General features: G+C 44.4%; 5 protein-coding genes across 8 annotated transcripts; 3 read left to right on the top strand and 2 right to left on the bottom strand.

Annotated features, from left to right (window-relative positions):
- Window positions 1-1,070: 1,070 nt before the first annotated feature.
- LGMN (legumain) lies at window positions 1,071-26,717 on the bottom strand. The gene is made up of 14 exons (XM_068682910.1): window positions 26,561-26,717; window positions 21,171-21,352; window positions 13,366-13,463; window positions 12,416-12,497; window positions 11,300-11,385; window positions 9,387-9,462; window positions 9,021-9,083; window positions 8,058-8,124; window positions 6,268-6,386; window positions 5,512-5,601; window positions 4,653-4,850; window positions 3,759-3,929; window positions 2,577-2,644; window positions 1,071-1,823 (listed from the first exon to the last, which is right to left on the bottom strand). Exons 2-14 carry the CDS (start codon window positions 21,306-21,308, stop codon window positions 1,784-1,786), a joined length of 1,296 nt encoding a protein of 431 aa, XP_068539011.1. The 5' UTR covers window positions 21,309-21,352; window positions 26,561-26,717; the 3' UTR covers window positions 1,071-1,783.
- Window positions 26,718-37,443: 10,726 nt separating this feature from the next.
- GOLGA5 (golgin A5) lies at window positions 37,444-55,953 on the top strand. 3 transcript variants are annotated; one of them, XM_068682908.1, is made up of 13 exons: window positions 37,444-37,600; window positions 38,112-38,721; window positions 41,480-41,701; window positions 42,702-42,921; window positions 43,482-43,605; window positions 44,413-44,616; window positions 45,778-45,948; window positions 46,601-46,729; window positions 48,648-48,746; window positions 49,789-50,014; window positions 51,247-51,352; window positions 52,682-52,745; window positions 54,533-55,953. In XM_068682908.1, the coding sequence occupies exons 2-13, from the start codon at window positions 38,163-38,165 to the stop codon at window positions 54,611-54,613; spliced, it is 2,205 nt and encodes a 734-aa protein (XP_068539009.1). In that variant the 5' UTR covers window positions 37,444-37,600; window positions 38,112-38,162; the 3' UTR covers window positions 54,614-55,953. The 3 variants fall into 3 exon arrangements, with proteins under 3 accessions (XP_068539009.1, XP_068539006.1, XP_068539007.1); XM_068682905.1 differs by having other exon boundaries at window positions 38,112-38,727; XM_068682906.1 differs by lacking the exon at window positions 37,444-37,600 and adding an exon at window positions 37,648-37,910 and having other exon boundaries at window positions 38,112-38,727.
- A 38,780-nt stretch (window positions 55,954-94,733) lies between these two features.
- Window positions 94,734-104,884, top strand: CHGA (chromogranin A). Its single transcript, XM_068682904.1, has 8 exons — window positions 94,734-94,892; window positions 95,502-95,548; window positions 99,525-99,618; window positions 100,057-100,125; window positions 100,726-100,824; window positions 101,816-102,322; window positions 102,736-103,193; window positions 104,340-104,884. Exons 1-8 carry the CDS (start codon window positions 94,844-94,846, stop codon window positions 104,421-104,423), a joined length of 1,407 nt encoding a protein of 468 aa, XP_068539005.1. The 5' UTR covers window positions 94,734-94,843; the 3' UTR covers window positions 104,424-104,884.
- A 4,498-nt stretch (window positions 104,885-109,382) lies between these two features.
- Window positions 109,383-255,837, bottom strand: ITPK1 (inositol-tetrakisphosphate 1-kinase). Of its 2 annotated transcripts, none has more exons than XM_068682902.1 (11): window positions 255,684-255,837; window positions 255,206-255,377; window positions 224,498-224,522; window positions 188,575-188,700; window positions 170,846-170,963; window positions 132,112-132,210; window positions 130,185-130,225; window positions 125,258-125,423; window positions 123,320-123,387; window positions 121,680-121,842; window positions 109,383-116,013 (listed from the first exon to the last, which is right to left on the bottom strand). In XM_068682902.1, exons 2-11 carry the CDS (start codon window positions 255,298-255,300, stop codon window positions 115,691-115,693), a joined length of 1,224 nt encoding a protein of 407 aa, XP_068539003.1. In that variant the 5' UTR covers window positions 255,301-255,377; window positions 255,684-255,837; the 3' UTR covers window positions 109,383-115,690. The 2 variants fall into 2 exon arrangements, with proteins under 2 accessions (XP_068539003.1, XP_068539004.1); XM_068682903.1 differs by having other exon boundaries at window positions 255,669-255,822.
- A 16,024-nt stretch (window positions 255,838-271,861) lies between these two features.
- Window positions 271,862-276,065, top strand: LYSET (lysosomal enzyme trafficking factor). Its single transcript, XM_068682901.1, has 2 exons — window positions 271,862-272,056; window positions 273,930-276,065. Exon 2 carries the CDS (start codon window positions 273,946-273,948, stop codon window positions 274,339-274,341), a length of 396 nt encoding a protein of 131 aa, XP_068539002.1. The 5' UTR covers window positions 271,862-272,056; window positions 273,930-273,945; the 3' UTR covers window positions 274,342-276,065.
- Window positions 276,066-278,076: the final 2,011 nt, after the last annotated feature.

Raw genomic sequence — 278,076 nt, 5'->3', positions numbered from 1 at the left:
GGAAGGGGTAGCAATGCCACGGGGGGTAAAGTTCAGAAAGGTGAACATCTGGAAATCGGTTTTGCAGGAGGAAAATGGACAGAAGAAAATCCCCCACTTCCACATTTCGGCTTTGCACCCTCACAGCTCCAAGGGTCTGCAGGAGATGATACCAAGTGCCTGAGAAGCAGGCTGGATTTTCTAGGGTAGAGAACAACTCTAGTGCAAAGACGCATGACACTCCGCAGGTTTAATATTTAAACATGGCTCTGAACGAGTCATTTTTCCTGTTCTTTCAAGGTGACTGGGGACTCTTGGTACACTCTTTTGTGATAGCAGCCAGCCTGAAAGCTGTCCTGTGTGGCCAACCCTTCTTCCTGCTTTCAGGGGAACATCTGCAGCACATTTGGGCACTCGAGAATTTAATAACCTATTATTTTTAGAGCCCTATTTTACGTTTTACAACTGAAAAGAAACTAGCTTCTCAAAAAAGCGCAAACATCTGAACTTTCAATGACCCTCAAAGCATAAACTTTAATTTCTTGGTTCAGTAAAGCTGAATGATTTTTACCCTGTCCCATCCATTTTGATATTAACTGTGCTCTTGTTCACTTACTCAGTAAACAACTGAAAGTGCCAATACGCTTGGTTTTATCTGGTTCTTCTTTACATAAGTGTAACTTCAGCTTCTCCTCCTCTGCCCCTCAACTCCTGAGTGGAGCTACCCACAATTCTCACCATCTTGCAAATACCGGTTTAGTTTTACCCAAAGCCTGTTCTTTTTCCATGAAGATGAGGTAATTTTGTGCATTTTAACACACTCTGGAAAGATCCCTCAAGTTATTTCTGCATCTTTTGAAGCATCTCATAATTTCTAATTTGTTCCCCTGCTTGTTACACACAGAGCCACCTCTAAGGAGTGCTGCCTTCAAATGTGGTTTGGGATTTCTGTTTTTAATTATGTTTTGCTTTGTTTGTACGATTTGTCTCAAAAACGCTTTACAAGCGCTAAATAACCTTTTAGTACAGTGCCACAAAAAGAAATAGCTCTTGTTCATTTTCAGGAAAGAAGATGCCCAACACTATTGCCCTGTAGGTTGATGAAACTGCCAACTTTATTTTTATTCACAGACAATTCCTGAACTGTATGAAGTTTGTGTGTAAATACATTTAATTCTAGCATACTGGCACTCTATTTACAGCATTAGATACTTGTGGTTTTTCTTTGGGAAACAATGCTTTCTACCCAAAAAGGTTCTTGCTATTCACAGTTGAACTGCGCTGTTAACATTTGATAGTTCTTGAATGCAACACACTTCTTTAAACTGTTAAGGAGTTAAAGCTTAAAGAACAAACTTTGGTTTCTTCACTCAAACTGTAAATTAGTCACTGTAATGAATTCATTAACATTGTTAAAAAAAAAAAAGTAATGCTTAGCAACAGTATACTTTTTTTTTCCCCAAAATTTAAGTCAATGTTTAAATTTCACATGGATTTCAAATCACTGTTGGTGACTTGTAGTGTTCATCCAGAGATTCTTAGAGCATTACACTTCAAAACAAATCATCCATCTTGAAGCTCCACGTGGTCTGACAAAAGGCTCTGCCAAACCACCGGGTTGGCGGCAGGTGGGGATGCAGGGGAGAGCGCTGATAAGTGTCGTACTGCGTGTGGCCTCAAGTCCCAGCACAGCTCCAGGACAGTGGCTGACTCTTCGTGGTACATGCATGTGAAGTCTGGATTATTGCAGTTATGAGAAGTTACCACTTGCAGTAAGGGTTACACTACAAGGCTGCTGTTTCCATCAATATCCACGGCACACTTGATCCATGGCCAAGTGTATTCTGCAACAGAGAACAGTAATAGTGAGAATCTTTTCAAGCTCTCTCAAATTGTTTCCCAAACTGACTGGCAAAACAGCTCCTCATCTTCTGGGTTGCGTGTTCACTGCCTAAACTACCAGTCCTCCCTCCCATTCCCTACCCCTCTGATTTTCTCCCTCCCTTTTCTTCTGTGTGCGTGACTCACGAGGTTCCCGTCCCCTCACATGAACTACACCCTCCCGAATCAGAATTTCAACACCATGCTTCTCTTGCCACTACCACAGCACTTCAGCCTGGACCCTTATTTTCCTGTTTTCCTGCTACAGGATGAGGACCCAGAAGTGCTGTGGTCTTCTGAGTCAGCAGCTGAGGGGGCATAGGAGAAAACACCAGCAATTCCCAACTCATTTTCACTGTGACATTGTACAGAAGTTGCAGGGCAACACCCATATCCTGTACAACCCATCAGTCATGCTATTTTGAAGTTATACCATGCAGTGGGATCCTCTGACTGGCTTTAATTTCACCTGAGGGTTTCCAACAAGGAAATTAAAGGCTTACCGGGGGGAAAGGCTTATGAGTGGGAGGGAATAACAATGTCGTGTCTTCCAAAATTAGCATTCATAGCTTTAGAGTCAGAACTTCATTAACAGAATGGTCAACAGAGGAGAGAATACACGAGAAGCCAGTAGCGTTAGGCTTCATCATCCTATTAGCTTCTGCATTTTAATAGCCACAGACAAAACTAGGCAGAGTGCCTGGGAACCTCCTTACCTCTCAATGGGGTATCCTCCTTCACAGACGTTGACCAAGGCGTACAGCTGTCTCAGGGCATACTCATACTGAAATAAACGTTGTTAATAATTACCAGGATGACGAGCAATTGTTTAAGCAAACTAAGTTGTGGAAGTACTTCAGAGATGCTATTGACATTCAAGGCACTTATTTGCAAGTCTTGACAATCTAGTACTAGACTAAATAGATCTTTCTTCTGTGTTCTTTGAACTTCATTAGGTAAATTCAGCTGTTGCTACATGTTACCCCTTAAGGAGGGCCCACCTATCTAACCAATCGCACTCAAAAAAAACACACAACAAAAACCCAACAAAGAACCCAATCAAACAACTGCCCCTTCCAAAACACTAAAGAGGAACTAAAAGTTTAACAGAGCTGTGTGACCTCTTAGCAGCCTTGCTGATAAGAAGTTCCTGCTAAGAGATTGCATCTGCTTTTGATTTGCAAATAGTACTTACATCTTGTTCAACTGGCAGCTAATCCCATTGTTTTCTGCTAAAATCAATCTTTTTTGCTGTTGATTCATCCTACCTGTCTGCTTAGGTTACCTTGCCTGGCATTGGGGTTGGGTTTTCTGGAATGGAAACTGACCTCTGTTATTCTTGGCTAAACAGTGCCTAGCACAACAAGATTTGGTTCTCAGCTCGGATCCCAGGAAGAATAGACAGTAATAAAAGCCTTAAAACATACGTTGTTCTTGGGAGTTCAACCCCATGGTATCATGGATATCTTGACAGTATCAGCTAGGCTACTGCAAGGAACTATGCAACGTGCAATCAGAATAGAGAAATCTGAATGTACTGTGAATTCAGAGTGGTGCTGCTGCTATGTTCCTGTTTTACTAGTAGTGATGCTTTAAGCAGAAATACAACATGGCTTAGTTAATATTGGGATTTCTGAGGAAGGAGTTCCTGAAGGGATACCTTTACCTATTAGGGAGTATTTTTGTTTCCTTTTACTAAAGGTATTTTTAGTAATCTTCATCTACAAACATGGTGGAAGTGGTTTCCTGCTTCCAAAAACATCAGTCGCCCTTTCTCCAAAACTAAGCTGTAAGACTGCCCCAAGCTAGCTTTTTAATAAAAGCTCATTTTGCAGACCTGCTTATGACTACTTGTTTTACCAGTATGTGTATCAGGTTATATCTAACACTTTACTTACCAAGGGAGAGTGCCAGTTGAAGCAATGAGCTTTGAAGTGGTTCACCGCTGACTGGTAGCAGTCATAATTGCTGATGGTCGATCTGTCTGACAGAATTTGGTTGGTCTGTTCTCTTGATCCTGTTATTAGGGTAATGATCTTCCGCATGGATTCCTTGATAAATTCTTTAGCCTGAATATAAAACAAGAAGAACTTTAAAACATGCTTTTTCTGAGCCCCAATTTGAAGACTTTGAATTAAATTTCTCATTAAACCCTTCTTGGCCTTCAACTCTTGGGATCTTTAAGGGATTCAATTTTGCCTCTTATATTTGGCTCAGTCGTCTGGATCTGTCTCTCAACATACAAAAGAAAACTAGGGAGATGAAAACACTCCTGGTACACAAAATAGCTCATTCTCCTTCTGGAGTTCTGCCAGAAGACAGTACCAATACTGGCTACACTTTTGCAGGAGCTTTTGATCTGGAAGACTTCACTTCTACTGTGACAAGAGTTTCTCTAATACCAATGAATAATTCCTCCCAGCAAGAATTTCTATGGAAGGCAATAGGGAATTTCCTGGCAATACAAGCTGTAAGGTTGACTACTGCATTGCCTTACATCTGTCTTGATAATTAGTACTTAACACGCAGGGAACAGATCCTTGAATTTTAAGGAAGAATAAACCATCAAACAGAAGCTACCAGTCTGAAGAGTAATTTTGTTACAAATTGCAAAAACTGGAAGAAATCCCACTGGTTCTGGGGTGTAACTGTGCTTTTTATTGACATAATAAAATATTGACATTATATTTTTATTTAGTATTGTTTTTTACTGACATAAATCTGACCTTACATGTAGTGTAGTGGAGTTTTTGTTGTTTGCTTTTCATTTAGTTTTGGTTTTCTTTGCTTACCTCCAGGTGTGTCTTCATCTCTGCAGCAATCTTCCTAGCCTCATACATGTCATTGGTAGCCATCAGCTTTCGTTTCATGATAGCAAGAGGCACATCAGGACTAGGTGTGAGGTCGTAGTGTTCTACAGGTGGCAGTGAAATGGGGGCAGCTTTCTTCCCCATGCCCTGAAACTGCATCACTTTCATAGAGGAGATACTCTGAAAGACAGAAAATGAACAAGTAAAACATCAAGAAACTCCAGCAAGAAGTGCATCTTGGCTTTGCTGTGCAAAGCTAAATCTCTAAACTTGTTTTATTAGAAAAAATAAAGCAGTTCATAGGGTTGGAAATGGTGGTTTTTTATGTTTGTTTTTTTTTTCTTCTGTTTTTTTCTTTTTCCAAGATCAAGGCTGCCAAATATCTAGGAACTTTTATTTCCAAATCTCTAAAGGGAAAAATACTGTCATGTTAACTAGCCTGGTATTTTGACAAATATTTAAAGTATTTCTATAAACACATTGAATAAACAGGACTATTATAAATGATGTATCACCTCTTAGCTCCTCCCGTTCAAGGGAACAATGTGTTTTATTAACATTACAATAATATTCACAATATGCCTGGAAGTGGCTACCACACTTCTTATACTTGATTGATGTGAAGAGTTATATCACAGGCAGAGCTTGGAGGACAACTTGTATCCTGTATTTCCTTTAGCATCAGGATCATCAGCTCTTTGATGCTAAGTGATTTTCTGTGTGTGTGATGAACAGTTTCATTTCCGAAATCAACAGATTACATTGTTCTTAAAGGGACAAATGTGTAGGGCATAAAAGGTTCTAAAATACATCTGACCAGGAAGCCCACTCACATACGTACCTTGTTTCCATACTGCATCACATGGCTGGTGTTGGTGCGTTTCTTCACCAGCTGAAACTGCTTGTGGAGCGTTTCTTTTCTTAGATCCTCCTGCATGAAGAAACTTCCATGTAATCACAACTGCTTAAATTCAGCTATTATAAAAATGTGAGGAAACCTAGAAAAGGTCTTGGGTGCCAGCTTGCAGAAGGAAGTACAGGGCATGAGCTATACAACCTTTGAAACACATAGAAGTAAAAATGGAAGTGAAATTTGACGGGGTATTCCCAAATTGCTTTTAGTGAGCACCTAATCTCCCAGCAAATGTGCAAGAACGGAGAGGGCTCACATAAGAATCCCAGACTTGTTTCAATATGCTATATTCCATGCAATATTCCATGATGCTAGCAAGTGGGTTAGCTACAGTTCAGTATGTAAGGAGCTCTGATGAAGAGGTACAACTTACTGAACTGCCCAATTTGTTTAACAAATTTGGATATGTTGTCTCGGATTAGTAAATTAAGATGATGTAAACTTGAAACTAGAAGCTAGACAGTTTCTAATCTTACTAATAATATATTTAAATACATTTAGTTGCCCAAACAAAAATTATATGGTTCTGAATAGTAGATTGATACTTTTATTGACTCAATTTGTTGATTTCAGTCTCACACGAAAACAAAGATTTTCATAAATCCTTTAAAAGAACTTTTATTTTTTTTCTAAGGCTAGCGACATTCACGCATGGAAATGCAGAAACTTTATCTACTAACTTACCATATCTGAATCTTCCATCCAATTCACGCTGTACCAGTCACCAAGATAAGTCTGCCTTTCATCATCATAATAACATGCGTAAGAAGACTCCCTGGGATTGGCAGCAGTTGTTGCATAAACTGTAAGACCAGTGGAAAGCAGGTTTTGGTTTTGTTTTATTTTTAAACACCCCAACCCTTCCATGATTTATGATATACTAAGTATATAATATATACAGACAATATATTTGCTTAAGGATTTTGGTTGTCAATCATTTACTTCTAAATAACAGGAAGAAGAGAAACCTATAAGCCATTTCGTTCATCAGCGTCAGTGCTGTTTAAGAGCTCCTTCCTTGCTGCCAACCGTGTGGTCTGGGGCATTTAAACAAGAATATGCACTTCTTGGGGGAAAAAACTGTCAAAATCTACTCTTCAAAGAACTACCTGACAATGCACACTGACAGCCTATACATTTTCCTAATTACAAGGATCAGACTTTGTTTCCAAGCTTAGAATAAATCCTATAAATCATCTTTATTCTAGAAAATTCTTTTTCTAAGAAATATTCTCTCCAGGATAGCACTCTGCACAGACGGAAAAGCTAAACGAACCTCTACAAGATCTGACCCAAACACAGCATTTCCAGTCCTCTCTTTCACAACAGAAATATTTTAAACAATTCCTTGTAGATATTAATACAAAAGCTATTGTGGCTTTTTGCCAAGGTCAACTCATAGCATATTTGCATGACTGGAGAAAAGTCCAAGTTTCAGAATGAAAAAAGTTGTGCATGTTTTTCCTATAGCTACAGTGTTGTTTCCACTCAGAAGGTATCTACAGTTTAAAAGCCAAAAAGAGTCTCAAATCCTGTCTGTGCAGTAAAGTGCTCTTTCTTAGCATCTTTTACATGCTTACTAAGTAACCAGTTAAGGTTTGCAGGCCACAACTGAAGGCCAGCAAAGACAGCTTCCTATTCTAATACATGAATTGTCAATTTTCCACCTTTGTAAATCAGTAGTAGAGCTAGTAATAAAACCAGTCACCAGACTGGAAATTCCTAACAGAATAAACTTTGAAACATGCTGATTCACTGAGCATTTTTGAAGAACCTCTGCTATGAAACATTCTGTGTGAACTTTCTGCAAATCCTTGACAGGGCTGTAAGTCCAGGTGGCTGCTAGCCAGACTTCTGAGCAAAAGACCCAGGAAGCTGTGGACAGGCCTGTGCTTGGGTCTTCCTTCAAATAAGAGCTTCAAAACCATGAGAAAGCCAGAGCATCTGGTCTCTCAGACATGAAGCAGAGCATGAAAGAGTTGTGACTCCTCATGCTAATGAAGGCTTAGCTCCCAGCTCTACAGCAGAGAGATTAGAAACCCTGAAAAATCATTGTTGCACTTCCTGTATTACCAGCCAAATCAGGGTAGCAAACTGCTTGGCAATCGCATACCATGGTTGCCTTTGCTACTCAACGAAACCATCAGCAGGAACTTCATCCCTGCTGTTAAACAATGCTGAAGCTGAGAAATGTCAGTATAAGCCAGGTGCTACCTGTTAAGGGCAACCATGTAGTCTCTGAAAAGAAGTACTTTTTCAACTTCTCATTTGCAAGAAACCGAAAGCCTACATGGTCTTTCTAGGACTCCGTTAGTTCTTTAGAAGGAACTTCTCATAAATGGAAAACATTTATTTCTCTAACTCTTGTGCATCCCTGCTAAAACTGTACATGCAAGTGCCTACAACCTCTCCTTGATACAGTATCTGTTTAGGTCTTGCCTATGACAGGTCCATTCAGCTAACTGATTGCTCACCATTGATATGATCAGCCAAATGATTCATCATAGATCCAGACTCACATGCTTCAATGTAAAACACCATCTATAAAACAGATCAGAGAAATAAGAAATTAGATGAGCAAATGGATGAAAGTCCTTCAGTATTTTTCAGCTGTAGTTAAATGGCCTGTCCTGATATTCCCAAAACAAAAGCTATCCATAATGCTACAAAAACAAAGCATGAAAGTAAATAGATCCATTTTTCTTTTTTGGGAACTAACTATATAGAAAAGGGAAAACCATCACAATAAAAATATGCAAACCATCCCTATAGAATCCATAGGAATCTGATGACCAATGTAGAAAGCACAAATCAAAAACATGGTCAATCTTTAGACCCAGCAACGTACCACTATTACATGTACATTTCTGGAACCAATGGCCACTTACGTGGTCCTAAATACAACAGCCATAATAGACAGACTACCATGGAAAGTTGCTTAAAAAAGGCTATCAAAACGTTCTAAATATTAGTTTTTCTGCTTAAAACAACTTGCGATGAAATAAACACACAGAATTTTCTAAGAAAAGGTACAGTCTCTTCAGCTACATTAGTAACTGTAAGAAAAACATGAGGCATATCAAACTTCCTGTAGCAAGAGCACAGTCTGAAGCGAACAAAGCACAGGAAGGACAAGTCAGGTACACATTATGAGGGTGCGGTAGTTAGAGATGTTGCTTCTCCACTGCTGGTCAGAATATATATGTTATCGAAAGTCTGGGCTACAGCTGTGCTGCATCAATTGCAAATAGCATCAGTGAACTAAAAGTGAAAAGGGAAGAATTGGAGAGGATCAGTCCTGTAAGTTCAAAATCCTAATTCAAGTTTAATTGTGCGGTATCAGATTCCCTGTGCTTTACATGACACTGGAACCGAAGACAAACCACGCTCCTCTGTGCCAGCCACTCTTTTAATCACACAAAGACATGCTTCTTTACCTTTTGGTATTTCTTGTGACGATACATGTACCAAATAGTCTTATTCAAGTCCTTCACGTGAAGCTGTAAAATAAGAAGGCTTGTATTAAACTTGTATTAAAACCACTGATGTTCAGCGCACACAATTCATTTAATAGTAATAACTACCAACTGTTGTAGATACATTTGTTCCTTCCCTTTAAACATATCTACAGTTTTGTACTTTTGAAACACAACACTCTAGTATTTACCACTAGAAAAAATGGGTCATGGTGCCAAACGATGACCCAAAAAAATGGAATAACGAGGAGAATATTGCTCCGCATCTTTATTGCATCAAGATTTTTTTTTATTACAAATGTCACAGTACTCCCCCATAATACTTACATCGTCATCAGGAAAAGCTAGAAGTCCTGGAGCTCCATGGTCAGTGAAATAAACAAATACATGATCCTTGGGACCACTGTAAAGAGAAAATAGCAAACAAATTTTTCTAACCCCTCCAACCTAATTTTTACCACCATAAACACTGTCTGCTTATCAATGCCAAGGCATGTCAAAAATTGAAAATAATGCAGCTGAAACACCTCCTGCTCTCGGTAGTAGTTTTTCCTCCTAAAACATATTACTTCATATGCTTATGAAAAGAAATGAATATCTGGAGGAGCAATAAAAGCAGGAGTATATGGCTATTCCCCCAAGCATGGGGGATCAGTCATTTACACCTCATGTTTCAGACTGAAAACTGGTTGCTGATCAGGCAGAGGCTGGTACTTGGCAGGAGTACAACTGTTTTTTAATGCTTATCTGAGGAATCTGTTTTACTGTGGGCATTTTAGCAAAAATGAAATCATTTCATAACTAAGTTACGGTAAGGCACCAGTAACACGTGATAACCATAAAAACTTTTAATAAGATCCTTATTTGTATTTATGTTCTACCTTGTTGTGATCCGTATGGCATTAGATAGCCAGCTCAGCAGTGCCCTATGTCTCCACAAAGAACTGATCTATAAACAAACTCACCCATTTCACTAGACTGGTATTTGTCCTATCTGGCTCTGCAGATGGTTGAGCACTGCATGCTTTGAGGCATGGATACCCTACGGTTTGCGTGGCACACTGTTTGCAGTAGAATTTTATTGCAGTGTAAATCAAATAGATCATGTTTTTGATACTAAGGACTTGTCCTAACAGCCAGATCTGCAAAGGGATTTTTCTTATGAATCACCTGGAAGATTCTCTAGAAGGCTTTCAGGCAGAGGAAAACAGTTCTTGCCCCACCCAAGAGCAGAAGTCAGGGCACTGACTGAAATTCACACAACAGAGCTTACTTAGCAAAGGCTGGGAGGCATTTTTCTCTCTCTCACTCGTGACTGTAAGTGCAAAAAATTGGGCCAAGGTGAAATGTAAATAACTAAGACTTTTGTAACTGGGTTCAAGTTGTCTTCCTGAGCAGCTAAGAGTCTTTGGCCTTATGCATATCCACTCCTTTATTTGACTTATAATTTCAAGGTTTTACAGGTGAGGTGTGTTCTGAAGTAATTTTTTTTTTTAATTAGGCTAAAGAATGTTTTATATTTGCTGCTTGGCTCATTGTAGATACTAGAAAAGAACAATCTTGTAACTGTACAGTGATTTATTAACTTTTAACGTATGTGACTTGCATAGATTATTTTCTATCTCAGCTCTTCATGAGGAAGTTTAAACAATTGAGAGCAATAACTTAGTCAACTCTTGCCCTGCTCCTTCACTGTTTTTATTGTCCCCAGTGCCAGGGCAGTACTCTTCTATTTTGTTTCATTGCTTTGTCTCTAAATTGAACTGTTGGATGAAATAGGCACTTATGCGATTTTACTTACTTAGGCTAATTCTTCCAAATGGTCAAATTCATATTTTAAAGTTTTTACAGGAAATAGTGTAAATAGAAAATTATAACATGATATAACTGTCTGCTAACAGTACTGTCAGAAATATACCACACCTTAGAAAATAGATGTCATACTTTTACATCTTACATTTGTCATCTAAATGACAAATATTGTAATATAGCTGACACTGTCCTCAAGATTTTTTTTATATTTTCACTTATACTGGACTCAATACCAGTCAAATGTCAGCAGTTGCTTGTTGGTGCTAGATAGTTTCAGAAACCAGAACCATTGTATCTCTAATGTGAATGACCTGGAACTGCTGCATTCACGAGTTGTAAAAGGCTCTAATTTACGCTCTTCTTTTGCTGAATTCAGTGCCGATGTACAACTACACATGCAATTATTTTCTAAATGAAACTCCTCTTACCTTTTCAATACTTTTCCTGATCCCACACCTTTCATGGCTTCCTCATCCCCTCTAAGAACAGCAAGGAAGTTCTTTGGAGTAACATCCTAAGAATTTAAGATGATTTACATTAAATGTGATCATAAAAACAAGAACACAATCTTCATTCAGAAAGATGGTTTCTGAAAGTTAGAATCCATGCATAGATAGCAAGTTTAGCTGGCCCTTGATGCTCAGAACAGTACTTCTTGAGTTTCCTGTATTGCTCATACTGGAAGTAATTCCTGTTCCAATACTTCAGCACTTAAAAAAAATAAAAGTGCAAGCCAAGGTGAAAAAGTGTTTTGGTATTAGAATGAATATTTACTCATTCTGTATAGTTATAATTGGAAATCCACATTTTTGTTCCTACTTAAATTTCTGGGGATAAAAGAAAAGTCTTACTGCCACTATGCAACTCAATGTTTATAGTTTCTCGAGATTTTTGTTCTGGTGGCAAAGCCAAATAAAAAGCTCCTGCCTTGCCCCACTTTCACCTATCTCTTCAGCCCTACATTCAGGTCCCTACCATTACATTACACTGGCAGAAGAATTTCTGGATCTAGTCTTTTAACTGTATTACTGATATGGTGTGGAATAAATAAAAAAATAAAGATCCCTAAATAAATAATTTTGATTTTAGTTTCACTGACACAGTTTCCCATCTTGAACTTAACACTCCACCCTCACCCTTAACTGTTGGGTTGCATGCATAGACCCTTCCTTTCAACCTATCACCAATAGCACATTAGGCACTGATGACTCACTCAGATAACGAATCATGAAATCACCAAGTGATTGCATTACTCTTCTGACTTAATGAAACAATTCATCTTAAAGAGCTGTTCTTCAGATTGAGTTATAACAATTTTGAATGAAAGACAATGTAAGGATTTGCTTTTATGACCACTGCTTCACTTCCAAACATCTAGTGGTTACATTCATCTAATGAACACGGAACTTTATGCCAAATCATGCATGATGGGGATTTTACACTATGTACATTTTAGTGTGCAAGGTACAGTCTAAAAGGATTTATCCAGAGCACTGGCTAACACTGAATCTTAGCTTCCCTGGGGAATGGGGTTTCATTCCTACCTCCTTCGTATAGTCCTTTGGCACTCCAGCATACACATCTGTGCCATTAGGTCTATTGATGACAATGCCTTTTGTGGGATTCCTGAAAGTTTAAAGGGACATAAATATGAAGAATTAGTAATAACTACACAACAGCCACAGAACAACTAGAAAAACATTTAAACTGTCCTGCCTGGCAAGCTTACCTTAGACAGTACGAGTACTTGTGCCATGTGTTGTTAAGTCAACACAGAATGCAAAGAGCTTTTCCCTTCAGTCAGTTACAGATGCTCAGTTTAGGTGTCTTTGCCCTCACAGTACCTTCAAGTATCCTACCTCAGATTGCGTAGATTAATTTGAGGATACAGGCAGGTGGTCTGTTATACTATTATTTCCCTGCTTTCAGTCTTGTCTTTAATGCCCTTTATTCTCTGCTCCCACTGCTGCTGTGCAAATGAAATCTGCTGATTTCTGCTCAAGTTTGTTTCAGAATTAAAGGCTGTATAAGTGAACAGTTTTATATCAAAAGCAATGACACACTCCAGACAGTGACCAAGGATGTGACATATACACTTCTTTGTTCAATCTGCTTTCTGGGGATTAATCAATCTGATAACATCTTTTCAATAGAAGCTCAGTCATACAGAGCTTCCCCATGCTTGTGTTTTTAGGTTATCTGCTGAAAACTGTTATGCCTGGAAGCTAAGATCAATTGCTCTCATAACAATGACGAACTGACAAGGAGCTCTGGAGTCCTCAGTATCAAAGATGCTGAGCTGTGGATAAAGGCTTAGAAAGCTCAAGAGCATGTTACAAAGCAGACCTACTGTGCTGATGCATAAAACATCTCTGTGCATATCTCAGGCAGTTTTAAAAACTGTTCCTACAAAACTACTACAAACTCAAACATACTGGTGACTATGCATATTTTAGCAAAGATAGTTTGTTACCAGTTCATGTTCAACACTTACTCATCATTATCTGCAATGTCATCATACATCATGACAATGATCTGTTCATCTGGAATTCCATTTCGGTGTACGATCTGGTACGCGTGGCACACATCTGCCTGGAAGTAAGCAGGTTTTCATTACTAGCTTTAATGGAGACTTTAATGGACCTTTGAGAACAGAAGAAACAGTTTTCCAACCTAAGATCATGCTATTGTCCAAAAGAAACTCCATCCTAGTATTTTAATTTCAAATTTAAGAGATTGAGGGTTGTTAGAGGGCTGAAATGCACAGGTTCAATCCAAAACTCAATGTCTTTCTCTAACTACCAATAGCTGTATTAATAACAAAGACTATGATTAAAATCTCTCCATCTACCTATTTCAAATTCCTATTTAAACAGAATCCAGAAGTTAACTGATACTTGTTATAAATAACAAAATTTAACAAAAAGTTCTCGGCAATGTTCTGAATTCTGCAAGGAAATCTAAACGAAAACATCGTGCACTGACAGATTCAAAGCAGAGGAAGGAGGAGTTGGATTTCCACCAATTTCAATTAGTTCTGCACCAAGCCTGCATGAATAAGCAATAAAGACTGTCCTTGGCTTAAACAAGTACAGTTTACCAATCTCAACTCTGCAAAGATTTGGTTTTAGTTTGTTGGTTTTTTTTGTTTGTTTTTAATTTTGTTTTACTACAAAACAAAACTTTGTTTTTAATTTTAGTTAGGGAAAAATTCCTTTTTAATTATGTATTTCTCATAAAGTGACACCACAGCAAGTTCAGGGCAAGAAAACATTTCCGTGGAAAACAGAATTGCAAGCTTTCTATTCAGGCTATTTTTCTGACCTGTAGAGGATATGAATAAGCACATTTTCTTTATAGAACTGTCTTCTGATGGCACAGAAACAGCAATACTCATTAAAGCACTACTACAGTCAAGTATGAACCTCTATCAGAATGTTAAATTCATAGTGACCTCAGCACATACTTTTTTTTCTTTTAGACTTGCAGCCTGTGAATGCCTGAACGAGTTATCAGCAATCACACTTAAACTCCTGAACTACAAAACCCAGATGCAAGAAAACCTGTGCAGATTTAATAGAAGAAACCTCACCTAACAAATAAAAATTCCAAATGTAGGCAAGAAGTAAGCTTTAAATCTTACTTCTGCAGAACTAGTCTAGTTTGCTAATTCATACACCAAACTAAAGTGGCTTGTGTGACCTCCTAAATTTTAGTTGACTTAGGTGCATTAGCGATTTCCACTAGTTTAACTAAAAAGATGCTGTAAAATCCTGCCACGTTAAAATTCTTCATCTCCCAAGTGTGGCTGAAAAACAGCTGGCAGTTGTGCAAGACTCCAGGAAGGGCGAGGCACATTCACTGTTAAGGAACTCTCCCACAGCAAAATCTCTTCATGCAACTAACCCTGAACATTAAACTATCCTTCCGAAAGCCGTTCCATTTCCTACTCCGTGAGTCAGCCTAGGCTTTCTCCCACCTGTCCCAAGCAATCCGCACTGTTCAGAGTTCCCCATTTCCTTGTACAGCACTATGGCAGCTGCTGCCTCGACAAGTCAAAGGCAGAGGTTAAACCCAGTTATAAGGGTACCCCGTGTGATACAAAACATTAGAGTGCAGATTTGACTACACATATATTTGATTTTCAGAAGCAAGCTGGGCCAAAGTAGTAGAAAACACTCATCTGGGCTTCTCTACACAGCCTGATGAGTAGATAGATCACAGCTCTCCTCTCACCCTCGAGACACCGTACACTGCTTCTGTTAGGCTGACAGAAAGAGCTACAGGCTGGCAACACAAGGAGATGCTGAGGCTTACTATAGTGACAGAATGCCAACATATTCAACTAGCAAGTTTCTGTGCTCCCATAGATATGTGTCTGGCCCACAGGAACTTCTGAAGTACTCTAAATTAATACCAAAGTACCCAAAATTAGTTCAGCTTTGTAAATGAATGTCAACAGCCTTTTTTGGTGTCTTCTTTTCTTTCTGATTCATTGACTGTTTGCTCACTATGTCTTGTCTCACTCAGATCTTGGTGGTAAATTTAAATTCCCTACTGTGCATGAAAACACATGAATTCCCAACAACCTTGACTTATGCCTGTTTGGGGTTTGTCTCAACCTTTTAAGGCTTCTGCTAAGAGAATTGTGCCTACTGGTAATGCAATGGTACCACCAACATAGGCTAGAGTAGCAAAAATATATTTTGCTGCTAAAATTCCTTTGGTTTAGCTAGAATAGTTTTGAGCAAATGACTTTTTGTGTGTAAAGTTAGCTGACCAGACAAGCCACCTTTGATGCTGGTCATATGCTTGTCCTGTTTCCTCCCACACACAGAAAAAAAATAATCTCTATAAAACCAGAATAGAAACAGCCTGCTGCTAGAGTAGGGAGGCATATGTGAATCTATTTCCTGTTGATCAGTAAGTGCCTATCAAATATTGCTGTTTAAGCCTTGTTTCTTCCAGAAGTATTTGTGACATGGCTATACATGTAAAACCACCCTAAAAGAGACAACTAACATTGTTCCTGGTCTCTAGTTGGTGTTATTCTTGTTGATTTTGTAAGTGAAATGAATGCTATGAACATTTACTGTATAAAACCATCACTAAATGCAAGTCATGATTTTGTGGTCATGATTTGGTGTGGGTAGCAGCTGTCCTGTTAGCAAGAGCAGAGAAGAGGGAGAAGGTATATATAGCTGTACAGCTGCACCTGCACAACCCAGCCCAGGTGCCAGTCGTAAAGGAAACTGTTAGTGGGACGATTCAGATCTTTTATTCCCAAGTTCCTCTAAACCTGTTCCTGTATCAGTGAATTGCTATGGAAGATCTATGCTTAAATTCACTTCAGTAATTAACTCTTAGATCTTGAAATCACAGGCATCAGAGGTGGAACTCCCCTGTTATCCTGGCATGGGCACTGGGAGAAAACTCTAAAAGAAAACAACAGCAACAAAAAAAAGGCAACCATCCTCACCCTCCTCTGTCATAAAGCTATTTAAACATTTCAGTGACACAGCTTTTGAGCAGAATGCCTTTTTTTTCTCTTTTTTTTTTTTTGACAGGTCTGAGAGTGTTGTCCAAGTGCTTCTTGAACTCCAGCAGGCTTGGTACCATGACCACTGCCCTGGGCAGCCTGTCCCAGTGCCCGAGCACCCTCTGGGTGCAGAACCTTTCCCTAACCCCCAGCCTGACCCTCCCCTGTCCCAGCTCCATGCCGTTCCCTCGCGTCCTGTCGCTGTCCCCAGAGAGCAGAGCTCAGCGCCTGCCCCTCCGCTCCCCTTGTGAGGGAGCTGCAGGCCGCCATGAGGCCTCCCCTCAGCCTGCTCTGCTCTGGGCTGAAAATGTCAGCCATGCTTCATTCCAGCCCTTAAACACCAGTCAATGAGTCAAAACCCATACCTGTATTAAGGATTTAGGAAAGCTTTTCCCATAGCTTCACTTACAATTTGATAAGCACAGTGAGGAAAAGCTAATTGAAGCTGAGTAGCCAAGGCATCCTTTATGTCCGTTAACTGAACAACCGGAGAATTTATACGGACTGTCCTGAACTAAGGAACTGATCTGGTTCATTGTGCCCAAAACTCTTCATAAGCACAGCCCCTGACCCATAAAGCTCACTAAGTGCAAGACTAAAAACAGTGACCAGAAATAAAACCACGTATGCAAATTTAGAAGCTTATATTTTCAGCATTTTAATTTTGCCAGATTTTTTAAAACTATTTTCCCTCCTTGAGTATGTGCTCTGCCTTTGGTAGGACTGCATTTCACAGCAGGCTTTTCCACTGACACTGTTCGTTTTTGCCTTTTGGGGTATCCAGACAGAATTGGTCTGTCTCTCCTCTTGATCTACTTGTAAAACCAACTTTAGGTTGGAGTTAGCTGGTACAATCACAGCAGTAAGAACAAGAAGCACTGTTTTTGTCTAATCAAAAATACTAAAGATGTGGCTAAAAACACTGAAGAACGGAGAATCACCAAGCATAAGTCTATATGTAGGCTAGCTCTGTAATAACAGGGAGCCTATCGCATTAGACTGTATACTATACAAAACATTTAACATTTATGTTAAGAACTTGATCAGATAACTGTAAAAGACAAGTTTTGATCATCCTGGTGTGGAAACAGTCCCAGTTTAGGCACCAAAACGGAAAACAAGTGCCCTGCAAGGTGTGAATCTGAAGCATAGATAAGTGCAAACAGTGGTTTTTTTCCTTATCTTGCCTACACTTGAGGTTTGCACCACTGACAGCGGATTCTGACCACTGACAGATAAGTCTTAGAAGGAGTTTCAGATTCCTTGAGGTTACAGGTGCAAACTAACTTTCTGCAGGGTCTGCACAGTCTTTACAAACTTACTGCTGCTGGAGTCTGTACAGTGTTCAATGATGGACTACTTTCCCAAAAAATTTTCATGTATGAAATTAGAGACATTTTTAAAAATGAACCTTCTCCCCCTCCTTTTACGGTTGCGTAGTCAGACGAACACATCCTGTCACCAGGTAACTACTGCGGAAGGCAGCGGAGTACGTTTTGACTGTGCTGTGTGCAGACAGCATGCAAAGCAACTGGAGCTCACAAAACATGAAGTGTAATACATACATGCAGTGCTATGTATTAACTGTACACCGAACAGCTGAACTGAGCAATTGAAACCCAGATACGTGTCAGCTGAGGTTTCAACTTACAAAGGGATATTATGAGTGCTTAGTGGCATTTAGGAAATAGTGTCTGGTCTGGTAATAAGTAACAGTCACATTGAGTATCTACTTACGGGAAAATTCACATCTACAAATTCTTTTGTATGCAGGCTAGATCAGAGAGGTTCTGAGGAAGAAAGGCAGGGGCAGGAGGATAAAGTGGATTAGAGTACAATGTATTTTCTTCTGCAATTTCTCCTTTGGAAAGTAGAAGAATTACAAAGAATCAAGCAAAGAAATCATCAATTCTGAAGCACTGCATAGTTTTCTGTTAGTGCAACTATTGCTCTATTGAAAATAATTATTCTACTGAAACTTGTATGTTTACTGTAGCACAACTTTCATGACGGATGAAGTATAGAACTGGAAGTTCAAGTCTGGTTCGTGGTTCCAGTGAACACGTCATTTAAACACAGTGTTTTTGCTTCCTTAGCTGGAAAGCAGGGAGTACTAACACATGCAAAGACCTTAGCGATCACTCTGCATAACATTCCTAAAAGTCTGTAAGAACTCCTGAGTTCTCTGCAGTACCTTTCCTCTTCTGTCCAACTCTCCTCAAAAGTATCTATTGTTCTGCCAGTTTTCCAGGGAAAAATGTTTTCCTAAATTTCTGATACCCCAGACACCCTTTTCCAGCTTACACTTTGTAGCACACGCAGTTCCCTGACCAGCTGCTGGGCCTGTCGCAGAGTATGCCCTCCTGCCAGGGCTGCTCACTCCTGCCCAGCCCCTGAGGTTGGCCAAAAGAGGCAGCTAGACAAGACAGCACAGGCTTCTGACGTGTTGCACCTCCTGGGAACTAACTCTTTTGTAAGAAGCTAGGCACACTGACTTGCCCAGAGCAGCTCAGTAGGAGCTCAATCCCATTATGAAGGATCCATCATGCTGACTCTTATTTTATAGCTGATTTTACAACTTTGATGGGATTCCTAATGGTGTTCTAATTTTTGTTCCAAACACTAATACTATACCTGAAACAAGAGGTAGGGGTTAAAATACAGACGTTTCTAGGATTTAAATATTACAGGTATTTTGCATTGCTAGTCAATGTTCTCTCCAGAAATGAAGGTATTCAAAGAAACCCCATTCTCAATTTTCTAACCCTGAAAAGAATCTACCTAACTATGAGCAAGTGACCACGTTCTGAAGTTAATTTGCTGGTGTGAAATTCTGACTTAGCACTGGACACAAATACTTAAGGTTACATCTTGCATCCTTCATAACTTCCTTATACCTGGCAGACGTACTTGCTATTGAAGGCCCACCAGCAGACCTATTTAAAGCCCTGTGGCTGGGCCACTGTAGAAAAGGAACTCTCGTGAACCACAGCTTCCAAAAAGTGATTTTATTTAAGAACAAATGTTGCAGCATTAACTCCTCCTAGAGGAAGTGAGCCAATAAGACTGATTATACAGCAACGCAACAACCAAAGCACGACTCAGAATAATTACATTTAGACATGCCAGGAGGGGCAGTGATAAGTACAGCACTAGTGGTTTTGCAATTGTTTTCTGTTGAGATTTCAGCTTTAAAAATACCTTCCTTCAGATTTCATTTGCAATAGGAATAGTCTATGATAGGGCTAATAATATATCACTTATGGCTATCTGGTAATGGTTACAGTTCAAGGAGCTGCCCAAATCCCTAAAGCCAGTTTGTCCAAACATTAAGCTAGCATTTGCCAGTAACAGGTTCTTCTTCAAGTGCAAAAACGCTGTCAGTCTGGTTCACCAAGTTTTATGCTCATTACTGCACAGAAAGTACCAAACCAACTGTGAGCAGAGAAGGAGGAGAGGCATAAATTTAAAAGCCAGCATGCACAACGAACACATAGTAGGTTTGTTTCTCTCTCAATCAACAGAAATGAAGAAGATAAGGTCTCTATATCTTACAGGCAGCTGCATTAAAAATAATCATTACATAGCAAGTTTCAATTGTTCAGCAAGTCAGTTTGATATATGTACCCAGAACATTTACTACAGCCTAACTTCTAAAATACTGGTTTTGTACACTAGTGTGTCAATCTCTGTTCCACCTTAACTAACAATAGTAAAATATTTTTCTAACATTTAGAAACATACTTTATGTTTCTTTTTGTATGCTTTAAGTCAGAATTAAATAGACTGTGTTCTCTATGGAAGCAAGATGTTCCCATCTAACAAAGACCATGTTTAAGTGTAGATGAAATCTGTTTAAGGGATTGCCCAAGAATTCCCCAAAGGAAAAAAACTGCTCCTGACTAGTCTCCTGACTGCTGATTATAAGCCTTGAACTTAATCAGAGTTAAGTCACAGTCCTGTCCATCCTGACACTCGCAATCAGACCATAATTCCACAACATTGCCTTTGACAGCAGCATCAATTTTCAGAGTTCCTGTTTCCTTTTCTCCTCTTTCCACCCTGCACCCCAGTGCACTGTATCTTGTTGTGGCAGCACAAGTCTGTAGCCATGAACTGCTTGCCTTAGAAAACAGTGAGCAAACTGATTCAGGCTAAAAAGAACCCTTGTCCTTCACCCCACAAAAACATACTGTAGATATACAGCCTTAGCTAAGACTTTTGCTGGCAGAGAAGAAATGGAGATATTTCATGTTATGATATAAGAAATCAAATGGACAGAAACATGCATGTCTCTCAAAAATGAGGTTTAATTCTAGACATCACTTACTCACCTGCAAGTTGAGGTCAGATGCTCTAGCATGGTAATGGAATATTTAGCCTAAATGATACAGGTGTCCCAAGATACAGAAGTGTGTCTAGAGGAAGAGTACACCTCCTGCTGCTAATGACAACTTTTCAGAAGATGAAAGGCTGGACAAAGTCTCAAGCAAATAAATTCATATTTATTTGAATTTCATAGGAAAAGCAGAGGGTAATTTTGGGGATGAGAATGACAATAAAAGAGCAGGCTGTGCATGAATCTTGTTGCTGTTCTTTTAGAATACTCCACACACTCCTGGAAGTCCAGAAGTGGAAGCACTTGCCCAAATGACGTATGGGCTGAACTAACCTAGGTAGCTACCATCTCCCTGCACATCCCAGAGCAGGCATTTTCTGGAGCATGGTCAGTGTCAGCATGTAGGACCAGTGGTCCTTACCTGGTGTCGATAGTTGTACCAGCCATTTGAGCCTGCAACAATCACCACCCAGTGCTTGCCTCCATCTTCAGGTTCTTCCAGGGGGAAGGTGCTGATGCCCAGAGCACAGCCCAGCAGCACAACCACTTCCAATATCATCTCTCTCCTTTATTTATTCCGCCAATGGGAGGAAGAAAAAATCCCTAAAGAAGTTTGAGAGAAGTAGATCAGAGAACATCAGTCAAAAAAAAACAAATCCAAAGCAAACACCAGCAGTACCACAAGAAGGGCATCTAGTTTCAAGGACAATTCAACCCACAGTGTAATTTCTGGTCAGATCTTTCCTTAGCACCAAGCTGCTGCTAGTTACAAGACTTTTCTGTTAGCTTTCAAATCTAACTGAAAGCAGTCCTGAACAGTACAACCATGTCTTTCAGCTCCCTCTGGTTGTTTTGTTCTATAGTAGCTGGCAGTGACTAAAATCTCTAACACAGGACAAGTACCACTATCAAGCATTTCATAAATGAATTTTTTTCAGGGTAATACTGCTCTCTTGGTCTCCTCTGCTTGGATAATTTACTGGTTTCTGCTGACTGGCAACAAGCCCATTATCATGAAGTCAAATCCCTGGTGATGTGGGCACAATGATGCACAGACACGGAGAACTGCTTGGGAGTGCAAGGTCAGAGGGCCACAAAAGCTCTCTGTACCCACAGCGCCAGCAAGGGTGGGGACAGCCCTTAGTGTTGTTTTGCGCAAGATACAGCCCTGCTGCTGAGGCTGGGGGGAAGTGCAGGCTGCGAGAGCCTCGTGCTATTTGTGCAACCTGTTATGCTGGTGGAGAGCAAATGTGAACGGGTACCACATGAAAGAGCAGTATTCTCATCTATTTTGCACAATGGTTAAGCATATGCACAAGCTGCACAGTGACAGAGTAAGGCCTGAGCCTGTGAACCCAAATTCAGAAAACCAGAGCCAGAGAAGAGTTTTGAATCCAGGCAGAAATGGCATTTTCTGCTTTCTTGAGAGGACTTTCTTGAGGGACAGGTAGCGTCCCTACTAATCGGCTGCCTGAGCACCTCAATTGTCTGATTAAGTTTGCTACAAAACGAAACCACTTGACCATATCTAACAAAAAAGTTTGCTTTTTTGGTTGGGGGTGAGTGGGAGGAGGGTTATGTTCACCTGTCACACAGTCTGCTGCACCCAACGTGCCATCCTAAAGCAAAGTCCCCCTAAGAACTGCATGATCCTGTGTGGGATTTGATACTGGTCTGGTTACAAAAACAGATTCTGGAAGTTGATCATTGCTCACATGTACATAAGAGGTTTTGTAAGAGTGGAATAGTCAACTTAGCGTGGCTTTTACTGGAATAAAAACTGGGAATTCCCCAAACATACTGTGTCATCAGAAAGCTTAACGCCAAAGCTACCACTATGCCAAATAACTAAACAGTATCAAAGTCAGTATTGGGTTACCATACTACGTAGTATCAGCTCACACAGCCAGAAACATCCATGTGCAGCTCCTCAAACGGGACTGAACCAGAGAAGTAACCAGCCCGCTCCCAAAGCAGCTGTGTGTGGTGAAAGCTGCTCACGTAATGCATAATATGGCTCTTTCTGAGACTGGATCTCCTCGTCACCAAGAGAAGGAATGCAGGTGGTAATAGGAAAGAAAAAATTATACATATTTTTGAACTTTTTTTGTTTTCCTTTTTGATGGAGCTAGCACAAAGTGAAGGAAGTCATGTTAGCACACTGTTTTTTCTACAGGAAGAGCTATTACCACACCAGTGAACTCCAGAACAGAGAGGGGAAAAAAGAACTGTTAAGTGCTGTGACAACACTTCTTCCAAAAACTCGTTTGAATCTAGCACACTTATCTTTCTGGAATAAGCCTCTGCTGGCACTGCCTGCAAGTGTGGAATTTGGGAGCAAGAACGATACTTGATAACTTAACAACACAGGGTTTGCTGAACTATTAGCTACTTCAGCAGTTAGATGTACATGAAGGAACGAGCAGTAATTTCCCGTGATTTGATAGAAAACTACAATCTCTCATGTTGAGCTGCATTTCTGAACTCTTGTCACGGTGCTGCCATAGAATTTGTATGCCAAGTCTGCCTTGTCTACCTTGTCACTTCTCCCGATGACTCAGATAACATACTAACAACTGCCTTGAGGACGGGCTGTGCTTACAACATCCAGAAACAAACAAAAAAATGCACCTATTCTATTGCCTATATCACGGCTGAGTCGTATCAAGTTGTTCAAAACTTTTGTCAAGTGCCAAAATATGCCATAGATGAACAAACCTATTCCTCCCCACTATTCGGTTTCAGGGATACCTGACTCCTGAAATAGGAGACAAGAAGAGAAAAACGAATGTATTTTAGACCGTACACATAGAGATCTTAACTGAGTTTGACATGCTGGAATATAAAGCCAAGTTTCATGCGAACAGATCCCTCAAAGCTCAGCATTTGTTTCACATGAAGAAACCTCTTCCATGTTAATTAAAGCACAACTTCTCACTTCTCCAGCTAAAATCATTCGTACTTACAGGAGAAGCGCAAAGAGGAACTAACCAGTTCAAGTGATACTGAAGGGCTGGAGATCCTGGCACATGAGGCTTAGTTCTTGGGAGATGCAAACCACAAACTCAAATTCAGTGGGTACCAGGAGAAGTTGCGGCACTGGCAGCCACTCGCTGGTCAGCACAGTGCGAGGGCAGAGCCCAGCAGAGGCACCCAGCGCATGGGGACAGCCACTGCTGGCACACCACGCAACCGAGTGACTTCAGAGAAAACACGCTCCCGAGGGCTATGGGCTGAACTGGAAACAGTTTGAGTGTCTCAGCTGATGGATTCACAGCCTGGACCATGCTAATGCAGAGCTCTTGCTGCCAGGACTCCAGGTGAGTAGGACAGGGTGCTCCAGCTGCCTGCCCCGCGGCACAGAGGAATGAATGAAGGCTGAATATGGAACTAAGTCTAGGTTACCAACCCACCCAGGCGGTCCCTCCATGAGGAACTGAAAAGCCTCCCACGCGGCACAAGGATACGCAGATCCTCACATTTCTCATCTCTGCCGACACGAAATTGGGAACGATACAGAAGTGACAGGGAAAAAAGTGCCAAGCAATGTTTGCACTGTTATTAGAAAGCCACCCGTATTTTGTCATGGATTATTTAGGATAGAAAACACTCCTCTCTTATAGTCTCTAATGACATAATCCCACTTATCTTTTTCCTTTGCTATAATTAAATCGTATTAACAATAGAAAGGGAAAAAAAAAAAGCCTAGACACACCTCAGTGCATTAACAAGTCACAATTAAGAAATGCTCTGTTCCCCAAGGTTTATCGAGGAGCTTTTAAGATAGGCTTAACCATTAAACGCATGTGCAGTGGGAATAGGTCTTTCGTTCCTCGTTTCCAAACACTAGAGAAAAATAAATACATATTTCTGCTTGGTTTAAAGAAAGAAAGCCTTTGATTGCTCAGGCAGGCAATTTAAAAAGATTGCATTCTGGGTTGTGTTGAAAGAGTACTTGACCCACAGCTGAGAAGAGAAAGTTCCCGTCACATGCTATGTCTTCAGGTTGTATTAGAAGAGAAACCAGCTTGGCTGACCAGCTTACCACAGGCATGCAAACAGCCTTTTTTTTTTTTGAAAGCAAGGAATAAAGTATCTGTCACGAGCCATCCTAACTGCATGCAAAGCAAGAGTCTTACTGCACAAAACAAACATGATCAGAACTGAATCCATCGTGATCAACTGATCAAGCATAGCAGAACTGAAAATTCACAAGACCATTTTACAGCTTTGGTTAACCCCCCAGAAATAGGAGCATTTCATCAGCTCTTCTTAGTGTTCCTAGTGGAAGAGTTAATCTTGCTTTGGAGACCATGTCAGGAGCAAGGCACATCTCGCAGACACAGTGGTTCAGCATCCAATCCATGCACGCGGGACCATCGCTCACAGTTCGCACAGCCCCGGTAAGCAGTGTGACCAGAGTAATTCACTCACCTCTTAAAACCTGCACGTCCTCCCTGAGGTCCCTTAGCCATTTTGCATTGCATTGCTAGCACACTTCCCTGACTTACTATCAGAGGGATGCTTAGCAGCACCTCTGGAAGCAGCCGGGTCTGCTAGGATAGTTCTGCTGGCCAGCAGCCTGCTCCTGCTGCGTTCCCAGCCTTTCCCTAGAGAAGCGCTCCACTAAGATCAAAAGTCTGAGAGCAGCAAGACACCAGCTCACGCTACAGAAAGTAGCTCACGTTGATCAAAGTATTTTCCACTGGTGTTTAGAGAGATGTTGACACCCCAGTAGCTTAAACTCCAAACAGCTCAAGCACAGCCTCTAAGAGCTGCATAAAGAGAAGCCGTATGCACATTTTCCCTTCATATGAATTAACAGCAGTCCTGGAGAAAACAAACAGCCTTAGCTGATGCTGATCAGCTGATCACTCCAGTTCTTGGAATTTTATTTTTTTTTTCCCAGCTGCTGTTCTTATGACCTTTAATTTTCAAAGCATTTTTATGACCTTTTAGTGTTCAGAATCAAGCCACGATTCCCTTTCCCAGGTAGTGCTTGCGCCCAGCCTGTCCCCGCAACATTTAGGTGCTGACTTCTGCAAACCACGCGACTCGTGACAGCCCTCCTCGCAGGAGCCTGGTGCCTGCAGAGCCCTGTCAGCAATATGCTACCTGCTTGTGCCGTCCGGTCCGTGGGCTGAAGCACCGAAACCGCCTCAGCCCTGCAGAGTTCGCCTGATTTTCTTTGTACACTTCCAGAGGAGGAAGGAGAAGTCTTTGTGACCGCAGCCTGCGATAAGCTACGTTTTGAAGGCGATGGAGATTACGGTCTCTGTTGCAATACAATTATTTACAAAGTCTGCGTGTAAATACTTTATGAATCAGCTTAATTGATTAGGACTAATGCATCTAGTGGTTAATACACCCTCAGAAGCTGTATAAGCCACTTGCAATGCAGAAGCACGAATCGATTCCTGCGTTATCCCTGAACAACTCCGAGCATTTCCAGCGCTAAATCAAGGCACCCCAGTGCAATGCTGAACTCACCCTGCTGCGTGCGGGCTCCTTTCCCCCAGCAGCAGCGAGGCGGCACCATTTCCCAGAGGAAAAAAAAACAAAAATAAAAAATAAATAAATAAAATACAGGACTGGTGGTGCCGGACCCGCTCTCGGGCTGACTCCGAGCAGCTCCTCCCGGTGCCGCAGCTCCCGACGCGCCTCCCAGCCCCCCGACGCGCTGCCCCGCGCTAATTACGGGGCTAATTAGGTCCCTCATTAGGAGCCCTGCACCCCCCCACGGCGTAACACGGACCCCCGAGCCCCGCTCTGGCTTCCCCCGCCCGCTGCCCGCTCCCGTGCCGCCCTTACCGCGCTGCCTGCGGGCCGCGGGCGCTGTGATTGCTGCGGGCGCGGCGCGGGGCGCACCGAGGCCACCGCGGGCCGCGGCGGGCGGGCGGGGGCTGGCCCCGGCCAATGGCGGCCGGGCGGGGGAGAGGCCGCGACGCCCCGGCCCCGCCGCACTACGCGCCCCGGCATGCCGAGCGCTCCCTCGAGCCCTAAGGGCAGCGGGGCTCGGCGCGCGAGGCACGCTGGGAGTTGTAGTCCGCGCGGCTCGCGTGGCGCCGTGGTGAACTCGCGAAGCTGTGGGAGAGGACCAAGGGCCTGGGCTCGCCCCGAGGTGTTTCACCCCCCCGGCTCTAGTGAGGTGCAGGAGTCTGCAGGCAGCACCACACACCGGTGCGGGGCTCTGGCCTGGTGGCTCCCCTTATTCTGTGTTACATCTTCCGAAAAAGCTGAGAAGCTCTGCTGTAAAGTTATCTCATTTTTTAATTAAAGCGAACAAAAAATCATTTTTTGGGAAAAAAAAAGAAAAAAAAGCCCCATGCTACTTGCCCCATTACCCACACAGAGAGGAGCACACCCGCTTCCATCACACTGGGTATCGGTTCGAAAAAACAAAACGATTTGTGAGCAACCAACCGCATTTTTGAATGTCTGCAGAAAGTCGTGTGTCTGCTCTGAATTTGGCTCTTGTCTCGTCTGCACCACCTCAGCTTTGGTTAGGTTCATAAATGTAAAAGGTCGGTATGCGTTAATCATCAGTGATTTGTAGAAGCGCACAGTCCTGACATCACACAGTTAAAATTCGGGCTGGTTCAGAGATGGCCTCTTTGACTCAACACAGCCCATCGTGCTGGTTATCCAGCAGGGAGAAACCAGCCCAAAACCTTCCTTTCCCCTCAGTCTAATTTAGGCTTAGACACGTGTCATGCTTGTGCTCTGAGCACTCACCACCAGCCCTAAATGCCATCTAGTATTGCTTAATAGCATCGCTGACCTGCCTTCCAAGTCCAAAGGTGTTTTTCAGGCTGTGTGCCTCTGCTGAGCTGTGTGGATGCACCTTGTGTCAGCTGTCTCTCCTGAAAAGGACAATGATGTCCTTGACAAATAACTGTCTGTGGATTCTTCACTCATTAAACATCAACAGGATGTTCTTCGCTTTGAAAAATAACAGGTGGGAAGATCCCTACATGAACCTGCATCTTGGTTAAACATACTAAAGACACTCCGATTTTTACCACCGAGTGCGATTTTTTCTCTGATGGTGTTGAAAAGAAGTTTCACAAGCCTTCTTGGGTCACCTGGGAAGCTTGTGTAAAGGAGAGGGGGATGCTGTTGCTGGGCACGTAGGCTGAAGTGAGCTGAGAGAATGCCAAGGTACAGCTGCAGGGAGTCTGAAGCAGTGGCTAGGTCTCCTACAGCAGGAATCCAGCCTGACCCTTGCTACCATTGCTGCCATGGAAGAGAAGAAATGAAAGAAATAATGGTTTGTTGATCACACAAACACAGATTGTATTGCTATATAAACAAACATATGTGTAATCTTTTCAAAAAGAGAAAAACATGTATGGAGGTGAAAACGTCATGTGTTTATGAAACATTTTGCTCCTTGCTCTGACAGCTCTAGAAAGCAAAAGTAGCCTTCACCCACATGTCTCATAACAAAACTTTGACTCTTTAATGCATATCCACCAGCCCGCCAAAGCCGCACAACACAAATGAGAACTAAGATGCTAGCAAACTCTGAAAGTGTTGACCAAATGCGAACAAAAAAACCCCACGTGTGAAACTTAAAAACTTGCAGATAAAATGGGTTCTTTCTTAATATTCAGATTTTAACCAGCCAAGGATGGAAAGTCCTACAGACCACAGGGCTGCTGTACAGTCAGGGTGGGAGTTCAGCTCTGATTCTGTTTTGTTAAGTGCTCTGACAGGATTCTCGCTCCTACATCCTACATTTCTGACAGAAGACTTCTCTTAAATTGCTGGCAGGGTAATAGTAGTTCCAGTAAAGCTTTCCCCAAAAGAGGTTTCCCAGATTTCAAGCAGATGCCTGGAGGTGTTTTAACACGTGTATTTATGGTAACATGCCGCTAACTTTACAGCTGACAAATATTGGACCAAAAAGTCATTGGTTTTGCTTTTGATCTGCTGAAAAAAAAAAAGTACAGGAAACATTCTGGACTGCACGTTTTATTTCTCCTTTGATAACATCTGAATAGATCAAGACATTTTTTTTATTATTATTATTTTTTATGAATCGAGGATATTTTTAGCTGAGAGGAAAGGGTCTGTACTCAATGAACCGAGCACGTGTAGGTCATGTATCAGTAAGCCAGCTGCATGGGTTACAAACCAGTAGAGTACATGAATGTGAGTCAGGTGACTGTTAGATTAAAAACCAGCCAGTGAACCAAATCATGCCTGAAAGACTCCACTTCATAAACTCTTTATGGATATTTTTTTAAGGAAAGATTTCCACTTCTTGGAAAAATTGACACCAAATATTCTTGAGCATTTTCAAAGAGAAAAACAGAATGAATCCATGAACATGTCCCATGTGGGTGAAACTGGAGAATAAAAGACAGAAAAGGATTTTACTCATTAGAAGAAGATTAAGTTATTTGATTTCTTAAAAAATCAAAAATCGAAAAACAAAGATTAAGCATGCAGGGGACCAAAACCATAATAGCTGTGTTGAAGCTAGAGCTGGTCAATATACTGTTACTGTGACATCCAGATGCTTATTCAGCCATTCAGCTGCAGATTTGCTCATACAGTCACTTGTTTCAGAACATTTTAGTCTTTAAATTGCTTTGCCTTATAAATCCCTTTATATGTTTGCATAATATTTACCAATGCAATGTCTTGAGTAGGTGAGATAAAAGGCAATCTCACCTCTTCCCTCTCTTCTGTAATGTTTAGAAGGATTTTCCTCAGCCACTCTGCACACAAGCAGTCTGGTCAGCCACCCCAGCCCTGACATGACAGCACACTGCTTCTACAAGATCATCAAGTTCTATTAACAATGGATTCTTAATCCAATTTGAAATAATTGCTTAACATTAGTCCTAGATTGCAGATATTCAAGCAATTGTAGGCTTCTCTCATCTATTTTTAGAACATTTTAAGGACTTCTAATTCTTTGTAGGTGCATTAACTTGCTAACTATTAAAAGAAAATAAGAAATTGTATTCTGAAAAAAAAATAGCTAGTTTGTAAGATAAAGAGTGGGAGAGATTTCTGGTTAATGAAACAATGTGCTGAGCTTGGTCTTTCAAAACCTTCACCAACAGTGAGATTAGATTTGACAGCCTGGTAATGATGCATGACTAGCTGGCTTGTAAATGCAAACATCAGGCATGGTTATCCCAAGTGTTTGAAAAGAGGGAAAACTTACTTCAATTAGCAAAACTAGTAGATTGACAAGGAGCTGATCTCAGTTATCAAAAATTAAAGGGAAAAAAAAAAGTTTGTATTCATTTTGGGAGGAAAATGAGAGGAGACTTACATGAAGTAACCTTAATTCTGGAAGAAATTTAATGGCAGGCATATCAGCATGGAGATAAACTGAGATAAGCAAGTCTGAGAGCCAAAGGGGTATAAGGGTTTAGTTCCCATACATCACTGTGGGAACATACACATGAACATTTTGAGAGGGAGTGAGGGGAAGCCTTATCCCTACAGCTTCATACGTTCTTTCTTCAACTGTCCTGATGGATTTAACTAAATTTGCCAGCGTTCAAGATACTGGGTTGCTGTGTTTTCCTTGGAAATAGGTAGCCAGGTGGAGGGGAAAGGCTTGAGACAAGGCAGGAAAACAACGAACACGATGCACTTAGAGGTTTCGTGTATATTGTGTCAATAAATAATTGCATGCACTGCTATTTAGAGAGGAGCTAATGGAGGTTTCAGAAAGATTAGTTACAAGAAATAATTGAAAGACCTGGGGCAACTTAGTATGGACAAGTGAAGATCCAGGAGAGCCACTCTGACATGCTTCGAACAAGAGGAAAATAAAAAAAAAATGCTTTAACATCTCCAGGAAACAACAAGAAATGTCTTAAAGTCTGTGCTGGGAAGGAGGGAGTGATGTCCACTCTGTGAGCCTTTGTGTCCATTCTGTTCCAGTTCTCAGCAAAAATAAATAAGCACAGTGTACCGAAGCATGCCAGTAGTCTAAGTCACTGATTTCTGCCTAATTGCAGAATGCACCTGCACAGCTCTGGCTCTCAGTGGAAGCCTAACAACACAACTGAAACACACCACATCATAGTCTTAATGGTGGAAGTCGAAATTTGAGGGAAGAAAAAAAAAAAAAAAAAAAAGAGGGGGTGTTTACTTCTATCCTGGCCTGTATCAAGGGCAAGAGAATAGGAAAACCTATAGAAACATATGTTGAACAAGGCAGAAATTAGAGACATCTTGTTTGAGGATCTGCCTAAACATACCACCCTGTTTTATATTTGTATCTGGGAAAGTCTAATTAAGTGTGCCAGAAAGCCTCAGTGTAGGGCAGTGAGGTCAGTCCACAGGCATAAAGAACAGCATCAGCTTCAGACCAGGAGAGGCTTCTTTGAATGTCTCTTGCACAGGCAGCTGAGAAAAGGCTCGATGGAAAATCACAATTGAAAGGCTCAATGGAAAATGGTTTAGTTTTTATCCTACAGAAAACATGAAAACTACTCCTGACCCTTTGTGCATCTTCTCTGCAGATAATTGCATTTCTACCTCTGTAGCCAGGTGTTAAATGGGTTGAATGCAATAAACTAGCTGTTGGGATAGACTGAAGTAGACGTGAGGTGATAGCCTCAAATATCCAACTGACCAGGAAATTCAAGGGAAGGACAGTGTGTACCAGACAAAGCAAGCATGGGGGAGGGAAAAGGGAAAGAAGTCTAAAGGTTAAAGGATTGCAAACATATCCTTGGAGACAGCAGACTTCCAAATAAAGAGTGTGACTAAACAGATTTTTAAAATTGTGGAATATAGTAATGGGCAGCAGTCAGCTCAATACTGTTATTTATTGCCAATATCTAGTTCTAGTTCAGCCATCTTCTTACAAAATATCCACTGGACTGTGAAAACCAATGTCAGTGATGAAGGGTATACACCCAGAGTAGAATTCTCTAGGCTTGACTTATGTTGTCTTTCTTCTTCATCTCAGGCAATCGTGGGAATCCTCCTATCTGACTTCCTAAACATCAGTGCATGTGTCCCCTTGATAATGATTTTTTCCTGCAAACCATTATTGTCTAATTATGTGGTGTGTTTGTGTTATCACTGCGGACATCTGCACTCGGATTAAAAACAGTTGAGTTACACATTGCCTCCATCAAGAAGAATGCTCTTTATCTGCTGGTTAAAGTACCCTTTCCCCTGCATTACATGTAGATTCAGGCTTGCCCGGTCAGTCTGCACATTACAGCTCCAGGATTAAGCCACGTAATTCACAGCGGAGACAGGGAATTGCCAAACTGGCCCAGTGAAGACCTTGGATTCAGCACCCACATCACCAGGGGCACTTGCCTTTCATGCTGGCAGCCTGTGGAATTTCATGTCAGGCTCACAAACGAGAGCTCACAGAACTTCTTATCACCAAGTTTCAAAAAAATAACGAAAAGAACTGTCACAAGTCTTTCATTCTTTACATCGAGTTGTGCCCTCAGTAGGAAGGATCAACTGTTCCCATTTTTGAGTATTGTTCTGAGTAACCTGAGGTTTTTTCAACAAATAATGGATTAAAATGAATGAAGAAAGGCATATGGCTGAAGGCAAATGAACTCCCAAACCCTCAAATGACATTTGCCTCTCCAGACTTCATATTCTAAAAGTTGCTCTTCATTAAACGTCACTTGTCACCTTGGGTCTCCTAACTTGGATGGTTCTGTCAGTGTCCAGGGGGCTGGCTTTGTTTCTCATTTGAAGAATAATGTGGTATCTCTGTCATTTGCATATGGAGAAAAAGGAAATAAGATAGTGAGGACACTGCAGGAAAAGATTCATCATGATTTATTACAGGAAAAGAAAGAAAGAGGAGTAACGAAAGGAAAAGAAAGTGATAACAGCTGAAAAACTGAGAGTGTGTGCATGCGCCTAACACAACTGATTTATACCGTGGGAGAAAGAATGCAAGCACAGCCCAACTCTTGTGCTTTGTTTTGGTGCAACTGAGAGCACAACAGAGGAGGCAGAGCAGTCTTTGCAGAATGCAAATCAGCAGTGGTCCAACTTGAAATATCCTACCCACAAGCCAGCTTCTGAGCACTGCCTATGTATCATTGCCTGGGTCCAATGCACTGCACCCCGGCATTTTGTTTACACACATTTACCCCCAGTTAGAGCCATTAGCTAGAGTTCAGAATTTCCATAATTTCTTGTCAAAATAGAGCTCTTTAATCTCCCCCACTCCCCCAAACTCCTATCAGTTTGCCCTAACTTTTTCCATCCTAGCTGTTGGTTTCTAGGTTTGATTTCTGATCATTTCCTGTTTATAAATCCTTCAGTCATTTTGAGGACATGAGGTATGTGTTTGGGCAAAGGGAAACAGAACTGTGTATCTGTTTAAAAATTCTTTAGAGTTGCTCTTGTACCTGTGTGCTTTAAGAAAATAACCCAATTATTCAGTAAATTTAAAAAAATATATCCCTAAAGGCATATTAATTACAAAAACACCATCTCTCAATCTGGAAGTCAAAATCCCAGGGAGAATGTAGCTGAGAAGTATCTCCTGACCTGTTCCTATACCTTCCCTCATCAGCTGCATCTGACGACTTTCAGAGAGGGAGTTGCGCTGTGACTGGCACAGCTCCACTAATATAACCGAGAGGAATTATGTTCAAACCAGGGCCAGGACTTTTTTTGCTGTGTTTGTGACAAGCCAGTTGCATCTGGTCAAGTTACCTCAAAACCCAAAGCCATATGCGCTTAGCAGAAGCACGTTGAAGGCTGGTGACAAGCTCTCGGAAAAGTTCCTTAGCACTCAGCATGGTCCTTCCCCCACATTTGTACATTTTGACCAGACTGAATCTGGTCTGATCAGGTGCGGTAAGGGACTTCCTCTTCAGTTCCTCCTCACTATACCTCAATTCCCCATCTGGAGCATGAAGATAGTAAGAGCAGGTGGATGTGGCATGCCAGATATTTTCTGGACTGACATATGCTGCATATGTATCCTCCCTGTAAGCAAACACAGATAAACTAGGGCATTGATTTTGGCCCTCCTTGTTTCTATTTCCAAGTTGGGGAATAGATTGTGTCATTTTGGCCTTGAATGATCATCAGACATGCAATCACATGTGAATTTTCCATTGAGGGATTTTGAAAGGTGTTCTGAAGACCAAACAAGTGGAATAAAAATAGAACTAATCTTTAATTAATAAAATCTCTTTAAAAAAATCTGCCCTTCTGTATTAGTTTAAGGGAAAATTAACTGATCCTATTGAAATCTGAACAGATGGTATTATAACACTTGAAAACAAGGCATTATTTGTTGAGGTGTAAAATATTACACGAAGAGAAGATACTCCACAGTTTTTTGGTTCCTTCGGTTCCTTCCTACTGAAGGATAACATGACTTCTGTGGGGTCCTCAACTCTTTTTCTAAGTAGTGTCTGGGAAGGTGATAGGGGCCCATGAATTGAAGTGATGATGATTATGTGCAGCATGCTGAATCACGTTACGTGGAAGTCAAAGGTCATGAATTCAGTATTTCCACTCTGTTGTTTAATCAGTCATGAGGCAGGATGGATTTTCTATTAACTCGTGACAGTACGAGCTTTGTGAGAATGTTCGGAATAGGCAGCAGGGCTGGTATCTCCTCCTGGGATTTAAGTCTTCATGAGGCCTAATGAAAACCAGTAATACATATCCGTAGATGACCATTTGGGACCTTTGCCCTATACTGCAACTCTCCATAATCTTCCCACACCTTGTGAGCTCCCTATTGTCTTCATTTGAATTTTGAATTCTAGCTGTTGTATATCAGGCTTGAGTCGAAGTTGTGTGTGGTGAAGTTATCTGCATAGGGGTTAGTTGTAACGTGTCTGGTGTAGAAGATAATAAAGAAGTAAAGGGAAAATGTTGTTTTGTACGGAGAGAGAATCATAGAATCATAGAATCATAGAATATCCTGAGTTGGAAGGGACCCTTAAGGATCATCAAGTCCAACTCTTGACACCGCACAGGTCTACCCAAAAGTTCAGACCATGTGACTAAGTGCACAGTCCAATCTCTTCTTAAATTCAGACAGGCTCGGTGCAGTGACCACTTCCCTGGGGAGCCTGTTCCAGTGTGCAACCACCCTCTCTGTGAAGAACCCCCTCCTGATGTCAAGCCTAAATTTCCCCTGCCTCAGCTTAACCCCGTTCCCGCGGGTCCTGTCACTGGTGTTAATGGAGAAAAGGTCTCCTGCCTCTCGACACCCCCTTACGAGGAAGTTGTAGACTGCGATGAGGTCTCCCCTCAGCCTCCTCTTCTCCAGGCTGAACAGGCCCAGTGCCCTCAGCCGTTCCTCGTACGTCTTCCCCTCCAGGCCTTTCACCATCTTCGTAGCCCTCCTCTGGACACTCTCCAACAGTTTCATGTCCTTTTTATACTGTGGTGCCCAGAACCGCACACAGTACTCGAGGTGAGGCCTCACCAGCGCAGAGTAGAGCGGGAACATCAGAGGTCCATCAATTACCTTCACGGCGGGCCTGTTACTACTGAGGGTGTTGGGACTGTGTGCCTTAGCAGCACTAATGAGATGTTTCGCTCAGAAGTCATCAGATTCCTAATTTGGCAGCTGGAGCTTTGTGGGCTAACAGACAGTTTTTCCAAGGTCTTGCACTATCCTGTACAGAAGAAATGCTGGAAAAATTATTCCTTTTAGGGCTAGATGCCTTCCTTTTAATCACCAACTACTCCATCATTTCTGTGGGCAATGTGACAAGAAGGAATGGATGATCATGTGATGATCTTTCAAAGTTTTCTTTAAGTAATTGTTCCTGGTGTTCCACAGTCTCAGGAATGACACATGGACTTTGCCATTAAAAATAATTCATGCATATGTTCTCAGCTTTCTTAATCATACTCCCTCTGGAGTATGATATTAATCATACTGCCTCTGGGTGCAAAAGATATCCTATATTATAGAATCATAGAATGCTTTGGGTTAGAAGGGACCTCATAAGGACAGAATATTTCTTGGAAGCTTTTTATTCTTCGTCCAGGAAGATTAGCAGGGTCATTTTTAGGTAGAATCTAAGAGGAAGACAACAGAAGAAACAAATAAAGGGGTGAGGGTGGGAGAAAGAACAATAACAAAAAATCCTAACCTAATATTATGTACACTTTAACAACTATCCTTATTAAGATTAAGCATTTACAGAAGAAAAGGAACAGCCATAAAGCTTGAAAGTGTTCTGGTACTGCAGGTTTGGGACACTGAGTCACAGATAATGAGAGGGAAAGAGGTTGCTGTCACGAGTGTGAGGACATCTAAGGTGTGGAGGTCCCTCCAAACACTAGCCAAGTGTCTTCACCCAAACACCACTGTTGAGAGGGACTCTAAATAGTAAAACGTGTATGGACAAGAATGTGAGAGGGATCTTGTGCTGTCACATATAAATCTGACATCCACCAAAAGGTTTCACCCTGAAATAGTGACTGAAAATTACTGCAAAAACCATCTCTTAGTCAGAGTAGACTTTCTTGTTAAAAATAAATAAATGTGAAGTTGGTGTTGTCTTGGAAATGTGCCATATTTTACTTGTGTTTTTAGGACTGGAGCAATTGTGAAGGAAGAGCCATTCTTATTCTCCTGCATGTGACATGAGCCCTATTCTTTGGACATTTTTCTCCATCCCTTGCTTTAAGTGACCTATCAGTTAACAGAAGGTGCTCTTTGGCTTTCCACAAAAAGTTTTGGTTTTCTTCTTCACTCACCATCATGTGCTTAACACGCAAAACAGATGCCTCGGGCCCCACTTCCCCTTTTAGCTAATGAGAACAATAACTTTGAGACTGATGAAACAACATCACGAGAGAGGTATTCTTCTTACCCAACAATAAACACTAGTCTGAAATTATCTAAGGTGCTTGCTGGGTACTTCAACCCCATACACACACAGTCTCCTGTTTGTACGAAAACTTCCTTCCTCCTGAATGTGCCCTTTATATATTTAACAATAACAAATACTCATAAGTATCCCTTGCTGCTGGAATTGTATGTTATTCCTTGTAGTTTTCATTTATAAACGTCAATTTTTACATGTTTTTTCTCCTTTGGTTGGAAGTGAAACTTGCCCAATAAAGCAAATCTATCTAAAGAGAGTGCTGAAGATGTTCTTTATACCAAATCGCTTGGCTTGAGCGTTCACAAGACCCTTTTGTGTCACGCAGACCTCCACATCACGGGTTTTTGAGAAAGGAAGTGGGCTGCTTGAATTCATCGAGGATCATGATGGGTCACTAGGAAATAGCCTGAGAAATCCTGAGACTTTATGAACAGGAGGTCAAAGACTGGCAATAAGCGGGTTTAGAGTTTGATTATTTCTTTACCAGTGGGAACCCCGGGGCACTCCTATAAAGGAGTCCATAAGGACGTGGGGAGCGCTGGGTTGCCCTGGGCTCACGCCTGAGGCATGTCGCGAGGTGACCTTTATCTGAAGAAAACCAGGACAACGCCAGGCTGTTTACCCGTTACCCACATCACCCTTGCTTGCACAGCATCTTTAAAGTCCTTTTAGGCGACGTGAGCCTTATCGTGCAGGACATGGGTGCGGGAGGGGCTGCTGAGGGCGATAAGGGGCCCGCCCCCCCCAGGCCCGGCGGGGCTGGGGCTCCCCCTGCCCCCTCAGCGCCGCACCGCAGCCGGGGGCGGGGCCGGCCCCTCAGGGGCGGTGACGTCACCCCGCGGGGGCGGGGCGTTTCTGGGGGCGGGGCGGGGGCGCTCTCGCCCCGCCCCTCGTCCCGCGTGTGGGCGGGGCTTGGCAACGCCTCCTGCGCATGCCCGGGGGGGCGGCCCGGAAGGCGGCCACGTCTACCGGAAGGGGCTCGGCGGGGCCCGGGCCGCGGCCTGACCCGGTGGGTGGGGGCTGGGGGGGCCGCTGGGGGCCGCTGGGGGCCGTTGGGAGCCGTTGGGAGCCGTTGGGGGCCGTTGGGGGCCGTTGGGGGCGGGGAGAGCCCCCCTCTGGGCCCCATATCGAAATCTGCAGGGCAGGCTTGCAAGGAACGGGGTTTGTGTGTGGGGCTGTGGCTGTGGAAGCGTCTGGCCGCGTCTCGGTCTCCCGCCGCTGTGGGTGCTGCCAGGTGCCCGCGGGCCTTGCTGGCTGTGATTGCTGCAGCTGGGCCGACCGGCTGGGCGCTGCCTGGCAGCTGCTGGTGCCAGGAGCAGGTACAGTAAGGTTTTGGGTTTGTGCATTGTGCTGAGAAGCAGATATACGCCCGTTTGTTATCCAAACACCGAAATACAGAGCTGTCAGGACAGAAGTTGTAGCAGAATTACAGCCATAACACATGAACGCAGCGTTTTTTTCAGGTAGCTCACGCTTTCTGTCTTATCAACACCTGTCTGATTTTTCCATGTCTTTTCCAGCTCATGTTCCTGAGATTTTAATTTTGTAGAGGTCATCGGCAGACATCGATCATGTCCTGGCTGGTCGATCTCGCTGGAAAGGCAGAGGATCTCCTCAACAGGGTCGATCAAGGTGCTGCATCAGCTCTGAGCAAAAAGGACACAGCAAGCAGTGCGGTTTATGATAACAAGAATTTGGGCACTGCCAATGAGTATTCCGAACTGCAGCAGCATACGGGAGAGCTGAAGTACCAGACGTCGTCCAAAGCAGCCTACATTTCCTCAGCAGCTGATAATATTAAACACCAAAAGGCTACAATCCTAGCAGGCACAGCAAATGTTAAACCAGCACGTAGGACATCTTCAGAAGTTGCTTCTTCTGCAGAAAGTGTTTCCACACCCAGAGCTTCCTCACACTTTGTGAGGAGAAAAAAGTCTGAACCTGATGATGAGTTGCTATTTGATTTTCTCAACAGTTCTGAGAAAGAGCCTAATGGAAGGATGGACACTAAAAGAGAGAAGAGCAAGGCACCTGTTACTCAAAATCACTCTCGGACTTCAAGCGTTAGTTCTGTGTCTACGAGTACGCAGAGTGGAAAAACAACTGAAGATAATTCCACCAGGAGCCAAGGCAATGGTAGTTTAATAATATTGAACCTAGTGATATTTAAAACCCACATATGTGTAGGGTAAGGCTAGGCAGTGGATTTGCTGACACTTGAAACATTCAGCATCAGTCAAATGTGTGGAGTTCAGCAGGGTCCTTAACATTTTTCATCACTGGTTTTGTCACACAGATTTGGCAAGCTCTAAAGATTTAGGGTACCTAAAGATCTAGGCTCTAAGGATTTAGGGTACCGCCTAAATCCTGTGGTTTCTTGATACACCTCAGTGCTGCTGCTCACCTCGACCTCCCTGAGCTGTGGGCTGACCCTGCATCAGCTCCTGTGCGTCCCCAAGTAGAAGCATAGGTTCTGGCGCTGCTGCCTTTGTTCCATTGCCCAGGGCTCTTACCTGGTGATGCCATGTCAGCGAGGCAGTGACATTTGCCACAGCTAGTAGATGGTGCTGGATGTTGTCCAGTGCCCCACCTGGGGTAGTGTGAGTTTTTCTCCCTCCCACCATGAAGGGGTAAGCTGTCAAACTTGCGTGGCCTGCAGAGGTGGAAATTGGATGCGGGCAGGCTGTTGTAAAGCTACAGGTTTGAGAGAGTGAGATGGATGAGGCCTTTGGGTTTGCCAGAAGTAGTTCGTTACTGCAGTCTGTATGCAGAACCTGAAATAGCTTGCAGGCCAGGTGGTCAGAACTTGGGGCTACTCTCAAGTCTCTGCTAAGGAGAATGCAGCTGGAAAGTGTCAGGAACTCATGGTCTCTGTCTCCAACCTATATCCTTACTGTCGTTTTCTATAAAATTGAAGCAAAGGATTGTATTCCTTAATTGCATAGTTAGAATATTACTTCTTCAGAACACTGAGCATGTGAAGCACTGTATGTGCTAGTTTTTGGCTAACTGTATTAAGTATGCTGAAGAGTGGAAGACGTAAAAAGGAATCATTTCCAAAAATATGTGACTGTTTAGTATTTCTGGGTCTGTAACTTTTCAGTAAGGCTTAATATGAAATGACACCATGGCACAGTCTGTGTTGATAATTGGTGCTCAGGGAATACGCTTGTTTTGCTCAGTGTGGTCCCTTGAGTTTTCTTCTGAGGGTTTTTGAGTAGTTCTGCATCTTGGAGCAGCCAAGTGAGGAAGTGTGCAATTAATGCATAGAGTTGGAGAACACTAGTTTCAAAGTCAACTGCATAGATACTGCGTTTAGATAGCCGTTTAACAGTTGTTGGAATAGATTATGGTCCATTAGCTGTAGACAAAAACAACTAATGCTAAAGTTTGTACATTGCCCTGGATGCAATTCAGTATGTGCTGTAAATGGCTAATTTCTTGCTTCATTAGCTTCATTAATCTCTTGAGCTTTCCAGACAAAGGAATGAAGATAGATTGTCTGATAATTTGGAAGTTGTGTGAGTTGAAAGGAGGGAAACAACATTTTGTAGAACCATTTAAATAGTAAAGAGATTTGAGAAAACGTGGGATGAATTGTACTGTCACTGCAGCTACTTGCTGGGACGTTGCTCAGCATTAACAGTCTGTCCCAGCTCCCTGGGCACCAGGTGATACAGCCTGTTGCAGTGGTAGCCAGAAAGGTGGAGCAGATTGGCTGGAATCACAAAGTGAAATAAATAACACTGTGGCAGCTAAACTGCAGTCTTGTGTTGAATTTGTTGCGGTCTTTCCCCATGGATTTTCATGTTACATGCCTGGGATGTACTGAATTCCGAAGTCATGGTTTTGGATCACCTGCTCATTTGCTCCTTGCATGACACGCTGTCTTATGTTTACACTGGTGCAAAGCTTCCAGCTGTTTGCACATTGAAATCAAGACTGCCAGAGTTGCTGCACGAATTTCAGTCTCGATTCCAGTTTGCATACAGCTGGAAGCAGTGCCCTGTGTGTGTGTGTGTGTGCATGCTGGAGAGGGGCTGTAGCTTCCCCCATAGTCACAGGGGATTCTTCAGACAGCTGCCAGGAATTCCCTTGCTGTTCTCACTGTGGTTCTAAGATTAAAAAAAAAAAGTAAGAATCTGCATTGTGGTTTTCATAATTGAGAGAATTAGTTTCTGTTGGCAGAAAGCTTTTAACAGTTTGACAGAGTGTATCTACCTTACATTTTCCCATTAGAGAAAGGAAAGGTTACGCTTCTGCTTTGAGTCACTGCAAATATTTCTCATAGTAAAAGTACTTTTAAAAAGCAGAATTGTCAGTTAAATGATGTTTTGACTGAAGTGATTCTTAAAATGCTTGTTTACATAGAAGTAACTAAAACATGTAGTTGTGTGGCTGAATTACATATTTAGGCTTGACACCAAAGTGATAAAATATGGCCATCTGAACAGATTTTTTAAAAATAAAATCTGTGTCTGTAAAATCAAACCCTTAATGGAAAACCAGATGAATTTATACATAGCAAGTACTGCAATTTTTAGTATTTTTAGTATCTTCTGCTATTCTTGCAGCTTCTGAAGACATCTCTGGGCAGCATAGTCATAAAAAAAGTGTTAACATCTCAGAATCCAAATGAGAAATTTAATGACTTTTGTCTTGCTTGGTTAGCAAAATCGCTGCATGATGCCTATATGCTGTATCATTGTCTGTTGTGTACAAGTCCGTGTGGAGAAGCAGTGCCATGTTCCATTTCAATATAAGCTATTTTGATATTTTTTTTTATTGGATTAAATGCATTTAACCACTGGTGCATAACATGAAATTACTGTTTGTGTCAAGGTGATCTCCAAATAGGTACAGTTCTAACATGTCTCTCTCTGTACAGAAACTCCAGACAGTTCAGATTCTGGTCTGGGAGCACAAGTGGATGGCGTGAAGGATTCCTCACTAAGTGCAGTAGCTAATCCTAGCCTTACAGCTAATGATGATCTCAAATCACACGAGCTATCCAATCTTCGCCTGGAGAATCAGCTGTTGCGGAATGAAGTGCAATCTTTAAATCAAGAAATGGCATCATTAATTCAGAGGTCCAAAGAAACACAAGAAGGTACTGTAGTTTGGAAACTAAACTATATGATATAGTTAAAATGCTAGTAAACCAGAAAATGATGCTGTTACTGTGTTAGTGTTCTATAACTATAATAAAGTCTTTCTAGTGAATTAGGATGTATGACTTACCAAGCAAAATGATTCCTGGATTTCAGAATAATGGACTTGGAGAAACTAAAAGTCTTGTTCAACTATGAAAATAACACAAATGTTGATTAGAATTATGTAGTTGAGTTAGTTTCACAACTTCTTAAAACAACAGATGTTAACATTATTAGAATAGTCTTCCTGCCTTTCAAAAGTCCTGGCAAAATAATTATGAGTAAATTTCTTTAAGTACTTGAAACGTGACTATTCTCTGGCTGTAAGCTATGATCTCTAAAGCCTGTAAATTGACATTAAAAATATCAGATGTAATATTTTAATATGATTTTACTAGCTTTTTCAAAGCCCCATGAAGTGGCAAATATAACAAATGAATATAAAAGCATTTCAGTAATAAAATGTTTGTCAAACTGCTACAGTTAGGCACAAGACAGAGGGACTGTTTTTGTTTCTCAAAGTAACTGTATGAGCCAGAAAGCTTTCGTCTCCATTGAAGCTTAACATGTAATCTTTGATTAAAAACAAAAGTCTAGGTGAGTATTCAGGTGTTATTTTAACACTGATTTATTTTTCTGCTGACTGTATTTCAGGTTGATCTTACTATCACATCTAGTTGAACTGGATGCTTTATGCAGAGGTTTCCAAAGGTTTGTTCACACAAACAGGGCTATTCAGTAGTAGTTCGTTGCAAGGGATGAGGCAAATAACAGTGTGAGAATGAGGATGCCAGTTTTGAGACCATGTGTAAATGGTTATGGGTCTGACAGCCAGAGTCTGGCATTTGTTATGTCTTGGAAGCTCACAGAGTTTCAGCATTACTGACGTGCATCCTGGCCACTTACACTTGGAATACTCTATTTGTAAAAACTTCAAAAAAATGTTTTACTTTGTAGAATTGAACAAATCCCGGGAAAGAGTGGAGAAGTGGAATGTTGATCATTCAAAGAGTGACAGGATGGTTAGAGAACTTCGAGCTCGAGTTGATGATCTGACGGAAGCTGTTGGTGCCAAGGATTCCCAGCTAGCTGTGCTGAAAGTACGCTTGCAAGAAGCTGACCAGCTCTTAAGTTCTCGGACGGAAGCTTTGGAAGCATTGCAGAGTGAAAAATCACGGTACATCATAATTTCAGACTTCATGACTTTGCAAATAGTAGTAAGCTTCAAAATTCAAGGTAGAATGGTCTCTTTAAGAATAAAAATGACTAAACTAATGCAGGCAGACTGCATCAAGTTTTGAAATATGAACGTTTATGTTAAGCCCATTACATCATAGCTTGCAGTGGAAACTGGGTAAATAAATACTAAATACGAGCAATTGCCACCTCATCATTGAAATATGTTTTGTATAATGTATTTACATTTATGTCACAGGCCTGAAGCTAAAGTTCTCAAGAAATATTTACCTTGAAAAATCCAAGTGCTTATCCACACATATAAAGACTTTTTGACTTACATCAGTGCTGGGATATGAGTCTGCCCCTGGATGTTCCAGAATATAGGTCAGGGAGGGGCTACGTGAGTTACTGACTCCACACCTCACAACCGTATCCAGCCATGTTCAGTAATTTACCATGTAAATTTTTGAGGCTGGTCTTAAAACGAGGTAGTCATATTTCTGCCTTAAAATCACACTAGATTTCTTATTTCTCACTTAATATGTGTATCGCTTTCAGGATAATACAAGACCACAGTGAAGGGAGCAGTCTGCAAAATCAAGCCCTTCAAACCCTTCAGGACAGGTTGCGTGATGCAGACTCTGCACTGAAGCGAGAGCAAGAAAGTTACAAACAAATGCAGGTTAGATGGGAAGATTAAAGAAGAGTTTCAGACTCTCCTTTTGAGATCAAATCTGTGAGGTTCTTACTACTGTCTTTTTCCCTTGACTCTATTTCCTGCTCAGGGTACTAAGTGCTTGGAAAGATGTGCTGCTTCTGTTGCACTAGCATCCATGATGCTAGTTTACTTTCTGTTATTTTGAAAGCTTTATGATTAAAAGCTTTTGAGAATTGATGCTGATTTTTTTTTTAATGTTATATTTGATGTAAAAACATATTTTAAAACCAAATCTGTAATCAATTTAATTTTCCATGTGTGGGTTGTGTCCCCACCCACTGTCTCGCAGTTTTAGTGTGTAATCTTAAGAATATTAGGCTGAGTGATTACTGCTATGGTAAATGTGGTAGTTCATGTTGCTGGAGCCCGTGCATTCCACATTTAGCGTGCCTTATTATACATTAATAACATCTATGAAAATCCTTATTGGTGGTTGGTTTTTTTTTTTTTTTAACTACATCAAAATGTGGCAGTTGAAATTTGATAACATTTTTTTCCACAAAGACCTTGCTTTTTGTTTACCAAGTATATGTAAACCATAAGACCCACTTCTGATGTGGGAAAGAAATTTATATTTTTACTGTTCTCATTCGCCATTTCCTTAAGCTAGCAGGATTTCTTGCACATAGCACTAATGCATCTTTAAGTTGGAGGCAGTTGATGTGAGGTGTTGTTTCAAGAGTAGTTGCTTTTAAACTTTTATTTCTTGCTTTCTAGGTTAAAGTTGAGATTGTGTTTAAACACAACGTATTGTTTCTTTATTGCTAATAGAATGAGTTTGCAGCGCGATTAAGTAAACTGGAAGCAGAACGTCAGAAATTGGCAGAAGGGATAACTGAAGCAGAAAGAAAGTTTTTAGATGAAAAAAGGCGAGCTGATGAGCTTCAGCAGCAAGTCAAAGTAACTAAAAACCACCTAGAATCTGCAAAACAGGAACTGGCAGACTACAAACAAAAAGCGACTCGCATACTCCAAGTAAGCATTTCTTCAAAGAAATCCAGTTTGATCTGTACACCTAAGTTTTTAATGTGCTATTCCTCAAGTAATTCAATCTGTGTTTTTTCCATGTAATCTGTAATTTCCTTTGGGGTATGTGATACCTGTACAGAACAGCTACCAATCTGCATTTTGCACCTCCAAAATTCAAGTTTACAGGTTGGTTTTCATAATTAAAATGAAAGTTTGGGTCCTGAACTTAAAGAAATACCCAAGTGAACCATTGCACTTATTGTGCAATAGCTGTCAATGTGTGCCTAATCAAAGAGCCTGATCTTAGGCAGATAGATACATAGATGTAACCTACAATTTGTTCCACACCCTGTGTTCTTGTGTCAAGAAATTGCTCTATTCTGCTTGAGGCTAAAGCATAGCATGCCATGGATAGTTATGTGTAAATCAAAGAAAATATTTTAATATATACTCAAAGGTTGCACTATATAAACAATGGCAAAATTACATAATTTGTGCAATACTTCGTAACTTATCAAAGTTAGAAAAAACAAACTTGGCTAATTTGAGTTCTGTTTATGAAAGTTAGCAAAATGTTAAAGGTAAATTCTATTTTAGGTTCATGAATTTAGTCTGATACCTGAGGACAGTATTTAAATCATCATGATGAATACAAGACGCATGAGATCAGGAACCAATGTCAAGCTAATGTTAGGTTGATTCTGAATAAAAAGGTTCATTTTGTTTCCCAGAAGAGTTATTGCTGGTTTTGGTTCTTACTTGGCTTTGCTGGCAGGAGAAAGGATAGACTAAAGCTTTGCCAGAAATGTCTGTCTGCTCTCATGTGTTACCTGGAAAGCCAGAATTTTTATCAGTGACATGTTTAACAATCCATGCACTAAAACCAAAAACGTTACTCTTCTTCAGATAACACAGACTTTCAATGAATCCAATCTAATGGTGTGCAGGAAATCAGAAAAAATAACAGTAGAGAACCATTTTCCATTTTAAAATCTGTAGGGTCATTAGTAACTTGGCTAAAAGAACAGATAAAGCACTTCATTTCACAGATAAAGTACTTCAAGCTGTGCATCTACATACGAATTTTAGAGCAAAGCCATTTTGACAAGTTGTTTTTGAGCACTTGTTAAATATTGCTGTCAATAACATACTGATTTATTATTTCAGTCCAAAGAAAAGTTGATAAACAGCCTAAAAGAAGGCTCTGGTATTGAAGGTATGGATAGCCATACAGCAAGCACAATGGAACTGGAAGAACTGAGACATGAGCGTGACACTCAGAGAGAAGAAATACAGAAGCTAATGGGGCAAATACAGCAGATGAGAACAGAGCTGCAGGTAGCTATGATTACTACACATCTGTATAGTTAACTATGTACAAAGGTCTGTGTTCTTGTGTACTTTAGGGCTGATGCTTCTAATATTTACTTGTTTACTTGACCTAGTATTAAAACAAGCCAACTTTTTCTCAATGTGGGGCAAATACCTGTAGATACCCAATTTCTACCCATGTTCTCTCACTCCTGCTGGTGGGAGGAGCACTGTGGATACCATTCTTTCTTTCCTCACTATTACACGCTCCTTTTGAGGTAAGCGTTTCTTTCCAAACAAGCCTGGTGACTTGTGCAGAGATTACAGTTGCTTCAAGGATTAGTAGCCCTTGCAGAAAAGGATATAGGTAATCTGAGTCTGGGGCATAATTGGCTTAACCCAGCAGTTGCGTGTGAGCCTGCTTCACACACTTGTAGCCTCTAAACAGTAGAAGGGAAAAAATCACTTGGAGGCTTCTCATGTTTACAAAATGCATTTATCTTATTTCTATTATAATAAAAATAATCTGTATAGAATGAGTGAATGTCACTTATTTCATTCACCATCACAGTCATTGTTCTTGGAAGGATTTTTGAAGATAAAACTCTTTGCTGTTACCTATGACAGATTGCAGTATTGTTTAAATGTTAGTGAAATGGGAACATTCTGTTAATTTCAGGATATGGAGACTCAGCAGGTGAGTGAAGCTGAGTCAGTGAGGGAGCAGCTGCAAGACCTACAAGAGCAAATAGCAGCACAGAAAATGGCCAAGCAAGAGACAGAAGCTGAACTAGAACGGCAAAAACAGGTAAGGAATTCTTGAAAGCTGATTGGGCTGTCTTATTTTAGGCCCCATTTGGTGTCATCAGTAGAGTATTCAGCTTAATGAGAGAGTAGCTTATATGGTATTTAGATTATTTTTTTTTCCTGTATTCTAAAGAAATCCCCTTAAGTTTAATGAGTGTCATTAGGCCACAGTGCAACCAGTAAGAAGCAGTATTCCTGATAAATGGAGATCTCAGTGATGTATTAAAGAATAAATATGACAGTGGGGAGTGCACAAAATTGATGGTGATCTTGAATTTTATTCAGCAGGGGAACGATTCTACAACGGGGGTATAGTAGGATTTGTAACTGTTATTTATATCAAGAAATTTAAATACTAAAAATGGTTACGATAGGACTTCCTGTGCTCAATTTCTACATAAGACTTAGCTCTTCAAACAGTGTTATTGTAATACCAAATTCATAGTCTTTTTAATCTACTCGTTAGTCAGTTCTGAAGCTAGAGTTTAGTTTCAAAATGCTGTATAAGAAAAATAGCTGGTAAAATGGTACTAGTGAATTTTGTCAGATCTTGTCGTCTTTTTAAGCAGTTTTGTGCTAGAAAGAGGGGGGGAAGGCAAACTCATATTTTAAACTAAGTATTTAGTAGAAATCGGACAAATGATTTGCATCCTATTAAAATATCTGTTTCAGAAAAAAAGCTCATGTAAGGAGAATTAATAATGAGGAAAGCGGGAGAGTACACTGTATCTGCTAGGAACAATTTATCTTACAGGATTATCTGTCCTTTCAGAAATTACATTTTAATGAGATGCTAGCAGCTTGAACTAATTAAAAGGCAGAAGTTGAGGTCTGCTGTTGATGGATAGCTGATGTTTATTATATCATAGCAGATGGTAGTCTGTATTACGTTACTCCTGCCGTTCTGAAGGGTATATTTTATGTCAATACTATGTATAGAAAAAGTGAGGTAAAATCTTTTTTTTTTTTTTTCAAAAACAAACAAACAAAAAAAACCACAAAACATTATCAGTTATTACAGAAAACGAAGTATTCCTTTTGATGACATACAGGTACACGTGCTTTTAAGGTAATTGTGTGCATTGATAACTTAATAGAATTGTGGTCTGTTCAACCTGGGAATTGCTTTAACTTCGTGTAAGGTTTCTGAGATTGAAGATGGAAAATAAGTAGAGGTTATTTCTTGTGTATCTGATGGTTTGAAGGAAAAATATAATTATCTATCTTCTGTAGCAGCTGATAGCTGAAGTACGGTGATTCAAAGGCTGTCTTAAATTAAAAGACAAGTATGGTAGGTATTTAAGTAGGAGTTAACACAGCCACTAAATGCTGGAAGAAACAAAACTTACAGTTAGTTTTTGCTGTTCGGTAACTTGTCCCTTGCTAATGTTCCTTCCCATTTCCCCTCCCCTCCATTACATTCATTTATCCTAAACTTTTAAGGAAGATCTGTGTCATACACAGATATGCCAAAGTTGTTGTTTTTTTTAACTTAAAAAAAATATATCTTCAGTTGATGGGTTTGTTTTAGAAATACAGATTCCTCCAAAGTATTTCCTAATTCTTTAAGTTACATGGCATCATTTAAAGACAGCAATATAATAAACAGAATATAAGGACGATAAATCATATTCCCAATGAAATCTTGTGAACCAGTCTGAACTAGTATTTGTTAGGTCAGTTTTCACAAAAGAATTTGATAGACTTCTAGGTTCTATCCTCATACTCTGTTCTTTTCTTTTTTTTTTTTTTTTTTTTCCTTTCCTTGGTGCTAGACAGACACTTCTAAAATTATATTAAATTTCAGTTTATATTTTATTCCAGTGTATTACCTACTTGTGTTCTACTGTGAAACTCTGGATAAAAGAACATCTCAAAGTACACATGTATGAAAAAAATCTTTGTGATCTATTTCGTAGGAACTCCATTATACTGAGGAGGAATTGTATCGAACAAAAAACACTTTGCAAAGCAGAATAAAAGACAGAGAGGAAGAAATTCAGAAGCTCAGAAATCAGGTACTGTATATAGAAAATAACTTTATTACCTTTACTTATGAAATCAGGGTTGAAAACTATTAATTTGCTTAAGCTGCACAAAAGACACAAAAGTTCTAGTAATGCATTAGTGTGTACTTGTTTGCAATACGGAGTAGAGCTTTAAATGGAGAGAGTACAAGAATGCAACCACAAAGTAGTAAATAATGTAATTTTATACTTATATGTGCTTTTGTCTTCAGAAGAAAAAAAAATCATCTGTGACCCAACTAGACCTGTTCGGGTGGTGCTGGATCAACACTCTTCTTTCTGAAAACTAAAAAGTCATTGGTGTTTGATTGGGTCATCGCTATTTCTGCAGGGATCCTTTTAATTGGGCATAGGAAAATAAGATGTCCTTCAGACTAGTTACCTGTCTAGCCTACTGTTCAATCTCAGACAGTGATAATGAGGACAGAATGTGAGCCTGGCCACTTTCTTCACTCCCTTGTGCTCCTTCATCACCTGCAGTTGTGTTAGACATGTTAGAGTTTTAAGTCCCTGCTAATTTCTGCCAGTATGTTTGTGGAACTCTTTTCCTTAAATCAGTCTAATCTCTTTTGGAACCTTCTGATAGTGTCAGCCATCATCAGACTCCTTGGACAGCATGAAGGCATCAGCCTTATTTTGTGTAAATTATCTTAGCATAACAAAAAGTAGTCAATATTTAAAGAAGCTGATAACCTAGGGTCAGCTGTGGTCAGCTGTACAGTTAGTGTCAGAAGATTTGGAAACTTGTGTAGTGTGACATGAAGTTTGTGAGCCTTTTGGCAGATGATTCTTCCGGTAATGTTGGTTTCAAGAATACCTGCTACCTGCCCTGGTACATTATATCCCACTTGTATTTCTTGATATCTCACTGCCTCTGGCTCCTGCTGATTCCACTGTCTCATCATTGAAGCTACATGTTAGTGGTATATGATGGATCAGGTCTAAAATGGGAGCGAATAAACGGGTTTTGTAATACGTCATGTTTGTCAGATTTTGAATGTGTTCTGATTTTTTTCCTTTGCTTTGTTTTTAGCTCACAAACAAGGCTCTAAGTAGTAGTAGTCAGACTGAACTAGAAAATCGACTTCATCAGCTGACAGAAACACTTATTCAGAAGCAGACTATGTTAGAGAGCCTGAGCACAGAGAAAAACTCACTTGTCTATCAGCTAGAACGGCTTGAGCAACAGCTGAAGGCTATCCAAGGCAGTAGTTCTAATGGGCCTTCCATTAACATGTCAGGAATTGATGGTGCTGAAGGTAAGTAATGAATGCTAATATTTAAAACTCCATCCTTTCTGCAGTTCAGCCTTCTGTATTTCCTAATGTCTTTTCCTGTAGGTCTTGAGTTTATAAAGGAAAAAAAAATCTGAAAATGGTGCTTATAGCAGAGACCTTGTTAGCAACAGCCAGTATCAAAAATAGTTAAATTAAAACCTCCTTTTTGTCTGTAAGTGCTGTAAGTAAATTTAATAAAGCCAATTTAATTCTTAGTACTGTGACATTATTAGAACAGTCTTATTTACAAATCCTGTCACAGGTGCACATAAATATGTCTTTGGGGGTTTAAACGGAATCTTAGGAGCAGGAAGTATTGTTCCCTTTCAGAAAGGTGTTGGGAGGTGAGCATTAACACGGAACTTCTGAGAGCTGATAAGAATTTCCTCCTTTCTTCCTGTTCTTCTTGAAAAGCAGCTTAAAATATGGGGGTTCTACTCTTAGGTGTGTTTATCTGTACTGTGTAGCAATCATCCTGTGTATAGGAGAACCTCAGCAGACAATCCATGGTTTTGAGATGTTACTTCTCAGAATCAGTTTGAAATTTTATATTTACATATATGAGAAGTGACTTTAAAAGCAATGAATGAATTTTAAGAGGTGTAAAATGACAATCTAGGCTTTTGTTTCTTTGCTTGAGAAAGACCTTTAAGAAGGTCAGGAGAACTAGCAAATTTCCTTTTGGTTTGTTTTTAAGCAATTTCAGTAAGTTTCTTTATGAATTACAATTAATCTGAGAATCCTTTATTAAAAAAGTTGATGGATAGTAAAAGTATAAATAGAAATATTTGGAATATACAAGTTAGTATCATAAATGCTGTCAAAATTTTACTGTATAAGAATTAAAAGCAAAAAAAGTTTTATAGTATCAAACCTGTATTTTATATACCTAAAAATAGAATTATTATTGCTTAATAGAGTTAGATACCAAGCTTTTGGTATCAGTATTTTGTCTGGGGTAATCTGTCCGTCTTATTAACTAAAATAAATTTTTAAGTGTACTGAATTGAAGAGATGCTTAACTTGATTGCAAGTTTATCAGGAACCCTCCCCTCACGCCACACTTCCTTGCCTCCATCAAAATGGAACTAACAAATCATGAATCCCTGTTTCTGATTTTAATATATCTTTGTTGTAAACTATTTATTTTACTTAGACAATAATTTAGCTGGTTTTAGTTTGATGAGATGTTTTGCTTTCTTTCCTTCAAATAGGTGCTCGTATGCGTAATGTTCCTGTCCTGTTCAGTGACATGGATACTAACATGGCAGGAATGTATGGGAGAGTTCGCAAAGCTGCCAGTAGTATAGATCAGTTTAGGTAAGAGTGTGCTAAAGGAATACATCTTGTAATTACTGGAGTCCTTTTGCAGTTTTCTGTCACACAGCTTCTGTTTTGAATTGCTTTTATCACAGCAAAAGTAAAAAATAATGAAGCTAATGTACTGAGTACAGTATAAATTACTAAATATTGACCTAGTTCACTTGTGCTTTCCAAGGATATTTATATCCTCGGGATGTTACAAGCTATAGTAAATTATTCAGACAGTGCTGTTGTATCCTGTAGGTTTTGATACAGGAGTATCATTAAACTTTATACAAAAAAATAACCTTTTTCTTTACCAACTCCCACATTTTTCACAAGTTTTGATTGTGTCTGGGTACTGTATGAGTATTAGTGGGGGAGCGTTATGTATGCTTGGGGACTGTCAATTTCTTCTCTTTAGGCATCCTCATGAAGGCAGAAGGCAGGATTCTGGGTTCTGACCTGGTACAACTGTTTACCATAAAAGAAAGATGACTAACCGTTCAAAGAACTAGTAGACAAAAATCATGCTGGACCCAGCAAATGACTTACTTTCATCCGTTTTCTCAGCAGTTAGTTTAATTATCAGTATTCACAGCAAAGGTGTGCCCCAAAACTTCAGTCAAATACCAGTAGAAAACAAAATTAGGTAGTGCTTTTTAATCCTCAGGTATCTTAACAGGAAATCCTTTGCGCTTTCATGGTACTGTAATTTCACTGTGAAGAATATTGGGATTTCCTTTATTGGAGCCAATTATCCGAGATGCTTTAATACTTAGCTTCACTTGGCAGTATCATAATCACTTCAGTATGTGTATGTGTTTTTGTTTTTGTTTTTTTTTTAAAGCAACATTATTGAGCAACAATGCACATTTAGTACAGTATACTTTGTAGTATTGTAGCAGTAAACTTTGAAAACCTATGTCCTTTTCATTAATAAAATACAAGAATGTCGATCTATTAGATTTTACAAATGAGAACAAGGTTTTTAGATGCTTCAGTTTTTTTAAAAAAGATTTATGAAAGCTCCTCAAGTAACAAAATTTGGCAAATTTTTGAGTTTAAAATGCCTATATCACTTCTTAGCTCTATTCATAACTTCTGGGCCTAGCATGTGACAAAAAAAAAAAAAGATTACCTTTAGTGGTCTAAATTCTGAATTTTCTCACTCCATTGAATGCCTTGAACACATGAAGTAAAATTCAAGTCAGAAACGAAGATGTATATAACATCAGCGGTAATTTGAGTTTGTAGTGAGTAGAATGAGAGGAATGGGATTTTTTTTGCTCGCTGCTAACTTGTACATGTTTGTGTTTGTTGTTTTTTTCTCTTACACTTGTATAGCATTCGGCTAGGAATCTTTTTAAGACGGTATCCCATAGCGAGAGTCTTTGTAATCATCTATATGGTGAGTAAGTTTTCTTCAAAGTAAGAATATAGTATAAGTTTTTGATAGCCTATTCACGTAGTACATCTGAAATTGAAATTTGATGTTTAAAAGCAAAAGGCTATATAATTAACTTTAACAACTCAATGTTAGTACTTTTTTTTTCAGTAGAATATTTAGTAGTACTTACAAAACAGCATTCTGGAGTCATGTTACTTGCCAGTTTTCCTTTTTTCCCATGAATTATTGGAATAGAATTTTAAAGACATTTGTGTGACCACCATTTAAAAGACTGTAAAAAATGGAGTGAGAATTAAAATACAAAACAGTATTGTGACCTATATGCACTGAGTTCAGGAAATTGACTTCTACTGTAGGTGTTCTTAATATTTGCCCATCCACTTTTTTTCAGTAATTAATAATCATTCTACTCTAGAAGTTGAAAAAGTAGCAAGTAAAGTTGTTTCTACTAGAATTCACCAAGTAGTAGAAAGTTGCTTATCCATATCAGGTGAGATTGTCAGCTGCAATTGATAAAAGTGAAATTCCTTCCTTTTCCACTGGAGGGCAGATGTCTGTCAGTTGAAGTGACCTGTGGTAAGGTATGTGTGCAGTCTGTCCTGCTTGAAAATACTCATTAGTCAAGTCTTTGAAATGAAAGAAATTATATTGCTTGAGAACACATAATGATTTCTCTGAACAGAGTCTCTGAGAACAACTGTCGCTGTTTCAGGAAATAAAGCAGAGGCACATAAATCAAGGAAATGACAGTTTTCCCCTGTGATGGTTTCTTTCAGCTTATTAAGTACTGTAAGGAACAGGGCTCTTTAATTCCTGACCTCTCTTTCTTCATGACTTAGGCTTCCTAATATGTGAATAAAATGCTTTGTGCTAAAACACTGAAGAATTTTACTGCCGAAGCTACTCGATAATGGTTGCACAGGAGCCCTCTATTGGGCAATCAATGACAATTACCCTTTTTCAGCTGGAACCTTGGCTATGACTATTGTAATTTTAATGCATAGGTCTTGCTTTTTTTTTTTTTAAATATTATTTTTTTAAATATGGCTTAGGTACTGTCAGTTATCTCCCTTTGTTACACCCAGAGCAACTGTATTTGGTTACTGGAAAAGGTTCCCCAGAGAACTCCAGCAAGCTCAGTGCCATGATTGCTTCAAGAAACATTTGGACATTGCTCTCGGATGCATGGTCTGATTTTTGGATGGTCGTAGGTGGAGCCAGGAGTTGGACTCTGATCCTTGCGGATCCCTTCTAATTTAGGATAATCTATGATACTGTATAATTTCAACAAAATTTGAATGAGAATTTATGTTCCTATGATGTTCATAAAAATACTTCAAAACAGTGCCCTTAGTAAGGGGAAGGAAAGTAGAGCTCAGCTGCTTTGACACTGTCTGGTGTCAGTCAGTTTGCACAGGAGCTGTGGCTTACCGCTTGCTCTAGGCTGATCACACAATGTGGTTTCTGTGGGCTAGGCTGGGTATTGGGGAGAACACCTGGAATTATTGGGGCATGGATGGAAAGAGGAGGCAGAGGACATAAAGAAGCCACCTGGATTGCTGTAGATTTCTTTTTGCTGTTTGTATAAAATCTTTAGCTTTGTGCGAATGGCATCTTCAGTATCTGACTCAGCATTTCATTATGCAAATGAGAATTCATTTTTTTAGAAGAATAATATGAAAAATACTTAAAATATTTGTACAGAAATAGCTTCTTTTAACTTACAATCATCATGTACAGCAACAATGTATGTGCTGATAAGTTAATGCTTTCTTCTCTTTTCCCAGGCATTGCTTCATCTGTGGGTAATGATTGTTCTACTTACCTACACCCCAGAAATGCATCACGACAGTCCCAGTGGCAGATAGACCGAGACAGGACCATATGCTGTGCTGTGTAACTTGGACTGGCAGTGTATTTAGAGTAATCAGTCCAGAAATACTGGCAAACTTTTTCTCATGGTGTTTAGGAAGAACGAAACCATCATGCCTGATTTATCACTACTTCTTAAATACATGTATAATACTATGTAGCTTTTCTGATTTACCTAAAAAAGCATCACTTTCCTGAAGAAATAAAGCTATTAAGTTAAGCTCAGTTTAGCTTTTACATTTTACATAAACCTTCCCATGGTTAGTGTAAAAGATAAAGCTTGCACCTACAGAGAAATGCAAGGATTGCTGAAGTTACAGATAAATAAACTGTTTTAGAAAGTGCTGGTTATGGGCTATGGTCAGGTAAAAAACTGTACTTAGCAATTTAAATAAACCTTTCTTTCTGGTTTCTTTCAGTCTGCTTTTGCACTTCTGTTTTTAACTTTGTAAATAGTAGTCTTTTCTTTAAGGAAACTGTTAAACTGAAAAAATAACAATGGATTGGTGCAATATCTTTTTGTAAATAAGCTGAAAAATAAAATATTATACATTCTTCTTAGCTTTGTACTTCGGTGCAATAGATGTTTCTTCCCTATCAGCTGAATAGTGGGGTTGCCTATTTAAATGCTGGTACTAGAGCTTTATTGGAGAGAGAGAGAAATGGAGGTTTCAAGAAGGAAGGTTCAAATCCTTCAGAAATAGTGGTGTTTCCTTTTCCTCTTGAAAGTTATGTATTTTAACTGCATTTTCTTATATACCTCTCATTACTACGTGTCTTAATCAAACCTTATAGTCACTGAAATATTTATTTTCTAAAACTTTAGGTACCTAATTAAAGCTATTTCTGTGACAGATTTTGTATAATGAAAAAATAATTCTGTCTAAATACTTACCAATGTACTAATAAACACATCTCATCAAATACATCTCATCAAAGACTTACCATAAAACCCATAGAACCAAACCAAATGTACTGTAGTAGTTCTGTTGTTAGTCTGGCATTTTTAATTATGAGTTCTCGATACACTAGCACAATAATACAAGGTCACTTTCTTTCCTTAAGAGATTTTTTCCTATGTAGTACTCAAAGCTGAGTAATGAAAAGATGACTAAAAGCAATTTGTCACACCTACTCTAATGGATGTAGTTCAGTCTTCATCTGACTTGAACACACTGAGCTTTGGTCCTGTGCACGAAGTCTGTCATACTATCTCCTATGGAAATGTTACAGTGGAAAAATGTTATTGCTGCTCTGATTCAGATCTGATAGAGAAAACTGAAATGTTTTGATGAATTAAATAATAAAAGAGCATTTTCAAAAAGCTGTTTCTGTACCCTCTGTGTTACTTGATGCACTTTTCCTATTTCCTGTTGCTTTGTTTCCAGTCCTGGTACTAAAGCCATTCTTGAAGCCCTGGGCTCCTATAGCTGACTGCTATAGGAGGAGTTCAGGTATGGGCAAATGTAAAACCTTCTGTATATGTGTGTTTTTGTTTGGTTGTGTTTTGTTTTGTTTCTAAAACATCCAAAACACTGAATCCTAGCATTTTGGGTACTTGAATACACTGTGAATTTCTGGGAGAACATTTTTGGTGGTATAAGCCCCTCACCTTTGCTGGCATTGCACCAACTGCACAGCTATTCATTCTCTCTTGCATATGTTTTTTTTTTTTGTTTGTTTGTTTTTTTGTTTGGTTGGTTTTTTTGCTGTTGCTGTTTTTTTTCATTTTTAGATCTTCTAATCCATTGATACTTTTTTCTTTCTCCTCTCTCTCTACTGGAGTAGAATTGGCCTTGTGTCCTTGACCCATGTAAGCATATGTTGCTAAGATGATTCTGGTTTTTATTTTATGCCTTGTCCCAGAAATTCTGCCATCTTTGCTATCTATTAACCTTTTTTTTTTTTTTTTTTTTTTTTTTCCTATTTGTGAAAGAGGGGCACAGCTCTTTGAGGGGAGAACCTGGTTACATTTTGATTTTTAAAAGTTGCAATTTTATCACACTTTGAATGGGTATGTTCTCACCTTGTAAGAAATCTGGAAGGTGGCAGTTTATAGTTGGAAGTCCTTGCAAAGTTCAGTATGGAGCATTGCATGGGGTAAGGAAAGAAAGGTCCCTGTGCTAGTAAGGGCTATACTTGTGTAAGTGACCACCTTCAACACTCTCTTTAAATCACAGAAATGTGTGAAAAGCCTTTATGATCATGTTAAACACTTTGGAGTTGCACAAGCAATACAAGCAATACATTTGTTTAAATAGTGGATTCTTTCCCCTCATAATTCATGTCAATAAACTGCATATGATGAGGTGCAGGAGCACACAAGACCATATAATGGAGTCTATCTGAATATAAATGTCAGATTTTAAGTCAAAGGGCAAGGTAGACTTCCTGCCTCAGATTAGTAGCTGGTCCCTGCTGTCAGCTGTCCTGCTGCAGCTAAGTGTGCTCCAGGCCAGAGGTGCTGCAGGGACAGCAAGTCAGCCAGCAGCTCCTGGCGGGGGCAGGAGGGAACAGGCGGCTTCGGAGTGAGCAAGGAGCTGCTGCTGGCCTGCGTCTTCACTGACGGGAGGATATTCCTAGCGCCATGTCTGTTATTTAGGGCTGTCATACTACGGAGCAGTTAACCTACCCTCACTTCATAGACTGGCAGAGCAAATTTTATTTATTTATTTTTTTAATATTTTACAGATGCTGGTCCTGTCTTTGCACCAGAAAAGAGATAGCCATAGTAACTCACAGAACATAGGAATCTCTTCCAGTGGCAGCATCTCACTTTCTTGAGAGCATGATAGACCCTTGTGTGGCTGGAGAAAAGTCCTGCCTTCCCTAAAACTGATCCAGGTACCAAGTGGATGTCTTTCTAGAAGTTTCTGAAAGAATCAAAAACAAAAATGATGAAGAGAGGGCTGATATTATTATTATTTTATTTTTCCCCTTCCATCTGTGCTGTTTGCATATTATGGTCTGGAGTAGATGGTGTATCACTCTGGCCTTTCTAGGGGGGAGCTTCCTCCTTCTGTCAAGACATGGTGGCCTCGGGGCAGCTGGCAGGCCACAGGCAAGAGTGCGAGTGCTCTTTTTCTGATGTTTTACAGCCTAAAAGGGCCTGTTTCTGTCAGAGGCCAGCTACCTCAGTACACATCCAGTTAGACACATGCTCTCACCAGGCTTCAGTTTCTGCAAAAGAAGGCTTTGGGTGAGCACTCACGTGTCATGGCATGACAACAGCCTTCTTTGCCATCTCGGTTTGCTGATATTCAACCTCAGGGCTTCAGCTGCTGTATCAGGTCGGCCACTTGTATACCAAGACCCTGCACAAAGGAAGGGACTTCACTGCTTGATTGCTGGTAACAAGGGAGGAATCAGACTTGTACAGTCATTACCCTACTTACTCCTGATCAGTAATAAAGGATGTTACTTTACCTCAGTTATTGCGTTTCTTTGCCTTTGTCGTTCTTTGCCAGTCAGTATTTCTGCTATGCCGCTGGGTATTTAGCGATAAAACTGTAAGGTAATTTTTTATGAATAACTGCTTGCCAAATACTGAGAATTCATTAGAATTTTGGTGGCTGTCCTCTGTACCCTGCCATCCTGCCCTATGACTTGAATTTAGAAATCCTTGACTTGGAAGCAGACAGACAGATCCTACCAAACCAGAAATTATACCAGATGAATAGTAGCTCACACAGTTATCTGCATTAAGGTAACAAGCATCCATGTGCATGCACTCATATAGCTCAGCCTCTTAAATATCATTCCCTTTCCATGTGCATTCATGAATTTAATCCGTATCTTACAGGGACCTGGTACTGGGCTACTGACAGGACCAGACCTGCCATTGACTTCCACAAGCAGTGAGAATGATCTGAGCGCTCCCTACCTAAAGCTGCTTCCTGACAGCATTGCTTGAATTCAGTGTTTCTGCGTCAAGGAGCAAGTGCAAGCTGTTCGGCTCTTTGGGGAATGCATCCAGTGCTACAGGCAGCTCAGGGAACACGGGAAATCCTGGGGTGTCGAATAGATCCAAGGTGTGAGTGAAGCAAAGTGAGGAAAAAAACTGGGCTGGGAGCACAAAGACACTTTCTCAAAAAAAAAAAAAAAAAAAAAAAAAAAAAAAAAAAAAAAAAAGCTGCTGATTTAGGATTAATGAACTCTGCTAATGATGTGGTTAGAATTCTGACAGGTCAAATCTCATGTAAGAGACATCTTGTGGGAAAAGAAATGATAATAGAGAAGGAATGACCTTGTTGTGTTGTGAATTAGACTCTTCTAATCAAGGAATCAGAACCTTGGGTGGGCTTTCATCTAAAATTTCATCTCTTCGTCTTACTTACGCTGGAATACATCTCTTTTCAGACAGATGTTGCATATGCAGGTTTTGTGTTGTTTTTTTTTTTGTTTTTTTTTTTTTTTTAATTTTGTTTTATTTGTAGGTTAAGATCAAATCAGGCAAACTGTAGTTTGGGCCCACACATGTTCAGGGGAAGGAGGACATAAGCAAGCAGGAGTTTGTACCCTGCAGCAGCAAGTTAGAAGGCTCCAGGCATCCTGCCCAGCCACACGGGTGTGCTTGAGGAAGGGCTGTGGCAAGAAAACGATGTTCTCCTTTGCTATGGCTACCTCAGCTGTAACTAATCAACTGCAGCAAGGTATCTGGTGTGATATAGGAAGGACTGGGGTTTGGAGGACTGCAATAGATTGATTTTTGGTACTGTGGTTTGTTTATTATTATTATTTTCACAAAGAAAAGGAATCTGTTTTGGCACTCTTGCCAAAGAGGAACATGAACAAAGAGAGCACCTTCTCCAGTTTTATGCTAACGTATTGACATGTTTTCTCAAAAGTTTATAAAGAAGTTAGCGCCTCAATACTAGTGTCTTACAGCAACCTGGAATGCAGATTATTATTTGTATGCAAATTCAAGCCATAATTAAATCCCGAATGGTTCTATTAGAAAAATTAGGAAGCTTGTTGAAAGCATTTGTGTTGGTCTCTTCAGTGGCAAGAAAACATAACAATTCCCAATTAGTGTTTAATTTGTAATTAGACAACAATCTCTGCTGGGGGAGGGCCGGGAAGCACCAGTTCCCTGCACAAAGCTGGGAAGAGCTCTATCAGACGTGTAGGAGATGTGGAGATGGCTGGTACAGCCCCAAAACCCCTTCCTCTGCCACTGGCGGGATGCAGGAGCTGTGCCCAGAGGGAGGGAGGGCCCAGGGGCTGAGCACCCCCAGGGCCAGGCACCACTCAGGGCTGTTTGCAGGCACACTTCAACCAGCCAAAAATCCTGTAAGGGCCAGGAAGGGAAATAAGGTTGCCTGAGGACTGGAGGCCTTGCTTGGCAGCAAGAACAGACATTTCCATAGGCATAACGTGGAGCGGTGTGATCACCTGTATCAGTTATACATGATTATTTATCATTAATCCACGGTTATTGAAAGCCTTGGTTTGAACTTCCTGCATCTGCTGTTTCCCAGGGGTTCACGCAGAGATAATTATGCAACAGGTTTAATAAAAGCAAGCCGGGCAGCTGCTGCTTTGTCTGGGGATGTGTGAGCACAGGCTGTAAACCACCAGCAACGAGGCTGACCCTGCTTGGCCACCTCCACCACCACGGAGGCAGTGGGATGGAGGCTGCACCCACCCACCCATGGTGTGCCTGCTCCTGCACTCGAAAGATGTGTGAGGAGGGGGCTGAAATGAGCTCAGCTGGGACACAGGGGGAGTTTCTGGGAAGGTCAGGACCATATCCTAACCATGGGATTTTCCAGCATGTGTCTTTGACTTGGTTTCCACTTAGATGAACCTCCTGCCTCCCACTTGAAGGCAGGCGGTGCTCTCTCTGGCTTCTGGAGTAGCAGATGAAATATGTGCCTTTACCTGCTTCCTCTTGTTTTGTTCACAAATATTGCATTGTCTTTCCTCTCAGGACCTACTCCTGCATGACACCAAGGCCCAAGGATGTTAGAGATGAGCCGACACAGAGGTTTCTTCATTTTTCATTAGTAATGGGTTCAGGCCAGCAGCAATATAAAGTTATCAGTTTTGATGTCATTTTTTTCCCTTGGACTCTTCCAAGCATAGCTGCAAAATGTGTTTATAATTTCCTCATCTACCTGTGGTTTTGTTTCAGTTCTCCTTGGTCCCGGAACAGGACACCCATTAGCAATGCACATCAGCCCAGCCTTCCCGAGGGGACCTGCCACCCATCCCCATGTGCACGGAGATGTTTAAACCCCAGGTACTTCTGAACGATGCTGTCCTCCACACCTTGTGGGGCTGTCCCAGAGGAAGGCTGCACTTTGCTTAGCACTTCAGCTACCTCAAGTCATCTTTTGAGTGACTGTGTAGGAAAACTTGAATTATTTCGAGATTTTGGCCATGTTTTATGTCCACGTTGACCTGGTGTTGTGGAGAGAAAGGAGGAGAAGGAGGAGGAGGAGGAGGAGGAGGAGGAGGAGGAGGAGGAAGAGGAGGAGAAGGAGGAACCCATCCCTCGCAGGGCTGCAGGGCTCGTCTTTCCCAGCGAATTAGGATCAGCCAGGTCTGGCTTTTAGCAGTAGCATGCCTGCCTAAATTGCTGGTAGGTAAATGATATTTTTCTGTCTAGAATGAGGTAAATGCACATTTTATCTAGCTAATTAATCTGAGGGATAGAGCTAACATGATTACAGTGTTCTTCTTTCCCTCACTCCTGTCAATATGGCCATGTGGCATTTGTATATCTGAGCCTTTATTAAACTGCTTTATTTGCAAGCAATCAAACTAGGAATATTATAAGGACATGGATGATTTTGTTCAGCCTGTCACCTTTATACAAAGCTAGCAAGCAAGGAAATGGCAGTGGCTTTTATTGTCTTCCTATCTCTGTAAACTCCCCTTTATTTAAAAAAATAAAGCTCTTAAATAAGCAAAGAGGAACAGGCTTGGAAAATTCTGTGGACTCCAAGGTGCTTCTCTGTTTTTCCTCTGCAGGAACAAACACCACCAGTTCCCCCTTTCCCACACACTGAACCTTTTTATTAACATGTCAGGAAACATGACTCAATCTGCAGCTTTGTCAAGACACAGACAGGAAATTTAGGTGCTTGCATTACCAACTGCCACTGTTTTGTTAAATTTTTCCACTTAGATCTTGATAGTTCAGTGCCTCAGCACAGGCTGTTTCTCTGAATATAGTGACTAATAAGATAGTCAAAGTTGCCTTGGCATTAAAGCTTCTTTGGGAGGGCGATGAATTATCAATGAGGAAAATAATGCATGTTTTAGAGGGGTAAGGGGAAAGAGGTAGGAGACGGTCCTACCTGCAACTTCTCGCTCTGCTTCCTAAGGCCCAGGCCCGAACACTGACCCCCAGAGCCTGGCAGCCCTGAACAGACTGCAGCAACCCAGCAAGCACTGCGAAACAGCAACAGCCAGGTGGCTGGAAAAAAAAAAAAAGGGGGCTTGATTCTAGTTTTATGTTTTTTAGGGCTTGCTCAGCGCATTTTTTATTTTCTGCACAGGTTTAAGTAACAGCTGAAATTGCTATTTAGTGCAGGGCTGAGAGTGCTTGGAAATCACCATTCTGGCTTCTCACAGCACCCATCCCGGAGCACCAAGCTCCTGAGGTTTATCTACCATCTTAATTACTGACATGGGCCCTTTTCCCAACTCTTACTCCAACTCCTCTAGCGTAAGTTACAATCCTGTGATGTTGGGCACAGTCAGGGCTCCCAGAGCTACAGCAGACAGCTGGGACTACTGCAGCCTTGTGCCCACCGGCTTTTGGCCAAGAGAAGTTTTGGGGGGCAGCAGCTGACATGCAGGTCCCTCTTCCTCCCACCTCCTCAGCCACACCAAGCATGAACCCTGATTTCTGACTGCAGCCCCACCTGGGTCCAGAACTGCTGCTTAACCCAAGGGAAGGGCCTCCCGCTCAGCTTCAGTGTTAAGTGTCCACAGTGAGGTAAATTAATTCTGTATTTCAATATCAGGAGGATGGAAGGAATATAATGGTGTTAGAGAGGGCTGGCTGCCTTCCCAGGGAGAACAGAGTGACTTAGCCCAGAGCTGGCTGGAGAACTGAGCAGTTATCTCTAGGTCTTATAGGGGCTGCAGCTTGTAAATAAAATAAAATAAAATATAAAATCACCACCTATGCCATACCTTCGCAGAGCCTCTTTAACCCAGTCTCTTCCACAAATGAACACCTTGGCCATGCAGCTGTATGTTGCTGTGAAGACGAGCAACCATGCTGCTGATCTCTCCCACCATCCCCAGAGGTCTATGGAGCAGCAGTTTCATAAAGCTGGTAAGACCAGTGTGCTTTTATTTACCAGTGCCACGTGCTAACAAGTCACAATAACAGCTGCTCCGATGTGATTCTTGCACTGCATACATGCCTAAGCACGCCAGCAGGCTGGGTGAGGGGCTGTGGCCAGCACCAGCGCCCCGCTGTGCTCATCCCGCAGTGTGGGTGTGCTGAGGAGGCGGCCAAGCACCTCCCAGCGTCCGTGTGGCTGGGAGGTGACAGCAGGACAGAGGTCAGCAGTGGTCACAGCTCTGCGGCCACTTGATGTCCCGTGCACCGCCAGGGGATGGTGTCCTGGTGTCTGTCACAGCTCCTGGGGCTCACTGGATGCCTGTGGTTATAAGGCTGGGGTTCACAGAAAGGATTACTCCTGGGCTGCCCAGACCCCATCCTGCATTATCCATGGGCTGTCTTGGTGCTGGGGCAGCTGGGGCTTCCTCAGCCCCGTGGCACTGTGGCGAGGCAGAGCGCTTCTCCTTCGCTTCTTCAACCCCAGCCCCTGGGGTACGGCTTCCTAAAATGAAATTATGTCTGAATGCCACATGGAAAGAAGCAACAGCTTCTTTCTGAAATGTCAATGCCTTTTCATTAAAACTATTCCCCTGGAGGGCAGGAAACCCTGGTACAGTAAAAATACCGTTTTACAGGAGAAAGCAGCACTGACCCTACCAGAAATGAATTCCTCTATTCATCTAGCCTTCAGTCATTGTCCAAAGAGGATTTGGCAGGAAAGGCAAACTCAGAAGAAAAGTCTGATCGTCTTCCAAAAAAACAGCAGCAATAATCAACTTAATAACAGAAGAAATAACTTAGGGCACAGGAGAGGATGGAAATGTGTGCTGAAGGTCCTTAGGATCCTGTATTTTTCTGTCTGGATCCATGACCTAAATTTAGTAGTTTAGAAGATCCAGTGGTGTCCAGCCTACTCCACATGTGACAGATTGCAATACTGTGCCATGTGGAAGTCTTCAAAAGACGTTTAGATGTAGAGCTTAGGGATATGGTTTAGTGGGGACTGTTAGTGTTAGGTTAGAGGTTGGACTCGATGATCTTGAGGTCTCTTCCAACCTAGAAATTCTGTGATTCTGTGATTCTGTGTGTACCTCCACTTGAAGAGGTAGCAAATCTGCAGCGTTTGGGAAGCAATGAGGCCTGAGCAATGGGTTTTGAGGATGAGGAATGTGCTGGAGGCCAGAGTCCATCAATACAGTCTGGGCTTGGAAAGGCTGAGTTCATCCCTGGCTAACAGCATCATCTCTCACCTTTTCATTTAAAGACATGGACTATCTCTTAAATCGGTTCAATGGACTTTACTATTTCAATTTTATTTCTTCATGGTGCTGAAAGCCAATGTTTCCTACCTTTCAATATTTTAATCATGTCCTTTACCTGAAAAACGAATTATCTCCTGTATCACAGAACTTGAGATTTAACAGGACAAATGAGGCAGAGAATTGACATGACTTTCGATGCTTTTAATAGGCACCTTGATGCAAAATTTCCTAGTAAAAAGAATTTTGTTTCCCCGAACGTTTGATTAGCATGAGATTACTAGGCACTTACAAAGAGACCAGACTTTCTCTTGTGCTCTCTGAAGGGTGCAACGGTGGCAGCTGGTGTTCTGGAGCACTGCTTTCCTGAGACTCTGAGTTTTAATATCCTTCTGAAGGACTGTTGAGCACATGTTACTGCTGATTGCTACTATCTATTCTGGTTTCAAATTAATTCTAAAGTGCTCCATTTAATGCTGGCAGGTGCTTTGTACTGAATAGACATGGTTTGCCCAAGCCAGTTTGGGGCAATAATGCTACATAATGCTTCTCTGAGGCACATTCAATAGCCTCATCTGACCCTGAACCTTTAATCCTTTAGCCCAGTCATCACACCGCTTAACCTGAATCCCGCCTCTCCAAACCAGCCCCCGGCTCCCAGGTCCCTGCCTCCCCCTCATGTCCTCACCCAAAAACACAACCACCCTGGCCATGGGGGTGTAAGGGTGTAAGGTGTAAGGCCATGGGCCTTACAAACTCCTTAGACTCCTTAGAAGAAAAATTAGATTAGATTCCTTAGAAGGAAAATCTACCAAGGGCTCTTAAACCAAAACATGCCGTTTCTGGTGCAGAAAGCCTGTGGGCTGCTGAGGCGGCACCAGCATGTGGTTATGTACACCTCTGAGGTCTTGCATGCCTCCAAGAATGCCTGGTTTGGGCTGCTGCCTGGGGCTTTTTTCCTCTTGGGGGAGCACAAAGGTTGACCTAATTCTGCCCTCTCATACAACGCAGATGCCAGCATGAGCCCTGGAAGCTGTGCATTATTTGCTACCTGGGCACAAGGCAGTGGCTGGGCATCTGTGGGCACCATGGGCAATGGGATGTCTGCTGCTGCTGCAGAGATGGTGGTGGTGACAAAAAGCCTTGTGCTGCCTGTGTGCATTTTCATCCAAATATGTGAAACGGAAAGGAGTTATTCTGTTGATACCAACCATTCGTCCTCTTTGAAGATCAACTTTATGACAATTAATTACAATGGGAGATAAAGAGAGGAACCCTTTTACAAGAGAAGGTCTGTACTGTCAGGCTTTTCCTCGATGCTGAGCTCCAGCAGTGGCTCTGAACAAGGCTTGCATACATGTGGCCACGTGCCTTAATCCTCTAGCCATGGTCTGCTGCAAAATATGCCGCCCACATGCTCATGTGGGCTTGGTGACTCATGGCCGTCCCCTTCCAGTCTCAAGTTGTGCCTGTGGAGAAACCATCTTCCACCCTACTCTGTGGGAGCAAGAGGCGGGCTGTGACTGCAGCCTTTCCGGGCCGAGCGAGCACTGCGCTTCCACCCGCTGGTGGTGAAGAAGCTGGCAGCGGCATATTGCAGTTGGATGAGGCTCATGGTGCCAAAAACTGTTGGCAGATTGTGTCTGGAGCTCTCTGTGTGAATGCTGGGCTCGCAGCAGGGTGTCTGCACCCAGGGCTTGCTGGAAGAGGCACGTGTTCCTCAGGGAGCTTCTGGCCTTGCTGGGGCTGGTGTAGAAACACAGAAAAGTTAAAAGGACACTCTCACAAACTTCCAGCTAACTGGGTTGAGAGTCTCTATAACAGATAGGCCTGCAGGCTCGGGAACATTTTGGAGCCAATGACATGGGCTGCTTCCCTCTGTGAGGTATTCCTCCCTCTTCTGTGTTGTGCCTGAAGTGGAGAAAACCCAAGCCCTTGAGTTCAGGCCCAACCCTGAATGCCTTCACTGCTGTGATGTCTAACCCAACCAGCTGCAGGTGGAACAGGCCCTGTAGATGCACAAAGCCCGAGGGCCCTGGGAATGGACGCAGTGGCAGGGTGCAGGCAAAGGGTACGGCTGCTCTGTCAGGGGACCATAACACTAATGCACCATTTTATATGGCTGTGGATTCACTTTTGACCTTCAGAAGCAAGAACAGGAATGCTAAACTGAGGAAGAACACTCACTGCCATACGCACGAGCTCATTAGTAGCTTACTGATAATAGCTCAGCCGCACACAGGGCTGAGGGCAGTGACACCAGCACAGCTCGAAAGGGACCTGAGTGACTGGCAGCTCAGATGAAACACTGCCATTGCCCCCACAAACCAGCACTCTGCCACTCAGCAGGTCCCTCTCTGAATTAACACTGCTGCTGAGGGGACCAAAAAGGTGGCCTCGACGTGCCCATGTTGTAGACAAGCTCAGCCACTCCTTGGGAATGGCACTGCAGTGAATATGCTGGCAGGCCCAAGTCAGTCTGGGATCTGCACACAAACAGTTGTGACTGCAAATCAGCCCTTCCATGGGTATTTTAAATTATTTTAAGCAGCTGTTCACTTCTTAGCTGCTGGAGCTCAGATAGGAAAAGCACCCTAATGAAATTCCACTTCTGCAGCATGTCTAAGATAAGAGCCGAGAGGCTCACTGCCCATGCTGTTGGGGAAAATACATAAATCAAAGCTAATTTGCTCATTTGTGGTGTCCAGCTAAAGTGCACAGCTTCAGTATTATTATTACTGAGCAGTGCAGGTTCCTGCTCATCTCTTCTGGTCTGGAGGCTTCTCTTTGCATCAGGCCTAGCAAGTCCTGGCCACAGTGTCCAGAAATGGAGGCACCCAGAAGCAAGGCTGAGTTTGAAAAACACGTGCTTCAAGCCATGCTGTTGTCTCTGCAGCAGGTTCCCTACCTGTCAGAAAGGAGTGTGGTCACTGCAGGCCAACTATGTGGTGAATCCCTGCTGCTATTATGTTTGAATAGCTACACAAAATAGCTTCTTAATTTTCAGGTTGTTCTGTCAGGGGAAGAGCTGAGGACAGAACTGGGCATGCCATGTCCCATGGCTTTGTCATCATACCCAATATGCCGTTCCCCACAGCACCAGTAAGTGCAAACCTCAGAAAAGCATTTTCCCCAGCAGAAGCAGTTCCAGCCCTTTTCTAACAAGCCCTCTGCCCAAGGCTCCCTTTCCTGCCTGATCCTGCAAAAGCTTCCTGCCTGCTCTCCGCTGAGACTGCAGAAATGAGCTCAATTACAGTATTTTAGGTGTTGTCACTGGCTGCTGCACTATCAAAAGTACCCGGAAGCCTGCAGTGTGCACAGCTTGTCTTTCTGAACCCTTTAATAAAGTCAGAGGCAGTTGCATTGCTCATATCTGGATGGAGATGTAAAAAAGGGATGTGGGCTTTAAGGATCTCTTGAATCCCATAGACTTGCTAATACTCTTTGGATAATTTTAGAATACCATCATCAATATAATCATACCAACAGCTGATAACCCTACTAATATGGACTGATTTTCCTCCTTTACCTTACATACGAGTTCATCTAAAGTACAACATTTAGATGCTGCAATATTTAGATATTTTCCTATGAAGGCTTTTGATTTCTCCAGTTCGTTCCTTCATTTCTGGTTGTGTTTTCTGGGTGCACAGTCATAGTTTAGATATATGCAGCTAGGCATAGACCGAGGTGGAGATGAACCACATTCTCTTGCCCAGTCCTTGGAGCAGCCTATTCCCTGCCCTTTGCTTAGAGTGACACTAGTTATTAGCTTCCAGCAGACAGTGTTTGCTACCCAGGATTTTCTATTATCTCTCACCCCTGGGACTGTCTAGATTTTTTTTCAGTGTCATAAGTCGTTTATTTTGAGAACCCTAAATGTCACCAAAAAAGAACAGGCTGTGCTCACATTTCCATGGAAGAGCTAAGTCCACCTTGATGGCTCTGAACCTGTTTTTTGAGAATCTCTTGAATTTCCCTTTTCTCACTCAAATTCCCCATGTTCCTTGGGCAGGTTTTGAACCCATCTGTCTGTGGCATACACATATGCCAAATTCTACTGGGATCAATGTTAAAATGTACTTACTTCAACAGATAAGATATCAAGATATTGACTGGGTCTTTAGTCAACGTCCCTGTTAGATTCTGTGCACCTCATTAACCTACTCAATCAGAGTACTCTAGTTCCAGTGGGAAATGTTGCTGTAATTAAGGGATCTTATAAAAAAAAAAAAAAAAAAGGAGTAGGAACAAAGTAAATTGAAGTGGAGCTGCTCTCAGCTCCTGTAAAACAACAGCACCTACATTTGATTTTTCTGTCAAGCCAGAAGAGTGGTGCTGCACACACACCATTGATCACTTGGAAGCAAGTTATGGAGCCAGAACCAGAGCAGCCAAGACAAGAGGTGCTGACTTTGGGGCGAAACACAGCGTGCAGCAGCTGTGCTCTTGAAGCGCTGCCTCACAGATTGACTTCCTAGTGAAGTGCTGGGTTTGCCTTCATTTTCTAAGCTGACCTGCTGCAAACCATCCAATGACCAGATGTTGCAGTTGAACAGCTTGAAGGACACACAGATGTTTAGCAGCATCTCCTGAGAGTGTGTGAGTGCCTTGGCTCACTTTCACCCTCTCACTGTGGCTGGCGTTGTGGCATCACCAGCACCACAGTGGGGCTGTGCCCATGCAGCCTGCCAACACGTGCTGTGGTTCTGCCTTCCCCATGAACTCGTCCTGACAAAGTGATGTGCTAACTCAACAACAAGTGCCCCATTGCTTTGACCTGAAAACAGGTTAGATATTTGAATATAAAAATCAGAAGAGGGGAAAACACATCCCTTGTGCTCCCTCCTAAGCTCTTTTCTCTGGCTTTCATTCATTTGCTTGTTATTAAAGATCAAACAGATAAACTCTGTCTTGGATTTCTCAATAATTGCTGTTTGCACAGTACAGTGTGCAGCTGGAGAAGGAGACCAGGAGGGAAAAAGCTTCCCCATAAACATGAGACATTCAGCTTTAAAGAGCAGAAATTAAGATCTGGCCTGACAGAGCTGGCATGAGGGTGACACCTTGGCAGGGATGTCACAGAGCCTGTAGCACTGGCCTGTAACCGATAATCTCCTGATACTATTACAGGCACTGCCATTATGGCTGTCAACTTTAATTAAGCACACTCCCATTTGCTCTGTCCTTCTAATGTTGCTCCAGGGCCGCTGCTAATTCAGCGTGCAGCCAAGTTTCATCAGAAGGGTGGTGTTTTTGAGCGATTTATTTATTTATTTATTTATTTATTTATTTATTTATTTATTTTGCGTTGTTGAAATCAGGCTTGACTCAGCCACTGGAGGCAAGGTTAGCTCATCTTTGCCCCTGTGCAGAGAGGCCGTGGACCGAGGTCACCCAGCTCTGGGGTGGGTGTTCAACCTTCTGCCTTACCCCAAACGCCCAGCCACGGTCACTGCTGCGCCTGGGGTTCCTGGCTCCCTGGGTCTCAGCTGCAGACCCTTTCCCTCCTCCAGACAGAGAGGAGCCCCGGGAAGGGGTGTTGGGGTGTCCTTCAGAGGCTGAGCTCTCCCAACAGGGCATGGCCACCATTTCAGCAGAAGTCTTCACTGGTTGGCATCTTTCAGCCTCTGCCTTCGTTTTATTCTGCAAACATGAATTAAGCATTATGACATCGCTGTTCTGCAAGGACACCAAGCACGGATACAGCCCACTGTTTTATTCATTATGAAGAACTGAATCTTATTACATTTTAAAAATCAAATATTAAACTGCATTATATGGAAATGTAGGGGATATATGCCTGTGTATCGACGTATCCATTTATTCACAGGCTCAGTAGGGTGCTAGATATAGGTACAAATAAAGGGAAATTAAGTTACTTGCCCAGCCTCATATGGCAAATTGGTGGCTGAGTCAGGAGAAGAGCTGAGGAGATGCTATTCTCTGTTGGCTACATGGGGAAGCTGAGAGCCCCCATCCAAGGGTCATTTTATGTTTGTAAGTTATAAGTGGCTTTCCTGAAGTCGTTTGTTTCTACTGCTTTGAAAGTGCCCTCATCAGCTGCTGAGAAAAATCTGTTACAGCCCCTTTTTTCTTCTTCCACATAGTTCTTTTTAAAGTCATCGGATGACTTCTGCCCTTCCTAGTGTGTGAGAGTGACTGGCCTTACCTAAGCAGAGCTCGGCTGCTCGAGTGGGCTCCTGGCCCCTGCCAGCAGAACGAGCACGGCTGGAAAATGGCTGGGGAGCTGGTAGGAAAGCTGGTGCAGGGTACGGCCCCTCCGCCCCTGCACCCTCCCCTGGCCGACCTTCCTCTCCCTGCAAGGAGCTAACTCATGCTCCTACAGGAAAGAGGTGCAAACCTGGGACACTTTGCCCAGATGTGCCAGGCTGCCCTGTGAGCCCTGGGCATGTTCTTTGCACACCTAATCCAGGCTCTCAGGATGGGTGAACCAAGGGCTGTCTGCTCTTCCAAAGCACCAAGGAGTCAGGCAGACAGCACATCTTAAAAATGTAGTTTCCCAAATCCCAAAGGTTGGCCACTGCCCTTTCCCTTCCACAAAAACTGCTCCATCTCTGCCTCTGTCCAAATTACTCAAGGAAATTTGCCCTTAACACTGGCCTGGAAAACCTACTTTCTGGAGCAGCATGCTCTGATTTGAAGATTGCTGCCCACTAATGCTTTACTATCTGTTGGGTAACTTCCTAAAGAGCAACCCTGGCAGTGATCTCACCTTACCTGGACACTCCAGTGCGTATTTGTGGAACATACCCAGAAGGCAGATGAAGGTCATCGCTGTCCACAGCACTTAATTACACAGAAATGGCTGTAGCAGCTGTAAACACTAAGTCCATTAGAGGGATAATGGCTTCAACGAGCTTTCACACCTCTGTGAAAGGGAATGGCAGGGAGAACATAGGACTTTATAAAAAAGCATTAGCTGGACTGGAAAGACTACTTAAATGGCATATTGACAAATCCTCCTTGTCCCTTGTGGTTTTCTGATCATTCTGCCTGTGGGAGCTGAGCAACATTTTTCAGGGAAAATGCCTTGCTGAAAAACGTATATCCAGATACACTGAAGCTAGTAACAAAAAGTAAGGTGCATAAAGGCCCCACCTTTACATGCAATGTTGAATTTGGCATTTTAGTCAGCCGCCCTGGGGCAGCACAGAGTGGGTGGTGTCCTCCAGAGGACAGTGAAGTTGCAACCCAGTTGTCTGAAGTTTCCCTTCTTTAGCCCACATTTTTTTAATGCCACTCACATTTGACCAGTAGAGTGGCCAAAAACTGGTGGGTCTGAATGCATAAATAGGGTCAGTGGGGACCCAGTTTGGATGGAAACCTCTCCCAGTTTCCCCAGCTGTGGGATGGGGACTGGTGTATAAGGTCTGCCTTTCACAGGGCACTTGTGCAAAGTGCCCAGTGGTGTGGCATTGTGTGCATTGCTGTGCTAAAGACCTAACCACTGCTTTATTTCACCACTGGTGTGGGAGAAGTTGTTCAATTTCAGAAGGTACCAACGAGACAAACAGGTATTTCAAACTATAGGGAAGTTAGAAAAGACAATTTCAGAATAACAAATTTAAAATATGACCTGAATCTCTCATAGATACATCACGTATAGCGAGTCATTCTGTGTTGCTCAAGAAAATATTGTTTCCTGCAGTGCAGGGATCAGCACCCTGAGATAATCTTGAAGATTAAGGAGTGACTTGGTTTTTAGTTCTGCATTTGTAGTCCTGACATTGAAGCTTGAGTGAAGTATCCAGGCAACAAGCCAGTCTTCATGGTTAGCAGTATAATACCTGGCTAAACAAATATTTCATGCACAGACCTAATGAGGCTGGTGCTAGGGAAAAGGAACATTAAAAAATTAATTAGGATATGCTTTTTGAAAGGCATTATTCCTTATTGCTGCTCATGTATCACCTGCAACACACCGCATGGCTCGGGGAAGGCTGCAGCCAGATATAGTTACAGAACATCTGCTGAAGAACAAAGTGTGAGTGTCCTCCGCAGAGCAATCCTGCTGTGCTGATGGCAGGTTTGGTGCAGACGCGATTGCCCTGGCTTCACACATGCAGCAAACCTTGCAGAAGAGCGTGGAGGTCAATGCAGCGTGCCCCAGGAGCTGATGGCAGCTCTGATTATCCACAATTCTTACAGTCAAATAAATTTAATCATGGGTAGCCCTATTTCAACCCCTCCTCTGAAAGGCACAAGGAGAAATATAATTTATTTTGCGTATTTTTGAGTGCTGCTACACCTCCACTGATGGGCAGGAATGACAGTTACCGCTGCATGGGAGACAGGAGGCACAAATGTTCCTGGAGACTGGTTTGTTTAAAGTGTTAGCAGACCCTCCTCTCTGCCTGCTTGTCACCCGACAAGGAGCTTCCCAGCCATGCCCTGCAAAAAATCATATTGCAACTGCTGCTGTAATAGGCTTGGCTGTAGTAGGTAATGTTTGATCAGACATGGGTCAGGATGTGCATCAAACTGTAGTTACAGCTTTGCCCTAGTTTCCCAAAATCACTTTGTGTGTTTGCCTGACTGTAAGTATACAGTAACTATTCAATTTGAAAGGCTTGTTGGGCAAACATGCCCTGTACAAACTGCAAAAGGTGTTTTAATTCAAGTGACTTTGGTTTTGAAAACTAATAAAGTTCCTATGTATCTTTGCACTCCCCCAATTAATTTCACAGATGCTCATAAAGCCAAAGATTTAATTAGATGGTCCTTTTATTTGGTTGATATTTACTGAATATGCAATGAAAAAAAAAAAAAAAAAAGAAAGAAAGTAGATGTAGACTGAAAAGACCTTGTTCCAAGTATCTTATTAGAAGCAAAACAAAAAGCAAAGCTGCTAGGCTGAATTCATTACTGGTGTGTATTTAATCCCATGAAGTTATAATAACACTGCACCTGAGCCATGGGGTTTCAAAGCTCTTAATGTTTAAACTTTGCAGCCAAGAGAGTGATTGAGATGCAAGTTTCAGAAGCTGTTTCTGCAATTGTTTGGATGATTTTTCTTGAACAAGGACTTTTGGTACAGTTATCATACCTGTGCTCCAGAAAGGTTGCTCACATGCCTGCCTAGCTCCCTGGAATGACTGCTTCTACCCCTGAGACATGCAAGCATCCTGCTTCACAATCAGAGGTGCGGGGTCTGGATAAAAGGGATGTCATGCAAGAAATATTCTATGCAGGTTTCCTAATGAGAAGTGTTTTTAGTTTTAGCTGGAGAGCTTTAATGAAGAGAGATTTCTCCTGGATCTTGAGGTATGAATGCTAAGGATCAGGGTTAAAAACCACCATCAAATCTGAATTTTGTGACTCTCTACCACATGGCTTCAGAACCCTGGTGTGAAGCTCGGACATGGAGGGTGCCCAGAGCTGAGACCTGCCTCTCACCAGGGGAACTGCTGCTGTGCCTCTGCCCACAAACCACCACAGCTCCCACAGGACCCAGGTGGCAGGGACATGCTCAGGAGCCCCAGGCACCCACCAGGCTGTGGGACTTGGCTGAGAGCAGGTTTTTTTATACTCACCTGATTCTATGTGTCTTATCATCCACAGAGGCAACGTGCTTCGCTTTCATGGTAGGCAAGCCAAAAGGTACCGAAGTGTTACAAGCCGTGTGAGAAGGCGAGATCCATGGTCACGATCAGGGACAAGGTTGCCGGAGGGTGGTGTGAAACAGCAGACTGCAGTGCCAGACTGGGCACAAGTCTCGGGTTCCTGGGAATACAACGAGACATAACATCAGGTCTCCTTTGTGCCTGTCGCCCAGGAGTGACCTTGAGGGATCTCAGCTGAAGGACCTGGAGGGATGACTCACCTAATGTTCCCAGAGTAATTTCCCCTGGATGTCTGTGGACATCCTACCACGGTGTGCTAAAGAGCAGCAGACCCCTCCATCTTGCTTTTTCTTTTTAAATCCAGCAGCCGCTGCCTTCCCAATACAAATGTCATACATGGAGTCTTTCTCCCTCTGCAGGAGCTTCTCTGAATTTATATGCCTGCCCCATTCCTCCATGAGCAAATTCCTTCAACCTTATCTGACCTGCCTGCTAAACCTAATGGATAGGTTTTCTAAGTCCTAAGACTATTTGTTGTACTTATATGGACTCCCAGGCTCTAGTTTGCCATTGATACTTGAGAGAGCCCATACACAGCAAACCAGTAGTATTGATGACAGTTTGTATGAAGTGGCAAAGTCACCTCTTCTTCAGGGTTCCCCAGATTGTTTTGGAACAAAATTCTCTCTTTTTTTTTTTTTTTTTGATCTCCCACATTTCACCCATGTGTACACATATGTGTACTCACTTTCGTTCCACTTTAATTTTGCCTTACAGTGCAATAAATACAAGTGTGCAATTAACTTTCCTGTGTTAAGTAACCTCTGCACTGGTATTCCTGCAAACAAAAGTAACACTCTGCCAAGCTATCTGGTGTCATACATACATGGGACACAGCTTATTTTCAGTTGTTAGATCTGCATGTGTCCAGAGTATAAGGCAAAACACCAAACACCTTGCCTAAACAATATCTACATATAGCTCTGAGCCTATGGATGTGGAGACGAGGGACATCAGCAGGGCAGAACCTCAGACTGTTTGGGCTTTTCCTGAATTGGTTGCCTTAATAAAATAATGGGATTTCTACTGCATGACATTAACATCGCACCTCATAAGTCATGAGAGGGGGTCTGAGGAGGCCAAAGGGAAGGGGTTAATGGTGCCACAGTCTGTGAAGGAAAAGAAAATACTCCAAAGGAGAAGGGTGTGCTCTGGAGACATAATGACCTAGCAGAGGCTGAAAGATTCACTGTCATTTTCTGCTTCAGACTTCCTATAAAGGTTGATTATAACCAGACATGGAACACAATTGCAGTGAATAACAAGAGGATTGGAGCCATGGAGTGGAATAAGGAAAGAAGAGCTTAAGGAATATTTAGATTTCTGAGATGTGTTCCAGCCTTCAGAATCAGATAATAATTCACCTGTAAGGAATTAAGGACCCATCCAAAGCCATTTCTGAGCTACTAGTAATTGCTTTTGAGTAGCTAGGGGATGAGAGGGGCAGGAGGGAAATAGCAGGGGAATACTTAGTACCTGTCTTGCAGGGAAATCCAAGGAATTTAAATCAATATGCCTAATTCCTGGAAGGATTGCTGGAACAAATTATTAAACCATTAATTTATTGTTGGCCACTTGTTAGTCAGTTGATACGAAACACACTGCAGGGATTTGCCAAGAGCAAACTGTGTCAGCCCAATTCATTTTTAACACGTTGGCCCAGAGGTTAACGGAAACAGACTTAATTCTAAGAGTCTGAGCGCTTTCCTACAGAACGTGCTCAGCTGCACACCAGGGAATTACGGTCTCAGCTTCACTGTGAGAGCAGGGCCAAGCTATCTGGTAAGCTGGAAGACAAAAGGGTGGGCCAGAGTACGGCAAGACCTAGGGAATGTGTGCTCAGCCCTTGTCTGGCCAGTGCGTGAGAGACCAGCTTGGATGATGGAGAAGGGAGAGCAGTTATGAGATGTGTGAACAAAGCCAAGCTATTAGAGCTCGCAGAACATTTGGAAGGCAGGGTCATAATTCAAAATGTTGATGACTAAGAAAAGTGTTCTGAAATCCTCAAGATGTAATCAAATAAGAGCAAGGTACTGCAAGCAGAAAAGGGAAATCAATGCACAACTCATAAAAATGGGAGAACAACAAGGAAATCTACAGAGAAGGTTCAAGGGAAATAGTAGCAATGGGATATGAGGTGATGTTGTGAAGCTATTGGAGAGAAAAGGGGGAAGGGAAGGGAAGGGAAGGGAAGGGAAGGGAAGGGAAGGGAAGGGAAGGGAAGGGAAGGGAAGGGAAGGGAAGGGAAGGGAAGGGAAGGGAAGGGAAGGGAAGGGAAGGGAAGGGAAGGGAAGGGAAGGGAAGGGAAGGGAAGGGAAGGGAAGGGAAGGGAAGGGAAGGGAAGGGAAGGGAAGGGAAGGGAAGGGAAGGGAAGGGAAGGGAAGGGAAGGGAAGGGAAGGGAAGGGAAGGGAAGGGAAGGGAAGGGAAGGGAAGGGAAGGGAAGGGAAGGGAAGGGAAGGGAAGGGAAGGGAAGGGAAGGGAAGGGAAGGGAAGGGAAAGAAAGAAGATGATAGCTAAGCATTCAGACAAGCTTTTTTTGAGTTTAGGGCCCCACGGAGTGAAGCCCTCACCCAGCCATTAGCCACGTGGCTGCTAAGTGTGGCTGGGGTACTCTTTCAGCAGTGCCTAATCCACCCCAACACCACAGACAGGTTCAATGGTTTGGGGAGGTGCCTTCAGCCTGGTGCCAACTGGAGAGGTCTCGGTGGAGGTGGATCTTTCACCTCCCTCTGACCCCCACAGCTGCACGGGGTGGTTTTAGCTCAGCGTTTGCTCACACACCAGTCAGCACAGGCAGTAAAAACCCAATACATTCTCAGTTCCCCACACAGTAATGTGGTACTTCTTTCATCATTTTTGTTTAGATATGGCTTGAAAAAATTCAGTATTGGGAATCATATTCAAAGCCTCATTAACCTTAGCCCTGCCCAGTACCCTGGAGTATCTCTTCAGTCTGCAGTCCCAAAACACATTAATTTTGAAGGGTAAAACTGGCACTGAAATGAAGGGGGAAGGTGACGGGTGTGAGGGAGAGAGCACAGCAGGTGAGCCCACGGCCAGAGCCCCTGCCTCTGCCATCGCTGCTGGGATGATAAATTCCTGCACAGAGACTGAAACCTGGGGAAAGGAGAAGAAACCCAGGATTTAACAGTAAATGACTGTCAACGGGAAAACTGTTGTTTTACTGTTTAGAAGACTGAAACTGCAGTGTTTAATGATCTCTGCTCACTTTCCGAATAAATTATTTTCTTCAATTAGCCTGCACTGCAAACGGCTCTGACTCGGAGCCTTTGAGAGGGCTGATGAATGTTCTCCAGGCTTAATGACTGCCCGTGCTCTTTCTGCTCCCTCAGCCAGTTGTTCATCATTGCCAGATTCTCCCCCCTCCAACACGTTGTTTATCTGGTAATCAGGGGCACTGCTACTGGAGCATTTCTACAAAAGATTATGCTGGTAATTATTCAGAGGTCATTAATTGGAAGGTGAAGCTGGCACCATCCCTCAGCTTTGAGCTCCCCGGTACTACAAGAATGTTCCCCTTACATAAAGAATATATTTTTTTCTTCTGCAGCACTTAATCTTCTCACAGCCTTTGGAGGAAGGTTCCAGCTCCAGCAGATGTGCTTTGTTTGGAAGAAATAGAAGTTTTCTTCCTTTTAATCCAGGGTATTTTCAATAACCACAACAAACTGAAGACATTTCTCCATCCTGTTGCCACCACAGACTATTTTGAGGGGAAAAAGCAAAAAGCAAATGCCCAGCACCTGCACAAGTGATCCCAGTTGGACATGTCAGTAGTGTCCACAGGCAGGCACTGCAGCTACCTGTGCAAACACAGGCAGGTGTTGCATGAAAAACCTGGATTCTCTTCTTCCCTAATAACCTTGAGGGTTTGTAGAAATAGAAATGGGTTAATATTCACCTGTGGGTCAGGGAACACAGACTCTGAACATACCACTCCACTTGTGCCCTTACTCAGAGCTCACTCCTTCATGGAAAACAGGCACCCCCCTACCATGCACTCAGGGCTCTTCTGCAGCCCCTCTGCAGCCCTCGTGGGTTTTGTTTTGCCCAGATCTATGGAGCCACATCACAGGTGGCTGCAAAAATATTGCCAAAGAATTGCAGAGGAAAGAAAGACCCCAGAGAGGATGTGTGCAGGTGTGACAGGTGAACCAGGGGCTGAAAGCGTGGAGCAGTCACCCCCTTGCTCAAAGGGGGACATACTGTGGATGCCATGAACTGCAGAGGGGACGGGACGCAAAGCTTAGATGAGAGTGTTTGTGGGCAGGGAGCTGCATGCTTTGTGATGTTATGCAGAAGAATTGCAGAAGCTGGGTTTGGATCACTGTGATCAGCTGCTCCATCTTATCACTAATCTTTGCCTTATCACTGATACAGACAAGGAAAAGTGATCTCTTACTGTGCTACCCAAAGTTGAAAATGATTGTGCCTCAGGGCCACAGCAGTGCTGATGTTTCTGGTTGCTCTTGCCACTCTGTACCCTGCACCAGATGGATCAACAGATTCCCCCAAGCCGGGACTTGGCAAGGGACTTTTCTAACCCGCTGGGAGGCTACCACAGCCCCAGGGCACTTACTGATCCAGCCAAATGAAGCTTTTCATGCAGGATGCAATGGGGCTGACCGTGCCCATAAAGCAGGCACTTCTGCTCTTACCAACTCCCTCCTTCTAAGGAAATATTAATTTTTTGGTCCCCAGGCTGTAACAAACGTATGCAAGTGCCCTGCTCACTGCCCACAGCTCTTTTGATTGTCATGATGGGAATCGACAAGCAGAGCCCTCAGGAAGAGATCTTCAGGGAGACAGGAGGAATCCAGAGGCCTGCTTAGGGGCAGCTAAGTCTCCTCCAAACAAGGGATATAGCTCTGGAGAGCTTTTGCTTAATACAGCTATTGTCTAATTTCATCTTCTGCTGGATTTACAAAGAAATTCGCAAGCCAAATCCCTTCAGTCAAAAAACAATCCATCTTTTCCTCCTAATTTTGATACACAAATGGCTTTAAATACACACTGCTGGATAAACTCAAATAAATAATACTGACTAGAGGAAACCTGTGTTTATTTAATAAGGCAAGAATAAGCCTGGCCAGAAGAAAGGAGTTACGAAAGAGGCGAGGCCTCCTGGTGCTAAGCGCAGGAGTGGAGCAGCGGCTGTGGCCTCCTGGTGCTGAGCACTGGTTTACCAAGGAGCTGCTGGTTTAGATGGGCCAACGGGGGCTTCCCCCTGCTTGCTGCGACACCGCTTATCCCCAGCCTGTCTCTGGCAGCGCTGGCTGAAAACCCCACGTAGAATTCATTTTGCAGCTTGGTTTTATGGAGAAAGGCTGCACACCCGGCCTCAGGGGGTGGCCAGGCCTCGGGTGAGGCATTAGTCTTATTCCAGCAGAGGTTTCACTTCACTGACTGAAAACATGGCTACCACAAGGAGCAACTGCAGAAAACTCATTTGGGAATGTTCCCAGTGCCTGAATATCACCCAGGTTGTGTTTGTCAGTGTTTCTGCTGCAGGCAGGCAGGGACAGGGCAAGGCTGGGTGCCTGAGGGCCGGCTCTCGTGCGTGCTGCTGCTACTCAGCTTCACGGTGGCAGCTGCAGTGTGAGCACTGGGAGCTGTCACCCCGTTGGTGACAGTAGTCTGAGGGTTTGGGACACTATGGTGGGGTTGCTGGAGGGGGTTGTGAAGCCCCAGGCTTTGTTAGCTCTGCTGCTCGCAGCACAATTTGTTCCACCACAAGGTGCTGCGGGCAGCGAGCCCCTGCTGGGGCAGCAGGGAGGGGACAGCACAGCAGCTGTCCTTATCAGCAAACCTCTCCGCTGCTCCGAGCCCGGCAAGGCCCATCGCTCATTAAGCCACTCTCTCTGCCACTAATTCAGTTTCCAGCCCTGTAATTGCTGAATATCACTTCATGCACACATCTATTTGCTCCACAGTCCCCCCCGGGCCAACAGCCACTAGCTACCCAGATGCTGTTTGCCCAGCCTCCGCACTGCAGCCTTGTGGTTTCATGAACAGCATTTGCAATTGAAGAATGTAAGTGCAAAAATAACCAGCCTCAACAATAGGAAGGAAAAAAAAAAAAAAAATGAGGTTACAGCTCCCTGAGAGCTCGCAGTGTGCTCTGGCTCGGGAGGCTGCCTTGCGTGCTGATGGAAGACAGCCAGGATTGCACACACACGGCCTGACACCGGGACAAGGGCTTCAGCACGGCAGCAGGTGTTTCGTGGCAAAAGCCAGGCCCCTGCCAGGAGCCGAGTGTTTGGGGAAAGGTGGGATCAGCAGCACTTTGCGTCTTCCAGATGCTCCAGCCGGCGCTATTGTTTGTAACACGGAGAGAGGATTTGCAGTACAACTCAGCTGTGCTTAAAAAAGGCCCTGAGAGGGTGTCCAGGGTGAGAAGACAAGGAGTAGCAACTCCAGGAGCACAGGGTTCCTGTTTCTTGTGTGTCAGCTGGCTGTTAGTGAGGCCAGGCAGGGGACAGGGCTGTAACGCCCAGGCATGCAGAAACCGCCTCCGCATAGGTGAGAAAAGGGGTTAAAACACAGACTGTGCTATCAAAGTTAACCTTGACAGGAATCAAAATCCGTATTCCTATTCCACATGCTCTGCTTTTCCCCTCTGAAACCATTCTTTAAAAAAAAAAAAAAAAAAAGGCAAACCGGGAAAACATATCTCAGAAGAAATTTCTTTCCTCTCCTGCTCCAGTGAGGGCACAGCAGTGCCAGCACACTTCCCCACAGGGTTCACTGGTGCCACAGCTGCATTTTAGTGAGTTGAATCTTCGCCTGTGTTATGAGCAGGCTGGGTGTCAAACACACTTGTGCATCCACATACAAACACACCGTTTGCCTTCCCTACCCTGTGCCCGAGGTGCTCACCTTCCCACCTCACCTCCACCACCAGATACTGTGAGCCCAGTTCACTCGTTGCCAGAGCTGCGTTTCCCCCACGCACCCAGGCGTGAAGGCACCGTGGGTCACCACCCTGGTCCAGCAGCAGGGACCTGAGGAACTCCCTCTCTTGCTCTTGTTTAAGACCTTTTTCCAGAGGTTTCTTTCTCTTTAGCAAGCTCAGACCCCCGTGTTCACCCTCCTGATGTTTCTGCATCATTTCAGGCAGCCCAATTCGATGCTGGCTCTTACCCGTGTCTGCCTGCCTGTCCACAGCAGCCATTCTTGCTGTTGAGCCCCACTGCTTTTTTGGCACCTTCAGTGCTGCCGTTGACGTTATTGATCCCTTCTGTAGGGCGGTGGGTAAAGGCGATCCTTCTTGCTGCACAGCAAAACCCCTTCATTGCTTGGAGGGTCTGGTTGGAAAGGTATCACAGAGGCTGGCTGCAGACAAATCCTCAGCATCATTAATGCCAGCCTAGAAAGAAAGATGTGGGGGGAGGAACAGGGAATGGGTTAGTCCCTCAAACCATGGTCTGGAGGTTGGCCATGTCCCACCAAACTGTGAGAAGAGGGGCCTGGAGCCACCCGCAAAGGGCTGGGCACACACTGTCTTCACAGGGAAAGCTGGAGCCCGATCCACAGAGGAGAAGGTCTGTGGAAACCCCTGCCCAGGGGCCATTGCTCCCTGTGTAAAACAGCAGTGGCCTGTGGGTCTTCTGCCAGAGGGTCCTGCTTCATTCCTGGTGGATTGGTTGAGAAGGAGACTCATCCCAAAACAGCAGCATCTTCAGCACCACCTCCCTTCTCCCTGCCCTTCTGAGAAGTGATGAGGAGCACCCCCAGCTCTTCCCCTTTTTGAGGCAGCCATACCAACACAGGGCCGTGCTACCACACGGTGAGAGCATCCCGCTGCTCGGCTCCCCACCAAGCAGGACACAACGCTTGCTCTGCACCATCCAAACACCCATGGATACTGCTCTGCTGGGGGGGATCTCGGGCCCTCCAGCCTCACAGATGTGCCCCCACAGCACCCATGCTTCAGTTCCTTGCTTTGGGTCTCGCTCCTTGCCTCCAAGCCACTGATTAGCGATTCTGCGGCAGCGAAACTGCCATACAGCATAAGCCAGGTTTAAATGGTGATCCCTTTAACCAGGAATGATCTCTGTCAGAACAGCTTTCTTAAATCCTGAGATAGATGCTGCTACTTGCGATGAATTGTTTTTCTGTGTATTAGCTATTTGATGGCATTAGCATAATGCGTGTTCCCATTTGCCGAGGAAGCCTTTATCTGGGCGGATTCACAAAAAAAAAATAAAAAAAGAATGTGGGTTTGATTAATTAAAAAAGGATGGGATTGCTGTGAGGATTTGAATGCAAATGCACCAGCAGATGCTTCCTGATCCTCCCAGCAGAGTACATCACTTTTAATAAACTCAGAGCAGATGGCTGGCTGTGGTGGCAAAGATGCGCTGTACCAACACGCGCCGCACTCCCCTCCCGCATGGCTCCCTCCTCACATCTGGAAGCTGAGAAGGCTGGATCCTCACCTGCAGCCCTCTGTTAGATCTGCCTCTGCCTCAGGGGTGCTGTGCTTGCTCCTTGCAGCTCAGGACGCTTCCTGAGTTTACGCAGGTTTCTGCTTCGTGCCCTGCGTAAAGGCGGCAGAGCTGCAGAGCGCCCGCTGGAGCGCAGAGCCTGCAGTTGGATGAACAAGGCAGCATGAGAAGCAGCAGGAGATGAAGCCTGGATAGTTGGAAGTTCAGGTGTTGCTCTCTTTTCTCCTCCATGGGAGCTGGCTCCTGCTGGTTTCTAGCAGGAAAAGCTCCCCTGCTTCCAGAAAGGTGGTGGTGTGAGCCAAGCCTGCGGGACTGCAGTGCTCTCTCCCTGAATTGCTTGCTGTACCAAATCACCACTAAAACTGTTTCTGTGTTTGCATGCCCTCCTGATGAGAACATAAGATGAGGAATCCATTCAAAATAGGAAAATTATAGAATATGAATAGTCATTGTTTTCTTCGGGCTTGCATCCCTACGTCCCAAAGCCCTCTCCAGTGACACTGACATATCACTGCCGTTTTATATGAGGAGTAAACTGAGCTGAAATGTTTCCCCAGTTTAAGCACATCCATTATCTGACTCCTTCCCTGCGTACCTAGTGCTGGTTAGAGCCAAATTATGCAATGAGCTGTCTCACTCCCTCACACCAATTTGCTGCCTGCTGCTGCCTGGTGTCTCTGCCGGCAGCAGCTGCGGGCTGGCAGGCGAGCACTGGAGAAGCCAGTGGGCCTGCTGGAAAGGAAAAACGAGCACCGTGATTCACAAGGAAACTGGAGCCAATTTTCTGTTAAGTAGGCCTTTCCCATTCCTGGACTATCACTAGGGAAAAAAGAATATTTTTCCTGGGGGGCTGCACAGCCCAGGTGTTGCCAGCAGCTATTTCAAAGGCCGCAGAGGAAATTAAGGCAGCAGCCTGACTTCTAGGCTTCTTCATCATCTGCAGCTCAAGCAGTGTAACCAGAGCTGAATGCATACTTAATTGCATAAAATGAATTAGGTCTCGTGAACAGTGTTGGAGATGGAGAACGTCTAGGACATAGTTCGCAAAATTTCCAGTGTGAAATCTTTACAAAGATAAGGACTGGTACTAGGAAGCTGTGCCCTGCTTTCATGGTAAGAAATCTGGCCCAGGTGCGCTGTAAAACAGCCTAGCAGAAAGGATAGAGGATAAAATACTAAGCAGAATGGGTTGCTAATGAAATGTCCCCTTTTTAGCTAAAGCACAACAGAAAATCATGTTGATATTCAGCAGAAGGCATGGCAGACCGGCAGCAGAGTCCAGGGGAGCCTCTGGGAGAGGGCAATGAATCAGGAGCTCAGCAAATCCTGATCTGGGGCCCTGTTACATGCAGATCTCCTACAAAGGCTTGGATGAGCCATGCTGGGTCTTTGCACCCACCCATCTGTAGGTGAGAAAAGATGCATCTAGCAGGCAAGTGTGTGGAGCTGAACATCCCACATTGCGCACTAAGCCAGAGGAAACTTCTCTGGTGTTGGTGAGGGTGGTGTGGAGACCTGGCGCTCAGGGTAAGTGCAGAATTAAATAATTAAATCAAATTAAAGAATTGGGTCAGTGGTTCTAAAGAAAAGTGGATGGATAGCAGGGATGAGGCAAATAAAGATATCATCTAGGATGTTTTGGGGAAGAGAAAAGAAGTCATAGGTAGATGGGCATAGATAAATGGGAAGGAACAGAGAGGTTGGGATGGTTCTGCCCAGCATCTCGCTGTGTGGATGTCACGGCCCTTGGCCTGTATGATCCCTGGGTATTGCACGAGCTCCCACAGCCCTGGGGATAAACATCCAGTCCTTCCTGCTGCCCACTTCAACAGACACCCGTAAAACTTCACGCCTTTTTATTTCTTGTTCAAAGGCAAAATATTATTGTGTACTGGAGGTCTGAAATTAAGATCACCACAACGTGATTGATACTGGGGGATTTGAAAATACTTCATAAAACTGTGTCTTTGGTAAAATGGAGGCTTTGCAGCTGGATGAATGCCTGTCTTGGGAAGTTCTTTATTTTAAGCACCCATTTATCACTACAGCAGGTACTGTGGGCTGCAAGCACTCAGCAACTGCAGAATGAACTTTCCCATGAGTACAAACTCATCATTCAGCTCTAATGATCCAAAGAAAAGTTTCAAAGTAATCCATACAAGAAAAACGGCAGTGTCATCCCAGGATGTCCGTAAGAATTGAAACACAGTGCAAGGTCATCCCACTAGTAAGGGGAGCCCCGTACGTTCTTGAAGAAGCACCTAACGTGTATCTGAAGGTTGTGAGGCAAAGCCCATTGCTTGTGCAAGAGCAAAGGGTCAGTGCCTTGATTTCACTTGAATCCTATGGAATTCAGGAGTGGATGTGAGGGCAACAGTCTCACCAAAAAAAAAAAAAATAAAGTTACATAGGACATCAAACTTCCAAGTATTCACTTGATCTCGAAAGTAGTAAAGATATTCCCAGGTCATTCCTGGTGGTAAGGCAATGCTTCCAATACGGGAGATGAAAATTATAAAAGCACTACCCCCAAGTGGTACGGAGGGGGTAGAGAGGGGCATGGGGAGGACGCCTGCCTCGGGGCTTGGGCAAGCCGAGCAGCTGGCGGAGCTGAGCCAAGCCTCTGGTGGTTTTACTTACTGCACCGTTGCCTTGTTCTGTGGTGGTTTTATTTTACCCCTGAGGGTCTGACTTCTCTAATTAGCTTTTTTTTTGTTACATAGGAGTGATACATAAAGATTTCCTTTTCTCATCTCTGGCTAAATAGAAGATAACGGCTTCATTAGGCAATTGAGTGCTCTTCCAATCAAACAGCAATACTTTGTCCCCTGGGAGCTTTCCTTAACCACAGAAAGCAAGCAGCTGGTCTAATTGTGCTGTGCTTGAGGCCCGCTGCAAGGGCAGTCAGGGTTGCTGGTGTTCCTGATGGTATCTCATGAGCAGAGCAGGGGGAGCTTTGTGCCTCCCTTCCCCTTTTGCGGTGTGAATTTCCAAGGGGCCCCTCCACCGTTCCAATTAACAAAGCTGCTCTCAGAATGTGAAGAATTAATTTCTTTGCTTAAGTCAAGCAATAAACCCCAGAAGGCTGACGATTTGAAGCACTCAGATGTAAAATTTTTAAATAAAATAAAATAACATAAAGTTGCTTGTGTTCCCCAGGAGTGTGTGAGCAGAGGTGGGGAGGTCAGGGCTGAACACATGGTTTCTCTCTGTGGCTGTTGTTCAGATTGTGTACCTGCTCTTTATAAAGGGCTAACAAATCATCAACAGATGCAATAGGCATATTAAAAACATGAGTAGCCTGTGATCCAGATGGCTCTAAACATACCAACTGATGGTGCTAGAGAGGGACTTCGGCACAGTTATAAATAGGGCTGATCGAAATATGGAAAAATGTTTCTGCAAAATATTTCAATGAACAAAAGCTGTTTTCTGATCAAAGGGTTTGAAATACATACCCTTATTTTGTTAAGTGTTTGACAAATAACCCATTCCACTTCTGCCATTATCTGTTAAAATGTCATCAAAATAAATATTGACAATTTGCATTGATCGGAAACCCTATAAAATGGGTTGCCAGTGAGTTTTCGAGGAGCAAACTGAGTTACTCTCCGAGTGTCTGATCCTGCAGAGTTTCTACTGAAATGATCTGGGCCATCTTCATCCATGTCAGGTTTGTGCCCGTATCTACACACTTCACAAGAAATTCAAGGCAAGTCAGATCCACATCTATACGCATTGCTGTCCCTCCTGCTCCGACTTCTAAAATACTCAGTTCAGTCACATCACCTGATGGGTATTTCATAGCTTCAAAGCCAGAGAGGCATACGGATTTCACATCAAAATTAAAGGAAGACTAAGGGAGAGCATGACCTCCAGCTCCCAGGTGAACACAGGAGCAGTACCTGTCAGCACGAAAGCTTATTTGCTGACAGCAGGTACACGTAACCCTTTGTGCTCGATCTCCCAGAGGCACACGTGGAGATGTGGCCCTCTGAGGCTCAGCTCCTCCAGAGGGTTTGTATTTGCAACCAGTCTGAAGGCTTGGGCAGGTCGTGCTGTGTCCCAAGGAAGAAGCAAATGGGCTCTTTGACCAGACCTGGTTTATCCGCAGTGGTTCTGCAGAGCTTTGACTGACACTCCCATGTGGAAACCCTGGTCACACCAAAACTTGCTTGAAACCAGAAACAATTTCATTTCTTCGTGAAGAACAGCTTTAGATGAGCTGTCTCTCCTAGCTGCCTGTTTGCCTTGGGTCACTGGACCTCTAAGATGACAGGGAACGTCTGGATGATTTGGCACTAAGTAAAGCAGGCTGAAAAGGAGCAGGCAGCTCCCAAAAGCTAAGGAGCTCACACATCCTAGCAGGGGGAGCCAGAAGGACTTACCCCAAGAGGTCAGCTCTTGCAGCAGCCGAGAAGAGCACCAATACCTGTCTGTCCACACCCTGTCTCAAGGCAGAAGATAAGGCCACACTGCAGCTACAAGGGACAGCGATGCCAAGCCAGCACAGATGGACTGAAGGAGAGCTATCCCTGATGCCTGACAACCCCCCCCAAATCAGAAGTAGGTCTTTGTGATCCACCTGTTAGGTGTTGTTCAGGGGCTTTGGAAGCATTATAAATGTTCTGGCTTTCCAGTATATATGAAGGTTTTTTCCAGTAGCTGTACCTACAAGGAGCTTGATCCTGTACCATTCAAATTCAAATTCCCATTAATGTGACTGCATGAAGATCGAGTCCTGAAGCCTTCTTCCCAAGAGCCTCCCAAAGAAAGAAGGGCTGGACCATTTTCCTAAGACCCATTAGTGAGCTGAGCAATCTGGAGCTTGCACCCTTCCACAGAATAGTACAGGAAACCTGGAGTAAGGCTCCAATTAAATATTTTGACACCAGAGAAAGGAATTGGGTCAAGTAGTATGCTCACAAGTGAGTCTTAATAAGCAGTGGCTGACATGGCCAGCGCTGCCTCTCCAAGTGACCCTGGAAAATTGACCCTTCTCAGCCACAACAAGGTGCACCTTCAGTAATGAGGAGCCAGCTGCAGCTCAGGATTTACCTGGGCAATAGAAAGGAGACTTTCTAGGACCTTTCACTCTCCCGTGTTTTTAATACTGCTACAGGCTTAGGTCTACAAAAATCTTCACCTGACCAAAGCAGACCTGTTTAGTCTTTGGTTGCTCTAAATTGATATTCAGAGGGATAGAAAGCGTTGATGCCTGCCATTAGACATACAGAATTCAAAGTGATTCCTCATCTTTATTTTTGGTGATGAATAACATTGACTGACACCTCTTTTTTGCCCCCACCTTTTTTAAGACTCCACTGAACAGCAGTTATTCCACCTTGTAGCTGACATCCTCACTGTTACCTTCACTGCTTGCCTGAGTACAGCAAAAATGGCATCATTGCCTCTGGGGAATGCTTCCCCAGCTCCTCTCTCTGCAGAAGAAACCTCTTCTGCTGCCAGAAACCTTCAGGTGCCCAGTGACAGAGGCCAGCACTGCTCGCATGGGGCAGCAGGCCCCAGCGCCAGGCCTCAGCCCAAAGCTCACCGAAATGGGTAAGAGCCTGCCTATTGACCTGCATATGTTTGGGTTCAGGTTTTTAATTAATGATTTATTTATAAATTTAAATAATAAATTTGTGCCTTACACACACAGTGCTTACTACGTGTACCTATATCAAGTAAAACAGCTGCAGCATCCCCTCAGTACAGTCACGTACTCACTGCGGGTTTAAATGAAAAGCAAATGTAGTACCCATTTATCTTCCCTGCCTGGGGGAACCCTTCCATTTCTGCTCCAGTGGGGCTGCACATGACAGCAATTGCTTCTTACAGGGCATGAAACATGTACGAGGGTTTCACCGTGTTTGTGGTTATCTAGCTGCCTCCATAAAACAAAAAGCTGTTGTGAGCCAGTGGACGTTGTTCCAGGGAACAAAACAAAACAAAGCAAACACTAAAATCAGGGAGAAACGCGTGGCTAGGCTTTTCTCTCTTTCTTTCCAGGAGGAACCTGTCCCAGCCATTTTGTCCACGGAGCATGGGGATGTCCCTTGCTCCACAGCAAGCAGTTGCTGCTCCCAAGGACAGGTACAGCAGCCCTGCAGCCTCTGCTCTCCCAGCAAGCCAAAGTGCTGCTGAGGAAGGAAATCTGAGCTCCTGCTAGGCAAGGAACAGCTCAGCTGCAGTAATTTAAGATTCTCTGGCTGCTCCTCAAGCTCTGTGCTAATGCTCTCGGGCAATTCAGTACCTGAAAGGCTACCTCTTCCTCTCCGCTGTTTAATGCAGCGGGAACGGGTTTGCTTTGCCGTTAGAGAGAGCAGTCATTAGCTGGCATTAACGTGCAGTTTGGTGTTCAAAAACAGCCTTATCGAGAGAACATCTGAGGGGACAGCCAGCTGCACTGCGAAGGAGCAGCTCTGCTTGGGAACGGCCTGACCCAGAGCAGGGGGTGGCTGGGGAAAGGGCCAGGGGCCTACTGTGACAAATGAAGCTGCCCTGGGAGGCTTTTTCCTTGCCCTATCCTGGGTCAGGTTGTCTGGTACAAGCTGAGGCCACTCTGCTACTGCCTTACTGCTGGCATGTCTGAGAGCTCCAGACTTTCTCCCCCTCCTCTCCACGGTGTCTTTCATGAGGGAATAAATGCATCTTGAAGGCACACAAGCTCCTGAGGCATCTGTGTGTGGTGACTGCTGAAATTAAAAGCAGGGCTTTCAGGTATCTCCCAAAGAGTGTCTGTGACACTAGTGAGTGAATGCTCAAAATGTCCTAGGAGAACGGGATCCACCTGCTTGTCTTTGCTGTACTACCCATGCTATAGGGGATTTGGCTGTGGGACTCACTGGCTAGTAGCCAGGTTTGAAGGAGCCATACGAGGAACCAGAATGGTGGGACTGTTCCTCTTGGAAAGGAGATGAGTAAGGGAGGAATGTAAATGTCCCTAAAAGCCTCACTTTTCTAGGGAAATCTATTCAAGACCTTTTGCTTTTCCCAGCTCATAGCAGCAGGGTAAGATGCAGTTTGAAAACAACAGCGGAGGTATTTCTGCACAATGTTTAGGCAAGCCGTGGCACTCACTGCCATAAGAAGTCCTCAGGCTGAGAATGTACCGAGTATGAAGAGAGGTTTTGCTCACAGGAACAAGCAAACTCACTACTTTTAAATAACACTAAAACATTGTGGAGCACTGATAAATGGATGGCCGGGTTTTGAAAGGTTTGGAAGCTGAGATTCAGCCTGGCACAAGGGCAGGGAGTGACCCTGCCTCTGACCCCACTGAGGCCCCAGAGGCCGGATCCTGCCTCCAACCCAGGATGGCAACTGCTGTGTCCTTTTGCTCCGTATCTCCAGGTACGTGGTTCCACTGATGTGTTATTACCACTGCTTAGAGAAGAATATTCTTGGGGGACAGCAGTGTCCCAGAAGTCCTTAGGTCTGGCTTTTGTGGCTGGCACTTTTGGGGGACAGAGGAGTGCAGGAAGCAGATGCTCAGATGTCGGTTCCCCACCACCTCCCTCCCTCCTCCTGCAGCAGCAGGGAAGCAAGCTGTGTTCAGCCTTCTTTTCATCTCCTCAAGTGCGATACTTCTGATGTGAGCCAAGGAGATCAAAGAAACCATCTAGAATGGAATGTGCTCCTGTGTTCCACGATCCTAAACCCCGCTGTTAGGAAAATGTCCTTTTTATCATAGTTGTTTTTTAATTACGGATTTTGTCACTTCATCTATGTACATTGGGAGAGTTAGAGTAAGTGCATCTAACCTACACCTCCAGAAACACCCCTGCCATGCTCACAGGGCTTGATCGGTGTGCATGCTCGGGCAGTGGGGGCATCCCATGGGACCTACGTACCCTAATGCCTCAGTGGGCTTGGTGTTCACTGAGCAACTGGCCTAGCAACTGGCAAGGGGATGGACAGCTTGGGACACTTCAGGAAGGAAGGAGCCAGTGTTTAAAGGCATTAGATGAGGAATAAGATTAATTGGTACCAAATTTACCAGGTAGTCATTTAATGCACATAATCTGGGATGAAGCCAATGCTGGCTGTGGGCTCAGGCGTTAGCTGTGGGCTGCATGCAGTGTGGGGGTAATCCTGTGAGCGTGCGGATCCCCAGGAGGGGAGTGCAGGTCCAAAGACCTGAATCACTCTCGGCATATTTTTTTTTGTATGACTGTATGGTTAAAAAAAAAAAAAAAAGATCTGTCAAGCTTAGTCTTTATAAATTTTTCATTTCCAAAACTGTAATTCCACATTCACCATTTAAATCACTGTTTTCACCTTGTATTTAAAAATAAAATAAAATAACTACCTAATCCCTTAACTAATTAACCCTAGCGCTTGTTTGCCATCACTGCCTCTCATAAACCTTGTTAGTGCCTGAGGACAATAAATAGGACTATCTGTCTCTCACTTTGGGGGTAAGCAAACATTGAGCAATATCAACGGAGTTCACATGAACTTGTTTAAGATCATTCTAGAACTTAGAAAATTGTTTTGTGTTACTTAATATTTACATTAGCATGACACGGACTTTGTTGTCACAAGTCAAATATAACCATAGCCATGGGAATAATCAGTAATTTCCTGAGGAGGCTGTTGGGGATCGTTTTGGCCAGGGAGATCCTCCATCTCCACAGCTTTTCTTGCTGGTTTGGTGAGGCTCACAGGAATAAGCAAGGTCTCTCTGTATGTGCTAGGTGAGCCGACCAAAGCATTGGAGGAATATGATGTTTTCCAGACTGGTGTTTGAATGTTTTTTAGAAAAACTATAGCGAGATCCAAGCTATTCATAAGGGCTCCCAGATGGTATTCTCTGATTGCTATGGAGAAGCCTCCTCTCCCAACAGGGAACATCATCCATCCGCCCCAGTGAGTGCTGTGCATGCCAGGCAAGGATGGAAACGGAGAGGCAGAGAGAGCAGTAGCCACTGTCAGGATTGAGCACGATATTGGGCTGTTTTGATGGTGTGTAAGTAACCGTTTGAACAGGAAAATCAATTAATTTCAGGTTGGTGCAATCACAGTCTAGACGAAGAAAATCAAAGCAAATCAACGTCAATTTGCCTCTGACCTGAAAAAAAAGAAGAGAGGGGACTGCCTTTTAGCAGCATAGATGGATATTCACAACAGCAGCCTGAGCTTTGAAGCTCATTTCTATTTGCAAGCAGATGAGCATGGCTTGTGTCAGGGAACTGAAAGGCAAGCGTGACTGACTAACGTGGGCCAGAAGGAAAGGTGTTATGTGGGGTTTTTAATAGGCCTTGCTGCTAATTTGGAAGTGAGAACACATTCCATTTTTCAGTCAGTTATCTACTGATTTCATATGCAAGAATGTAATTGTTGTTAATATTTTGCTTACTGGTCTGTTTGGCTCAGGTGCAGGTAATAGCCATGAATTGGCTTTGAATTTTTAGATATCTTTGTGAAAATGACACTTTTCTTCTTTCTCTGCCTCAGCTACCATATCTGTAAAACCACAGCAGTCTGAAATGCAGTGTCAGTGTTTCCAAGCACAGGAGATGGATGAATTCCTATCCCAGTTTCAGCCAAGGAGTTAGAGAACAAAGCTCTCCAAGTAGCTCAGAGCCATACCCCAGATCCTTTGGCTTTATTTCCTAGATTCTGGTGGAGAACATTTCTCTTATGTGCTGACTGAGAATAACATTTGAGCCAAGTAATCTTTTTCATAGAAGATGTTCATATATCAACATGGCTTTCGGGCTGACCCTCTTGTTCTCTGAGCTTAGAGCATGGCTGGTACAACAGCACTGGGTGCCTACTTCCATCCATCCAGGCATTGCCTTTTTCTCTAATCATCTCTCAGGTTAGGAGGGCAAATATCCTTTTCCCACCACAACAACTCATGGTCCTGTCCAACTGCCCATTGTGCACTAGTCACTGCAGGCAGGTCGCAGCATATAGTTCTCCATATTCTCACCACACATCATGCACTAGAAATTAGACAGCTATAAGGAAAAAAGGTATTGTTCTCTAAAGACATAAACAGTCTTTTTATAAGACTGGAATTGGTCAGAAATGCCTGCCATCATCACTTTGCCAGCCACTAAGGATCTACTCCTGTTCTCCATATACTAAACCACAAACTACTTCAGAGACTCACAAACCTGTTCTTCCCTTGAAGTCTGTTTCTGGCATTGCCTTTCCCTGAGTGGCAGAATACCTTCCACTTTTTTATTTGATCACTTTTGCTCTTTGACATAAATCTTTCCCTGACATGCTTTACTTTGACAGTTCCTAATATAGCTGTGCCTAATGAGACAAATTCCAATAGCAGAAGTACTGATTGCTGGATTAACAGTTTCATATCCATTTCCCTGGGGCAAGATATAGAAAAAATCATCATCCATCATGCCACTACAGTGGGAGATTGCATACCCTACCTGGAAAACATTTAGTTTCTTCATTGCAATGAGCATAAAGGATGCAAGACCACAGCTTGAGAGAGGGAAATGTATAGTCACGGGCACTGCATATTCTGCTACATTTCTCAAAAAGGGGCCTCAGGGAAGAAAAGGGCCTTGTGTAAGCAACTGGATTAGAACTGAGATAATTTATTACCCTAATAACATCAACATTTATAAGTAAGCATAAGCAAATATTGACTAAGTAAACATAACCTGATAAACAGATCAATCTGTTTCTCTGTTTGAAATACGTAGGAATTAACAAGCTTAATAATATTCAGTGTTTTACACTCAGAGACTAAAATGCTCTGGTGTACCTGAAGTAGTAAAAGGCTATTGTATAAGACAATAATAAATAAATAAATAAATTCAACAGCACCCAGAAATACACACATGGACAAAAGGAAAAAAGAAGGAAAAGGAAAAGAAAAAGGAAAAAGAAAAAGGAGAAAAAGAAAAACGAGAAAAAGACAAAGGAAAAGAAAGAGAAAAAGAAAAAGAAAAAGAAAGAGAAAGAGAAAAAGAAAAAGAAAGAAAGAATAGCTGTTGTTCCTGTTGGATACAGGTTTCCCATGCAACAAGAACTGTCATGGGTGTTCATTTCCTGGTCTTATAAACATATAACCATCAATCAATGTTATTCACAAAGTACTGTTTAGAAGATCAACTTATTTCCAGCTTTTCTCTGCTATTAATTAAAAACATGCAACAGACAAGGAGAACTTTGATTTTGTATGGGGGGGATTTTACAATCCAAATGTGCTTTTTGAGGCATGGATTTAAATAAGATACTAGAGGACATTTGAGCATACATTTGGGAACACATTTCCATGCACAAAGTGGAAACCTGTGTGCTCCCTGGTCTCAAAGAAAAGTTTTAGTCAGAACAAAAACGTTCTCACATCCTCCTTGGGCACAGGGCTTCCATAGCAGGGCGGTGTGCTTTTCTGAATTTAATTTTCTAGTATAAGTCCCTGACTTTTGTGACCTCTGAAATTGCTTTAGGTATTATAAGCTCCTTGCATACCATTGACACTGAGTAACAGGGGCACACAGTGGAAGGAATAAAACTCTGAGCTTGTTCTAAAGAAGCACTGCGGTCACTTTCAAAAGAGAATCCAACCGGCAGCCCTCACAGACTCTGCACCCAAAGAATAAACAGGCATTTTGTCAACTGCACGGGGGTGATTGTGACTAAGGGAATAGTCCAAGTCATTATTTCATCTCCCTACTTTGTCCTGTGATCAGGTAATCTTAGTTCCTTCAATGTAGCAGTGCTTAGCTGGGAGGGTATATATCACTATAGTGTGATACTGCTGCTTGTTGTGAGCCACCAAAGTAAGGAGAGTGATGTATTAAGGAAAGGACAGCAGTGTATTGCTTGCAGAGTCACAACAGCTGAGCTAAAAGCCAACAAATTTTGCTATTTACCCCAAACACTATCCTACTACTTAAAAGATCTGTCATAAAACAGCTGGGATCAGCTGGGACCTGCCACCTCCATCGGCAGACTGGCGTTGTTGTGGCCGGTTCCCTGGCCTTTGACCACACTCACAGGCACTGCTATCCTTTGTGGAGGCATCCAACATCTGTTCTGAACTACTTGCCCAGATCTCTGTGGTCAGTGAAAGGCAAGGGCACCCCTGGAGGGCACGCAGCGGTGCTGTGGCGGCAGGGACAAGCGAGGTGACAGTCCCCGACTCCTGTTTCTGGGGATGCACTGAGGGCACCCATGCGTGCAGGCGGCCAGCGCTGGCTGGGGCGCAGCCCACCCTCACCGGTACCCCGACATACACCTCCAAAACACCTCGCTCCTGCTGGGGGTGAGCAGATGGAGGCTCTGGAGCCTGACAGCGCTTTGCCGGGGCTGGGGGTGCCCGGTGCGAGGCTGCCCCCCGCTCCCCGCTCCCCGCGCACGGTGGGGGCCGGCTGCCGCCGAGGGGTGGGCAGGGGGAGAGGAGGCGGCTTCCTCCTGACGCCATTTCCGAGCGCTGCCCTATATAACCGGGCTGCTGCGGCACTGCCCGCCTGGCAGCCTCAGCCGGGGGCAGGCACGGCTCTGCCTCAGCACCCGCCGGCACCTCCTGCCCTGCCCGCCCCGCCCCGCGCCATGGGCCCGGCGCTGCTCGGCCTCGGCCTCCTGCTGCTGGCCCTGCCCGGTGAGTGCGGCCGCCACCGGCACCCCGGCCCCGGCCCCGGCCCCGGCCCCGGCCCCTGCCCCTCGCCGCCGGGCCCCAGCACCGCGGGCAGCGCCGCCAGCACGGCCCGGCCCCGCTGCCCCCGCCCCGGCAGCACCGCGGACAGCGGCACCGCAAGGTCACCGCCGCGGAGCTCCCTTCCCTTCCCTTCCCTTCCCTTCCCTTCCCTTCCCTTCCCTTCCCTTCCCTTCCCTTCCCTTCCCTTCCCTTCCCTTCCCTTCCCTTCCCTTCCCTTCCCTTCCCTTCCCTTCCCTTCCCTTCCCTTCCCTTCCCTTCCCTTCCCTTCCCTTCCCTTCCCTTCCCTTCCCTTCCCTTCCCTTCCCTTCCCTTCCCTTCCCTTCCCTTCCCTTCCCTTCCCTTCCCTTCCCTTCCCTTCCCTTCCCTTCCCTTCCCTTCCCTTCCCTTCCCTTCCCTTCCCTTCCCTTCCCTTCCCTTCCCTTCCCTTCCCTTCCCTTCCCTTCCCTTCCCCCCCCATTTTCACCTCATTTTTCTCAGTTCAGGATTTCTCACCTTGCCCCCCACAGCTGGCAGCTAACTCGCTCTTTCTTTCTGCCCTCCCTCGTTTTGCAGCTCTCTCTCTTCCCGTGACCAGCGACATGAGCAAAGGGGACACCAAGGTAAGGATGAGACTAGCGAGAGAGGGGAGCGAAGCTGAAGGGTGCGATGTTTAACCTCCACCTGGCTGGCTGACTTCTGGCTGCTCCTGCTGAAATCCCCCCTGGGAAGTGACATCTGGGGGGATTTGCATGAGATATCCCTGCAGCGGGCTCCATCCTCCCCGACTCCCTCCCCACCAGGATTTACCCTTTGTGCTTTCACCCCTGGGCACCTGAGCAGGACGAGAGCCCCTCAGAATGTACCAGAGGGACCAGACAAGCTGGTTTGAAGGCTGGTGAGGACCACGGAGGTTGGGTATGACCCTTCCTCGTCCTACTTTCAGCTTTTCAAAGCTCCCAGCAGGATGTGACTCAGGGGGAGTGGGGGGAGATGTGATTCAGGAACGGGCATTGCTGGTACGGTGTGTGTTTGGGGGCGTGCGTGCATCTGTGTGTGTGCTGTGTTACTTAGCTCTGCTCCTGCAAAACAGGCAACCGGCGACTCTCAAAGTCCTAATCTGTGCTCGTCATCCTGGCCGGGTGGCTGCAAGCTGTGTGTGACTTGGCTGACCTCTTCAGCCTTCTTTAAAGACCTCTGTGCCTACATCCCTGTGCCTCTCTGCCATCCATAGGTGCACTTCACACGTATGTGCACTCCCTGGTGCTTGGCTAGGTCTGCAGCAGAGACCCCCACCCCCTTCCCGATGTTACAATGCCTATAGGCTTTCATGATCTGCTCATCTCGCTGCTCAAATTAACACTTCTACAGAAAATAATGTCCAGAAAGCAAACGCCAGACCTTTCTCCCTACTTCCAGAACCTCTTTGACTTCTGAAATCTTCCAGCCACATGTGTTTGTTTTTTTTTTTCCTCCAGGCAGCAGCAGGGAGGCACGCTCATGTCACTCTCAGCCACGGGTTCCAATTTACGGTGCCCCTGCTCAGTTACCTACAGGGCAGGTGCTAGGAGAAACTCCTCCCCATCCCGCGTCAGATGTGCCTGGGTCTGGAGAGCTGTCGCCTTGCTAAGACCTTTAGGCTGCTTAGCCCTTCCTGGGGCTGAGCCGTGAGCCGCTGGTGCCAGCTCCAGGCTGTGCACTGCCAGCTGGGGGAGGAGGCCTGGAGCAGGCACTCGTCCCTTCAAACGGGCTGGGTGCTCACTGGGCATCCAGTGGGAAAGTCCATTAATTCCATAATTGTCCTCGTGAGGTCTGTTTCCTGGTGTGTTTCACCATGGCAAGTCCCAGCAGAGCAGGTGTAGTTTCTATGGAAGCTGGCACAACTCCATGGACGGCCTTCCTTCAAGGAAGGGTCCTCTCCAAAGCCTGTCCCCTCCCCAGGTGCTGCACTGGCACGGGCTCTAGCTGAGAGCAAAACCAGAGCACAGCTTTCTTTTGGATTTAGCTGCAACTGGAAGGAGCCATTAGGGCTCTTCTGCCTTGTATTCCCTGAGACGTTTCAGTGGGGGAGCTCCTGGTCTCAGGGAACAGATATCACCACGTAGGTACGGCACTGGGCACTGCAGCTCTTCCTACCCACCAAGCTGCTGTGCACATCCTCTGCCACCTGTATTTGTGGGTGACTTGGGGCTGTGAAATGAGAAGTTAGCACCTGCAGGACTTCCCTGGGCAGCTCATCAGGCTTTCCTTGCAGCAAGGGCTTTCCGTGGGGAGCTGAACACAGCCACAGCAGTTACAGCAGCTCTGGTGTGTGCCCACTCATGCTGTAAGGACTCTATTTCACACTTCCAGGCAGACATTTCAGAAAGGGCCAGAGCATACCTGAGCTTAAATATGGGGAAGTCTTTCCTAGGAAGGACACGATCCTAGGGAGATTTCTGTGTAGGGACCAACTCCTAAGGATCTATGTACGGACTCGCAGTTAGAGGACAGCTATGGCAAAATTCCAGCCTGAGGTTCTGCACTGGATTAATTACAGTCATTTGGAGAGGATATCCTTCATTTCCTGGTGCTGGCTGTTCCGTGACCTTGTGAAGCCTCACTCTGCAGGATTTGCTCTTACAAAAAGTCCTGGAAAGTGTTGGAATGATTGCATTCCTCATTTCTTTAAGTTGCATAATTCCTCCACAGAGCTGGCCAAATGTCTGCAGTGGCTGATTTGTTTCTCTGTGTTCAGACAAAGACCCTAAATCATCTGAGAAATCTTCAAAGAGCTCGTATAGGGTGTTTCATTGGACCAGGTTCTTATTTCTCATGCTGAGAAAGTGCTTGCTTCTGAAGCTGCACCAAATTCTGCTGCAATAAGTGGCTCCAGAGGTTGGGAAACATGGGAGGGAAGTATCAGAACCTGTCTTGTTGTTTTTTTTCTTTTTAATGGTAGAGTGAAGTAACTCTAAGCCATCTAAAATCAATATTAATGGATTGTTTGTGGCATAGGAGAAAGATACCAGAGAAATTTCTCAGGTTTCCTTTTGTTAGGTCTTTACTGCAACATTTTTATTCCAACAGGCAATCCCCTCAAACCCAGTAAGCAGATAAGGGCTCAGCATTTTATGGCTGTAATCTGCAAAAGGAGGCTTCTCTCCTTCCACGGGGTGAAAATGGACCTGTTCTAGCTGGTCAGTGGATATATCCAATTGCTTGAATGAGCAGCGCTGTGGCTGACTGAGAACTGCTGACTATGTTTAATTTCCACTGCAGCTACAGTGCTCTGCTCCCCGGGGAACGGCACCTTGTGAGGGAGGTCAGGGCTCTCGGGGCTGCCTGCAGAAATCACGAGCAAGAGGTTCAGTCTGATTATTTTTGCCCCCAAGGCTTAATTGTATCTTTTTGTTTTCTTGGGCTTTGATTGTGGTTTTGTTTTGTTTTTTATTTTGTGAATAATCATCCTTTTGAACCGGGCAGCCTAATTCCTGCACTATTAGTTGGCGTGAGCTGTAGCAGATGCTGTTCTCACCCGTGTGACTACTTGGGTCCACCCCACGACCACTGGCCACCCGGTGGGGCTCCTGCTGTGGTGAGGGTGCCTTGCCCACCGCCAGAGTGCCACCTTGCCTTTGTGCCGGAGGCTTCGATTCTCTCACCACATCCATACCGCGCTGGGTGATCCCCGTGGGACCAGCGGTGCTGCGGTTGCCTGGGTACAGAGTTAGGTCTGTAATCTCCGTGGGGGTGATGGAAATAATGTCCTCTTGTTACACACTGAAGAAAAGGGCTCTGCAGAGGGCAGGCTCAGAGTCCATCCTGTCTGGGAAGCTGCCTCAGGCAGCAGTAAACGCTTCGGATGAAAGGGTGAGAACTTTCTAAATTTCAGGTGACCCATGGCCATGTACAGCTTCCAGTCTGCAATAGATGGCTTGCACTCCAGCAGAGGTCAGACACTTCTCCAGAGTGTGCTGTCTTTCTCTAGGACTTCACAGCAGTATTTCTCAGCCACATTTTAGAGTACAGTTTGCCCTCGGTGCCTGGCTGCAGTCCAGCTAGGATGCGCCGAGCTTGAATAGGTTGCAGGATTTCAAGGTTGCCTGATTAAGAGCTCCGGACAGTTGTTGCTGTCTGTGACCTCCCCCTGAGTCCTTTCATGAGAGGTGGGTTGAGGGTTGAGGTGCATTGACTTAACATTGTTCTTACCCTAAATCCCAAACGCAGCACCATAGCAGCTACTAGGAGGAAAATCAACTCTACCCTAGCTGAAACCAGGACAGATGGGTTGGGCCCTGTGTATTTCTCTGGTTTCCCTTCAGTTGCTTCTTGTGCCCAGTCTCTGGGGTGGGCTGGAGTCATGAGATCCTCCGCAGAAGCTCACAGCATGTTGAAAAAGCTCCTTCCATTGCCATGTGTCATTCGCTCACTTCTCAGTTTTGGGAGGTACCTTCTGTTCCTGCGTTAGGTGAAATGGGAACCGAACGTTCAGTTCTGGCTCCACCAGAAAAGCAAGAGGATCTGCGCCATCATCTGCTGCATTCCAGCCTTGGTAACAAATAGGTTTGGAAAAAAAATGGCAAAGCAGTTCTTTAATGTTTTTTTGTCTCCTTCTAGGTGATGAAGTGCATCGTAGAGGTCATCTCTGATACTTTATCGAAGCCAAACCCTCTGCCAATCAGTGAGGAATGCCTGGAAACGCTCCGAGGAGGTATGGATGCAGATTTAGTGCTGGGTATCAACCAGAGCAGATGTGTCAGGGACACAAGCAGGGGCTGGTCTTGCTCCCCATGGCCCAGTCCAGCCCACACTCAATCAGGACCTGACAAGGGGTCCCCGACACTTTCACCTTCCTCGCAGTGACCCCGCTGGGCTGCAGCAGGCCCCAGGAGCTGCTGCGTGGCCCAGGGCATGCCTCACCGGGGCACCATGGCTGGGTGAGGCGCTGGGTGGTCTTCGTGGGATAAGAAACATCCCATGCCAGCCACCGTTTCTGCCAACCACACGGCTAAGAGACACGGCAGCAAACCAGGCCAGGGGAGAGAGAAGAGCAAACGGAGAGGGAGGTGGCACCTGGGGTTCTGTTGTGTTTCCTGAGGGTGGGGGAGTTGTTGCTGACCACCTCCGTACCAAGCCTCCCCTGTTGCAGATGAACGAATCATTTCGATCCTTCGCCACCAAAATTTGCTGAAGGAACTCCAGGAAATCGCTGCTCAAGGTACAGTAGTTTGGGAAAAGGGGGTTCATCGTCTGCAGCTCCTCGCACAGTTTCCGTTGTGTTTTTCTTTTGTTTTACATTAATTTAATATTGTGTAAATGTGGCATAGGGCGTATAGTTTCAGGATTTCAAGAAGAGACTGCAGGTGTGGGGGAATTTTGCTTATAGTAACTCCAACGTGCATCCAATGATTTACATGACCCAGTGCTCACTCAGCAGAGCTATGTGGGCAGCATCTGGAAGGAGGCATTTTTTTATCCTTCAGCATTGTGATGCCTAGGTGTTTTGTTGGCCTCAGTGCACTGCGGTTCAGCATCTCTTATTCCCTAGCTCTCCATCAATATCGCTGTTTTCCTAGCAACCCCGCTTCTCTGAGTTCTTTCAGAGACCTTTTATTTCTGCAGATAATGTTTTTGATGATGGCTTTGTTCCTGCAGTTGATTCACATATCCTCCAGTCTCAGTTTTCCTTGCAGCTCTCCTTTGACATTGTAGAAAACACACACAGCATTATAAAGGGCACAGAGCTATTGTGCTACCTGTACTCTCTGAAAGACGGGCGGGGATGTTGCTTTTTGCTACCTTTTGTTACCTGACACAGGTGCCAATGAGAGGACTCAGCAGCAGAAGAAAAACAATGGCTTTGAAGATGAACTTTCTGAAGTCCTTGAAAGTCAGAATGATGAGAACAAGCAAAGAGGTCAGTGTCAGCCTCCCCCCGGGGAAGCACGCCAGGCTGTAAACAAGGATGTTCTTTCTAACAGCCTTGGTGCGTCCATCTGCTTCTCGTTTGGGCCTCTCCTTTGATGTGACACACACAGGCAGCCCTCTTTGCTTCGCTCTTATTTACCAGCTGAAACAGCGTGTCAGTTCTGAGCTCTAGTACCCAGTCACCAGGCTGACACTGAGCTCTCCCACCTTGCTGCCAACACGCACGCTTAATGCTTGCAGTGAGTCACAGCCGGGGAAATCCCGTGCTGAAACACTCAGCGATGGATGCAAGGGCAATGTGGGTCTGCTCCTGCCACCCTTGTTTACAAGGCACGTGGCTGTGGGGCTCTGAAGGTCCAGGCAGCCCACACACACACACATCACCTGCATCCTGAACAGCCCACACGGGCCGGGATGTCCCCTTGTCCCCATGTTCCCACAGCCTGGCTGCAGATGGGCAGCGCTGTGGGAGGGAGGGTTGTCAGTCTGCTCCCTTTTGCACCTCAGGAGGTGATGATGCCCTGGAGGGATGCGATGGTTTTTTATCCAGCAGAGCTGGCTCCTCTTCTGCGTGGTGGGGTGGGAGATAGGGATGTCCAGCGCAGTCCTCTGAGAGCAGAGAGCTGCATGTGTATTACATACAGCCCTAAATCCTTTAGTTTTTCATGCTATTTGGTTTCATGCGCAGAAAGTATGCTACCGATATCTCGGGAGATGGCTGTGAGGAGTGTGCTGCAGCAGAGTGCTCAGGCATATGTTTAACTTCAGCCCTGTGAGGCTCTCCAGCAGAACAAGCACCAGTGAGAGCCCCGGCTTGCTTGAGTGCAAGCATATGTTGAAGTGACTTGTGAAAGGCTGAGCCATGGGCTGGTTAAGCAGATTGCTGAGCAAGGCTGACGCTCCCAAGGAAACACGCAGGCTCCCCTGTTTGTGAAATGAGCTCTCAGGAGAGGTGTTGCTTCTTGCTCCTCACTCTGCAGATGCAGCGTGGCAGCACCCTGAGGAGGAGCAGCCCACGGAGTCCCTGGCTGAGCTACCAGCACAGAAAACCCAGCAGAAAGAAGATTTGAGAAAGGAGGGGAAGAACAGCCTGGAGGAGAGGGAGCCCAGGCCACGGGATGCTGACCCTGGTGAGAAGGAGGACCAGGAGGAAGCAGAGAGCAATGAGATCAGGGACATGGGGGATGCCCAGGGAGAACAAGCTTTGGAAAACCACATCGGCAAAGATCCAAGTGAGGATGAGCTGCAGCCCCGAGAGGATGAAGAGGAGCAGCCCGGAGGCCCCAGGGACAGCCAGGAGATGGAAGAGGAGGGAGAGCAGCCTTCCAGACAGGGCCAGGAGCAGAGCAAGGAGGCAGTGGGGAAGCGCATGGAGCGGGAGGACGACGGAGAAGATGCTCCTGCAGAGGAGGACCCTACTGAAGCAGAGAGGTCGCTTGACTTGGCTGCGGAGGATGTGGGGGCTGAGGAGATGCAGGGCGAGGACAGTACGTATCTCAGAGACCGCCCTGATACATACCTGGGGTTAGCTGAGACAGCCCCAAAGTTCAGGCAGGTGCTTACAGGGGTTACAGAAATGCCCCCGTGACAGTCGCCCACACCCCTCAAGCACCCAGCCCCTGGGCGCGCACACAGCACAGGCCCTGCAGGTGCCTCGCTGCCTGCTGCCCAGCTGCCTCCTGGGGACAACTTCCTTTTCCTTGAGCTTCCTGCATGTTTTTTGGCTGCTGCCTCCAGCCCTCCTTATGGACACTGTGACCTCAGAGTGGGTTTTTCTAGAATCCTGGGAGTGGGGCTGAGTCAGGAAACCCACCTCGCATCACCTCTGAAGGCTTGGTTCAAAGGTGGAGCCCAGCCAGGTTAAAACTTGTGCTCACTGTTGTGTACAATGCTCTTTCAGGTAACGACGATGCTCTGGGATTTGGCAAAGATGAGCAGAGCTCTGAGGAGGAGGAGGAGGAGCAGCCACGTGCACTGAGACGAGGAAGACATCGCCTGGAGGACGAGGGGATGCAGGCGGATGAGGACACCTTCCAGACCAGGGATGCCAAGAGTGAGGAAATGGAGGACGAGTCCTCCAGGGAGTGGGAGAACTCCAAGAGGTGGAACAAAATGGATGAGCTGGCCAAGCAGCTGACATCGAAGAAACGCATGGAGGAAAACGATAGTGGAGAAGACCCAGACAGGTCCATGAAAATGGCATTCAGGACCCACAAGTATGACTTCAGCAGCCCAGAGGAAGGAGTGAGAAGGTCACGGAAGCATCACTCAAAGGAGGACAGCAGTGAGGGCTTTCCGCTGGCTCCCATGCCTGAAGAAAAGAAGGACGAGGAAGGCAGTGCTAACAGGAGAACAGAGGTTGGTGCACATAGGTTTAAGAATAAATCCTGTCTGGTTATTACTTGGGAATCCACACTGTGCTTGGAGAGAGATAGATACCTTGGCCTTATGCAGCCAGCATTGGTTCTCTGTGACATTAAGAAGAGGTCTGGTGACCTTTTAGTTATCCAGACCTAGGTTTTATTGAGGTTTTCACCTATCTGTGCCTTTGGTTTATTTTTCTTGTTTTAATATCTAGTGCAAAAACATTCCCTGTCCCAGAGAACCTTAAAAACGTGACAGAACCTTTGTGCTGGCCTGCAGTGGACACAGTGACCAGCTGGGGGGTGGGTTTTGTGTCCCAGAGCCCTTTCAGCTCAAGGCAAAGCTCTTCCTGGCTCAGGTATGGAGTGAGCAGTGTCCGACCTCCTAAGGAGGCAAAGCAGGAACACAGCAGTAGTGAGAGAGCTGGGGTGTGGAATGGAAATGGCTGGGAGGGATGTGAGCATGTCTGAATATACTCATTCCCTGGTGCCTTGTCTGATGCCGTGCAGTATCTCAGCAGGTCCCCGGGCAGCCAGGAGCTGTGGTTTTGCCATGGTACTGACACCCAGCGCCAGTTTATCTGAGCCACAGGGGGCTGAGGAGCCCAGGGAGGTGAGGAGGTGCCAGAACTGTGGAGGGGTAGGGCTACTTTTTCCTCATGAGGAGAACAGCTCAGGGATGAGAAAAAAAAAAAGCCTTGTTTTTTTTAATGTACCTGTTGTTTTTTCACACTGACCACACACAGTGCAGGTTGGTCGTTTTACCAGCTTGTGCTTGGCTCAGCATGGAGGAGAGGATGTTTCTTCAGCACTAAAGTAGTAGTGGCAGCACAAACATGCAGCAGCAACCACAGCAAGGCCATGTTGGTGGACAGATGAGCCTTTAAACTGGCCCAAGTTTATTTCCGAGCTGAAAAGCCTCTTTTGATGGCAGAGGTGACTGAGGGTGCCTGGCATAGCATGCAGAGAGATGGTACAGAGGTGACACCAGTGCCTAAATGCGGGTGTTCAGCACTGTTTGAGAGCACCCATCCTGCTCTCCCTCACATTAGGAAGCACCTCTGGGCTTGGGGCGGGCACCACACATCTCCCATCCCTCAGAAGCAGCAGGGCTGACGCTCCTCCTGGCATCTCATTGCAGGACCAAGAGCTGGAGAGCCTGGCAGCCATCGAGGCCGAGCTGGAGCGCGTGGCCCACAAGCTGCACGAGCTGAGGCGGGGCTGAGGGCTGGCGGCCGCCCCCTTCCCTCCCCGCCGCGGTCTCTCCCTTCCCGATCTCTCGGCGAGCACGACGGAGCAGCAGCACCGCGCCTCAATGCTGGCCGCGCGGGCGCCCAGGCCTGCCTCCCTCGCAGTAGTGTTGTGCCCATCACTGCTTCTTGCCCCACGCTCCTCTGTCCCCTACGGATGTCCAACTGCCCTGATGGGCCACTGTAGCCAAGAAGTGCGACCTGCACCTGTATTTTCTTTCTTTTTTTTCTCTCTCTCTCTTTTTTTTCCCCCCCTTTCTGTTTTTAAATGACAGGACAGCTTTCTAGAAAGTTTTCCTCCCACCGGTAGTTTCACTGGGTAAAATTGCAATAACTTGTTACCTTTTGATTAAAAGCTGAGAACTCTGACTGTAATATATTCTATATAAAAAATTTATCTAAGGAAAAATAAAACTGCGGTGGGTTCCTTGTTTTATTTGCCAGCTTTGGTCTCGGTCAGTGGCAGGGCTGTCCGGCCCCTTTGGGGAGCAGGGAGTCACGGCGTCCCCTCACCATGACATGTCTTGGTGGCGTTTCCAGCCTTACTGCTGCCCAGCCCTACGGGCACCTCTCTGGGGCCAAGGCAGGGGTTTTGGAGCTTCAATATTGGGTAAATACTTGAGAAAGTCAGGTTATTCAGGCAACATGAGTGGGTTTTAATAAAATACTGATAAATGAGGAAATGAGGAGTCATGAGGAAAACCATGAGGTGTGGTCTGGCAGCGCCATCTTGTGCTTTCCCTCCCCTCAGGCGCAGCAGGAGCGCCCACATCCTTGGGCATAGGCCGGGTGCCAGCTGGAGGGCTGGGCAGTCTGTGGCTGGGGAGATTTGCCCCTAAAAGTCTCTAAACATAAGGATTTGCCCTGCTCGAATGGAAGAAAGTGTTTTTAGAGGGTGTAGGAATATGCCTAATAACTACAATGGTGAGGTCAGAATTAAACTCAATATATGCCTGTATTCTGTTAAAAACATGAGCTGTGTTGGCCCACGCAGTGAATCGGATTGGATTTGGGTGTGTGAACTTCCCTCAGCACAGAGGAGGAGGCTATCACACGACGAGCTTCCCCAGGGGGCTGGCCAAAGCTGCTGCGATGGGCAGTGCTCCTTGTCCCCTCCCAGCCCATGCAGCACCTGGAGGAGGAGGAGGAGGAGAAGGAGGAGGCGGTGAGGCCGAGGCACTGCCTGAAAGCTGCCTTGGGCACGGGCTGGGAGGAGCCACAGGGTGAGTGACACCCAAGCCAAGTGTGGATCAGGAGGCTCATCCTGACAAGATCACACTCATTAAACCTGTAGAAACACACTTAGGAACAGAAGTGAGATCAAAGCTGTTCCACGGAAAACATACTAGAATTTCAGTAATTAGGGAATTCATCCAGCTACAAACATCTCGTTTTTACCTACTGCTCACCATTTAGATTTTACTTTAAATATTGTACTTAATTTCCTGCCTTTAGCACTACCCATACAACCCCTTGCAAATTGAGGTCTACATATGGCAGGGAATTCAGAGAACCCCTTCCTCCCATTTCCCCCCTCCCCCCAAAGAAAAACCAAACAACCCACAACAGAAATGCAGCCATTTCCAAGGAATCACAGAATCACAGAATTATCTAGGTTGGAAGAGATCTCAAGATCATCGAGTCCAACCTCTGAGCTAACACTAACAAGTCCTCCACTAAAGCATATCGCTAAGCTCAACATCTAAATGTCTTTTAAAGACCTCAGGGGACAGTGACTCCACCACTTCCCTGGGCAGCCCATTCCAATGCCTCACAACCCTCTCAGTAAAGAAGTTCTTCCTAGTATCCAACCTAAAACTCCCCTGGCGCAACTTTAGCCCGTTCCCCCTCGTCCTGTCACCAGGCACGTGGGAGAATAGACCAACCCCCACCTCTCTACAGCCTCCTTTAATGTACTTATAAAGAGCGATAAGGTCGCCCCTGAGCCTCCTCTTCTCCAGGCTGAACAAACCCAGCTCCCTCAGCTGCTCCTTGTAGGACTTGTTCTTCAGGCCCCTCATCAGCTTCGTCGCCCTTCTCTGGACTCGCTTGAGCACCTCAATGTCCTTCTTGTAGCGAGGGTCCCAAAACTGAACACAGTACTTGAGGTGCGGCCTCATCAGAGCCAAGTACAGCAGGACAATCACTTCCCTAGACCTGCTGGCCACACTGCTTCTTATGCAAGCCAAGATGCCAATGGCCTTCTTGGCCACCTGAGCACACTGCTGGCTCATATTCAGACGACTATCCACCAATACTCCCAGGTCCTTCTCTGCCTGACAGCTTTCCAACTACTCATCTCCCAGCCTGTAGCTCTGTTTGGCGGTGGGAGAGCCACACCACCACCCCTTCCATGCTGCCTGTCCCTTCTGAAGAGCCTATAGCCAGACATTGCAGCACTCCAGTCATGAGAGTGGTCCCACCACGTTTCCATGATGACAACCAAGTCATAGCCTGCCTGCTGCAGGATGGCTTCTAGCTCCTCCTGTTTGTTACCCATGCTGCGTGCATTAGTGTAGATGCACTTCAGTTGGGCCATTGCCTTCTCTCCCAGCCTTGCCATTGTTCCCCCTGGCACAGCTCTAACAAGCCTTGTTTCAGTCCTATCCCCCTTCTCACCTAGTTTAAAGCCCTCTCAATGAGTCCCGCCAGCTCCTGGCCTAGGATCCGTTTTCCCCTTAGAGACTGGGACCTGTCTGAGGCCATCAGGCCAAGTGCTGAGTAAAGGGCCCCATGGTCAAAAACCCCAAAATTTCTGTGCTGGCACCAGCCTCTGAGCCACGTGTTTATCAGGTGGGCTTTCTCTGTCCTCTCTGTACCCCTCCCTGCCACCGTAGGGATGGATGAAAACACCACCTGTACTCCCGCTCCATCCACTAACTGTCCCAGTCCCTTAAAGTCCCGTTTGATGGTCTTCAGGCTTCTCTTCAATGTCAACACTGCCAGCCTGGACTGTTAAAAGAGGATAATAGTCAGAGGGGCGAACCAGGCTGGGAAGCTTTCTGGCAATGTCCCTGACCCTGGCCCCAGGGAGGCAGCAGACTTCCCTACGGGTAGGGTCAGGCTGATAAATAGGTCCCTCTGTTCCCCTGAGGAGGGAGTCGCGCACAACAATCACCCTTCTTTCTGTCCTAGTGGAGGCAGTCCTGAGGCGTGGGGCTGACTTCCTCCCCCTAGGCATCCTCCTGGGTAGACTTTCTACCTCTTCCTCAGCTACCAGTCTCTCAAGCTCCAGGGCCTCAAACCTGTTGCGTAAGGGCAGCTGGGAAGGTGGGGCTAGTGGGGGAGGGCATCGCCTGTGATGTCAAGCAGGGACCCGTCTCCATTCCTCTTCAACTCCCAGGTCCCCTCCCTCTGCCCGACAGCAGCAGGGCAGGGGGTCCACCCCCATTTGGGGTGTCTCACCCCGGTGCCTGCCCTTCAGGCCACACAGGGAGTCGCTTCACAAGTCTATCTCCCGGTCACACTCCCTGATATCCCTCAACCTCTCGACCTCCTCCTTGAGTTCTGCCACGAGGCGGACCAGGTCATCCACCTGCTCGCACCTCACACACACAGTCTCTCTGCCCCCCACAGGTGGTAGCAACAGGCTCAGGCACTGCCTGCACCCGGAGACCTGAACTGCCCCAGTTTTGAGGGGGCAGTCGGTCTGGGTGTGTACAGATTTCCTGGAGAGCGCTGTGCCTGGTGTACACCATTGCAGCTGAGCTAGTGGTAGACTGCCGTTAGAGGAGGTGTTCGTATGGGCTGGGGGGAGAGCTCTGCCCTGCTCAGCCTGCCTGCGCCAACTGCTGCGCCAACTGCTGCGCCACGCCCTAACTGCCGCGCCCTAACTGCCGCGCCCTAACTGCCACGCCATGCCCTTACTGCCACACCCTAACTGCCGTGCCACGCCCTAACTGCCGCGCCACGCCCTGTTTGCCTGTCCTGGTCACTACGCTCTCTAGGGCCAGCTGTTGAACGGCCGGGGAGTGGCGCTGCTGGCTCTGCCTACGCCTCGCTCTTGCCTCGTTCACCTCCCTCGCGAGGGCTGCCGGATCCTGACGGCTCCTTCGAGTGGGCTCGGTGCTGGAAAAATTAGCCCTGCCTGTCCGATCCCCCGCTCCACTGCAGATCGTGTCTGCCCTGGAGCCGATCGCCTCGGCAAGAAACAACCCACAAACCCACAAAAACCAAACAACCCACAACAGAAATGCAGCCATTTCCAAGGAAGTTAGACAAGTTTTTTCCATAAAGGATGGTGGTAGCAGACAGAACTTGCCTTTCACAAAATCAACAAAAGGGAAAACGTGTTACTTGATGGACCTACTATGAACATTTTAACTGGACAATTGTGTAATGACAAATGTTTGGGAGCCAGAGACTTTCTTCAAAGGAAGACAGAGTTGAGGGCCGGGCAGGGCACCCGACCAGCAGGCAGATGCTCGCCCTCCGACCAGCAGCAACTCTGCTTTACAGCCCCGCTCACCTTCCCCGCTGCATGGCTCGTCCTTGGAGATGACACGAAGCGCTGATCTGCAGGCAGTGTTTCCACGAGGGCCCATGCCAAACCTGCCTGTTGCTTAGCAAAATGTCATACTGCTGGGCAAGACATCCAGCTTCCCTGTGCTAGCCCAAACACGATCCCGATCAAAAAACCTGCGAGGTTTGGAATTCCTCATCCAGGATGATGAAGGAAGAATCAGCCCAAAAGGCTGCACGAGGAATAAATTCTCAAGTACAGCCTGGATCCCAGTGCAGTTTAGATGTGCTATACAGTAGTTACATAAATAGACTACCCACTTGTCTTGGAAGTCAAAACCAAACCAAACCAGCCACTAGTGGTACTGCCACAAGATGGTCTGAAGTAACCGCAACCAACTACATTGAGGAAGTTTCCCCCAGTGAGCTGCTCACCTTGCTGCCCTACCCACTCATAAAGAGAAAGCAAAGAAAACTTGTTATAAGGCATTTATTTTCATTATGTGTTGGAAAGGGACAGTTCTGTCTTCAAAACAATTACAGAGAGAATGCCACAATACCTACTGTATATTGCTTTACTGGTGAAATCAAAACATTGTCCATCACAGGTGCTTGGCAAAATAAAAAATGAAAAGAAAAAAAAAAGATATATTACCATTGAAATCATTGCTGTTAGATGAAAACACCATCTTCATTGTCAGATCTGATCAGTCATGCAATTAAAGATGCCAAATAGCAAATACTTCTGTTTTTTACAGTAAGCCATGATCTTTTAAGGGTTTTTATCATTCTATACAAATTTAAGTACAAAACGGGAATTGTGTTTCAGAAATCATAGTGAAGAGGGCTGAGGCAAATCACAAGACACACTTGTTAACACTGTACAGCTGGATTCGAACACAGATACTGACGACCTTGTGACACCTAGCACACATGAAGAATGGTCCCCAGGTTTCAGCCATGCCTAAGTGGGGAGCACGGTTGGCGAGTGAAGGAGAACATCCAACAGGACTCACGTGTGAGGGGCCAGCTGTCTCAGGACTGCCGAGGTCCCAAGGAATTACTGTCACTTGATTTTAAGAATGCATTTTAGTATGTCGTCCTCACAAGGGTATACACAAGCCATATCACATACTGAATGAGAAATAAATAATAAAAGATACATCTAATACAGCTTTTATTTTTAATTATTTTTGTTTTACAGCACTGACTTTACAAGAGGATAAACAACTCATTTTAGGGGCTGCTAACATCTGAAACAAAGAAGTCACTATTTTATACTCAACATATACTCAACCTTTTAATAACTTTATATATGTATATATGACTTTTCACACAAAAATGTTAAAATAATTTATACCTAAAAACTACTGTGTAAAGAATGAAGGAGGAAATAAAATGTGGGTTTCCTTAAAAAGGATGGAAGAGGAAGACCTGATTTTCATGAACTCCGTTCACTGTTTCACCTATTTCTAGATTTTCAAGAGCTCTCCAGGCCATCAACAAAAACTTCACAATGCATCAGGAGCCCCATGCAAACTCATGGCATGCTGGGCAAGGCCATCATCAATTGAGCTCATGGCCCATGGTCATCTGCTGGTGTCAGCCCCAGGGTTTCGGGGTGAGAAAGGTGGAGAGGAAAAGTCTCCCCAGATTATTACACAACCAGGTGGAGAGGAATCCTGGCATGTTGGTATCAGGGCCCACTGGCCAGGACTTCACCCCCAAACCCTAGTTCTCCTCGCTCCATTTCAGCACATTTTTTAACGCTGATTTTTTTCTTCCACAGGGAAACTGCACAACCAGCAGGAATGGACCAGACCCAAAGAGTCCCCTACACACATAGCGAGAACAATTCAGCGCCTTTGCTTGCTACAGGTATTGTTGTGCCTGTATTGCTGAGGGATGACTCTAACACCTCCACCTATACCTGGATCCTCTCAAACTTTACCAAGCTTCAGTAATTTCTGTGGCCATGTAAACACGACAGAATCCACAGAGGATGTGAAACTCACCCAGTCAAAAGCTCAACTTTTGATGGCCTGGAGATCCACACAGAGTGAACAGGGAAAGGAAAGGTAGTGAAGATGTGGAAAGTACTTTTCTGGAAGTTACAATCCTCTGAAATAGATATTAAAGCAATATTACAAATAAAATCAGCAATGTGATCTGCAACGGTGTGTCTGTTTATCTATGAAAGCGAGAGGAGATTATATTAAAGGAAATATTTTAATCTACACAAAGCATTTTCACATACTGCTATTACAGAACACACGGTTGCAACACCATAAAGTAATTGTATACTGAATACAAAAATCAATACATCTCTTACTAAAAAGGAGACAGGGAAAAAAATAGCAGGGTAATGCAAGTGAACTGCAAGTGTGCACATGGGAAGACTGCTACAGACTCAAAATAGACTCTATTCACTAAAAAAATACAAAACCCAAGACTTTCTGCACGGCTGTGGAAGAAGGCAAGGCTGTAAGCTAGTGTGAAAAAGCCTGACTCACTTGTGACTGCTGCCACACGAAGACTTTGGGAAACCAGTGTTAGTCGAAGAACTGATAAGCCTGGAACTTATTTTTGTTGGAGGGAAACAAAAGTTTCCATTTTCCTTTTTTGCTCTATTATTATTAATTACTTTTGCCAGTCAATTCAAACCTCTGGCCACCTTTATTCTGTTGCCTTTGGACTGTGTCCTGCTGCTTTTACCTACACTGCTTCAACCACTGCTCCCTGGCTGGACACAGCCTGTGGTTAGCAGGAGAGCTTCAGGCCGTATCTCGAGCCATCCTCATTACTGTCAGCTCCTCCTGAACCCACAGGGTGAATTTCTTGGTTCATATCCATCTGTCAGGACAGCAAATTAAGCTGCTGGTTCTCCATCAGAGCAACCTGCTGCAGACCTCTGTGCAGATACTGATGCATTTCAAATGGGGATCGTTAGTCAATTTTCTCATCCCAACAGTCCGAAGGACATTAATAGAAGCAGCACACCTCGTCCACCAGCCGGCCCAGCCAACAGGCAGCTACACATGGAGCCTGGAATAGCTGGGCACATGGTTAGCCAAGGCAGAAAAGCAGGGGCCAGGCGGTGGGTGTGTTACACGAACCCCAGGCATCAACACCGACACTCACGTTTGTGCAGGCTGCCTGTCTGCAGCTGGGCTTTCTGTAAGGATCTGAACGTCCTGGTGCCGTCATTGCAAACCCGATCATAACACGGCAAAGATCCCTACAGAGGGAGGATGATGGCGATGGCTTTGCGCCATGGGCACTAATGACACCATTCAAGTTCTCTTCAATCGGGCAAAATCTCCATCTACTGAAGCCAAGCACATAATTAGAGTGGAAATCACAGTCCAGTCTCCTCCCTCACGCTGACATAAAGCCTGGAGAAGTTCCAGTCAAGGTACTGGTGGTTTTGTGGATTTATAACAGTGAAGCAGAACAGAAATAGATCCATAAGAAGCTAACTGGTGACCATGTAATTTTAACATAATTGCTCCAATCAACACCGCAATAATAACTATGCCTCTAAAAACACAGCAGAACCTTTTCTAACCCACAATAGCAGAGTTCAAACAGACGTTACGGAAAATCTCCCTCAGATTGTCTGCAATTTTAAGAGCAAGGGCATTCTGATATGGTCTAATATTACTATACGTCCTTACTTTTACAAAAAGAAAGAAGGAAAAGAAGAGACTACGGAACATTAACCAACTTACTGTGAAGCTTATCGTAAATCAAAACTATCCTGAACTTATCAAATGAGGCAGCAATTCAGAAAAGCACTTTAGCACAGGCTTAATAACATATGCATGCTCGAATGTTTCGCAGTAATGTAATTGTACGTCTGAACACCTGGTAATTTACAGTTTTGGCTTTTAAAAGTTGGTCTCCCTATCTGCCCATGTGATTCAGCAACAATCTAGTATAGTCTTAGCCATAACAATAATTTCTGCAAGGAAATAGAGTAGTACAGCAATCGCATGGTAATTTATGAGACAACTCTATTGTAATGCCACATCACAACAGGTACCTGCATACTTGCACCTGGTAAATTAAAGTGATACCAATACATTTGATAAATAAAAAATAAATTACAGACTATGGGAAAAATGTCACTGATCACACCAATGACCTAAACTTGTTTTCTAATTACAGCCAAGGTCTGGAGTAATATTTAAATATAGCATTTCTGTAAGCCTTCAGAGAATTACAAAATAAACTTTTAACAATCATTTGTAAACAAGTTTAAAATGCACAATTATATTTCAGTAGTTTATTTTGGAGAAATAAAGCAGTGCAAAATAGGCCAACCAAAATTCAGAAGGCAGCCAGGAAAATAAAATTCTTATTTGATGTTCTAACTAGGAAACAGCATACAGACATTTCAATTGGATCCGACGCTCAGATTCATGTAAACATACTTGGTTTGAAAGGTCTTGAGTTACCAACCCAGTTTTAACATCATCGCTTCTTCCCCACCACCCAATTAAAAACACAAACAAAACAAATCAAAACAACAACAAAAAAAAGCCCAGCCCCAAGCCATTGTAATAAAGGGAGCAAAAGGCAAGTCTACAAACACTCCACCAGCTGGTTACAAGAAAGTACCATACAAAAATAAGCACTGGCAAGTTCCTTCCTGAGGGTATCTTTTGTTACACGCGCAACATAAAAACACTTTTTATTTCAAACGAACAAAAACAAACCCCAAACTGTCGATGTCGATTTTATTTCAGTCATGGCTTTACGAAAGGTTTGGTCTACCAGGAATACTTGTACAAACCCTTGCCTATGTACATCTACCTGACCCACGCACACCAGCAGCACCCAGACCTGCAAGCTGCAGCCACCGCGGGGTTCGGCAGCCTCGAAGCACACCAGGGCTGTGAGGGGCGCCCAGCTCACAGCTGAGCTGCAGCACCCTGGGATCTGACAGGCACCACGCCGACCAGGTCCTCCCAGTCCTTACAGGAACACCTGAAAGTTCATAACCCCTCTAGCGGTGGGATAATCTCTTGTGTAGATCACCCACAGAAATCCAGTCCCGGCTACAGAAATTCCCCTAGAATGGCACTTGGGGAGCAAACCCAATCTCCCTCAGGGAAAATCTGGTTTGCACAAAGTAATTGCTACACAACACTCGCCAAAATGGTATCCCCTCCAGGACTGGTATCACCAGGTAGGGCGCTGACTTATTCACGCAGTTTACTCCTCTGTGGTCTACCCAGGCTTCAAACTCTAGATCCTTTCCTTCTGAGCAGGCATTTAGTACATGACACTGAACAAAGTGGTATTAAATGCTGCAGTGATGGGTGCTTTTCACATACCTGCTATAGAAAGATGCAGATTACCATATCTGTAAGCTAGGAGCTGAACTAAGGACATTTTCTTAACACCACCCCCTTCAGAAGTATTTTAGGGCTTGCAGAGGGAAGGACAGGCCATTTAAGTCTACCAAAATAGTGTCTACGTTCTCGCACTGACAGACTTGGATACTTCCAGTTTAGTGTTCAGAATTGGCAAAAGCTGCAGAAATTCTCAGCAGCAGAAGATGCTGCCTTGCTGGAAGGTGCAACAGGGGGGAACACTGTAGGTTTACTGCACATCTCAAGAGATGCGATGAGGCTGTGTTATAGCTTCCACATCGCACCAAGCACTCCTGCAAATTACCACACAGCCTCCCCTGGAGCTGGCAACACAAGGACGCAGTCCCTCAGCTAGGACTGTCATGTCCTGCCATCTCGTACAGGTACACGGTTCTGCTCACGTTTACCTTGCAAGAGGAAAATAAAAGGCAGCGACTGTGTTAGCCCTTGGATCCACAGACCAGGGGTGCTGCTCCAAGGAAAGCGCCCGGCTCTGTTCAGCAGCCTGCTGGCAGAGCTGTCCCAGAGCCCTCCCAAGTGCACGAGGGAGAATTAAACGCCCTGCTAAGAGATGAGCTGCTCTTTAGGATTTCACTGCTAGCAAACGATTGAAAGGATGATATTTGATCAACTAAATCACTCAACCTAACTATCTGCACCCTTTTTTTCAGACTCCGGCCTGCCTGGACACACTTCACTGTTGGCAAGTGTAGCTGGAAGCTGCTATTGACTGGAGCCGTGAGGCCTGGGGGGAAAGCTGTGGAGCTGGGACCAGGGTGGCTCCATCAGTTGTGCACCCTGAGCACCCAACAGCCTGGCTGCTCGGTGCCACTCCGAGTGCCGCGGCCCACGGCAAGCTACCTGGCAACACCCCGAATATGTTTCAGGAGATTTGGTTTAGGGACACTGAAGCTGTCTTAGCCTTCTTTTGCAATGGCCTACCTAGAAAAGGGGAACGGGGAGCATTTTAGGCAAAAATCTCTAGCACTGTTACATTCATACATTCCTTTCAACATTATTATCTTCTTGAAACCATGAGGTCCGATTTTAAAATGCTGGTCACCAGTGATTACAAAGAACAATAGAAACGAAAGAGCAACCCTCCCACAATGAAAGGTCTAGTGTTAAAACCCACGTGTGTGTAAACTCACTACAGATTTGCAACTGGAATCTGATGAAATGGATCTGAATCACTTTCCCACCCTCTCCCTCTCAGTCCATTTCATCAGCAAATCAGGTTAAATCAAATGGAAGTTGTTTGTTTTTTTGAATTATTTTGCTTTTTTTTTGTGTTGCGTTTTGTTTTCCTTTTTTCACAATTGTACTGTTACAGCCTGATCTGGTTCTGGGACCACAATTTGTATCCCTGCGGCTTCTCCTCAGTCCATGGAACTGGCGAGTTATTGGGAGGAAGCTTTTGTCGCCAATGTAGCGACGCAGTGCTGCTGGAAGCTGGGGGACACTGCCGAGTTGCAGCCTAGTCTCTGGTGTTGCAGTTTTACTGAGCTGTTGGTCTCGCTTTCCACAATCCAGGAGGAGTCTTTTCCCATGACGCTGAGGCAGCCCGTGCCCGCGCAGCATATCCGCTCGTCCATGATCCCGCCGGTCTGCTCAGCCAGGAGCTTGCTGCGGTTTAGCTGGGTCACCTCGGGTACCTGACCCTGCAGGACAGCAGCTATGTGGTTCAGGAGATCTGTGAAAAATTCCGAAACGCCCTCGTAACCTGAAAAGGGAGAAAAAGAAGCAGAGAAAAAAAAAGGCAATTAAAGCATTTCCATAAGTTCTCTGAAAGGCCTCTTCTACCAGTTTATTTCTTGGGTTTTCCTTGCCCTGCAGCTTATCATAAAACGACTTTTTTTCCATGATGTCCCTGTGACTGAAAGCAATCCAAGTCCAGGTTTTTCCCTAACTTACAAGCTCTGTGGTATAACACTGATCTTCTGCATCCTGTTCCAGGATACGCTGCAGAGACTGGCTCTAAAGCACATTTTCCCTGAGGGTCTGGACCTTCTCTAAAATTTCCCAACAATGCCCCCAGTTAGGGAAACCTCAGAGAATAGCTCAGCATGCTTTACACCCTACAGAAAAGGCAGTGGGAAAGAAGCAGTGTGATGCTTGTCTAATCTAACCTGCCTTGGCACTTAAAACATGTTCCCCAGTAGAACAATATCTGAAAAAAAACACTCAGGGGACACTATTCACAAGTCAATGATACAGTATTTGGTAGAAACACCAGGATTTGTTTTCAGCACTGAAACCATATTTCTGCATGGTTCTGTTATGAGATTCCAGACAATTTGCACTGCAATTTAACAACTATTTCCTGGTTTAAAAAGTTGGTCAAATACCTGAAGATACTACATTTTTCATGATAAACCATTTTAAACGCTCTGGTATGGGCGCAGTTTTATCATTACATTCATGTTAAAACTGAATGAGACACACACTGTGTCCATACAGTGTTTTGCAATAGATCATAACTATTACTGCATTAACTGCAATTGGCATCCATCTGATTTAGTATTTAGAGGTGACACGACATGCAGTGTATTTGATGGGCTAGGCTGATTGTTTTAACATGTCTATAGAAGTATTCTGCAAGTGACCCAATATTAGGACAGGGGACTGAAGCAATAAATAACAGTTTAAAAGTTCCATGTGAATAGCACACATTCAAACAGATAAGCACATGAGCAGAACCAGAGACCACAAAGTAAATGTATATTTTAAAACACTTTTAGTGACGTGATCGCAGGGCAGAAGAGTCCCTGAGAGCCATAAATAATTCAGCTTTAATCTCCCTTCTCCTGTAAAAGCCAAATTCCTTTGGCAGTAATAAACCAACTTCCTGAAAAACACAAGGTAAGAGGATAATTTAACCTTGAGATAAATGTGGTGGTTTCATGGTGTATTTATAACTCATACATTAACCAATTAACTCTTATTTAGGCTGCTACATTGCTTTGGATTTTACTGCACTCGACTGTAATTCTCCTAGGTACTTTGTAACAGGTCTCATATGGTTTGTGTGACAACAGCTCCCTGTTTTCCTTTCTCAAAGACCCTTCAAGAAATTCCCCAAACAAATCAGCCATTAAAAAACTTCAAGTTTCCCAGTGCACCCCCCCCATAACCCATCCATCAGGGACAACCGGGGCTCTCATGGCCAGCCAGGGGAGCCAGAACAAGATCTCCACCTCTTTGACAGAGGTGCTTGTTACGCTTTCTTGCTTATGTAAAAGCCATGGGATTAGCCTTCAAATCTACTCAGAGTGCTTCCAGCTCCCTGGGAATAAGCCATCTCCATAGTAACAGCTTTAATATTCAGCGAGGAGACCCACAGTACCCTAGAGTGTTTCATGTCTGCTCGGTGAAAACAAGCCAGCCTTGTTTGAGGGCACACGGCAAACTCACAAAGAAGTTACATTAAATATTTACTGGGAATAAGGTGGCTAGTTATCCAGTCCTGAAAGCAGCAGATGCTACAGAGTAAGGACGCATATATACATTTGAGGCAAGCTTCCTCTGTGCTGGCCTGCTGCACACTGGGTGGAAAGGCCCAAATAATTCTGCTTGGTCACTGAGAAGAAAGTTCACACCATTAAAAAAATATATACAGGGAAGGGAAGAAGAGAACCAGGGTGTCTCAACTCTTGAGTCACGATATGGGGAAGGCTGCAAATTGTCGGTATTGCCTCACTCTCTTCACTGGCTGCTGCTGCAGATCTTTCAAAAAGAAAGATCTTCAGGGCTGAATTTTGCTATGATGAAAAGTCTCCAGAGTCCTCTGGCAGGGCATGGATAGGAAGGAAGTCACCCAGCAAACACAAATGAAAACAGGTACCCTGCACCTCTGAGCTCTGCAGAGTCAAGAAATGCCTGTGGGCACTGTTACGCTAGTGCTGGAGATGCTGCACACCTGACTGGAACAGCCCTTCCTTGGCCTGGCACCCGCTCTGGTTTTCTGCACCTTGGGCAGAGAGAACTGGAGAGCCCGGGGCCTGCCCTGGCAGCAGCGTGCCCACGCACACAGGGAGCACGTCCGGATCTGACGCTTCCAGCTGCCAAATATAAGCACAGAGCCAGAGGGTCACACGTCCTGGTGACAGGCAGCTGCTCAGGCTCAGCGAGATCCCCAAGGGATCCCCAGCCGCTGCAACACAGCAGTGGACCCCATGTGGACCAGTGGAGCCTCTTCTCTCTGTTACCTGAGGTCACAACACAAAATCCATGCACTATGTGCCTAGGCCTGCAGTTCAATATCTCAGCTGGTAACCACAGCTAAATATAGCCCAGGCGGTTTCCTACAGAACAGCAGACACAATAGGCCTTCTGGGCATTTATCTTCAAAATCTTTTTGAGGCGTGGCTGGTGCTAAATGAAGCAGATAACAAATAACACCCTCCTACGGGTACACCTTGCTGTGTGGCAGGCAGCTAACCACCACAGAGCCACTCATTCGCTCCCTCCCTCCCATCTGCAGTGGGATGGGGGTGAGAATCAGAAAAAAGCTAAAATTTGTGGGCAGAGACAAAGACAGTTTAATAGGACAGAAAATGAAGGGAAAAAAATATTAATGACAAAAGAATATACAAAGCAAATGATGCAATGTGCAACTGGGGTGCAGCAGCACCCCGGTTTTATTGCTCAGCATGTCCTCACGTGGCATGGGGCATCCGTTTGGCCAGTTTGGGCCAGCTATCCTGGCTGGGTCCTCTCCCAGCTCCTTGTGCACCCCCAGCCTGCTCACTGGCAGAGCAGTGTGAGAAGCTGAAAAGTCCTTGGCTTAATGTAAGCACTGCTCTGCAACACCTAAAACAGCGTTATTAAAACAGCAGTGTATTGTCAGCATTATTCCCATCCTAAGTCCAAAACACAGCACCATACCAGCTACTGGGAAGAAAATTAACTCTACCTCAGCCGAAACCAGGACACATCTGCTCTAAATTCTAACGTTACATAATCTCAAGATGACATCCATGGATTGGCAGGTTCAAATGAGCTTCAAACCTGATAGACACAAAAGACAGCAGAAAGGAAGCCAATCCCCTGGGAGCTGGACATGGCTTTGTTCAGGCCTGCCCCATGCTGTAGCTTGAGCTCCATGAAAGAGGCTTTGAATGCTCCTGAAAGGGCACCTCTTCCTCTCCCTCCCCAAAATGCCGTGGTGCATTGTAATGTAACAGGTCCCCAGGGGGTCTAACTTGGCTCCAATTTGGCTCTTCTGCAATCCTTGCAGGACAGGATGACCTGAGGAGGAGGAATGAGGGAAAGGCCCTTCCTGAGACTGCAGTGAGCCAGGAACAGCGTGATCCCACTGCTGACACAGCCCATCGGGGACTCTTTTGAGCAGGGCTGCATTTCAGCTGCTCATTTACAAGGTGCTGACTTCATTGATGAAGTCAGTCCTTGAAGCTGCTCATCCTCAAATCAAACTAGCCCCTGGAGCGAAATGCATCTGCCTGGCCTGAGTGTGCCTTTGAGCAGCAGGATATTCCATGTTGAGATGTAAATTTTCTTCGCTGTTTTATTTTACCCTTGTACTTCTCTTCTGATGTCAGCAGCCCTTAAAAGCACCTCATCTCTCAGTTCTGCTATCTTCTACAGATTTTAAGACCCCCAGCATTCTCTCTTCCACATGTCTTGTTCCTGCTGCTATCCTCTGGACTTTCTCCAACTGGTCTTTAACACCCTACTCCATGGTGATAAAGCCAGTAGATACCTTCACTACCCATGTGTTCACCACCCCAAAAACAAAAAAAAATTCTGTGTGAGACCCAATGTAGAACTGTCCACAAGAACCTATCCTGTGCTTTCAGGTATCTTGAAAGGGCTCTATTAAGTTGATGTCTCTTCAAGGTCCAATTATTGTGCAGACTGAAATGCAGGACTTCGGTTGAATATCAAAAACTATTGCCTTAGGGTAGAAGTACAGCAGAGCATGAGCATTACAAGGAGACATTACTCCTCTTTAAATAGTTAAGTTTGCCACTAGCTGCCCCCCAGTCTGGGCTTTTCACCATTTCAAGAAAAGGTGAAGTTCAGTCTGTGCAAAGTACCAAATCCAGAACAATACTCGCAAATAAAACATTACCCCATCAACAGACTGCAAAAAATGAATGCAAAATTCAGGATTGCAGGGGGATGTCTTACATTGCTGACTTCAATACCCAGTGTCTGAAATATACACCCATTCATAAAACAGATTTGGCTCCATCTGACACCTAATTTAGGTTGTTTCACTGCTCTTGACAGAAGAGTTTTCATAGATTTGCAGACTGCATCAACACTATATGGTAGAACCAAGCAGCAAAGTGACCTTAGAACAGCAGGGCCGGAAGAAAAAGGAAGCCAGTCACTGTAGAGACAGGCAAGACACAACAGGGCAGCACTGGGACTGAGGACTTGGATTGGTGGATCAGGGCAGGGTTTCTAGTGTAAAGATACCTCAGCCACATTGAAAATTCAATCTTCAGGGACAGCTTAAACTATGAGAGAGTCTGCCTGTATCTCTGGAAACAAACAAGACTATTCAGGTAACAATACAAGATTCTCAAAGAGAAAAAACTCATGTAAAACATCATTAGATGAGATAATCTTTTTTTGTGATAGACAAGAATCCAACACAAGTGACAGAGCATTATTGTTTCCTATTATACACACTTATAACTCCTTCTAACAATTCCAGTGGTCAAGGAGTTTGTTTATCTGTTTCCAAGACATATATTGCACTAACAAAGAGGAGGACAAATTTATCCATTTTCACAAGGTGTATTCTATTGTTTTACTCCAGGATTCACCTATATGCAAGGATATTTAAACCTTTATAGCAGCTTCTGTGAACCTGCAATTTTATCATCTTCCTCAGATTCCTGGTACTGCTTTTGTTCACAAAAAGTGTTTTCATGGGGAATCAATTTGCACAGGAATAAATTTTCTAGGGAACAGTTTGCTGCTTTCACCCCCTCAACACTTCTATTGGCTCAAAGTCTGGAGAAAAATAATCTCAGAGGCTCTCTTAAAATATAATGTATTATTCCTCTCTTCATCTTCAGAATGAGAGACAGGGCAAGAAAGGTCAGGTCCCTGCACACAGTCCATGCTCCAGTTCCTGGGCAACTCCAGGGAAGAGCATGGAAGTCAAGTTACAGCCAGTCACTAAACATTGACTGTATCTCCTAAAAGCTATTATTTCAGTAGCCCGTTCCACATCTATGTTAGGGTTGTGCCCTTGCTAGATTAAACAGTGTCTGATCTCAGGATAATTTTGCCTGCTGCTCTCCCTTTCCCCACCTGGGGAGCACTGATGTGAGACACCAGCAGCAAAACTTCACACTTAGCACACACTGCATGGCTTCGGCAAAGCATAAGTGGAAGGGCCTTTCTCACCTGGGAATGCATTTATATCAATGACTGCATGCTGCCCGGTCTGATTGTTAATGATGATATCAATTCCAAAGAGGGAAACTCCCAGAGCTTGTCGCAGTGCCTTCGAGATTTCCCGGATGACGTCGTCGTTCGGCCGCTCAAACACTCCTTCGATTTTATCCAGCTATAGTGGAAAAAGACACATTACTAAGGGACTCTGAAACAGTCTTCTCAGTGGAAAGATCAGATTTCATTTTTCAGGTGTACATCCACCAAATCTAATTGCAGAGAACTGGTGGCATGAAACAGAAAGAAACAAAGAGAAACTTATTTCGTAATCCGGAATCCTACGTGTACCAGAAGTTCACCATCTCTAGAGCACCTAGCTCGTTATTTCGTATCAGTGCAGTTCCTTGAACGACATGTCAGCGTAGGAATCAATGGAGAATCACTATTTTAAGTACTGCATCTTAATTTTAAAAAACAAAACCAGCTGACCAGTTTAACCCTGTGCTGCAAACGCTCTGGATATCAATCTGTTATTTCAACGTAGATTAAGGCCTATGTTGAAGGACTGGTAAGACAGACTCCTTCTACTAGTTTCATTTGAACCATACAGAACAACCCAGCTGGTATCTTCAAGGCAGCAGCTAATTCAGAGAGCAGCTAATTCAGCTAATCTTTCATGTGAGTTTTCATCTCTAAGTTATTCTACAGACATCTATTATTAAGAATACCTCAGGTTACTTATGACTGGAAGATGTCATTTTTTCATGTTTTAAACAAGACTTTAGGCAGCAAAAGTGTATGTATGCCTACAGAAGCATGTAGGGAATATGTATGTGTATGACAAGAGCGTATATTCTCCCTAAGTTTAAAAGTAGATTAACCTACAGAAGGATTTACGACTAGCACAATTACAGCTTTAAAATTTAACATGCCCATCAGTCATTTACACAACTTAAATTTAATCATTACTGCTACCAAAAGTACTCCCAAATAGAGCTTGTGAAACAGAAAAGAATCTGGAAACTCAGAGATTTAAAGGACCCAGTCCTGCAAAGCGACTTTCACAGCAGTTGAGTACCTTAGGCCTTGTTTGGATTCATACATACAAAACTCATTACAAGGACTGGTAATGCAAGCATTAAGGCATAGCACCTGCTTGCACTGTGGGACTCAGAAGACCCCCAGAAATGGTCCTCTGGTTGCAGCTCAGCAAAGCTTGCACTGCAGCCATTTACTGTCTGTCCCTCTGTGGTTGTGCCCAATGCAATTTCTCTGCTTGAATTTTCACCATTTGTCTTTCCTCACAGAACTGAGTCCTAAAAGGCTGATTTATGCTTATGAAGCTCTCTGGACAGGAAAAGGGCAGACGTTTATATTCAGAAGCTTCCTCTTCCCTTTGTCTAGATTAGATTTGGGGAGTTTAAGCCTGGTGAGCAGCAGACAGGCCTGTATCAGTGCTTCCTCACCAGAGCTCGGTAAGGAATACCAGAGGGACACACAGTCATGCTGGTTCGTTGTACCAAACAGACCTCAGCCTGCAACACAGAAGCAGACAACTTGTGAAGGAGAGTTGCTAGCTACTGATGCTTTGATAAGAAAGGACTAGATAGTTTTTCAGCCGTGACAGAACAAAAGAGATCAAGTGTACTTACTGCTGTTAAGACAGATGATGATTCTGGCTTTGAGACATTGTGGCTGTTGAAAAATATCGATTCTCTGTCTGGAATTAAAAGAAGGTTGTAAATAACTTTATAGTGGATTTTAGTATCCCAAGGATTAGTGAAAGGAACAGTAGATGGCACTGCAGCCCAGGGAACCCGGACTTGATCAATACTGGGCAGTCCCCTGCACCATCCACCTGCAGGCCTGCTCATACAACTTGGCTGTGAGCACAGGCAGCAAACCACGGCCCTGGCCAACCATGGTTTCCAGACCTCAGCTCACAGATAAATAGAACTATAAGGAGTTAACACAAACCAGTTTTGATTCCTCTACCAAAGTCAATTCATAATGAAGTTAAATTTCTACTAATTTGATACATTCAACATGGCTTGGGAAGGCATGCAATAGAAAAGAAAAGCTGCTGTCACAGCAGGCAGCAAACTGATAGCATCCCGTTTACAGTGAGGGTACTTTTGCTGTGGAGGAAGGCAGGAAATTTTATTGTCTGGACCTGACCTCCTTTTGGAAGCACCTTAGGAATGCAGGAGACACCCTGAGGTGACCATGGTACACTAATGTACCATGGTGGTACCATGAGGAGAATTGCACCAACACCTTCCTTTCCACTCCGTCTGCCCTGGAGGTTTATAACACCACCACCATGTACTCTTCTTGCCTCTCCTCCTGTCTAGAAAGGCCCTATGCTTTCAGACAGTCAGCTCCTGGGAGTGCCTCACAGCCACCAGATCTGCCTCATTGTTGGACCTGCTTCATCAGGTGCCTGTAGTGCAGCCCCTTTGGGACTCCCAGCGGTATGGGTAAGCCAGACACTTTCCTAATCTGCCCACAAAACTTCTTTTTGTGTGGGCTTCCAGACAACTTTAAAGTCTGACACTAACTGATGAGACATTAGCAAAGCCATTTTTAGAAAGAAGCCTTAACATGTTCTCTTCCTGCAGAAGTACAGACCAACTGTCATGGTACTTGATGTGAGCACAGCTCCAGGCCTACTTCATTTGGTTAGGACACTCAGCATGCCTAAAACACCACACAGCTACAGACAAGGCCTTTTACCAGGATCCTACTGAACCCCACGTAAACTAAGTATGTGCTCGTGTGTGGAACACAATAGTGAGCACATGCTGACACATTAAGATCAGCAGAAACACAAAGAAAAGTGACAAGACACTGGCACTTGTTCATTTCCTTCCTTTCCTGTTTGTTTGCTACCTTCCCCTCCCTCCACCACCTGCTGGATTTGTACAGGACTCCATCCCCTGGGAGCTCCAGGGGGCACCAAGCACCTTCACAGCCTGCGTATGCTCAGGGACTGCTGTGAAGAGATACATGTATATAGGAGGGTCACTGTCCTTACTGACAAGTCCCTTCCTCCTGCCCTCCAACGCAGCTGGTATCCACACACCAGAGGAAGCTTCCCATTAGGGTTTACAGCACTGGGCCTCACATGTACAGAGAGGCTCAGTTAGGGGAAAGCACAAGTGATCTTTAATTTAAACACACATAAATAATCAAGGTAAAAATAGGGAGAGGAAGTTCTGAAGCGATAGAATCCAGGAAATTCTCTCCAAAGCACATTTATAAACAAACTCCGGAACAAATGACATATGAACTTACTGTGAAATTAGAGAATTTCTCTGTCTCCCCCCTTCCACATGACATAAAACACTGTTTCTAACAGGTAAGACTCAGGTTACTGTTACATAAATATTTACTATATGAATGTCATTCATATAAATTCCAGAGCCCGTGAGTTATCTCCCTTCCTAGTGAAATACTACAGCAGAGGTAATATGGTATGTAACAACCAGATGCATTTATTTCAGCAGCTTTTTCAAAGGTTTTTTTTGGAGATGTTCATTGCCAAGGCTGTAAGAACCAACATTTCATTTCAGATTGGCCTGACGTACCTGAGATTCCAGCAGAGAAGTTTTTCAAAGATGGTCTCTTCACCACTGTGTAGGATTCCCCGACCACAAACACTTTATACAGCACAGCGTTGTGATTGATGAAGCTCTGAATGACACAAGGGGGGCGGACAGCCTTCAGGCCCTCCTGGTTGAAGATGATCGCCATCTGAAAACACACACACACACAGTTGTGCACAAGCCTTTGAATAAATTCACACATTCCACCAAGCAGTGAGGGGGAACATCTACCGCTGGATATATATTGACCAAGGGTGAATCCCTTCTCAGCAGCTCGTACTATTTCATTACATTTCATGTCACTGACAGGTAACTCTCAAGGCACAACTGGCCCTGTAGCTTTCACTTTCAATGACATTTTTTTCTCAGCTCTCTGAGATTTCATTTACCCACTTCTAGTCAGGACGCTACTGCACTTGCAGGTTTTTAGAAGAACAGAAATGGTAAAACATTTGATGTGTACTGCCAACAAAGCCTGCATCAGACTCAAGCTTGTATCACCAGAACAACAGAAGTGCAAATGAGCAGGTCTGTGTACTAACAGTACAAACAAGTTCTTCTCTGCAGCTGTATCCTGTAGATTGGTGCAGTCCACTTGCAGTGTCCTAAGCCACAGGATTTCAACCACATCGTCAGAGAACTTTTTCCACCACCTAGCAGTTCTTACTAGTAGCAAATGCTGTGCCAATGATATTCTTGGCTTGGTTTCACCTCATTATTCCAAATGTATAGTCACCATGAAGGGACTGGAAAAAATATGCCAAAAAGGAAGTCGTTTATAGGGCCGTAATGATGAACAGCAGCTGCCTCAAACAACCGAAGTGATGCTGGTAGGTGCAGAGGAGTACAAGCCAGCATATCTTCAGCACGTTACACTGCTCTTTGCATAGATCCTTCCACCAGCATGCTTACATGCACGTTAAATTATCATTAACATGGTGCCCTGTCTTGAGGTTTGTTGTTGGGGTCCAAACGCAGCCATGGCTCCGATGCAAGGACCGGCAGCACAAGCTGATTAAGTCACTTTATACCTGTGTGCCCCTCAACAGCAGCAAGGATAAACTTAGGTTTGTTCTCAATCCTCCAAACCCTAAAATAGCTATGCTCTAGTTATCTGCACATGGACCTCTCTTCATCATTCCAGTGACACTGGGCCTCGTTATCCACAGAGGCAGAAGGGAGTTTTGACAGTCAGGTCAGTGTGAGTAAGGACTATCCAAGGTGAGAGAATCTGACGTAGCATTTATCTTCCTTTCTTTTGAGCAAAACTGCCTCCCAAAGGTAGAGATGCTTGGTTAGAGCACCTTCCCCCACTGAGGAGCTGTCAAGACAACAGTCAACCTTCCATTTTTTGTGCCTGCACCAACCTCATTAAGTGCAGGATGCCCAACACTTGCCAGAAATACTCCTAAGCTCTGAAAATGAGTTTTTCATCTGTGTCAGTATTTTCTCACTGGCCTCCTTGAGCCTAGTATTTTATTTGGGATGTGAGACAGTCCAGAGAGGCTAAGAGAACTCCTTTCCCACAGTGACTCCATGTCAAGATACAGAATAAAACTGGAGCTTCCTGCCTCAGCACGGTACAGGTGAGTTATCTTTCCACATGTTTCCTGTCAGTTTTCGTGCCTTCTGAGATCAGCTGCATCTTAGTGAAGTCAGAGTCACTGGAAGGATTTTACAAAGAAACTCTTCCACTTAGTGCTCCCTCACTCATACTTTGTAACATGTAAGATCAGCTGCTCATTTGCTGTACAGCATACTGTCAGACTGAGTTCTTGCTAGCACCTTTGCTCCTGTAATAAAAATAGTAAATATAACAGGTTTGTTGTTCAAAAATATAGCCATGGTAAGTGATGTAGTGACTACACATTTATAGTTAAAAGTCTAAGCACATTTTTATCTCTACCTGACTATTTATTATTCTGTTTTCCTCCTTATCTGGCAGACCACTTATGATCACATAATTGTCTGCAAGCATGCACAATGACTCAGTAGATTAGCATTTTCTGAGTTCAAGTCAGTGTGTGCATTCAATGAGTACGTGCAGCTGATATTCTCACTCTGTCTCTGTTATACCTTGTGCTACCTGGCTGACACACAGACTGAATGTGTGAGTGGTAATAACCTGTGCAAGAAACCCACTCTAACCAGCAGAATTGTCCCACAAGATGATTCACAGCCATAACACCGTAACTCATTTGTTTCTCACTGGTAGCTGTGCTTTTCCTCCTTGTGCACAGACTGCTCATTTTATAATATCTACAATGTCACACTGGTATGAACTATATTGGTCCTAACCTTCAAGTACTCCCTGCAAATATTGGTTAATTAATTCCTGCAAGCCACTGCTTTGAAAGACAAGCAGGTACTTATCACCGCTTTTTTGTGGGTGTGGAAACCCCAGATATTTATCTGCTCAGTACAGAACCAACCCAGTGGAAAACCATGTGAAACCTTTCTTCTGCAGAGCTCTGTGCTGACAGCCCGATGGGCTAGCACACAACCCATCCAATCCCCATGGTGCAGTGTTGTGCTGGTTCACTGTGATGTCTCATGACTTTTAGCATGCATGAATACAGCTCCAAGAATCTGCTTGCAGGGTGCACTTGCTCTTTGTCATCTAGCACAGACCTGCTGTCTCTGGCAGTAACATGGGAACAACACTTTATATCATAATTTCCAAATGGCATTCCTCATTATAGATGCAGAGTTCTTTTGAAGGCAAAACAAAACATTTGGCACCAAGAAATATTACTGACAATGTCCTTAAGGAATTCAGTCTGAAAAAACAGAGTGATTCTCTGCCTTTTCATTCTTCCCTGCATTTAGAAGAAGAGCCATTCTGGACACGTCTCTTCAGGTTATGGATCCCAGTGATTTTTCACAGCAGGTTTACCAAAGGGCAGTTCTATTCTGACCTACCAGCAAACGGGCAGGAGAACCTTTAGGAATCATCTTGGTTCAATTCTAACAGAAATAGTGTTGGCAAAGCAGGGCTTAAGTGCTGTGCTGGCTGATGTGACTTGGAGCGCAGAGGCCACGTGGAACTGCGGGACACCACCAGCAGCCCAGCTACCAGCACCTTGGCTTAGCTCGCTTGTGCCTTCACAGTGAGATGTGACATCTGCCAGCCAAAGCTGGCACCAAGCCCAAACTGAAGCCTACACCTCCAGCTGTCCCTGGTAGCCAGTCCTGGATCTTTCTGAACAGGCATCTTAGGAAGAAAAGCAAGTCTCTGGCCAGGCTGGGTTCTAGCATCAGTGTCAGCTTTGCAGTGGGAATCTCTCTACAGAAAATTAAGCAATTTACTAGAAGTAAAGGGAGAAGCCATTATTAAAACAGGCAACAATTTCTTGCTCCCAGACCCATGGTCCATCTTTTAGACACTCTATTTAAGCAGACTATTTTTTCTATGCTCCCCTTGTCATTACTGTCCATAAGACAGCATTTATACAACAGGTCCTCTCTGATCATAAATACATTTATGGATCACACCTGAGAACACAGCAACTCCAAAAGTGATGACTACTACTACTAAATATGTAAAGTACCATGCAAGACTTCAGGCTTTTTTTCAGGGGACTCTCATAAACTCTAGTTATACGTTCCTGTGATAAAAGTGCAGCCTGCAACTATATTTTAGCCTAATTTTTGCTCAGAAAATGGAATTCTGGCAGAAGGCTGCGGTATGTCTGCACTGTATAAAGGAACAGCAAGGAAATATTCACCAGGAAAATGGAAGTCCCTGAAAGCTTGACACATTTCAGGGTGCAGACGCAGAGACAGAAAAACATCACAGAAAACTACACAGAAAAATCAGCAGAGAACCCAGGGTTTTAAATTCATTAAGGATCCACTCCCAAGTGCTCTCAGCAAAAATTTATAGCAGCTGCTCCAGCAAACTAACAGGGCTGTCTGTCGTGCTTGTAAAATGATCCACGGTTAAGGCCTGAATGAAAAATCTAGCTGCATTTTTAAAAGTAAGTGCTGGTCATTCAAAATTTCAGCTGTAGGCATTCTGTTAATCTAGACTGACATTTCACTTCAGGGCCTTCAGTTTTCAGAGATGCTGCAGCAGCATACTGCACATTTCAGGAGCAGCTGGGAAACCTGGAACGATCACCACGCTGCTAACAAAGGAAGCCAGGCATTCTTAGAGCCAGCAGGGAGGGCAGGATTCTCAACACCGAGCTGTGGTACGCAGGAAGGCAGGAAGCACAAATGGAAAAGAATTAAATCAGGACTCGGCTCGGCTAAATTTAGGGGAAGCTAAGCTCACGGAGAATGCACTCCTTCCAGGAATACAGAATGATTTTAACTGCAGTTGCCTTACGGGAATAAGGGAAAGCAGATAATTCTAGCAGCTCTGTCCTTCCCACAGCTCCAGCCACGTTATTACGACTGAACGTGCCTGGAAACAGCCACTATTTGCTGTTCCCTTCCCCACAAGGAGAGGAACCAGCCTGCCTTCACTCACACCTGTGCTTCATCTGCAGCACAAAACCATTTCTTATCAGTACCACATACACGTTGGAGGGAAACATCGCAGGGTGAAAACGTGCACCCCTTAGTGTAACCTCCCACCAAAAGCAAGGCTGATGAAGGAGATGCCTTGCAGACAGCTTGATTGGAGACTAAAAGCTGCTAGAAGGAAAAAAACTAGACCATGGAAACTTGAAACTGCTAGAAAGAACTTTTATGTCAAGAGGTTAAAGTCAGATTTAGCTACATTTCAGATAAATTTGAAAAAAAATAATGGTGTTATTAAATCCAAGGGAGGGGCGGGGGAAGGAGAATGGTTTGGGCATAGCCTTCATTCTGCCTGCTACAGGATCAGAGAGCACCAGACAAATCACCCTGAGGGAAGGGGAAGCAGGGGGAAAACACTGCAATGTTTTTTTTAACTCACCTCATGAGAGTTGGTTCCATGGGCCACTCTGGTTTTACAAACTGGATAAAGATAAAAGAAAAAAAAACGCACCACTGAGACAGGACACACAAAACCTTTACAAATCCATTCCCTCCCACTCCTACAAACACTGAGTTCACCAGCCCAAGGCACTGACTGTACCAGATAACACTGACAGCCTCTGCCTCAACAGCATCCTCAGCCACTGCAAAGCTTGGCTTGCTCCAAGCCCTCCTCTCTCAACTCCTCTTGCAACCGACGTGCAAACAGAGGTCATTTGTGGGACTGGACAGATTTGCAAAGCATCAGCTCAGTAGTTAGTACCACTGCTGGTACTGCCACCCTGCCCACTCAGAGGGCTTCCTCACAAGTCTGGGGTTCTGCCTGAGGCTGGAGCTATTTACATGTAGCACAAAAACCCACTGTCTTGGAAACAAGGGAGCTGGGAGACAGTGGAAACCAACTGCTTTTCCTGCTTCCTTGTTCCTGGGGAAGGATAGGAAAACAAACGGTCTGAACCCAACTAAGATACAACATGTTTTTCACAGGCAACTATAAAGGGGGACAAAGAAGTAGAAAGAGTCCTGCAGTTCTGCTTTCTCCTGCATATTTAGTATCTGCTCTGCATATTCTGGTTCTCATCTCCTTACTAAAACTGGTAAGGGGGGAAGAGAGGGAAGAAAATCTACGGTCTTGCTGTTATGAAACCAGGAAAAAGCTGAAGGTCCCAGGAGCTGCAGGATGAGTAGGGCTGATGGTATTTATATGTTAAACAGAGGAGATAAAACTTGCATGTGGTAAAGGGGTGGATAAGACAAGACTTCTTTGGGGATTGCTGGAAGAATAAAACTGCCAGGCAAGAGGACAGGCAGCTATGAAAGGCAGATGACCTGCACTGGAGTCCAAAATAAGTCATAACTGGAAATTTTGGAAAGTGGTACATGATGTCTCACAGACACATGCTCTGGAAAGCAGGAGAGTTTAGGGGAAAAAAAAAAAAGAAAGAAAACCAACAAGAAGCAGGAAAAAGCACTCCCACATCACTCTTGTTATTTTATAATTTTATCATGACTTAGAGGGATTGATCCAGGCCTTCTGAGTACGTAGGCTATGCTGTTTGATACAACACTGAGAAGACAGTGCACGTAGGGTGAGGAGGGGGTGTCAAAGCCATTCAGGGAGCTCTAAAGTACTGCTTTGCAATCTAGCTTGAAGAGATCTGTCTGTCTCTTTTTGGAGAGCAATGGCAGCAAGGGCAAAACATGCTTTTTCCACACAACTTTACCTCTGAACCTTACAAATGAGGCAAACACCAAGGGAACAAACACCGACTAACCAATTCAGCTCACTTTATACTGCAAAGAATCAGATAAAGGAATGAATTTAAGCACAAGTTCTACAACAAAACCTGCTAAAAAGCACAAACAGATCACAGCAGCTGTTTGAGACTGTGGGCCTTTGGTGCCTGATAACTACGTTTTACATTCTTTCTTCTACCTTCTAATATTGTATTTGCAGCCTGGACCAGGGAAAGGAAGGAGTGGTGAAAAAAGGGGCAGCCAGCAAGGGAATGATTGTCACAAGAAAAACAATGAGCACAGCTGGCAGGAGAAACTTCTTGCACAAGTTCAGGGCAAGAGGCTAACTTTGTTAGAACTACTAGCAAATCCCAGGAACACATGTTTACTGTAGAGAGGTGTTTAAAGTAACGAACATCAATAAAAAGCTAAGTAAAAGCTGATAGGGAGGGATTTTGTTCCACATTCCAAGCAGACTGCTTCACAGCCATTTGCTTCAGGAAGGTTTTAACCTGTACACTTTGGCAGTGAACCACACACTTCTACAATGTTGGCCACAATGTTCCTGAGGGAGCATGTGCAATATTAAGAGCCTACCAGAAGCACCAATGAAAAACCCATTTACATACTGAAAGGGAATGCCAGTCCATTCTTCTCTATAAGCTGCATGGTATCTTCTCCACAGGCACTTGTCAGCTCCATGAAGGGTGGTGAACAGATCCTCTCATCTGAAAGACAAAAAGAGTCCACATGAAGATCAGGGGTTTACCTTCTCAGTCACATCATTACAAGCTATCTCCAGACGAACTGCTTCTTGAGAGTCTTGGCTACACTTTTACAGTCAATATTAAAGCATCAGAAAGATTATCAGTCAGTTATGAATTCTCAATTCTGAAAACATTTCAGAAGATGAAATGTCAATTTTCAGACACACTAAAATGGAAATACAAAGTCCACATCTTCTCAGGTAGGCAGGCATCACCCACTTAGCTGCACAAGACGTAACCAAGAAAGTAAAAAGCAACTGGGATCTTAGTTCTTAATATTATACCTACAAGTTGCATTTCCAAAGGCATTTTACAAAAACCTGTATGGTCAGTAAGTATAGCTGGAGCAGGCAGCCTCCCAAAGCAATCCTTACTGTAGGGCCACTCAGGTGCCAGATTCCAGACTGGGTTTCTTTCAGCAAAGGTGCCAGACAGACTTTACAACCCACTGTCCATTGAGACATCCCTGTCATGAAAGCAGTACCCATGTGGTCTGATAAAGCCAGAGTCAAAGCACCTCTTTCCACTGAAACAGGCAAAACTGTTCATTGGTCTTTGATTAAGGAGAAAAAAAAAAAAAAAGCAACAACAAAGGAACCATGGTAAAATTGAATAGAGCAGTTCTGGTCCAGGGTGTTTCTGCTGATGTGTTTCTTGTTCAAATGAGGTTGTGGGATGGCTGCATTCAAAACTCAGCCCTATTAGTGATTCAGTAGGTTGAAATGCTCTAGGACTCACGTCCTGTTTGCTGTGGGAGAACTTTGATTCCTCTACACATGCAGCAGGAATGTGTGGAAAGCACTGTAGGACTCAAAGTGCTCAGCCATAAATCTCCACCTCTCAAGAGGGTTGGATTGTGATTTCAAGTGCAAAGAGAACTTTGGCTTCAGCCACAGCTCTGGGACAGGTTAGTGAGCCCAAAGACAAAAGCTTTGCACACACTGACAAATTTAAATCAAGGACATTGCCCAAGCAGGAGCAACCATTGAAGTTAACTTGTCAGTGAGCACAGTCTTAAAAATACTGTGTCCACAGGGTTTTAGCTATGGCCAGGTTGACTTTGGAGTCACAAATTAGTTATAACTGAAGTTAACTACACAGCATAGAGCCACAATTCAGAAAGGGTCTGCCAAAACTCACTTGTAAGTCTTATTTCAAGGGACGCAGTGTGACACCTTGCTTCAAGAAGCAACTGGAGACAAGCAAAAATGATGGGAACAACTACGCCTAGCAAACTCAAGTCATGGGTTTGTATCAACCAGCAACTTGTCTTGAAAGTAAGCAAAACAGGACTTAGTGCCATCCATATCTACCCCAGTGAGCACAGAGAATCCAAACAGGTGGAGGCCATGCTGTGTAGATAGTACAGAAAGTGAAAAGCACATGTAAACTGAAAGCCCAGCAAAACTAACTATATACTCTCAGAGTGCTGCGCATCCGGAAACCACTTTATAAGCACTGTTTAAATTAATGTTAGTCACTTCATTTTAAGAATATGCTTATGCATTTTCTCGCATACAGAAGGGGAAATTGCAACACTGAAAACAACAGAGAGGAAAACCTCTGTATTTTGGTATACATAGCTCAGTGCCTGCCTCAGTGTTCTGAGAACATACAAGAACTCAGGACACTAGCAATGCTGTTGCCGCAAGAAGTTTTCTGTGAAAAGAGAAGTCTGTTTTCATACATCCTAAACAGAGCAGAAAGATTGATACTTTGAGGTCAACCTCTAAAAAGCTAAACAAAACATCCCAGACTTCAAAGTTTTCACTTCACTGGTATGAAAACAGAAAGCAGCATCCAAAAGTGACAGGTACTGTAATATTTACAAGCCTTTGCCAGAGCTAAAGTTCCTTAGCTGGATGAATTTAAGGAATCAGATTTAGTTTACAGATACTTGGGAACAACTTTGCCTTGGCAGCTCTCCTACCCATATGCTTAGGGCTCACAAATAACTTTGCCTTCAGAGTGGAAATGCAGAGGGATGTACGGTTCCATCTCACTTCCCAAGCAAACAGCAATCGGAGACAGGGAGGTTTCAGCACTCCTGCCAATTACAGGACACTTGCATGGAGAGATGAAGGAAGGAGCAAACAGTAATCTCTTTGACTTTGTACTTAGAAAAGACCACCTGGATCAACAAAAATGAGTGGAGAAGACTCTTAGCATCTCAAAGTGCTCCTGCTGACTTTGCACAGCAATGGCATTTTCTCCACCAAGAAGGCAATTCTAGCCCACTAAAGCCTCTAAACCAGACTGTTAATTCATGGCCAGACCCGAGGACAAACAAACCCTCACTCAACCCAAGGTTTCAGAACAGCCTCCAGCTAGGAAGTGCTGCTCTGAGTTTAATTGCACACACCGCAATTCTGAAGGTAGCAGTCAGTTTAAAAAAAGCCCTCCAGCTGTCAGTAGTGATCCCTTCTTCCTTCTCCAGGTGGCAAACACACTCTGAAGCTCTCTAATCACCAGGATCCCACTAGCAGTGACTGCAGTCTCAGCACACCTCCTCTGTCCGCCCTGGGGTCCAGGACAGGCCTAATTCCATCGTCACCGGCCCCGCCTGCGCGCGGCCTCGTGAACCGCAGACATCAGAAAGAAAAATCTCCTCGTATGTCAGAGGAGCGCTGTGATGAAAGAGCCTGTATATTTTTATAGGGCACATTTACAGAGTGGTATTTCTTTATTTTTCCAAGTGCCCGGTAGTCTGTCAGAGACCTGCCCCTGGAAACAGACAGAGCTGCAGGTGGGCCATGTCAAATGCAGGGCTGGCAATGAGGAAAGGCTACTCAGACCGGAGAGGGTTCAGCTCCTGCTTCAGACAACTACCAAACGTATCTGTAGCATTCTTCTTGTTAGAAACATCATTAAATGTAAGGTCAAAATGTTGTCACTGTGTCCCCACAGCCATCTTTGTCCCTATCTTTACTGCATGTCTTGGCACATACTTTGCAGTGTCTGCTTTCTGTATTTTCTTTACATTCTTCCTTTTCTTCAAGAGTATCTGATCTCACAGGGTGCTTCCTCTCTCCTTTCTGTTTTACTTTCTGCATTTCCTCTCACCCCCACCCCCATTTCTTCTCTATGCTGATCTTTTTTAACCATCATTTCTGTTCTGTTCTTCCCAGCCGGGCCTGCTCTGGCCTGAGCTTTGTCAGTGCAGCGCTCTGCTCCAACCGAGCAACCCGAGGGTGAAGGAGGATCACCCGACTGATGAAGGCTGTGTATGGCATGATTAGCACTGCTAAACAACAAGAGACAGGTGAAAGAGTATTCATAGCTAGGTGTTGGTGCCATGGAGGGGGTTATTATGGATGAGGCTTAATGATAGCAACAGGAGCAATGGGATGTGAAGATGTGGAAGATGCAGACTGAGAACTGGTTGCGGAAAAATAGGTTTTCTGGCAGTACAAATTGGGGGACATCTTAATGCTTGAGACTTGCCCAAAGAAGAGATGTTGAGCAGTGGTCCCCTACCCAGGCCCTATGCTGGTGGCCAGCAAACAGACTCCAAAACGATTACAAAGTACCCAAACCCCCAAAGGAGGAAGGAACAAGAAACCCAGCACTGAACACACTCCCATGCAGCAGGTAGGCAAAACAGATAAAGGAAAACTAACAGCAATAGACGTCTGTTCCCAGTTTAAGCAAATTTTAAGTGATAATAAACAGAAACCACCGGGACAGTGCTGTAAAAGTCTCTGGATGGTTTTCAGTAGGGGTGGTTAGTCCTTGCACTATAAAAAGTTGGGAACTGCAGAGGACAGCTGTGGATCACTGTGGAAAAAAATAAACCATAAGAACAAATGAACAGAAACATATTTTCCTATTCAGATTTCTGTGCTCTTAACAACTTTGGAGAGATAAACCAACAAATAATAAATTGCAGCTCCAATGCTCTGCATTCATAAATCAAAAAACTGCACTTCTTCAGAAAAGGATTTAAAAAAAACACAGTTCATGGTCACAGATTTTCTGTGAGGATAGCTCAGAACTTGTGGCTAGGAACAAAACCATGAGGATGCCATTGCCTATTAAACTTCAGATTTATAGTCTCAACATGTGTTCCTACACAGTAATTCACCATCCTTCACTATCTAACCTAGGGATCAGGGAGCAGAGCAAACACACCAAGGAACAGATATTTATGCTCAGCACCATCAGCTCCTTGCCATGAGACCATGACCACCAAGCATGTCCCATCTCAGAGTTCCCATCTGCATAGTAGGGAGAAGGCTTCACCTATCCTTGGTGAGGGGGTGCTCTGTGAAGCTAGATTAAGGAGACTTTCAGGGAAAAGACTTTCTGATGCTAGTGAGGTACACACCACCTAAACAAACTAACTGTTTGAAGCTTTGGTCTGAATATCAGCAACCAAAATCCTGAGAAAGTTACTGGAAAAACAAAAGGTGTTTACTCAGGATTGTTTTGTCTTCTGGCCAGGCTCTGTACTGCCTCTTTAGCAGCAGCAGCATCTTTGTTTAGCCCCAGAAGACACGAGGAGCACCAAATGAGGGGTACATCAATGAGGAAAAGAGACGGGTAAAAGGAGTTCCTGCAGTGAATTTCTGAAACAGGTGGAGGGAGAAAGCAGTTTGTTAAAAGAGCACAAGAGGAGGCCTGAAATGCCCTGAGAATGCAACAGACTCCCAAAGCACCTGGAGGTGTGATCCCCTAATTCTGTGGAAGCACAATAGAGCACAGCTCTGCCTGAGCTGCTCTCTGTGGCTGGAAAGGTTACCAGGATTATTTCTGAAGAAACAGGATGCACGGGCCCTTCACACAATGCTCCACGCAGAGAAGTGACAAAGCTCCTCCTGAATAGCGTTGGTCTCTGCTGTAAACACCCATTAAGATAAGTAGAAAACCAACCCTGTCAAAATCAGGACTGCCTCAGGTCAGTCACTATCAAACACTCACAGAGCAAATGTTAAGCCTTAAGCTAACTGAAAGATTTATAGCAGACCTTATCACACTCTAAACTTCCTACTTTAGTGGGAAAAGCCACTCTTTAATAGAATAGTTGGCTCGGTGATTTGAAGACGCTTAAGCCTCTTTAAAAATAAATGGAGATTTTCAGTAAACTGTGCTTCAATGTAGCTGCCACCAGTTTGCACTACTGCACTCTGCTCCTGTGGGGATAGAGAGGATGCATGGCCGGTACAACATCTTTTTCTCCTAATACAATAAGGGGAGGAAATCTGAACTTCCAGCTCACCCTGCCTCCCCTCCTAAATTCATTTTCAACAACAACAAAAACCATCAACCAAACACACAGACAAGCTGGCAGGTTCTTTTTTTAGCATGCAGCTGAACTTTATTTTGGAGGTATCTTAATTTAAATCACTACATGATTTTTTCCCCTTCAGAATCACTTTAATCTCTGTAAACTTTTCATAGCTTTGGACTTGTTACTTCTGCTATGGTCATGATGGTATGTCAAGGAGTTAGCCAAGCTAAGCCAACCCACCACTTGGAGAGACAGCAGCCTAGTCTTTATCATTTACAAGAATCCTTTCCCTGCCACTTTCTCTGGTACTTCATTTTCAATCAAAGCTTCATTAAATCCACAGCTTTATGTTATATTAGGCTTATTATTGTATTTCTGAACTGTATTAAATATATTCTCAAGTTGTTTTCCCTTCAGAAATTTCAGTGTCTGTGGAATACCAGCAGAACAGATCTAGCTCAAATGTATGTTGATTCTTACATATCACTGGAGAATCAAACCAGATCTGAATATCCACGGGTTTGCATCTGATTTTTAAGTCTGTAGGGGGAAAATTCCAATTCTTATGACAAAGCAGCTGTATTTGGGGTGCATTTAGCAGCGTATTACAAAGACACAAGAGGGCAGAGCAGACTTAGCTTTGTGGGCATGATGTTAATCTTGCCATACCTTTAAATACGAGGAATTGTGTACTGCATGTCTATGCTAAATGGTACATCTGCAGAAGCAAGAGTCTTGATGTCTAATAAACTGGTGATTTTGGAGCATCTGGTCAGTCAGTGAGGAAATCTCATAACTGAGTATAAATAAGAAACTATCCAAAAAAATCCCAGGAACCTGCCATTTACTTGCAGTTTAGGAGTGCTGAACACAATGTATTCAGCTTATGTTGGGGAGCAATGATAGAAGTTGAAGAAGAAATAAAGAAAGCCAAAAAAATCTAATGGAGGTTTCTGCCCCAGCTTCCCTTGCTGAACTCTTCTTCAGCAAACCATTTCACAAACCTATGGTCTGCACAGTGCCCTCCCCTACCTTTTAGAGCCAGATTTTCATCTTATACCCACTTTCCTCAGAAACCGGGTGCTCCTGTCTGATTCCCACGAAAGGAATTCGCCTTTCTTGGGCAGTTAGGAGGAAAGAAGCAGGCTTTGCAAACAGGCGTTCAGATTACTCACTGTGTTTGAGCCTCATGGGTACCTGGAAGCAGACCAGAGCAACTACAGACATGCCTTAAGTTAAAACAGGCCTGTGGTGAAACACGTTCATTGACACGGCTGATAACATGAGCTCACGGAAACGCAACACATTAAGAGGTGAAAGATTATCTCATTCAGAAGACAGATCAGAAGAGAGACCCGGAGATGTGTGTTGATCATCAAATTGCCTAATTTTTCAGTGAGTAAGAGCGGTTGCCACCACCTTGCAAACACAAAGAACAGGAAGCTTTGCAGTTTAATTTAAGCAGATAAAAACAACTCTTCCACCCTTCCCTCCCCCCCATTTTTAAAGTACATGACTTCAGGTGCTTGAAAATGGGGCATTTTGGCTATGTTTATACTTACTGTGCCCCCAAATTAAAGCGTGTTCTGTTTCCTGTAGTGTCAGAGGATCACCTGAGAGTGGGCTACCTACAGACCTCATCCCCCTCCACTGTTTTACAGGTTTCATGGAGCACCACAAGCAGAGGCTCTTTGGGAGGCACCCTGACATACCTGGCAACAGAGGTGGGGGAAATGGAGCAGCTTTCCAGCAGAAGAATATAAAACTTCTGGCACTTCTTAGGCTCTGTGTAAAGAACTATCTCAGGCAAAACTCTCCAATAAATCATGACAAAGGGTGGAAAAAACTGCTAGAACTGCCTGTGTTGAAACTGTAAGATTTATTCTTTAGAGCAATGAAGCTGTACCAAAACTCAGGGAATCATTTTACAGACTGGATCGTTTCCAGCGTTACAGGAAGAATGAAAGCCATTTTCCTCATCAAGTTAAAAAATGAAAGGGATTACTTGGCAGGCTCAGGGAAGACTTTATCTGCATTTTTACCCCAGTAATGTTCCACTCAGAGCCCTGGCTTTGCAAGTATTAATATCCGTGAAGCCCCAAAGAGTCTTCCAGAAAAGAGAGAATGCAAAATCTGCTCCGCAAGTATGCTCTGTGTTAATGCAGAATACCTGAACCCCAATTAAAGGCAGATCAATGGTCTCTAAACAGAAACCTCTACCCGGTGTGTTTCACATACTTACCTATATACCTGGGTGTAGTAACGATAGCTACAATTGCCATTCTGCAGCCACAAAAGTCTCCAAGTTTAGCACTCTCACCAACCTGGCCTGCCTCAGCACACAGAATGAGAAATGAACAACAACTCCCTCCTCTGAAACACAACAGGCACCTAATGGTCCAGTGCAGCTAATTTCATGCTTCCTCTGCCCAAATACTGAGCCAAGAAACTACTTAAGACTGTTACAAAACAATTTCCAAGCTAAATTCCCACCTGCAAGCTACACACCTCCAGGTCAGGACTGGTGGGATGCTGGTTTGCCTCCCTCTGGCCTAGAAGGTGGGGTGAGAGCAGCAGACGGTGGCCTGTGCTTCCCTGTACGAACACACACAGCTCAGACGTGGCCAGGGAGCACCAGATTCGGTGCAAAAATGCTGTTACATACTGTGGTGGAACTTGAAGGAAAGGTGTTAGCACCAGGGCTGTCATGTGCTTGAACAGATACGGTAGGATGAAGGATCCTCATAGCCAATTGAGGCACATGAGAGATTCAGATCACAACACGGCAGCAGTTTGCTCCATGCAGTAGGATGCTAATCACACTGAGGAATCTAAGGTGAGCCTTGAAGGCCCAACAACAAAACCCCCACTGTTTTTATTTACGTGCAACCCTACTGAGTTAATTGAGTTACTTCCTGTTGGCTGCAGGATCTCTCTCTCCGTGTCTTACACAAAGTACATTGTCTACCAAAAACGAAAACCACCGGTGAGTGTATGTCAGGGGGGTGAGGAGATGACACCAGACACAACATAGGCAGCTTTTTCTTGCCCATGACAGAGTTCATTTGCAGACATTAGAGTACCCAGAAGAGCAGAGAGTCAACGGAAGCTCTTTATAGCTCTAATCTAACAGGGCTGATGGCCCTTAACCAGATCAGTTTAATGAGCTTTTGGAGGCTAAATCCTGGGAGAGACTACACAACGTGTGTCCCATGCTTCAGCAAATACCACTTCCAAGCTGTACATGCTGGGTCGGAGGCAAAGCAGCAGCCCCCAAGGACTGTGATATAGCTTCCCCAAGGCAGAGAGGCTTCTGAGGGCTGGCTGTGCAGGAGTGGGCTCTGACAGCACCAGCCCACGGCCAGACTAAGCCTCTGGAGCAGAGCAGAGCAGAGCAGAGCCAGGCAGAGCACCACTTCTGCAGCAGCTCTGCTCCAGCTCACGCCGGGCAGGAACAGGGCTCCCAGCCTCTCGTGCAGAGCACACTGCTGGCCACAGGGGAAATGTGAATAACCACTTACCCATCACTGCCCCACCAACTCACGTGTGTGTGAGCATGCCGTGAGGTGCAAGAGCTTACACACAGACCTATAATGCACAGCGAGATCTTGGGAGAGCACTCCTAGGAGAGGCGTATCGCTGTCACTGGGCCACTGAGCAGGGCTGACAGCAACCGAGCTGAGCATCTCCAGCCTGATATTTCGAGGGTCCAGCTTGAGCCTAACACAACGTGGGGCCACCTTGGTGCTGTGAAGTCAAAAGGACTTTCCAGAGACTTAGTGACTGTTGTTTTTATTTGCATTTCATTATATAAAGCTGCTTCCCAGAACAAAACTACACACTAGCAATGGATGTCTCGCTGCATCACGACTGAAATACCAGAACATGGTATTTCAGTAACAGCAGCGGAAATAGCTGTTTAGTCTGAAACAAACATGTCTTTAAACAAGGGTAGATAAACCCAAGCAGAGACTTAAGAATCAACTCAATAACATATGCAAATGACCACGAGCCCTAAGTTTACATCTAAAGAAAAAGCAACATCCTGCCCTACTCTGTCTTTCCTCAGATTAGCAAAACCTCTCTAGTATATGGGGGACATTTACCACCTACACTTCTCATAGCTTAGATCTTGCACTTTGTGGTGTAGAAGGAACAACCAAATGAACAGTGTGGGTTTTTTTCATTAAGAAACGTTTTGTATTTTTAAGTTAATATCTTAAAGAAGATCTGTTGACAATTCTGAAATGCTTAGGAAAAATGTAGTTTTCCCAACAGGAGCACTGGTTCTGGCCTCAGAGGGTTCTGTTCTGCACATGCCAGTAGCGGACACAACTGGAGCACACATCAGAAGGCTGCTGCCTCTGTGGGCTCTGCTGCAACTTGATTTTCCAAAGCAAAGTGGATAGGACCCACTTTGAAACCACCGAGAAAAATAACTTTAGACAAACAAGCTCTGGGCATTTCTATTTAACACCGGAAAGAAAGAAGCAAAGGCCTAGCTACGTGGGAAAGCTTTGTTGGTGTATGCTTTTCTGTTTTAATTACGTTAGTATAACTAGCAGAGGAATGCACACACACCACACTGTTTACATTGGGTTAATTTCTTCCTTTAAAGAGTCTTCAGATGGCCCGCACTTTTTTTTTTCCCAAATAACTGCAAAACAGTCTGGGTAGACATTGCAGCACTCCCACACAGGATCCTAGACGATCAAAACACTGTGCTACATATATGCAAAGGTGTCAGGGGGCAAGGACCAGCAGACCTGCCTGGGTACCCCAGAAGCTGTGTTGTTTTACTGAGCTGACACTATTTCCCCTCCGCTGCCAGACTGCAAGGAGGAAATACTGATCGCCAGGACTCTGGCCATCATGAAGAAGGAAAAGCAGTGGCTTGCAAATTTCACGGTGCATGTGTCCGAGCTCTGTATTTCTGCTTGTGTCATCTGCTAAGAGGGCAGCCCTCTATCAATATCCAGAAGAAAGTGGTTTTTATTTCACAGGGATAGCACAGCCACATGGTGCTCCTTGGGAAACACCTACTGCCGGACCCTCTCCCTCGCATCATGAGGCTGGGGCTTGGGCACCAGTGTTGGTGCCATCAGTGCCTGAGCCACGGGTCTGAGGCTGGATGCATCAAGAAGCCTCCTGCTCCTTGAGGAAAGCAGTCGGCAGATGGTTTTCTGACCGTGTCACATACAGAAACCCTTCTGTGGCCTCCTCCTGCAGGAAGTGCAAGCGCTGGCAGAAGTAACTGGAGACTCAGTCTTCACAGTTAGTGCTCAAATTTAGCACCACCTCTCCTGTGTTTGCTGTGCTAGCTGTTTGCATATATTTGCCTTCCAGCCCCAGGGAGCTGAATACAGCTGTCTCCCTAGAAAGCAACTAGGTTCAGGACCTCTAGACAGGTTTAGATTTAAGCTGATTTAAGGACTCCATAAATACCCATCTGTTACAATAGGAGTGCCTGCCCGGTCACCCTGCTGTACCCACAAAGGGGAGGCAAAGCTGCCCAGGGGCCCTGCAGCAGTGGTGGGGTTGGTTCAAAGATTCCCTCTGAGAAACACGTCTCTTGTGTCCCAAACAGCAGGAATTAAAGCATACTGAGATGGGAGATGTTTTGATTGTAAAATAAAGCCAAACCAATCCTCCCAAACAACTCACATGGAGGGACACATGAAAGTGCCAGAAATTTCACCCCTCTCCATGTGTTTAGCATGCAGCCAAACCCCATGTGAAAGCTTTCCCCAAACTGTGCGAGTAACTGTACAAAGGGATTCCTCTAGAACCTGATCTCTTTCACCAGCCAATAATCCCCTGGGTTTGCACTCGCTGCATCCATGTACTCTTTCAGACTATCTCCATTGATACGGCACTTTGGGTGACCTGATCTAGTGGAAGATCTCCCTACCCATGACAGTGGGGTCAGACCAGATGATTTTTGAAGGTCCCTTCCAACCCAAAGCACTATGATTCTGTAATACTCTGTGGCCATAGCACAAAAAATCCCACCTTTTATGCTGGAGTCTATTGCCGTGTCCCAATCCAACATGTCTCCCTCTGTAAGAATCTGGCCCTGAAAACCTTGGTGCTTCAAAGCAGCAGGCCTAGCACTTGATCTCCTCCAACAGCTTGTGCAGGAGGACTGGCAACAAAAATGTATGGGAAGGAAGGATAACTCAGCTGGGACAGTCCTGCACCATCTTGCCAGCACTGGTGGCAGCAGCAGTAGCCAGGCGTGCAGTGACCACAGCCTCCTGCTGACGGATGGCCATGGTGGAAGGGGACATGAGTCTCACCCTCCTCATAAATCATAGAATATCCTGTGCTGGAAGGAACCCACAAGGATCGTTGAGTCCAACACCTTGTCCATACTAGCTGGCTGTGTACCAACGTAGCCAGAGGAAATGGGCACCCACCTTTGGACCATTCTTTACCTTTTATGCTCAATAGTTTAAGATTAATCACTCACATATCTCTGCTCAGTGATTGCAGAGGAATGCAGACACCTAGTAGTAAGTACACAAGCAAATTTTAGCTAGATAACGTCAGGTACAATGACCTGCCCTTAGCTGCTCAACAATTACCATCATGTGAACAGTTGCTGTAGTCAGCCAAAAAGAATCTTCCTTGTTATCCTGAAGTGTGTATTTCTGTCTTGCACTACACAATGCTGACCTGTAGATTCTGAATACACAAAGAAATACATACCTTTGTCTGGCCTGAGTTACTACACGAAACCAGAATTCATGAACCTGCCACCAGGTCCTGTCAAAGAAGCACGATAACAGGAGAGGAGATGTCTGTATGCAAAATCACCCTAAGTAAAGCCCAGGAATGACACAGAGCTTGTGGCTGGTTTGCTCAGTTTATATCTAGCAATGCTAGCCAAGACAAATAGTCTCCTGAATCACATTCTCCATGTTAGCAATGATAAACTCCCAAATAATCTTACTAATTTAAGAGAGAATGAAAATATTACCCTGTTCCATCTGACTGTAAGCATGTCTCTGTGGTTTCACCTTGGGCTCCTCAGCACAGGCTTTCTGCTCCTTATTGAATCTTTTGCTTATAACATTAACCCTGGATTACACGTCCTGTTCTTGACTAGCTGGTTGGTATGGACCGAAGCAGTGGGAACAATCTTTTTCCTATGTATCTTTGTATGGCATTAAGCTGGAGGAGTTGTACCGGCTTCAGCAAGTAGTTCCCATCTGCTGATAAAAGGACCAGACGTACTGAGGCATACTTTTTTTTTTTTGTATTGGCTTATCCATTTAAGGTTTGATATAGGAGCTATCTCTGTGATGTCTAAAACCCAATTAGTCAGAATTGAAGGTGCACAGGAAGTGCTTTTCCTAAAGATTAAAATACTTTAAAAAACATTGCTGTGCCTTCTACATAAAACGCCTGCGTCTTCGTTATTATCCTTCTATTTTCCCTTGCTGATAGGAATGCTGGTGGGAAAGCATTCACTGTCTTTGCCCTCTCATCCTGGGGGCCCTTTAGTTGAAGGACAGTCCCCAGGCCTTCTCGCACATTGCTGGTGTGTCCCCTCAGGGGACCTTCAGCTCCTTCCCTCTTCCCCACAGCCACCAGCTGTGCTAACTGATGGCTTGGGCCTCTTGCCATTCCTCCCCTTCCCCTACCTGCCTACACTGCCACTTTTTCAAACACTTTCTGAACATAAACTTTTTTCTGTGACAGCTCTAAAATCAGGTCTTTCCTCAAGCCCCCTCTGCCGAAACTCAAGCTTATACAATCACTTTATTTCTCCTTTCCCTGGATGGTCAGATCTCTTTGACATCTCTCCTATTTAATAGCTTGAAAGCTGTACAGAAGTGTCTTAAGTACGTGAGTCTTCTCAGTGAAGTACATACGAAAAAGACCAACAATACCTCAAGAGGAAGAAGCCTCAATTATCAGGAAGGAGCCAAAGAAAACTGAGCTACAATGCAGCCACAGGCTGGAGCGCTGAGACATTAAAGGGTGCTGAGTGAGCGTGGGGAGCTGTGTGAGGAAGCTTTTGAACTCCTGGCTACCTATCTGTAATTCCTAGAAGCACTGCGCCTATACTGAGAAGCACAGGAACACAGCCTCCTGGAAGGTCAGCCTGTCCCATATCCATCCATTAGCTAATTCTTACAAAGAGGGCCGGGAGCCCTAGAAGTTTGTAACAAAACAGCCAAGTTTTCCCCTGTCACACCAGCCACTGCCAGGATCATGCCCGTGATGTACAGATGGGCCTGCAGGATGCCCTGAGCCACACAGGCAGGTCCAATTAGGAACACCACCACACCGCAGCTCAGACTATCTAATCAGCAAAGTTCCCCTTCTGTTCAGTGTCAATTCCAAGATTTCACCTTTTCTACAGGAAAAGAAACATCCTCTGTCTTCAGGAAATGTTTGTCTCTGAGAAAACTTCATTTACACCTGCTGACTGTCCTCCCACCTACACTTTGGCGGGCAGCAGCAAAAGTGTGTTGAAATCCCGTGCTCTGCTTAGGACACGTCCTGCACAAAGGAATTCACAAGTTACTAACACGATAAGTAATATCACAGGCCAAACTCAATTCTTAATTATGTGGAAACAAATGAGCATTAAGGACCATCCAGTCAGGAAAATACCGGATTTATACCACGCTGGTTGTAGAATCTGAGCTCTGCTGTGTAGGTGGATTATAAGTTATGGAAAGAGCTAAATTCTTGGCTAATTTTCAAGCAGAGAAACATTGCTAAGCTCAACAAGCTAGACAGCTCTCAGCATGACCCATCATGGTTTGTATAAAACATCTTTGATTTCGTAGACATGCTATTTCCTTTTTGTCTGATGTAGTTAATGACCTTTTTCCAGGCTTCGGGAATCTGGGTACTCATTTTCTTTTTGACAGACTGAGAATGCTATAACAAAGTCCGTGCGACAGAAGACATTCAGAGAAACAGCATTGCCAAAAGGAGGAACTTGTCTGTAGCTCCGGGAAAGCTAAATACTCCGGGCAATTAGTAGATTTCTGAGACATGCAGTCATGTCTTTCATTCAAAACTTTGCTAATCTGATTCCCGTTAAATGAAGAGAATTAGCTTGTATTTGCAATGGTTTAAAAATAAAAAATAAAAACAAAGCCACAACCGTAAATACTAAGAATAAACATTTCAACTAGCTAAAATGCTCGTGAAAGAATGCTCGCAGAAAACGCAGGCGTCTGTCACTGAGGTACACGTCACTTATGCTCATTTTTTCAAACACACAAAGCTTCACATACATTAAGGATTCTTTCCACGTCCCTGGGCTATCCAATGGGACTTTCATGGTACTCCCAGGGAAGCTGAAGTGGACCTTTAGCAAACTGAGCACAGCTACAGTGGGTGTCAGGAGCAGGGTGAGGACCAGAATACAGCAGCATTGCTGCCGAGCCCTCCCACAGCACTCCTCATCTGGAGATCGCACCCTTTTACAAAGGCACCCCTCAGCACCACTCCATTTCACAGTCAGTGAAAATAAGAAACAAACCACTAAAAGGCTCTCTGCCCAACAGACAGCCTGCAGACGGGCAGAAAACCTCATCTTTTGTTTGTGATTTCACCTGAACCACGAACTTCCCAGCTCCTGGCCCTGAGTCACCAGCCTCAGTGCAGCTGCTGAGCAACGCTTGGTGAGGCAGCTAGATGCAGAGAAAGGAAACAGGTACTGGAATTAGAGCAGTGCAGTGGAGATGTTTATAAAACTATGCCCAGCACACGGAGCACAAGCATATTGGATTATTCCAAGAATGCAGAATGTGATCTTAAATAATGTTAAGATTTGCAAAGACACCCAACAAAGACTCACTGCTGCGTGCTTTAGATGAGACTTTTTTCCTGTTTCTGGAAGCTCGAATCCATGCCTGTTTGTTTGGTTTTAACTTTGTGTTCTTGTACTGTTGTGATTACTGTTGTGGTTTTCTGCCCTTTGTGCCCATGGATGATTTCCCACGCTGTAGCTGTCCCCAGCAGGGTGCAGGTACCCAAGCACGCCCAGTTCTGCGGAGCCCCCTCAAATCCAAGGGTCAGCACTGAGGGCACTCCAGCAGCGAGCCTGACACGTGCTGTGCAAACACATCGCTTCACTGGGGCAGGGGAGCTTCTCTTCCAGACTCCAGCTCATATTTGGAGAAGATGAGGTTATGCAAACACAAGACTTCTGAGACCACAGCTTTGCCCCAACATGAACATTTTAGCTTTTCTTCCTCTTCCCTCAGGCCAGCGCTGGCGCCATTCGCTAGCAGAAACCCCTGCACCACGTGGTGAGCAACAAAGCCAAGTACATACAGTTTTCATGGGTAATTTCCATCCCTTCCCATTACCAGAGGAAAGGGCACCAGAAGGCATGAGGCCACTGTTGCTGTAAACCCCAGCACTGCACTAAGCAGCAGCACCAAGGCACTTCCCATCTCGCAGGGAGCATCCTTCCAAACCTGACCTCACAGCTTCCCTGCAGGATTTAACGCAGGGGATGCTGCTGCTTTACAGTGCTGCTAAATTCAGCTCTGCACGCGTGGAAAAGCACTGGAAAACGAATCCTATGTATTGTAAACAAGGGCACACCAGTACCCTACAGGGCCACAAACCCAGGCACTGCCAGCCTGTTCTGCTCCCGTGAGCCTGGCTATTGCTCACATTTATGCACAGAGAGCAGCAGCCAGCGCTGCAGTTGGACACCCGAGAGCTATACAGGCAATTGCAAAACTCATTCATGCCGTGCCAAAAGACAACACGCTGCCAGTTCGAGGGGGATTCTCCCTCCAACAGCAGGGGGAATATTTTGTTTCCAGGATGTAATAGGAGTCAGAGGCGTTATAAAGCCTGGAAACTGGCAGGAGCGTACGAAGTCTCAGCCCGACACGGAGCTTGTCCTCGGGAAGCCCAGGGCTTTAGCACAACAACAGGAGAAATGCACCGAGCCCTCCTCGGGGCATCTCTGCGGGAAGAGAAATTGATTGCTGAGAAAGCGGAAAAAAAGCAGTGTGCGGAACGAGAGGATCACAGCAGGTGCCGATATTTCCCAGTCTCCAGGCACGTAACATCAACATTTCAGGCTTCTCCGTCAAGCGTTTATTAACGGTCTCTCTAGGTTTCTGAGGAACTGTCTGCACAGCACACAGGAGAGCACAAAGGCAGGAAACTGTCAGGAGGTTTGGTGTTGTACTAAATGGGGAGCAGAGAATGTGCCAAGGTTTTTACGAACAGATGATGACTGCAGGCTCAGTAGTGCTGCACGGGACACGGCTGCAATCCTGACTGTGTGTTCGCTCTGCTGCTGCTCCTCCAAGTGCCACGGAGCCATGGCCAAGGCGGCACTGAGCGAGGGAGCACAGCAGTGACCTGCCTTGCTCACGCAGATCTGTCACTACTGCAACTTTATTTCCTGAATAGATGGCATTTACTTTCACGGACCACTTTCAGAGCATTATACAGCGAAGGCAGGGATCCTGTGTACACCATCCATCAGTGAGCATCAGCTCAGGTTCAGGCAGGAACAGGCGGTGACGAACAGAGCCGAGATGAAGTTTAACAGAGCTCCCACCGAGGGAGAAATCAAGGTGGAGTCCTTTAGTTCAGAGCATCTACTGCAGTCATTACTGGACACCTGGGGCAGCACCAACAAAATGCACTCCATATACCCAAACACTTCCATTTCCCTCTGTAGTCCTACTTGGGGTACGAGGGCACAGGCTTTACTCTCCAGCAGATTAAGGGAAGTGTTAGGTCTGAGGCTCACTGATGAAGAAACCATCAAAACAGAGAGATCCCTTTGTTACCAACATGCCCTCTTCACTTGGCCACATTTTGATGGAGATGAATGAGGCTGGGAAAGAAGGCAAGCATCTACCAACGCTTCAGGAGAAGACAGGACAGCTGGGATATTCACACGTACTTTAACCGTAAATTATCCACGACAGCACAGAAAAAGGCACATGGAAGTTTTACTGGGACAACCAGCTGGGGAAACTCTGTCACTGGAAGAGGCAGGGACTTGGCCCTCCTGTGACTGACTTACTGCAAAGGGAGCAAACGTGTGCTGCTTCCTAGAGGGATCTGAGCTCAGCTTTGCCCTAGAAGGCAAACTAAACGAGATCCTGAGAAGGATGACGCTGCCACGGCTGCTGCTGGCTAAGGCAAAGATGAAGGCACATCTAAGCCAGACTGATAACAGCCAAGAGCCATGCCCAGGGCATGCAGAGGACAGTTCGGCATCTTCTGAAATCGAAACTCTTCTGCGCCATGCGTTTTAGTCAGTTCCCAGTCTTCCCTCCTGAGGCTGAGCTAGATGCTTATTTGAATTTGCATTTAAATCTGCAGGATGACCCTGCTCTGTACACTATGAAACAGCAATTATATATCTCTTGGCAATAGGTAAGACCTGGTATTGAATACCCCATCCTCAATGCCTGTTTCTTAAGCTTGAGTAACAGCATATTCTGTAAATATTTCCCTGTCAGCCAGCCAACACACTCACGTTATTTTCCATAAAATTGGTGCACTTTTATGGCTCTCCCCATATAAATGCTTTGCAAGTCTCTCTCAGACGAGAAGAAATTCACTTTCCATGTGAAAGACATAGCGGGATAGATGTTCCTGCAGCAGACTAAAATATAAAGCATCCCAAAGACATCCCTGCCAATGGGCAATTCTCCTTTCTTCAGTTGCAGTAGTTTGAGAGTTCGGTATGAATGAAGCTACTACCCTTTGCTCTCCACTTTCTCTTTGTCCTGCTAAGCAGAAAATCCCAGAGAAGGCTCAGTGCCTACACTTAATAATGCATCTTTCTAAGAAGCAACTTAAGATTTTTAAAGGATTTTCATTTATTGTAGGTCATAATCACATACACAAGGCACCATACTCATTTTACTTCAGCTTCTCTCAAAAAAGACTCCAGGATTTTAATTTCAGCTTCTTTTTAACCTTTGCATCCATTTTCAAGAGCACTTGCATTCTGCAGCACGAGTCTAGTTGTTATGTTCTGCATTATATAAAGCTGCCAAAATCCAGGGTTAAGCTGCAGTCAGCCAAATTTCAGACCACTTCTTCAGACAAACACAGCTCAGGATCAGTTCAAAAGCTGCTCCTCAGCACAAAGTGGGGTCCTGCACACAGAAGCCTGGCAGACAGCATCCCATCTCAGCCAGCAGGTACAACCTGGAGGCACCAGCACCTTTAAAAAAACTTTAAGCACATTTCTTTCCAGATACTCAACAGGAAAGACTTGAAACACCTCAGCTGGCTCCTTATTTCAATACCCATTTGATTACAGTATGATTACAGTTTGATTACAGGAGGAACAAAAGGGGGTTGGGACTTAACACAGCGAAACATGCCATGGGAAGCAGTTGTGGGCTTCTAGTTTTCCTTATGCCCTCCTGTTTATGCTAGTGCAGGTTTCCAGAGGAAGGAGACTCAGCAGTACAATTTGTGGTGGTGGGGTATGTGTTCACACACTCCCACAGGAACTGCCCCCTAACATTTAGTTTCTTTGCATTTTTCTTCGCCTTCAGCTTCCCCACTTCCCCTTCTCCTTGGGCTTTGTCAGGGACATCTTCAGCATCCCTTGGCCAAATTTTTTGCCCTTTTTTTTTCCCCAGCACTGGGATGATGCCTCATCAGAGTAGGACAAATCAGCAGAGACAAAGGCTAGAGGCAGATGTCTAGGGAAGAGCATAAAAGCACAGAAAGTTTACAATGACATTTTCTAAGTCATACCCCATTGCAGCTGCCATTTAGGGACTTCTTTAGGAAATTGCAGGGTTTATCTGTTCTCAGTGGATTTTTCTGCCATCAGTCTAATTGCTTTTCTGAACCAACACAAATCAGCATTCACAGCATCCTGTGGCACTGAATTTCCTTGTTTAGCTGTGCGGTAAGGGATAATGAAAATGTTTTTTTTACACTTACCACCTACTACTTTCATATTTACCATAAGAAACAACACACTGCTGTTCCCATTCATCATCAGCATGCTGCTCCTGATTCATACAGGCCCCCATTGTGCTCCCCTCTCAGCTGCTTCAAGAAGTTTAGAGTTCTCTGTTTCATTTTGATCAAATCCTTTGCCCAGTGAAGCGACTGTACTGGATGGAAAAGAAAAGCTCTGGCCACTATAGCGAAGCATTTCATTAACGTGGTGCGTGCTGTCTCAGAAAACCTTTGACTTTGCCTGAAGAGATTTACGCTAAGTCTTTAGGAGAGACACAGAAACACGGGCAACCAGAATTAACTTGTGATTTTTTTCCCAGTCTCGTGAAATAAATACATTTCTCTAAGCTTGCTTTGGGACCTTAGGCAAGCTACTTCTGTTGTGTTTCAATGTACCAGGCTATTTGATAGCCCTTGCAAGGCTAGAGCAGCCCCTGTCTGAAAGAAAATGACAGATTTGTTTGGAAGTAGTTGTAAAAATGCAAGAGAATACTATGCTTCTTGCTGCAAGTCAGTTTTTGAACAGTCTCCTACACCAAGTCCCTACCTTTAATATGAAAGTATGCTAAAGCGACAAGCCTAGTTACTAAAAACCAAAAATTGCTCTAAAAATATCATGAAATAGTCTAAAGTTAGCTCTCTGAGCTAACTGAAATATCCTTCATTCAGAGAGAAATGCATTTCAGCAATTATAATGAAGATGAGAAGCCGTGCTTACCCAGTAACAGCACATTAAACACACCACATTTCTTTCGTGCGATTTAGGAAACTAATCAGAGGCCATCATCACAAAGGTGTTCTGTAATACCTATGCACTTAACTCAGGCTGTAAATCCTCCCACCTTGTTCCAGAAGGAGGGAAAAGATTCATGCTCCACAAAACTGCTGCAGGCCCAGCTCAGTGTGATAGTGCTGGTCAGACTGACTTTCATCCACCACTCTATTTAGACATGAATCCTCAAGGACTTGTATGCAGGTAGGCAGGGAACAGCATTCAAGTGCAGTGCCTGCAGGGAATCAGTTTGCTTAACCCATCCCACCCCCAAATATCCAGTACACACACACACACATCCCAAAACAAAACAAAAAACCACTTTCCTCTTGTAAAACAACAAAATGCCATACCATACATATTCTGCTTCTCAATTCCAATTAAGAGTAATCAAAATAACATATAACCAGAAGTAAGATTTGATTTAAGGTTAACTTTAAGTCAAGATTCAGATTTTATATCCAAATTGTTTTGTTATTTGTTAGCTGTTGGTTTTTGTTTTGTCCTGTTTTTCTTCAGTATCTGCTTTGTAGCAGCAGATGTGTTTGGTTTGGGGCTCATTGGGGCTCAGCTCAAAGAGCTCCGAAGGCTGCTCAGCTGCTGGTTTTGAATCCTAGAGCAGCTCCACAAAGTGCTCTTTCTCTCCCTCCCCTCTCAGTGGAGATGCTCTCAGCTGATTACACAGGCATCCCCAGCCCACTGCAGCATGAAACGAACCAGATCTGCCTAATTCACTTCCACAACTTATCTTCCTTCTCTTACCTTGAAAAGGAGCTGTAAATTCAGAGCCTGCAATGATACTGAGCTAACACGTGCCAGGCAATGAGCGTTATCTCATTACCAAGAAAAAGATATAGCCTGGAAGAAAAATACGTTTCTCCTGCAACGTGCAGTGCTCAGGGCTGGATTTAAGCACGGCACAGAAGTAACCCTGCAATGTGACACACGGCACGCTCTGCATCCTGCGAACCCAGGGCTGCTGCTGCTTTAGGCTCTGCCGCATCTGAGTGTAATCCGTCAGGAAGGTGGAAGACTGGAAATCAAAGCAAACTGACTTCTCCAACCTCGTTAAACATTGCAGGGTGATGCTGACAATGTTGTAGATGGACGTTTTCCCACTATGGGAAAGCTTTCAGTAAGGGCATCACTGTTCTGTACCAGAAAGGCCAGCACTGGCCAAAGACATTTCAGTAAGCCTTATGACAAATGGCAGGTCTGTCCCAATAGTATCTAATCCAGCCATCAGCTAGAGAGGTCTCAAGGGGTAAACTGACAAATAAATCCCATTTTAGAAATAGAGGCTCTCTGGTCAACTCAGTCTACCTAAGTTTAGCTGCAATTCTTCACAGACATGTATTTTAAGCGTAATTAAAATATACATATTTAGTCTGGTTTATTTGGACTACATGTGGTGACACACTGCCAGCCCACAGACTTTTGCTCCCCTACATCAAACTTTGACTGTAACATATGAGTGCTTTATTTTATGCAAACATAGCTTTCCTGTAGGATAAAGATCATTACATTAACTTATCATTAATTTTAATTATCATGCTATCTAAACTTTGGATATCTTTCCCAGCCCTAAAGACATGTTTTGTTTCAAACTACAAAGCATTCTCTCTCTTTCTGGACTGTTTTTTGAAAAAACATTGCTTTTATTTAGCCCTAATGGCAATCATTATGAAGGAGAAAGCTAAATCACACCACTGAAACGGTAAACACCGAGTTCCCAGCAGCGTTAATCTTTCTCCAATCCCTCCCTTCGAGAGGCTGCTCCTTACAATCTGATCAAACTTGAAAGCCAACAAGTACTTGTGGAGATTAGCTGGTGGAGCAGAAGATAAGAGCGAGTCAGGGCGGAGAGCAAGGGTAAGAAAGAGGTTCGCTGTGCAAACTTCTGCACACTCGATCCTCGGGTTTCTTTTTATTAGCTGTGTTTAATGTTGCTTGAATGGCAACATGTGCTGAATTTTGTGGTGAACAGCCCACAAAGCCCAGCTTTGAGAAGAGCTCCTTCCAGCAGTGATGATACCTGTAGCCGAGGAAAAACAACACAAACTGCCTCGTTTGCTCTTAGCATCCTCTTTCAGCATTTCAGTATTTGATGTAGACAGAGAAGCCAGATGAAACACCTTCATTTGTTATCTTTTCCCTTGGTCTGTTCTCCTACAAACCTAACTGCTTACGGTCATGTCCTGACAGACAAACACTGCCATCTGAATACCTGCCCTCTCACTACGTCGTAGTCACTGACACTAAGGCCTGTCGAATAATTTGTTGAACAATTAGGTTTCATACAGCTTCACACACACACAAAAAACAAGTGCTGGAATTGGAGTTACTAGCTTCTTTTACTGTGTCCCTTTCAAAAGGCAATACTACGACTAGCAATCTCTTCTCATTATTAATGCAAACCCCATTACACATCTGAATTTCCTATTCCTCTGATCTGCCTTCTCTCATTCATTTCCCTACTTCCTTTTTGAGGGAAATGGATGAATATCCTTCTGAAATGGAGCATTGCTCAACCTCACTTTCATAGATCATGTACCCAGAACAAAAAAGGAAGGCAGAAAAATGTCATAAGAACAGAAGGTCAGAAAACCGAAATTCTTCTACAACAAAAGGCAACGAACTCTCAGAGCTGACCCACAAATGTTACTTAGGATCAAATCAGCTGGATGAGAATTGCTGAGGGTAAAACAGGATGCCCTGAATAACTCCATTCATCTTTCATTTGCGTTTTGTAAAACAAACTACCTCTTACTGCACCCAGACCGGGGACGGCCCAAAGCAGAGCTCCACACCATGATTCACACCTTGTAGGTAATGCAGAAGTGAGACCTGGGACCCACAAAGGAAAAATGAACTCTGCAATTCTTCTGCTTCTGAAAATCGGTACCTGTTCCTTCTCATCCCAGTGCTCTAGTGTAATTGGGGCTGCACAGGGGTCCCAGCGAGCAGGCAGGCTGCCCTTTTGGGGAACAGAAGTGGCAAAAAGCACCAAATCCCACCACCATACATGGGAGATGGATCTCACTCCTCCAGAGCTGTACGAGCATTCCAGCCTTGATGTTACATGCACTGTAATTTTCTTCATTGTTGTAGTTTATTTTAAGGTTTGAATTAGGTTCTGTGAAGTTTGGCTGCTGGTATTATCTCTAACAGACTGCAGAGACAAAATTCACAGCAGTTCCTGGTACAATGATTTTACAAACCCATTTTTCAACTTGAAGATGAATGTGCAGGAATAAACTTGGAAACATGAAGGCAGTGGGCTGGGCTGAGGGACTGGGCACCGATGATATTCATCACTTCCCAGAAGATCCTACAATGAAACTGGCACGCATGAAAGCAGGGATTGCTCATTGCTGAGAATTAAGCCAAACCGTTTGCTTCCTAATTATATTAACCCTGAGATCCCTGTCAAACCTTTCTAGGATACGTTTGCAACTTGCACAACTTTTGTGTGGATTTATACCATGAATTTGGTGGGGAGGGGGCACGCGAGAGCCCTTTTACCAGCAGCACTCTGAGCACTGTGTGACGTCCCTAAGGAAGCTGCAGAGGCACCCGTCCACCCTGCCAGAGCTCAGCTGCGCTGCTCGCTCCCCTGTCCTGCTGCTCTCACTTCAGCTTGCTTAGTAGATGTTAGAACCTACATGAATTTCTGCCACTGTGCTTTGCTGTGTTGATACCCGTATAGGATTTTCTATTCTAGCAATTACTGTTCATAATTGCCCCATGTCCAGAGAACATCCCCTCAGCATCACTTTTTTTTTTTTTTTTTTAAGCTCAAATGCAGTTGGACCTTTCTGTGACCTCAATATCCTTGTTGTTTTGCTTTAGTCAAGATACCTAGATCCAGGAGATTACCTACAGCACAGGTTCCGTCAGCCTAAACAATTCCACCTCATAAACAAACATTGCATCTACACTTTTTCCCCTCCCAGTTAAAAATGACACCTTTTCCCAGTAACTGCACATTAACCATGCCTGTGAAATCCAAACCGTGACGGATTAAAGCCTTCAACGCTACGCTTACGCAAACACAACAATAAGGTTTTTAGCTTAAATCACTTCAAGGCTTGCAACTGTAAAGGTGCACTACCCACCCTTAGCACGTCACAGCCGATTGAAGAATTAAGGAGGATTCTCCATAGCCCTCTCCAAGTGTGTGCGTATACTGGAGGAATGGCAAAATAAACTGAAATGTTTGAAATAATGCTATAAAAGAGAGCAGGATATCAAAAATAGGTCTAGGAAGTCTCATATTCTAAATCTGTGTTTTTCTACCCAGTTTTGGTTTGCTCTGAGCAAATCCCTTACGAACCGCATGTCAAGACATTTCTATAATGATCTGGAGAACAAGTATTATTTATGGCAAGATTTATATAACTACCTACACATGGGAAGCTCCGCATCGTGTATTTTTAGCATCAGATACTGCAGCCTTCAAAATAACGATGAAACCTCAATGTTTAAAGAAACTAGAAGAGAGCTCAGATTTCAGTTTTCACTAGGTGCTCTTTCAAGGTGCTTCCTCTGTATACAAGTCTAATTGAAAGCCACACGGACACTGTGGAAGGCTTCCTGATTATTTGTATTGCAGTAGGAAAGCTAATGTTTTGAGCATTGTGCAAAACACGTGATAAGAAGTAGCACCTGCCCCAGAGCAGCTTCAAAATAAACAAACAGGACTGAAGGACAGAGATGTGAAACCAAAAAACAAAGGGTTGGAGAGATGAAAACCTATTCAGGCACTGCTGAAAAGGCCTGGAACAGGCTCAAGCTTTCCAAGCCCCAACACAGCCAGGTTCTTCAATGGGTCTGTCCTTAACAACTTCAAATCTCCTTCCGTACCTTCCTGCCTGACACACTGCCCTTGCCCTAGTGGAGCTCATGACGGTGCCATTCCTAAATTCATCCTGTGTGCCCTACAGCCAACAAAAGCATGCATCAACCAACACCTTGCTCTTCACAAGTTGCACTAGACGGTATACACAGTGGAAAAACCTCAGGACACCAAAACATAAAAATGATGTGCCTGAATCAGAAAACGTTTTGAAAATAACAGTTGGTTTTTTTTTTTTTTGAGTCATAAAAGAAGAGAAAGTCTACTTACTTTTAGGTTTCAGAGAAAACAAACTTCCCTAACAGCCCAAACAATCAGTGCATGTGCATTTACCTTTACAAAAGGAAAAAAACAGTTTTCCTGTAAAGGCTAACTAAGTATGGAAAGTTATTGAAAAGAAATTCTCTTGGACAAAATGAAATGAAAACCAAAGACTGCATGAGAGGGCAAAAGCAAAATGGATCAATCCCAGCTGCATGTGACTAGATCTGTTCAATTCAGTATAAAATGCAGTTGTTTTACTCTTCAGTTCCAGACAGGCTTTTACCTTCCCTCCAAACAAACAAACACTAAAGAGTTGATGCAATTTTCTAACTTGCATGGTTAAAAAATACACCTAGAAATAGGTATACTTACACTTACGAGATATATTTTGGTTTAGAATTTGTTGATATTCCTAATACAGAAGGAAACAATAAATGTGATTTTAGAATTAGACAGAAATAACCATGAACATTATTTTTTTCTTAAAGATAAAATCCTTTTGGTAAATCAAAGGTTAAAAAGTGGAAATAAGGCAAATGCTACCAGATTCAGATGTGTGTGCTTGTCTAGATGTCGTTCTCGGCCAGTAAATGCCTGATAAGCTTTGAATCCCAGCTCTGTCTTAATTAGCTGGTTTTTGTTTGTGCCAAAGTTCAGGACTCCAACAAAAGGCAAAATGGTCAATGCAGACAGAAATTGGTGCTGTTAAGTGACGGTGGTACGTGTATTTGTGGGCAAAATTGAATCAATTTGGACTTGAAATTAGAATAGATCCTTAACTATTTTGTTATCCAGCTTGCAACTGAGATTAAGGTGGAGAGAAGGGAGGGAAAAAACCTGACTGCTCTTCCCACCAGCTCACCTTAATGTTTCTAAAATGGATTGCATGCCGAAGTGCCTACAACAGGCAGGACAGGACTTGATAAGCCTGGATACTGAACTACCTCAGAACATCCAATTTCCTTGTAGGAAGAACAAAAAAAGGAAGGGCTCGGTGTGCATACTCCATCTGTCTGTCTTGCTCTTTCTTCTTTGTGTTTTTCAGGGAGGGAAGCAGCCTCCTCAGCACATATGTGCTACTTGTTTAAGCTCTTCCACTTACTTCCTTATTCTCTTTTCCCTCAGCTCCTCTCGTCTTTTTTTGACTTCTGCCCAGGCTGTGGTTTAACAACACCGTGCAGCTCAGCAGCAACTCTGCTTTTGTGTGCTCTTGTGCCCAATGCCCCCAGAACGCACCCTCCTGCCTGCCTGTGTCTGCTGTCAGGCCCTGGCATGCTGCCCCTGAGTTGTACGGGAATAAACACATGCGCTGGACAACGCATCAGGGAACCAGCACAGAATAAAAATAAAATAATGACTGGGAGACAGGGGCAGGTCTTAAAAAATGGATTAGTTGCCTGATCCGGTCCACGGCTTGGCCCAGCAAATGTTTGCGCTGGGTAGTGTGAGCTGGTGGCGCATCACGAGCAGGGACGTGCACGAATTGGGGGCAGCAAAAACTTTAGGTGGGTGCTGCTGCTGCAGCTGCTGCACAAAGCCAGCCCCAAGCACACAAACCTTCACAAACCAACCGGTTCAGGTCCTCCACCCATACCTGCCTGTAAAGAGCAACACATGCCTGTTTGGCACAGGCAGCACCATTGTGTTGGCTGCTTGGTTAGATAAACAATTCTAAAAGCTTCACCAAGCACTTAGGCTGAAAACATGTAACCAGTGGCATTGTTTCACAAAGGATTTACCTAATTCTCAAGATCATTTCTGAAAATAATCAGTCTAAGAAGGCAAGAGGGAAGAGGCAAAGCACTGCATATCTTGGCTCAGGACAGGCGTGCACTTGCAGAGAGCTGCATCCACGGAGCGGTTGCTGCCAGAGGTGCAATTACCACCTGGAGCGGCTGCCCTGCTCCAACACCTGCCCGGATGGAGCTGTACGGGCTGTAAGGGTGCTTCCTCCTGGTACAGTTTATCCCTCTTCCCACGCAGGAAGTTGTGTAAGAGCATCCACACTAGAGCTATCATTCACTCGTAGAAATGAAAAGCAACACACCTGATACTGCCAAGTCCTCAGACCATTTTAGAGGGGACTCTCATATAACTCTAGCCATGTAACCAGATTACAGCTACAGTAAGTCCTTAATGTTTAAGAGTTTGTTTTTTTTCTTCTCAAAATACTGAAGAACAGAAGCAATCATGATCAGCTCTAGTACCTAAAAAAATTACTTTCCCATAGTGTAAGACCTTGAGGAAAAGCAAGTTTACAGAACTGCCTGTATTTCATAAATAGCTCCCAAACAGGAGAGCACTGCAGGAGGTGTTGGAAGACACAACACTCAGAGTAAGTGTAAAACTAGCAAGTGGAGAGATCTGTAGTGCCTAAAATACTTCTACTACATAGATAAACACATTTCAAAATTTTAGCAGTTTAATTAACTGGCAGCCTAACAATTGGTTAGAAAACTTATTGTCAAAATTCATGATCACAACAATAAAACACCAGTGTAGACTTTTTCCCCAAAGCCAAATCTGAGTACTGGTTGCAAAGGCAGCACAAATCACCTGAACAAAAACCCATCTGCAGCCTGGCGTACCTGCAAGACAACCTAGACCAGATCCATGCAATGCCAAGGAATTTATAGTAGGATTTGTTTCCCTGCAGCAAAATACAAGGCAATTTCATTTGAACTGATTAGCTTTCTTATTGCAAGTGCCCCGCCAGAACTGTATCTGCTTCCTGCCAAAATTAAGTTGTTGTGTTTTTTGTTGTTGTTTTGGTTTTTATTTTTTATTTTTTGACGTTTTCTTAAATAGGAACTAAAACACTGTCCCAAAGAGCTACAGTGGCATCAGCAAATTACACGGGAGAAGAACTCAGCTATCCAATACACTTCCCTCCTAGAAAACCAACACTAATTGCCCAATATTGAAGTAACTGCAGTTTATCTCCTAGCAAATTCTTGTGAGGATTCCCAAATCAGCAATTAGTATCTGTCCCATTGTGCCGCTCTGCCTAATATCTTATGCAAATTATACAATTTATAGCTCCAGATTTAACGTGCGGTTGCCTCCCCAGTGCCGCAGGGCAGGAGGAGCCTGCTGGTTCAGGAATGCATCGCTCAACCGCCTCACCCTTGTGAACCAAGTGACAAACTCATTCCACAGATTTCTCTGCCAGGAAGGAAATATTTGCTCCTGCTGCACCACGTCCACATGAACAGGTGCAGACAGAGCACAGCTCCCCTCTCAGCATCCCAAATCGAGCAGAACGAGGCCAGCTTCAGTCCCCAAGTCCGCCAGCCACGGTAAGGTGGCCGTGCCCCACCAGAAGGTACGGCCGTTCATAAGGGAGCAGGGCCAAACATACCCGTGTCTGGCAGCACCTACCTATCTATGGAGACTTCCCCCAGCATCAGCCCAAGACTGCTCGGGCTGCTTTGTGCTTATGCCCCTACCAGTGAGCATTTGTTACTCGTCTCCTGAGCTGGGCTGGCGCTGGACAAGTATCTGTCACCATTCCAGTGTGACACCATTAATCTCCCCGGCTCAAGCTGCCAGTAGCTGCTGCTTTTCATTCTGAAGCATGACAAACAAAATATCACTCTGGAAAGGACCTTACCAGATTACCTGCCCCAGGCATGCTGCATTCAGGCAAGATGAAATGCTCCTACCACCAACAATGACAGGTGTTTGCCTAGTCTGTCCCTAAAACCTCCGACAAGGGAGGTTCCTAACGCCTCCATTAGTTTGTCCTGGAGCTACAGCAGCCTTGTGACCACAAACCTTATCATACTTACCTTCTCCTCCCCACCTTCAAGCAGGTGGAGAGGCTTCCCAAGTGCTGACTAACCCTCAGAAAGTTTCCTTGTGAGACAAGGAAGTCTGGCTGGAGTTTTGGAGATCAAGAGACTAAGTAGGGTTGTAGCCAAAGCCCCCAATCTCAACAACAGAGATCACGAATGCCTGGCTCTGGGCCCTTCAGCTCTACTCATGGTGTTTCTTTAGAGCATCAGGTAGGGCAACTCTACCAGGACTATTCAAACACGAATGAGGATTAGCACAGGATGGGGCTTGGTGTCCCGACTACCGGATGGGTGTCTTGTCTATGCACCAGCACCTCAGGAAGCTGGTGTGACAGACTGGGCTCTGCGTGAGGAGAAGCTGAACTTCTTCAGTGAAGTTTGACCTTCACACGGGACCAAGATGTTTGTGGATCTTCAACTGCTAATAAAATACAGATCAGAAAGGAATAAGCTCTTCCTGAATGTTAACATCTTCCATCGCCTTCTTAATATGTTTAGCATCCCTCGGTCAAGAGGACTCTCCTCAAAATAAGCACATGCCCTTCCTCAGAAAAGTGTCTGCACTGCTGACACTTGGCATCTCTGCAGGGCAGATTTCACTGCAGGGTGCTCACCGAGACGCAGTCTGAGACAGAGCAAACACCCCCACAGCATCCTCAAGCTGGTAAAGGAGCTGGAACGTGAGCACTCCCTCATGCAGGAATCCCGATGCCACATCTAAAGTTAACAGGCACGGTAACAGCTGGGTTCTCACCTGTCTCCTCATCCCACGGGACATGAAAGAAGCTGGCAGCTGCGCTGCGGCACGGGGAACAAGCAGCAGCTATTCTGATCCTGGGCCAGGCTTGTTAAGGCAACCAGGAGGGCGAGACCTGTGAAATACTATTTGTTTGTTCATTTTCATATTTACACGGGAGATGCACTTTGCAGCTTGTCGATTTTCCTCATGATAGTGCCAGGCAGCAACGGAGGAAATGAAACAAGAACATCTGAAAGTCACTGAAAGGTCCCAGTGTTGTAACGCCCTGTCCCAGACAATGCCCGAGCACGATCTGGAGGAAAGTCTTTGATCCTCTAGTAGAACAAGAGCTAATCATCAAAATCCTTCAAGGGTGTTCAGTAACGCTCAGTCCCCGGCATTATACTACAAGTGTCTGCTCAGCTGTGCCATGGTTCTGTCCCCACCCTGCCTCACCCCACAGAGCTTAGTCTGGGCTCTAACACAGCAAAAGAGAGCTATGGAATTAAAAATAGTCATAAATATATCATCAAGCTGTATCTCTGATAAAATAATAGTTTTAGCTTGTAAGGCTGTAGTTGAATTTCCTACTTAAGATGTAGATTGCTGCTAATAATTAATATAAAATCCCAAGACTTTATTCACAAGGTGGCAACAGTGCCAAAATATTACTACTTGTACCAGGTTTAAAACGTATGCCAAACTACGAAACACTTTAAATCACCACCACGGTTTCAGGCATTCCTGCTTCATGGGAGGTGACAACCAGAATACGGAAATTATCAAACCAAATGGGACCACAGGTCAGCTGAGACAGTGTGATCTCAACTTCTGCGACTCAGCAGTGGACTTCGGACCAGAGGAACGTGTGTACACATTGTCTCTGAAAATATCTCAAGTTATAGAGTTCAGAGTTCATAAACCAAGTTTCTTCCTAACACCCACCCGTCATTGCCATACACCTCAAAGCACGACCATTTGTAAACTTTCAAAACCCAGCTGTGAACATCTCCTATCTTTGTCCATCCAGCTATTCTCTTGGATGGTGTTTTATGGAAATTGCAGATATTCTGAGGAACCCTATTGGAACCCCGCTGTGCCCTGGTAGGAAAAAGAAGAACATTTGTCCTTTCTCATTTATTCATATTTTGTTTGCTCAGGTTCTGTTCCATCTCTGACAGCCCCAGCTTTATCTCACTTTCCCCTTGCATGGTTGTCTCTTGGCCCTGATCACGTCTCTTTTCTCCAACACTTCTTTCATTTCTAACACATTTTTTTAAATTCAGGAAAGCAGAACTGAAAACAGTCTTCTGGGGAGAGAAAGCACATTATTTCCATAACTGTATGCTCAGTATCTTCTACGCTATTTTTGGCCACCATAATCTTTTTGTTTGGTTCTGTTGGCATGTTCTCTTTTGACTATTGAGGCAGAGGGGGCAGAAGTTTCCAGTGAGCTGTCCACTGTGACGCCGAGGTCTTTCCTGAGCAGTGAGTCAATTTAGAAGTTAACAATGCATGACTGTTCATATTATTTCTTTATGGGCCCAAGAGACTGCAATAAACTTGATCTATCATCACGCTGACTCTTAACTTACTTTGGTTAGACCCACCTGATATTCCTGTCTCCCATAGCTTGGAAAAAAATAAGCAATTTGGATTTATCTGGAAAAAAAAATAATAAAAAATTGCCACCTCAAAGGGAGGTTCATTTGCCTTTTCCAGAGTGATTACTAAATGTCCTGGAACACCACTGGTATGGGATGTTTGGCTCACCACATCGAAAGCAGCTTGTTTCTTTCTCTCTGTCTTTGGTCTTTGTCTTGTGTTTTGTGATGTTTCAGTTTACTTTGTCAGCTCTCAAAGGAGTCACTTTTTTTGGAAAGTCATTTCCATGTGCTAAGTGTAGTATCCACCTATCCAAACTTCACTTGACAACTTTGAAGGGCTCTAAAGACCAGAAGGCCTGAAGGCAACCAGAGCAACAAGGCCAGAGAGCGCCATGTGGGACAGGCACAATTTCTACCACTCCGATTATTTTCCCCTGACTTAACAAGGAGTGGTTCACCCCCAGCATACAGAGTTTAACAAGTTGAACGAGTTGGATATTTCACTACAAATCCCACTAGTTCTGAAACATGCTCTAAGTACCTCTTGCCCACCAAACAGGTCACAACAGGGTGCAGCATACACCTGTAACACCACCACACCTTCTTCTCTACCTTTCCATTTTCATCGACCTAAGCTGTATCCTGCAGAATCAGTGGTTTGTTTCCTTTATATAGAAGCAGCACAGTGACCTGAACCATGATCAGGGACATTCCAGAGGAGCTGTCAGTCTCCATACAGCCATGCCTGCCTATGGATGCATTTAAATATCTCCGTTTCCACCTCATACACAGTGCTTACACATCAGGAGACCAAAAAAAATCAGCACTTTCCAACCTTTTCCAACCTTTACTGTAAGAAGAGTATCCCAAAGAGGAATGATAAGAAGAATCCTCGCTCCTCCTTTCCTAATTCTAGAGAAAGAATAACCTTCAAGAATTGGTTGATGTTCTGTTCTTAAAACAGAAACTGAAGGTGTCTTAGAAAAGCCATATGACAATGGTGTGCAGTGATTTTACCTCATAAAAGCCGATTCAGGCTTTCTTTTGGTTCGTCCAAACTCCAATCACAAAATTCATAAAGGTCTTGCTTAAATTGCTATAAACTTTTCCATGTTTTCAGTTTTATTGAGTACACACATGCTTTGAAATGATGCACGTAGATGTAAAGCAAAAGTCACCAACACTAGCATGCAATAAATGGATAAAAGGGCCAGCTTTGTTTCTTTCTAGATGCTGATAAGCAAAGGAGACTGAAAGTGGGAAGCAGAATCCTCATATCTGGCCAGAAAAGGCACACAAGATTTAAAGAGTAAACCTAACGGCACCCAAAAATAACAGCTGAACTTCACAGACAGGCTTATCTGGAAAGCTTAGTGACCGACCATCAAAACTACTGGGATAGAAGGCAACTGTTTGTTGGTTCAGGGAGTTCTGACATGCTATGAGCCAACACCATTAAAATGCTTTGTATTTTCTTCTCTGGGTTTTGTGTCTGTGTTGGACTGCAGGATCTCCTTCAACAATGTCAAGCTCATGTATCTTAGCAGGCCAGAAGTATCAAGCCAGGAGCATACCACTCCTGGTTGGAAGAACTGGGACCATGAGCAAGTTTTTTCATTTCCACATCGGCCCCTCCAGCTCTCTGGTTCCCCCCACCTTCTCTGACAGCTCGAAATGATAAATTCTGGGAAAGGGGAAGAAGGGTATGAGGGGAAAGGAAAGTAATATTCCTATTTTCTGTTTATGAAATGGATAGCTTTCAGCATTCTTACCTCACAAATCCTTTTGTAAATTACTTTGACAAGAGCAAGCAACAGTACAAGACAGGAGATTCCAGCTTCCCTTTGTGGCTTCCCTCTTTCTTTTCCTGCTACCTCTCTCAGGATAGTCCTTTGGAAGCAGCTGTCTACTTTAAATTTCAAAGCCTGGCCTTTTTTATTGCAATACCAACTTGCCCTTGCCTCTGTAAACCTGATCCTAGGTGAATGAATGAGCTTTTATAAAAAAGATGCCAGGTGACACCTTTTTGGGTCAAAAGCCCCAGATTTTTCCCAGTTTGGCACAGTGGGGCTGAGATGTACAAAGGTGCTGACAGCCAGAGTACACAGCACTACCATATTCAACACTGCTGTGTGCTGATGCTCTTTGTCAAGGTCCTTCCAGTTGCAGAGAATTTTAATTTCATTCCCATTACTTCCCTCCATGACTGTAGACTAGTTTTCAGACAGAAATTAAAATGCAGAGAGGGAAGATGCACCACACTTGGAGCGAGGTAATAAGACATCTGTTTGTATGTGCTCTTGGAGGGAAGAGAACATATAATTAACAAAGAAGATTTCTGCATCCAAAACTTGGCCTGGCTATTGCAGTAACTAACATCCAGCCTTCTAACTCAGCTGTTTTAGTGACACATCCCTACATTGACAAGTGAGCTCAGGTGGATGATTTTAGGGCCTTTAAATTAAAAAAAAAATTCTCTTTTCATTTTAATATGAGCTTCATATATAGGTAGAGGTGCCTAAAGTTGACCGGTGTGAATATTCTTCTCCCTCCCCTCTGGCCAAACCTGCTAACTAAAGTAGGCCACACACAGCAGTGACCACAGCTTCAAAAGGTGAACGTATAGCTATGTATATGAAGCTATTTTCAGGCACTTTAACTGGGTGGCCTCATTTTTGGAAGTTCTGAGTATGCCCCACTCCAGATATGTACATCCTCCATAACTTCCAAAAAACAAAGTCAAACTACTTTCTTTGCTGTTGAATTGTAAGAACCCAGGTTTCTACTCAACAATAGACCTCCGATTTCTGATAAAACACCGCCCACACGCATTGCTCGACATCAGAGGCAGCGTACGTATATTTGGAAAAGAGGTTCCTGCCTGGAAAAACGTGGCACCTATAGGGAAGAGACAGGCAGACAAGTGTCAGGAGAAGAAAGAGATGCACAAGGGTGGCGTGCTGTGCCTGAGGTCATGAAGCAAGTCAAAACCAGCACCAAGCAGAAAACCCAGCCACAAATCAAGTGCTTTACCCATTACATCATGCTGAGCCACTCTCCCAGGCACAAAAGATACATGCAGTTGTTCAAGAGGTATTTCTAAGACAGAGACTCAGAATCTAATAAAAAGAAATGCAGGGAAAAGCGAACGGTGCAGTGCTCTGTTCCTTAGTACTGCCCCAAATCAGAAAGGAGCGCACACAGCAACAGCATCTCATGTAATAGTAAACAGTCAAACATATATGAATTCAATTCCACCCTGCGATGAAAATATCACAGCTAAATGGTTTTGTATTGTTTCAACTGTCCTCAGGGAATAATTCCCCTATTTCAAAAAAGATCATTAGGAGAGAGAGGAATTCAGGAACCACAACTAGGTTCATATGAGAACTCTTAAAACCACTTTAAAAAAAAAAAAAAAAAACAACAGGTGAAAATATTTATAGAAATGAACTTCAGGGTCTGCAATATCTGAGGCTCAACCACTGAAGAAACTTTTAGTCAGAAAGTTTCAGGCAACAGAAAAGGGAGCTGAATTTTATATGTAAGCATTAACTAGACAGAGCACCTAGCGCGTAGCAAGTTGATCAGTTTTGATTTTAATTCCTTCAGTTTAGATTATTATTATTACATTTAAAAGCCTTTAATCTTTAAATAAAAAGGCTATATTCCCAAGCCTACTCACAGTGATTATCTGTAATCATCTTAAGCATAATTTAAGAAGTCAGATCTTGAACTCCGAGGTTGTAAGATGACAGCTTTTCAAGACGGTTTCAGAGATTTTAGTTATTTTTCATGAGGTTGAAGCTTCAAAAGGCTGACCCAGCTCCAACCATACAATAATCTGCAAAAATGAATTTTGTTAAATAATGTTCCTAACCTTTCACTAAACATTACAGAAGCTGAACTAGAATACTTTTGTATCACAAGTCATTCTTCACTGATAAGTAAACAAAGCCATACAGCTGCCAAGAGAACTCAACTGCCACGCCAAAAAAAAATCTTTTCAGTGATTTATTTCAAGATAGACCTGCCAGCTATGTAGGACACAAGCAGTGAGCGCAAACTTTATTTTTGAAGTCTTTTTTCAAAAGACTTAGAAGTGAAGGTTTCAGAATGACTAGGTCTTTTCGAGCTTGCACTCAAAATAACAGAGAACAGGAAAAAGAGGAAGTCACAGCCCTGATTGGACTATTTCTGCAAAAAAAAAAAAATCCATGAAAATCAATGCTAAAATAGCTTTTCATATACGTATATATATTTTTAGAAGAGAGTCCCACTTCCTTCCAAGGGAGATATCGCTATCTGAACTGAAAAAAACAAAGGCATCCACTGTTAGCTGCATCCTACCCTGTTACACGGTGGGGTCAAGGTGAATCCTGGAGCAGGTTGCCTGGAGTGGTCATTCAGCCTCCTTCCATGGAGATATAAAAGCCCAGCTGGACATGGTCCTGCTTGGAGCAGTGGGGGGACTAGATGATCTCCAGAGACCCCTTCCAGCCTGAAGTTCTGTGAACCCTGTGTTTCCACAAGTGGCAGTGGAAAGAGTGGTTAGTGCCAGTCGAGGACCTGGAAAGTTCAGGTTCAGCTCCATGCTTGGCACTAAACTGCACATACAACTCTTCCCTGCTTGTAGTTCTCACTGTTCATTTAAGGGCTACAGACTGCAATAGACAAAGCTTGCAAAAAAAATAAAATAAATAGACAAAGCTTGCAAAAGGCAAAGCTTGGGCCACAAAACGTCTTTCCAGACCGTTCTTGTGAGGCTGGATCACAATGCTTATTATTCAGATATTTGACTCCATAAAGAGCATGGAAAGGACTTCCAGAAATCCTAACAATGTCCAGGTGCCCAGTTTTAGGCACTTCATATAGCGATTCTGTTTTTCAGGCCATATGGAGAATTCACAGTTGACAGGCATTAACTTGGATATCTGAAAGATAATTTCATTCAAAGTCAAGCTGTTTGTATAACACTGTGCCCTACTGCTGCAGAACACGGTCACCTCAGCAACATCCGACGTTTCCAGCGATGCAGGCAACACGGAGCAGGATTCAGCATTGTGCAAAATGGAGAGAGCAGAACACATGTCCATCCTCCCTTCAGCCCAACTGGCATGAATCTTTAATTATACAGTTCTATTAAGGTGTATGTGCTTAAATGAAATGCAAACTGAAGATCATAAATGAAGACTACTTTGTTTACAACAAAATGAAGACTACTTTGTTTACTTTATAACGTAATTCAATTAGAGGTTAGGATTACCTGAATCCAAAACTGCCCTATAAATGAGATGATGAAATTTAAAGGTTTTCAAAAGCAGAACATTCCTCCTTACACATGTATCGAACCCACCAGAGCTTATGGCATTCCTTTGGAAGAGGGAATCCCTTGCACTGAGCTTAGTGCACCACGTCATGTTTGTATCCTCTGATAAAATGGGTTCTTTTCCTTGCAGCTACATACTAGGATATTATTCTTGGTAGTGACTTTCTTCTGAAATTCCAGAACAAAAAAGATGCAACTCTTAAGACCTTATGCTATTTACAGATGTATTACTTCTTGTTTGAGCTCTCGAAGTGCTCATTGCCTTGGGATATGACATGACAGCTGCAGAGCAGAAAACAGTTTAGCAGGTGAAAACAAGGAGGGGAAAAAAAACACCACAAAGTCTAGAGGGATGCAGCTTTTTTTGGTCTCCTGAATTTCTCACTACAGATGATTACATGTGGGAATACAGAGGCTGGTCTACTTGGACCAGGGCGAGAAGTCAGCCAATTATTCAGCTCTCTTGAGATTTCCCCTCCTAAGTACAAAGTCGGTTCAAGGTCTCTGCCGTAATATTTCTGATGATGAGAAAAAAATAAGCGGAGATGTAGCAGGGCACTTGGGTTGGGTGTAGATATGGTCACCTAACATTAAAGCAGCCAGTGAAAATGGGTGATGCCTTTTTCTACTTCAGTCCTAAATTTTATTAACAGCTTCTCTTTAACATGTCAGTTTTAACTGACACTTTAACTCTTCCTTAAGGAAGAAAAATTTACTCTTTTTTCTCACCAGTTTGACCAGAGAAGGCCATGATACGTGCAATTCAAAGTCCTTGGAAACACTGGATGCTCTCCTGAGTATAATGTTCCCAGAGATATAACACCAACAACAATATCAGTAACAACTTAAGGAAAAACAAACAAACAAACCCATCCTGAATCTCTCTGCTCCTAGAACAAAAACCAATCCCTTCCTCGGAGTACAGGTCTCCCTTAGAACCTGTTTCCTACTCACACACAGCAACAACCACTCCAGAAAAAAAGTCCTTTTAAACTAACTGCATGTTTTCTTGTAAAGAGATTCCAAAGCATATGGGAGAGTGCTGCAATTATTGGTCATACTTTTACATACTTGAGAGGGTCATAAAGTCACTACTTATGAGGCCAGGCAGGTCAGATACAAACAATACATCTATAAAATCCACAATTATAAAAATACAAATTGATGAACTTCTTAGGTGCCCATGAAATAGTGCTAACACAACTGTAAGCGCAATTGCAGTAACACCACGTTAGAACATAGTTCAGAAATGCATTTTCCCTAAATTATAGTCATCTAATGTATGAAACAGTTGCTTCAAGAGCTGATCTAAAACTGAACAAAAAAGCCAAGGAATATTTCAAGAAAATGGCAATAGAAGAAATAGAAAGGGAGTGAAAGACTCACTTAACCTAACAGTTAACATGGTAAGATGATAGCATTATTCAGGTTAAGAGGCATGACCTCCAAATATGGGATGGCAACTCTAATGATACCAATTAAAGGCAACAGTCTGTGTCAGGTAGCCAGCCAGCACCAGAAGAGCGTTTATGTTTCTTCCAAGCAATTAACTTGAGCATGCTTCTAGCTTCCAGCCTTTCTCAAATATCTTAGCTCTACTTAGAATTTAATTTCTTTCAGTCTTTTCCAAAATATTTTTTTTTTCTTCCATAAATCCCCCCAAAATTCAAGCCTTCTGGTGAAGCCTAAGGATTCTTATGATAAGCTGTTAAGCTTGTCGAGTTATTTCAATTTACTAGCACGCACAGAAAGAATGTTTTCCAGGAGCTTTCTGGGGTTGCTCACTGTAGTAAATACACTGTCCATCAAACCCACATCATGTTCTTAACCGGATGTAAACCTCCTTTGCATACTTTGAAGAAGAAGAGCACTGGAGACCAGAATGCAATCCTGTGACACCGGAATGCTTCGGTGTTTGTGCTCCCATGGAGCTAAAGAATGTGAGAGGCCCAAAGCCACTATTTGACACCTCACAGCCAACCTCCAGAAGCCAGCTGCTTCCCTACGAGTCACAATAAAAGCCTCCTGGGAGAGCAGGCAATTGGCCTACCTTGCATGTACGCCTCTATTTGCCGAATGAGCTCGTAAGACTTGGATCGATCCAGAAGTGTCCGAATAGCCGGAAGAGGGTCCAGGATGATGGTTTCTGGATGAGCATCAATATACTCCTGCAAAACAAATACAAAGGAAAAAAAAAAGGTATTAGGTTGGCTGAAGACTGTGGAAAATACTGAGATGGAGAAGAGAATAAAGTTAAAAACCCCAGTCAACGTCCAGCTTCTCTGCTAGAGGAGGCAAAAGTAAATTGGCAATGCAGAAAGTGACCAGACAGTCTAGACACTGACATTTGAAACAAACACAAACATGACAGCTCACTCTTTCAGGATGGCAAATTCCTCCTGTAGACTCACCATCAGCAGTGAAACCTGTGCTGCAACCCCATCAACTCAGAAGGGAGCCAGTGGCAAAGTGCCACAATAACAGCTGTGAGCAGGGCAAAGAAGAGCAATTAGGAGAAGAAGGATGACATGCTGCTATCTTGGGGTCAGCCCTGTATTGAGTTACTCCACACGAACATCAAAACTGCCAGAGCTAAGCTCAGAACTACATCTGTGTTCTTTAATGTTGTTATTATTACTGTCCTCTAGCTGTGCTGAATGCTGTATCACAAGCTGAATGATAAAGGCTAGATTTTTTTTTGGCTGAGCTGAGAAGATTGCTGTTTTACTGTGTCTTCATTAAGGTCTCAAAGCACCCATCTTGCCATTTTTCTAAGCTCACACTCTCCTCACCACAAAGCAAAGTAACGTTCCCATGGATGTCCTCCTTGCAAACTTGGCTCCCCATTCCCTGAAGTCATGACTGCACTGCTGCATCTTGGCCATGAACGTATAGACAGCTGATGGTACCGCCCTTGCAAATCCACCCATGGCTACAAAACCTTCTTCTGTTTCTCTGACCAGAAGCCTAGTTCCACTTTTTCATCCTTGCCTGAACTTGACCCCATGAAGTCAATGGATAAACAAGAATCCATTTTATCCCATCCAAAATAGGACAAACATTTCTGAAGTTAGCATCTGGCTTTGTTTAACCCAGCATCTGAAAGCCATCTTTACATTTCCATTTGTTTAAATCTATTCACGTACACCCATGGTAAATGCCCCTGCGAGTCCCACACTTTCATGAAAACCTACTTCCTTTTTTTGGTTGCTTCAGAGAAAAAAAAACATGCTCCAAAAGACACTAAGGAGTATGATGAGGTGGCCGCAGGAGATGCACTTTGCTAGGCACCGAGATGGGAGAGAAAAGACTCATGTCCCTGGCAAATGATGTTCTTCCAGACACTAACTGGGGAAGCAGTTCTCCCCTGGCACCCAGCACTGGCAAACTCTCTTGCTGCTGACTGCACAGTCTGGGCTGGTGGCTTGCTAAAAAGGGATTATTCTCTTGAGGCTAAGAGGATCCAGTGCTGTGGTTTAATGAACCCACTGCATCAGCCACAACATAGAAGTAGTTTTCCTTCACAGGGCCACAAGGCACACTTCAGCTGCACTAGATGTCTGACAGAATAAATAACCCCTGCAGAACAAATAAAGTGAATTATATATTATTATGTATCCCTAAAGGTATGCTCAGCTTTGCTGCTACCTGGGAAAGGTGAAGAACAGAGCCTTTCCTAGGGACTGCCACCACAAGCATCAGGCCCAGCTGCTGCCTCACCCTTGCAGCATCCCTGGACAAAAAGCCCCCTCTGGCTCCCTGGAGCACAAGCTGGGTTCGTTTCAAGTCATCAGCACTGTGAACAGTTTTCATTAGTCTCCTGTCCCCAATACTTTCAGAGTTTCAAGCAAAGCAGCCAGCTTCCACATACAGAAGAGATTTGCTTTTTGGAGAGAGAAACTTGTAACTAACGCCTCTCAGAGCCCCGTGTGTGTCTGTGCGTGCAGGCACTTCCACACAGCCAGAAGACACCTTTGTGAGGCTGGGATGATCCCGTGATTAGGGCATTAGTTTAAACTTGCTGATCATGAAACGTTACTTGGAGTATCTCAACACATCTACACGGCTCCTTCAGCCCCTCTATGCCTCATCTGAAGAGTTTGGAAGCTACCACACATCGGGCAGCTTTGTGAGCAGAGGGACGGGGTGGTACATGAAGGACGGCCAACATGGTGCTGGGGGGCCTTGTAAGCACACAGCAAACAGTGAGACCTACAGTTCCGCAACCTGATCCCGACACGGATCTAACAGCAAACATCCTGCAGTGTTGCTGACGGGTGTACTAGCTCTTCCTTTTGTACTGCAGTGACTGCCCCTCTGCCCTGGCTGGTCCTGATTCCGCACTGAATTTAAGCTCCACTCTGCCCATCCTGGCCCACTCTGTACACACTAATCCTTCCCTTCACACATACATTTGTCCTCACTTCAGTTTCCATCCCCTTCATTCCCCTCCAAGGACGGAATGACTTTTCCCTCTCTTGGTTCCTTGTGCAGCTTCCCAAATCCTCCTGATGCTCACCTCAGCGTTATTGACTATCCTCCCTGCCCTGTCTTTAGGTATATTCCACATTATTTTGGCTCACGTTACTCTATGTATTTCCAGAAGTACAAGTGTTTTTTAATGAGTTCTGTAGGAAACTTCATGGTGCTTTATTTATAACGATAATAGCTCTAAACCATATTATAAGGTCATCCAAGCACTAAGCTTGACACAGCATAATGAAGTTTAACAGCAATGAAGGCATGATCCTGAGGCGCTGCTACACCAGGCAAGGCTTCAACAGCAGCGAGCATCGTAGCTGGCTTTCCAGTGACTGATTTCTCATCCTGCTGCCTTAAGGAGACTCCAAAGAGCTCTGGAAGGCAAACACAAAATAACCAAAGAGCATGAAGGTGGGGGCTGTTCCTCAGAAGCCATTTAGAGCCTGGAGGACTTTAACAAGCCCTGCTCGTGTTGAAAAGAACTTCACAGTGAAAGACAACAGCCCCTTCAAACATACACAGGAGCCTGAACACAAGCTGTTTTTTATTAAAAAAGAAAAAAAAAAAGAAAAGAAGATTTCTTGGCATCAAACATGTTTCAAAAACTATTCTTCAGATATTCTTCTTTTATAGGCTTAAGTAGTCAGCCACAGGGCACAGGAATGGCAAAGCTCAGAGACTGTCAGCAAAGGGCCAGAAAAACCTGCATCAACTGAGTAAAGCAAAGGACCAGGACCAGAAGCGAGTGTCTCCTAGAGCTAATCTGGGGGTTGGCTACACAGCTCTCATTTTTAGCTAATCCAGAAATGGCCTGCTCTTTGAAGCACAGAAGTCTGTCAGCACAGAACAAGGCTGATGTATTTGTATAGGGCATCTCTCCTTGGACACAGCTAGTGGTTAACTCCTGAAAAGCTGTTTCAGGGACAGAAGCATTTAAATGCGCTCAGGTCCTTATAACTCTGCATCTGTTCTCATGGCATTGTGTGTTGCTTGGATTTCCATCACAAAGCATTAACCCTGCATTCAAAAGCAGAAGCATTGAGTTGCAGCAGGATCCCCAAAGCAAATGCCAGGCCTCCCCTTGGGCATGCATGCTGCCAACACTTTGAGCACATGCAAAAGAAAGAGCTCCAGTATCTACGTGCAGGAAAGCACTTTAAAGGAAAATCAAGTCCAAACCTTAACACTTACATCCCACAACAGGAGAACACATTAGGAAAATTTTGTCAGCTTCACAGGAATAATTACTGTAGCATATATGAGATCTTCTGTACACTTCGATTCTTTACTAGGTACTGCTGCACACTCAGCAACCACATTTTTTTTTAATGTATGGCTTTACAGACCAGAAAACTCTCAATTTAGCCTGAGCAGTAGCATTCTTCTCATGGCACAGAATAGCTCCACCACCAGAAATACAGATCTGTTGATGAACATGAAATGGTTGCATCTAAGAATTTTGATAGCAGCTGAGCTACTACAAATGTGAACTTGAAAATGGAGCAGTTGCAGAAAGAAAGAAGAAACACTGAAGCCAAGGGTCTGTATTCGGTAAATCACAACCTTTCAGCTTTTACTGTTCAGCTCTTCTCTGGTCATTCCAACAAAAGAACTGAACTTTATTGTGATGGATTTACCAAAGACTGGTATCCAACTGCAGGCTCCAACAACCCAGACAACAATCTGTTGGATATTTAGGCTTCCCTGCAGTATTTTGAAAGGGCTGTCCCTGGGCTGCAGTTCAGCTTGACCCAGACAACGTCTGTTTTCCTCTTCCTAATCTTTGACATAATAAAAGCAAACAAGAAAAAAAAAAAAAAAAAAAAAAGAAAAAAAAAAAAGGACTTTTAGCAGATCCTCCTTTGTTTGTACTCCAAGCTTGGCATTCAGTAATGCTCTGAACCAGCCCTGTTACTGGCAGAAGGCCAGCAAAGAAACCTGAAATCAAAAGAGTTTCAAATGAGAGAATCAAATGAGAGACCAAGCATCTGATGTTCCCTATTAAATACCTCTGGATATAGCCCAGAGATTAAAAAATAGCTTTTCTTTAGAAGCATATATATAGATGAGAAAAGAACTGATTGTCATTTTACCCAAAAAAGGTAGTTAATGATTTTTTTTTTTCCATTTTAATATTTTAACAGAAAGTTTATACAGTATCTACTGCAAATATTAGGTCATTAGATGATAAGAGATACTCACTGACTCATTGACTCGATTTTATTACTAAGTAATAAAACTTCTATAACCTTTTGTTTAATATTAAACAAAAGCTCCATATAAAAATGTTAGCAAATGAAACAGTAACAGTGTTTGGATTTGTGTCTTCCTGTGTACAGAAACACAGAGATGACTGCTTACAACAACAAACTGACATTTTCCAAGGGAGAAAACATGTATAGACAGAAACAAAATTTATCCAAAGACTTTGCATCAGATTCAGACTTAAATTGTAGAAGTTCCTGTTCAGTGTCTTGGGTGGTGATGCTCTCTTTTCACGGGCACTTCTTTCCAGGAGGAAAGGTACAGGTAAGGTGGATCCTGAATAAAAACCGATCTCAAAAATGTTTGTCTCTTTAAACCTAAAGAGATTCCTACAGTGGTTGGGAGGGATGAGGGTGGTGGCACAGGGCAGTGGACAGAAACCTCCTCTGTTCCTTTTCTATTAATTTCACATCTGAAAGCAACTTTGAGTACTCAGCTTCCCTGATTTTCCTTCAAGAGTCCACCACAGCTTCATTTTGCAAATAGCTATCCCCAGGAAAGCCATCCTACAACAGTTAGCACTTGGAAGGGAGATTTTTAGTTAATTTTGCCTGCTTACAAGGCTCTTCCAACACCAATATAAGAAAGAATTATTTTTCAAATGGGAAAAACACAGGCGCTGCCCTGTGAATTCAAGTGTAAATACACCATTTCAACTCTCTCTCTCTCTCCCTGGCCCCTCCAGTATGAAAAAAGCTTCTAAGCTTTGAAAGTTTCCTTTGATTTTTCACTTCCCTTTTTTCAGCGGAGCACATGAAAAAAGAAAAGAATCACACAAGTATTTTCAGAGTACAAAGGTGGAAAGTAGAATAACAATGGGCTAGTATATTAAAAATGTGAGAAACACTCTGTAGCCAATAACTTAGGCTCAGGCGAGGATCTCAGTGAAGTAGTAATTTATTCGCGATTGCAATGGCGGGCGCCCCACAAGCAGGAGAGAGCGCATCTACTAGTTCCAAAACACAGTTTATATACCTTTTGATGGCAGGACCCTCCCCTGTTTCCCCACTGAGTGGGTAATCCAGGTTCACAATCTATCTGATGCTTCACAAACAATGCATGGCCTTCAGTTGCCGGCCTGTTAAATTTCAAATTTCTTTTGACATTTTTACTGTTTGAAGTGGTAATGTTTCTTCACTTATCTGACTTGACTTGATACCGTGATTTTCACCTAATTGTCCTAAGGAGACTGGTTGTCTGCATTTTACTAGGTCGCCTGCTAAACTTTCTTATCACTGTAAGCATATCTCAGTACCACATTCCCTCCTTCTAAACAATGTAACTCTGCAAAAACAACATTTCTATTCCCACAATTCCCCCCTTTTCTTTTTTTATAAACTGTTGATTTTTGCAAAACCTTTCTCTAAGGTGCAATTTGATAGACTTCTTCTTCTTTGCTTTCTTTGCTTTCTTTGCTTTCCATCTCCTCATTATCACCTTATCTGAGTAAGGTGGTGGCTCCATGGTCATTTGTTTCAATAGTGCGGTTTCAGTTAACCACTGTACTGGTCCTCTTACACAGAGGATAATGCAGCAACCAATGGCTGTCAAAACTCCTACAACTACGATCAATGTTGCAAATATGCCTATTTTTTTTTATTATTATTATTATTATTTTTTTTTTTTCTGCCAATTCACTGGCAAGGGTGGTAAGCCCTTGCAATGCTCTTGTTACCGAGCCATCTGGGACACTATTGTTGGGTATAAGATTGCAACAATGGTTGCTCAGTATTACACACACAAACACACCTCCTTCCTCTGTGAGCATCATATCTAATGCTATCCTGTTTTCCCAAGCCATTTTGCTGATGGCATCTAGTTGTTCAGTGATTCCTCTCATCGCATCCTTGGTATAATTGATGAATCTCTGCTGATTATAATAGAAATAATTAATCCAATCCACATTTTTATTGATTGTTACCCACCAGAACAGTGACTCAAACCCTGCAGCAATTTGATTTCTGGCTTTATGTTCATCTGCAACTCCTCTAGGTACCCCAATAGAATCTATGTATACTCTATCATCAAATGATATTCCTAAGCCTCTTTTACTTCCTCTGTGTATTTGTGATGTTTCTCTTTCAAATGCCAGGGTGAAGGGTATAGCTAATTGAACAAGTGCACAAGTGCCTTCCCAATTAGATGGTAGGGTGGACCGTAAGATCTTCCCTCCACCGTACCACCAGAGATCTGCCCTGGGGATCTCTAGTCTTGAGCAGTTTCCCATCAAGTCCTTGGTAGCACAAGGCAAATTCTCCTAGATGCCAGGTAGCACTCACACCCTGCCGTGAGAGGCAAGCTGTATGGTTACCTATAGCTGTAGAGAATGCAGGGGGAACCGTGATACTGTTATCATGCAAGGAACAGCAAAGAGAGAGACTTACAGGCCTCATTTCCCCAGGCAGTCTTTTCTTGGTACAATGCAATCATACATCGCATCCCTTGGGAGTCTTTGGTCCACCACCATGGGAAAGGCACTATCTGGGCAATCGGTCATCCCGAGGCACAAGCATAGCAGTAGCTACGGTTGAGACTCTGGACGGTATATTTGACCCATTCTATCCAGGCATTCACATCCTCATACCTTGTTTGAACTGACACATTTCAGAGGGCTTCCTGTTTTCTCTCCTGTTTTCTCCTTGAGTTTCTCCCTTTCTCTGATGGCAATAGAGGATTGTTTCCATACAGCTATTCTCAATCTGGCTGTTGGGTCTCTCCCAGTTATTTGTTCTCTCTGCTCAATTGTCGTTGGGCATTTAGATCTCCACAAGCTAACACCTCACAAACATCAAACGTGACAGAATGTGGTACATAACCCTCTGTCACAGTCACCCATATTTTGATGGGGTATCCCATTTTTGCTATTATCTGGTCATGCCTTTTGCAAGTTGCCAATTGACCAAGGCCTTCTCTGAGGCCTAGAATCACTAAAAACAAAATTAGTAATCAATTTTTCCCTGTCATTATTTTTAAACCTTAGGTTTCCAAATAATTATCGATACAAAAAATAAGATGTACACTACTACTATAACAACCCCCCCTTGGGAGCACTGCATTTCGCTATAGGTCTGTTCTTTCTTTCAATCACAAGTCACAGTCGTTAGTTACCTGTGAAAATAAAAGGTTAGTTTACAATTGTAAGCTCTTATCCTGCTCAGAGTCCACTATGAGATTTTTCTATTCAATTTCAACTTCCAACAAGTCTTTTGTAGGAACAGCTTCCCAGGTACTAGCGTCGACGGATGCCTTCACTCGAGTATAGTGAGTCCAACCTTTTTCCGCAGTTCTTACGGCTGTTTCAGTGGTTAGTAATTGTCCTTCCCATTCAGGCCAGAGTTGACTCTTTCCAGGTCCGAATCAGGACCCGGTTTCCTGGGTGATGGTGGTGAATGGGGAATTCCAAAGGTGGGGTTTGAGCCGACAACCCACAGGTCCTGAGAAATGACAAAGAAGAGGACAACCCCAGAATACAGTTCTTAAGAAAACTCTCTGGTTTCGAATTGTGGTATCTCATCCCTTCTGCCCAGATAGGGCAATCTGAACAGCATCTCATATGGTGAAATTCCTATGTCCTTTCTTGGTGCTGTTTAAACCTGTAGGAGTAAGCATTTTACCCAAGGAAGTTGGGTTTCTAACACTAGTTTAGTTAATTGCTTCTTTAATGTCTGATTCATTAGCTCCACCTTCCCAGAAGAGGAGGGGTGCCAGGGGCTGTGAAAATCCCACTCAATCGCTAAGGCCCGCTTTAACCCTTGCAGTAAAGCTTTACACCCATCCAGTCACGTGGTCAATTAGGACAAACAAGTAACTCAGTAAAATTTACCTGTATACTTTGGAAAGGTCAAACCCCTGGCTCCCGTCCCCCTCTAGATGGGTTACAGAAGATCTTTTTATTTACCTTTTGACATATGGTACATCCTCTACATATGTGCTTCGCTAAAGTGTATATTCCTATACAGACATACTTTCGTAGCACAACATCACACATTGCTTGCACCTCCCAATGACTCTTTTGATGTAAAACAGTTAATATTTGCCTCATTATCACTTTATTCAGCATTTCTCTCCCATCAAGGAGTATCCATTTTCTTTCAGACTTCATAGCTCCTGATTCCCTAAAAAAATCTTTCTTTTAAAACTTTTTAGTTCTTTCTTAATTTTCAACAATTCCCTGAATCCTCTCTGCATTTATCCTGTTTTCCTTCAGACATTAGATGCCTTAAATACCTGACTTCTCTTTCTCCATATTGTAATTTATTTATTTTTTTTTAATACTCCCAAGCCCTGCTTTCCCAGAAAGTTGAATAGCTTGTTAGTAGCTTTCTTCACAACTCTTTTCTCCTGTCCTGACAATAGAAAACGATCCATATATTTGTTAACATTAATACCCCCTTGGGAGGTTGTAATTGCTCCAAAATCTTTTTTAGAACTTAACCAAATAGATAGGTGGCCCAGTAAACCCTTGGGGTAAAATTGTCCACCTATATTGTTGCTTCCGCCCCCATTTCAGGGTCTTTCCAGTCAGAGGTGAATATACATGTATGTTTGCTCTCAGGGCCTGAGAGCACTCCATTAATAACACTGTTATTCCAGTCTAACAATTTACTATTTGAATGCCCAATTTAATCATCAAATCCCTTCTCAACAAGTTAGTCCCTGCCTTGGGTACATACAATAATTACCCAGTGATCATTTTATCCCCTGGTCTCAGCTTGGTATCCCCCAAAAGTGGCACTGTTATCCCAGCCCCTTCTACCCCCATCACTTTTTAGGGTTTCATTAGTTAATTTAATCCCTGATACTTTACAAGTCAGTAATGACCTAGCTGCTCCCCAGTGTATTGGGTTTGATGGCAAGGTTCGGGGGCTGTGAGTGGGGGGGGTAGGAAACTGCAGTGGCAGCCCCTGTGAGGAAAAAAAAAAAAAAAAAAACAGAAGCCTCCCCGTGGCACATAAGGGACAATTTCATCTGGCCCTAAAGGGGCCCACTGCTGCCCAGAGCCAAGCCATGAGCAATACAGGCCGTGCCTCTGTGAGAGCACATCCACAAAAACAAACAAACAAACAAACAAACAAAAACCTGCTGCTCAACAGCAGTTGGGAGAGCGAGAAACCCCCCCCGCAGGCACCAAAGTCAGTGCAGAAGGAGGGGGAGGAGGCGCTCCAGGCGCTGGAGCCGAAGCCCCCCTGCGGCCGCTGGAGAGGCTCCTGGTGGAGCAGGCTGTTCCCCCCCACCGTCCCCCTCCCCGATGCTTGGGAAACTGACCAAACACCACAGCAAATATGCAAATATACCAAAACTTCTAGACTGTTACTTAGATAATGCCTACATCCCCTTTCCCTGCTCATTCAACTTCAAACAGCTCTGTTAAATACTACATGCCACACCTTTAACCCCTTCAGCAACCCTTTTAACACTTCCTTTATCTTTCTCCAGCCTGTACTTTAATACCAGCACCAAAGGCTCAGTCAGGGTCCAACTTAATTCCATACTTTTTCCCTCCAAGATAAACAACATATCAATATAGCATATTTCATCCCATTTTCCTTCTTCCCTCCTTCTTCCACTCCACATATTCCTATTCGAAGTGGCCAGCCTGGCCACACTTAAAACATCTTATCAAAGCCTGTCCCTGCTAGGACTCAGGCCACAACACAGGCAGCCTTCTTTGCCTGCCATTCCTTCATCTCTCTTCCTCTCCTTTCCATCCTGGCCCTGACTCTCCCTGAAGATTTTCTTCCTCTTTCTCCAACCCTCTGCCTCACTACCCGCTGCACTGTCAATACCATTAGTTTCGCTCTTTTTTTTTTTTTTTCCTTCTTATCTCCCCTTCGGACACACACCTCCCAGGCCTCCCGCAGGAGGGTCCCCCAGTGACTGTTCACTACATCCCCCCACCTTCTGAATCATTTTCTGCGTATTTTGCCAGGCTTTAATCACACAATGAACTTTCAAGAGCCCTTGGGTTACTGGGTCCTCAGGTCTTATCCCCAAGTACTTTCTCATTCTGACCCCAAGTCTCTCATATGATTTCTGTGTTGCACACTATTATTATTCCAGCCAGGATTGGCAAGTGGGTATTTCTGCCCTGCCGGTATTACCCCTGGTCCTGGAGGATGAGCTCTTTCCCATTCTTGTATAGCAGCTCTCCTCCTGATCATTCCCATTTCTTTCCCTGTAAACAACATACTTATAGACATAATTCCCTCCCCCAAGAGTATAAATCAGGTCGTAGGAACTGGTCTAATTGTTCAACTAGGCTGTCGGGGTCCTCAAATAAAGACTTCCTCTCCTTCTTAAAAGTCCTAACCTCTCTGCTGGTAAGGAGGGGGGGGTAGTTCACCTAAGAGGATACACAGTTAGTGTTAATACTGTTAGTATCAGGGAAGGCAAAATTCTCAGTATATCTTCTACCTTGTTCTAATTCTTGCCGGAGCCTAGGGTACGATACTTTTTTTAGGGACAGTGTTAATTACAGTCCCTGTCTCCCTTCCTGGAGTGACTGCTGCTGCCACCAGTTCAATATTAAGATTATAGGGAGCATAACTTGGCTCCTTCTCTGAAAAAGGAATCTTCTTGTTTACACATAAATTTAAAGCCTGAATTTTCATCAGACCCGTATTTTGGCCAAAATACTGCTGTTTCCTTAATTGGTTCTTTTGTCCAGACTGATACACAATATTTAACCTTTTTTTTTTTTAATTATTTTTCTTTTACAATCCCTCTAATTTTGGGATTATGTTTCCAATCTCTTATAATTCTTCAGGAAGAACTATTAGTAGGCACTCCCCCAGGGATATCTCCCTGTCCCCTGGAACTCATATCTTCCCATTTTTCCTAACCCTCGCCCGTATGTGCTACAGAAATTTCCCTTCTGCAGTGTACCACACACCAACGTACTGAAAAATGGGGGTGTACCGCCAAGCACTTCCCTGTGCCAGCGTTACCGCACACCTATGAGTTTACCAGATTCCCTGGAACTCGTACTTCCCATCTTTCCTAACCCTCGCCAGTATGTGCTACAGAATTTTCCCTTCTGCAGTGTACCACACACCAACGTACTGAAAGATGGGGGTGTACCGCCAAGCACTTCCCCGTGCCAGCGTTACCGCACACCTGAGTTTACCAGATTCCCTGGTGTACTTCCAAGCACTTCCCCGTGCAAGGATTACCGTACACCAAATTCCCCTGGTGTAGTGCCAGCACTTCCCCGTGCAAGGGCTTACCATACACCAGATACCCGACCCCCAAGGCAATACTTAATATTTCTTACCTTGGTCTGTGCACAGAGTTACCGGATCGATTCTTAAAAACCCGGAGTGCCTACCTTCTTCCTTTCCCCACTACTTCACGGATCCTGCCTCTTTAACCAGTCTCGGGCCCTCTGTCAGCTTTCCGCAGAACCGCCACCGTCGATGCACAGGACCGCTGAAATCAGCGGGGCATGCCTTCCTGCTGCTGCGGCGGTGGAGCTCCCCAGTAGGTGACTGGATCCCGGACGAGCCCCCAAATTGTGAGAAACACTCTGTAGCCAATAACTTAGGCTCAGGCGAGGATCTCAGTGAAGTAGTAATTTATTCGCGATTGCAATGGCGGGCGCCCCACAAGCAGGAGAGAGCGCATCTACTAGTTCCAAAACACAGTTTATATACCTTTTGATGGCAGGACCCTCCCCTGTTTCCCCACTGAGTGGGTAATCCAGGTTCACAATCTATCTGATGCTTCACAAACAATGCATGGCCTTCAGTTGCCGGCCTGTTAAATTTCAAATTTCTTTTGACATTTTTACTGTTTGAAGTGGTAATGTTTCTTCACTTATCTGACTTGACTTGATACCGTGATTTTCACCTAATTGTCCTAAGGAGACTGGTTGTCTGCATTTTACTAGGTCGCCTGCTAAACTTTCTTATCACTGTAAGCATATCTCAGTACCACATTCCCTCCTTCTAAACAATGTAACTCTGCAAAAACAACATTTCTATTCCCACAAAAAGAAAGAAAGAAAAAAAAAAAAACTAAAAATGCACTGGCATCATCTCTCTCCACAAGTACATACCCAAATCATCCTTTTGAAGCTGATACTTCTGATGAAAGCAATCAGTGCAGCAAGAACAACGCACTCCCCCCTCCAGAACAAGAGTAATGCCTAACTTCTCTCCTTCCAAAATATCTCCCTAATTTCCCTTCATCCCAGCCCTAAACCCTTCTAATAAATCAAGACCAGAAGAGCTCTTCCTGGACAACTTCACAGTAGGAAAGTCAACAGTAGGAAATATGGGGCAGGGCTTGGGGGGATGAATAGAGGGGTAGGAAATGTTTTCAGTTTTCATCAACTGCCAGCAGAGGTCTAGGAATAAAAATCGTTTGTGATCCATCTTTTCAAGAAGGCTAATGCAAAGAGAACCTGTTCAACAAAATGTCAGAAAGACAAATTAATAACCCTATTGATTTTCCATCACTTGGGCCATCAATGTGAAATGGACCAGACAAGTAGGAAGCTGCAATGCATAGAGCTACCCAAGCCCCTGTACAGCTATGGCAGGCAGCTGTTCAGGGAGTATTTTGCTGTAAGCATAACAAAGTTTCCCTAGTCAGCAGTGGCTTACACCAGCCAAAACAGACTCAGCTTTCAAAGTCATAAACTTTGTCTGGAGGGCAGGAGCTGGAGTTGTTTGATTCTCTTTTTTATCAGGACGAAGGGAACCAAGCACCAGAAAGTGAAAGGGACCCTTGTGGACTCTTCCCACCTGACTTCTCCCCCACATTCCTCTGGTCAAGAAGGAACCACCAAGGACTTTAATGCTTTTGTTGTTGTTGTTTGCTTTTACTGGCTGGCAAATGATCTATGTTCAATCAGATGAGCCCAGTGTTGCTGTGGGTAGGAGGGGAGACTAATCATCTCATCAATTCATCAAATTCGTCAATTATTTAGACTAATTTAGACTAATCATCTCATCAATTCATCAAATTCATCAATTCATTCAAATCATCAATTGAACAAATTTGTTTAACAAGATTGGTATTAACCAATCAAGTCAGGAGACAAGGAACTATTTCTTCTGAATCTGACTTACTCAGACCTTATCCTCAATTCCATCCGTCTCTCCTACTTGTGCTCTGGAAAAAATACAGAAAGCAGGTATTATGGTGGAGAGAGATTTTCTAATGATACAATTACTTCTTAATCAACAGATCTCAGAGAATTTAAGGGTGCTCTGACTTAGATGTTCCATATGCTCCAGGTGTGTGAGCAATACTTTGCTTCTTACAACATTTGACATATAATCCAAATTTTCAGTATTACCAAAAGGAAAACTTCCAACTTCCCATCAGCATACAAGAAATTTTTACAGGAAAATCACAAAGTCTTTTATTAATAAATACGGATCAGTTTATGAACAGGGGATGGTAAATTGAGGCATAGAAAGGCAGGTGTATTCTTAATAACAAAATAGTGGAGATGGTAACAGACTATAAAACTGCATTTCAGCCCTATTATCCAGTTCCTGGATTACAATTATTTCTGTTTTACTCTACTGTAACCCAACCCTGTTCCAGGCTAATTTGCTTTCCATTTAGTTCTCTGTTATTCTCAGAAGGCAGCAGACAGGTCTGCAAAAATAGGTAACAAAACAGAATGCTCTCGTGCTTTGCAGATATTTAAATCAATTCATCGCTATGCAAATCCTACAGAACGGATCTGCCTTCCTGTATCAAATACCTCTGCTGGTACTCTCCAGGACTCCCTGGTATACCTGAGATGACTGTTCTCACCTATATCAGGAGTTAGCATGCCTCAAGAAGCACATCCCCAGCCCAAATCGCTGACCTGGGAGGTCTCCTGTTCCTCTACACTGTGTGATAAGGACCATGCTACCAACAAAAAAATTAGGCACATGAAAACAGGGGCAGTGATGTTAACACAGCTCAAGTTGGCAGTATGGGAGAGAAAAGCCATGCTGTGTATGCCTACACAGGGAGCAGACAGATTTGTTTGCCCCAAATCTTAAGGTGTGGGGGGGTGGGATTGTTAATGGCTTCCTTCGGAGTCCACTGAAAAGAAAGATTTACAATATTCAAGATTAGCAAAGACAGCAAGAGCTGCAGCACAGCCCTAAGGAACAGCAAAGCACAGAAATGCTACTGCCCTGCTTCCTTTAGCACGGGGAACAGAAACGCTACCACAGCCTGCGAGCCCTGACCGCGGGAGACGCTGGCAGGTCAGCAGCCCCGGGAGGATGAGAAGGGAAGAACTGCAGCTGATATCAGTGGGAGGGTCCCCATCCTGTGTGCCCTGCCACATGGGATTTCAGGACAGCTGTTTCTGCTGCGTAACTCTCTAAGCTTCCACTGGGAGTGCGTAAAGAGGCTGTAAGCCTGCTGGGAGCATGCTTGGTTTTCATCACAGCCTTGGCTGACCCTGCACAACAGTGAAACTCCTTTCCACCTGCCAAGCTCCCCCAGCATCTTGACTTTGATCAAAAAGTCAAGGTAGTGAAACTGATGCCGTCATGCACACCAACAGCAAACAAATTTGATTAGTCTGACAGAAGTGTATGATTTCTGCAAGTTCTGCCAAGATTTTATGTATGGTCTCCTATTCCTGCCCCTGCCACAATGTACATTGTAAAGAAATATGTAGAAATTTGAGATCTCTGCAGTAAGCAATTGCATACTGAAACTAAGTTATATTTTCTCAAAAAAAAATAATCAAGCTGCACTATATAAAATACCTTATTCCTGACAAAAGCTTTGAAGACAGAAATAATATTCAAAATACGTATCTTATTTTTATGCTCTATTAACCACTATATGCAAATTAGACATTTATCATTTCTGAAAGTTAAAAACAATTTAATTTCTAATAGTCTGTAGTTAAAAATTACTACCATATTTGATATCAGCATCTGAAAAAATTAACTGCCAGAGGATCAGTGATAGACTTTTAACTTATGTGGCTCTGAAGCATTTGGGAATGTTAGAAGAGACTTCAGAAGGGGGAGTTAAGTTTCTGGTCTGTAGGTGCAGTTTTGTTTGTTTGGGTTTTAACATTTTCTGTTGTTTTAGGCCACTGAATCTCTAGTCAGGTGATATAATTCTTTCGCAAGCGCCATCAAAAACGATACAAAGAGCAAGTCCCTAAACTAAAGGATAAATGTGTAAACGTACAAATACACCACTTATCTCTCAGCACTCAGAATCCATCCCACAGACTCATTAGATAAAAGTCACATTTTCACTGAGATTCTAATTTAAATAGGTTTAAAAACAAAGCTTCGATATTTAAGCTATTCAAAAATAATGGATTACATTATTTAAATGCTAGCAAAGGTACAGAGAGGAATGTCAAGGTATCATACTGTAATTACTTAAAGAAATTTACTGGGGCAAGGGACTTATCTCTAGCAGGTCACTTTCCCTCTAATAGCATTCCAGTGGAGCAGCAGCTGTCACACTGACACAACAGCCCATTAAGTTCTCAGCCAAAGCCAGGGCTCTCCCTGCAAAGTGCTCTGCCCCATTTCATACTGAACTTCACCTTGGCAGTTAAGTGCAGCTTAAGGAAAATATGTCCTCTATACTTAGCACTGCTTCTTCCAGACCTCACCCAGATATTTGCAGAAGTAACAGCCTATGACCTTAGCAATCAAATGCAGTAAGTTGGCTAGCTGAAATTCTTACTAAAAATATTCAATAACCATTGAAGTGTTCTTGCTCAGGAATAAAAGAAATGTGTTTCAGATACTAACTATTGCCACACACTAACTGTTCTCTAATGCTTACACAATTTCCCTATCAGCATGTTTTCCAGGGAACAGTGGAGGTGCCACAGTATTACACAGAGGTGCAAATCTCTGTGCCTCACACTCAGGAATGCAACTGATGTAGCGAAGATTGGGAATCATGAATCCCATGAGTTTTACACAGCTGTGACCAACTCCATGTGTGTGCCCTTTCACATCTTTGGGCATCAGCTTTTACCAACAATATGTGCATTATGAAGCCAAATTAGTTGGCGTTTGAAACAGGCAAAGACTCTGAGCATTAGCAAAAGGTCCCTGAAGTCCATCTCTCCACATGCTGCTTTGGTCATTTGAAATTTCAAGCGCTGTGGGAACTGGGTGCCCATGCTCCTCATCTACTCTTCAGAGAACTGGTGCCAGAGGGCCAGACCCACAAGCCAAACTTTTCATCTCCTGGGTGAATTTGAATAATACACAGGCGGAAGGAAGTGGAGAAGCTTTGTAACTAGAGCAAAGAGAACATTTCCTCCATTAAGTACAATATTTTCTGCATTACTAGGAGTAGAACATTAAGCAGAGCAAACAGAACATGATTTCCCAAGACAGCAAACTTGTCAAAACTGCAGAATTTGTCTGAGCTGGTTTTGCACCTGACATAAGCATATTTCATAATTTTCTCAAAATACCTTATTTAACTTTGCTTCTCTTTGAAAGAAAAGAATATACCTTTGATCAAAGCTATCCACCAGGAACACCACCTTTTAAAACGATAAACGCATTGTTATTCAGACTACTGATAGGAATTCTTTGGGAAAACAGTTCTCTGTACCTTGAGGAAAAAAAGTTAATAGAACAGGATTGTATTAGAGGACAAAAATGCTGACACTAGCCTTGACTTATAGAAATCAGCATTCCGGGAAGCAGGACAACTGGACAGGACTGGGCCAAATTAATTCAGTACCTTCTATCATGCAGACAGGTATATGTAACGGGCCCTACAAGTACCTGCTTTTCCTTGTAGACAACGCTAGCATGTCTGGAACAACATCAGGACAATGTTTTGTGGGAAACCAGTTATTATTAAGCTTACCAATGTCAAACCTATCCACAGGTGAAAGCCCATTGTTGACTGACAAAATTTCTGGTGGGCTCCCTAGGGCAGTGCAGCAGTGTGCCCGAAAGCTCTTTTCATCAAACATCACCAACTGCACAGAGAACAGGCTGGATGTGCTGCACCAAGATCACCCTCCAGCTTGAAGGGCAAAAGGGCTATGAAAGAGCCACTTACCTGGAACCTTTGCACCAACTCCAGAGACTGGCTGTCGTTCTGGTCTGCTTCAAGGATGACATCTGTCAGTTTATGTATGATCACGTCCAAAGGGCCCTGGTCTTCAAGGGGTTTGGTGAGGTCAAGCTGAAGAAACCAGAGAGAAACCTTTTGTTAAAATGTGGAGGATCTGAGGCTCTCGTCCCTGTCCAAGGCATTCCCATCACACAAGTGGCATTTACACACTGCCTTTATTTTGATACATCACCTAAATCCCTGAGAAGTGACATTTCATTGGCTGCCAAAAAACTTTACTCAGATATTTACTTCTCAGCAGTACACATCTAACTTCATGTAAAAGCAGTGAAATCGTTGCCAAGCATCCTTCATCCAAAGGCCTATCTGTGCTGCTTCTCCACCCTGAGCAAGTATTTCCCACTTCAGCTCTCTTCCCCGTAGTTACACGTACGCACGAAAGGAATGAGCCAACAATAATTAGTGCCACTAATAAGAGGAACGCCTGCCGTGCCCTTCACCCTTCGGGACTGCACAGAGCAGCACCCAGGGCAGGAGCACAGGTAACAAATACGCAGCTCAGGATTGCTGCAGGCTCATCTGCTGCAGGGAGAGCACCGCGCCCAGAGCACAGCAAATATGCTTTGGCAGGGAGCTGGGTAGGGGAACACAGGTTTGGGATGGGCTCGGCAGAAATTCAGCTCCAGACAGCAGGGAAGGGCCCAACAAGGGAGGCGATGTGTCACAGGGCTTGGTCCCAGTACCACGGCAGGGTTCAAGGAGCAGAGCGGCTACCTGTGCTGGAAGAGGGTGGAGGCAGGGCTCCTGGACCTGATGGGATGCAGACACAAGCCCTTACAGAACTCTTTAACGTCATTGTGAAAGCTCAGACTCATCCCACCAGGCCATATATCCAAAAAGTAAAGATTCCTGCTACACAAGCAAAAAACCCTGCACCACGAGGACCACCCGGCTGCAGCACAGAGACCCGCAGAGGCCGGAGGATCTCCACCCTTTGGTGTTTTCAGACCTGACTGGACAAGGCCCTAAATAACTTCATCTGAATTTAAAGCTGAATCTGCTTTGCTCGAGGTGATGTACTAAAGACCTCCTCAAGTCCCTACCAAACACCCCAATCCCACAAAGCTTATCGGACCGCAACGTTTTCAGCATAAATAACAGGCAGGCTCACATTCTCGACAACAAGCCGGCTGCCTGCAGCACGAAAGCCACCACAACATCAACTGCTGCTCCTGTAGGAGCTGTGAGATGCGCTGCAGCAGCGGCAACTTACACTTGCAAAGAGCCGAGTGAAACATCTTCGAAATGTAGGACAGAGGCATGCTGCAGAAGCTGCAGATGGCATCTGCTCCTACAGGCACGGGCACGCACCTTCTCACGGCTGCCCCATCTTCACCATCTCGTTAGCTTGGGTTTTGTCCTATATAATTTCCCACCCCGTAGAAATGGCTCTGCTTTGAGTGAAGGAGTGCCTTAACACGCTCCTGCTAATGGCCACAGGTTGAGGCTCTAGTGCTATCTTTGAAGTACTCATGCAGATCCTAATGAGACTGGAAAATGTATTGCACATCTTCTGAGGAGACTCAGAGGCATCATTTACAGGCGGGCAGCAGACCCTCTGCATGGGAAGATGATGTAAAAGACAAACAAGACGGACCTGATGGGGTATGGCAAGGCAGTCCCCAGGAGGCCTGGCTGTACTAGCACATTGTGGCTCCCATAAGCAGTGCAAATCTAAGTGTCTGCAGAACCAAGGCAAAATGATGTGAATCACAGCTTAGCTAAGGACATGGAAGGAGACCACCTACTTTTGTAACCAAATTCCAAAATATTAGTTAATATCCTTAGAAGAAATCTCAGATGATCACACAGCTTCTCCTGACTTTTTTTTTTTTCATCTGTCTATCATATCTGGAGGGAAACTCCAAAACAAAGGGTCCATTCAACAGAGTCGGAAAGTTCCCAGTTGCCAAAGTATAAAAACGTGAATTAATCCTTTTCAGGGCTTCCACTTTGAAAAACAGTGAGAAGCAAGAAGTATCTGAGATTGGTGACCCCACCACGTTCTTGCTGCAGTTGCAGCTCAATCTGCACAGAAGCACTCAGAAACAAGAACACAGTCCTCCCTTTCAGCCCTGACCCAAGAATAGAAGAAGCCTTCAAGGCACTTGCAGGCATTTTCAGCAGAGCGTTTTCCAGAAACGTAAGACATTTGGGCAGGGTAACTTCCTCACAACACTCGTGTCAGCTAAAACCAACAGGCGTATGCCGAGCACGTAAACAGAGTGCACCTACCAGGATTTGCACAGGCAAATCAGCAAGTGTCAAAAACGGCCCCTGTAACAGTGCTCGGCCTCCTCCCTCGTAAATAAAGCGATCCTGGACGCGGCAGCATGCTCAGGCAGCTGCTCCACGGGCAGCTCAGCTTCAAGTGGCTCAGCAAGGGCAGCAGGTACATTTCGGCCACACAAACCTTCACAATTTGATCCGAGATTTTGTGGATTGGAGGATCAAACCGCTCGCAAGAATAAGCTCTCTGTGTTCCGGGCCACGCTGTGGAAAGCAAATATTTCTGAGCCGTGTGGAATTTGGAAGTGTTCCACCTTCCTTTTATATACCAAGGCAAAAAAGTTGGGAGGAAAAAAAAAAAAAGGGTTGAGGGGGAAAAAAGGAGCCTTTTCAAGTGGAGTATCAGACCCAATCATAAGTCACTGAAAGTACAGTGCAAAATTTCTGATGGCCCTCTGCTGAGACAAACACTGATTCATTGTTTGTCATCAGCTGGAATTTGAGCCCTCCTACTTCCCTTCTCTTTCAGCATCTCTCTCTCCAAATGATCTTTGCATTCGACTCGATCACCCCAAGGTTTGTTTTTGAGCAGAACGAACGCCATAGCAACAGAAGGGAGAGAAAAGATTTATCAGCACCAGCTTGAAAAAACAGAAACCATAGCCATGGCGTGCTTTCTTCTGCAAAGTAGGCTACGGTCTGTATTTCCTATTCTGCTTTCAGAAAAAGAAAAAAAAAAGGCCAGCTGGGTATTGGTTTCATGTCATTGCTGCTTACCGCCAGAACCCAGCAGAGATCAGGTGAATGACGTGGAAGACAGCGTCAAAGCTGCACAAAATCTGTAGAAAACACCAGATATGAGGCATTTGCCTTCCCAAGTTTTACAAATCCATATACAGAAGAAAGCAACCACTAGATAAATGGCCTCATCACTACACTGCTCACCTTCCAGCAGGAAGGCTGGCTGGGAGTTAAAAAGCACTTCGTGCTCAGAAACCTCTCAGCCCCTCCAGAGCAAGTTGTGTGTGTGCACGGCTCCATCCCTCCCTTCCTTCTGCTGTCCTCCAAGCACACAGCCAACACATTATCCAAAATCATTATACAGGAGGGCAGAAGAAGTTTGTTTCCACTAAGCGTAATTTGTTTAAAGTCTTGGGGTTGTTTTTCTCGGGAACACTGGCCATCCACGGACATCGTGGGGACGGGAGGGGACGGGCGCCTGGCGCCGTGCCACCGCTCCCCCGTGGTCCCAGCCGCAGCCCCGCACGCAGGCAGCTCTGGGAGCAGAGTTCAGAAATAAAGCCAGGTCCAAGGGAAGAGGTCTGGAACCATTCACTCAGGGAAAAACAAACAAACAAACAAAAAGCCCTGCAAATGCTGGATTTAGAAGAAAATCATTTATCTAAATGACTAAAATTTTTTTTTAATTTTATCAACGTTCCCATCCATGCTATAATCAACTGCATTTCAGAACCCGGCTCAGCAGGATTGCTTTTTTTCTTTAAAGCTCTTTTGCAGAAATAATTTTTGCATTATCATTCACATGAAATGAAGCCTGAATACCAACCTGTTCTGTTCTCTGAACTGAAGATGAGATCTGCCCCCTGCTACATCCCTGAGGAACGTACAACACATTTCTCCCTTTCCATTTATCCTCATTTTTCTCTTAATTTATTTCTATTAAAAAAATGAAATAAACCTCTTTTTCTTCAACAATTCTGCTCCCATTCTGCAAACAGCTAATGAGCTCCCCTCCCCAGACCGCTGCACCAAAGTTCTGGCTTTGTTTCGGTTTGTATTTGATCTGCTGCTTACAGTAGGAGTGTGTGCACCTCTGCAAGCAGCCCGCCTTGCTGCAGAGGAAATCATGAAACTTTCACCCAAAAGGGGTGAGTGAAGGTAAGGAGAAGCCATCAGAGCCGATACCTTTATTCTGAGCATTCAGACCAACGTTATCTCGAGTGCTAGAAAGTTTAATTAAATGCCACACAAGGGGAAGTTCTGTCCAATTTTCCCTCCCTCCTGGTAGAAAGCCATCAATGCTCTGCACTTCCACAACTCAGAGCCCCAAAGTCCCTGCTTGGCAGCTCCAACATTTCCTGGCTCTGAATCCTGCTCCCCAGGAACCGGAGGTGTAGCAGCAGCCTGACCCGACCTCTCTGCCTCCTGACGCCCGGGGCTGAATACGGCATTTTCTACACACATCTACTGCATCCTGCAATTTGGGTATCCAGTTAAGGCTGCACTGACCCCAAAATGCATGGGGTTTATTGCCATCATAATTTGCCTTCTTAACTCCACTGAATGTCAACCTTCGGGTTATAGTCACCACCTTTCTCTGCTGAGGTTATTTTCTACCCTGTATCTCATCACAAATTTGCACCAAACCGCTTGTAAAACAGAGCCCCTTCTTTCCCCAGCCACAGCCCCGGTGTTTAGCTCTGCTGCGCATCAGTGCTGCGCGAGTCATGCTGAAAAACAGCCACAGCTCTGGGGTGGAAAGCCGGGTCTTTGAGAAGCTGCAGACTGACAGCTGATGTATTGGTGTCTGCTGCTTTCTCCCCAGAAAGCTCAGAGATGAAAGGCTCCAAAAATATCTTAAGCATTCTGGAGAGAGAAGGGAAGAAGCGAAAAATCAATAGTGCCAAGTTCACCGCTTTGCGTTGTAGAAAGTAAAGGAAACAGAAATACACGGGGAAGTCTGATTACAGAGGGAAAGTGCTTGTATTTGAAAGGAAGTGGGGCAGAAAGCAGGAAAATGGTTGTGTGTGTCTACTGCTACCCCTGCACGTGAGACCCTCAGACACAGCCTGGAGCAGCAGCCTGGCTCGGAAGCCTGCTTGCTCTTGGGATAAATCCAGGGAAGCTCTCGGGACCAAAGCAGTGCAGCTCACTCCCCACCACCCAGGAGCTGCCCCATCCTTCCCCTGTCACCAGGGCATCCCCACAGGCCCCAGGGCCAGGTCCACGCAGGTACGGAGCTGACAGGGATGAGACTCCACGCCACAGCCCACGGGAGGTGGCAAAGCTCATCCCCAGACAGCAGGCGGAAAGACACTGCTCTGGGGGATGAAGAGCAGGTAGCGTCACTGATCTGCAGCCTTTCTACAGCTCCTCAAATATTTACATATTCAATCTAAATAAGCATTAAAACTTTTAAATATTTAAGGCTCGCTCCCGGTCTCTCCAGCCAAGCAAGCCAACGACCTCAGCTGTCCTCACACACAGCCGGCTCCGTTCAGCACTGCCGCTGGGACCGGAGCACGCAGAGCAAACGCAGCCCTCCTTGTGGCAGAAACCCCAATCCTGCCCCACTGCGGAGGGCAGACGTGACCCCGGTGACCAGAGGCTGCAAAGGAAGAGTAAAGAGTTCACCAGGAGGACCTATTTTCTCTCTCCACCCCTTCCCCAGCCACCCGAACGCTCAGCAATCTGAGCGAGGAAATCCGCTGGGGAGAGGAGACTTCCCCCGGCCCTCCCGCTCGCCCCTCAGCCCGAGGAGCACCACGGCCCCGACAGCCCCGCCAGGGCAGGGAGGAACTGTCCCCCAGGCAGGAAGGAAACGCAGCTTCACAACACCGCACCTTTCTGCTCGTCTTCTCAGAACTGAGGAAATTGAAGGGCTGCCGAGGAGCTCGCCTTCTGCCCCTGCAGGAAGGGAGCTCTGCGGGTTACCTTCTGCAGCCCTGCCCAGCTCAGCTGTCAGAGTGCCACCCAAGGGCAAGGAGAGCAGGTCCCACACTGGGACACGCTGCTCCTATTCCCAGATGCCCTACATCCCCAAGAGCCAGGATCACCTGCAAGTGAGGAGCAGCACAGCATAAGCTACGAAGCCCTGCTGGGCTCCTGTTTTCTCAGATACCGAGATGTTAAGGCAGGAGGAGCAGATTCTGGGCTTAACAGATGGTTTCTTTGCATTTTCTGTCACTGCTGGCAGAGCCCATTCCTTTGCATTCTGCTTGGCACCAGCTGCCAGAGGATACGTGCAAGCGCTCTGCATGCTTGCAGGAGCTACACGCTGCTGCTGCCCCGGGAGAGGCGATCTCCTAAAGGTCTGGGAATGGAGAAGCTGTATTCCAGACCAATGAGGCAAAAGAAAGCTTAGAGGTTTGGGGTTTTTAATCTTATACACGTGTACTGACATACACAGCCACCATCTGCGGCTGTTTGCTAACCTCCATGTAAAAGAACAGCGCTCACACACCCAAGGCTTGTCCCCAGAGTGACAGTGAGCTCCTGGCTCCTCCTCAGCCTGCGGAGCATGGGGAGAGGTGCTCCCTTCTCCCTGCTCTGACCACCAAGCATCACCCAACTTCTGCCCCTTTACACCCTAACAGAGAGTCCCACATCCAGGCTATGGCCAAAGGTCTTCAACAGTACAGATTTCCTTTCCAGGAAAAAAAGTGGGGATTTTATTTTCTTTTGTTTTAAATCCAAGAATAAAACTTTGGAACTACATTGTTTTTGTTTTAAAAAACAATAAAAAATCTAGGAAGGAAAATACATCTCTGCTTGGTTTATCTCCTGCTTTTATGTACAATATTTTGGCACTCGCAGCAAGTTCTGTCCAGAGCTTGCAGAGATGCAGGAACAGCTGTGCCTGAGCACAAAACTGAACTGCGAGCTCTCGCCCCACTCGGGCTGGGTTGCAGCGAGCAGCCTGTGGTAGGCAAGTGGTTAAGCAGCTCAGCCTCGTTCAGGGACGGTCTGAAAGGCAACTGTTGATTTTCAGCACTGCAGGAAGAATAATCAATGTTACTCAAATCCAAAAAAAGCCTCTTGCCAAGGGTTTCTTCTGAGGTCACAAATGCTCTTGTGGATTAGGAAGGGCAGCCGAACAAATCCAGAGATTAGCAGAGGAAAAAAGTTGAACAGAAAATGTGTGACACGGGAGGATTAGCGCTCCAGAGGAGGAAAGCAAGTGATAGAAAAACAAGATCCTGAGTAGAAATCGCAGTAGGCGGAACCTGCTGCTGAGACGGCCTTGCTTTATGTTCTGTACCTGTCAGAAAAATGCTGTTCTCATCTGTCAGATTAAAAGACTCCAAGTAATCCCAGAAAAGGAAGGTATGGGAAAATTACAGAGTGGCACAGAAAATTTCTGGTTCACTTCCCGAACTTAAAGCTTCTGAATTGGCAAGTCAGATCCAGAACGACCAGGAAGAATTTTAATGTTCCCTGGAGTGAACTGGGTCAGCTCCAGCCCCGTTACTGGCCTGACAGCTCTATTAATCAATCATGGGGGAGAGCAGGCACTCGAGGAGGAATGGAAGGGAGAAGCCATCCACAGCAAACGCTCGAAGCAATCCAGAGGCCAGCAATACTGCAGCCCTCCAGGCAGCACAGCCAGAGCAAGCACAGGGACAGGAGGGGGGTGCGCTTCTCCGAAGCTTTCAGAGCTTAATTATAGCACTGCATAAACATGTGGAACATCAAGCTTGGACATCCCTGCAAATATTTATTTATTTTTAGTAACTACTGGCTACAGAGATAGTTAAGATGAAGGAAAAGCGTACTTCTGAGTGCTGCTCTTGGACCCACGTAAACATGCACTGTGTAGCTTCCCTCCCGTTGGCAGTGGGGTTAGGAAGTAGGACAGCTCCTCCGCAGAGATGTACACCAGCGAGCCTGGCTGCCACCCTGCATCCTAAGGGCTCAGATCTGGACTCCCAGCACACGGCTCAGGCTCAGCTTCAGGACAATTCGTCACTGGGCCCTGCCAAGCAGCAGCAGGAGGTGCTCTGGGTGCAAGACTGCGCTCCCCGGGGAGCTCCAGTGTCCCTGCTGCAACTCTCCTTCCAGCAAAGCTTCCAGGTTGAGGGCCAGGGGGCACAGCCAGGCCTCTGTCAGCCTCCCCTGTTCACAGCTGGCACCACAATATCTGGATTTCTGGGTTTCTTTTCCGTTCTGAAGAGGCTCTGGATGACACAGAGCTGTGGGCATATGCAGGTAGCATCCAGGGCACATTTGATCCAGTCTGCTCATATCACAGAATCACAGAATTTCTAGGTTGGAAGAGACCTCAAGATCATCGAGTCCAACCTCTGACATAACGCTAACAGTCCCCACTAAACCATATCCCTAAGCTCTACATCTAATTGTTTTGCTGAATTTATGTGTTCTTCATATTGTGTTCATATACCTTGAAACACCAAAATACCAAATCCCCTGGAAACACAAGCATTATAAAGTCCACCTTGTGCTGCAGAGGTCTGACAACCCCCCAGCATTAGTTAGACACAGCCAGATATTAATGAGAAACAAAACAAGAGGAATTGCATCGATAAGGGAGATTCACTCCTGAGACTCAGGAGAACAACCACCGGTACCAACAGGATGCTCCAGCTACTCCTGAGCAGGGATTGCTAACACAATCAGTAACAGAACTGCTAGATCGAGCTGGGTTAGCTTCAACTACAGGATAAAATGGTGGATAGCCAAGCTTTTTTTTTTTTTTTTTTGATCTCAGGATGATGAACAGATAAATTAAGGGAAATAATTAGCAAGGACAGCTGAGCTGTGAAAAGCTCAAGGATTTGAATGGAAAAGAGGCTTGGCATTTCATACAGATGCATTAAATAGCAAAATGTATTATTGAATTACATTAAAAAAGAAAATACGGGATCTTTGTGCAGCAAGTGAAGTTTAATATTAAAGACAATATAGGAATGGCCCCACATTTTGCACAGATATTTTGCCTCATTTTTCAGCCAGAATAAGGATGCTGACTGTGGGAACAAGGCAAGGTAGAAATAAAAAAAAAAAAAGTGTAGAGATATCAATAGGTACCAGAGTCAAAACTAGATCTCACAGACTCAGATTGACTTCATTCAATTTTAGAGTCAGTAGCTGCGCTGTAAGTACAGGCTTTTCAATGTAGTCAGCAAAGAGGAATACATAACTACCTTGATGATTTAAATTCCTCTAGCCTGCTTTAGATTCCTGTTCTAGGATACAAGGAATTGCACCTGAAGCATGCCTGACTAGAGGGAGCCTGGCCGGGGGGTGTCAGGTGGCTCTGAAGAACTCAACACACTGTGAGGTTAGGGGAAGCCGCCTCTCTCCTTTAACTGGGTATACTACTACTACTACAAAAAAAAAAAAAAAATCACCCTAAAAAACAAATTCCAATTAAGCAAAGTGTGGTGCATGAATTCATAGGACAGAGATACAAGGGTTCCAAATAACTGCATCCATTACAGAGCGCTTCCCAAATATCAAAAAATAGCAACCTTATTTGGGAAAGAGCAGGAGGGGGAAAATTACACCTCCAGACCACTCAGCTGACCTAGTATTGTATAAGCATTTCAACACCTTTGAAGATGGTAATTAATCAGATCCCCAGATGTAAATAAATAAAAACATGGAGGAACATGCCATGGATCTACAAAAGATGGATCAAGACACTTGCTGTAGGACAACTGATTCTCTGGACATAGAAAATGCAAAGCTATTCTCTCAGACATCAGCAAAGCACGCAGTCAGGTAAAGCAGAGAATGGCAAGGACTAACAGAACAGGAAGGGGAGCTAAATAAAAAAGATGACGACCACGGCTTGTATGCTGAAAGCAGTACTAGCAAACTAGAGCGTACGTGCTAGTGGCGCTCCTCGGGCACTACTCTTGTGACGGTTTATTTACTATTTCCATTTGTGTCTTAGGACAATAATTAGATTCCTGATAGCCCTTAATTACACAGAAGTGTGACTGACCACCACCACCCAGAGAAAAGTATCATGCAGAAGGGAGAAGCAGAAATGGGATATTGTGACTAAATACAACATGAAGTGCTGCACACAGGTGGGCTAACAATGAAAAAAATCTGCCCTATTCTCAGGGCAAGACGGTAGCTGAAATAGGACTGCGGCACAGATAAGCCCAATTTCACCAGGATCAGAAATGGGTTTTTACAGGAGGTTTGCAAGAATCCAGTTAAAATATAAAGCTCTACCAGACTCCAAATGGAACAAACGTGCACAGATTAGGTTATTCATATCTGGAAATATAAACTGAAAATGAAACTAAGTGCTTAAGAATTCAACCAATCTTTGACTATATATATATAATATATATATAGATATATGTGTAGCTACCTCTGGGTCAGGGGAGTACTCACCTCAAAAGCCTAGAAAATCGCCTTTTACACTTTTTCCCCACAGTCATGGTTTTTAAAAACTATGAATAAGAGCACTTGGGCTAATGCAGATTCTTTCTGGTAAGAAAAGGCTTACCACAGTCATAAAACCCGCTGATGCACTTCAGTGCTGATCTATTTTATGCTATAAATTTGTGTTCTGGGTAATCACTACAACAAAGAGATCTGCTACAGGAACCTGAATGGTCCAGGAGCTCCCTAAATACTCTTTTAGGAACAAAAAAAAAAGGAGGAGGTGCAGCAGTGGAAAAGCCATACATTTCAAATTATTCACTCAGCCTCATATTTTATTCCATTATAAATGGAGTTCTAAATGAGTAGCACACAGGCAATATGGGGGGGAAAAAAAGACCATCAGAAACAGCATTCAAGGAGAAGCAGGCGAAGAGGCACTCTGTCATCTAGCTGTTAAAAAGAAGTCTGGCACACTCCATAATTCTGGGCTCTTTCCATACCCACCTGACTGATGAGTCTTCCTCACCAGACGGAGAAGGAAGCTGTGGTTCCTTCTTTGGCACCTCACCAGACTTCTATGAGGATACTGCAGGTATTTTTCCCCATTATGATGGCTGCACTGACTTAAAGATAAAACTGTGGTGTGAAATTAGGTCAGAACTTGATTTTAATTAGTTAGTAATAGTTTCGGGTGCCATCTTCCCAGTTCTACGATCTGATTGTTGGGGCTTTAGAATGACATTTCCCATCTCACACTATTAATTTTCTTTTCCCTTTCACTGTTTGAAAGGCTCAAACGAACAGGAAAATGACTTCCTATTCAGGGAAGAGAGTGAATGCAGCAGTAATTAAACAGGCTAGAAAAAGAACAGCTGAAATTGTAGTTCCTTTATCTTCATTCAACTGTTTTTACAGGAATCTCGGGAGTTCCTGTCACAGCAACAGGTAAAACATCCTGTTGGATGGAAAACGTGGTCTATAAATTGTTAGTGCACCTTCAGCAGACATCAAATCCAAGCCTCAGCTTTCATACTAATTTTTAACATGCAAAGGTAGGAAGAGAAGAAACTAGCCAAAAATGCAGTAACAGAGCTAGAGTGTCAAAAGCGTCTCTGCATAGGCTTTATATCCGTTTTTCCCCCAGCTCCTGCTTTGCCATGCTACCTACAAAACCTTTGCATAAAAGTCACTTCTAAAACAGCCAAAACACCAGGTTTATGATGATAACCAAGACTGCCTTATGTCATCCCCTCACCTCCCATAACCTACCTGCCACCCTTTGCCTCACAGTAAGTTCTGTGGAGTAGGGATGCATTTTCCCCTTGACACACATTTGTAAAGTGCCCACCACACTTGACCATCAGTCTGTGACAAAGGCTTTGAAACACTGGGGTTACACACTCAAATTCTCCTGCCATTACCCCAGTGGACTACTTGACTCCTTCTACTGGCTCAGGCACATACAGACAGTCAGGAGACCACGTCCATTAGTCATGACAGCCCTGAGCTCCAGATGCACCAAGTATTTGTATTATGTTGCCATGCAGGCAACATAACCAAGCCAAGATTCATCCATACATCTGAACTCCTGGCTAAATTCAAGTCTTGCCACGTAAAACCCACTACACACAACACAATACATATTTCTCATATATATATATATATATTTTTTTTTCTATACTCAAACGTGTTTTCTTCTTCGCCTTTCCTTTAGAACTAGTTAACCTTCACTTACAAGATGCCAAAGAAGAAATCTCCACACACTGCCACTCTAATCTACCTTCTGAGACCGAGAACTGAAGTCAGGCTTCTATGTATTCCCCCCAGCCTACCCTCACCAGCATAGTACCGAAGTGCCTAGAGGAAGCACCTACGTTTTGGGGAGGAGAGGGAGGTTGAAATCATTATGATGCAGCTAATAGAGCTTCATGCTCAGAGGAAGCTCTCAGACACCAGCCTGCTGACCCACACCATGAGCACTGCCTCCGGCTTTGCCTGTCCCGAACCCAAGAGCTGGGCATCTTGCCACAAGCACTCATCTCATGGCTGCCCGAGCTGGAGACACTGCAACCATGTACCACTGCTGGCACACATTTCACACCTAGATGTTTTCATGTACAATTGGAAAAGAGCCTGTTTGATGACAAACCCTTTCCACGTGCTTCCTGACTGGTCTCCACTGTTAGTCCAAGTATCTTCAGACCTTTCTGGCACAAGCACACCTGCAACTTCCAGGGGAAATTTAAGTTTCCAAACAAACACTTTCCTTATTAAAATCAAAACATGTGAACAAGCTTTCCATTTTAATTTATGGCAGGATTCACGTGAAAATATGTTTCATAAAACTTCAGGGAAAACTTTTATTTAATGAGGATTTTAACGGACGGACGGACGGGGGGGGGGTGAAGCATACTTCACTCCCTTTACGCTCCCTGATTTATTGTACCTGTTCAATTCACTAACAAGGAAAATAACAAGGAGAAGCTGACTTAACAACCTCAGATGCCTTGCAGAAAGGGTTCCCGCAGACAACGTTTACCCTGAGCATCACAGCTGTGGAAAAAAAGCTCGCTGCTTCCCAGCAGGAGTCGGGAAGGCAGTTCGGAGAGGCTGCTTCCCCCGAGCCCCTCCAGCAGCGCAGCACGAGCATGCACACTCTGTCAGGGATTTTTCCAGGAGGCCGGCTGCACAGAGCTGTCCAGCTCCTGATGCTCCTGTCACCACAGAGGGATTAATTCTGAGTTTCCTGACCATTACTCCCCTCCCCGCTGCTTTGCATCTCCACAAGCACTCTTTATTTCCCTCCGTGGCAGATGAGGATTACTGCCCGAGCAGCGTCTCCCTCCTCTTCCAGTTCACCCAGCAGGTTCCCGTCCCTTCTCAGCTGGTTAGACAGGAAACACCGAGGTGTGCAACCCAGCTGGCCCCGTCACAGATAATGTTATCACAGCTCCAATTGTTCCTGTCTACATCTGCTGGTGGGAGGAAATAACCTACTTGTCTGAGCTGGAACAGGGGATGTTGGAGAACTATGAATCAGGAATCTGCTTGTGTCAGGAAACTTCAGCCATATGTTGCATTAATAAAGGATATTTTTCCATGGTTGTGCTAATAAATAGCAAGTTATCATCATTTCTCTCTATTTCTTCCTCTTTGCATGGTAGCAAAAGGCAGGATGGGGAAGAGGTGGGGTGGAGGAAGGCTGAGCCCTACATGGATAACCAGAGGTGAGCCTTCCCTGTGCCTCACACAGGCTCCTCGGACACAACCACAGCCGTAAGCAGAGCGCAGTGTGTACAAGGCCTCTGCAGTGACAATAACGCTGCTACAAAACAGGAAGCGCTGCAGGATCCACATGCATGTGCTGAATCGCTGAACCCCACGCCAAGCCCTCAGAAAAGCACACACAAACAATGGGGGCACTCTCCAGGACGGCTTCCTATCAACCTACAAGAGGACATGCCGTGGCTGCAGGCACCGGCAGAGCCCTTCAGTGCCGAGCTTCAGGGAGCTTTGCTCTGCACAGCAGCATTTCAAAGGAAAAATAGAGGTTTTAATCACTCAAGTTGCAACATTTTACCAAAGCATAATGAAATATGCTCCAAAACATCATACTCACCTTGAAAAGGCTTGTTTTGTGCCCTATTATTACCATCATTACCCCTATTAGTTCTAGCAAGCTGGCTTCCTTTAAGCCGCAGTACCCACATTAGTATGTTCTGGAAGTTCACCATTCGACAAGCCATTTAAGTCCTTCCCCATTTTGCCCCACCTTGCAGCTCTACTATTAACCTGTTTTACTTTATGTCCTATGACTGGATCAGGACATCGGAGACAGGCTTAGGCAGCCCCACCAGCGTGAGCCTGACAAGACCACACAGCCGACACGCTCTGATCGGGCCCCTCCAAGATGTCCGAGGCCCCAGACGCGAGGCTCCCGCAGGTCATAGCAGCAGTATGCTCAGCACCGCTTCTTTATGCCGCTTTCTCAGCAGGCAGGTGCATGAGCCATGACTGCAGCCCAACTGCATGGCAATAACCCAAGCTAAGGCAGCCTCCTGCCCTTGATTAGAAATGCACCCACCTCTCCACACCAGCTATTTGCCCAGCTGCCATACTCAAGCAGCCTACACAGCATCCTCTTTCACTTATCAATGACTTCATTGTTTTCCCCTAAGAGAAGCTAGCCATGGGACTACTAACCTACTCTGAGGTGTAATTATTTTTGTTTTCTCTTCCAGTCACCACACTGACCGTCTTCATAAGGATGCTGAGGGCATGGAGCTGCTCTCCCCAGTTAAGTACAGCTTTGGCTTTAGTACAGTACTTAGGCAAAATAGTGGGAACTGATTTCTTTAAAAGCAGCCTGTTTAGGACTGTTTGGAGCGGGTTTGGCTGGGAGGGAGATAATTTTCTTCACATCAGCCCGCATGGCGCTGTTTTAGATGGGTGACCAAAGCTGCGTGGATAACACAGATGTCTCAGCTACTGCTGAGCTGTGCATGTGCGGTGTCAAGGCCTTCGTGACTGCCACTGCCCCACAGTGAGCAGGTCTGGAGGGGACATGGTGGGGACAGCTGACCTGAACTGAGCAAAGGGATGGCTCATAACCACGTAACACCATGCTCAGCAATGTAACTGTGGGAGCTTTTCCAAAATAGTTGCTGCTCAGGCACTGGCTGGGCCTTGGCCTGCTGGTGGTACAGGAGTGGTTTTGCATCTCCCCCCACACACACTCATTAAACTGTCTTTATCTCAACCAGTCTTAAGTTTTCTTTTACCTCAGTTTTTTTCCTCGCTTCTCCCCTTTTGATTCCTTCCCCTTTCCCGCTGGTAGGGAGCAAGCAAGAAGCTGGGTAGGGGCTTAGGGGCTGGCTGTGGTCAACCCACCAAAGGTGCGTACAGACTATCTGCCAAATTTGAGCTCAAGCCACTGCTAAAACACAGATTGAAGACCTGCTACAGAGTTAAAATTAAAAGAGAAAAACATGTTTTAAAACATGTGGCTAGTAGAGGCCAGTTATTCCTATTGTTCGGGTAACATCAAAGCTCTTTTTGAAAGCCCCCTTCCCATCTCTACACAGCCACAAGCAGACACTCTGAGCTGGAAAGACATGGCAACTGCAGACTTACAGCCACGTTTTGCATATTTATGGCAATGTGACATTTTCAGTTCTGTGATTTAAACAGAAAACTCATTTCAATATCGATGGATCAACTATTCATATTCCATTTTTTCCCTATTACATCTTTTTCTCCAGTTATTTCAGCTGTTCAAAGGTTTTCACATCCTTCCAGTAATATTTAAATACACTGACCGCAAGTGCCCTCTCACATATGGGCACAAAACCAATTTCCCTAATTTATGGCTATGAAGATGGCCAAGAGGCATTCCCATTTTCCTATGAAAATGAGCTGGCCATCTGATAACCATCCCTTAGCTAGGCCGTGGCGTAACGTATATACCATTTACTGCTGATCGGGGCCTGGCTGAAGAACACACAGGGGCACGTGTGCCCTAAGTGTGACCCACTTGTGCAAACCCTTCACCCACACAGCTCTCACCACCACAGGCCCTTCAAGGAAGGAGGTGACAAGCGTGTGCATGGCACAGCATGCCTTCAGCAGGCAGGGCAGCCCTGTGAAGTCAGTCGCTGTTCAGACCAGTGGCAGTGACCACAGCTGACATCTCATTTGCATCTTCAGTGGAATTAAACTCTGCAGACATGGGTTAAAAGGTGAACAGAAACAACAGAAGCAATTTGATTTTAATCATGTGTGTGCTCTGAAACAAATATTGAAAGATGAATATAACAGTCTGGCTGAGACACTTTACTCTCACTCTCCTAATTCTAAGTGAAATTTGTGTGCAACTATTTGCTCAAGGTCTGTAAAATTTCTCTCCCAATATTCATAGTTCAGCTAAAGATAAAAAATCGTCTCAGAAATTTGTATGAAAGCCTAGACATTCTTTTCATAATTATTGTGAAACCTCAAACACCGGGAAGGAAAAATAGCCCTAAGTATATCGTTTTCAGGTTACTGCCCAGTACATTGGGCTGTCTCTCTTTAATAAGCCCACTTCTCCAATAACTGATCAATAGAGGGGAGGCAGGAGATTGGGAAGGCTCAGAATAGAAGCGTTATTCAAACACCACTAGATCCAAAATAAAGCACAACAATACTGACCAAGCAGAGATACAGAGGACCTGGCAGGGCTCCAGAACACAATAACTGTTTGTCTTCTTTGCCAGAGGCAAGCAGCAGCTGGGGATGCCATTCTGGGGGGTAAAATAGCACTACAGCTGGAGGAGATTACTCCCAGGAGTAACGCAATACATAAGAATAAAAGATGACAAGTTTGATGAATGCCCTCTGAGAACCTTTTCAGAAAGGACCAAGTGTTCTTTACGAGAAGCAGGGAAATAAAGGATGCAAACACTACCAGCAGAGTTTCCCTAAATTCACTCGAAACTGAAAATGAATCTACAAGCAAAAGGCTTCATCTGAATCAGCCCAAAGTCCTATGGGGAAACCCTGTAGGGCAGATCCCCAAACAAGGGAGATGCCCAAATGGCAGTTTATACAGAGTGTTTTCCTAAGATTGAATGGGCACCCTTTGAAACACTCCTCCGAGTTTGCAGGATGATTTCACACACACCAGTGAAAATTTTGAAGTGACAAAAAATGTTCATTTAACAACATATCAGGAAAAAAAGAAAAACACAGTAAGTGTTTTCATTATTTTGTTCTACTACCTGCTCTAAAACTAATTTTATTGTAACACCCGTAAAGCTGCCCTGCAGCTAGATCAACCCTTTGGGGAAATGTATTGTAGCATGAGACTGGATTCAAATAGAGAACCCCTCTCAACACTGACGTTGCAAGACACCAGTGCTCCATAAAGCCACAAGAGTTGCATTTTCTACCACTGTTCACTCATCAGGTGACTGTTTCAGTAAGAATATAGTCAGTGAAAGCAGAAGTGTATGTGCCTTAAAAACATACTTGTGGTAACGTAATCAAACTTGCAAGAAGGACCAGCAGTACAGGAAGCTTTCTGCTGTGGAGCATGGGAGCTGAACTGGAAAAGACTTCGCAAAGTGCAACCAGGAGGAAAGAGATGAAAGGGAGAAGAACTTCTATCACGACATCAAGCTTATATAAAGTAAATTATAGCTCTTTAAGCACCACTAAGTCAATAGATGATATCCCTGCTAACGACATGGAATGGAAACTATTTGTCTTCTGCACCTTTCAGTGCTGCCAGGAAAAAGATCACAACAATGCTGAAAGGCACATAGTGACCAGCAACAAAAAACAGGCTCAATTTCCATAAAAAAAAAAAAGCTGAACCTAGCCTAGATACCCAAGGACATGCACAGATTCATGTTCCCAGGTCACAACTAAGTTTTCTTAGGTACGTAGGTCTCCTGGATAGTTAGTTTGTTAGCTTACAACCATACCATCAAATTACTGTAAGATAAAGCCTGTGGATTTACAGCTCATGAACCGTATTGAAGCCAGCCAGCTGTGCAATAACCCTACATCATCCGTGGACAGCTTGTGGTATGGCAAAATAGAGTCTAAAAGGTGCCTTGCCCTTCACAGACAAAATGCACAAGATGAGAACCATGCAAGAAGGGTTAACCAGGACTTATATGATGAAAAGAAGCAAGGAAACGTATGGGCTGATTAGCAGGAAGACTTCCTGGCAGCAAAATATATTAGACCATGGAGTACTCTCCCATAGGAGCTGGGGAAAGCCCAATCTTTGGAACTTTTTTTTTTTTTTTTAAATGCACACTGAACAATAGACCAGAATGCAGGAAGGACTCCCGCACTTCGGGGAAACAGTGATGGCTTTTCCATATCTGCAGAGCTCTCCTCCTCGCTTCAACCAGCTAGAAAAGTTCTGTGCAGGTCTTTTCCCAACCAGGTCCCCTTCTGCATTTGCAAATAACTTACTCCGCTCCGCAGAGATTGCCATGTCCTCAAGGAGGCAGGCATGCAGGGTTAGTGTTCTGGGATATTAAGATATTGCTTACTACAGACATGTGTCACTCAAGCTGCAGCTAGAGCATTCCCAGTAAATCTGCTCTGGGGTTTAAGCAGTGCTTATAGGGCTCAGCTCCATGCACACAGTAGGCAGCAGCACATCTGAATGCAGTAATAATACGGGCAGACCTACTGCAGCTGGAGTTCAGCCCATTTACTACCCTGTAGCAACGCACGGCTGAGTAACCACCGTACTATTAGCTGTGACCTACAGCTATTTACGAAGGGACATACCAAAGGAAACAGTTCGATGAAGGGCTGTGTGTCATAATGCACGCGGTGGTTCCAGACACTTCCTTGCACCCACTGCCACCAACGCCCAGGATTTTTAAGAGTCCAATTCGTTTCACAGAAGGACAAGAGCTTCTCCCTTCAGCCCAGAAACGTAAAGGACTGTTTTAGTACCTGACAAGTTCATAGTCTCTACAGCTTGTGCACTTTGACACCAAACAGGCTGCCAGTACAGCTGGGAACGCCCTGTGCAAACAGGAGCCGTTTTGCTTGCAGCCCAATACGCGGGCACAGGGAGACCTGGCTGAGCAGCCACGAGGCAGCAGAGGCTGAGGAAGGTGTGCTTCCATAGCACGTCCTGCCAGGGCATCTCAACACTGGGGCATCTGCCTCATAAAGATGCTGCAAGAGATGACGGGAGGTCGTGAAATGGATGCCCTGTCCTGTTTAACACCCCAATGAGTAACTGACAATTGCACCTCGAGGCACGTCAGCCTCTCTCACCAAAACCTGTAACCTTTCTCCCCCTTCCTTCCTCTATGCATCCCACAACCCAGGATGACCCCAGAAATTGCAGGCACCAGACCAGTCATCTCCAGACCTCACTGGTAACGTGTAGTGTGCCATGGGCAGGATCACCTTTGGCGTTCCTGCCAGCTGTGGCTATTACAGATGTATTATTGCCTGGAGACATAAACAAAAAGTTGAGGAGAAGCTGAAATGTGCTGAGTATTGCTAAATTTATCAAGGCAATACACACTGCAAATTCTTTCTATGCTTAAACCCAATAAAACACATGTACGTGTGTAAGATACCTCAGTACCTACTCTACTTTAACGCAGCTGGTCCCATAACATAGGAGGAAACAGAAACACAGGATTATTGATAAAATTTCAGAGAGTTACCTGTGCTTCTTTTGGACTCAGCTAATTCACATGCACCACAGTTGGTGACACAGCAAGCTACTTACAGCAAGCAGAAAAGCAGAGCTACTTCAGAGCAAAACGCAGCCACTGCCCGCAGCACCCTCAGCAGCTCCTGTTCTGCTGGCGTGAACACCAACAGGGTGCACATGTGAGAAAATGCCCCAAGCAGCTGCAACTGCAAGAGTACGTTCTTAAATCACACTGATTTTGTGTGAAATCTCACAGAGCTAGTGCTGCAAAACTAACAGAGCTAAAGGAAAGAAAGGCAAAAAGCAGCCGCTGAACCACCCGGCCCTAGTATAAGGGACAATCAGAAAGGGCTGCCCGTGCTGGTGACAGCGGAGTCGAAGCACTGCAGCCCCATTGTACTGGATCATCCCAGTGAGCCTGCTGAGCCCAGAACAATTCTGGTCGTGGGCCAAAGTAAGGCCCAGAAAAATTACACGACTGATCCAGAAAGTCTCCCACGTGGGAATGAAAACAGGTATTTTAACCGCTCAGAACACCCACCACAAACTGGCTCATAACATCTGTGGCTTGGTTTTTGTTTTGCTGCCATTAGCCAACTGAGTCCCTAGAGAACACGAAGACCTGCAGATGAGCCAGCTAGCCAGATCCCTCCTGAACAGTTTCGCATCTCTCCTCAGTGCCACAGGACCAGCTTTCCCAGACATTTGTTCCCTCCAGCAGCTTTTCACTTCTATTCCAGCAGGATGCAAGTCGCTGCATGGGGCGACTCCACTCCAAATCGTTCATTTGCAGGCTGATAAATTAAAGGTTATAAAAGGCAGCTTGCCAAATCCATGACCTAACATCTTCCTGCTTGATTTGAACCATGATCACAGCGATATGTTTGAGATCGATGGGTAAGAAGTATAGAAAAGGAGGCTGCAGTACATTTTGCCTCCTCGTTCTGGTAAAGTTTGCAAGTCCCTGCTCTCCACAAGAAATACAGATGGAGCCTGTCAAGGTGCAAAAAATGGAGATTCACCCAGCAGACATTACAAACATGTACAGGAGAACTCGGTTGTTTTCTTCTCTGCCTAAAATAAACGTCTCAAATTAGCGCTTCAAGTAACTTTCAAGTATTAAAAATAGTTTACGAAAGATGGGTGCCTTTCAAGCTATCTCCTTCTAGGGAAACGTTCCCAGCCAGCATGATGGGAAACAACTGAGACCCTGCAGCTATTAATTCCCAACCCATCCAATAAATTGCATCTTATCATTTTGATTTACATCTCACACTGACATAAGACAGACACCAGCGAACAGCCCACTACACAAAGGTGACATCAGCACAGTAGCAATTTATTGGACTTATTCTGGGCTCTTTGATTTGCTTGGATTTTACTTTAGAAACCAACAGCAAGGGAATTATTTTTACCAGGGAATATAAAAGTTTCTCTTCTTCATCCCATGCCTGCAGGAGGGGTGACCTCGGTTTTCCTGGTAATAAAACTTTTCTTTCCCAGTCTTTCTTTATGTTAGACATACCAAGCTCGTGACCTTAGTCTGCTATTTCAGAAAGTTCTCAGAGTTTTGGAGAGTATGGGTGGTATCCTCAAAAGCACGGCTGGGACTGCTCCATCTACAAGACACGGTGTTTTACAAGCAGTGGGAGATGTAGCTGTGGCATGGTCACACACTTAATTACACACATTAGCCTTAATCTTCCCAGGAAAACGAGCAGCAGCAAGAAGGACACGGTGCCATTGACGTAGGTCCAGATTAGGAGCATAACTACATGTGTATATCTCCAGATCGACCGGTCCACGTGCAAATGACACTGCTAACACCCACAGTAGCTAACGCTGACACCCCACATCCCAGCCACCCCACACCGGTGCTGCCCCAGGGGCATGCAGGTGCCTGTCCCAGCTGCAGAGCCACCCAGGCTACACACCGACCAGCACAGACCTTGGCGTTTCCAAGCCAGCCCAGTCTACGCTGGCGAAACCAAACTAGGCAACAGCCCACGTCAGCCCCGGGTAAGCTAAAAATGTTAAAACTCGACTTCGTAACGAGAACTGCCTTCAGATCCTCCCTATTAATTTTCTTAAACCTTGGTGCAGGCTCACCAAACAAACATCCTGCTGAAACCCTGCTTGCAGATACTGCTGATGCAAGAAGCACCTCTACACAATCAGAAAGAGCGAGCTCTCGCCCCCTCATCCCTTCTAAAACACAAAAGAAAAATAGCACGTTAAAGGGCTCTTTTACAGCGCGAGCTGCAATAAGCTGTCAGCCTGCTATTTTCTTTATACGGGCAGGCCTTCTGCAAGTCACTACGCTGCTTGGCTTCTATATTTGCATCTGCTAAATTTAACTAGTTCCCACAGAACTGAAGTCCCCCACTGAATATTTAGAGTATCTCAACTTCTAGATTTATTAAATTTTTTAAAAAGTTTTCAGCTGTATTTGTGTTACTTGCCTCATCTTCCCCTCCACATAGCTAGCACGCATATGCAGCACACATGTTCCTTGTGCATATGGTATCTCAGCAACTGCCAAGAAAAAAGGTGTTCAGCCCCTGATGGATTAACAAAAAAAAAATCCTTGTTTTGTGACGGAACTAGGAAATAAATACAACTTCAGTAGGTAAAGTCTTTAATTTTCGCTTTCTTATGCTCTGCTGGCATTAACAGTAGATTTACAAATGTAATATTTTCTATAGAGCCACGAGAAACACAGATACTAAAAATGCAGATTTTGTAAAGTATAATCAGATGATAATCTCATTGAGACTGCACTTCTGCTGATGACACACAGGCTGTTGCATGTGGGATTTAGGATATTTTGGTCTGAAGTTAAACAAGGAAAAGTCTCCCAGAAGTGGCAAAAAAAATAACACTGCAACTTCTCCAAATGTTCCTACAGGGAAAGACACCAATGGATTGGCTTCAGCACAGAGCTCTCAGGGGCGATGTTTTCCTGCGCCCCTGAACTAGAAGTGTCCCACGCCCGTTTACATCATTAAATGCTAAAAGAAGACTAGAGCAACCCAAAGAGAAGCAGCGCAACTGTAAAGATGGTCAAAAAACCTGCAGGCATTTGGAGTTCATTCATTCAGGATTTTCCAACTAATAATTGGGTGGAGGGAATGACATGAATGATAGGACTGACTTACACAAGAAGACTGTGCAGAATGGGCACGTGCATTTCATATTTATGCCCAGAGGGAAGAGCAAGGGCCTCTGGCACTTTGCATGGACCTTAATAGCAGCTGCCTGCACCTTTGAAAAGCAGGCTCATTACTTTGCAATTTACCCCCCAGACCTTTGGATTAAAAAAAGGTCCAGTACCATTATCTGACGTGTCCTATGGCACAAGCCACAGAACTTCCCCTCACCAAGACCTCTATCATAACTGGTGGCCTGCCAAAACACTTAGCTTTGTGAAAATAATAAAATCCTGATTTTCAAAGAGCTTCAACTAAGTGGGGAGCTAATTTGAGGTCTAGTGGTATCTTCAAATGATTACTTCCCCCTGATTAGGGCATCTCATTTCCACTGTAGCGTTTGCAAATTTTAAGTCCCCACCATCCTCTCTGTGGCGCATCCACAACCTGCAGAAACACCATGACACACGGAGCTGGCAGCACATTACACCATCATAGGATGCGGCAGCAAATGAGGTGCACGGCTCTCTTCTGCCTGCCTCAGCCAAGAAACTGTGCTGGGAAACACACCGGCACCAGCTGGAGCCCAGCTTGTAAGGAACAGGAGAGGACAGTCCCGTCAGACAGACACCGTGCTGTAGGAGACTCCATGGTTCAAGTGTTTTCTCTACATGAAGTCATCCAAACACTACGCCCACAGGAATTAGCAGGTTTGGGGTAGGTGTGTGGTGACACGCAGGCACTGACACGTCCCGTGCAGCCAGCGCAGCTGTAAGCTGGCCCTCCCAGGGATGCTGCGTGGCCTCACCGATGTGGCACGCAGCTCAGGAGACTAGCAAGTCCCACCGCGAAACAAAGCCTGTCCCCTGCCACGCCAGCACAGTTTTGCAACCTCAGAATGAAGGGCTGGCTTGCCTCCAGCCAGCTTCAAGAACAAGCACAGGACAGGCCCCAAAGACACGTCCTTCAGTACAGCCTGTTCTGAACACCCCAGCAGAGACATTTGTGAAGGGGAACAAAGACGAACACGCAGCCAGTGCGAAGCCTGGTTTGAAGTTTGAAATCTGCTCTTCTGAAGCTCTGTCCTTCAGGCTTATCCTGCTCGTGTGAACTGCAGACACATTCGGCTCAAAAGGAAGTCCCACATGCAAAACTTAAACGAGCCCATAAAACCCTATGAAGATGACATGCAAACAACAAGGAAAAAAAATGGGAAGTTACGTGCATCCTTGACATAAATGAGTGCTTTTCAGCATGGAGATTGAGGGGCTTGAATATTTTGGTGGCCATGACATTGTTCAGTTTTGAGCATCTTATTCTCGAACTACAACCCACAGAAAAAGTGCTATCCAATGTTTTCAGCTCTATCTAGCATTAACAAAACATATACACAAATACTATTTTAACTGTCTTTAGTTTTAAAATTAGCTAGTACAGGGTCTATCCTTTTACCCATTTATTCTTGGTCAAGTACTCAGCTTTTGAAATATGTGAAAGAACAAACACATGAGGCAACGGATGCTGAATAGACAGGTGTTTGCTGTTTCACACAGAAGTCAGAGAGGAAAGTCTGCTATAGAGTTCCAAAAACCAGACTGAAATCATAGGAAACACAGCAAAAGTGCACTGAGGGCACTTAATTTAGAGCTTTAACACAACCAATTAATTCACAGCTTCTCGTTCCCATCACATGTAGGTTCTTCATACCATTCGCTACTGTAAGCATCAGCAGAAAGGACAGCACAACCTTAGATAATTCCTTTCTGCACCACACAGAACAAGACAACCAAGACAGGTTTGTTTTGACCTCCCCTGCTAGGTTAAGTAAACTATGCGATAACCCTGCCCCAAACAGACTGCATGTGTAAAGGCATAACCTGCCCTAGCTCCTTATAGCTGGTTTATCTTAGATAAACCCATGACCTTGACAGAACTGTGAAGTACAATTTTCGACGTCTGTAGTGCTATGAACAAAGCAAGTGTGCAGCCTTACAGCCTTCAAGTCAGCGAAGGGTGCTACGCACAGAGATTTCAGACCCCAAGTCTTAAAACACATTACAGACACAGCTTTGGTTTTGCAAACTGACAGAATTTGGACTGTTCTCTTGCTGAGCTGCTCCAAGGTTTATCTTATGCCAGGGTAAGATGGCAATTGGTGAAAGACAATTCCCTTCAGTAAGTCTACCTCCCTGTTTTGGCTGAGAGTGCTGGGCTTGAACAGGGATGCTATCTTCACATCTTCCTTACTACCAGTCTGTATTTTATGACTTTTTTTCCAAGCAAAACAACAATATGCCCTGTTTTCTCTTCATTGAAAGAGGAGGAATTTTAAGGTCCCAGGAAGAATTTGGAAGTGACTGCAGGGATACAAGGATCAATAAACTGAATTCCACCCCAAATCCACTTTTCCATTACAACCTACATTCATACCCAAACTCTTTGAACTCAGGTAACACTAGACCTAAATGCAAAGATTGCAGTCAGATTTCTTCTTTAAAAGGTCAAGAAATAGTAGAATTTCTTCAGCCCACATCCCCAAATGAGGAAGAATAGTTTATATATACATGTACACACACACAAACAAGAATGTCTTTGAACGCTCAGTGTTTTCCCCCCACCTACTATGAGTCACTCAAACCAACAAGATCCATAAACACAATGTCAGCTATGTTCCTGTCAAGTTACTGTTGCCTGCCAAACACAGATGTGGGGCATTTGCTTTGTATTGTGTCCACGTCTCAGACACCAGGGACAATCTCTAAAAAAGAGAATGTTTGCTGATTGCATTCAGCTTTCACCTCCAGTGCAAACTGGGTCATTGAAGTCAGGCAAGTTACTGGTATTAATATACAACAATAAATGGCCTGAAATATGCAGAAATTAAGATTTGAATTTGCAATCCTTCTGGAGCTCAAAAAAAAAAAAAGAGTGAAACAACAAAAAAATACAAACAAGATAAAAATACCACTCTTGGGAAAAGGAATGCTGATTATTAGAAACAGCATAAGCACAGAGCTCCAAAGTTGAGATATCAGGTTATTCCCCAGACTCCTCCGGGGAACTTTTATTCCTGAGCTATTGCTTGGTGAAGGACTAATTAAGAAGATTTAGTAGATAAAAGTGCAGGTTGCTTTAATATCAAAGAGTTGCTTCTATTTTAAACACTGAGGAGATGCTCCATTACACCAGCTGCAGACCTCACATGAGCATCTCTGGAAGCAGAGACTATCGTGGCATCAGGATGACAGTCGTGTAAATAAAGACTGGAAAGCAAAGAATCTTACAAACAGTGCCCCACAGAAATACAAAGCTCTTCAGTGCCTGAACTGCTCTGTCTGGCTGTAAATTTGTATTTACTTGCTGTTTCTGGGTGTTTCCTTGCTGCTCTATGGTTCATCGTGCTAGCTTCAGCATGTCGCAGGCAACCTCACTGTGCCATAGGCTGTTGCTTAGTGATCCTCTGCAAACACACAAAGTTCTTCAGGCAATATCATAAACAACCCTAACAGATTCAATAAATAAAGTTGCAGCACATCAATCTCAAGAAAATTTAGAAGAAATTCTAATTCACAGTCACCACCAACTATACTTGGTATGCCTATCTATTGAAGCTCAAGTAAACTCTATTAGCTCTTCTTTTAAACATCAACATGATGGTATTACTGAACCACAACTTGGCTTCAGACAGACATATCTGGGCAGGAACGAAGAATACCTTCAAGACAGCCTGTCCGTGGACAGGCTATTTTTCATACATGATTATGCAGTATTGACAATGCAGTTCCTCGCACAAAGCAAAAAAGGACATCATAGTATTATGACTTGCAACTTCTATATGCTGTAAACAGAGTTAAGCTGTACTCACTCCCTAACAGTCTCTGACTACAGTTACAGAGAGCAAAAACGGGGAATATTCTGCCCTACAGAAAAGGCAAAAGCAGTCCTTGAATTGAAAAGGACTTGTCAAAAGATTCACAGAGCGGAGGGCTCTGAAAATACACGGCTAAGCCCCTTCAGCTACCACAGCTCACACAACACGGCCATGGCTTAGGTGCTGCATGAGAGCAGCTCCCACATCCCAGGCAGCTCAAGGGCTGCGGGCTGGCCCCAGCTGCCTTCAGGGAGCATCCTCAGGGGGAGCTCAGCCCCTCCGCTGTGACCTATGGTGCTTCCAGCGGGCTCCTGGGGCTTGGCCAGGCAGCCCTTGGGCCAGGCGCTCCCTCCTCCGTCCCCGTCTGGCGAGGCCCTCCCCGCACACAGGAGCGACGGTGCAGGTCGGCTGGCAGAGCGGGGACTTGGTGACCGATGCCAGAAGCAGGATGAAAGCAGACCTGCCGAATCTTCAGACCTCACGGAATCATGAGTAACTACGTCAGCAGTTTGCCATCGGGGAAAAAAAAAAAAGTAAAAGAATAGGAAACAGACATGTTGGAAGTTGAAGAGCTAGGAAAATGTTTACTCTCCTCTCTAACTTTCCACAGCACAAACCCACTGACCACAGGATGTCTTGCTATCCATCCTTGTTCCTCCTCTGCACCTTTTACTGAAGTCAGACCAAATTTACAACAACACAGAAGGAAATACAAGCCCTTGAGCTGCTGCACAAAGGGCTGAGTGCCTGAAGTTAGTAAATTACACTACACCAACCAGCCCTTAAAAGGCTTTGTAAGGCCTGGACCATACTGGACATCCCTGGAATGGGGATGGGGGGGAGGGAGGATCTGTCACCTGCGAGGAGCAAATGCTCTCTCTTTCCCCGTTTGCAGTCGCTTAGCTCGCTGACAAGCAGCCACTGAGGGCTTGAATGCCACACAACTCGTCGCAGCAGGCCTATGAACATCCAATCTGCTCTGGCTTCTCGTCAAACTGCTCTGTGCTTACAGTTTAAAAGCAGAAATTCTGCTTTCCCCCTCTATAGCTGCTGTTCTTTTTTCAGCCACTTAAAGATGTTACCATAAAGGAAAGGATATTACAAGATAAGCTCCTCTCGGTCACAAGAACAAACATTTTCCAAGCTAGCCTGAAGTACAAACGATCTCTCCGCCATCAACATAAATTCTCTATAGACAGCAATTAGCTTGTCCTCTAATCTTTTCTATCTGTTAGCCAATGGACAATTTTAACTTGGTAACTGTGCTGCTAAGGTTACAGGACAGCAGAGTTGTGCAATGAAGATTCTTGCACAAAAAAACATTTTCAGATGCACTTAGACCTCTGAGTAAAGGAAGCTCTTGGCTCCAATCAACAATTTACTACAAAAACAAAGCAAGCTAAAAAGCTTTTTTCTGTTTGCAAAGTCAGCCAGAAATTCCTCTGCAGCAGTTGTTTCCCTTACGTTTCAGTCTCTTGCTCAGTCTCAGAGTATTAGCTCAGTCCCAACGGCATCTTTTCCATCCCATCTTCAGATGACTGTCAAAACACTGTAAATAACTTGTTTGCGCTTTGGCAAGGTGCTGGGAGGATTTAGTTTAAGTCTTCAGTAACTACTGAGGTGAACACCCACCTTAGAACAAGCGCTCAAACAGGGACACAACATACATGCAAGTTGACAGGTATAGCAACCTTAACTATGAAACCCCTTTGATTTAGGGAATACCAGTTGGGAAACTAAATGAGGCAACCATAACTTACTGAAGCAACCTTAGGTTGAAAAAGTTGTGACAGTGAGATGCAGTGAGACACTGCGTTACCCTGGACCCTAAAATAACAGCCAAAGAACAGTAGTACAAGGCAAATCCATTGTTTTATAATGACAGAAGCAGTCCACGGTTTGTATATAGGTCTGTAGTTTCTGCTTTCCTGCTCATAACGACTGTTATGCCATTTTTCAAAGACAAAGGAGCAACATCCACAACTTATTTATTTTTTAGTCACGACTGAAGTGCCTGATACCTTAATGACTGGTTATTTTGCAGCATTGCCTTAGGATCCTACAGGTCAACACCCAAACTTAAAACAACTACAGAGGTCAAGTTTTCTTTATATGCTTTTATTCATCTGTAATAAGTGCAACAATTAATTCTTTTGTCTCCTTTACAAAAATAACATTAATATAAGAAAAGAACAATTAAAACATACTGAGCCATCACTCTTTCAGTGATGAATCTATGCTATAGACTGAATACAGGCTTGGATGTGTCTTGTTCTTAAAGCCCAGCAGGATCACGGTGAAAGCACACAGAAACCAAGCCTCTGAGGGACAAAACCATGCAGCTTCATGACACAGTCAGCGGGAGGTAAAGAAGTGGGGTGCAGTCTAAAACTACCATAACACTGTGCTGTACTGCTACATGGACAAAGCTCATCAGCTTTTGCAGTTCCTCTGTCTTTGGGATTTATACAGATCCAGTACTTTGTTGGTAGCCACCATCTACAAGTACACTAACAGTACTGTCCCACCATCTACAAGTACACTAACAGTTATGTCCCCAGCATAAATCCAAGCAAGAGAAATTCATGTGAACCTGCTGGAGGAGGCTCCTACCTCCAAGCTCCCTCCACGGTCTGTGCAAGGAAAGCAAACTCCTGCCCTGAATCTTCTCTTCCAAAAGAAGTGAACCTGTTTCCACCATTTACAAAGGGACCACTTCGGACAGATCATATCCATCTACTGGCTGTTTCAATCCATTCATTAACAATGGTTGGGCACTCCTTGGCATGGCCAACAGAGCACCACATTCATCTCATTTAGGAGGCTGCAGCAGCTGTCTCTTTTGACAAGTCATGCGAGAGAAGAAGGATGAAAACAAACAAACTAACAAACAAACCACAGCTCTCAAATTTTCCATAAATGTGACCTCACGTTAAGAAGAAACACATTTTGGATGCCCCACTGCTATCTCATTTTAGAGGAACTATGTTTACGATCATCTGAATTTTTCCTGGCTCCCTCCTTTCTTCCTCAGATGACATCGAACAATTCCCACCCTAAGCTAAGTGCTTTTGGTCAGCAGTGCAAAGATACCTCTCAAAAAATAAAAAGACTGTAATTAAACTATTAAAAAGCCCATGAGTGTTTTCCATCAATGCTTAGAAGATGAAAGATATTGCAAAATAACCAAAGTCATAGAAAACATCCACAGCATGTGCAGAAACCCTATATTTGTCTGATCTGCATACCCTTAGATATGCAGCAAAGAGAGGTCCACACTGGTGTCAAGAAAATAAGAGGGGAAAAAAGAACTTCAGTTGTTCTGACTGAAGGATTAAGTTAAAGCCACTCTTCTGCCTCATCCTGCTATAATTGCATGAAGGCAGCTGAGTTCAGTAAACACTTCCAGGTCTCACTGTGTTTGAAAGTGTCCTGTTTTAAACAGGGGCAACCTCCGTTTAGCTTTAAGAAATTCTCAGCACACATTGGCCAAAGACCAAACACAGCACGTTTAGAAACTTTATGGCTCAATGTCTGTAAGTACCATTACTGGCACATCATTCAATCCCGTGACACCAGTATGTTTACCTCATTTAACTGCAAAGCACCAGAGGAGCAAACAAACATACAATACAATAGGTTTCCAGCTGCAAGTATCTCAGGTCACGGCTAAGATCAAAGAAGTAATTTCTGCAGAAGCTGGAGAAAGGAAGTCAACAATGTATAGCAAAAGCCTTTCCCAAACTCCAGGGGTCTTCCAGAGTCCACTGGAAGCTCAGAGCTACCAGCACCCTCAGCGAAGAAGGTGAGCATGCAGACAGCCTCCTTTACTGGTCTGATGATACCCTCTCTATAAAGCTTTTGCTTGAAGCAAGCAAGTCTTAGCTATGGTAGAAACCACAATCATCTCTCCCAAGGGATCATCACCACTGTTCCTCCAGAACAAAACCCCAGGACTGAGAGCAAAGTTTAAGCTACCATCACAGCATGAAGTCTGTAGCTCTACGTGTGCAGAAGAACCAAATGATTTCACCCCACAACTGACAAAGGATTGTCACTGAGCTGTGAGAGGACATCTCAGCATTAGGACCCTTGGACCTGTATCAAATCAATTCCTCATCCTTCCCACTCCAAGAAAAAAAGACGTCTGAAGAAAAAGGTTGCAGTTGCAGCAAGCCACAAATGAGGAATATTGGTTTTAAAATAGGCATTTCCTGAGTTACACACTCCACCGGCCCTGGTTTGATACTATATCATAACACCTGCATCCAGTGAGACAAATAATCCTATTGTTTAATGCAGCCTAAAATTAAAGCTTATTCCTAGCTGGCCCATGGGCACCACTGCAGTAACCCTGATTAACAAAAGCAATATCTAACTGCCCTTCTGTGCCAGGAATGGCCTGCATGCTGCAAGGTATTTGTAGTCAAAAGGAGGCAAATACAGGATTTTATTTAATACAGCACTTCCTTCAGGGTCTTATTTTTATCCTGTTACTTGCGAATGGATTTATGAATCTACGGTTCACTAAAGTATCTGGGAAGACACCTTGTGATGGCTGAGAGCGTGCTATGCACAGCAATCTTCAGAAATCAGTGTCCATTAATTCTCCAGTTCTCCTTTACACACCCATCTTATTCTATGTCTTTCCCTCTAAGACATCTGAAAGCAACTTAAATGGCATCCTAGTACATGGGATACCATCTTCATTAGAAAAGGGAGGCAGAGTTTCTAAGGGAGTTGCCCGAAGTGCCTGCAATAAGTGACAACATGAGGCACCTCCCCACTGCAATCTTAGCCCCTTTATACTCAGCAAAACCTTTGGCAGAGCTCCCAAAGTGACTGGATTTCCACCCAAGACATCCCAACCCCCAACCTTTAGCTTTGTTAGGCATCACTACCTCATCATGACATACTGAGGAGACAGGAGAAGACAAAAGGGCTGGGCAGAGCTGGCTCCATGGGCCAAAGCAGTACAAGCTGAAACCTGAAAGGCATTCATTGCGGATTTCTAAGTCTTAGTAATGTTTTCACTCACCAAGAAATTGCTGCAAGTGACTTCAGAGCCCACACCTCGCTCAGAGCCAGTGGGATGCAGCAATCAAACCAGTCAGTAAGAGGCTGCACACCTCTGAGCCACAAAAACTTCCTCACAGATCTGTCATTCACTCCCTGGGAATAAAATCAAGCTCTAACTGCATTTTGATTGATTGGCTTACTTGGTCTAATTTTTAAGAATAAGCGCTCATTTATTTAATCTGCTTAATCCACATGCTGGAAGCGTTCTGCTGTTTTCTCTTCCATCCCTGCCCCAGCAGATGTGTATTTATTCTTCCCCACTGGACCAGAAAGGAGCATGCTGTACCTCACTGACCGGCTTGCTGATGCAATGCAGAGCGGCGTGCCAAAAACATCCCTCCCTGCGCTGTAACCCGCGCTTTGCTCCTGCTGGGCAGGGCTGCTCCTTCAGTGCCAGGAGGGTCTCCTGTAGAAGACCCTACGTAGAAGATCCCTACTGGGAAGGATCAGAGACGGGATTCAGCTGGAGATGTGGCTTTCCACGGTCCTGCTGTTTCCAAGGGATGAAGCTGAAATTTTTGTTCATCACTACATTTTTGGAAGACCCCAGTCTGAGACATCCAAATGCACGCCGTAGCACAGAAGCTAAGCAGCATCACTCTCTTCTCAAGACCTTAACCAGCAGCCCCCTGCCTACAAGCCAAAGTGCCTACACCATCCAGACTGGGGAGGGCTGGAGGGCTCTTGTAGCATCACTTCCACAACTGCATTTAAGGCAAAGCTGACTGCCATATTGAGAACAAGCACTGGAGTAACGGGCTGGCATGCGTGTAAAAATAAACTTTCTTCTGCCTATACTAGAGAGCCAACTCTCCAACATCTCAAGAAACCTGCTTGCTTTGGAAGCTTTCCAGTCACATCTTTCTGTCCATGCTGTTGAATATATGTTTTATAAGCTCCCTTCTCCCAGCTAGAACACCGCTGTTCCAGGCTTATTCCATTAATACTGCGTATGAAAATAAACCTCCCGCATTTCTAGAAAACAACCGTTCCCTGGCAACAATTAGTGGAAACTGTTGTCTTTGGTATTCCACTTTGATTGAAGATTTAAGAAAGGGGGAGAGGACCCTTAATTCTCCTTCACTGTCTTCAGTAAAACCCAGAGCTCAAGGGACAGTTTTCTTCTTAGAAGTAAAAGATTTCAAATATCTCAATTCCCAGAGACCTGAGGGAAAAAAAAAAGGAAACCAAAAAAGCAGCCTAGACCATTGTAACTACTACAATCAGCTGTTCCACACTGAAAAACATGTTGTCCTCCATATCCCATTGCTATTAAAAAATGTGCAGCTTGAAATACAATGACTAATCCCACTTTTATAGCCAACTGACTAGAAAGAACATCTCTCTAAGATAAAAGAGAGCATTAGTGCTCATTAGAACCAAAAATATCCGTGGAAAATAGGAAATCTTAACTATTTTAATATTAAAAAAAAGAAGTGTGCTAGAGCTCTAGGAAAATTTGGGTGTGGAAATGCCTGAAAGGCCTTTGAAGTCGCGAGAAGTACGAAGGCTCCAAACTTTGTCACACAAAGACTGAACTGGCAATTTGTCAGAAGCCAAAGGGCTGCAGCTAATTATCCTGGATTTGCATAGCTTGTGAAACAAAAATAAATGCATGTCCCCATCAGAGGTACTTGTGATGATTTCCACTTCACCGCACATGTTTTCAATCTTAACCTCTCCAAACTAAGCCAAACAGATATTTTTTTTTCCTGAAAAACAAGGTATATGGAGATGTTCTTTCCTCTCCTCGCCAGTGGACAAAGTCATAAGAAACAGGACGCTTTACTGGCTGAAGAAGAACTGACAATTTGCAATTCTGAATTTGCCCCCACGTTAATTTGGAGGGCTGAAACTGAACAAAACCAAGCTTTTTTAACAAAAGTTCAAAACCAGCTTTATGGTTCAGAAATGATGCAAATCCCATCTTTGCTAAATTCCGTCAATAGAAAATAGAATTTATTTATTTCTCTTAATGCCTCATTAGACAATCACTGCATAACTTTAGAAGTAGCCTCTCCCTTGAAATGGTGAGGGTAGAAACTATTAAGAAATGTTTCTGTTGAAGCACTTACTGACCCACTGCCTGTGCGGTGGCCACAGCAGATGTGCTTGGGGCACAAGTCACTGTGCAGCACATCCCCACCCTGGGCCACCAGCTCAAGCCACTCCAGGTTGGAGCTGCAAGGGGCTGGAGGAGTCAGCAAGAAAACCGAGGGGATGACAGGGAACATCTGAGGTTCTGAGAGCCCTCACACCTCCCCAGGGATCTGTGGCTGTTCCCTGTGCTGTGCCAGCACGGTGCCCAGAACACCACTGGGGCTGGTACAGCAACAGCTCTGCTGCAGAGCCTGGACACGTCCCAGTACATCGTGCTACCTGGAAGCTAGTAACTGAACCTTAGCTCTCAACTCACTACTTCTAACTGGAAAGCATGCCTGCAGCCAGAAAAAAAAAAAAAAAAAAAAGAAAAAAGAAAAAAAAGGTTGAATTTATGTGAAGAGGAAAACAGAAAAACAGTCTGTGTACTTCTGTGTTTTGAGTTGCTTGTCTTTTGCTGGGCGTAAGAGCTCTCTTCCCTCAAGACAGCTCACAACAGAGTAAGTTCCTTAAAGGAGAAGGGGAAACAAATGAAAAACTCCACTGCTCAACACAGGTAAACAACTTTCCCTCTATTAAGTAAACTTTGTCCAGCAGATTGACACCAAGACATCTCCCAGTCAGAAGCAGGGCTAGCGGAATGGATGCACGAGGTGACACAAGCAAAGCTTTCTAGTAACGCTGGATGGGAAAAGAGCACGCTTCTGAGACACCCCTCGCTCACTGCAAGTACGCGCATCAGGACACATTAAGCAACGCATGTGCTGGGCAAGTCATGATTGCACGTGGCCATTCACCCTGTTCTAGCAGAGCAGCAGGCATCAGTGTTCCAGGTGTGCCTCTGGGGCACAAATTCCCAGTACAGGTTAGTCTGGCATCTCAGCTATGCTGGGAAATTTGAAACCATGAAGCATTTCTACACAAGTCCTGTCTAGTTCTGTCCACGTGTTTTGCAAAACACTCTTCCAATAAAGAAATGACTAGCCACTAAGCTACACAAACATCAGCAAAAAAAAAGCATTCGTGCATCCTACATACATTGATATAGCGAAGACTAACTGAAGCAACATGTTGAAGGACAGCAACTTCAGCCCAACAGATAAAATGGAATTTGTTCTCTGCTCAGCTAATCAGAGTATCATGGAATTCATCTCATACAGCCACCTTGCTGCTTATGTGTATGCAGCAGGCACTAGGCATGTAAAACAAATGCAGACAGTGGATTGGAAAGCACTGGGCTATTATCGAAGTAATAGCGTGTCACAGAATGACAGAAATACAGGCTAGCTTCCTCCCCATGCTGCTTGTGAAGCTGTGCTTTACACATGCTGGTTGTATTTATCAGCCTGGGGAGGCTGTATCAGAGCTGATAAAAGAAGCTGCTCCTTAGCTCTGAGCAATAGGAGGTACAAGTAAGGAAGATGATGCTGTAGCAGTGAAAGGCTGCTGGAAATATGGTTAAATCCAGCCAGTAAAGTATGTGTCTTCCTTCCTTGTAATACCACGCAGCTCTCAAATAACCACACACCGGGTAAGCACCAGGAAGAGTGAAATCTATGATACGCTGCTCTTCTAAGCAGACAAAATAGGCCAGGAGGAAAGAGCATTTCTCCCCCTTTGATCTTCCAGGGCTACAGTTCTCTGAGGTATTATTCACAGCAACACAGCTGTCAAGGTAACATAACTCCTTTTACAAGTTGGCATCATCACTTAAGTGCCATCTCATGTGAATACAGCCATTCAGAACTGGGAAACACAAAACAGCCAACGCCTGAACTTCACAGTAGATGGGCTAAAGCCCCACAACAGTCCAGTGCCATTTCTCTGTGCCCTGGGTTGCAAGAACTTGCCTTCTGCCACTGTTTTGTTTCAAAGAACAGCTCCTACTCCTGACATGCCTGACCACCCTCAAGAGCAGTAAGCACAGACTAACATCACCTCATCAACCACCAAATCTTACTCATGAACAAATGTGGAAAAAAACAACTTCATCTCCACTTTGGATACCTGTTTGCTTACGACTAAGATCAACATATGCCACAAAAGGGGATCCACTGTTTCCAAAAACAGTATTCATAGCAGAGAAGTGAATGGAAAAAAAAGTAACCGAATATAGTTTTTACTCACCTGTACTACTTCTACTCCTCTTTTCCTGAAAAAGAAAAGAAAAAAAAGGAATGGTTATTATTGGAAACATGAGAAATATGTAAAACAAACACTAATGGAAAAGCATTACTTCACACTAGAACACAAACAATAAAAATCTGCACGTTGGTACCCAATTCAGATTCAGGCAAGCACTTCCCTGGTTCCATTCCCTGCCTAGGAAGCACCTCGGCAGCTTCTGAACCGTGGCCTTGGAGAGATGCGGGAGACATACTAAGCTGCTGCCCTGCTGGGAACACTGCAGCTGCCCTGAGAGCAGAGGTGGGCACTGGGTGCTGTGAGGGAGGGAGCACCTCGATTTTGGTCATACATGGAAACGCTGAGGGCTGCAATTGGTAGAGCCAGCCCAGGCAGATCTGCAGATGTGGCTCATCTACTCTGCCAGCATAAGAATTGAGATTCAGGTGCACGCAGCCCAGCAGTGCTCAGTCACTGCATTTGACACGTTATCAAGGAAAACAAGCCACTTCTGCTTCAGTCTGAAGAGTAGAACTGAATCCCTGGCACAGAGCCCAGCCGTTCCTACGCCAGACCACTTTCCCACTATATGCAGGCTATTTAAATATATTATAACCTTCTTCTCACTTTGAAGATGTAGGGAATTTAATTTAAGAATGAAAAGCCTCAGCGAGGACATGACTGGAATCTCTTCCTCGTTCCCACTAATCCCATATGTGAAAGTCAAAGACCCTTTTGGGGCAGGCCACAGAGCAGTGCTGCCCGCCTCTGTCTGCAGCACCCGTCTATCTAAGGGCGCCTGTGTTGTTGTCCCCAGTCACAAGTACTGCACACTGCTGAATACACAATGGTTCCTCCAGTTTTCTGTCCAATACAGTAAGTCTTTCTTTTGGAAAGCCATTACAAAGCTGCCCAAAGGGACAGGCAATCCATCAGCATCCACGACACAAATTGCTCCCTTCTTACACTTCACAAGCCCAGAGTTTCTCTGGCCGAGAAGCAGCATGCATGCACTGCACAACCACAACAGAGCTCATCCTTCCTCAGCAAGGAAATTAGAAAGAAAATGAAACCAAGCACCTCTTACAGAGTATTTCAAAGCCCTCTTACAGATAACGGCAGCCCACAAACGGTGGGCGATTGATACGTTGCCATTACAGCGTGGGAAGCGCTGCTGCAGAACGTCACCTGAGGCTAGCCAGATGCACTCCAACTGTGCTTTGGGAAGAAAAAAGAGGACTCTTGCAGAGAAAGAGTTAATAGCCAAATTGTTGAAACAATGACTTTCACACAGCTAAGCAAGATAAACAAGAAATATGAGGTAGGAAGTGCTTTTTTGTAGATCAGTGCAGCAGCCCACTCAGAAGCATTCCAAGTAGTAGAAGCTAGGACTTAAAATAACAAAACGAGCTACATTTTTGCTGTGTCTGCCCTGGAGTAAACAGAACAACTCCAAACTCCCATTAAAATACAGCAGGCTTCAGAAAGGGCTGCTCCAGAGCTCCTTGAAGGATAGAGGTTGATGGGAAAGGCTGCATTTTTTGCCATGCATGCATACACACTGAGTAAGCTTTGTCCTACTTTGAAGAAAAATACTTGCAAGCTGGCTGCCAGAGCCACTTCAGAAAAAATTGGTCTAAAGGTTTTCAACAATGCCCTCAAAATGGACTTTGAAAATTTACTGGATTTACTGGAGAGGCGCTGGGTGTTGGGTATGCCAACACACACACTTAAACAGGTATGGGAAGGAGACAGCGATTAGCGAGGTTGGCTCACAGCGCTGGGTCTTCCTCTTTCTCACGAGTGGGATTTCCCCTTTGATTATCTGAAACATTAGAACTTTTAATACTTAAAACCCAGGAGACAAGAAACCATAGAAGCATACATATTTTGAGGATTAGTTAATTTGGGAAAAGTCCTCTACCAAAATAGCTTTTTTTTTTTTTGTATTACACAACACGTGCTGAGCACACAGCACTACGTAATCACACCAACTGCCCCACAACCCAGGCAAAAAGGATTGGGGCCTGGCACAGAAAGCAAGCTGGTCCAGCACACAAACTCCAGGACCCCTAAAATTAACAGGCAGAAGGAAGCAGGCTGCAGGCCACAGGTGACAGACAGGCCTACGAGGGGCCGTCCATGAGGGACACGCTGTGGTGCTGAGGTGATTGCCAAGTTAACTGCTGGGGGAGGCTGCAGCGAGGGGCGCAGGAATGTGCCCACGGCAGGCACAAGGCCTGACCGAAAGGTGCTGTCCCCCGGCACCGTGACCACTCCTAGTCCCTGGTCTGTCCATGAGCCTTCCTTCCTTCCCTCCACATAGCCTGACACCCAGGTGGTGGCAACCCACAGCAGGCCCGTTTCTCTGAGGAGCCTCAGAAAGACAGATCCTCGCTTGCCATATTTCCCTCCTCCCTCCAAAGAGGCAGCAAAATTGTGTCAAAGCGAGACCGTCTGCCTGCGTTCCTTGAGCAGATGTTTGAAAACCAGTCAGTTCTCCACGAGGCTCCCAGAGGTCACTGTTTTGAAGAGGCACTGCGTTGCAAAGAACATCTAGACAGGAATCCTACACTGCAGTCATCAGCCCAAGGAGAAGAAAAATACTTAAGCAAATGTCAGAGAACCTCTGGGGAAAAAGAGAAGGGAAAAAGTGGTTGAAAGTGGTAAAACCAAACACTTAATTTACAGCAAAACATTGATGCCTTCAACTGGCACAGTACACCTGAGCCTATGGAGACCTACCCGGGGCAGCACAAGTTTCTGACTAGTGCTTCCAGCGTACACTTACTTCAGGGCAAAGCTCTCATTTAATCATACACTACAGCATTTAAAGATAAAACAGACATATAAGTTGCCTACAACACTGAATAAAACCCAGAAGCTTGTTACGATTGATTAGTTGTATACCTGAAGCCAATGCACAGCTCTATGGGATAATGCGAGCCTCACCACATACAGTGATTAAAATCAATACCACACCAGCTGAAATCACGTTTAAGCTCAGATGACCTATGGATTTAGGAAAGTGTTCGATATCAAGTTACTATGAGCCAATGAACTGTTTTTTATCACAGTCTCACACTATGCAGAATAGCTTTGGATGTTAAAGCAAGCAAGCAACCAAAGTAAACAGCTTGCACTAATTCCCCGTGGCATGCAGGACCTGAACGTTATAGAGAATGACAGTTACAAAGGGAAAACGATGCTCAGGTCATACATTACAGCCACGGTTCAATTAAGTAGCATATTTTTGCTGTCTGGTCTGAGTGATGGATTGAAAAATACCAAACAATTTACAATTCGAAAAGTAAAAAGCAATCATGATATCTGTTTTAATAGCCTAAGAAGTTATTAATGCATGCAGTGAAGTTCATTTTCTCATATGTGAGAATGTTTCACCTCCAGACACACACATTTAAAAAAAAACAGCAAATAATAATAATATATTACTCTGACATAAAACATAAAAAGCATTTTTCCAGAAAAGCCATATATTGGCTTCTAAGGGAGCTGCATAAATATTAATGAATCAGAGAAAAAACCTGCAGCCGCCACGGCTTTCCACCACGCCAAAATTATCAGACACAGGAAGACACGATGCAAACAATACCAAAGCAAAGTGTGAAAACCAGCAAACGCCGGCCATCCACAGCCTCGCAGACATCCTGTTCCTCTTCCAGGCACAAAGGCGAGCTCAGATAATCTGCACCAGGTTCTCCACCAGCAGAGTACCCTGCACTTCCCTCAGGGGACATCTGCCAGGATCCTTGCTTTTATCATTTCTCAGGACTGCCCACCAGAGCTGCAAGCAACCAGCAGCCCCAGCTCACACTGTTAACTGAAGTTAACTGAAGGCACCTGAAATACTAGTAGATACAGCTGGAACAGGGGCCATTTTTATTTATTTTTTGTTCTCAATCTATTAAGCAGGGAATTAATCAGAGGTAGTTTTGCCAACTTAAATCCAACTATTCATACCTTTCAGTAAGCATTTTCTCTTCTTTGGTCAGTATTTTTGAAAGATTTATGACTGAAATGGGTGAGAAGCTGGCATTTGGAGTGGGATGTGTGTGTGGGGAGGGAAATCCTCAGCTTTCTCTCTCTCTGTAGAGCATCACAGATCCAAAGGAGAAGGCAGTAAAGTACAGTCAGGTAGCAACAGATAATGCAGTACAGGAGAGAAGAGGTTTAGAGCTTTAAGTGCTCTTTAAATGGGCTGAAGAAATTAGACTTCTGGCTGTCACAGAGGACCTTTAAAGCACAAAAATCACGGAGGGCAGCCACATTTGTGTATTTCATTTCATCCTTGTTTTTATAAATAGGGAACACTCCTTGCAATAGGAGCCCCCATAGATCAGAGACTACGGCACTGTAAGTGATTCTCACACTGCCATCCCCTTCACACATGACATTTGGTAGAACCATCTGATCTTCTCTACATCTTGAGAGCATTATATTATCCCATTTACAGCTACAAAAGTGCTCCTTTGAGGGCTGCAACAGAACACAAGGCCAGCAAATGGACCAGAAAATCAAAGAGCGTTTTGGTAGGGCAGGCAGCAGCAGCACTCTCGTGTTTACCTGAGGCACCACAATGCTTCCACACACCTCAGCTTCCCACCACGACACAGGCAGACATTCAGCGGCACCTCAGAGCGAAGAGCCAGCTAGAAGCCCACTAACCCATTATGCTGCCAGACCAAAGACAAACCGAAGCATCCAACATCAAGACTTCAGAGGTTTAAGCTGCAGGGAGGAGGAAGCCGCAAAGAAACCAGACACTTCAAACGGTAAGCAGAGGAAATAGTATTCAGTGACTACGGGCAATTTAAGACTAAGCTTCAGTAATGGGTTAAGGAAACAGACCAGGGTTACTACTTTCAGCATTAAAGAACAGGCATTGCAGAAATAAAATCTCTAGAGTACCAAAGTCATAAAAGCCATCAAGTCATTAACTACAAACTTGAAAGGTTCTGTTTTCTTCTGTTTAAACTGGACATTTGAGACACATCAGTGGTGCTGACCTCTGCAGGACATTCTTCCTGAAACTAGTGACCCCAAGGTCTGGGAGCCCATGCTCACTGTTTTCCCAGCAGGGACACAAAACCACTGTCTTTTAAGAAAAAATTGAGGAGCCATCGTGGGAAGAAGGAATGATTAACAGCTGCACAGAAAATGATTAAAGACAACAAGCTATTCATCCTAGCAGACATTCAAAGACATATTTAGTACCTGATGGCAATTATGAGCAATTATGCAGGGGTTAGCCTTCAACCACAGGCACACAACACCAGGGGGACCTTCAGACGTTAGCAGATCCAGTTTCTAGCTATGGCAGCCAGCCACACCACGTGCTGTCTTTATAAACTTCTTAAAAATCATCTTCAAACCAAGCTGCCTTGGCACTGCGTCTTCCATTACAGGACATAATTCCTAAGGGTCAGAGTCCTTCAGATTTGCATGCTAAATTGTTCCAGCCCCATCCTTTGGCTTCGATAAACCGCTTGCCTCCTTAAGCACTGCAGAGAGCATGCACGTCCTCCCTCTGCCAAGCTCCCTTTGTCTCTCCGTGACCGCAATCGCCCTACTGTTAATATGACCCTGTGCAAAAAGCAAACACATGACCCATCCCTTTCAAAAGCCTTCCTAAGGTCACAAGGCACAGGTGATGGCTGAAAGACACCTGAGAAGGGGCAGCACACTCACAAGGCAGAAGGGTTTTGCTGCTGGGGACAGATACAGTTCATCTTTCACATATTTTAAACTCAGCTTACTTTAGAAGCTATCACAGGCTTCTAGAAACATACAGACACATCACACTTTTCATTTGTAAAATGTAAATAACCTCACACAGAAGGGTTTATAATATGAAAAACATTGCACAATTGAACATATTATGGCACTGGAGAGCAAATAACTGTTACACTGAGGCAGAATTTTTCTGCATGCATTGATAAAACTTGGTACTATAACCATAAAACTCTTAAAGAGTAGATTTTATTCTCTGAAACCAAACTTCTAAAAATTTACATTCTGTATTGTTCTTAGCAAACCTCCTCTGAACTTAGTTTAAGCCAGCAGTCACAAATTACTAGCTTCTTGTTCTCTTGTATCACAGAGTAAGTCATTAGCCAGCAAGAAAGATCCTAAAAAGTGAATTCTCCATTGTCACTGGAGCCCTGCAAATCAAGTATGCAGGTGTTCTTCGTCAAGGGAATCTTCACACAATTTGGGAAAGAAGGGCAGTCCTCTCATTGATGAGGTGCATTAGTTAGCTGATGGGTAATTTGTTTACCTCTGAATTTCCAGATGTTGCCGAAATACAGGAAAACCTATTTCCAATTTCTTAACAGCTATTATACTGAAATAGGAAGGCAAACGTTACTGTCTCCTTGCTCTGCTAGTACCAAGTTGGAATGCAAGGAAACTAAAGTGATACTGAAGTGATACTGATACTTTGCCACAGAGAGGCTCCCAGACTGAACAGAAAACTCACATTGACTTGAGGTTTTCATCAGCACCGTGGCTGGTACTGGCAGAACTGCTCGAGGCTGAAAGCTAGCAGTAAGGGGTCCTGCCACTTCTCGCCTGTACCAGCTGAATTTTAATAAGCAGATGAGTTTTCAGTTTTCCAGACAACTTAAGTGGAATCCTAAGAGGAATTCATCTTCAGCAGTTAATTTCACGAGCCCACGCAGCACTCAAAGCAATGGCCCTCCATCCCAAACAGCACAGAGCATTAAACCGCTCACTTGCTGACTGCTCGGAGCAGCCTGTTTCATCACCCTGTTCATTGCAAGTAAAAGCACATGCAATGTGCTCAGAAAGCACAACGTAACAGGAAGGCGCTGTGCAAAGCGGGATTGAAAAGGCTTGACAGAACAATGCTGTTCCAAAAAGTGAACAAGTTGGGATGGTCACACACTGTATGGACACGAACTGTAACATGGAACAAAGAGCACTAAATTTAAAGAAACACTCAGCAACCCTGCTGGCAGCTAATTGGAGATGTTTGCTCTTAGGAAATATCCTGAAGCTCCTGTGCCTACAGCTAACATGTTTCTCATGCTGAAGCTCCCAAAAGCCAGTCCTAACTTTATGCTCAGACACCTCTCAAGGAAAACTAGCAAAAAGCATTAGTGAAACGCCTGCTCTGTGGCTGAGATACCATCAAATCTGAAGTCAGCTGACGTACAACTCCTCCAAACTCCACCATAATTATGTTGGCCCCGCATTGCTTCCGAGCAGTACCACTCTTGAGCAAAACAGCATTACCAGTAAATCCTTGATCAGTGTCAGAGGAGCTGATCGAGCCTTCTGCCTGCCTCCTTTCACAGGCCGCATCTTTTGCAACAGGAACTAATAATTGACAAGAGCTGGTGCAACGTGCAGGGAGTTGAACCAAGGCCCTCCAGCCTACCTAGCTATAAAACTGTCCAGAGACCAGAGCCTCGCCGGCCTTTAAACTCCACCGCTGAGGTGCTAGGAGCCAGCTTTCTGCAGCAGCATGCAGCTCAGGGCAGACTGCAGCTCTCGCCTGAGGACGCGGCCAGCTTCTGCCTCCTGCAGCCCGCACTGCTGCTCACTGCCAAAGCCTCCCGAGCTGGCCAGTTAGAGGCTGCCTCAGGGGGATCTTGTACTAGAGAAAAAAACTAGACTGAGGTGTAGGTCCGTTCCGACTGGCAAAGAAAAACAGGATGAGAAGGGCAGAGAAAAACACGTGTTTTTGTCCCAGCAGAGTAAGGCTGTCAAAGTGAGGGGGGACAAAGCCCCACCCCACCTTTGTGGAAGCCCTTTTTCTAGCCCACCAAAATCATGGTGCTCATACAGATTTCTATGTAGACAGAGAGCAGCTCTCAGAAATAAAACATTAGGGCAGATGCAAGCAAGTCTTCATTTATTCTGGAGCTTCCTTTAGGCTCCTGCCTCTCCGTTCACTATGGCGCAACAAAAAATTACTTACTTTCCAATATAGTTTTTAATTTTTAACTCGTGTACACCATGGCTTGTAAAACCTGCATGCATATTTCATAAGCAGCTTTCTCTCAGAACTGTAACAACTGCCAGCGTCTCCTTATTAAAGCAGCTGCCGCTCGTGTCTGGGCTAACAAATACACTCAGGGCCTCTGGGGCTCTTACAAGGTGAGAGGAGGTTTACAGAGACAGCACGCATTTCTCCTTTCATGGGGACAACACAGAATCATGAGATGTATTAGGACAGCCAGAAAGTTGTTTCATTAGTGCTTTTAAACTTCAGAGCACGGATATCTGCATTTACCTGTAAACTGAACTATCCGTATATCTCACCATTTCGAGAGAGAGAGCCTTTCAGATTAAATATTGACGTCATGCCCTACATATAAACCTTCCCAATGCCTCCCAGTTCTGTTTGAACAGGGAATTCACGCTGAAGAAATGCAACACATCTGGTAAGCTAACCTAAAATGGGCATAGCTCTGCGGACGGCAGCTGTCTTTTTTTGGAAGGGGAAAGAGAACAGAAGAGAAAGGCAGGCAAAAGGTGAGCTGGGCTGGTCTCTCAAGGTCACACAACAATTCTGATTGCCCCATCTGTCTTAGCCTACAGTAAGCAGACTTTCTGAAAGCATTTGGCAATTGCCCCCTAAGAACCTGTCCCTTTCAGGGCTTTTCTCAGCTTTAGGCACCTGTGGTGGTCATCTTTAACAATCTTCTTGCTGGAGCCTGCACACAGCTACCCGCAAAATCACTCAGGAAAGCAAACTATTAGGAGCATTCATTTATCCACATTTTGTCCTTCCTAGACCAGAATCCCTCTGAGCAGTGCATCTGTAAAGCACCCACCAAGCTTTCATTTGGAAGCGGCTTTTATTCCGTCACCCTGAAACCAAATGCTCACCTTCCTCTGCAGCTTCCCAAGCCGCTGGCAAGCAGCCTTGAACAAACCTTTTAGGAGTTTTACATAGGCCAGACACCCACTGAGACGTTCATGAGAAATGTGTAATACACTTTTTTTTCTACTTCTTGGATCTCTGGAAGAGACTGGGCATTTTTTGGCAGAAATCAGACACTTCTTTAAGCTCAGCACCTTGCCGTGCAAAAAGGAGTTTATTCATTTCCAGCCAGGCTTCAAGTAAGATATATGTGTGTCTGGGGCTTTTTCCTCCATGCAAAGCTTCGTTATACAAACAAGAGAAACTTAAGACAGTGAACATGTCTGCTCGCTACAGAAACCCGATTGCAACTTTTCTTTTTTTTTTTGCATGAAGGGTGGCCCTAGCGTTTCAGCACAGAGCAAGTCAGACACCAAGTCTCCCTCAAGCGTCATTAGCTCTGAGAGCATTTGTGATTTCTTGTCTCCGGCACTCACCAAGTGACCACTGTTTGCATACACACGAACAGATTTCCCTCTTCATGCACGGAACCAGAGTAAGTAATTTACTCAGACGTAACCAACAACAAGAGCCCGTGCGGACAGCTCACTGTGGGCAGCTACACACAGCCCCAGGGCTACCAGTCTGGTGTTTCATCAGGTTAAAAGGACACCCACGGAAAGGGTTTGCAGGAAACAATTAATGCAGGAGAGGTTCCTAGAAATCTTTCCTCCCCAAACTCTGCACCGGCTCAGGCTCACATAGCTCATCCAGCCAGTTCCTGTTTTGTTTGCTCCCTTTGAGCAGCATTTCATGCTTCAGCCTTTACTTTGGGGCCTTTCTGAATGCAGCCACTATTTTAAAGAGGGCTGTTTCTTTAGGCCAAAATTAATGGCTGGCTAAAAAGCATTTCCATCAGCCCAGTTTCATCTGAAAGTGGGTTTCATGCTTATTTCGCTATTCATCATCCCACCCTGTCCTATCCCCCCCAAACTCTGTATGAACCACGTCAGCAGCAGGCAGAAAAGAAATTGCATGTGAGAAGTGCCACTCTGTTGCCTCGTCTCCTCTTTGAGGAGAAAAAGGCGTCCATCAGGAAATTCGTGGTACAAATTCAAAGTGAAGTGGATTGTTTCTCTGCGTTTGAACTGATTCAGATGTCAGTTACAATAACGGGAAATTCCTTCCCCTGCAACCTACTCCTCTGCTTGAGTTTACACCAACACAGATCAAAAAATGATTTTACTTTATTTGGAAGCCTCATTAGAGAGGCTTGCAATAAAATGAAAGCTTGGCTTCCAACAAGCCATGACCGTACTGTTTCAAAACATCCTGCTTGTTGACATGCGGCCAACTTCCCCGAGAAGAACCAGGACAGCATTTGACAGAGCCACAGTGAATCATCTGGTGATCTACACGAATTACACACGATCCTGGAAATCAAATAAAACGCGAGCTACATGAACTTCACATTGAGAAAGGATCTAAACTGAGAGGCAACAAGTTAAGGAATTATTTTTATTATATGGCATGCAGAATAATACTAATAGCTGATGTGACCATTAGAGGGAGGAAAGAAAAAGCCTTACCAAAAGGTTCAGATAAGAGAACAGAGCTTTCTGCCAGTCTCACTAGACAAGGCTGCAGTTTGAGGAGTTGGAAATGCAGCACATGTACAACATACTGCTGCCAACCCTATAATATCAAGTCAATGTAGGTCAAGAAGATTCATAGGAACACACCAGAAGCTTTTGGCAGTGAGGGATGTAGGATCCCTATCTGTAGGATCAGCCGAAAGAGAGCTGGAGCAGAGATGAGGCAGCAAAACAAAGCCTCCATCACTCAGGGTAGTTTCTGTACCTGTTAAGGGCAGAACAGCATCTCCAAGAAATCTCTACCCTGGCTGGAGAAAATTCCTTGCCCGGGTTGTTATCTGTAAGTTCGTGCCTGTTGTGCCCACTTCATAAGCCACAGGACACAGCTACTACCTGGTTTTGATCCAAGCTGTTATTCAAAACACACATCCCTCCGCAACACAGAAACAAGTGACAGAGCCAGGAAGTTCTTTAACACAAATCCTGATGGCTTACAGGAAGTTTAGAGCATCCCATCTTGTTGAACCGAGCAATTTTTCCCAGTCAGCTTCAACCTTCTGCCAGCACCACTTCACCCAACCTTCAGTGCCCTTCCTCGGGCTCAGACACCCAGCACGTGCCACGCTGTCCCCACACCTCTGACCTCCCACAGCACTTCTTGCTGCTAATCTCTCTCAGGCAGACACACCCGCACAGTGCCCTAATTAATCCTGCCCTTGCTTTTTCGTAACTTATCCTAGACAGCAGCTGTCACACCCATCGTTTCCACCAGTGACTGAGCTGAGGTGTTCTAAGACTGCAGCTTTCCCAGATTCGGCATGGGGCAGCACATGGGAGCTGCTGCACAACCCCAGAACACCATCACCTTTCCTAGCCAGGACTCATCACAGCCCAGATTTGGCTCTGCTGGGAGCTCTGCCACACTGCATAGCCAGGAACAAGGCAATGTCACGGGCCTCTCTAGATCTTCCAGAAGCTGCCTGGACAAGCACAACCATGCAGGATCTCCGTTACTCATACTCTCATTCTCCCTCTCAGAGAAAGAGCCCGAGGCCAGCAGCTCACCTGCATCTTCCACACATTTCCCTTTATGGAGCTCCCTGGGCTCCCTGGTACCTGCCTCTCCCCATTGCAACACCAGTGCCATCAGCACACCGATGAGTTCAAGATAACCTGAATAACCTCTTCAAGCCAAAAAAATAGTATTTTTTAACAATTCTATTTCTACTCTAGCCCAACAAATTACCGCTGTCCTTACCACTGCTAAGGAGGTGGACACCATCAGCTGATGCAGCCTTTGGGCAGGAGCTGCAGAGGCAGACACAAAGGCGCAGCGAGAGCTCGCTGCTTTCCTCTGGTTATTTTTGTCCAGCTCCGCCCCGAAACTCACTCTTCAATCCCAATAATTGGCAGCAACTAATTAGAAGGAAAAATGCAAGTCACTGATTAAATGTTTGATTAAGTGTTGATTACATGTTTGATTAAACAGGATCACAGAACAAGTTTCCCTTGGACAAGCGTACTCATTCTCCGTTGCTCACTTCTTTTGTTTGCAGACACCAGAGATAAGAGACTCCAGAGATGATGCTATGCCACACATTGGGATTTCAAGCTTATAGGTGACCGCACAGCACAGGGCAAGGAGAAAGCGACGATTCCTCCACTGTTGCAGGTTGGTTTTGTCATCTGGTGCATGTGGTTAACTGCCCATGTTCTCTTTTTTGGGCTTGGACATTTGACCGGGGTGTCATACACAGGATTCAGCTCAGATATTGCCAGAATTATTTCACGGGTTAACTGGAGAGACAATCAGCATAAAAGAAAGTGGCTTGTAGAAAGGTTACAGCTTTCAAATTGCTGCAATTCCAAAATATGTACAAGGACTTGAAGAATTATACATGGGGGGGAAGTCCACATTACAGATTATCTTCAACAGCTGTTGAAAACGCTGGATGTCTTAGATTGGTCCTCAAAAAACAACAACCACTGAGGAAAGCGATTTTCATTCATCCCCTTTGCTGTCGCTTAGACAAGATGTATCAAGTAGCAGTTAATGAGAATGACCAAACCACGTCATAAGATTACGATTTTCTACATAGAAAAATGCATGCATGTACCTCTTAGTACATAAATACACTATTTGCTCAGGTTTGCAGGAATTCTTGTTCATGAAGGCAAAAGAAAATCCTTGCTTAAGCATCTGCTTTTACACCCCACCAGCTCGTACATCTACCTGCAGCAGCAGGATTTCTTACTGCAAGAAGCCGCCTTGCCAGGCAGATCACTTGCACGGCTCTTTGCATGTCAGATCCTTACAGCCAGCCATGTTTCGTGAAGAACGAAGCTGTTCCACACCCAGCATGATGTAAGGACCTTGCACACAGCCGCACACCCTGCTGACTGTACCTTGGCGCTGGGCAGATGTTATCTGCGCTGCACTTGGACCTGCAGGGTTTCCTGCTTGGTCAGCACGTGGCCGAGATGTCACAGTAAACTGCAAAACGCATAGGCATCACCTGAAGCGCAGAAACTATTCCATTTTAACAAAAGCGTTCCTCTTCTAAACATTCCCAACCCTCAGAAATGAAAAAAGTTGCGGCTGATATAAGAAGATAATCAAAGCCTTGGGAAAGTTGCACTCGCTCAAAGAGGCCATAAGCAGGCGTTATCTTATTTGGAATGCACCCCTAATTATCTAGAAACTAATTAGAGAAAGTAAGAGTTCAAAAAATTTGCCAGTATAAAAGTATGGTGTGGGTTTTTTCCCCCAAGAATAATTTGACTACCTACATTTTCTTCCCCACTGAAGTCTAGCATCACCGCCCACCACATGTAAGGGAAGTCTTCCTCCCCCCGGCCTCCACGCTCCTCCAGGTGTGGACCCTTGCCCCAAGGGGGGCACCAGAGGAGCCCAGCACCACTGTGGACATCCGAGCATCCCATAGCCCCCAAGGCACAGCTCACTGGCAGTATCAGCCTGACAGCACCAAGGCTGAGCCTCAATTTTGCAGCAGAACCCCCTTTGGAAGCCTGACACGGACCCAACAAAATCTTTGCTCACGTGCTGAAGGTCTGAAGCCAAGTTTGAAAGCACTGGCCAGCGTTTTGGTCAGGCACAACGCCTACCACTTGGGTTACCAATTTCAAGGTGGAGTTCACAACAGCAGCTTCATGCCCCAGAGCACTTTTAAACCACAGACCCCGCTTGCAGAGATGCAGTACAGCTTTGTTTATATCCCCTTCTTACTTGTGGGTGTTCAGTCAGGAGCAGTGCTGGAAAGATAACACAGACCATTTCTTTAGGATTTTCTTCCGCTGTTTTCACACTGTGGTGTTCTTCAAAAAAATGCTAGCAAGGTCGTGACTAGAATTTTTCAGGAAGGCTTTTTCCAGTGAAGAATAACTTCTCTACTCACATCTCTTAAAGAAAAAAAGTCTACAGACAAACAATTAGGAAATGAAAGAAAAATCTAAAACTGCATTTTTGGCCATTTAAGGCTATGAACTGAGAAAGAATGAACAAGCTCTTACGTCAAAAAACAAAACAAAGTTTTAATATTGTTAAAAGCAGAAAGTTTTCTTTCTTTCAAGCATTTGTCTGTAAAATATTTCACTGTAACTAAGTCCTTGAGCCACAGCCTTGCATCCTACCCCAACAACAAACTAATTGCAGATGCTTCTAAGGACAACCTGGATGCTGAACTTGCCATTAAGCTCTGCCTCCCACGAGAGAGGGAGAACTATATGGAGAATACAATAAAGATCAAACTTCTTCCCACTGCCCCGATACTAGGATATCTCAAAACGCATTGTCTAATGTCTTTATCCCCCTACAGCAATACATTTCTAGCACTGTCACTTAGCGGCCCCAGCCAAGCATCAGGGCTCGTGCACGTCTCTAGTAGTGTCAGTAGGCACGGCAGGCTTCTGCTGCCAACTATCAGGCACCTCCACTGATGATGGACATGCCAGGACTGTATGGGCAGCAGAAGCATTGGGTGATGCTTGCCATTGCAGACACTTCACACAGAGCCACCATTTCTCACCTTTCCTCTGGGTTTTGCAGAGGAGCTGTGAGCTCTTCCTTAAGGTGCTGCCCACAGAGATGTAAGGCCGAGAGCTGCTGCTGTGCCAGGCAGCTTTAGGATCAACACAGCAGGTTTCTATCCCGGATAAGATCCCCCTGGAAGCAAACAACTTTCACTCAAACCACTCCCACAAGGCAGAACTAAATGCTCAGTCCTCTGATTTTTGCCACCTCTCACAACAGGGCCTTACCAAAGCCGCCTTTCAAGGCACTACAGGCCATGCTGCTTTAGTGAGGATAACAACATTGTTGATTGATTTAATGTGGGTTAACTCCATTGTTGATTCCATGACACTAAAAGCAAGATCACTGTAAATCACTGGACACCAGTACAGAGGGATTAACCGGATTTGTCTGGAAGTGAGCCTACTGGGAAAGCGCTCCTCCCACATGCACACCTCAGGATCGCAGTAGTGGTGGTGTTACAGCTATCGACTCCTCCACTTGCCACATACCGTTTTACACAAGCGTGCAACAGATGACATCTACTTCTCAGTAATTATGCCACATAGAAGTTTTCTAAGATGTTTTTGAATAAGTAGCTTAACAGATTTCCCAAGAACTGACTCCGTTCCTCTCAATGCCTGAATGCTGCTCTGAATCCCCTCTTGCAAGGCTTCTCTCCATGCTACAGCTGACAGCCAAAAGGAAAAGACCACATTGAAGTCTCTTCCCATTGCATGCACACACGCACAGAACAAAACAAACACACCTTGGAGAGAGGAGACAGAAAGGACAAAGGCAACGTTTACCACGTCAAGAACATTTATTCCTGAGGGAAACTGCGGGACACCGTCAGTCCTTGCGTGTTTGAAAAGCAACCTGGAGAGGAGGTACAGGGCCTTGCAGCACAGTCCTGAAAAGCCTTCAGTCTCTCTGGGGCTCTTCTCTCCTATGACTGAGGCCACTTCTTTAAACTTTCAGTAACACAGGGAGGTGTTCTGCAACAGTCCTGCAGATGAGACAATCCACATAAGCAGAACCCCCTTTAAAAATACTAAGCTTCACCTACAGCAAATTCACAGCCTCCCTCATTTTCACTTGGGATTTTAGATGAGACTCCTCCACCATCCACCCAGTGCAGATTATTGCCTCACCTGCAGGAAGCCCCAAGCACTGCTCATTCCAAGAGGCTCCACCACACTGCTCAAGCATCACTTTAGAAGATGCACCAAATAATCCTACTTCTCAGAAAAGATGCAGTCTTAAAGTCTCCTAGGAGATTCTGGGCCTCATTTAGAGGGGAAAAAATAGTTTCTTGGTACAATGGTGAGCAGTAGCTTTCTTTAGAAAAAAGGCTGCCGAGTACCTGATCTTTTCATTTTTAAATAAGCGTGACAAAGCCAGGCTGCTACCCACGTCTGATATGAGCCTCAGCCACCAATCAGTCAAGTCTTTCAGATGTTTATTACAAGTAAAATTGTGTATAATAAACACAAAGGAGTAAAGACTTCCTGAAGAGCCAGTCACAGTAAACAACTCTGAAGATGTGAAGGAAAATGAATCACTTCTGAAAAGCAATTTTTTTTTTTTTTTTTTTAAGTCACAGCTAAATGAGTAAGTTATACAGCACCTTTTAGATAAGGTGCTATTAAAAACCCATGTATTATGAGAGGTTTTTTTCCTCCCAAAGTTCCTGTGTTTGGTAAACTGTTGTATCATGAAAAATAACTCCCATTAGACTTAGCAGGCTTAGGGTCGGGCTCACATTTATTTGCAGCTTTCCGAGTTTCCATGTTTCCTGTGTTCCGTCAGGTTCTGGGCGTACTTGGAGAAGAGCAGCCACAGCTGTGTCTGCAGGGCCTTCTCTGAACTCAGGTACCCCCAGAAGAAGCACAGAGAAACGTAATAAAGAAAGCAACCCTCAGCACTGCCTGTGGTGGAGGGGATTGCTACACAGCCCCCTGGCTCCTTCCCTCTTTGCTCTTTGAAGCAAAGCTCCAATGTCAGCATGTATTGAAGTGACTGGGTTAAGAAAGTCAATGCAGGAAGATGAGATCTTAGCTTGGCAAAAGCCGAGTGATCACTTCATCTGTATACGATGAACTGAAAACGTTTACCAGTTAAATAGACAATTGTCTGAGACAATCAAGAGGGCTAAAATTTTTAAAAACAGGTTGCAGCCCCCAACAACTGTGTTGAAGGTTACTTCAGAGAACTATTCTGGTTGGAAAAGACCCCTAAGGTCACCTAGCCCAGCCTTTAACCTAGCACTGCCAAGTCCACCACTAAACCATCCATGAGGAACTGTGGAATTTCAATGCCTTGAATTTTTAATTTTGAAATGTGCCTCAGAACAGATGTGAATGAAGAGCTGCTGATAATATCAAGATAAAGTAACAAACACTCCGTCTCCTTTGAAATCCAATAGTCCCTTAACGATTTGCTACCAGCTCAGCCATACGACAGCACTGTGATGTGTTTTTATTACTCCTGCATTTGACAGGTGGAAGAAGTAAGATATTGGGAAATTCACTGACTTGCTTAAGTTACAATAAAGCCTACAACAGAGCCCAAACCCTATTGTGATTGCCAGGCCAATGCTCAATTCAAGAGGCTTTTCTCTATTCTCCCTTGGATCAGAGAACATTCCTCGATTCAAAAACTTCCTTAACGCCCCCCCACGCCCCAATTGTAGGTACTGATGAATACGTGGAAGAGATCAAGTATTTAAACACATTTCAATTGTCTGCAGCTCATCTGTGTATACTTAGGGCTTTATTCATATTTCAAAGCTGTCTGGGCAGCGTGTTTAAAAATACCCTGACAGTCAAACCACACGTTTATAGCAGAGCAGAGAAGAGCCACCTCGCAGGTTTTGGGGATTTGCCTCGCAGGAATGTCTCCGAGTTCCCGAGCCAATGTGGGCGTCCAACACCGACATCAGACATTTTGAATAAACAATTTAATTTCCTGACGTTGTTAGAGGGGAGGAAAAAAGCCAGGGAAAGAATTTTCACATTCAGACAAAGACATATAGAAGATGGGGGGAGTTAACTCTTTAATAGAGTTTGTTTCATCAAAAGGAGATCGAGCCTTACCAAAAGGGAGCCCTCATCCCTGCTGTTAGAGAAGGCTCCGATAATTATCTCTTTGAAGCCAAACTGGCTGCTGAAAACACCCCAACGCAGACATTACTGCTTCAAAGATGGAACAATATTTACCAAAACCACTCTGCAGCACAAGCCTTCCCTCACTGTAAGGTTCATAGCACTGCCAGTCTGCTCCATCTTGCCTGCATCGGCCCCCCAGAATTGGGGATTCTTTGATTTAAATGGGGATGAGATGGAATAGGGAGATTTTTCATGGACTACATGCGTTTTCCACAAATAAACATTTTGTATTTCAACTTTTACTACCAGCAGCAGTAAGTGTGCTGAAATCTATTCTTGTTGGGAGTTTTCACACCCACAGAGCAGTTAACACACGGCAAGGTGGCAGCAGCACTAACAAGGAACAGGAAGCTCAACTACTCTACTTGGTGCTACAAAGGCATTTCAGATCACCCTAGCAGATACTTCCCTGGGTCAAGCAGGCATTCAATGCCATCGCTGTAGCATGTTTTAATTACTACCTACCACACTTCTGATTCTTGGCCATCAGTCGTTGCTACCCAGCCACTCATCACACTCTTTGAGTGCCCACTCTCGTTATTTCTGGTGCGACAAGGTACAAGCACGCAGCAGCAGAGGTCCATGTGTTGTTGCCCACAGGTGTACCCTTGAATTCGTGCCACTGTGAGCAAATTCAATTTCAGTCCCTGACTCTCCAATTTTCCATTATAAAAATAAAAAAGAACGAGGTCTACCTAGCTCCCAAGGAATTCAACTACATTTCCAACAGCCTCAGAGGGAGGCTGGATCAGGCCCAGGTCTGCAGTGTCCTCAGCTCTCAGTGGGATCAGGGAAACTCAGCACCTCCACAAGCAGCAGCTTTTGAATATATTGGCCTAATTCACGTGCGAGGATTCCTATTTTAGGAATAAGCACTAGGACCAAGAGTTTGACTGCTGTCCAACTGAACTACAGAACAACAGGTATAAAGATGTTGATCTTACACATCAGGAAAGTAGCTTTGCCCAAGACGAAATCTGTGGTAGAGCTGCCTGAGAATAACTAACTTTGTTTCCAATTCTTTGCTGAGCTACGAACCAGGCATTTTAATTAAGGTCTGTTAATTGCAGTTAGTGTAATTTGGGGTAGGGGGCAGGGAGGAAGTACACTTTTCCACAGTCCACTGGTACCAAAGCTTAAAATGATTTTCCTTTCTTTGTCTGTCAAAGTATACGTTAGATAGAGTAAGTGTCCTACACGTGATTTGTGGTTTCAGAAGCAATTTTTTTGTTAGAAGCTGTGCTGTCTGGTTCTACGACCTTTTTCACAGAAACTCTAGGAACAAGGGAGAGTCAGGGAAGCTCCCTGTTAACATAAGAGCAGCCACAGCAAGTCTGACAGCACAACCTACCCTGCCTCCTGCCTCCAGTGTGGCCACAGCTTCTCTGTTTTATAGCCAAAAACACAGAAGAAACAACCCAGAACATTGTTTTTCTTCAGTGATCTCTTGCAACTAGAGCTACACTGTTTTATTATCTCTGTAACAACATTGGAGGAAAACCTGCCAAAAAGGAGTAGGATTAAGCATTACATTTTAACAGATTACTCGAGACAAAGGAGAGATCAAATCACAGCACAAATACATTGTGCCAACCCTCTCAAAACAATACCTATTGTGAGCTAAGATGCTGTACTATGCTGATCAGGAAGCTCTTTGACACAGTAGCACAACAGCACAAAAATGAGAAAAAAAGGGTTTCACTATGGTCTGCGCCATCCCCATGGAAGCGACAGCCTGCTGCACCCATGGGTCTGTACGATGCCCCCACGGTTATTTTAGTCAGGGAGAAAGGACAAAACGCCCCAAGAGGCCCTAGGTTTTTCGCATTCAAGGACTTCTGGCTCCTTCCAGCATCACCAAAAGGCAGACTCCAATTTGGCTCACATCCATCCCACCAGTGTCTGAGGAACTTTTACAATTAAAACACAGCAGCTGACAAGCATCAGTCGCGTGAAGCCCTCTCCACTCTCCAGAGCCTGCTCAGGAAGGGCTGAGCTTATACATTAGAGATCCATTTGGTCTGATTAAAATACCCAGAAACAGAGAGAGCCTGACTTTACTTTAAGGAACAGATAAACAAAAGAATCTTTAAATTACATTTAGGCCAGACAATAGTAAGATTGAGTGTTATTAATGAAAAAAAAAAAGTCCTAATCCTCAAGAATATTCTACCTTGAGGTGAATTGCTACTTGCAAACAAGCAATCCTTCACTAGCAAGCAACAAAGTGATGAAGATCAGAAGATCAATGCCTTACAGCATGCCCTAAGAACAAAGCTATGATCATGGTGCATTAGGGAAGGAATCAGGTGAACTAGCTAGACAGTTCTTGAAACAAAGTTATTGCCATGCAAAAGCAATTTAAATTTGGTAATAAGTCTACGGCCAAAGATTTTTACTCTACTCATTTGTGAGTGAAACAAAATTCAAAGCACAAGTTCTTTTGTGAGAACTGAGAGCCTAAAATAGCATCAGAAAAAGAAAGAAAAAGAAAGAGGAGAGTCCACACCCTGTCTAGCAACAAGCCTGTACTTCTATCCCTCAAAGCATGCTAAAATTTTGGTTCTATAAAGGACAAGAAAAACATCAAGAAAACCCACCCTCTTCAAAATTCACTCCAACATAGACTTTGATCTCTTCCTTGGGACAGAAGGAGATGTAACTCCAAAATGACAAGCCCTAAAGCCAAACCTGCAAGCAAGCCTCTTCTCCTGTAGGCCCAGCTCCTACCTGGGGTCAGTGCAGCTGGGCAGAGTTAAAGGCACAGCACAGAACACATTATCTCCATGGATTAAACCACCGTTGAGAGGCAGAAGTTTGGAAGAAAACATCTCCCAGGTGACAAAGGCCACTCACTGCTCTGCTCGATTGCCACGTGCTCTTTGTGCAGCACGTGCTGCTCCAGCCCAGGGCGCTGGCAATAACAGCGCTCCCCGTCCGTGCCTTCCCCTCTCCTGCCAGGTCCAGGGCGCAGGTCAGCAACTGCAAGCGCTATTTTTTATTTGCCCATCAGCCTTTCATCAGAACATTAGGCTTTCTTAGTTTCTGTTTTGTTTCCCTCCATTCAAGTCTGTTTTTAAAGCAAACTTATTTTAGACAACTGCGTGAAAGAATGCTGAGCTGAAACAACTCTTAAAATACATACCTGAAGCTACAGAAAGGCAGCATTAACTGAAAACCAACAGGAAAACCAGAAAAAAAAAATACATGCTTTCAATATTGGACAGAAAACAGATAGTTTTTATTTGCAAATTAATTCTACATGTGGCATAAAGGCTAGAGAGACAGGGCTCGTGTCACTTCGCAGCCCTAATATTGCGCTTCACTTTCAGAGAGTGCCCCTCTGCTACATGACCACGTAAGCTGGTCAGGCACTTTTCTCTCTGCCTGCAAAGGGGTTTTAGGTTCCCCAAAACTCTCCACTGTTAGCTGTGAGTCACAGATAGTGAGCACTGGATGAAGTCAGAAGGTAGCCCCTAAGCTGGACCCGGCTGCTAGTTCCTCCTCTCCCTCTTTTGCAAGTTTTTGTATTTTTAGCAGGGAAGTCCCTCCTCTTTGGGGAAGAACTTCGGAATGTCTTATGTCTTTCTGACTGAAATGATTTTTTTATTGATCATGAGTCAAGGTGTGTTAGGAAATTAAACACACGCTTAAAATAAATAATAGCTACTCCTTTACAGGTTGAAGAAAAACAGAAGCAACTTTGTATTTGCTCATGTTTGAGTCACAACAAAACTACAGAGTAGCCAACACACGCTGATACCTTCTCTGCAGACCTGTGATATCAGAAATGAAAGCGAGTTCAGAGAACACATTGGTAGGTTTCTGCAGAGCAGGGCCATCTGTGGCTATTGAACACAGCACCACAGGTACAGCTGCTGCAAGCAGAGCCTCCAGCCACCAGTGGCTGGCAGAAGGCAGGAGGCTCTGCCAGGGGGAAGGTGAGATGTTTGTGCTGTGCCTCGTTCCTTTTCCAAGTGCCTCCAGCTCTGGCCGGCTGGCCTGGAGCTCCTCAACTGGCCTGGATGCTGACCCAACAGCAGAGCTGTGATCCCCTAAGACCATAGGACCCCCTGTGATCCCCCACCACCCTGTCTCCCCTCAGAGGCCAGCGGGTAGAGTGCCCGTGCTGGCTGCTCTACCACCAGGCATTGTGCTGGACCCTCTCAACTGATATGGCCCCCCTGCAGCAGCAGGGAACGGCTCCGATGAAGCGCTGACAGGCAGCTGTACGAGGCGCATAGCTGGCTGGGTTCGGGTGGCCATTACCAGGCTCATTAGAGCTCGGTGTATTGCTACAGGAGGCGAGTGTTCACAACCCAGCTGTACAAGTGACGACACTTTCCGCCCTGGTAACGAAACCAGGCTGAGGAGATAGAGAACAAGCAGAGTCATCACGGCAGCTCGTGGAACCACTGAAGCAATTCAGGAGGGGCAGGGAGCAAGGAGGGCTGCGCTCTGCCAGCGCAGATGGCGAAGGAGTGGCACAAGTGGACCTGTGTGATATCGTTTCCTTCTAGCGCCATTAATCACCCCAGACATCGTTTGTTCTATCAACTGCTAAGCAGTTACCCCAGCACGCAGATAACTTTATCACAGCCAGGCAGTGACAGGCATTGCCAAGCACCACGCCAGGCAGGACACCTCGCGGCCACTGAGCGCTCTGGGCTATCTCCTGCTGCGAGGAGAGGCGCTACACCAGCACCGTCCCACCCAACAGCGGGGGGAAGTAGAAAAAAGTCACCAGCACTTTAAGACACAGGATTTCAAAAGAGGACAGCGATGTTGCTCACAGCCACAACACCCAGGCCAGGTCTCTGGAGGCAGCAGGGTTTCAGCCTGTTCACATCCTGCAAGGGGCAGAAGCTCCCTCAAAGCGCAGGCATGTCTGTAGTATGGTCTGACAGGGCTAACACGGGGCTTCAGAAACACTGCCAGCAGCAGCCCAGCTTCAAAGTTCAAGATTTATCACTTTGTCTTTTGATACAGACACATCTCAAGTATTTTCTCCTTCAGGAAGAATCCCGTTTCACAAGGCAACACCTGGGGACCCAGACCAAGTACACAGACCTGACACTTCCAGAGGGAAAGGGCAGAAGACGGCTTGTTGACAGGCAGAAAGAAAAGCCTGTGAGGAGTGTGATGAAGAGAAAAACCAATCTGTTTTTTTGAGGAGGAAGGACAGACCTCAAATTCTTCCAAGCAAGCATGACTCAGCAGTGTGTGACAAGACATAAAATGAGATGCGCTTATAAGCCTTCACCAACTGGTATCCGAGGGGACAGGATTAAACAGCTCGACGTGAACTGAACTTCTTTCCAAGTCCCCAGCCTGGCTCTGCCAGCTGCTTTCCTAAAAGCGCAGTTAGACCTAGAAATATGAATTCCTCCACTGCACACAGCAGGTCCCCAGGAGCCCCACAAGACCTCAGCACACTCACAGCCACCCCACTGCTCACACAGCAGCCCAAGCAGGCTTCCATTTTGCCTCCCAAGCCACAGGAATCCTTCTGCCATCAGCAGCGATCACAAGGCGACACAAACACTGCAGTTAGGAGGAAGGAGAATGAAAACTACAAAAGTTTTAAGCCCTCTACCCCAAATGAAACTCAATCATTTTGAAAGCCATTGGTAGAGTACATGGTTGTCCTCCAGCGGCGATTTCTCTCTGCAGAGGGACAGAACACTAGCTGGTATTTGTGCCTTGTTTGGACAGTGAGGAAACATCAGCAGCTTCCTCCTTGATCACACAGAGGGCATGACTCCTTCCGAAGGGAGCTGAATTCCATCAGTACAAAACAAAGCACTGTTTCAAGGACTGAACGCTGAATTCAAAAATGAGAAAAAGATAACTTATACAGAAGAGTGTTTGTTTCACAGCCCTACAGCGTGGATGAACCCAGCACAGGTGGTTATTTTATCTATTACCATGCTTATTTTAGTCTTTTACAATGGTTTGTTTCCCTGTTTCCTTGGAACATGTTCAAGAATGTCACCTCACCAAAAGGTGTCAAATTCGAGATAAATAGCACATAATCTGACCAACATCATGAAATGCACTTGCAAAGCATTGATTGACAGTGTAATACATTAAAGCAGAGCAAACACTTTCAGCAGGCAGCTCTGAAACCCCTCTCAGGTTGAGCCTATATACTTTAAAAAGCTGAAAGCATTTAGACCTCACCTCTAGGCTTCCCACATCATGACTGCTGAAGTAGTAAAGGGATTTCAGACTACTTAAGGTACACAAAGAACTGTTTACTGGACACCTATTACAGATTGGACAAAGCCGTGACATCAGGAGAGGTCAGCATCTCTGCCCTGAAACAGGACCACAGGCTCGTGTCATCCCCAGCATGTCTGTCCAAACCCTTCTTAGAAGTTCTGAGCAACAAACTTCGCTGCCTACCTAGACAGCCACAGTACTTTTTCCAAATCCTAGCATCCCTCCTTCTTGGTGCAATTGAAGCTCACTATTTTTTGCTTTACCCACAGTGGAATGAGGGAGTACACCATGCTTTTTTTTCCCCTACAACAGCTTTTTAAAATGTCCAAAGATCCACCCAGTTCTTCATGCTGAATACCACAGTACAATTCACTGTATTTCCAAGACCTCCAATCCTTCTCAGTGCTCTCCTGTGGACACTGAGAGCTGACCTGCCTTCTCCCTGAAACGCAGAGCCCCACACCAAAGGCAGGGTAAGCAGCAGCCTTATCAGCACCATGCAGGGTGGACACACCATGTGCCTGGCAGGCCATGTCCCAGCTCACGCACCCCATCAAGACATTTGCTTTTTGGCAACACTGTCAATTCGTATTTAGCTTGAGATCTGCAGAAGAATCCAGATCTTTCTCTGCCACCTGACGAGGTTATCGCTGTTCCTTGCTGCGTATCACCTCACACAGGCTGTGGTAAGGGGATGTACCGCAGGGAGGACACAGACTTCCTGAATCCAAGGTAAATGATTGCTAGATCATGACACCGAGTCGCCATGAAAGCTGTGATTGTTACAGCCACCTCTGTTGCCGCGGAGCTGGGCACTGTGTTCCCATGAAACAGCTCTGCAGGCCTAACACAGAAAGCTTTTTGCGAGGGGGATGCCTGTCAGTCAGGGCTCTCTGAGGGAGAAAACGCACATATACCCAGTTATTCTGGGATGCCATGTTTCCTCCTCTACAGGTTAATAGAAGAAGGACCAGGAACCCAAAAACACACTGACCTTTTCATCTAAGAAACATGCATTTTTTACTACTACCCTCAACATGTTTTCGTGGCTTATTATAAATTTTATCATTTAGCTAGTTGGAAGGGTTTGTTTGAGCTGATGTCAAAAAACAAACAAAACAAAAAAATATACCCTCCCATCCTGCCTCTGGTTGCTTCTCATGATATCCATTGGGGGTTGGAGCTAGATGGTCTTTAAGGTCCCTCCCAACCCGAGCCATTCTATGACAGTATTTCAGCCTAACACAAGCAACAATGGGAGCTATTGATCGATGCACATACATTTTATTTTATGGCCTTTAAGAATGTAAAAGTTAACTGACACAAGCCATGAATTTTTAAAAAGCTGTATTTAGGGCTTTTCAGTGAATTGGGGTTAAAGAACATTACCTCCCCCGCCAAGATCTTCTTGGAAATATATATATGCAATATACCTCACAGCCTGCAATATAAAGAAACGGATTAATTTAATGCCCTCAGACCAGCATTATTCTTAAGTCTATCTCAAAGCTCATATTTAGGTTCTTGTGCACAGGTTGTGCTTCAAAAAGGGCCATGCATAAAGTCTAGAAAAGAAAAAGAGCTGTACAGACCTATAGCACTGACAGCAGTGTTTATGCTTTTTATGGCATTGATTTACTAAACAGAATAGCTTCTGATACATGCTAAAAGACAGCTTAACTATTTACCACAGATATAAAATGGGAAGAAGCAGGCCAAAGAACCAACTTAGCTTGAAGAGAGAGGAAAAAAAAAAGGCATGAGAAAGAGTAAGATCAAGTCAGACAAAAAAAAAATTAAATAAGACATACTACTATTTTGCCGGGTAAAAAATCATTGGATGCTGTGTTCAGCAGACTGATCTAGTAGCAGCATCAGAATAGCTTCAACATAACAACAAATTAAATTAAAAGAAAAAAAAAAAAAAAAAAAACAAAAACAAAAAACAGTGATCTGTCATACTATCAAACGGTCTTCAGTAGGAAAAGCTCTAACCGGAATTGCACACCAAAAGAAAAGTGCATCCCCTTGCATAAAACCAAAACCAAGAAGCACTGAACTGATGCAGGTAGTTATCCAAGAACACAGGCTAAAGTCTCAGAACAGCCCTCAGCAGCAGGTAGCACCTAGGAATCCAAAGCAGATCAAGAAGCCTTGCTTTCATGTGTCAACGAATGCAATCAGTTTGTCATGGATGATTTCTCAAGGGGGGCTGGCAGTTCAGCTTGCTCTCTATAGATCAAGGTGACAAGGCTTTACCAGAAGGTATTCTTTATTAGTTCACTTACATTTTCTTCCTTTATGGTCAGAATTCAATTTTCTCAGAATTTCTAAAATTTCTTGAGAAATTGTTCCTTCCAGGCCCTAACTCTTTGGTGAAAAAACACTGCACAATAAAATCTGACCATAAATAATCTGGACATTAAGATGAACAAGCACAGCCCTGCTGTCTGTCAAACTGCAGGATTTATCATGACACAAATTACATCTTCAGGCAACTCTTCAACTCCTTCGCTATTCATTTTCTATGCACTATAAAGAGGATAAACTGACTCAGTACCTACACAGTTACACAGGAAAGCTACCACACTACCATGGGAACTTAAGAGTTGCACATGTGAATGCTTTTTCCCCAAATAACTGAGAAGTAGCGTCTCATTCCTAATAGGGTGACTTTAAATTATCTCCTCTTGGGTATGTCACTTCACCTTATAGCACTATAACTTACTCACATAGCCATAACCTTACTACCTCACATCTTCGTGGCCCCAAAGAGGTGATATTAACTGATGACACAAAGAACAGCCACCAAGGAAGTGGAGGCTTTTATAGAGGCAACAGCCCCTTGTAAACGGCCACACCTCGCTAATCTGAACTGGTGCCAAACATGTACAACTCATTTTTCAAACAGATAGGCACATTTTTCTGTACTACTACCGCTGCCCCTCCTCATATGACATGAATGCATGAGTCTCTTTACTCACAACATGCAAGGAGGCCTGGCAGTACATCTGTGCATATTTTACAGATGTAAAAAAGTGGTGTACGAGAGCCTTTACCACAAACTGCAGCTCACCCTGCAGTCCTGTCACCTCAGTAATGTAGCGGGGCATCTCCATTTCCCTGAGCTTGCCCTAGTGCTCACGCACCTGCACAGAGACCATAATTTCATCGTCAATAGGAGGAGCAGGGAACAGGCTGGACTGAAAGTTTTTGCCAACTGCATAACCACTAAAACCAGCTTGAGACAGTGGATGAGGCCAAACAGCTGGAAGAAGGGGGAACTGTTCCTTTCAGCAGCAGGACACATGACAACACCAGAACTACATTTTCACACCACACACTCCTAACTTCTCACTTAAGAGCCCCTTAGAAACCTCGCCTGACTTTTTAGTGGGCCACAGATACTCTGCATTTTACCACGAGCCAGCTACCTAAAGCTTTGAAACGGTGCCATGCCTTGGTGGAGCTGAACGCCGCACCAAGGAAAGCAGGCAGGAGATGCGGAGGCCAGGGATCTCCACACCACAGCCACGGGGGGCCTGGCCGCGCAGGTGCGGCACATATGGCAGCACGCAGGGGGTACCCAACTCGACACAAAGCACGGCGACCTAGCAGCTTTCACTCAAAAGCAGGGGCCAGCTTGGCAGCAGTAGCTTCTTTGATCGCCTCCTGACTAACAAATTGAGCGAGGCAGCAAGAGGCCTGTTCCAGGCAGAGGAGCTCAGCCCCGCGTCACAGCTCGCAGGGGAGCATCATGGTACTGGCGAGGGCACGCCGAGGAACGCAGAAGCCTCGCTATGCGGACAGATTAGGCAGAAAGCAGTCGCTGGGCGGAACTGAAAACCGGTGTGGGAAGCAGAGGCCAGACACAAGCAGGGTGACTGTCCCATGGTGTGGTGGCAGGTCCAGACGGAGGATGGGAGTGAGCCCGGCCCCTGCCCCAGGTTCAGCCTCCCTCAGGAGATATTGGCTGCAGGCTCAAACCCAGCTTCCCCAGGCAAGCTCTCTGTCCTCCAGGTCAGCAGCTCTCCAAGCACAGCCCCGGGGCTGTGGAAGCATTAAGGGTTGCACTGGGACGCAACCCAAATTGGGAACCACTGCCTGGGCTATAAACGCAGATGTAGGTACCACCACGGCCACTGCTTTCATCTCCTCAGGCTATGTCTGGGAGGCACAGACAAGGCTGCATGCTCCATGAAGAATAAAGCCCTGGCAGGACATCGCTGGTGTGCCGCAGTGAGGACCACAAGCATAGGTGAGCTCGACGGCCCTCAATACAAGGCCTGTTACCTTGTGAATACAAAGTTTAGGCAAATGTCCCAGACACTGCGGTCAGGCAGGACAGGGCTGTTCCAGACCTGCGCACCTGAGGAGATTTGTATCACGAAGCAAAAATTAAAAACAAACAAACAAAACAGAAAGCAGGCGCCTACAATTTTTTATTTTTTTTTCTTCTTCACAAAACCACTTGGAAGGATTCAGATGCCAAAATTTAACAGGGAACCTAACCAAACCCCAGCCTTGGTTGGGCATCTAAGCTGGATGCAAACACCAGGACAACATTAAGGGACCTGCCCGGTCTCTGCAGAGCACGGACCTGAAGACAGGGCTGCCTGTGCCCCAGAGCAGCACCTTCACTGCGGGTGCACTCACGCTGCTCACTCACGTTTTGTTTTAGCTAGTGTCTTTCATAGTGTTTCAGTACTGGAGTGCTGCTGGAGACAAAACCTGAAACCACTCCTAGGAAAGCCGTTCAGTACTTAGACCGTCTCCCAGAGGATGGCTCAAGCTGTTTTTGAAGTGTCTGTCCCTAATCCCTCTGTGGCACTGGTGCCTCACGCTAGAGCTGGCTGCGCTGGCAGACTGCAAAAAATTGAAGACTTTTCTTATCCCAACAATACTCCGGGTCTAAAAACAGCACACTTGAGGAGTTCATTAGGCGTCTTCTGTTACTTTCCTGGGTTATATAACTGCTTCATTGCAAACTCGTACAAACAAAACTGAACTTTGTAGTCATCCAGAAAGTATATCCCTAGGCAACAGGCAAATAAAATCCCAGTAACAGTCACCATAAAATACATAGAGTAGACAGACAGACACATAGTCCACTCTAACGCATGAATCACTGTACAGGAATGAGTACACTTGCCTTGTTTCCTACTATGCACAATATTTCTGGTAAGATGTATGTTGAGCTTGGCACTACTTTTTCTGCCGCAATAAAAGCATATAAATACGCAAGTAATCAAGTAGATATTACTCATAAAATACACAAAATCTTTGCATAAATGAACAGGGCCTCCCACTGGTATCATTGGATGTTACCAGGATAGGCAACAGAGCAACTTGCTCCAACAACTGCATTGATCTTTAAACCTAACACTTAACTCCACTTCTACGAACAGACTAATACTAAACGCCTTTTAAAAGAAAATAATTGAAGCATGATTAAATGGACATATCTATCCAACATCTGCAAATGGTATTCAAAGCAACCTCAGCTTGTACAGAGTGTGGTAGCCTAATTTGCATCACAAAATTGGGAAAGCGTAGCAAGAGAGACACTTTGGGGTCAATTTTCATAGCACTGCCAGGACTTAAAACTATTAATAAATTTGTACAATACACAAAGAAATTGCGTATCTATGTTATGAAACATAAGCATAAAGAATTTCTGAAGCAGAGAAAGTAAAGCAAAGCACATAGTCAAAAAGAGAAACAAGAACAGTGGAGGGCAGACAGTCACCTTTGGAGATTCCTAAACATAAAGTACCGCGTATGATAACAGGAATGAAAAGCAATTAACTATGAGAAGCCAGTTATGTACTTTCTAAGATTCCCCTCAGCTTCTGCTTATGAAACCCAACCCATACCAAACATCAAGGCCGTAACAACAGCATTTCTCTAACACTTATTAGAAGTTAATGCGTATTTTCAAGCATCACAAAAAAAGAAAAAAAAAAAGTCGCTCAGGCAGGCTCAAAACTTGGCATCGCTCTTTCGGAAGTATTTTGTTTGGAGAACCACATGAAACTTAAAAAGACATTAAACCAGAACTTGCGGTCCTTTCTATATTTTAAGAAAATCTGGTAAGTTTTGCTGAGGTTTGACAGAGCAGATACCGAATGCCAAGAACACAAGCTGATGCAAAAGCTTCTGCTGCTTTCTCAAAATAGTTTCTTGCTTCTTGTGCCTCCTTCGTCTTTGCAGAGAAGAACCAGCGCTGCCAGCAGGAATTCAGAATGCGGGCACTGCTGGTTTTAGCATGACATGCTTTAATAAAGCCTACCTGAAGTCTTAGAAAATGTGTTCTACAAAGTCCGAGCAGACTTTGCAGAAATTATGAAAATGGTGACTTAGGACATTTTCAATGACCAAAGTTTATGTTGTACCCTTGATATAAACGTAGTAATGGAATGAAATAAGAAAAAAAGCTGTTCTTCAGAGGCTATAATGCAAGTGTCACGAGACCTTGGACCTATATGAAGTTCACGCTTCCACTCCAGCAATAAAATCGGTTGTGCAACACAGCGTGCGTGCGATCCTCGCAGCTCCCCCGGCAAAGCCCCGCTGCAGCTCCCCAAAGCCCCTCGCACCCAGGGACCCCGCTGCAGCCGCCCCCTCCCCGTCCCAGCTCCAGCCGGGCTCCCGAGGGGCCGGGACACAGGGCACGAAGTTGCCCCCGCTCCCCGGGGCCGGCCGGGCTGCGGGAGCCGCCGAGCCCCGAGCGGGGGCCGGGCAGGGCTCCGGGGCAGCCCCAAAGCGCCCCCAAAGCGCCCCGCAGCCGGCCGGGAGGGCGCAGGCCCCGTCCCCGGCGCCGTGCCGCCCGCTTACCGGCAGAGCTCGGCGAAGGCCTGGAAATTGAGCTTCCTGATCTTCTTCTCGCTCAGCCAGTAGCCCACCCGCTTCCCCTTCAGGAAGGTCTGCATGGTGCCGGGCGCGCTTCTCCGGGCGCCCCGGCTGCTGCTGCTGCTGCTGCTCGCACTCGGCGTCCGCGGAGCGACGGCTTTAAATTTAAAATAAAAAATAAAAGAGAGAGAGAGAGAGAGAGAGGGAGAGAGAGCGATCAGACGGCTCTGCCGAGGGAGGACCCGGCGCCGCGCCGCCGCAGCGAGCCGGCCGCGGCAGGCCCTGCCCCGCACGGCGGGCAGCGAGCCCGGCCCCGACACGGCGAGACCCTGCCGCCAGCACGGCACAGCACGGCACAGCCCGGCACAGCCGGCACGAAGCCGCTGTCCCCCAGCCGAGCCGTGCTGAGCTGAGCCGAGCCGAGCCCGGGCCGCCCCCCTGCACGGACCCCGCCTGCACGGACCCCGCTGCCGGCTCGGCTCGGCTCCGCTGCTGCTGCTGGTGCTGCTGCGCGGTGCTGCTGCAGCCGCTCAGCTCCCCATTTGCCCGCTATTCGCAGCCGCCTCCACTTCCTCCTCCTCCTCCTCCTCCTCCTCCTCCTCGTCCCTCCCTCCCTCCGCCCCGGCCCGGGGCCGGCCCCGCCCCGTGCAGCCCGGCCGGGCCCGCCCCGCAGCCCCCGGTGCGGTGCCGGGGCCGGGGCCGAGGTGCCCGGGGCTGCCGCGGGGCTGCGTCCTTCACGGCAAAAATAACGAAAATGAGTAAAGATGTGAGTTCTCGCCGCGCAGCGCAGGGTCTGCCTTCTGCCAGCACTTGGCAAGCGTCTGGAAGGGCTTACACGGAACTTTCAATAACAGCTACTTGTCCTTTAACTTCATTTTTTTCAGGAGGCGAGGGTCCAGCGCCAGCATGAGCTGGCATTCACCCCTCCTCCTCCTTTTTTTTTTTTTTTTTTTGAGAAGTGCATTCCTAAATGCCTTGGCAGCTGCTCTCCTCTGATTCCAGATGAAGAATACTTCAGTCTGAGTTACTGTGGCACCTCACAGCCCCAGCATTATTTCCCCACCCTTCTTTCTCCCCTCGATCCAACACGAGTATCACCCACCCCAAATGCTCGTGGGTTGACTCGTGTTTTGGTTTTGGTCTTCTCTCTTCGGGGGGTAGAAGAATGATTCCTTCGCAGGGGTTTGGCAGCACCTGAGACGTGGACGATGCTCTCGGGCTGTGCAGCTGTGGCTGTGCTGACTCACGGTGCCACCGCGAGTGCGGCCTCGCAGCCTCAGCAGGGCATCGGAAACTGGTGGGAGCGCCCGTCCGAGGGAAGGAAGGGGTAAAGCCAGGGAAGCCTTAAGAAATATGAAAGGGGTCGTTGGCCTAGGGAGTAGGTAGAGACCGTTTTACATTCCTTTCGTTATTTACATTAACAGTGAAGTCATCCTGAGCCAGGGGTATATTGGAAAGTATGCGGGGAGTGGAGTCGCCTACAAACAGCTCACGCTGAAGTTGTTGGAAAACCTATAAAGTAGTACTCCTTGTCCATTTGCAGGGGCTTTGGATAATAAATGTTTATTTTTCTACTTAAGATAATCAAATTATTTGCCGTTAATATGGTGTAACCTTTATTTTTTTGGAGCACACGATCTGAATAACATTCATGTATTTTTGCACAGTTCACAAATGCAATTGGAACCAGTAGGTAGCACGGTTTCTGCTGCAAAACATTTCACTGACGTTTATACATTTCAAGAAAGCATGGTAATTTCAGGAAAATGTGTAACTCGAAGCAAGACTTAATCAGACATCATCAAAATAAAGAATCCTGAAACAGTCTGTTTTCTCTTTTCAAATCAATGCTTTATTTCAGCTATCACTTCACTGGCTTTATTTTTAGATTTCATTATGATTTGCGTTAGCATATTAAGCTCAAGATTCATATTTATATCATAATGGAATAGGGATGCATTGAAACATGACATAATTGAAGCCATCTTCCTAAATGATTTCTTTCTGAATGTTTTTTCTTTAAGAAATGTCAGTTTCAGACCAATTTAAAGCACAGTCTGCAGAGACAGAAAGATTTATGAACTTCTTTCCAGCTATGGGAGAGCAGGTTTTCAGAAGTGTTAAGCATTCCTGGCTCTTACAGAAATGAAACAGGAGCTACAAAGTAGGAATTTGTTTTGCTCCAGTTTAGGCAAAATTGAATGACATATACAAGAGATGAGATTCAATCCTAGGAAAGAGAGCAGTAAATCCCTTTCAAACTGCTTTTTTTTTCCTTTTCTTTCTTTCTTTTTTTTTTTTTTTATATCTTAACCCTTGAACAATTTCAGATGTGAGAAATGTATTTCAAATGGTGAGCCACTGCACTGTGCTTTGCTGCATAATGTTGCTAACTGCATTACAATCCTCTGTTTACATTGCAGAGCCAGTTCAGGCAATGCCAAACCTGTGACCACACGAAGCCCCAGGGTAATGTTTACCCAATTCCTGATCAGGAGCAGGCTGATTATTCCCGCGATTTTCTACGGCCTGATGCTGTAAGCTGCAACTCATGAGCTGCTTCATGCTAATTAAAGGGGTGAGGGCTGATTAAGATCTCAAGCCCTCCAGCAGTCAGCACTATCTTCCTCTTCATCTTAGCTTCAACTACAGGTCAAAGCAGGTTTCCTTGCTTTAGGTGGAACCTCTCACACCTTATCTTCTACCCCTTTCAACACATGCAGGGGCTCAGATGAGGTTGGACACTTGCCACGTGGTACAAGTCAGTGAAATTCCATGGGAGTTCACTTTGGAATAAGATGAGGCATCTCCATTCATTTCGCTAGTTATTGAAGTATATTTTCTCAATGAATGATTAAGAACAATTGTCTCATCACCTGGCGAAAGTCACGGCTGGATGTTTCACAGTGAGTGGAAGAAAGAAGGTGATGTTATTTTCACTGCCTGCAGTTTAGCTTTTTCTATTTTATTTTAATGCCCTTTCTGTCTGCAGGGCAGATGTTACTCTGCACAGATACTCAAGAGGAAGGGCTGAGCCTTCCGTGCCAGGAGAGGCCTTCGCTTTCTCCAGCCAGTCCCACCACTGTGTTGGGTGACGTGCTGACATGGTACTGCTGGAACGTGGCTCTAGGCAGGAGGGAGCACGACAAAACCCTGCACGCATCGCACTGCAGCTTCTCCCTGGCTTTGACAAGCATGAAGGAGAGCCCTGGTGTTGCACAGCACTGGGGCTGGTCCTCACCAGTGAGGCAGCTGGGGAGACGTGAACGAGAAGCACGGTGGGCTACCATTTGCTCAGCTCTCTGCCACATCCATGACAGATTTGTTACTGCAAGATTGGTAAAAAGGCCAGATGTGACCTATTTTGCAGCGGTTAGTAGAGGACATGTGAGGGAAGCTGAGCTTTTCCAGTTTATGGTTGGTTTGTGCCCAAATTCTGGCAAAACTCTGCTGTTGTTTGGAAATGCCCAAATGCACTCCAGACCAGCAGCTTTTAAAATACAAGCCAGTGAAAGTCAGCACTCAGGGATGAAAGCTCGTTGTAGATTTTTGTATTCAAAATCACAGTGCCTAGTTCTAGTAGAGACACAAACTTCAGCCAGCCCCTGCAGCGCTGCTGTACAGCTGGTCACGGGAGGGAGGCCCCTCTAGTGGCTGATTCAGCCCAGCTCCATCTCCCTGAATGGCCTATTGTCCGTGCAGACAGCACAGGGGGATTAGCCTTGCTAGCTGGAAATCAAATTGTCATTTTACAGTCAACTAAGCCGGGCGTTGCTGTTGAGAGCAGCAGTCTCTCCAGAAACAGCCACTTGTTCTAGCTTCCTGCCATGCCCCCTTCATGGGAAACAGGAGCAGGGAGCTGGGAACTGTTTAGGCTAAAACAAACTCAAGGTAGACAAAAAGATTTTAGTCTTAATCAAAAGCATATCAATTCCCCATCTGCATCACCATACCTGTTTGTAGTGGCACAAGGACAGTCACAGTGGCAGCAGGCAGTGAAGGGGCTGGAAGAAGGAGGCTGGGAAGGGAAAGCACAGAGCTGCCTTGCTTGGTGGCAATCCCATTTTAACAGCGGCACAAGAGGATGGTGAAAGCATGGTGCTCAGCCATACGACTACTCCCTTAGTCCCCAAACAACCTATGCAGTTCTGTACAACAACAGCCTATGCTGCAAAAATGGCCGTATTTTGATTTCATAAAGCAAAGAAGGATTGGTGAGCATTGGTTGAGACCCAGCAGTATTTCTGGGATCCTGTAGAAAGTGCAGAAGAGGGAATTCAGCTCTAAGGGCTCAAAAACATTCCAAAAGAGAGTAAGCCTGGAAGGTGACAGCATCTGTGTGGGCCAATGCAGTGCCATTCAGGTATCCCTGAGCTAACTCTCACCAGCCCCAGCAGAATGCTGCTCACTTGGATTGCTGGCTTACACCAGCAAGCTCTTAGGCACCAGTACTGAAAATAGAGTAAATATGGTGGGGTTTTTTTGTTGTTTGTTTTTGTTTTTGAAACTGCAACAAAACTACCATTATAAGCAGTATCTCTTACTGTATGTGCATCTCAGGAGTTTGGCTATTTTGGGCTCTGGTGAATGTACAAGCTGTGGGAAACTAAGAAAGGGTCCAGCTGCCAAGTTTGGTCACTTCGCTTGTAGCTCTTTGCGTTCAGGCTTTGTTTTGACCTCATAAGCTAAGGAAAGCGTATCATCAGTAAACAAAGAATCGGAAACCACAAAAAAAAAACAAAAAAAAACACATGCAGACAAGATGCAAAAGATGACGAAAGCCTGTAACAGAACAATTATGCCAGTTGGAGTAGATTTTTTGAACTGAATTACGTTTGTTAGTGAAATCCCAAGTGTGGCTCCAGACTGCACTGATGTACATTGCTGTAGCTCTTTTGCCTTCTGATATGGGCATAAGTTACACAGAAATTATGTTTATGTGAGCTCTTTCATGCTGGTACAATTAGAGATACATGGGGAGAATTACTCAACTGATCAAATCATTAAAATCATTCAAACCGCATGAGTAAGTGAGTCCACAGACTGTTCTCTGAAGAATCCGGGTAACCTGACAGTGCATCAGATTCGGATTGAGGCTTTGATAAGGATTAGGCTGGACTGAAGCTTTCTCTACCCACAGTTTTCATATTAACAGAGCTACTTGAGTTATAGGTCTTCTTATATTTTTAACCAGGTAGCTTTAAGTCCGTATGTCCATTCCAGGGAGCATGCTTGTAGCAAAATGAGCCATTTTTCCATCAAAAAAAAAAATCGAATTGCGTGTTGCTAGAATGTTTTACTCTTTAAAACAATACAACAAGTTTTAAAATGATGCATGTAAAAAAGACTGGAATGGATACAGAACTTATATGTATAAAGGGACCTGGACATACATGTATCTTTCCATTACTATCCCATATGCATTTGTCTTTGTCTCTTGGTTTAAGTCCACATTGTTCCAGAGGATCTACAGCACATATCCTCACTCCAGTGGTCCTCCACTACCATGAGTTGTTTGTGGCTACAGCTGAATATTTCAAACTGCTAAAATGGAGAAAACAGGAAAGATAAAATCTGATTTGGCCTGCACTGCCACACTACCACTTGCACTTTCTTTTCATGCTTAGGCCTTCAAAGATTCAGGACCCTCTTCCTGTTTTTCTTTTTTTTTTTGAAATGCTTCCTTACAGTTCACTAAAAGTTCACACGCCACAGGTCTCACAAAACCATTGTTTTCTGATTCAGCATGCTCACATTAGGAAACATGGGCTTTTTAGCTGTCTAGAAGAGTGGCAATTTTCATATTCTCAGAAGCTACCAGAATGTGTAGGCTTACAAATGCAAAAAGAATAGATAAAGAAAAACAGTTCCAAAGCTCATGCCAATGTCAGTCCAAAGTCAATTATCTGAAGCATATTAAAAAAAAAAATAATAAAAATCAATCCATTTGATGGTATCTCCAGCATACAAAGATATTGTGGAAGGACAGACCTCATTTTTGCCTGCAAAGACCTCACAGAGCAAACTCAGCCTTTGTCAGCAAGATACAGAAATGCTTTTGGAAACAACACCAATCTTAACCAAAAGTGGCTTCCTCTAGACACTCACGAGTTCTTTAGGTCATACCACAGCTATCCTGCAGTTAACTAAAGATGCTACAAGCAGATAATCTGCAGACGCAGCTGGGGAAGCCCTGCTGTGAGTTAGGTGCTGTTCATTTTTGCACTTACAGGCATCTCATCCTTAGGAATCAGCAGCACGCAGACTCCCTTTCTACTTACTCCTGCACTGGAGGCAGGAGCTTAATGCCTGTCTTGTTCTGCCAGTTATCCCCTTATTTGGCTTTTTCTCCACAAGGATTGTATTCTGAAATGTTCTTCCATGTCAATACTCAATGACCAAAATAAGCTTTTTTTAATCCTTCTCCCTAAAATACCAACCTCATATCCAAAGATTAAACTGTGTATGTACATCTCTTCGCTACATTATCAACATTCTCTGTCCTGTACCATATTGTTTCAAACTCCTCCTACATGCAGCCCTTCTGAAGGAAGAGGAAGGTCATATAGGGAAGACGTGGAAATTCAGGAGACAAGCAAGTTACAGAAAGCAGGAGATGAGCCATAAAAAGAAAACAAACAAAACCAAAACAAAATGCAGGAATAGTCAATTGAGACCGCAATTTGGTTATAGCTGTGAGCTTCTACTAGATATCCGGGCTTGTTAACTGAGACATACAGCTTATTTCAGATAACAAACTTCCAGATATTTTAAATCGCCTAGACCCTGTAAGACATGGTTGCACGGATGATCAATTCTGTTGATATTTACTTGTCACAACACCATGTTATTAACTTTATAGCACATCCTCAGTGCCAATCAGCCTGTAAATAAAACATAGGTAAAGAGAGCACCCGAATGTGGGATGTTATAACCCCATATTGTCATTAGGGGACTGTCCGGACAGGCAGAGCTTCCCAGCTACTCCTCCGACAGCACAAGGGTCACATCCCCAGCCAGAGTCACGGCAAAAGCTCTGAGCAGTTCGGTGCCTCTCTGTGCCTCATACAAGAGCAGCCTTGGACAGCCTTGAATTATGAAGCTGCCCTTTGGTATCTTCCCTTCCCTCAGAGCTTGCTTGCCCTGTGCATCAGTTTTCTGGTGTGACTTCTGAAGCAAGCTTTTTGCATGGATGCAGAGTTTGTTATAACCCAGGCCTATAAAGGTTCACACTATTTAATAAGGGGTGAGATCATGTTGTACCTTTTCTCTCCACGGGGATGCAATCTCCCCAGCATATACACAAGTTCAATGTCTCAGAGGTCTATCCTCTGAACTATATTTTTTTAATGGTTCAACAAATCCAGGTGTGCCTGGATAAATAACACACATTATTTATTTATGTATCCCTTTATTTATTTGGAAAAAACTCTCTGAAGAAATCAGATGAGGGGGTTAGAAGAATGTCCTTCCCTAACCCTAAGCACTCTGTGTAAGGGTTCTTTCTGTGCAGAGCCTGTGAAGTGGATACTTACTCAAAGTGGCAACCTGACAGGAGAAAACAGAGAGGGAGAAAAACATGCTAAAGCAGTGGAAATAAGTCATGCCACCATTTAGAGAGAGGAGGACTCAGGACATGTCAAGGAGCTGTCATGAAGTGTTTCAACCACTAGGCTAAAAGGCCTTTTGGCAAAAGGCACCAGACACGGTGCAGAGGCAGACAAATTCTCTAAAGAACACAGCTGCTTTGTGCTCACATGCAATGCTCCAGCTAAAGCCTGCCTTGTACTGTCTTTCAGCACTGTCATATCAATAATGGTTTTGTATTCCTTGACAGATGTACTTTTGAAGAGAAATTCAGTTGGGCACAATTCTCCCTAATAGCATAATAATCATAATAATGTAAATTCATAAATGCATATGCTTTTTATGTCATGGGGCTCATTTAAATTACCATTATTCACTGAGTAACATAGCTCCCTGCACCACAAACCTGCTCTGCAACCCTGGATCCCTGGTGAACAGGAAATTTTAGCAAAGGCAGGCATCGTGTTCTGTTGAAAAAGTCCAAATAACTTGAAAAAGTCCAAATAACAGGAAAGACTTTTGTCTTTCCTGTTTTTTTCCTCAGCCTTCACTAAAATGCTTTTCCATATTTTCACCTACATAATTCAAAGGACAGCAACATTTCTAATGCACAGTATAGCTTCCTCAGAAACCTCCATCCTTTTTCTGATACTTCCACCATTTTTTAATCTCACAAACACATATGCTGGAGTTATTTTATAGTGACTTGAACTGAAGAGTTCTCTCTAGAAAGAGCTTTCATAAGCCAGAGAAACAGAAGTTAGACCAGATCGCTTCAAGGTAAAATTGATAGTGGTTTCGGGTGAACATTTGGCTACTCTGCAATAAAGTTTATGAAGCTGCCAGGCAAATTGATCATGATTTGTATAACCATGACCTCTTCTGTAATGATGAAGTCTGCATTAGGGTGGAGTAGGGGGATAATGAAATATAATAGGCATGTGGATCCTGTCAAAAGATCCCACATGCTCAGTTTTACAAGAATTCAAAGCTGGACTCTTTAAGTAATCTCTACTTCAATGACAATAGTCTCAAAGGATTATTTTATGATCACTCCACACAGCTGGAGAATGGAGAGCTGCCAAGTATCAGACTTTTCTACAGTGATTAAGCTTTTACATTTTTGGCTAATGTTGGTGCTTTGGGGTCACATTTGTGCAGATTTCCAGAGCAGCAGCAGCTACACCTTACATTCTTCATATTCCCAGGTTAGTGTGGTTATTCTCACCCATTAGCCCAGTGCTTGCTGACTAAGTTTCTAGGCATTTTTACTGTGCAAAGCCACCCAAATATCAGTTTGCTTGATTTTACTCTCATCCTCCCCCTCTGTGTGGCATCGTGGTGGTTATCAGACTAAAGACTTTCTGCTGTTTGTGAGGCTGTTTTGCCAGAGCTGTTATCAGGAGCACTCTGAAAATGTGTATGAAAGCAAAACAGCCTGAAAATAATACTGACTGGCTAGTGAAAAAGAGACAAGGGAAAGAACCGAAAGTGAAAAAACTCCAGATTGTAACTTCCCTGCTTCTAAACCAAAATTAGGATAGGTTTTAGGTTGTATCACAATCCACTGAAACAGTATCAGTGCTGCAGGGCATTGCATTACTGCAGTTTGCTGGTGAAACACTTGGGCTGGTGACAGTTACCCAGCACACTGTGAGCATAATGCAAACGAGCTCTGCACAATGTTGAGGCACCGTTTGCAAGGAAGGTACTGTACATCCTATTACACAAACCAGTGCAGAAACACACACTCAGCAAGACATTGAGGCTAAACACGTTTTTGTGGGGAGCAAGCGTTGCTTTGGATCCACTTGTGTTTGTTATCTCCTACAAGCATATTTCTTTACCTTGTAAATACCTCTGTATTGTCATGGTTATGTTTACATTCTGTTGGTATAAGGCAAACAGAACACAGATATGTGTGGGAAAGCAGATACATCACCTTTGAGTCGACAAATGCAGCAATATGTGTGCTAAGATGGAGACATTTAAATACTCACCTGGAGCTTTATGATAACGATAGAGCTGATGTAGACATCACGGCCTGAAATTTCATTTCATATAGGAGAATCAGCTTACAAACTCTGCACAGTAAGGAAAACAAACAAAACATCAACAAAAAACAACCATAATACCTTTTGTTTGAAAAATTTGCTTAATGTGTTTTTGTTAAATGAAGTTAAAATGTTCACTAACTAATAAATGAACAAAATTCTCCCTTTGAGAGTAACCACCAGCTGTTGCTAACATCTCCATTCAAATGGCTCCATTTGGGGTCTGACCCCGTGACAATTTCTGGTACAGGCCTCTAGCACGCGCTTCAGAAAAAGACAAATTCAGTTAAACAACGAGGTGAAGGTGTCTTACATAATAAACCACCTCTCAGCTACAGTGAACTGAGCTTGCTTTTATCTTCCACTAAAGTCCATAACAACAGGAGCCCTTCAGTTACTCCCAGATGATGAAATTTATATGAAAGCCGTTCCAGATGCTGGCAGTTGGCCTGGCCTTTCACCTGAGCTGACAGCTCTGAGTGCCCTTGAAAGCATAACAAGGCGCTCTCCAGGTCTAAGGCTAGGAACCGCCATCAGGTACTTTTGTCATTCAGCCTGACTCTGACTAAGGCTTTCTGTTGCCTTGGACAAGCCTGTTACTCATCCAGGTTTAGATTTTCTTTCTGTGAAGACCATGAAGGAATACTGAAGAGACCAAGTCACCAGGGGTCTGGAAGAGACACCTACTGTATCAGGCAGGCAGCTCCACAGGCAACTGGAACACGGAACCTATTACCAGAAGAGTAAGAGCTGTCAGTTTCGGTTAGACTAAATAAAGAGAATTAATAAACAGGACTGTGACTTTTTGAGGCACCAGTTACCCTCAAGTGCCCAACACAACCCTTTCCATTACTTATACCCCCCCAAAAAAAATAAACTGTGGGTTTAAAGTATAAAGTATAAACAAAGAATATAGGTAGAACAGTTTTGAAAATAAACCACAAATAGTACTGTTGAGAGACAAAACAGTGAGCCAAATCTTCTGTTAATAAAACATTATGAAGTGGTTAAATACTAGGTGATTTGATTATCCTAGAAAATGAGAAATAATAAAGCTTTTAAGAACCAAATAAAATGAGGTTGGAAAAAAAAAAAAAAAAAAAGGAAGATATTGATACTTCTGCAGGGAAGTGGGAGTTCTTTTTTTTTTTTATATTGTATGCAAACATTTCTGTGACTAAGAAGGTATCAACCCTCAGATCATGTGGATGGATGTCTATGTCTCTTGCAGTGCATTTTAGGAGTTGATAAATATGTGCTAATTCCCAAGCTGTAACAGGACACAGGGAAGAAGTTCCTAAGAGAAGACAGACAAACACATAAAACACATTTATTTTTTTTCTAAACACAGTTTTTTTCTAGAATGAAAGCTTAGATTCATCGAATCTCAAAGAATATTCTACCTACCACCCCCCCACACACAACTTCTATTCTGATCTATGCAAAAAAGCTGGGATCCTTGTGAACAAAATTTGAATGTGGGAAAAAGACTGATCTGAACTGTGCTCTTTCACTGTTTGTCTAGTAACAGAAAGTTATGCTTTAGGAGAATCTAAATATAGATACTCCCTGCTGCACATAGTTCTCAGTCTAAGAAAGACAGGCACAGCCTGGGAACAGGGCAGCTTGGGAGAGACAATAACTATATCTCTTCGAACTCGTTCTATGAACTCATTCCATGGTATTATTGACATCCTGCACAAAAGCATCACAGAAGAAAAGATTATTACTGGGAATTTGGAAAAACAAAAACAACAACAACAAAAAGGTAACAGAGAAGACAAAAAAAAACACACAAACACAAAAACCAAAGCAAACCACCAAGGGTATCATCCCAACCTCTCCTAATGAGGACAGAGCTGTCACCCAGTCAGGTGGTCAGATGTTTCTCTTGGAATGTGTATACGGAAGGAAGAAAGAAGGACAGTGTATACGCTTTAAAGAGTGACCTTCACAGAAAAAGATTTTTGTTTTTTACTTTTCTTTTTCCCCTGTTGGTAGTTGAGAAGTAACTCTTTTAGGCCAAATGGCAGAGGCTGGCATTTAGGTCTGCCAGACCCCTGTTTTCAAAACTGTTTTTCTTCCTAACATGGGTGACTTTTCAGTTAACTTGTTTATATGAACAAACCTGTTGGCAGCAGCAAACTCAGCATGGAAATTCAATAACTGTTCTTTTCTGGCAGCACGAGGAGACCTTAGCTGAAATCCCAGAAGAGTAGATTCTGATTTCTCAGCAGTTTAATGGCAGTCTTGGAAGTAAATTTTTGTTGAATATTATTTGTGTAGATTTAATTAACATCAATAAACTGTAATGAATAATGGTTTTGCTGAAATGCAGTTTCTAGCTGAAAACTGTTCTGGCAGAAATTCTGCAGGCTTGCTCTCTTTCTTTCTAGATCAGTACAAGGTTGGGTCATACTGATGGAGTTGTGAAACCAATACCTGCATTGCTTCTGCATAAATTATATTTGTCCTCTGCTTAAATACTCAGTCACCAACTATCTCTGATGGTATTCTTTAGGTATGTTTTGTCAGTTCTTGTTAAACTTTTGAGACACTTTGAAATTGGCTGAAAACATAAGGAAAAAGCAAACAGTTCATCTCTTTCTTGCTGCAATTATTTTTACCACAGAAGATGGAAAGGTAAAGCTTATATTCAGTGGTAACTAATGAGCAAGGAGTATCACTGTAATGAAACCTAGAAGTTCAATCTAAAAGGCAAAGGCCAAAAAGCCAAGGCCCCTCTTCATAAAAGACCCAGTTCTTTAAAGACACTCTGACAAAGAGTAGCATTCTGTAATTCTACCTTTGGCTGATGTTTGTTGTGGATGTTTAGGAGAATGACATAGGTATTTTATTTGTAAGTATCAAAAAGGCAGAGTTTGTTGGAAAGATGGTAAATACTTCTGGAATAATTTTAGACAAACAGAACAAAGTATGTCTGGTATTTCAGAGAACCTGGATAATAGGATTGCCACAAGCTTTACTTAGATGTGTCTGCTATAAAGAAACAAATGCTAGAGCAGAATTTCAGGATGCGACAATCGAGGTAACAGGAGGTCCCTGCACTTCGATGCATAAAAAGCAAGTCAAAGCAGGAAAAGATCGCCATGGATTATATACAGTTCACTGAGGATCTCTGCTTCGTGTGATCAACATAGCCAAAACAAGCAAACATAATATCTGAATTCAGAATGAGAAGAAATAAAATATAAAAATGCCAGTTTATTTAAAAGGGCCTTACATGCTTCCAAAATACTGATGTACTACCCCCATAAGAAAATAGTTGCTTCCAACAGAGAAATTCAAAGAAAGATAACAGTAAAGACAAAACAACCACTCAAGGAAAAAAAGGAATAAAAAGACTGTCTGACTTTCAGAAGAAACAAAAGATATAAAATAAAAAATAAGGGTTCATAAAATGTGAAATAAAGTGTATGAAACTGAGAGAAACCGATGTTTCTGTCTCCCAACAGATGATAGTATAAGTAGCCGATCAAAACAAGTTACCGCACCACAACAGGATACTCTGAAATTCAAAGCAACTACATGTAATAGACAACAAAAACTCCACGAGCTGCAAAAACACTGGGCTTTCATTCACTTGCTGATAAAAATTCACATGACCAGTATAAATATTGTTCTGGGAAAAAAAAAAAAAAAAAAAAGGAAAACTAGAACCATTCTCCTTTTATAAACATGCACCCTTAGTTTTTTGTGTGTTACACAAGGTTCACTGAAAAATCTTTTTTTCTGTATTTCTTTACAAACACAGTACTAATGTGTTCTTGAGAAAAATGCCTTCTGTATGTTTCTGTAATTAGTTTCTCACTTCTTAGTTACTTGTCAATAAGTAACCCCTACCTACAACTATGTCAAATCTTTATCCACACAAATTATGCAGGGTGCATTTTTCCTTTCAGTTTCTACCTTCCATTTGGAAGCCCATCTACTTTTGGTTTGGGAACGATCTCTTCTACATTTGCTCTTCTACTTTGGCCCAAATCTAAGCCTGGTTAAAACCTTAATTTAACACTGTGCATGAAAACTTTGTTTTGATGCAAAGATTACAACCAACTCTTTTGTTCTGTCAGCCCTCACTTGTCCTAAGTACTTTGGCAGGGTCCCAAGTACACTAACAGGCCTTAATAAGCCCAAAAGCCTCACCTGCCCCCTGCCTGTGGGCTCAGGAGCCCCATTTAAGCCGAGCCCTGGGCCTTCAGACTGTATTAGAGCTATAAGAGCCTCTAGCTTAATGCTGGCTATGCTTAACCATAGCTCATGTTCATATGGATCTTTGCCTTCAGATCAACTTCCTAGCTTGCCTTCAGTGTTTTCTTATCAGTATGGACCTACCTGGTAGTCAGTAGCTTATGCCTGTTGCTAGTACAATTTTCTCCCCTTGTTTGCAGCCTGAGTATTAATCATTTGAGTCTCACTCTATAAATGTTGATATTTCAATTTGGAAAGAATGAGTTGTTCTCCCTTCGTTGTTACTAGCCCTGGTGACTTTAAACCCCTCTGAAGCTGAGAACAGACTCTACTTGTTCCATTAGTTCTGATTTCCTCCCCCTCTCCCCCCAACAGCAGTCTGGGGAAAAACAAAACAATCAAAAATATCAGCAGCTATTTGCTGTGTCCCTTCTCATACTGTGTTAAGGGTTAAGCATAATGCTGAGTTTACACAAATTGAGGTCTAGCCCAAAGGTAGTACAAATCACTCTCTCTGATGCTACACCTCTACTTTCAAAAGCAGCTTGCTTTTGCTGTGGCAGATTCCCAAATTCTTTAAATCTCTCTCTTCAAAGCCATAATTTCAGGCCTATGATTAATACAGAAGAAAAGACCAATAAATGAAGCACATTAAATCCTAAGTCATCTTCCCTTTCCAATTCTAACCATTCAGAAGACAGACTTGTTAAGTATGAATAAACCATAGATTTCAATCCTTTTTCTTCAGAATCTTAAGTGCAACTGTGGGCTTTATGCTCAGCATTGCCAAGCCAATCACACAGTCACATATTTGTTCTCACTGAAACCTTCCTTTTTAACAACTAGGTCAGCATTTTTAAGGAAATGGGCTCTATGCAGCAGCTATTCAATTTCCCATCACTACCCATCACTCTAACACCAATATAAGATGATGCAAGAAAGCCGTGCTTGATTAGAAGGCCAGTCAGGCATAAAGCAACCAGCAGGAAAACTCTATTTACTTCTGGATCACCTGGGATTTTAGTACCTGCAGGCAGGTAAGAAAGAAATAAATACAAGTAAGAAGGGCATTTAATGTTGAACAACATCCCAACTCTATGTGGTTACTCGTATCTACAACACCATTCATTAGAACTACACTAAGAGTTCATTTAAACTTCATGAAAGATAATTCAACTGAGGTTAAGCACAAAACCTCTTCTGAATTGGGAGTCGGGCAGGGTGACTCCTGGTCAGTGCAAGGTTGGCTTTGTCTTTGGTATTGAGCACCATCTAGTGGTCCTCAAAGTGACCGAGGAGATGGACTTTGAGACTTTAGTTGTGGGTTCTTCTCAACAGTGTCATTTTTTTCCAATGACAACTGCAGCACCATACACTTAGTCCTCATCTATCTGGGATATAATCCAAAACACTACTTTCTAACATATTTTTCATTGAAACATCGAGCATAATAGCACAAGCCATCCTAAAACTGATTTTGCAGAAGCTTTATATACTGTCTTAAAAAAAAAAAAAATAAAAGAGAGAGGGGAAAAAAAACAAACAACCTACTATGTCCCCCAAGAAAAATGGCAGAAAATACTAGGTGTATATATTTACCCCTCCCCTCCCTCCCCCCCATAAGTCATTGCTTTAATATCTTGCATTCAATGCCCCTTTTAAAATTTTCTGTTATTCTTCTTTTTAATTACAGCTGTGTGTGTGTGAATTGTGGCCATACTGTTTCTCTATAACATCACTTTTATCTTCTCATCTCTCCATATTTCCTTTTTAATGATTTGGATCACCAACTAGAGAGCAGAATTTGATGCTGATTGCCAACGAGCCAGACACTTCCAACACAAACTGAGCATTAGTCAAAGCGCTGACAAACGAAATGGATTTGAAATCCATTTCAGTCACAGTAAATTCAGTGTGTGGAGCAGTTCAGAAAGAAGCGTAAGATGCGTAAAAAAAAAAGCATAAGTAGTATTAGGAAGTGTTCAGAAAGGAGCATAAGTAGAATTAGGAAACAGCAGTTTATTTATGACTGTGGTATATTAAAAATTTAAGAAAAAAGTTTACATTTTACGTGCAATGCTATGCAATTCCTGAATTGTTTTAACTAGCGCAGGAAACCTGTTAACCAGTTATTGAATTCAGATGTTGAAACACATTCTAAACACTTTCCAACCATGATGGGGATGCAAACTGGTGAAGCATATGGAAGTGACAACACACATTTTTTGGTCAATTTAATCACAGAATCACAGAATTGTAGGGGTTGGAAGGGACCTCGAGGGATCATCGGGTCCAACCCCCCTGCCAAAGCAGGTTCCTTAGAGCAGGCTGCCCAGGTAGGCGTCCATGTGGGCCTTGACTATCTACGGAGAAGGTATTTAGAAGACTGTCGGGCTTATGTTTTTCCCTGTGATTTTTTTTTCCTAACAATTTAATTCAGTAGCAACGTGCAAGCAGTAGGCGTTTATGTATAAACACCTGCTGCTGCACACTACGTTGTCACCGGAGGGGCTGTTCCACAACACGCTGCCCCCCACCAGCATCTTCTGCTACTTTCTGCCGCCGGGGCTCCCCCCCCGCCGCGCAGCCCCTGTGTGAGACCAGAGGCCTGCGACCCCCCCCGGCGCGGTACCGGCGGCCCGGCCGCCATTTTGGGCGAGGCCCCCACCGGCACGGTGGGGCGCGGGCCCGAGCCAAGATGGCGGCCGGCCAACGCGCCGCCCGGCCAGCGCCCGCCCCGCCGCGCCGCGCCGCGCCTCTCCTCGCCTCGCCCCGCCTCGGATGCGGCCGGGCGCGCCCCGGCAGTGGTTGTCCCGATGCCGGAAGCGGCGGGGTTCCGGGCCGGCCGGGCGGCGATGGCAGCGGGCCGGCAGCGGCGGCGCGGCTGGGCGGGAGCCGCCGCCTCCCGGTGCGGCGGCGCGGGCTGAGGGGAGCGGGCCGCCCGCCGCCGCCCTCCCGCTCCCTGCTTCTCCGCTGGAGGAAGGTGAGGGCACGGGGGGAGCCCCCCGGGGGGCGCGGGGAGCTGAGGTAGAAGCCGTCTCCAGGGGGAGGTGGGGAGCGGGCAGAGCGGGCCCGTCCCGCGCGGGGTGCCCCGGGGCCGGCGCTGCCCCCCCGGTACCGGCAGGAATCCCCTCCCGGTGCGCTGCTTCACTTTGCTGCGATTTTAACGGGGTGTGGGCTTTGACTCGGTGCGTTCCCTGGGAAGCTTTTATTTATTTATTTATTTTATTTTATTTTAGTGTGAAGTGCTGGCAGCCTTCTCAAATGTGTCTAACTTCTGGGAAAAAAACGCCTCACGGCTCAGCTGTGGGGTAAATGTGCACTCTGGAGCTTAAAAATCCGCTGGGGAAAAACTTACCCAAACAGCTTCTTAGGTGTTTCTGTGTCATCTAACTAAACGTATTAACTCAGTGTGTTACAAAGCTGGCATACTGTTAACTTACATAGAAGTATAAGCTAAACAAATACGCCTCAAAACTAACAGATTTCTGTGGTGTTTCCCTGCACGTTCGGCTGTGGCAGCCACCTGAAGCGAGGCAGCGCGAGGGCCAGAGCAGCTTCCCCAGATCCTGCCAGGTCAGGGCTGAGGACGTCCTTCAGACGTGGAAAGCCAGAAAGTCTTTGGGGAATGGTGCCCAGAAAGATTAATTTGGCCTTGGGAAGGGGGAATCCAAAAAGATGCAATGGCTTTGGTGTCAGTGGTGTTAAACTCTTGCGTAATTCTGTTAATAGTTACAGTTCTGTGTGCATAAATAATAAATAAATAGTTACAGTTCTGTGTGCACACTGTCTAGTATATTTAGAACCACTAAGTAGCTCGTGATATATTTTATTTAGAACAGTTCTCCAAAAATTGACTTTAATCCTCTCAAAAATTCTTAGGAAAGGCTCCGATGGTCTACGGCTGCGTAACTGTGCCTGGTAGAGCTCTGAGCAGCTGCAGTGGAGCGGTGGCTCGCCCTGCCCTGCCCAGGGATCATCTTGAGGGAAAGCAACAACTTTGCTATTAGTGAAGGTGGTTTGGCTAGTGTGCTTGTGGCTGATTTCAAGAAGGCTTCAAGTCACTTAGACCCATACAGCCAGCAATCTTAAAGCAGCTAAAGGTTGAGCGCAGTGGGGTGTGTGTGTAGCTTCAATTACTGTGCTTTTTTTTTTTTTTGTGTGTGTGTGTGTGTGGGGATCAGTTGATGGGTGTCTGGTTTGTTCTGCAAGGAGTCGGTTACTAATACCCAGGTTCTCCTCCTTTCCTCCAGAAGGCGTAGTGCAACTGTTTCCCCAGGTAGAGCAGAAATACAGTACGTTACATGTAACACCCTGTAGCGCATATCCTCACGCGCGCAAATGGGTACAAGTACACAGCTTTAGTACGTATCTTCTCATGTGTAAATTTAAAACATCTTTTTTTTTATAGGGTTCCTTGATGGGCACTCAGCTAAAGTTTAATTAAACTGGATGTTGGTGCGCTGCAAACGAGTAGTGATGCTCCAGTTACTAACTGGCTAGCAGCATGTTTGTTTTAGACACAAAAGAGCTGTACAGAAATTCTGAATTTATGGAAAGTCTCATATAGCCTCACTCTGTGGCTAGAATCACTGGTAGCAGGTTGGATGAATAACTTAGCCGATTCACAACTTCTGTTCTGTTAACTCAGTACTTGACTTTAGCCTGGCAGAACTTACTACCTAGCAGGCGCTAAACTCAGCTATTTAGAAATGTGTGCACGTTTTTTTTTTTTTTTTTTTTTTTTTTTACTGGTGTGTTGGGAAAGTTATAAAAGTTACCATATAAAAATCAAGCATCACCTCTATCCCCCTTCTCCACACTGTACTGAAAATGTACTTCTTGTTTTGCTACAGGTGCAGAGCATGGAGAATGATGAACTTCCGCCAGAGGATGGGATGGATTGGTGTGGGGTTGTACTTGCTAGCAAGTGCTGCAGCTTTTTATTATGTCTTTGAAATCAATGAGACTTACAACAAACTAGCACTGGAGCACATTCAGCAACATCCCAAGGAACCACAGGAAGGAACCACATGGACGCACTCCTTAAAAGTACGACTGCTATCCTTGCCTTTTTGGCTGTGGACTATAATCTTTTTAATACCATATTTACAGATGTTCTTGTTCCTCTATTCCTGTACGAGAGCTGACCCCAAAACTGTCGGCTATTGCATCATTCCTATCTGCTTGGCTGTTATTTGCAATCGTCATCAAACATTTGTGAAGGCCTCTAATCAGATCAGTAGATTACAGCTGATTGACACTTAATTTCTAGTTTCCGTAGCCGTTTTGAAGCAATTGCATACGCCTGATCTAATCACGAGACTGAAGTTCTGAGTGAAGGCTGCAAAGAGCCTTTTCTTTCAAACTGTTAAGCAATGAACAGTGACTGTTTTCTATTTAAAAAAAATAATTACAAAAGTTTTTTAAAGTATGGGTATATCCAAGTGACTTGAGTGGGAGAGCCCTGTGTGACACTTGATGGAAATATTCCTCATTTTGCCTTAATGATGCAAAATTGCTACACTCCATCTGAAACGTTCTGTGGGGAAATAAGTTTCTGGTCCATAACTTTACTCCTGTGCAAAAAAAAAAAAAATGACTTCTTTTGTTTTCCCTTGGAGTAAAATCAATGAACAGATGCTTCTTTTGTGATAAATGTAAAAGGACAAAAAATCAAACTTGATTATAAAAGTTGCACTTAGCACAATTCTTTGCTTTTTCTTTTAAGTAATCCATATCTACATCAGTGCTGGTTTTTAAGGAATTTTTAAAAAATAAATTTAGGAAATACAGGAAGCAAAGAATAAAGTATGTGCAAATCTTTAAAGAGATAAAGGTACTTTTTGTCTGTGGCATCATATTTTTATTTTTTTTTTTCCCCAGTGACCAGAATACCACGCTGTAGCAGGCAGGCAGTGAGGGGTGGCACAGGCCCGGAGGCTGGTGCTTTACGCTTTTTCCCTATGATGTCAAAAGCAGCTTGTGCTGGCATTGGGCTGTAGCATGCACAAAATGTGGTTCTTAAGCGTTGCCTTCTTCTACCTATAGGAATCTGCTTTGATAAAAAGCGATTGGAGTTTACTGCCATTCAAATTTCCTCTCCAGACATGTAAAAACATGCTCTGTGAGCGCTGATGAATTAACAAAACTTCAAATTTGGGAAAGTGAACTGATAATAGGTTGGGGGATGCTCTAAGCCTGTTGTAAGACAGATACTATGTTTCTTCCAGAAATTTGAGTGAGATACATTCTCCTTCCTGCAGTGAGTACAGTTTTTCCTCAGTCATTCTGAAATTCCACTGACATTTCTTACCCTGGTTTCAGCCCGTTTTCCAGTGCTATTTTGGTATATCATTTAATCCTAACTACCGGATCATGTATTTTGAATAATGTCAAATCTGTTCTTTCTTTTCTCCTTTTTTGTTTCATAGTATAACTAAGTTTTTGAGCCAATGTGAAAGTAACCTGAATGTGAAAACAGTGCAAAATACGGACTTGGAAAGTAGCAGGCCCTAAACGTTATGAGCTAAACTTCTCAGTTACCGTTTTGATTGTACGTGATTGTCAGTACCGAATCATCACAGATGCTAATCCGCTTCTGACTACTGTAAGGGAATCCTGGAGCCTATCGGCTTTCTCCAGCTGTGGAAAGAACACTATTTTCAGTGTTGTTATGTTCAAGCATGGTAGTTACAACACCTTAAACTTTCTGTTTGCATTTGGAGATATTTCCAGGCTGTGGTTTCAAATGCCAGCATTGGTGCTAGGACCCGAAAACACAATGTAGCCTATACAAGAGGGTTTTAAGTTCTAAGTGCAATATGAAAAGGAGGAAGCTGCCATCCTAATATGCTGGAGTAAGAATAAAGTATAAACTCTGACTTCTAGTATCTTTTGGAGTCAGAGCTTTTAAGTTGTGTTGTTTCTTAACTCTAAAAATCATCATCTTATTTATCTATAAAATAAAAACTTTTCAATGTTTATAAACAGAGGTCTGTCAATGCAGATAAATATGAACGGCATTTTCTTGTGTACGTTTGCTGTTAGAAAGCAGTGCTGGCAGTCAGCTGCCATAGCTTATTGTTCCCCTGTCCTTCCCTCCGTGCGTGTTTGATCACTTTTGTTGTCTTTTTATTCTCCGTGTCCCAATTGCTTGGCTGTAGCCTGAATTTTTGTGGATAGATGGATGAAACTGAATCCCTTCACCACTTCTCTACCTCAGTGTAACAGGGAGATGTCTGTCTAGACTTTTTTTTTTTTTAACCTGCTGTAGTTTTTTAACTGAGAAGTTGCTATGATGTGTCTATTAAAAGAAGAACATCGTAAGAGGAAGCACTGAAAATAGAAAGCGATAGGGAGAACTGTCTGAGCTAGTGTTGTGCAACCATATGGCCTTTAGCAAATTCAAAAGCACATCTGATGCGATGAGCCAAGGCGGGATGTGGAGCACGTGCTGGGTGCAGCAGTGGCTTGCGGAACAGTGGCTCATGTTTGCAGACTTCTCCATCAGAAGCCTGGCTTTAGATTAAAGCTGTCTAAAAGCGTGAGCTTTACACCAAACTACAGAGAGATGCACGAACTAGTTCAGGCCAATGCCATGTGTGTAAGGATTTGAGCCTGAGGTGGGAAGCAGCAATGGAAAGAAATAAACTATTTAAGCAGCGTGTGGGAATACTGCATGACAAGACTAGAAGAGAAAAGCATTTTTGCCAGCATTTTTGGCACCAGTGGAAGATAATAAACAGGTGAAGCATCACCAAGAGAGTAAACAAAGAAAAAATAACGATTGCTTTTTACTTGTACAACAGGTGGTGAAATTACTTTGATTACTGTGAAGATTTTTAGGTAGTGTCAAAGCTAATTCTCAGTTGTGGATCATTGCTTGCAACACAAGTTGATGTAATGTAAAAGCTTTTGGGCTAATTGAGCTCGGTTTTACAACCTTTTTACAAGACTGCAGTACTTTTCAATTAGCTCTTGATTGCAAATGACAATAACATCCATTTCTACAGCGATGGAATTACTGAAAGATGTGAGACGTGCTCACACCAGAACTTGCTCATACCAATCTTTTCTCCAAGTGGACAGAGAAGATGAATTGCTACAACTGCCGCTTAGAGGTGGAAAAGCTATTTTTACTCATACTCTTTTAACTTAAAATGATTTACCTCAGACTGAAACAGCTTTCTAAAGCAGAAGCTGTCAAAATAGAGGCAGTGATGAAGTTCTGAGAAAAAGAATTAACCTTTACTAGCTTAGCAGTCATTTGGAGCTTTTTCTTTTTTCCCTGCCAAGAAAGTGAGTAGCTGTAACAAGGTTTATTAACACTTATCTCTGTGTCGCTTACCCTGTGGCTTTTTTTTTTTTTTTTGGCTGTGTCACAAGATCAAGCTTTGTCAGGCTGCTGGAGTGTTACTTCGAGGCAGTCTGGAGCGTCAGTTTCATTAACTGCTTCGCCTTCGCCTGGTGGTACCTGCCCACCTCAGGAGAATTTCTGCCACGTTTTGTAAGTACTGCCGAGCCAGTGGGAGAGCAGGTCCAATGAAGAGCTGAAGTGAAGGCTGCAGCCCTTCGAACTTGGCCATCAGTAAGCTGCAATAAAACGTGATTCTTATGAAGCATGTTTCTTCTGGCAGCCCAGCACAGCTGCAAGCTTTTCGGTTTAGCTAAAAATATGAGGATTAAGTTACCCTTGGAACCAAACTCCAGCTTGTGCAGCATATGTGCTATTAACTGCCCTTTAATTTTCTCTTGCCTTGTCCATTGTTGTCTTAAAAGAATGCTCTCTGGTGGTTTAGTGGTTCAGCTTGTTTATTATTCTAGTAGTTAAAAAAAATACATTTTATGTACCAGTCCTGGATGATAAGCTCGTTTCAACACGACTTAATGAACGAAAGCAGTCCAGTAACCATCAGTTCATTTGTAAGAGCCAACTCATCTCTGGCTCTCCTTCAAGCTAGCCCTGCAGTATCGGCCTGTGCTGGAAAGAAAGAACATGCT

Source organism: Anas acuta, chromosome 5 (genome assembly GCF_963932015.1).
Source record: "Anas acuta chromosome 5, bAnaAcu1.1, whole genome shotgun sequence".
Taxonomy (NCBI): domain Eukaryota; kingdom Metazoa; phylum Chordata; class Aves; order Anseriformes; family Anatidae; genus Anas; species Anas acuta.
The sequence above is the reverse complement of the archived record's forward strand: the minus strand, read 5'-3'. Positions and strand labels throughout refer to the sequence as shown.

Excerpts from the sequence above, each read along its gene's own strand:
- LGMN (XM_068682910.1), bottom strand. The coding sequence starts at position 21,308 with ATGATATTGGAAGTGGTTGTGCTGCTGGGCTGTGCTCTGGGCATCAGC. Across the intron at positions 5,602-6,267 it reads GGATGGAAGATTCAGATATG|GAGGATCTAAGAAAAGAAAC; the intron begins GTAAGTTAGTAG and ends TTCTTCATGCAG. Across the intron at positions 4,851-5,511 it reads TGATGCAGTATGGAAACAAG|AGTATCTCCTCTATGAAAGT; the intron begins GTACGTATGTGA and ends TCTGTCTTTCAG.
- GOLGA5 (XM_068682905.1), top strand. The coding sequence starts at position 38,163 with ATGTCCTGGCTGGTCGATCTCGCTGGAAAGGCAGAGGATCTCCTCAAC. Across the intron at positions 38,728-41,479 it reads CACCAGGAGCCAAGGCAATG|AAACTCCAGACAGTTCAGAT; the intron begins GTAGTTTAATAA and ends CTCTCTGTACAG. Across the intron at positions 44,617-45,777 it reads AAGCGACTCGCATACTCCAA|TCCAAAGAAAAGTTGATAAA; the intron begins GTAAGCATTTCT and ends TTATTATTTCAG.
- CHGA (XM_068682904.1), top strand. The coding sequence starts at position 94,844 with ATGGGCCCGGCGCTGCTCGGCCTCGGCCTCCTGCTGCTGGCCCTGCCC. Across the intron at positions 94,893-95,501 it reads CCTGCTGCTGGCCCTGCCCG|CTCTCTCTCTTCCCGTGACC; the intron begins GTGAGTGCGGCC and ends CTCGTTTTGCAG. Across the intron at positions 103,194-104,339 it reads GTGCTAACAGGAGAACAGAG|GACCAAGAGCTGGAGAGCCT; the intron begins GTTGGTGCACAT and ends ATCTCATTGCAG.
- ITPK1 (XM_068682902.1), bottom strand. The coding sequence starts at position 255,300 with ATGCAGACCTTCCTGAAGGGGAAGCGGGTGGGCTACTGGCTGAGCGAG. Across the intron at positions 188,701-224,497 it reads GAGGAGTAGAAGTAGTACAG|CTTGACCTCACCAAACCCCT; the intron begins GTGAGTAAAAAC and ends TGGTTTCTTCAG. Across the intron at positions 132,211-170,845 it reads AATAGAGGCGTACATGCAAG|ATGAGAGGATCTGTTCACCA; the intron begins GTAGGCCAATTG and ends TTTGTCTTTCAG.
- LYSET (XM_068682901.1), top strand. The coding sequence starts at position 273,946 with ATGATGAACTTCCGCCAGAGGATGGGATGGATTGGTGTGGGGTTGTAC.